The sequence below is a fragment of the Trachurus trachurus genome (assembly GCF_905171665.1).
Source record: "Trachurus trachurus genome assembly, chromosome: 17".
NCBI lineage: Eukaryota > Metazoa > Chordata > Actinopteri > Carangiformes > Carangidae > Trachurus > Trachurus trachurus.
The window spans coordinates 4710851-4999208 of NC_139900.1; the positions used below are offsets into that span (position 1 = coordinate 4710851).

Consider the following 288358-nt stretch of genomic DNA (forward strand, 5'->3'; position numbering starts at 1 on the left):
CGGACGACAGCCGCTGCACGTAACGGCATAAACAAGCCTCTAGGTAAACAAGTGGTCCGTCAGCACGAGGCAAAACAATACATAGAGACCCAACCTGGTTGGGGACGGGCCTTTTTGAGAGACAGATTACACTATTATTTTTGGACGAATAATATTAGATTTAAAAGAAATATGGGAGGAGAACCCCCTAATTTGAATAAAAGGTAGTGTGTCCATTCTTTTTAGAGTCTATGTTGGAGACTCACTATAGTGGTCGGGAGAGTTGTCGCTTCAGCCTCAGAGGTTGATGCTCGGTTTTCACTGGTATTGTCTGTCACAATCACAAACCTGCAGCTCTCAGTCATGAACGTACTTGCCTTAGAGAAGATTATGATGTTAAATGATTATTGTAATATTATTTTTAAGCTGTTTCATCTTATCTTCTCACCTCCATGTGTTTATCTTGAATGTAGTAGCAGTAGCTACAGTTAGCTTCCTCTGCTTCTTCTCAAAGGTCTGGACGGTTCATCATTTGTGGATGTTGTAAGTTTGTGAGCTAAAATTCAGCAACATGGATCATGAAGCAGAAGCAGAGCAGCTGATGTCTGATCTCTGTCGCTGAAGATCTTCAGTGTCTTGACTTCTGCTTTAGTCGACTCTGATGTGACGGAGCTGTGGACGCTGCTCCACCACATATGAGTTGTAGTTTCTGTTCTCCTGCACACAAAGCTGAATTTATGCACAGAGTTTAGTTCAGGGTCAACTTTGTTTTACAACTCGTGTGAATGAAGTGTTGTCCAGCTCAGATTGGAGGGGGTTGTGTTGTTTATGCAGTCACACACACACATACACACAGAGCTGAGTGTTGTTCAGCAGAGCTCCATTTTCTGCAGCTTGCAGGTCTGAGGGGTAAAGGGCTGAGCGAAGCGATTGGTCTGTAAGTGGGAGACAAATTGAAACTTGTTGAGGTGAAGGAGCCAAAAATGAACTTTTCTCTCTCTCTCCCCCTCGCTCTCCTTCACTTCGTCTAAAAATATTGTGATGGGCTGAAGCCACCAGAGCAGAAAAACAGCCTCAACTCCAGTGTTATTAAATTTTCATCTGGCTATCTGGGTATGTGAACACGTTTAGCCGACTACATCAACACAGCTACAAACCTGAGGGAGCCTTTTTAGTCTGTAGCCTATAGTTGAGATGTTTAAAGGTAACAGATTCATGATTTACTTTCATCTTTTACTTGATATTTAAATTTAAAACATTAACAAAATAACTACAATAATAAACAGAATGCAAAGATTTAGCAGTTTTGATGTTACGTCTATGTTACATCTACGTCATGCTAACCAGCTAGCTCCTGTCTTGTAATAGCTACCACATTAGCCAAAGTCTTTGCGTTCATCACCTTGGATACTGTAGCTAATGACTACATGTAGCAGTCATGGTTACAACAATATCGAAAACCTCTCTCCTGTGTCACATTCATCTCTTCATACGACGTTAGCGCACTTTTCCCTCCTGATTTAATCACTGCGATCACAACACCTAGCAACAAGGCCTAATGATGTCATAATGAGCTGCAGCACAGATGACTCTCTTATTGCAAATGTTAACAGCATAAACTTGCACAATGCACCTTTAATTTACCTGGACGATATCTGACCAAACAAAGCAGCTCCCTGTGTTTCTACTTTCACTGGTGAAGCTGAAGCAGAGTGAGTCACCGTCTCTAAACCCGACCGGATCAGCCAGTCGATGAAACTCATCAACAGTCTGTCAACTCAACATCTCTCTCTCTAATTCAGCTCAGAGACATTGTGTTAGGTTCGCCACCGACAGGGCATAAAAGTACCACATAAATGAGTTTATTGCATCAAGGCTTTTTGACACATTTATTTAAACAAAATAATACAATTTTTGTCACAAAATTATAAAATGCTCTGGTTAAAATGATGACATTTGTGTTGTTAGGGTCGGTTATGACCCAGTTATATCGATAAAGGCAATAATTAGACTTAAAACAAAAATCATAAGTGCAAAACCAACCTTTTCATGGATAAAGAAGCCTAACAACGTAACCAAGAGATGAGAAACAAATGGGATGATAAATCATTGTCTTTAGTATGTTTTACAGCTGATTTAAGACTCGGGTCAAAACACAAGAGATGGAAGCAGAAAGCTGACACAAGACGAAGGTTAAATGTCCAGTCATGTCTCTGTTTGGTGTTTCAGCATCAGTTTTAACTCTCTACAGTTTTTCTGAGCTGTGAAGGGAATCAGCCAATGAGTGACGGGCGTTCAGAGAGGCTGCTAGTTGTTAGCTGGTCTGTGTGTTGATGCTGGGTTGCATCAGACTGAACCAAAGTGAGTCTCCACCTTCCAGCCTGTCGGCGGCTGGAGGTGGAAAAAAAAAACACACACACTTCAGTTCAGTGGAGTGGAAACAAACACGAAGCTTTTAGAGGAACCACATGGATTCATGTTTGTTGGATTTAAAAAAAAGGATTAACAATTAAATTAACTTTGTTTGTAGCCTATTCACACACATAAACACACTCAGTGAATGTGACTCAGAGACGTTGAGACGCTGCATCTTCTTCTTCTTCTTGGAGAGCAGCAATTTGCCAAGTATGCGGTTGCCATGACGACGCGGCGGGCCAATGAAAGCCGCTGACTCCCCCTGTGAGGCGAAGCAGCATCAGCAGCAGAAAGAGGAGGGGGGGTTGGAGGGGGCTAAGGCAGGTGGCCACGGTCAAGAGAAGAGGGGGGAGGAGGAGTGAGATGAAAATTATAACAATCACAGAGCTGCACTGGCTCTGTTTCCCACAGAGACGTGACGTGACGGATGCACAGACCCCCCCCCCCCCCATCCCCTCCCCTCCCCCCGACCCCCCACTGAGCAGGATGGAGAGGTGGATATAAAAAGACGGAGGAGGAGGAGGCTCAGCTGACGGAGGAGATGGAGTGTCATAGCGTTCATGTTCGATTCCCGCTGCAGAAAGAGGAGCTGCTGCAGAACAAACCTGTTGAACTCCTCTACTGCACTGCAAAAACTCAAATATCTTACCAAGAATATTTCAGTTCATTTGTCTTATTTCTAGTCAAAACAGATCTCATTATACTTAAAATAAGACTCATCATATTAAAAGTAGCTTGTTTTTAGATATTTTCACTTGTTTCAACGTATTTTCACTTGGAATAAGTAGAAAAATCTGATAGTGGAGCAAGTTTTTCTTTCTTATTACAAGCACAAAAAAACATGCTTTCACTGGCAGATTTTTCTACTTATTTCAAGTGAAAATACGTTTGAAACAAGTGAAAATGATCTAAAAACAAGTTCATTTTTAGGTGATGAGTCTTATTTTAAGTGGAAAGAGTTTAGTTTTGACTAGAAATGAGACATTTTGACAAGAAATAAGTCAAATATTCTTGGAAAGATTTGGAGTTTTTGCAGTGTGTCGACTATCTGTTATTAACACATGGAGGGTTACTCACTGTGATCATCTGACTGCTTCTAAACGTTTGTTGTTGCCTGGTTTCATATTGAAGGGGAGATAATTATGGTATGGAAGCCCTGAAAGGTCAATGTTGGTTTGTTTTTTCAAAGCCAGAATTGTTTTGTTTTGTCTTCTATATGTATAAACATAAAAGTCACGTTGCTCAAGATGTCTGATAAAGACTCTCATCATTTATAGGCTATATAAATCATAAATCATTTATGTTACAACTGTAGTCTGTCCTCGTCTCAACCTGCTGCCTGATGTAAAATGCATGCTGGGAAACTTCACACACCAGACACCTCCCAAAGTGTCCTGGATGAAACACACAGAGCTGCAGCGTGGGGGCACACTGGACCAGAGGAGGAAGTGGCAGGTTGTTAGTTTGTTAATGTTGCATCATCATCATCATCATCATCATCATCATCATAGGCGCTGATTCCATGGGTGCTGGTCCGGTGCACGAGCCGATTCAGAACCGGTATGCTTCTTATTTGATTGGATGTGGGACCTCTTATGTCATTCAATATCTGTAAATAAACTAATATAAAGTAATATCACATTTTGCTCTATCAGGTGTATTATCATCATAGATCGCCTGTTTTAGAGGCTTTTTAATCTGAGAAAAAAAGAAACGAGGGTGAAAGAAGCGATTAACAGACATCAATCATCCGGTTATTCAATGACGCAGCCAATGTGTTTGGGGTGCAAAAGCGTAAAGTATAGGAATAAGGAGGCCGATGGTTTGTGAGCGGTTTTCAAAGGTACATAAACACATGTTTTTTCATAATATCTCCTCCATGAAAGTGAAACATGATTGATGCCGCTTCCTGTGCAGGTCACCACCTCCAACACTTCCTGCAGGTCGTGAAGAAAATAACACTGACAACCAGTGACAAGACTCGTCACATAAAAAGCAGCTTGTTTTTGTTCTTGTTTAATGTCTTTCAAGCATATTTTCACTTATAATATGATAATCTGATCGTGGAGCAAGTTTTTCTTTCTTATTATAAGCACAAAAAAAAACTTCCCTTTCACTGGCAGATTTTTCTACTTATTTCAAGTGAAAATTAGTTTGAAACAAGTGAAAATTTAAGGTGATGATTCTTATTGTAAGTGAAAAGAGATTAGTTTTGCCTAGAAATTAGACATTTTGACAAGAAATAAGACAAATATTCTTGGAAAGATGTTGAGTTTTTGCAGTGTAATTAGATTCTAATCAATTCAAACCTTTATTTAGGCCTCGGAAGTCATTGAGGTTTCCCTCATTTGCAATGATGTCGAGGTACGACAACATAAAAATACAAATCAAACAAAGAATGAATCAAAGTTAAAACATTTGGAGACGATAGCTACTCAGTGCAGTGGTTTGAGAGCAATGTCTTAAAATGTGTTCAGGAGGAATGAGAGAGTCATACGTTTTAAAGATGGTTCCATGTGGTGCAGAGAAACTAAAAGCAAATTTTCCTAGCTCATAAAAGCAGTATATACAGTAGGTGATGTGCTGCAGTGGTGATGGAGGTTGATGCTGCTTGGTGGTTGTGTGTAAACTCTGCCTCCACCTATAAGGTTAAGCAGTATGGAGATGATAAATGAAGGAGTAAATCCAGTGTGTAGGAGACAGTATCTCTCCTCTGGATGAGACGTCAGCTCTGATGTGATGAAGATGGAGGAGTAAAACTTGACTCCTCAGGTTTTGATGAATGCATCTTGCTCAGCGTCGCTCTGCAGATCGCTCAGCGCCGAGCGGGAGAGCGGGCCGACCCGTTAAAGAGGTGAAGACGAGCCCGACGCCTCCTCCTCTCTCCTCCTCCCTCGAGGAGGAACGTCTGAGTGATACTGGCGATGATGAATGAGATTTAATTCCAACCGCAGAAATAATATTATTCCCATCATTTACCATCAGCCCGAGGAGTGTAGGCAAACTCATTTAGGGTGCACATAATTATTCTGTACACAGATGCAGTGTGGTGCAGTATAGAGACAATATATATGCAGGTAAATCCCATGATGTGGACAAATGACTGCACTGTCGTATAGCGCATATATATCAGTGCTGTGTTAGCGTTTTGTTTCATGGACTTGTCTGCTGCCGGGCCACCGTGACTAATTCCTGCACATTTGTTGTACTTGGCGAACGAAGTGACTTGAATTATTCAGCGGAGAAAAGTCTGAATATGGAGCAGAGCGTCGTGGCCGATCCCTCAGAGCTCAGAGGAGTTGAAACATCGAGGGTTCAGGAGTTCTGCTTGACCTGAAACTGTTCCCAAACCTCTGGTGGTTAGTGGAACTTAAAGCATCAATTATTCATAATGACCAGAGGATGTTGGTCAAATAAAAAAGTTCATTTAACATCAGTAATCTGGATTAATTAAAGGTCCAGTGTGTAATAACTGACAAGGTTTATTGGCAAAATCTGAATCTACTCCCCATGAATATATTAGTATAAGTGTATAATCGCTATAAAATAAGATCTGTTTGGTTTTCATAGCCTTATAATTATTCTTTCATATCTACATATAGCAAGGGTCTTGCTTTAGAGAGTGTCGCCATGTTTGGCCCAAACAGAAATAACAGTCAATACCATAGTAATGTCATGTTTTTCACACTACACATTGCACATGCTTTTCATGCTTTGATTTTTTTTGGGAAAGGCCAGAATTTCTCTCCACCGGCACCAACTCCTTGCAATTGACCGTTATTATTTCTACGCAATCAATCGTTATATATTGGCTATATTTCTCGACTATGAAACTGACCGTTATTTCTAGGCTATTTCAGGACATTACAACGCAATTAATTGTTATTTCTTGGCTATATCTTGATATTATCACATAATTAGCGGCCTGTAAATTAAAGGGTTACCAAACTGGCTAACAATAGCTGGCTAAGGTATCCTAACTTATTGCTATAGTTAGAAACTGGCTAACATTAGATGGTTAAAATTTCTTAATGAAGGCTAAACATGCTGATAGCTACTGTAACTTCAGGCAAAGATAAAAAAGAAAAACTTGCTAACATTAGCTTCCATCTGTAGAAACTTGACTGTTTTCTTTCCTTCAGAGTTTGTTTTATGGTGTCTGTGCAACACATTGGTAGACGGTTGGTAAATGAGATGTTTAACGTCAAGATTGAAGAAGGTATGTCCTCTTTAGGGGTGTTTGAAACTGAAGCACCAGATTGGAAATACATTGCAATAATCACCTTTACAGGTAAGTAAGGTATAATAATTTTTCTCCACCAAGTCCTTTGCAATTGACCGATATTTCTGGGCTCTTTCTACGCAAGTATTTCTTGGCTATTTTTATCCACATTACTATGAAATTGACCGTTATTTCTAGACATTATGACCCAGTTAATTGTTATTTCTTGACATTATCATGTAGCCTAATTAGCACGCCTGTAAATTAAAGAGTTATCAAGCTTGCTAACAATAGGCTAAGGCAATCTAACTTATTGTTATAGCTAGAAACTGGCTAACATTAGATGGCTAAAATTTCTCGTAGGCTATCAATGAAAGCTAAACATGCTAACATTAGTGATAGCTAGGCTATAGCCTACTGTAACTTCAGGCAAAGATAAAAAAAAAAGAAAAAGAAAAACTTGCTAACAATTTCTTCCATCTGTAGAAACTTGACAGTTTTCTTTCCTTCAGAGTCGGTTTTAAAAATACTTGAGTTACTGCTACTGCTTCAGTTTATATCTAAATTAGTCTGTGGTTGGTTGTTGGTTGGTATATGTAATGTTTAACTAACTTGAAGAAATGGTACCGTCCACTTTAGGTGGTGTTTGAAACTGAAGCACCAGATTGTAAATACATTGCAATAATCACCTTTACAGGTAAGTGAGATATAAAACACATAGGTCAGGTCCTGGATTTGTGTCTGTGTGGTTGTTTTATGGCTGAATGGTGACGTGTGGCCTCCCCATTGGCTAAACTGGATAAATAAAATGTGGCTGAAAGCTCGTCCACGCTGTGATGGGGTCTTTCTAAAACTTTAGAAAGTCTGTCTCTTGACATCAGCTCTGTCAATATGAGTCTGCCACTCAGAATATTTTGGTCTCAGAGGCTAATGGCATATTTTCAGCCTCGCGGTGGGGAACTGCAGCCACTGAATAGCAGCCAGTCGATAAACACCGAGGAGTGAGACGGTGGGTTGTCGGATACCTGTGTGGTGAAGCCATTAGAAAACCAGTGAATGTGATTTTTGCCTTTAAGTTACACTGTTGAATTGTACATGACACCACACACACACACACACACACACTCTCCTGTTCCCTGAACCTGCCTGGTGTGAGCGCTGATGCTCTTTCAGACCTGTCAGTCTTTGTAATCGTCTGACAAAGTTGCGATATCTAAATTTGGAAAACAACACGAGGACAACGAGTTCATTGGTTCTGGAAAAAACGACGACAGCTTAAAGGGAGTCTTCATCACTGCTTTGAAATCTTCCTCCTCCTCCTCCTCCTCCTCCTCCTCCTCCTCTTCTCTCTCCGACTGGAGGAACGAAGGGAAATGTGAGTTGACCCTGCGGGCTCACAGCTGCTGCCACTGTCATTACACGCTGATATGTGTTTGACTGTAGCGGAGCTGTGACGTCAGGTGACCAACAACATTCATCTGACCTCGGTGTCACAGTAGCTACGCCTCAGAAACACACGGTGGGTAGCCTACCGCAGATAAAATGTTGGTTTATTTACTAATTAAATTCAAATTAACAAACTTCAAACAAAAAATAAAAGACAGACTGAGAACAAAAGGAAAAGTAACTTCAAACCAGGAAAACTATGACACAATAGAGGGACAGAGACAGAGACAAATAATTCATTCAATATTGCAAATAAAACTAACTGCCAAACCATGAAGCAAACTTAGATCTGCAAATTAAATCAAATTAATTAAATCTCAACAAAAAGGCTGTAGTCTGTCATCTCCAAGTTGGTTTAATCCACTTCCTGTCCCGCCACAATAAGAGCCCCGCCACAATAAGAAGACAAAAGAAAATGCTATTGCTAATGCCAATGCTAATTAAAATGCCTGCACACTGTGAGTCAGATACTGAACCCTGGAAGTGTCTGAGTGGTTGTTCAGACCAGACCAGATCTGTATTAGTATACAGTTTATTTCTTAAAGGGATAGTTCAACATTTTGGCAAATTGGCCCATTGCCATAATTGCTATAGTCATAGCAGTAGGTTTGTTGCCTTCAGGGACAGTTTTTCATCAAGCAGTCTCTGTATTTCCCTCTAAAACAACTCTGTCTGGTAACGTTGTGTTATTATCTCATAGCGTGGTGAATGTGCAGGTCACAACTTGTCCACCAGAGCGTTTTGGAGTTGTTGGATTGTGTATTTGAGGAGTTTGATGAGGGAAACCAAGAAATCCCATGAGCCTCCGTAGCGTAGCTCTGAGCAGCTCACGGCTCTGCTCCGCCGTTCTAAGAATAGCTTGCACCGACAATTAAAGGTAACGAACCTACTGCTATGACTATAGGGATTATGGCAATTTGCCAAAATGTTGAACTATCCCTTTAAGTTACCAAAACTCAACATCCTCCTAATGTCTCACATTAACAACATCTTGAAAAGACGGACGTTATGGTCGTTAGCAAAACCCAAAACCACTGTCCGGTCGCTAAGGCTGGAGTTAAACGTCAGAATAAAACTTCTCACAATTACACAAAACCAATGAGAGATTTACAGAGACAAAGAAACTCAACAGTCCAACCTCTTTACGATGTTTCACTGACTTCAGTATCTGCAGGGAGACACAGGTCAATGTTTATTCCCCAGTAAGTTCCTGTATGTTCAGTTGGAAGTAAAAAAAGAAAGAAAGAAAAAACAAGTTCAGTCCAGATTATAAAGGAAAACCTTCTCCAATCTTGATGTTTGTGTGAGTTTGTCGGTTCAGTTCCTGGTTTTGATGAATCTGTTCAGTGCAGCAACAACGTTATTGAATCATACATGTTCCTCCTGTGTGGAGATGAAGCCTCCAAGCTGAAAGGAAGACGTTCGCTCTCCATCAGGACTTTGACCGTAGTTTAACCACAGATTCATTCATTACCGGAGCAGCTGCGTCGCCTACGAGTTTATTTTTGACAACGTGTGTTTGGTGTAAAACATGGACGGCTCCTACATTCAGAACGTTTTCATGTTAAAATCATCATTTTACAGTGTGTAAGTCTCTGCTGCTGCACATTATAATCCAGGTCTATATGATGATGATGATGGAGTGGAGCTGTGATCAGTGTTGTGTGTTTGATTTCCCTCCAGCTGCTGCTCGTCCAGGCTGAAGCTGCTGCTGCTGTGGTTATGTAAGGGTTAAACAAGACAGTACAAGATGTACTTACAGTATGTGTGTGTGTTTGTGTGTGTGCGCGTGTGTGTGTGTGTCCTCAGCCCTGTGATTATGTGTTTGTGTGTTCATGTACATATGCCATCCTATGTTCCCTCTCTCTCACACGCTCCATCTCTCCGCTCCCCCACACTGAGGGAGAGTGGAGGCTGCTGGTTGTGATGGGGTGTGTGTCTCTGTGTGTGTGTGTGTGTGTGTGTGTGTGTGTGTGTGTGTGTGTGTGTGTGTGTGTGTGTGTGTGTGTCTCTGCAGTGGCTGCACTTGTGCCTGTTGCTAGGCGAGAGTCGGCACCGTGGCCGCCTACACAGCCAATGGGGGGGGAAGCAGGAAGCAGCAGCGGCCAATGAGGCGAGGCGGTGCGGCCGACGATGCTCCGGTTCCTCATGGATACGACGCTGCTGCCGCTGATTTCTCAATGGGCTCGTTGAGTCGGACATCAAAGCAGGTGTCTGGAGTTATTCTCAGCCTCCTGCTCTTTGTCTCAGCGGCGGTGACACCGGAGGGTTCGTTGGTCGTTAATGGCGACGCCTTGCTCTGTAGTCGCCGCCATCGTCCTCCTGCTGTCACGTGTCACAAACCTCCAGACCAGCAGCAAACATAACGATTTACCCTTTAACCTCACAGACGTTTTATATTCTAACGTCTCTTTAAAACCTTTTGAATGTGTTGGTTCGTATTTAATGTAATAAATTAACATTAATTGTGTTCATTTAACAATTAATGTTCAATATATTTAAGTGAAAATCGTTACAATCGTTAAACTAAAGAGACTTCATCTGTCAAGCAGCAACAACTTCTCATTAAGGCCTCGTTGATGAGATGTAACTGGTGTTAGATAATAATCAGTCAAACATTAAGAGATAATATTAATTCACGTTTTATTACTTTTGCTTTTTAATTTGAATATTTTTATAGGTGATTTGTTTTGTTTTTTTCATATTGAAAGTCCCATACTCAGCTTTACACGTCCTGTATTTTACATTCCTCTTGTGATGTTTACAACAACCTGTAAAATATTCAAACTTTAAAACAAACTCTATTGATAAAACTACTCATCAAGTCATTTTGAACTACTTAGATCATTTTATAACATTTTGTAATTAAGAATTTTTAATCTTTTATTCTCTTTTCTAATTTCACTCACTATTTCTGATTCAGTTATATAGATTTATCTATATTTGACAAATACGTAACACATCATCTCATTATGACCATGAAGCTGATCCTGATTCTCAGTTTTGTTAAGGAAAAGTGAGAAAATTAACAACATTAAATCACATTAAAACCACAGGTAGTTTGATTGATTGATTGATTGATTGATCACTTAAATGATTTATCACTTACATTAAAGGCAAAAAGCCCCAAAAAATATACTTTAAAAAATGAATTTCCAATGTTTGATTTTTTTTTGGCTCTTATTGTTTCAGACTTTTTTGGGAGGTGTGTAGAAAGGAATTCTGGGAAATGTAGGAAACAACAGAAATGGACACATAACACTGGTGCACAATAAAGAAACCCATTGACCCATATGGTGGTGGGGCTCCTTAAAGTGAACAGGTTCGATGCCCCGGGTGAGTGAGTGAGTGTTTTAATTAAAGCAGGTTTCATGAGTATTTGTGTTGTGTTGTGTTGTGTTGTTGTGAACACGTGCTTTAATTATCTCCAGCAGCTGTCTCGTCTCTCGTCTCTCTCCTTGTTCTCTCCATCACCGTTAGTTTCCTCTCCAGTGAATCCTCCAGTCGTCCTCCTCGTTCCTTTCGGCTGCAAACGAGCGCTCGAGCTAAAAAACCCGCTTTAAATATTCAGCACGTTATGTAAGATTACGCAAGAACGAGGGGGACCGGGGAAACATGAGCGAGATCATGGGAAGCTCTGAATATTTTAACAACGCCCTCACGCTCCACCGGCTCCAAGAACGGGTGGGAAATCATTGCAAATGTACATTTCCTCAACAACACGCATTCTTCTTGTGTTGGGATGGAGTCGACTTTACAGTACAGCAGGTTTGTATGTGAATCTTTAAAGGAGACATATTCTGTCCCTTTTCCACAAATTAAAGTAGTTCCCAGGTGTCTTAAAGACATGCTTCGGTCAAAATCCCCCAAGGATCAAACTTCACAGCTTTTTTCATCCTCTCTAAACAGGAGAAACGGCTGGTTTCAGTGCCTGTCCCTTTAAATGCAAATTAACCACTGCTTGCTCCACCCCTTTCTACTGGTACCAGGTAGAGGTGGTGTTATGCAAATTCGAAAACTATTTACATCATTGGAAGACAACTGAGGGAACAGCTCATAAATCCACATTTCAACCTCGGGAGCCTGAAAATGACAGATTTTTCATATTTTTGGGGCCAGAAGGCAAGACAATACATGTGATGTCCCCTTTAACCCTCCTGTTGTCCTTCTGGGTCAAATTGACCCAATCTGTTTCCTTCCTCCATCCTTCCTTTCTCCCTTCCTTCTTTCCACAATCCTTTTTTCCTTCCTTCCCTTCGTCCTTACTTCTTCTTCCTTCCTCTTTTGATCCAATTGACCTGATCTGTTCCCTATATACCTCCATCTTTCTTTCCTTCCCTTTTCCCTTCCTTCTTACCTCCCTCCTTCCTTCCTTTTTCTTCCTTCCTTGAACGAATCTGTTCCCTGCTTCCAACTTTCTTTCCTTCCCATTTCCCTTCCTTCTTTCCACAATCCTTTTTCCCTCCCTTCCTTCCCTTCATCCTTACTTCTTCCTTCCTTTTTGACTCAATTGACCCAATCTGTTCCCTCCCTCCTTCTATCTTTCCTTCCTTTTCCCTTCCTTCTTTCCTCCCATCTTTCCCTTTGTCCTTCCTTCCTTTCTTCCTTGACCCAGGAGGACAACAGCTTTAAACAGATGAATCACAGGTCCTACACCCATCATTACTTGTATTGATCGAATGAACATGGATGCTGCTCAGCTGACTGATGTGTTTGTTCTTTTTGTTTTGTTTTCCATCTTTGTTTCTGTCTCTGAAGTGACGTCCATGACGGTGGACGGACGACCAGGTGGACGGAGCGGAGGAGCTCAGCTGGGTGATCGTTTTATTGTTGTGATGTGTTCAACTCCACCAACAGAAAGTTCAGTTACACTGTGGATAATATACCATGTCGTAATCTGATGCAATACACCTGGCACTTTAAACTGATGTGCACTTTAGGGCACCGTGCAATACAACTTGGTACCCATGCACTCCTGCACATTAGCACTTGTCACTTTGGCCCAGCACTTTTGCACCTTGCACTTTATCTCTCAGAAACTCTTTAGGTCCCCCTACCCATGGAAGTGTTGTAAAAATGTCAACGTTTTATCTCGTTATAGTTGTTTTGTTATGTCCTTGTTGTCTACATTGTTATGTCTTTTATAATACTATGTTTTTCTGTCACTGTACTGTTTTTATGTTTTGGGACTCCGGATGGAAATTAGCATTGCTGCTATAATCCGGCACATTTACATGTTTTTATATGTTCATTGATGTGCACTGTCCCACCCAAATAAACAAATAAAAGTAAAAGTAAAAAAACACAAAAAACCTCAGAGTGACCCCTCATCTTCAACGAAACATCTTGGTCGATTCATAAATATTGATGCTTGATATCTGATTCCTTTGATGATAATAAAATGACACAGTCAGTAAATGACAGATTTAAGTCTCCAGCTGTTAAATCTGAGACTTTATATATTTTAGTGCCGTCATTATCTTTAACGTCGTCGCCGTCACTCACTCTGTTATAAACCGACTCATTAATGTTCTTTTATTGAAGACGAACGACTCTTTTTTAAACATAGGAGTTCATTTTCATAACGACATACGTTCGTTTAAGTCCTGAAGGGAAACGAGATGATCCGAGCCGCTGACACTCAGATGTCCTACTGTCCTTAAACGTCACTTCTGTCCTCGTGTGAGTGTGTATTTAATTAACACAGTTACGACTACATGAAGTTTCTTTATACAAAAATACATGTTGGTGTATAGAATAAGAACCATCTGTGTGAATAATTTCTGTCTTGAGTCATGGTCCAAGAAGACTGTTCTGCAAACACAGACTGGATCGAGGGAGGTTGCCGTGGCGACTCAGAGCAGAGAGAAGAGAACGAGTGATGACATTTTTTGGATTAATCAACAGATAAAAGGACAAAGGGGACGAAAAGGAAATAAAAGCTGGTTCTAGATCAGCAGGAACATCTGGAAACATCTTCAGAGCTTTTTTAAGCTTCACGTTAAAGGGATAGTTTAACATTTTGGCAAATTGGCCCATTGCCATAATCGCTATAGTCATAGCAGTAGGTTCGTTACCTTTAATTGTCGGTGCAAGCTGTTTTTAGAACGGCGGAGCAGAGCCGTGAGCTGCTCAGAGCTACGCTACGGAGGCTCATGGGATTTCTTGGTTTCTCATCAAACTCCTCAAATACACAATCCAACAACTCCACAACGCTCTGGTGGACAAGTTGTGACCTGCACATTCACCACGCTATGAGATAATAACACAACGTTACCAGACAGAGTTGTTTTAGAGGTAAATACAGAGACTGCTTGCTGAAAAACTGTCCCTGAAGGCAACGCGCATCAGCGGTTTTGCATTGGGCCAATTTGCCAAAATGTTGAACTATCCCTTTAAAAACAAAATATGAACCTGGAGCTGTTTAGATTCAGTCAGGCTGTTTTTTTTAGGACCTTGAACACGACGGCTGCTTCAATGTTCAAATAAAAACACTGTAAATACCAGTTCTCATTTCTACAGATCCTCTCCCCATCTCCTTCCGTCTCCCTGGAGATGAAACATGTCTGATCACCATCACACCAAACATCCCAGCAGATCGTCCCTGACAGTCGTCGAGCACAGATGCAGCAGATTCTGCACAGTTGGCCTGAAGCCCCCCCCCACCCCCCCTCCTCCTCCTCTACTCTACACGACAGGAGGATCTGACTGATCTCCCCCTCTCCTCCCGTCTCTGATCTTCCCCCACAATGCTCGGCTTTGAAGGTGGAGAGCGAAGATGATGATGGAGGACGAGGATGAGGATGAGGATGAAGAGGACCTGAGCGCTAAATGACACTGAGGCTCCTCACACGAACACGAGCTTCAAAGAGAGACGTCCACAACTTGTTAAACAGCTGTGCAGAAACACAAACGTGTTCATAAGGAAACAAAATCATGACCTTTGACCTTTAAAGGTAGAGTCTGGAGGTTTTTGCTCAAAAATAAACGTTACTAATAACTACGTAATAACTTTGATTATTGATAATGTTCTCTGTGCAGCTCTGCAGGAAACTGAATAAGACCAAACGGGTGAAAATCCTCTGACGGGATGTCATCTCTCCTCTGATCAGACTTCTCTGTCACTGTTCTCTTGTTTTGCATGTGTCAATAAAACTTTATATAAAACACAATCTTTCACACCTACAGGTCATTAACCAGTAGGAGGAAGTTAGAGGAACCCACAGGTTTCAGTGTTAACCAATGCTACCACTGCACCACAACATGGTGAGTTATGTTAAATGTGAAAACACATGTTGTCTCTTTAAACCAGTCAGGAGTTTCTGCAGAAATGTGACCTGGAGACTCTGAACCTGCTAGATATAAAGAGACGGATGGTCGAGTGGTGGATCGATTCCTGACAGCGCTGACCTTCGATCCTTCAGTCTCTCTTCACTGTCCTGTCAGTTAAAGGCAAAAATGACTTACCAAAAAAAAAAAAAGATAGATCTGGATTCATTAAAACATTTTATCCTGAACATGTTTGGATGTTGGTGTGAAAAATAAAACACTTGACACTTGGTGCAGATGTACACTGCAAAAACTCAAAATCTTTCCAAGAATATTTGTCTCCTTTCTTATCAAAATGTCTCAATTTTAGTCAAAAACGAATCTCTTTCCACTTAAAATAAGACTCATCACCTAAAAATGAACTTGTTTTTAGGCAGTTTTCACTTGTTTCAAACTACTTTTCAATTGAAATAAGTAGAACAATCTGCCAGTCAAAGCAAGGTTTTTGTGCTTGTAATAAGAAAGAAAAACTTGATCCACAAGTTAAAATATGTTTGAAAGAAGTAAAAAGTGTCTAAAAACAAGCTACTTTTAATGTGATGAGTCTTATTTTAAGTGGAAAGAGATTTTGACTTCATTTTGACTAGAAATAAGACAAATATTCTTGTTAAGATTTTGAGTTTTTGTAGTAAGAAATGCATTTAAAAGCACAAAATAAGAACAAAAATAAGGTAAAATCAATAAAAACTTCTTTTTTTTTTTTTTTACATGTTTGATTAACCCCTCAGTGTTTATCAGGATTTTAAACAAACTGTTCATGTGTGATCAGTGGAGAGACAAAAGTTTCATATTTCCTCATTGTTCAGCTGACGTGTGAAACAGCCTGGAATTAGCACCACAGGGAGTGTCTGTGTGTGTGTGTGTGTGTGTGTGTGTGTGTGTGTGTGTGTGTGTGTGTGTGTGTGTGTGTGTGTGTGTGTGTGTGTGTGTGTGTGTGTGTGTGTGTGTGTGTGTGTGACTTGTGATTCGTTCCACGTACTAAAGGTCAGAGCTTCTGCTTCTGAGCGTTTTAATATTTGTAGGAGAGCGAGAGAGAGAGAGAGAGAGAGACCTACAGCTCTGTGAGTGTTGTTCAACTAAAAACAGAAACAGAAATAGAAACGTCAGGTCGAATCAAACTGCAGATGAAACGTCTTCATCACATCCTCACTTTGTTTTTTCCCGCTGGTAAAAGTGACACTTCATCGCTGAGCTTGTTTTAAAGTGCACTTAATGATGTAATGACGCTGTCGTCAGTGTCACTGATCACTGCTGATGTTGAAACATATTCACTGCACTTCACTGCAGGTTTAAAGGCTGCAGGATGAAGTCTAATGAACAGTTGTTTTCATTGGTTTTTGGAACAAACTGTCAACACAACACTGAGAGGAGGCTTCTGATTGGCTGACTGTGTTCTGAGTGATCCAATAAAAACAGAGCAGATTTCAGAATAAAACACTCAAATCCTGCAGGGGTGGGGCTTTGTTGTGACATCACAAAGTGACAGGAAGTCCTGACGGCTGGTTTTAAGGCTCAGTTTCTGAATACAGGCTGTGTGCATTTCTCTGTGGACTGAGGCTTTGATACTTTCACAGTATTAATATAGAACCTAGAGCTGCTTTATAATCACACTACACATGGACATCTACCTTTATACTGTATGGAGCTTTAACACAAACATCTACTTTTACACTATATGGAGCTTTAACACAAACATCTACCTTTATACTGTATGGAGCTTTAACACAAACATCTACTTTTACACTATATGGAGCTTTAACACAAACATCTACCTTTATACTGTATGGAGCTTTAACACAAACATCTACTTTTACACTATATGGAGCTTTAATACAAACATCTACCTTTATACCGTATGGAGCTTTAATACAAACATCTACCTTTATACTGTATGGAGCTTTAACACAAACATCTACCTTTATACTGTATGGAGCTTTAACACAAACATCTACCTTTATACTGTATGGAGCTTTAATACAAACATCTACCTTTATACTGTATGGAGCTTTAACACAAACATCTACCTTTATACTGTATGGAGCTTTAATACAAACATCTACCTTTATACTGTATGGAGCTTTAATACAAACATCTACCTTTATACTGTATGGAGCTTTAATACAAACATCTACCTTTAAACCGTATGGAGCTCCTGCACTATGAATCCCATCCAGTTCCTATTTTTACACCACGTCACTTCTTATCTCTCTTGTTGTGGCCTGAGTAAAAGCTCGAGTGAAGATATTACCGGGTGAGAAACGGCGTTTGAACAGGTGTAAATCACAGCGGTGAAATTAAGTCCTTGATTTACTGCCCCCCCCTCTCCCTCCCTCTCTCGGTGTGAGAGAGCTAGGGAGGGAGGTAGGGGGGGCAGAGGGGAAAAAAGGAAGAGATAAAGACATCAATCACCACCACGTGGGGCGACTTCACTCCTCTGTGTTTGTGTGTCCTCGTCGATATCCGTCTCTTTCATCTGATAACTGGAGGTGGAGTTACTGGATTATTTCTGGATGAACTCGTTCAACTCCAAGCTTAAATTTACAATGTTGCACATTATTCCATATACAAATGTGACCAATGCGTATATTAGGGCTGGGACGATATGCTTCTCTCCCGATTCGATTCTTCTATGATTTTTTGGATGGCGATTCGATTTAAATTGCGATTCTACGATATTGCCGATTCTCTCGATTTTTAGTCTTTAGCATTTTTAACATTTATCTGCACACAAACACTGTAGGAGCCTATAAATGAACATACTCCATTAAAAAGTGAACTTTTTTCAAAACCTGTACTCTCTGTATGTAAAAAAGGCTAACAAATGCACACTGCACAATATTTAAAAAAAATCCCCCCAAAAAATAATAATAAAAAAAAATTGATTTTTGATTAACAAAAATCGATTTAAAAATCGTCAAAAAAGATATTGCGATATTTATGTGAAGCGATTTTTTCTCCCACCCCTATAGCGTATGTCTTATTGCCAAAGATTGTGGGTGCGTAAGGAAAAAAAAAAAAAAAAGACTTGCACGACATCCTCAAGTTTCAGTCAATTTCTTACATTTTATTACTGTTGCACCATTTATACAAGTACATATAATTTTGAATGCATCAATTTTCCATATCATCTTTTTTGTTAGTTTGAATGAACGTGTGGTGTGGAAATAGCAGTGGTGAAGAAGACATGGGATGAAAAATATCTAACTGTAGTTGCCATGGATGCAGACTGAGAAATCATTTTTTATTTTTTTATTATTATTATTATTTTTTTATTTTTTCCACTTGACCAAAAAGACAGGACTACAGGTTCACCCAACCACGGACATGCAATTTACTGAGTCAAGAGAAAATATAACGAAAAACCAGGCGATGCACAACGCCCCCGAACCCCCTCGTCCTCGACCACGAACCACCGCCCACCCCCACCCCCCCACTACCTCGAGTGTTTGTTTCTGCTACGGTTTGACAAGTGCTGGGAGAGAGGGGGTGGAGGGGTGAGGGGGGGTAAGGGAGGGAGGGGGCGCTGTGCATCACATGGACCAAACTGAAAAGCTGGCAGATGGATGAGATGAGTCGATATATATGGACATAAAGCTCCATGTATGCAGATGTGGAAGGTATGGAAGTATATATATATACTGCAGCTGCTGGTATACCGCCTTCACTACCTACTGTCAAGACTCTTATTTTGAAAATTCATCAGATTGTCCATTCATCATCAGGAGATTGATGTTTCCCGTCCTTCAATCATCTCTCCTTAAGTACTCTTCCTCCTCCTCCTCCCACGGCTGCACACACTCACTCATGTCCTATATATTCCTGAAAAGGAAAAAGGAAAAGGCATGATGACGCGTGGGGAAATGACAAAAAAAAAAAAAATTCAGAGGCCCTCCCTTTCATGTGCAAGGCGTTTTTTCCATCCCATAATGAGAGCGTGGTATAGGTTGCCACAGAAACATGGACCACAGTAGATGGGGTGGGGGTGAGGGTGGTAGTAGTGGTGGTGGTGGGGGGGCAGGATCGGGGAGTAAAGACTGGATCAGACCCGGGTCAAACACCACCTGCTGGTCGCTTCCTCAAACTGCATCACATCGTCACCGGTTACCGATCTACAGGTTAACGAGCGTTTTATTAAAATAGTTTAGTTACATTTATCTTTAAAAAAAAAAAAAAAGTAGAAGAAGCTAATTTCATGGCCAGGAAGCTCGACTCCATAAACTGAAGAAGAGACTGTTCTCTTCTGGTTCATTTCGACCCTTGGTTACGTTTTGTTTCTAGGCGACACCTAGTGGTCGATCTAATTATAGCAGGAGCAAAGAGTTCTGGTTCAGGGTGGAAGATTAGTTGCTGGTTTTCCTTCCATGGGTATTTGATGCTTAAACTCATCTGGAAACAAGAAAATCTCCAAATCGTTTGAATATTTCCATTATTTCATCCTAAAATTTTGTAGATACATCATCATCAGATGCAGTAAACATCCCTGTTCTGGTTTTCTAAGCGAGCTCAGACTATCTTGACTGTGAAGCCCGTTTCACCCGGGTCAGTCGTGGATGTGTCTTTAGAAAACAAATCTTATTATCTGTGAGAATTGTTTGATTTGGACGTCAGGATCAGAGATTTCCGTCTTTCTAAGAACATTGTAGACGTCTTCTCTGCGAGGCTTTGCAGATTTTCTATAAGCGTATTACAAATGTTAAAAAACCACTTAGTTGACTTATTATATATCTAAGGGTTTCAGTACAAAATCTAGAACCTTATCTGAAAAATTCCTATGACTGTTTGTATTAATATGTCTAAGAAGAACGCGTTTCGCTCTGCAAAGCCGGCCTCCAGAATGTCCTAGAAAGCCCGAATGTCCTCGGTCCTCACGGTAAACATCCAAACCTCCACGACCCAACGATACCAAAGAGCCAAGGACGGGGGGATGGGGGAGCAGGGCCGGGGAGGGGAGGGGAGCAGGGCCGGGGAGGGGGGGGGAGGGAGGACGAAAAAAGGACACAACCACAACTCCACGGCACCAGAGAGCGAGAGGTACCAGGCCGAAGCCGAGGACACGACACTGAGGAGGAGGATGAGTTGGCGGCGTGGGGGCGTCATGGTTACACCCCTGGACCATATGAGGGAAGGGGAGGGAAGGGAGGGAGGGAGGGAGTGGAGGATGGGAGGATGGGAGGATGGGAGGATGGGAGTGGAATGGTGAAGCAATGGCCGACACAGACTCGTATCAAAGTTCAAATACTACAGCAGAAAAAAATAGAATAAAACATAACAATAATAATAGCAATAATCAATAATCATCTGCAAGCGGTGGGAAACTTCTCCAGGTGGTTTTGCTCCAGTCCTCCTCATTCACAACAACACATCATCATTATTATTATTACAATTATTATCGTTATTGTTATTATCATCATAATATGGGTGGGCTAGTTAATTTCATTTTCATTTTTTTTATCATCATCATCTTCATCGTCGTTGAGTTAGGTACTTTACTTTTTTTCATTTCCGAAAAGAAGCTGTCCATTAATCTTGAACTGCTACGGTTTGATCCTTGCTTGGTGCCTCTGTGGCGTTGGCCTCCTTGGCCGGGGGTTCGGCGGCGGCTGGTGTTGAACTAGGTGCAGGTGCAGCGGTAGCGGCGGCGGTTTCCTTCGCTGGTGCCGCCGCCGCCGCCGCCGGTGCTGCTGCTGCTGCTGCCTCCGTGGGCTTGGGGTCGGGGGAGGTGGCGGGGGCGGGGGCCGCCTCGGCTTTGGCTGCTGGTGCCGCGGGGGCCTCAGTCTTTTTGGCGTCGGCCTCATCTTTGCTCTCCGCCGCCGCCGCCGCCGCTTTGGCCTCGGGCTCCTTAGCAACGGGGGCCGCGGCCGCCGCCTCTTTAGCCGGGGCGGGGGCCGCTGGTTTCTCCTCGGCCTTGGCGGGCTCTGCCGCTTTGGGCTCGGCGTTGGCGGCGGGTTTCTCGGGCTCCTTGGCGGCGGGAGCTGCGTTCTTCTCCTCCTCTTTGGGCGCCGCGGCGGCGTCTCCCGCCGGCGCCTCCTTCGCCGCCGCCGTGTCGTTGGCTACCTCCTTGGCGTCGGTGGCGGCCGGGGCCTCGTCTTTGCTGTCCTTCGGCGCTTCGCTCTCCTCGGCAGAGGCCCCCTCTGCTTTGGCATCCTTGTCTTTGGCCTTCTCGTCGTTTACGTTGTACCCCTTCTTCTTTTTGCTGAGCTTGCCTCCCATTTTGGATCTCTGGCTTCTGAAACTGAAGGAAAAAAGAAATACTTTAGTAAGGCAAGGCAAGGCATCTTTATTTATATAGCGCATTTCATACCAAGGCAACTCAATGTGCTTTACATAAAGACAAAACATTAAAAAAAGAAGCACAAAACAGAATAAAAACAAACAAAACACAAAAGACAGAGTTAAAATAAAAGCAAGAGCCAAATAAAAGTAAAATAAAAGAGAATCAAAAGTACCACAGAAACAATTATGAATCAATTCATCAATGAAGAATACCCGTCCTACGAAAATAAACCCAACAGAAGTCAATGAGAGTGAGTGATGCTCACTCTCTCTCTCTCTGGTTAAAACTGATCAATGTTTTGCATCAGCAGCTTCTCAGTGTGTAAAATCTGACATGTTCACGTGAGTGTTAGTAAAAGAGCAGATTGCACAGAATATGCAGCAGCCATTCATTTATGGAGAAAAAAACATCTTGTGTTGTATTTTTGATGAGATCTCTCAGAGCGTGGCAGCGTGACCCTCCTCTGTCAGATCAGACCAAATGTTGAGGAGAAGGAAGGTTGAATAAAAACATTCCTGGACCTCAGAGACTCTGAGCGCGGCTCGTCTCTCACCTCGAGGATCAAGTGCCTCTAATTAAAAAGAGAGGGGAGAAAGAAAAAAATAGAAAAATGTGCCTCAACTGCTGAAATGCCAAGAGCGAAAGGAAATTAAAATATGTGTTAGTGAGACAACACTCCTATCAAATAGCCTTTTAAGTTCCTCAGAGGTCTGCTGCAGTCAGCTAATTGAATTCACACCTCACAGACATGGAACTAATAGATTTTAATAGTTTTTACTTGTAGCGAATGAGACACGGAAGGATGTTCATTCTGCTCCAGTCAGTTAATGCTTTATAATCACACTACACATAGACATCTGCCTTTATACCTTATGGAGCTTTAACACAAACATATACCTTTATTTTGAAGGAGCTTTAACACCAACATATGCCTTTATTTTGAAGGAGCTTTAACACCAACATATACCTTTATTTTGAAGGAGTTTTAACACAAACATCTACCTTTATTTTGAAGGAGCTTTAACACCAACATCTACCTTTATACTGTATGGAGCTTTGACACCAACATATACCTTTATTTTGAAGGAGCTTTAACACCAACATCTACCTTTAGATTATAAAACACTGGGAAAGAGTAAAATGTTGGACCTTTAAAACAGGCTAGTTCGTATCCGATTGTGATATTTCGATATTTTTGAAAACAAGCATTTTTTTCTTGGATGAGTCCAAATAAAGGCAAAACTATCAGCATGAATCAACACTGCTCTAATGGGAAAGTATCATCCTATAGTTTTTTGTGAAACTGCCCTTTATGAATGAACTAACTAACTGCACATGAGGTAAAAACAAACAAACAATCAAACCAAAATGGCTGCAGATGGAGCATCACGTAGAGCGAAGTATCATCAGCGTATTATTGTGTTTCTTTCTATCGGATTTTGTTGTTCAAGACTGTAGCTGATCAGCCACTGAGCAGGTAGATAGCACTGTGTGTAGTCAGGCTATACACACACACACACACACACGCACACACACACACACACACACTTGCAGATTCTTGGCACTGTCCTTCAACCAAAGCTCTTTTTTTCTCAGAGATCACCATCTGTCTACTCGATGGGGGAGAGGATTTCAACAGCACAACAAATCAGGCAAAGAAACTCCAGAACGGTACAATGTGTTGTTTGAAATGTGTGTTGATGCTTCAAACTGCCAAAGAAAAATATTTGGAGGTTTGTTGAGCTCATGAGAAAAAAAAAGGCAAAGAAAAATGTGCTGTGTGTATTTTTAAATTCTCTAATTTCAGAGTGAAAAATAATAACAAAACCTGAAGCTTGAGACATGTTTTCCAGCTGTCACAGCAGTTTAGAAAGAAAACACTTCCACTCTTTATTAACTGTCAATTAAAAAGCAACAACTCAGACTCTGCTGCCACAACACCAGCTTCTTAAATGACTTTATACTAGAAAATGTGTTGATTTCACTTATTTAACTATGTGCAGCCGTTCAAGGAGAACTCACTAAGATATCAAACCATTCATAAGGAAACACTGCAGCAAAATCTAATTGACAATTTACATCTCTTAATGTAAAGAAACACAAAATGTATTCATAATATTTATGGTGCTACAGTAGAAAATTGGATTTTAAAATAGTCTTAAACAGCATTATATTGATGCATGTGCTCTGAAATGTGATGGACGAGATTCTGCTTCATTTTTAAATCACCTGTAACAGTTAAACCTGTTCTCCCACCGACTCTGCAGGCTGCTCACAGATCAGACCTGTGAATGGGACGGAGAACGGCGGTGAATCCACTCAAAATGCTAATAATGGCCTCCTCGTCACCGCTGACTGAATTACTCCACTATTCATGCAAAACTCTTCCCCGCGCTGCAGCGTCCAGGCGGCCGGCCGGGAACTGCCGGGGTCGCCGCCGTGCGTCCGTCCCTGCCGCTGCTTTATACCACACCACAATAGAGGTCTCTCTCTCTCTCTTTTTCTGTGCTACCATCACATCATTTGACTCCCGGCCTGCGCTGCCAGTACAATGACTCACAATCATCTGGGCACAGGACAATGGCTGCTTTTCAGCCGAAGGCACGCTTTCTTGCTGCTGGGCGTGTGGTTGTAGTGTTTGAAGAGCTGGGGGCAGGGCCCAGACAACCTGGGGAAAACGCTCCGGGTCGGGCACAAAAGACTTTATTTAACCTGCAAACTGCAGCAGGGAAACACAAAGGGAAGTCCACAATGAACTTCCAGTATTTCCTTATTTATCGGAGTAATGGTAAATTTAAAAAAAAAGAAAAAGGGCTTTAAAGGGATAGTTCACCCAAAATTCAAATTCCACTCATTATCTACTCACCCTCTTGTCGACTAAGAGCTGTGAGAAATTTCAGAGTCATCCATGGCTTCTCTGAGTTACGGGGGGGTCCGCACAGCAGTATTTGTCCATATAATGGTTGTCAATGGATACCAACTTTCTTCGTCCAAAAAGACACACCAAAAAACATCCAAATACCTCCATGCTGCTCGTCTGTAATGTCCCTCTTGTATTGAAGCCCCGACATGAGAAATTGTTCCGAAAAAAATTAAATATGTCTATATTTTAAGCTTGTTTTTAGCGGAAGCTCCCAGTGTCTCGGTTCACTGCTCTTCCTGACTGGCGGAACAATTTCTCATGTCGGGGCTTCAATACAAGACGGACATTACATACGAGCACTATGGAGGTATTTGGATGTTTTTTGGTGTGTCTTTTTGGACGAAGAAAGTTGGTATCCATTGACAACCATTATATGGACAAATACTGCTGCGCGGACCCCCCCGTAACTCAGAGAAGGAACGGAGGACTTCGGAAATTCTCACAGCCCATAGTCGACATGAGGGTGAGTAGATAATGAGTGAAATTTGAATTTTGGGTGAACTATCCCTTTAAAATGAGCCTCATGATAAATTCTTGGATGCCACAGGTTTAAAGACAGAAAGACGGAGAGACGCTCTTCTCTTTTTTTTCTCTTCTCACTTCATTTTTCAATTAATGAGGCTTTTAATGGATTTCTTGACTTTTCAAATAAGGATTTGGAATCAAGTGTCTCAATCCATTTAGACACAGTTTCATTGTTGCTGCGGCTGTAAAAAGTTAATCTGCTCCCAGTGAAAATCCCTGATCTCAATCACTGTGAAATCACGTCTTGTTCCCTGACCACAGCTCATCTACGCTCCCAAATCTCTTCAACTTCTTTTGAGGAGATCTGGAGACGCTCGGCTGTATGGAAAGTTGCTGTCTGAAAGGAAACTTATGGCGAATTTCACTGATAATTATTCTTTTCTTATTTTTTTCCAACAAGCTCTAGCACACTGGGTTCAACCCAAGCAAATATTCTGCGCCTTTTCGACAAATTAAAGTAGTTCCCAGGTGTCTTAAAGACATGTCTGTGACATGCTTCGGTCAAAATCCCCCAAGGATCAAACATCACAGCTCTCTTCATCCTCTCAAAACAGCCCTGTTCAGAACGGCTGGTTTCAGTGCCTGCCCCTTTAAATGCAAATGAGCCACTGCTCACCAGGCCCCGCCCCCTTCTACTGGTACCAGGTAGGGGTGGTAGTATGCAAATTTGAACACTAATGACATCATTGTCATCATTGTGAGAGGACAGCTCATAAAACCACATGGATTTCAACCTAGGGAGCCTGAAAATAACAGATTTGTTTTGTCAATTCTCGCATTTTGGGAGCTGGAAGGCAAGACAAACACCCATATGTTATAGAGCCTTCATAAAGTGATATTTCAGTAATATGTCCCCTTTAAGACAGATGTTTGGACCAAATAAGCATTGAAAGGTTTGATAACTAGGACTTCTGGACGAGGTACACTCAACGAGATGATCATGGTCCAGTTACAAGTCAGAGAATCAACCCTTTTGGCTGTTGTTGTTGTTGTTAGCATCGTTAGCTAATAGCAGATAGCAGCTGATAGCAACAGGCTACATCATCACAGGTCTTGCAGGTAGAAGCTGCACAATACAGTCAGTAGGACTCAATGACACAACAACAAGACTAAGCAGCTACACAAGTGACAAGTGTTCAGATTTTCAACACTACACGCAGCAGCCATCTTGGATTGTGAGCTCAGGGTTAGGCCTACTGAATCCTGACCACAACGCTGATTGTAAATGGGCTCTATGCACAGCTCCAAGGAAGTAGTGCTACTTCCTGAACTTAAATGCTGCTCCTTTGTTTCCTGTCTTACATTATTGGACAAACTGATTAATCCAGGTGTGTCTGACCATTGTGACTATAGCCTACTCAAACACACCTGGATTAAGCAGTTTGTCCAATAATGTAAGACAGGAAACAAAGGAAGTTAGCCAAAACCACCGGATCGCTTAGACCTACTTCTGCTTTAAATTCAGGAAGTAGCACTACTTCCTTGTGTAATGGTAAATCTTAATATTCCTTTGTTTTAATCACTTGAGATGTTCCTACACCCTACTTTCCCAGACTTCCTTCTGCAATTGTAAATTCAAGTTCCTTTACACTTAACCATCTGTGATGCCCAACTTCCCACTTCCTAATTCACACTCAAACCCCTTTGTATTCTAAATTGTATCTCTTAACTCCATACCTCGGGAGACCGGTGATGATACCTTCAAAGGTGAAGGTGTGAAAACACAACCAGGGAAGTGGCCGGCCAAAGGACACAAACACACCCCAGAAGTGGACCTTCCCTCAGCTATAAATGTTTAGGTTTTCCCATTGTCTTTGTCTTTTCTTTACCATCACCCACTTGGGTCGAACTGACCTTTCCTTGCAAGGAAATAAAATCATGTCCGCCGGCGAAGTCTCTATTTCATTATTCACCAACAGCAAACGGCTAAGAATTTCCACGACACTTGGAGCTGTGCTTAGAGCCCATTGTTCCCTTCGACCCCTGAAATCAGCTGCACCTGTCGCTAAGTGGTGGTGATGCACAGGAGTCGTTCTTCCACGCGGCTGAAGACGCCACTGAGACCCCTTCAAGGACCGGCGCTCTCTCTCTGTTCTTACATCTTAAACATCTTTCTCGGGTCCATTTATTTTCCCTGAGAGTGCACCAACGCACCATTAACACCACCTGCACTTTTCCTCCATCCTCTTTCCTCCGTGTTCAGCAGCAGCTTCCTCCCCGAGCGAGGCCCGCAGCCTGCTGAGCCCACAAAACACATGATTGATCACTGAGCACAGAGTATTTATACAACGTTATTAATCGACCATCAGATCCACGTCCGAGGAGGCAAAGTGTTTTAAGACGAGCACAACTCCCCGAAGGAGCAGATGGCTCTCTTTGCTTTTTGTTTTTTTCCTTCTTCTTCTCAAACTCTCACTCTCCTCGGCGAGTCATCTGTCACCTCCCCCCTCCCTTTCCCATCCTCCCATCACACCTCCCACTTTGCTCCTCTCTTTTCTAATCCCTCCATCATCATCGCTCCTACTGCTCCCTCCACTGTTTTCATGAATATGTTCGATTCCCCGTGTGGAAGTAGTAGATAGCCTAGTGTGTGTTTTGTGTGTCTATTATCCAAAGCTGTAGCCATGGAAGCGCTCATTTCAACCCAAATCAGGATCACATCCAAAACCTAAACCGAGCCACGACCTTTTGTGATTGTTGCCATAGCAACCACCACTATCGCCAGTTTTCCATGACGACGACGACTAGGCTATAAGGTCAGGAGATTCTCCTGTTCTCCTCAGTGATTTTGTTTTTTCTCTTGAGTCACACTCACTTTTTCCAGCTCTGGTTTTATTTGCTTTGAGAAAAGTTTTAATTTCCACTCAGGTGTTGGATCCGACTGTGGAAGGACTTTAAAGGGATAGTTCAACATTTTGGCAAATTGGCCCATTGCCATAACCCCTATAGTCATAGCAGTAGGTTCGTTACCTTTATTTGTAAGGTTTTATTTTATTTTTAGAACGGCGGAGCAGAGCCGTGAGCTGCTCAGAGCTACGCTACGGAGGCTAATGGGATTTCTTGGTTTCCCTCATCAAACTCATCAAATACACAATCCAACAACTCCACAACGCTCTGGTGGACAAGTTGTGACCTGCACATTCACCACGCTATGAGATAATAACACAACGTTACCACACAGAGTTGTTTTAGAGGGAAATACAGAGACTTCTTGATGAAAAACTGTCCCTGAAGGCAACGTACATCAGCGGTTTTGCATGAATTTCCCTCTAAAACAACTCTGTGTGGTAACGTTGTGTTATTATCTCATAGCGTGGTGAATGTGCAGGTCACAACTTGTCCACCAGAGCGTTGTGGAGTTGTTGGATTGTGTATTTGATGAGGGAAACCAAGAAATCCCATAATGAGCCTCCGTAGCGTAGCTCTGAGCAGCTCACGGCTCTGCTCCACCGTTCCAAAAATAGCTTGCACCGACAATTAAAGGTAACAAACCTACTGCTATGACTATAGGGATTATGGCAATGGGCCAATTTGCCAAAATGTTCAACTATCCCTTTAACAGTTCCTGGATGTATGTTCTTGTCTTTTTTTTCTTTTTTTTTTCACTATAAGGTCCAAGACGAAAATTTCCCATCAGGACAATAAAGTCCACCTCTTTCTCCTCTCTGCACCATGTTTTGTGGGTCACTCTGTAATCCCCGTGTCCTGTCCCTCTGCTCGGACAGATGGAGGTCTCCAGGAGGTCCGTGGGGTCTCAGTAAATCCCCCGGCCTCTGAGCGGCGGCGAGCCCGGCCTGGCTGCTGCTGCTGCTGCATGTTGCTGTGTTTCTTCCTGCCATCCAAGATGACACGGTAAAGGTTAAAGCTGTCACCGTCCCACTCCCCCGTCAGCTCCCACACAGTCACCGCCGTCTACACCACCGGAAGAAAATCTACCTGACAGCAGCGAGCAGCAGGAGGAGGAGGAGGAGGAGGAAGAAGAGGAGGAAGAGGAAGAAGAGGGGGAGGGGGAGGAGCTCGGACCAAAGCAGCAGCACTGAGGAAGATTTCTATATTCTATATCGGGGTCTCCAACCTTTTTTCCTCCACTTACAAAATGAAAATGACTGAGAGCTTTACATTCATAAAACAAAACTATGCTCTTCATGAAAATAGTCTGTTTTCGTCCTCTAACATCCCGATAGCTGAATTTTTCACTGTCAGGTCTTGTCCCCCCTCTATTAAATATGAAAGGAGACTGAAAATCACAGGACATGCCTGTTCTGATGATACAAGTTAGAGGTGCTGAAATGTGTGTTTCTCTTCTATAAAACATATTCTACATCTGGGGGAGAAGTTATGTGGGAAATAGTAGTGGAGAAACAGCTGGATAGGGAACCAGGTAGCGTGTCGCTGCAGGAGAAGCAGGTCCGTGCTGATTGGTCGATTCTTATCACATGACATGCGGTGCACTGACTGCCTCCCAAAAAGTTTAGATTTTTCCTTTTTCCTGCTTCGGCGTTGCTTTGGTTGTGACTAGCGCACATGATGCACGTCTACAAGCTACCAACACTGCAAAAACTCAAAATCTTTGTCTTATTTCTTGTCAAAATGTCTAATTTCTTGTCAAAACTAAACTCTTTCCAGTTAAAATAAGACTCATCACCTATAAATTAACTTGTTTTTAGATTATTTTCACTTGTTTCAAACTAATTTTCAATTGAAATAAGTAGAATAATCTGCCAGTGAAAGCAAGTTTTTTGTGCTTGTATAACTTGCTCCACTGTCAGATTTTTCTACTTATTTCAAGTGAAAATATGCTTGAAAGAAGTAAAATGTGTCTAAAAACAAGCTGCTTTTTATGTGATGAGTCTTATTCTAAGTAGAATTAAATTTGTTTCGACTAGAAATAAGACAAATATTCTTGGTAAAATTGCAGGTTTTCAAATTCATCTGATTAATTAATCCCTTGGCGAGCTACTGGGAAAGGGGCTGAGCGACGTGTCAGAGACCCCTGATCTATAGCTACTATATTCTACTTTCATTTCTGCTTTTGCATGAACTACATGAAAACACAAATCTTTCCTGTGACTCCTGTTCTCTGTTTCTCTCTCCATTTTCTATGTTTTGACCATCAAATGAAATGATCATATTCTATCTGCAGCTGCATCTCCACAGCTGATTAAACACTACAGCCAACACAGCTCTCACTTTTATAGCTTCACTTCTCATTTCCATGATTTTTAGGAACCAGAATAAACAAGATGAGGATATAACCTTGGTCATTTGTTTGTTTGTTCCCTCCTCTGATATTGTGGCCGTGTGTGTGGTTGTGTGGTTGTGCTGACTGAGACGGTCTCTCACTCTGACTAACAACAACAACTACAACAGTTTCACCTCCTGTGTCACACTGACCTCCATTCAAACAGCTCAGAGCAGCAGTGAGCCGATCTCCAGCAGCAGCAGCAGCAGCTCACATCTTCACACCTACAGCTGCCTGAGCACCGAGGAGCGAGATGGAAACAGCTTTGATTCTGTATCCACATGTTCACTGTTCAATAATAATGGTTTTATTGGGAGATAAATGAAGTATTTTGACATCAAAATCAACGTTTGATGGTTCATCCTGCACTCGTGGGCAGTTCAAATTAAAATCAGTCTCCAAACGTTTAAAGGGATACAGTAGTTCACCCAAAATTCAAATTTCACTCATTATCTACTCACCCTCATGTCGACTAAGGGCTGGGAGAAGTTTCAGAGTCCTCCGTTCCTTCTCTGAGTTACAGCGGGGCTCCGTGCAGCAGTATTTGTCCATATAATGGTTGTGAATGGATACCAACTTTCTTCATCCAAAAAGACACACCAAAAAACATCCAGATACCTCCATACTGCTCATATGTAATGTCCGTCTTGTATTGAAGCCCCAAAATGCGAAATTGTTCTGAAAAAAATTAAATAAGTCTATGTTTTAAGGTTGTTTGTAGCGAAAGTTCCCAGCACTGCTCTCCCTGGTCCGTCCAAATCTCGCGCGATTTGCGGAGCCGTGAACTGGGTGTCAATGCAAATCGTGCGAGATTCCGGCAGAGCAACACTGGGAGGGGGGGACATTACAGACGAGCAGTATGGAGGTATTTGGATGTTTTTTTTGGTGTGTCTTTTTGGATGAAGAAAAGTGAGCTCCGTTCGCAACCGTCATATGGACATGCAGTGCTGCACGGAGCCCCGCTGTAACTCAGAGAAGCCACGGAGGACTCTGAAACTTCAAAAATTTCAATTTTGGGTAAACTATCCCTTTAAATTACTCCTCAAAACTAGAAAATCTTCCAGTCACCATGGCAAAGTGGTAGATGATTATAGTTTGAGAGTCTGGGCCATTGGCTGCTGTAGATGTCAATCAATATCTTCTATATGACTAACAACAGTATGAATCTGACTTGTATGTATCTGCTCCTATAGACCGACCCCACTGAGGCTTTTATCTGTGTTATAATCACACGCTGCGGAAATCTGTAAACCTGTGACAACCTATTTCCCCCCATGTCTAATCTCTTTAATTAACAACCACCAGCTAATGTTATTATCCTGCACATCCCGTCACAGCGAAAACTCATTTTCGAGCTTATTAGTCCTTAAATGAAATCACGGCCACTTCTGTCTAATTAATTAAGTAGCCTAACAGGGAGAAGTAATAAGACACAGAAGTGACCGGGTTCTCCATCAGGGCAAGTGAACGCACCACATGACCAGGCCCCAACACACAATGATAATGGACGTCTAAATGAACATGAGACCGGACCAGACCTAAATGCAGGCCGTCTGCTCTACGGCTGGTTGCTAAGTTACAGAAAACACTACAAAGGAGGAAAAGCAACCAATCAGGGAAGGATTTGATGCAATCAGGAAGTGAATGTGTGCGACACAAACATAGCACAAAGACGATTTAGCTGTGGTTAGCTTAGCTTAGCATCAACACTGGAAACAATGGGGAACTGCTAGCCTAGCAGTGTCGACTGTTTATGTTCACTTCAAATAATAAAAAAGGGACAGAAAAGAAATAACAGTTAAAAGAATAATAGTCTTTTATGTTCAAAAATGAGTGGAAAGATATAATAAATTATTCTTAATCTCTCTTGCTTTCCATAGATAGATAGATAGATAGATAGATAGATAGATAGGAAGATGAGCCAAGGAATAATATGAACTAAATCCCGAATAAATAAATAAATAAAGTTCCATCTGCTCAACATTTCTTTGCATCCCAGCTCAGGTCATCGTCACCGTGACAACAAGACACCAGAAACCAAAAAACAATCTGTCAGACTTGTCACACTGAAGCTGTCGCTTTGTAAAAAAAACAAAAAAACTGTTGTTGAACTGCTGAATAAATGAATGTAATAATAACATAGAAGAGCAGTGACGTGTGAAGGAACAGGCTGAAGTGGTTCAGGTGAAGTATCTAGTGTGTGTGTGTCGGTGTGTGTGTGTGTGTGTCTGTGTGTGTGTGTGTGTGTGTGTGTGTGTGTGTGTGTATTTGCTCCCAACATGAGTGTGTGACGCTGTAATTCATAACACAGGCCTGAGCAGCACTTCCTCTCAGCCGGCTGATTTACGACGACTCTGTTTCACCAAACTGCAGCGGGCGAGTGCAGAGAAACTGGAGCAGAAAATCTGGCTCACACACACACACGCGCACACACACACACACACATACACACACACACACACACACACACACACACACACACACACACACACACACACACACACACACGCTCTCTGCACTGAGTTGGAAGAACCCGGGTGGATGGAGCAGAGGATGCTGGGAGCTCTGAGTAGCTGAAGTGACAGATTCAGACTCGGAGTCGACGGCCGACGTTTCTGCAGACGACACTCTCACTTTCTCACCGCTCTGATTTTTTCTTTTTTTTCCCCCACAATGCTTTGCTATTTGAAAAAAAAACGCAGCACTCTCCAAAACTTTGGCCCAGTGTTACGACATCAGAGCCGGAGACGATGCAAAAGTATTTTCTCCTCCACTGTTTGTTCTGAGTCCTGCAGGTAGGACGGCTACAACAGTCTGTGTTGCAGCTTCTTTCATCTGTGCACTGAGACTTAGCCTACATTTCCCATGAGGCCTTTCTGCAGAGTGCAATAACCTCCACTCCTTCTACAGGGTTTAAAGGAGAAGTGCCGTTTTTTTTACAACCTGCATAAAATACAGTGGTTTACTCACCCATATAACCTTGGTATCATTACGAGTCCTTCCCACGATATTTAGATCCATTCCAGAGCCGTGTATATCCATATAGTGGGAGTGATGGGGGCACCGAAATGCAGCCTCTACATAACACATTATCTGCTGTGAAACTTGTTCATTTCACCAGTATTTTGTTATGATTCGCTAGTGCTGTTCCACAAAAACACCACTAGTTGCCATCTACTCGCAGACGTGCAGCGGTTTGTTGTTCTCTGGCCAGATGTTCCTCTCTCTGCCTCCGCATCCTCCGTTCAAATAGCTCCTCATCCGTAGCTACTCTGGCTGTAAACGGTATAAGGACGTCCATCATGTTCAAAGTCGTCGTCGTCCACAATCTCAAAATCTGACAAATATTCAGCCATGTTGCACAAAAAATATAAAAAATTGCTTTAAATACGGAACAATACTGTTTATCCAGGGGTATAATAGTTATAAAAATGATATACACAAAGGGGCAGAGTGAATGAGCCGTCACTCAGAGATGACATCATCCAGGTCAGAGGTCAGTATGTCAATCTACAGACCCTGGACTGGTTGATAACAGCTAACCCCAGACTCAGAGGGGAATAGCACTAGCCTATCAGAACTAAATATTGGTGAAATGGACGAGTTTCACGGCAGATAATGTGTTATTTAGAGGCTGCATGTCGGTGCCCCCATCACTCCCATTATATGGATATACACGGCTCTCGAATGGATCTAAATATCATCTGAAGGAGCCTAATGACACCAAAGTTATATGAGTGAGTAAAAGATTGTATTTCATGCCAGAGATAAGGTCCAGGTTGTAAAAAAACGGCACTTCTCCTTTCAGGTCTAAAAGAAGAATGTGAGTTGACATCAAGCTGATTGTGAAGAAGCTAAAAAAAAAAGAAAAAAAGAGACGTCGCGGTCGGTTTTTAATGAAGCAAACGTCTATTTTTGAAAAGTAAATGTGGCCAGTTGCTATGGAGATTCCACTGAAGCAGGAAGTGATCTAAACAAAGTCATCACTTTGTTCTGGAGAGAGCTGTCTAATTACACAGAGAACACACAGACTGCCCACTGCTTATTTTGGCCTCGGGCTGCACACACACACACAAAAACACACACACACACACACACACACCGATGTGCAGTGAAACAAGCACTAAACACATTGGCAGGCATGAATAAACACACACATTCATTTGGTGTTTAGAGGATCAATCCTCAAATTGCCGGAGCTTGAGCAAAGCGGCGGGGATGGAAGCGGTTATTGATCGGCCACAGAGAGCCGCTGTGTGTTCAGCTGCTGCTTACGAGTCCGCGGACGCGCTCAGCGGAGATGAAAGCCAGCGAGGCGCTCTGAGACGCCTCTTCTCTCTCTTCCCCCCACACTCAGACTCAGACTCAGTTTGTCGTTACTGAATGCAAAATGGCTGCAGCGCTTTGTTGTGCTATAGCGGAGGCGACCGACAAACAAGACAAAACAAGACGAGAGGGAAGTGAAAAGGGGATTACGTCCACCTCTGTGGACTCGGTGGCATTTTCAGTCCCGCAAAATCCAAATGACCTCCGTGTCTGCAAAGCCGGCAGAAGTTTTTTTTTTGTCTTGAATGGAAAAGTAACTCGCAGCACAAACTGTGGACACACAGAGTTCATCTGTGACCTTGGAGGCAGAAGACTGAGCAGCAAAGGAAAGAACAGTTTGGGAACAAATGGAGAGAAACCAAACACAGCTCTCTGCTCTGTGATACCGTTTGTCACCGCGTCCTGATTTATTGTGTAAGCGAGCGAAGCCTCTGGCCTTGTTTCGCTTGTAAAACGCTGAAAAGATTGTTGTTGCTGTCTGACACATCCAGGTCAAACTCTGAGCCTCCCATAACTGACGGCACAGGTGCTATCACAGCAAAACACTCTCTCACACACACACACACACACACACACACACACACACACACACACACACACACACACACACACACACACACACACACACACACACACACACACACACACACACACACACACACACACACACACACACACACACACACACACACACACACACACACACACACACACACACTCCCATCGGTTGCAACGAGGATCAGTCGACAGCAGCTGATGAAAACTCACTGTGTAACAAACACCATCAGCAAAGAACAAGACGCCACATTTAATTATACATTTTCTCCTAATGATTGATGTCGGTGTCCATGGGTGGATGTTTAAAAGGACATTTGAGGATATACACATTTTACAAGAGCTTGTTTGGAGCTGCAGTTCCTCTCCTGACCACTAGAGTGAGTCTCCAACAGTGAGTCAGTTTACAGCAGGAATAAACATCCAAGCCCATCAAATTTTGCAAAATTGGGGGGTATGGCCTCTTTGATTGACAGGAGTTTCAGCCTATGTCTGTCAGAAACTGGCATGCACTCAAGTTTTAGCACCTCCTCTTTGACCATATTTGGATTAGCTGGGAGTTAGGAGGCGGAGTCAGACACTGCCAAGATGGCGATGGTACAGGAACTCACCCTGTGGGCGGAGTCACAGAGGAGACGGCCATCTTTATGGAACAGAGGTCTGCGGGTCTAGTCCAAGGGGGCAGTTGTGGGTCTGAGAAGTGAAGCTCACTTCCGCGTTCAAAAAACTGCAATCCCCTCGGCTTCCTCTGGGGGCTGGTGTCAGAAAGCAGCATTCCCCATAGACCCCCATGTTAAAATCGCCGACTTTACATCCTCAATAAACATGATCAAAGCCTGGTGTCAGAACGTTTTTTGGTCTCAACCGATAGTTTCTACCCCCGCCATATTTGAGTCACAAAAACGACTCCCCAAAACCAATGGGTGACGTCACGGATGCTACGTCCATTCTTTTTACAGTCTATGGTATAGTCACAGTCACGAGGTACCAGTGAGGAGAAGTGACAGCGTGTGGCGGTTAGTGGTACTGAAGTTAAACTCAGTCACCCATAAAAAACGTGCAAACCCACTTGCCAAGTGGTCATTGACCTCTTGGCGAAACGGTTAGCATTGTCGCCCACAGTGCGGGAGACCTGGGTTTGAAACCCACTCAGGGCAGGCCAGAACAACATTTGTCACATTTATTTATAGTCGGCACAGTGACTGGAAAAATAAAATATCTCTTAAGATTAAAAGTAATCAAATATCATTTTACAAAAAAACTAAATTTCATCATCATTTAAAACCATGATTATGGAAGAAACAAAGATCTTTAAAGCTGTACAGAAAAGAAAATTGAATTTGAGCCCACTGTGGGTCTTCACATTAGTGTAATAACTCATCTATCAGACGATGTAGCCCAAACTTTATGCAAAATTCTATTTTTGATTAAATCCGGGATGAAAGTGTGTTGTTTTTTTCCACATTGGATAATGCAGGCGCACGGATTATAAATCAGCCTGCGCACGATTCACCAGCCACTGATATTGGATCCGTCATCCGTCAATCAAACGTCTGAGACACGCACACACACACCGAGCTCGGTCTCGCACAAATTATTGAATATCCCGCTCGCTCGATAACGACCAATCAAATTTGTTTTCCTTACTCGGGTAAACTCGTGCTGCAACTCGTGGAAACTCTTAGAAGGAGGCACGACAAACAGGACAAACGGACATTTCTGAACACCTTTAAATGATAAATACTAAATACTGTAGTTGTTGGTTCACACACTGATGACAAACAGTGAGCCTTTAATGCCTGATGTGACCCACTCCTCACACAGTTTCAGCCGCTGCTGTGGTTAATGTGACCGATCCGACTTGTCAGATGTGTTCGCTGCCTCAGCTCTGATTCCTCAGACAGATAAAAGACTCTGGGAAGCAGCGGCGGCGGCTCGCCCACTGATGCCCCGAGGCCTGTTTGGTGTTTACATGGACCTGAACCTGGAAAACAGCAGCCAGAGCCAGACAGACAGACAGATAGACAGAGTTCTGGATTAACACTAATGTGTCTCTGCAGTGTGATGAATGAATTCTCTGTCGCTGGGTGAAGCTGGAGACTCGTCGGCTGCTCAGGTGAGGAGCCTCAGGAGGATCAGTCCTCCTGGTGATGGTTTTCACTGAGCTCCATAGGATCCACAGGGACCCAGCTTCACTCCGTATCCCAGTGAGCTGCGGTGTGACGGGGGCATGAGGCGACTCGCCCAGCCCGTCCTCTGGGGGACATGACGCAACGTTAATGAAGTTTAATGGCTGAAATGTTTTTGTGTCAATGACCTGAGTCGAATTATTGATCTCCAGGGGTGGAGATTACACCTTTAAATATTTAACACTGAACAGATACGTTAATAAAAAATGAATGCTCCAGGCGCATCAACTACATACTTCATAAATATTCATGCAAAGATCCATTCGTACTGATTCATTTATTAATCCCTGGAGTTTGATACGTAGTAACCAATAAGAACCATGGTGAAGGAATTTGTTCTTTTAGGAAATTACTTGAAGTCTTAAACACAAAGTTCAGTGTTAAACTTGCTTGAAATTGTTGCAAATGCTCAGATTGTGGAAAAACTGGTCAGCTAACTGAGTGATCCTGCAAGTGTTGAATAGCGGAGGTGGGCGGGGCTTTGTTGTGACATCACAAAGTGACAGGAAGTCCTGACGGCTGGTTTTAAGGCTCAGTTTCTGAATACAGGCTGTGTTCATTTCTCTGTGGACTGAGGCTTTGATACTTTCACAGTATTAATATAGAACCTAGAGCTGCTTTATAATCACACTACACATGGACATCTACCTTTATACTGTATGGAGCTTTAACACAAACATCTACCTTTATACTGTATGGAGCTTTAACACAAACATCTACCTTTATACTGTATGGAGCTTTAACACAAACATCTACCTTTATACTGTATGGAGCTTTAACACAAACATCTACCTTTATACTGTATGGAGCTTTAATACAAACATCTACCTTTATACTGTATGGAGCTTTAATACAAACATCTACCTTTATACTGTATGGAGCTTTAATACTATACTATCTAAACATCTTGAAAACCATGAATCTGCAACACTTTAGGGTGATTCATCTGACAAATATTCTTTAGAATAAGTGGAGACCATTTGGTGCCTGAAAAACAATAAACTAAAACTTTAAATAACTAAAGAGCTTTACAGGTGACTTGTGTTTTCACCACAGCTTCAAACCTTCATGCTCATGTTTATAACACTTGAGGAATCCACAGTGTTTGAGGAGCCATTGTTACTTGATGCTCATTGATTTGCCTTCTGTGCCTCTTTCAAACATCACACCACGTTAACTGAGGCTGTAATGATTTCCCCGTCGAGAGGCCGTCGGAGGTGACGGCCGGGCGTCTTCAATATTTCTCCTCAAAAATATGCAGGGTGACGCATCGACTTGTGAGTTCTTTGTTAAATTGCAAGGAACGCTGCAAAAAAATCGACTCGGCCGTTGAACTTGAAAAACACTCAGCGCATTCCTGAAGGACGTGGCAGCGACAGATCCATATTCATTCACACTGTTATCGCTTGAGGTCTGTGATTGAAGTCAGAAGGAGTTCAACGTTGGTCCCGCCTCCTCCTCACACCGGGTCCACCTGCTGCTGAATGCAGAGTAGAAGTAGTTCCTCGTGACATATATCGAGGTTTGTCCTGCTTTTCTTCTCACTGTGAACAGATTCTCACTGGTTTCCCACTTCTCTTCACAGCTGCCCTGCAGAGTCAGCATGAAAAAACTACAAATGCATAAATCTACTGTCCTTCAGCTTAGTGGAGCTTTGCAAAAACTCAGAATCTTTCCAAGAATATTTGTCTTATTTCTTGTCAAAACTAATCTCTTTCCACTTAAAATAAGACTCATCACCTAAAAATTGACTTGTTTTTAGATCATTTTCACTTGTTTCAAACTATTTTTCAATTGAAATAAGTAGAAAAATCTGCCAGTGAAAGCAACTTTTTTGTGCTTGTGATAAAGAAACACTTGCTGGACTATCAGATTTTTCTACTTATTTCAAGTGAATATATAGAGCTCAGTCAGACGACCAGAAGTTACCTTTTTGTTCTTAACCCTCCTGTTGACCTCCTGGGTCAAGGAAGGAAGGACAAAGGGAAAGATGGAAGGAAAGATAGAAGGAGGGAGGGAACAGATTGGGTCAAAAAGGAAGGAAGAAGTAAGGACGAAGGGAAGGAAGGAAGGAAGGAAGGAAAGGAAAGGAAGATGGAGGGAGGGAACAGATTCGTTCAAGGAAGGAAGAAGGGAAAGAAGGGAGGGAACTGATCAGGTCAATTGGATCAAAAGAGGAAGAAAGTAAGGACAAAGGGAACGAAGGAAGGAATAAAGGAAGGGAATAAGGATTGTGGAAAGAAGGAAGGGGGAAAGGAAGGAAGGAAAGAAAGATGGAGGGAGGGAGCAGATTCATTCAAGGAAGAAAGAAGAAGGAAGGAAGGAAGAAGGGAGGGAAAAAGGAAGGAAAGAAAGATGGAGGGAGGGAGGGAGGGAGGGAGGGAGGGAGGGAGGGAGGGAGGGCACAGTTCAGGTCAATTGGATCAAAAGAGGAAGGAAGGAAGGAAAGATAGAAGGAGGGAGGGAACAGATTGGGTCAAAAAGGAAAGGAGGGAAATGGAAGGAAAGAAAGATGGAGGGAACAGATTGGTTCAAGGAAGGAAGAAAAAGGAAGGAAGAAGGGAAAGAAGGGAGGGAACAGATCAGGTCAATTGGATCAAAAGAGGAAGGAAGTAAGGACGAAGGGGAGAAAGGAAGGAAGGAAGGAAAGGAATAAGGATTGTGGAAAGAAGGAAGGATGGAGGAAGGGAACAGATTGGGTTAATTTGACCCATAAGGACAACAAGAGCCGGAAAAAAATTAGGGAAAACACTCGCTTGAAACTGGATCATAACTCCTGTTTCTCCACCCGGAGCCATTACACATTGTGTTTCTTGTATAAAATACCAATGAATGCCGTGTCCCAGAGTCCACCGTGTGGTTCTCAGTTACATGCACATGTGATTTAACAGCCCAGATGTGCATCAGTGGACTCTTGCAGGACCAGAGCCCTACAGAGACCTCTGGACCTCCAACACAGATTTAAAAGAGAAGAAACCGTCTCACTGACTCCCAAACCTTCTAGGACCGGTAAACCAGAACCAGCAGACCGAGGGGAGCTGTTGAAGTTTATAACAAACACAACAATAAAAGGTTGAATCTGAGTTCTAACTGCGATGGCGGTCCGGGTTTCCGAGTGCACGGGGACGAATTAAAGAGACATAAATACGTATAAAACGAGTCCAGATTTAGTGCGGACTCGCTTCAGCATCTGCTCCTGGCTCACTGCCATCCTGAGCCACCGAGAACATGACGAGGCGTTTAGTAACAGTCTGGCAGACGCCTCTCAACCAGGCATTTCCCCCCCAAAATCTGGCTTTCTGGGTCACATCGACTTCACACTCTATAAGTCCCCTCAGACACATAAAGAAGCCGCCCGGCAGACAACAGTGGGAGTATAAGCCAAGCTCTAATGCAATCCATTTCCACAAACATCTGTTCAAAGCAGCAGGACAGAAGAGAAAAAGTGGAGCAGAGGAAGTCGATCCGAGCATCAAACACATGCACTCTACGGAAAACTTCCTAAAAGCTCCACCTGAGCCACCTGTTACTGACCCGGAGATACGAAACAGGAGAACAAACATGAGCTTCAGGGGTAAATATGTGACTTATGAAGAGAAGCAGAAGTTTGAACAGGTCAGAGTTGACAGAAGGAACGAGGCCTTTAGCTCTACAGGAGACCACAGATACAGACTGAATAGTTTAAAGAGGAACTATGCTGCATTTTCAGCTAAATAAATAACATTATCCACCGCTGCATGGATTGATTTCTCACCGGCTTCGTTGGAAACAAATGCACACGGATATCCGATATGTACTGACACAACAGAGAAGAACTGATTGTTGAAGCTGTTTCTTGTTCCTTGTTGCATCTGATCTGATGCTTCAACAAAACTGGAATGATGAGCAAGTTTGTCTTGTGAACTGAACTCTGCTGTGACCTGTTTGTCAGTCTCTGGTGACTTACTGTGTATGTGTAGATTGATATAGTTAACATTTTATGTAAAGATATAAACTATGAACTTTTAATGTTAAAGCAGATATCAGCTTCACGGCCGTTTCGGCTAATGCTGCGTTCAAGGCAGGCTTTTGAAACCGTAAGTTACAGCTTCAAGTCACAACTACGACTTGGTAGCGTTCCAGGTAACCCGTAGCTCGTGTTTTTACCATCCTGTTGTCTGTGAAAGTTCCCTATAACGGCCACTCGTAACTTCCGACCCGTGAACTCGTACCAGATCGAACTGGTATGACTTCACAGGAAGGAAAAACACAAAGTACGAGTTTCTTTGAACGCACCATGAGTTAGCAGCCCCCGCCCTTGTCAGGCATCAATTGGTCCTCGTGCTACGTCACCACATTCACGCGCATCCCTTGGCTGCACACACAGCCCTTCATGCCGTTCTCTCTCCTCATTGGATAACACTTGTATCCCACAAGGAAAATTTTCTCCTCGGGTTACAGCAGAGCAGAGTGACGGAGAGACTCGTGTTTAGGCTGAAATACTTCATGTAAGTGATTGCTGACGGAAAATAGGACTATTTAGGACTTATATTAACAAAAACATTCCACTGATATCTGCTTTAATAAATGGTCAAAAAGAAAAATTTTGTGGGCGATTCTGGTGCATTTATGTCATTTGCTCGTCGCTGAGGTTGTACCATCATTACTACATTATAGTAACCGTTTGAATGGGTACTTTGCTGTAGGCTACTGTAGTTTAAAATGTACATTTTTTTGGTACATTTGGCACACAGTTGTACTGTATATGTGGAGATTGATGTAGTTAACATTTTATGTAAAGATATAGTCACTTTTAATGTTAATAAATGGTCAAACATAAATTATTGTGGGTGATTCTGGTGCATTTTTGTTGTTTTCAATGGGCACATTGCTGTACTGTAGTTTAAAAAGGTACATTTTTGGTACATTTGGTGCACAATTGTACTTTAAATGGACCAATGTGATATGGTACAGAAGTGGACCAGCATTAAAAGTATACAGACATGTCTCTCAAAAAGGTACACCCCCCCCCCAGCAACAAGCATTTGTACCTTTTTAGGTACAAATTGGTGCTTGTATTTCTTAGTGTGTGCTTTTCAATCGAACCACATTAACTCATTCACACTCGATTTGGGTTCAGTTCAGAGGAGCTGGGAATCGAACAGCGGACTGTCGTTGACCTGCTCTACCTCTTCAAACAGCAAAGACAGATTTTTACAATCGAGTGCCAAAGACTTTTTACACTGGAAGGAAAGGAGGAAGTGGTGTGTTCATTTCTCTCTAGAAAAAGGAGGAGGTACTGTAAAGGTTTTTGGTCACAATAATTCATTTCCATTGTATCCTAAGTTTCACCTGTTTTATTTTTGCATGAATGAACGTGCTGCTGACACAGACCAGTTGCAAACATTTATTTTGTTTTCAGAGGAGAAGACTTCCTGTTCAACTTGATGTGTCTCTGTCCGTCTGTAGGAAACGTCCTCTGACTGGTTTGTGTTTAGTCTGTAGCTCAGACGTGTGTCCACCGTTCTGGTTCTGTTCTGGATGAGCGACCGCCGGCTGTCGTTAGTGAACATTAAGCGTCTCCTCGTTAACGACGGACGAGGCCGAAGCTGCTAATTAAACTGATGAGAAACACATTAAAGCTTTAAAACTTTATTACACACGGCTGCACGATTTCCACGCATCTCAGTGGGCTCAGTCTACAACCTGGGTTTAATTCAAGATTACATGCATGTTAGATTACAGATTTATCTGTAACTGTTTCTGCTCACACTACATGGATAACTATATGCACATTTAACCAGTGCTCATTAATATATTCATGAGCAGCAGCAGCAGCAGCAGCCTGAGAGCTCAGTGCAGCCGACACACAGCAGCTGCAGCTCACACTCTCTATGTCTGATATCTACAGGAAACATGGAGGGACATCCCAGAATATGTGACAATCCTTACCATTAGGAAGATGCTAACTGCGCTAACGGCTCGGACCGGTCTGGTCTCAGGCACGATTTTGTCGTGGCTAACAAATTTCCAGCATCAGGCCCAATTATGAACATCGGGAATGACGAACAAATGTGGAAAAACAACGATGTGGCGTCCAGGACGCTCTACGACGCCCTGGCAGAGAGTCTAACATGTTAGAAATTTTGGAATTTCTTTTGCTGATCTGAATCTCCTACGACGTGAACCTTGACGTTGACCAATGGGACGACAGAGCTCTGACGCATTGTTTACACACAGTCAAGCTACGTTAGCTCGTTTCATGTAGCTACGCAATGGAAGTGAATGGTTTTGAGACATGAATGTATGCCACTATTATCATTTAATCTGACATAGTGACCATTAACTCATTGAGTGCCATTGACGTATATATACGTCAATCAAAATCCAACGCTTGAGTGCCATTGACGTATATATACGTCAAATGCACTTTTCTGCGGCTGGTAAATGGGGACGCTGTTGCGCACACTGTGAGTAATTTTGGGGCTTCTGGGATGTGTAGAACGAAGAAGACTGTAGATCAGAGCAAGAAGTGAAGAGGAAGGAGAAGACGAGTGCGATCGGTACAGAGATAAAAAAAAGTTGGGAAAAGTTTCTATTTCTAGAGGAAAACGACGGGCAGAGCCTGGAACAAGTGTAACGTGGAGCTGGAGGAAAGCTTAGCCACGGATGCTATTAGCATAGCTCCAGCATGAAGTGATCGGAGGAGGCAGGAAAGGTAAACTCATCTAGATGATCAGCACCAAAATGCCGAAGCGAAAGCGGATCGCGGAGTCAGTTTCACCAGCTGCTGTAAACCGACGTCGTGACGACGAACCGAGAGATCAGCGCGGTGCGTCGCTGCCGCGGCCGCGTCCAGCAGAGAGGCTGAAGACGCCATGACGTCTCCCTCCCTCCTTCAGAGACGAGGGGAAGCAGCAGGAGGAGAAGTAGGAGAGGGGAGGGGCAGAGAGGGGGTGAGGGGAGGGGGAGAGGAGGGGGGAGGAGAGGGTGAGGGGGCAGCAACTGCAGGAGGAGTAGGAGAGCAGGCATCACTCTGCATAGTAGGACTCCTACTTGTTGTATTTTAGTTTTTTTTTTTTTTTGTACAATGAAAAAACATGTGAAATGAAATTTTCAGATGTCTTACATGTTTCTGAAGCCAAAATTAAAACGGATAAATCACTGTTTGTCTTGAGAGACTCTCTTTCACAAAAATGCATTTTTCTCAGCTTTCTAGAAAAAAAGTGGTCTTTTTGGTGCAACCAGGCTCTATTCAACTTAAGATAAATTAAGAATGGAACAAGGTACAAACAAATGGTTTTTCCCTAGTTAAATAGATAGTCTCCTCTTTCCTTTGAGCTATTTTGTGTTTTCAGAGTCATAATACAAAATATTCTCTTGGTCTTAAAATATTACTCAAAATGCCCCGAAACGCTGGCACATGGCACTGACCATTTTATAAAAGGGCTGGCACTCAATGAGTTAAGAAAGACAAAAAAAAGAAACATGTATTCTGGTCCCGGCCTTATGTGAGGCTGAGGAACTCTCATATTAAATTAACCTGATCCACCCTCAGCACTGATTTCTCTTTATCCATCTATACGTAAAATATCCCTTTTCCTTTGACTGAATGTCTCTTGTCTCTTGTTATTTGACCATTTGCTGCTCAGAGACGATGAGTGATGTAGGCTACAGTACAATGTGGAAACAACCTCCACACAAACTGAAACATGCACAGTTTTCCTGGGAAAACCTCAAACTCTGATTTGTTGCTGCTCGTTGTGGAGAAATGAAACCACGTCCTGCTGCTGCTGCAGCGACGAACCGATTACAACCAATCAGACGCTTTGATTTTCAGCTACAACAGACTCAGTCTCCCCCTGTACAACACACACACACACACACACGGCCTCACAGCTTCAGCCACAGCCAACTTTACAACCACTCCCTCTCTGTTGATACACTCTGATTTAATTCAATGCAATAATGTGCTGCTGTTTGGCCGGCGGCCACTTCCTGGTTGGCCCGACTGAAAAGCTGCTCGTCAACCTGCCAGAGGAATATCGACCGGAAAAAAACATCAACAACTGTGTCTGCAAAGAAAAATGAAAATCAAAAGGTTTCCAACATTTCTCTTTGTCAGTTTGTCAGTCCAGATGATGATGATGATGATGAGGCTCTGGGGCTCCGTGGTTTTCAGGAGAACCGATGGTGAAACAATCTGTGGGATTGAGGCTCGTTTTAATCTCAGTTTTCAAAACAGAGAAGTCGCCACAGAGTGAAAAAAAAAAAACTGTCATCAGTGGGTCTAATTTTACCCACTTCCTGTATCGTAGTGACTGATCTCCGATGACTTCCTCTAACACTCATTAAAACCTTAACCTCGTGCTAAAAACACAAAAGGCATCAAAGTCTCAGTTCATCAAAGTCTCATTTCACTTCTGCTAATGTGTCTGTAAGTGCTGCCGTCAGAGGAGCTCGTTCCAGGAAGAAGATAGAAAGATTTTTTTTTTTTTGGATGATGGTTTGCTGCTCAACAACTCTTCACATTTAAAGCTGCTTCAGTGATGTGATTTGTCTGTACTTGTTATTGTGCACTGCAAAAACTCAAAATCTTTCCAAAAGTATTTGTCTTATTTCTTGTCAAAATGTCTCATTTCTAATCAAAACTAATCTCTTTCCAGTTAAAATAAGACTCATCACCTAAAAAGTAACTTGTTTTTAGATAATTTCCACTTGTTTCAAACTATTTTTCAATTGAAATAAGTAGAAAAATCTGCCAGTGAAAGCAACTTTTTTGTGCTTGTAATAAGAAAGAAAAACTTGCTCCACTATCAGATTTTTCTACTTATTTCAAGTGAAAATATGCTTGAAAGAAGTAAAAAGTGTCTAAAAACAAGCTGCTTTTTATGTGATGTTTCTTATTTTAAGTATAATGAGATTTACTTTGACTAGAAATGACATTTTGACTAGAAATAAGACAAATATTCTTGGTAAGATTTTGAGTTTTTGCAGTGAGAAAAATGTTTTTCAAGAATAAGGAATAAAAAAAAACACTAAAGAACAAACCCTGACTGTAAAAAAGGTACTTTTGAGAGTGGAGACAGGTTTTGGTGAATTTCTTTTATCTTCAGTGAATTATTTGAGGGTTAAGATTTGACTTTGGGTTTTAAAAAAAAGGCTTCAAGTTGAGCCTCCTGTCACCTTGAAGAGATGAATCTAAACCATCTATAACTCTGGCTTATAAAAGAATTGATCCAACTATATTTTCTGTTTCCTCGTGTTGGGAACCACTGGGTGTTTTCAAAATAAAAGCCCTCAAAAGTATAGAAGTGCAAACATGTGCATGTTTTTAAAGTGAGGAGGTGATCACCATGGAAACAGTGCGAGACGTCCTCAGTGTGACAGTTTGTGTTTCTGCAGGAGACACACACACACACACACACGTACTTTGGCTCATGTGGGCGCAGATAAACACACACACTGTTTATTAATGAGGACAGTGTGTCTGAGAAATATGTGACCTCTGACCCGCCTTCATCTCCGTACACAAACACACACACACACACACACACACAGAAACACACACCATCCGTCAGCTTCAAGGTTGCCATAAAGAAAACAAGAAGAGGCCCCGCGTCGCTAAATGTAAACTCTACTGAACGTCCACATTTAAAGAGACAGCGCGTCAGCAGGGAACCAGGTCCACACACACACACACACACACACACACACACACACACACACACACACACACACACACACACACACACACACACACACACACACTGTTGGTTCAGATGGATCCAGCTGTGAGTGTGAAGTGTCCAGAGGCTGGATCAACACGTTGAGACACAAACTTTATCTGAAGATGTTAAAGACACTGATTTCTCCAATGATGAGATCAGATGATTATGAGTCTGCCTGGTCTGACATCTGACAAACATCCTGCTAACAAACCAAAACAACCACAGCAGCACACAGATGTTTGACAGATTTAAAAGTGTTCAGAAAAGAAAACTGAATTTGAGCCCACTCTGGGTCTTAACATTAGTGTAATAACTCATCTATCAGACGATGGAGCCCAAACTTTGTGCAAAATTCTATTTTCGAGTAAATCCAGGATGAAAGTGGGGTATTTTTTTTTCGCATTGGATAATGCAGGTGCACAAATTATTCGTCACGTTGTTCACGATTCATCAGCCACTGATATTGGATCCGTCATCCATCAATCAAACGTCTGAGACAAATGAGGAGACTCGTCCACCAGCACCGACACAAACTCTCCTCCGTCCCGACTCCTCTCTCCTCCTCCAGATCCCTGCGCTCCATCACTTAGCCTCGCTAGCTAAGTTAGCAAGCTATAACGTAGCAAGCCTACTAGCTAACAGTTAGCTACGTTAGCTAAACACATTCACACACACACACCGAGCTCGTTCTCGCCCCAAACATTGAATGTCCCGCCCGCTCGATAACAACCAATCAAATTCATTTTCCTTACTCAGGTAAACTTGTGCGGCAACTCGTGGAAACTCGTGGAAGGAGGCGCGACAAACAGGACAAACGGCCATTTCTGAACACCTTTAACCACTGAGAGGAAACAGGTGGATTCAGTTGGATCTTCCACTGCTGTGATTGGTGAGGATATGAGCTGCTGTAAAATAACTGGTGGAGCTCTCACAGACGGTGCAATAACCTGTAGGTTCAGACTTTTCCCACTTGTTCATGAGGAAACATGTTAGAGAGAATCTGGTGTTGACTGAACATCGAGCAACCACAAGTCAAGGACTGTCCCTGTGAGAGACACAACGTTCTGCCTCTCTCTCTGTCCTTCATCAGGGTCAACACCGTACTGACTGACTGACTGGGTGTTTGTTTCTGACAGCAGTCGGTACCAGACGGGCGGAGTTAGCCGCGCGGTTCAGCCGGTGTCAGGTGAGCTGTCAATCCCAGAGGTCGCTGCCCGGCCGGTCACATGGTCTCCTGTCACCTCAACTCTCAAACTACACAACAAACTGCACAACTGTCACCTGAACAGGAAACTGTTTCACCAACCTGCACCATATTAAACCGACATTAAAGGGATAGTTCAACATTTTGGCAAATTGGCCCATTGCCATAATTCCTATAGTCATAGCAGTAGGTTCATTACCTTTAATTGTCGGTGCAAGCTGTTTTTAGAACGGCGGAGCAGAGACGTGAGCTGCACGGTGCAAGGTACTTTCACGTTTCCCTCATCAAACTCATCAAATACACAATCCAACAACTCCAAAATGCTCTGGTGGACAAGTTGTGACCTGCACATTCACCACGCTATGAGATAATAACACACGTTACCACACAGAGTTGTTCTAGAGGGAAATTCATGCAAAACCGCTAATGCGTGTTGCCTTCAGGGACAGTTTTTCATCAAGCAGTCTCTGCATTTACCTCTAAAACAACTCTGTGTGGTAACGTTGTGTTATTATCTCATAGCGTGGTGAATGTGCAGGTCACAACTTGTCCACCAGAGCGTTGTGGAGTTGTTGGATTGTGTATTTGATGAGTTTGATGAGGGAAACGTGGAAATCCCGTGCCCCTCCTATGCGTTAGCTGAGCAGCTGGCGGCTCTGCTCCGCCGTTCTAAAAACAGCTTGCACCGACAGATTCATCATTCACCGATTGCTCAAATCTTCATCAAACAGAATCTATCTCCTCTGCCTCCATCTGTCCGACTGTTGAACCAGCTCTGGGTCTCTGTCCCGTTGCTTGTCCACTGCCTCCTCGTAAAAGTCCAGAAGAACCCTCTCCGGTCTGTTTACAGAGGTTTCATCATTCAGCTTCCCTCAGAGGAACTTTTATCTCCTCATCTCTTTGTCTCTGAAGCTCTGAGGTTTTAAGGTCCTGCTCCTCCATGTCACCTAGTAAATGTCGCGGCGTGGCCTCAACACATCTTCACCACTTTCTCCATCTCAGGCTTTTAGCCGATGAATCCTTCAAGTGGAGCAGCAGAGCGAGAACCAGTTCTGTCTGTTTGCAGCATTGACAGAAACCACTGACAGAGGTCAAGGTGACAGCGCCGCCGCCGCAGCTATAAAAACTGTGAAAGACGTTTCAAAGAAGAAAAACACGTCAGGATGAGAGGATCTAAAAGTCTGAACCTAAAGTTCTTCGCTTCCATATTAAACGCTTTGATACTTTTCACTCTTTTTTTTTTTTTGGAAAGAAAAACTTCTTTCCCACACATTATTTTCATCATCACAGAAGCCCAGTCAGTGGATGAGCCTCAGACAAACTGACAGACGTTCACTCACTTGAAATTCATGTCAGTAGTTTTCCAAAGATAATCCAGGTCTGAGATCTGTCTCCGACCTGTGGCGTTTGATGTCAAAACCTTCACTCAACTTCAACAAGTCTGATATAGAAAGTTACACTTAAGGGAAATGAACAATATTTCTCCTAAACTTAAGAGCTGATGTAAGAGAAAGTTTTGTAACTTTAAAGGGATAGTTCAACATTTTGGCAAATTGGCCCATTGCCATAATCCCTATAGTCATAGCAGTAGGTTCGTTACCTTTAATTGTCGGTGCAAGCTGTTTTTAGAACGGCGGAGCAGAGCCGTGAGCTGCTCAGAGCTACGCTACGGAGGCTCATGGGATTTCTTGGTTTCCCTCATCAAACTCATCAAATACACAATCCAACAACTCCACAACGCTCTGGTGGACAAGTTGTGAGCTGCACATTCACCACGCTATGAGATAATAACACAACGTTACCAGACAGAGTTGTTTTAGAGGGAAATTCATGTAAAACCGCTGATGCGCGTTGCCTTCAGGGACAGTTTTTCATCAAGCAGTCTCTGCATTTCCCTCTAAAACAACTCTGTCTGGTAACGTTGTGTTATTATCTCATAGCGTGGTGAACGTGCAGGTCACAACTTGTCCACCAGAGCGTTGTGGAGTTGTTGGATTGTGTATTTGATGAGTTTGATGAGGGAAACCAAGAAATCCCATTAGCCTCCATAGCGTAGCTCTGAGCAGCTCACGGCTCTGCTCCGCCGTTCTAAAAATAGCTTGCACCGACAATTAAAGGTAATGAACCTACTCATAAAACTATAGGGATTATAAATGTTGAATTATCCCTTTAAGGACCTTTTACGACCAAACACAACCTGCTAGAATAGAGTAAGGTTTGGAAATTAACTACAAGGGGAAAATATACCAGAGTTTGTTGCCTCAGCAAGAAAAAATTTCAGAAACAAACTGCTCCCCACAACCTTTATGAATATTTGAAAAACTTAATTTCTACAGGATGTGACTTTGAAAGCCACTTTTAAGGCTTTAAAATCCTCCTGAACTGTGACTTTGACAATTTTAGAAATCTTTGAAATAATCTCATCAAACATACAAACACTCGTGTCCATCAACCAGGACTGTCGCCATCCAAGGCTTCACTTGTTTCACACAGGAGCTCACGCTGCGGTTACCATCAGAAATGTGACCTTTTAACCCCGAACGCCGCCGCAATCTGACTGATGGGTTTAACAACAGAGCAGAGAAAAGGTCACGGACGAGCGGCGTAAAATGTCAAATTAAATTGGAAATAATGAAGATAAAGTGTGATTCTGTGTTGTGTTTGTGGACTTTGGCTGCTGTCGGCCTCGGCCTCCCCTCATACAACAAACTGGAACCTTTTAAACAAATGAGGAAGAAGGAGAAAGGAGAAGAGGCCGCTTTGCTTTCATGCCTCATCGTTTGGTTTATATAGTTGATCCTGGACACGAACCAACAGATTTCCATAACTCCTGCGTTTCTTTCCTGTCTGGGTTGTCATGAACTTGATGAACCGTGATATGACAGCAGCTCTGGGCCTGAAGTCTAAAGAGCCTCACGTCCTCTGAAGATGGCGCTGAACCAGCTCCAGTGGCTCTATCGGGACTTAAAAGTTTTAAAGGGATAGTTCACACAGAATTAAAATTTCACTCATTATCTACTCACCCTCATGTCGACTAAGAGCTGTGAGAATTTTCAGAGTCCTCCATTCCTTCTCTGAGTTACGGGGGGGTCCGCACAGCAGTATGGTGGTTGTCAATGGATACCAACTTTCTTCGTCCAAAAAAGACACACCAAAAAACATCCAAATACCTCCATACTGCTCGTCTGTAATGTTTTTTTATTTTTTTATTTAGCCTTTATTTAACCAGGTAAAAAGACCCGTTGAGATCGAGATCTCATTTTCAAGGGTGACCTGGCCAAGATTCGTCAACATTATAAAAATACAAAATACATTACAATATTACATTATAATAAATAGGGCCATAATACAGTAGAGGTTAAAACAAAAGTGCAAGGAGCAAGGGGGTCATGGTGACAAGGTTGGTCAGCAAAGGCACCGCTCAAATGATTTTTTGTTGTCGGACCTTTAAGAAGTGACGAAAAATATTAAAAGATACAAAAGATACAAATTCAGACAATGTCCCTCTTGTATTGAAGCCCCAACATGAGAAATTGTTCCGAAAAAAATTAAATAAGTCTATGTTTTAAACTTGTTTGTAGCGGAAGCTCCCAGTGTCTCAGTTCACTGCTCTTCCTGTGTCAGTGCAAATGACCGGTGGAACAATTTCTCATGTCGGGGCTTCAATACAAGAGAGACATTACACACGAGCACTATGGAGGTATTTGGATGTTTTTTGGTGTGTCTTTTTGGACGAAGAAAGTTGGTATCCATTGACAACCATTATATGGCTGCACGGAGCCCCCCCCCCGTAACTCAGAGAAGGCACGGAGGACTCTGAAACTTCTCACAGCTCTTAGTCAACATGAGGGAGTGAAATTAGAATTTTGGGTGAACTATCCCTTTAAGACCAGAAAATGAAGTAAATAAATTAATGTCTATCCGATACATGAACATAAGGGTCTGTTCTAGAAATAGTCCAAGTTTAATAGCTTCCAAACTCGGTGGAAGCAGGAGAGCAGCCTGTGAAAATAGCACTTAAGTATTTTATTTACCTCTTTATGAAAATTAATGTGTGCGTTTCCCAAATCATAGTTCCAAAAATAGCAACAGTCCTCAGAGGACTCACATCCTCTGAGAAATCAAGGCTCTGTGGGAATAGAAAGTGGAGCGTGTCCACATGAAACAGAACATTTGTTCCTGAAAACAGTGTCATTATCTGTAATTACTTCAGATGAGAGGAAACAAATCCCTCAATTGCATCATAGATCTGCTTTATTGCAGCAGTTTGAACTATGAATCATGAAATCAGTAACTCGGATTGTGTTGGATGTTTTGGAAATGATACACACAATTTTGTTACAATGGAGGTTTTTTGTACTGTACTGGATTTCGATTGTTTGTAGTAAAAAGGAACAGATCAATAGCAAAGCAGCAGCCTTGCCACCATGGTAACCATTAGCTTAAAGGGATAGTTCAACATTTTGGCAAATTGACCCATTGCCATAATCCCTATAGTCATAGCAGTAGGTTCGTTACCTTTAATTGTCGGTGCAAGCTGTTTTTAGAACGGCGGAGCAGAGCTGTGAGCTGTTCAGAGCTACGCTACGGAGGCTCATGGGATTTCTTGGTTTCCCTCATCAAACTCATCAAATACACAATCCAACAACTCCACAAAGCTCTGGTGGACAAGTTGTGACCTGCACATTCACGCAAAAATTCATGCAAAACTGTTGATGAGCGTTGCCTTCAGGGACAGTTTTTCATCAAGCAGTCTCTGCATTTCCGTAGCGTAGCTCTGAAGAATGAAACACCCAAGTAAAATACTGGCAACCCCCTGCAAATACCCTACGACACACCTAGAAACCAATAAGTTCTCCTTCACGTCACAACATCGGTCACATTTTTGGCAGCCAATGAGCAATGCCATGCAAATTCCTATAGCAACACCCTAGTAACCACTTATTTCTGCTTTAGTTGATGCATGGTGCGTTTCCATCCACTATCATTGAGTAAATATTACAAGTTGGTCCAGATAAACAGCTGCTGGAGCTGATTTTCCAGTCGGGGGCCATTAAGCCTCAGAACACAACGAGATCATTTAATTAAAAGACGTTACTGAAGCTAATTTATCTTCACCCACACTTCTAGGCTCCACCCACACCCAACTGGAACTGGACAGATGATTGGACAACCAAGAAACACAGCAACCAGAGGCGCACAGCTGGAGATTTCAATCCTCCAGAGTGTAAAACCATTTAAATGTAACTGTAGCAGCATCGCTTACGGATCACCGCATGGAGCTGATGAGGTAATTTCTGTGCTTTTTAATAAGGTCCCACTGACAGGAGCTGAGAGGGGAGGCTCAGACGTGCGCTGCCCCACATCCGCAACACCGCTGTGGCATGAAAATGTCACGGCTAAATGTTGGTCGTTTGAGTAATTACCTCCAAAGGGCAGGTGGGGATAGAAGTCTACACACTGTAGGTAGCAGCTTCTGCCTGCAGACACATTTAGCACAGACGCTTTAGCACGTATGGATCTTTATCATGTTTGCACATTTGTAGTATTTTGTTCTATACTACTGCTGCACTTTTGACTCTCATGATTAGACCCAGGCAATAACAAGAACACTGCAAAAACTCAAAATCTTTCCAAGAATATTTGTCTTATTTCTTGTCAAAATGTCTCATTTCTAGTCAAAACTAAACTCTTTCCACTTAAAATAAGACTCATCACCTAAAAATTAACTTGTTTTAAGATAATTTTCACTTGTTTCAAACAAATTTTCACTTGAAATAAGTAGAAAAATCTGCCAGTGAAAGCAAGTTTTTTGTGCTTGTAATAAGGAAGAAAAACTCGCTCCACTATCAGATTTTTCTACTTATTTCAAGTGAAAATCTGCTTGAAAGAAGTAAAAAGTGTCTAAAAACAAGCTGCTTTTTATGTGATGAGTCTTATTTTAGGTACAATGAGATTTGTTTTGACTAGAAATGACATTATTGACTAGAAATAAGACAAATATTCTTGGTAAGATTTTGAGTTTTTGCAGTGAAGGAAGAAATGCCCGAACGCTGCAGGCTCATCGTCTCTGTGCACAACGGTTTGAAGACGATCCCACCGACAGTTGTGGGTTTGATTCCCTGTGTGGACTGAATTAGGATGCAACTGAAGCTCAAAAACCCGTTAGTGGACGCCCCCACTCCCCCACTCCACTGCCCTAAAGCCCCAGGGTCCCTGTGTGCCACTTGGCTAGTGGTCATCCAACTGTAAATTTGACCCCCATTAATATTTTTAAAGGGATAGTTCAACATTTTGGCAAATTGGCCCATTGCCATAATCCCTATAGTCATAGCAGTAGGTTAGTTACTTTTAATTGTCGGTGCAAGCTGTTTTTAGAACGGCGGAGCAGAGCCGTGAGCTGCTCAGAGCTACGCTACGGAGGCTCATGGGATTTCTTGGTTCAAACTCATCAAATACACAATCCAACAACTCCACAACGCTCTGGTGGACAAGTTGTGACCTGCACATTCACCACGCTATGAGATAATAACAGAACGTTACCAGACAGAGTTGTTGTAGAGGGAAATACAGAGACTGATGATGAAAAACTGTCCCTGAAAGGCAACACGCATCAGTGGTTTTGCATGAATTTCCCTCTAAAACAACTCTGTCTGGTAACGTTGTGTTATTATCTCATAGCGTGGTGAATGTGCAGGTCACAACTTGTCCACCAGAGCGTTGTGGAGTTGTTGGATTGTGTATTTGATGAGTTTGATGAGGGAAACCAAGAAATCCCATAATGAGCCTCCGTAGCGTAGCTCTGAGCAGCTCACGGCTCTGCTCCGCCGTTCTAAAAATAGCTTGCACCGACAATTAAAGGTAACGAACCTACTGCTATGACTATAGGGATTATGGCAATGGGCCAATTTGCCAAAATGTTGAACTATCCCTTTAACTACATTACACTTCAGCTCTGCACCCTGACTCATCTGTTCTGTTTGTTCTTACAGTGAAGGGTTCATAGTCCTCAATGAAATATCACTTTGGTATTCGTACCAAAACACATTCTTGCACAGTGACGTTCATGAGGTGGTTTTTACCCAGTTAGTCACAATATGTTTTTGATCTCACAGATGTCAGATCAACTACATTTAACCTGAATTAAGCCTCAGTTATGAATAAATCACAACCAACACTTCAAATTCCCCCGGTAATTATCACGTGCTCTGCGTTGGTATGGAGATCCCACGGTGCAACGAGGTGCAGAGTGGGAGTCATTATCACAGCGCTAGTATCAGACTGCAGAGAGATCTGGTTGTTGATTATAGGTCAGAGTCGACCACAGGAAGAGGAAGTTGTAAATGGCTTTTTGGTTTGGTGTTTGACACTGGCCAGAGTCTTCCTCACACACACACACACACACACACACACACACACACACAGAGTCAGAGACGATGCAGACAAATAGATGTGACAGCCTTACAGAGAGATGACGTTTGTTTTGGTTGGATGCTCGGCCTGTCAGGGTGACAAAGAGTCTGATGATGAGATTCACCGAGTCCGGAGATGAGAGGAACTGGAACTCCAATTTATGGGGAAACCAGATGGATATAAAAAAAACAGAGGAGTTTAATAGCAGATAAAACAATCTAGTGATCAACACTTTTAAATCAGGCTCTGCAGCTCTCAGCCCGGTGCTGGTGACTGAATGGAAACTGTTTTAACTTCTTCAACCTCTTTTCTGTTGACATTGGAAATGTGACGCTGCCTGATGGAGTGGCTGGTACTCAGGGACTAAAAACTCCGGCTTAGTTTATATCTAAACAATCCGACCGGAGGATTAAGGGTTGGTTTGTTTCCAGGTTTAAAGGGATAGTTCAAAATTTTGGCAAATTGGCCCATTGCCATAATCGCTATAGTCATAGCAGTAGGTTTGTTACCTTTAATTGTCGGTGTAAGCTATTTTTAGAACGGAGGAGCGGAGTGGCGAGCTGCTCAGGGCTATGCTATGGAGGCTAAGGGAATTTCTTGGTTTTCCTCATCAAACTCATCAAATACACAATCCAACAACTCCAAAAGGCTGTCGTGGACAAGTTGTGAGCTGCACATTCACCACGCTATGAGATAATAACAGAACGTTACCAGACAGAGTTGTTGTAGAGGTAAATTCATGCAAAACCGCTGATGCGCGTTGCGTTCAGGGACAGTTTTTCAGCAAGCAGACTCTGTATTTACCCTGTATTTACCTCGAAAACGGCTCCGTTTCGTGATGTTCCATTATTATCTCATAGCGTGGTGATTGTGCAGGTCACAACTTGTCTACGAAAGCGTTTTGGAGTTTTGGGATTTTGTATTAGATGAGTTACCTCCATAGCGTAGCTCTGAGCAGCCTGCCGCTCCACTCCTCCGTTCTAAAAATAGCTTACACCAACAAATAAAGGGGTAACAAACCTACTGCTATGACTATAGGGATTATGGCAATGGGTCAATTTGCCAAAATGTTGAACTATCCCTTTAAAGCAGGACTAATCAATGTGGGTTCAATTCGATTCATCGATTCAGTCGATTTGTGCCGTGCAGGTGGTTTATAGTGGAGATACTGAAGCCTTTTCTGCTGCTGCTGCTGCTGCTGGAGATGAGGCTGATGAGAGCAGAGGGACTGAACTATATATACACAGTAAAAGTTGTGAGTCTATAATAAAAATAATGAGCTGAGATGCACTAAAAAACTTTGCAGCGCTGAGGGGAACTGCAGAGTCAGGTGATGATTCTCTGTGGGTTTGTTACTAAATGCGACACGTTCCTCATTACACGGTGATGGGAAAGCTCTTCCTACGCTTTTATTTTGAAGGGTTGGTCTATGAGAAGATCTAAAAACCATCTCAGTGTAGTTTTCCATCTTCCTCTCTCCGCTTCTCTCTGGAGCTCTAGTAACAACAGGTCTGTGTCAGCCAATCAGAAGAGAGCAGGAGGCTCTGAGCCTCTCTTCTGATTGGCTGGCTGTTTTCCAATAAAAATCTAATGGATAAACAGAGCAGATTTCAGAATAAAACACTCAGAGAAACCAAATCCTGAACAATTGTTGGATGGTGGGTCCAGGTGGTGAGGGGGCGGAGCTTTGTTGTGACATCACAAAGTGACAGGAAGTCCTGACGGCTGGTTTTAAGGCTCAGTTTCTGAATACAGGCTGTGTGCATTTCTCTGTGGACTGAGGCTTTGATACTTTCACAGTATTAATATAGAACCTAGAGCTGCTTTATAATCACACTACACATGGACATCTACCTTTATACTGTATGGAGCTTTAACACAAACATCTACCTTTATACTGTATGGAGCTTTAACACAAACATCTACCTTTATACTGTATGGAGCTTTAACACAAACATCTACCTTTATACTGTATGGAGCTTTAATACAAACATCTACCTTTATACTGTATGGAGCTTTAACACAAACATCTACCTTTATACTGTATGGAGCTTTAATACAAACATCTACCTTTATACTGTATGGAGCTTTAACACAAACATCTACCTTTATACTGTATGGAGCTTTAATACAAACATCTACTTTTATACTGTATGGAGCTTTAATATAAAGATATTTCTTGGTGCAGCTTTACCACCATGTCAAGAATGAAGGATTCCTCACTGACCTCAACATGAACCATATCATCCATCAAATCAGCGACTCAACACCCACACTCTAATTCAATAACATATCACTGACTATTGAACCAAATACGTAGACGGCGGCGATAATTGAAGGCCTGAGCTGCTCGCTGCCTTCTCCTTTGAGTGCAGCCGCGGATGCTGCCAACCCTGCCAATGTTTTCAGTCTGGCAGCCTTCCCCTCCGCGCACTAAATCGTGCGATGCTCTGCAGTCCACTCAGTCTGTCAGAGACGCTCTGAATCCCCTCAATTAGCAGAGCTACAAAGCGTAGCCAAAACACCCCGGTGTTTTCATACCAGCGAATCTGCCAAAGCAATTTATTTATAATACCAATTTATTAATTTCGTCTCTTGGTTTCAAAAGGGGGAAGCAAACACAAACTGAAGTGCTAAACTCGAGAGCTATTAACCAACGCTGCTACAGCGGGGATGGAAAATTGAGTCATAATTTTACGGTTACCAGGATCCACTTTGTATGAGGCGCACATGGGCGGTGGATGGATTTAATTTATCATAATTTATACGACAAGTTTCACAATTAGTCGTTTTGGACTAAGACAACCCAAACAGTCATTCTCTCCATCCCGTCTATAATGGGTCGGGTATGAAAACAGAAAATGGCACAGAATAATGAAGAGCAGTCGGTGCATGGTGATGCAAATTAGTGGCTAGTGTGGATGTGGAATATCAATGACTGTGTATTCTTGTCCATAAAATATTCATGTGAGCAGCTGAGTGAAGGACTACACTTGAAAAAGCAGTGAGAAATGCATCTAATTGTATAATGACCAACACAGTGGGACTGTGCCTTTAGACCAACAAGACACACAGAGCAACAGAGCTGCAGGTGTCAGTTAATCATTGCACTCTGGTATGAGCGACAGTTGTTACCTATGGAAACCACTACATGTACAGTTCAGTGGAGCTGATCCGGTTAAAGGGATAGTTCACCCAAAATTCAAATTTCACTCATTATCACCCTCATGTCGACTAAAAGCTGGGAGAAATTTCAGAGTCCTCCGTGGCTTCTCTGAGTTACGGGGGGGGGTCCGCGCAGCAGTATTTGTCCATATAATGGTTGTGAATGGATACCACTTTTCTTCGTCCAAAAAGACACACCAAAAAACATCCAAATACCTCCATACTGCTCGTCTGTAATGTCCCTCTTGTATTGAAGCCCCGACATGAGAAATTGTTCTGAAAAAAATTAAATAAGTCGATATTTCAAGCTTGTTTGTAGCGGAAGCTTCTCAAAGCTCCTCTTCCCGGTTCGTCAAATTTGGACGAGCTGGGAAGAGGAGCTTTGAGAAGCCCTTAGTCCACATGAGTTGGAGGAGATAATGAGTGAAATTAGAATTTTGGGTGAACTATCCCTTTAAGTGAACCAGGAACCAGGATGCGACCCATTAAGTGTGGTATCAGCTCTGTCCTATAGTTCAGTGACCACGTCCTTCATGGGATGGACTGTAGTCTGAAGTGAAGACTCATTTCATAGCCTCCTTGGATCCTACATGGCCCAATCCATCCCAGGATGCATTGCTTGCCAGAAATGCAAAGTGAAGGTTGGTATGGCAAGAGGAACCGTTGCATTGCGACAAATTGATCGGTCCAAAATCCTCTTTTATTCCAGTTCAGTCCCTGTGGTCGACAACATTCAACACATTGTCGACTCGTGTGTCATGTGTCATTGCTAATCTACATAAAGAAAACTCTGACCTCTGGCTGCACCCACATCTGGATGTGAATATACATGTACGATGATTTGCACTTTCTTTGTTTTCTGTATTTCTACATAGAAACCACAGACCCGGTGTGATGACTGCAGCTTTGGTCCGACTCCCATGAGTGTGTGTGTGTGTGTGTGTGTGATGTCAGTGGGCTGACCAGTCGTCTTAGTCATTACAGTACAATCCGTCCTGTCTGTCGACCGCAGCACATTGTCTGCTGGCTTCCTGCTTTACAGAAAACAGTCTGCACCTACAGAATGACCAGTATTGTGAGTTGTTTTACAGAAACACAGTGTGTGTGTGTGTGTGTGTGTGTGTGTGTGTGTGTGTGTGTGTGTGTGTGTGTGTGTGTGTGTGTGTGTGTGTGTGTGTGTGTCATGCATCGACCGTTGTGTGTTGTCTTTGTCTAAAGTTGGATGTTTGCAGGCTTTCAGCAAACATAATGCATCCTCTGGCAGACGTACTGGAAGTTCTCCGAGCAGCTGATTGTTTTCACTCGGCCTTCTGTACACATGTCTCCAATGAAGTAGACTGGACCAGTATCTGTGTGTGTGTGTGTGTGTGTGTGTGTCTGTGCTGCTGGCTCATTCAACCACTCACTCATTTTCTGATTTTGTGTTTGGAGGTTGCTGGGCGACGGTATCGGCTAGTAATTAACTTTAATACTCATAAATGGAGGTGGACACTGGTTGTATGTGCTGTTCTGTGGTTTCACTTGGACAGTGTTATGGTTTATCGTGCCCTACTTTTTTACTTGATTATAAAATATGTCTATGTCTCAGTCATTAGCTGGTTAGCTCAACTGTTTTTTCTCCATCAATGATTCTTAGTCATTGCACCACTGTCACTTCTGACAGCAACAGCAAGGCCGGTCCCATTACCTGGTCTGTCGCTGGCTGACTGAGTGACAAGGTTTCTCAAGTTTGAAGTTAAAGCAGTGTTGGCCACCAAACATTGGCCATTGTTGCTTGTACGAGACAAGAGGTTAGGAGGAGCACTGGTCCTTCAGGGAAACCCGGATGCTACAGTGACTCGGTATCGGAAAAAGGGTTAGCCGGATAGTTAGCATGCTAATTTCAGGAGAAAAACAATTTGTGAGAGAAATAGAAGGAAAACAAAAGGAAAGGAAGTACCGTAGTTTCTGGACTATAAGCCGCTACTCTCGCAGCTCTCGTCTCTGCACACTGCACACACTGTAACACGTAATCTCTTGTTTATGACGGTTAAGTCTACACAAACACACACGCCGTAACATCGTATATGTTATGTAACGTTATCCACCGCTCCATTTATTGATTTTTCTCCGGCTTTGTTGTAAACAAATGCACATGGAGGAGAGGAGCGTAACCAAAACAGAGGAAAAGCGAGTGGACATGCACAGTTCCCTACTGTCTTTCTATGTAAATCATGTTACAACATGAAAACCTGCGGCTTATATTCAAGTGTGGCCTATATATGTATTTTCTTTTAAAATTTAGCTGGTGCGGCTTATACTCAGGTGTGCTCAATAGTCCGGAAAGTACGATAGATAGATAGATAGATAGATAGATAGATAGATAGATAGATAGATAGATAGATAGATAGATAGATAGATAGATAGATAGATAGATAGATAGATAGATAGATAGATAGATAGATAGAACGATAGATAGAACGATAGATAGAACGATAGATAGAACGATAGATAGATAGAACGATAGATAGAACGATAGAACGATAGAACGATAGAACGATAGAACGATAGATAGATAGATAGATAGATAGATAGATAGATAGATAGAACGATAGATAGATAGAACGATAGAACGAACGATAGATAGAACGAACGATAGATAGATAGATAGAACGATAGATAGAATGATAGATAGATAGATAGAACGATAGATAGAAGGATAGAACGATAGATAGAACGATAGATAGATAGATAGAACGATAGATATAACGATAGATAGATAGATATAACGATAGAATGATAGATAGATATAACGATAGATATAACGATAGATAGATATAACGATAGATAGATAGATAGATATAACGATAGATAGATATAACGATAGATAGATAGATAGATAGATAGATAGATAGATAGAACGATAGAACGATAGATAGATAGATAGATAGATAGATAGATAGATAGAACGATAGATAGATAGATAGATAGATAGAACGATAGAACGATAGAACGATAGATAGATAGATAGATAGATAGATAGATAGATAGATAGATAGATAGATAGATAGATAGATAGAACGATAGAACGATAGATAGATAGATAGATAGATAGAACGATAGATAGATAGATAGATAGATAGATAGAACGATAGAACGATAGAACGATAGATAGATAGATAGATAGATAGATAGATAGATAGATAGATAGATAGATAGATAGATAGATAGATAGATAGATAGATAGATAGATAGATAGATAGATAGATGTGCTTCAGCAGCCATTTTGCCTGCCTGCTCCTCCGTCCATGGAAGACTGAGGCTGAGAGCTGAGACAAAGTGAACACATCAAAACCCACAAAGCAAAATGGACCCTGAGCTGCGTCTGGGAGACGGAGCAGTGGATGTAATAGTCTGCTCTGTCGTTTCACTGAGACTCTCCCCAAACTGTTGTGACAGGCCGGCTCTATCTTCCACTCTATCAATAATCCTTCCTCCTCACACACACCGTCACCGTCGCCACGGCCACCGCCACCGCCCGGCCTCAGATACACGCTGGTAAGACAGGAGACTTCAAGTGCTCGCTTTTTGTACTTTCAAAGATTCCCTGATATCATCTCTCTATCGTTCCTCGCAGGCGTACCTGACTGGAGAGGGAATCATCCTCCAGATTGATTGATTATTGTTACTTGTTCACCCCCTAACCTGGCAACCCATGTAAATAACACAATGTGACAGTACAACAGGGATTACGATTATCACGATTATTATACATTAATTAATTTCAAACACTATTAATGTGTAAAATCAAATATAGTCAAAATATAATTACATTACTAATTATTTACACAAAGTATCTATTAAAATATGACCAATTATTAAAGTGTTTGAAATATATAAGTCATTAATTGTCATCTATACCAAATGTTTAAGTTAATTTTAATCTTTTTTTTTATTATTACAAATGACACTGACTCTAGCATTTAAATTCCTACCAATTCAATGCTACGTTAGGTAGGTAAATTGACCAGTAGCTGTGCATTTACCTTTACTTTGGTGCACATCCGCCAATACGGTTATTTAAATCTTTACGATCAATTCATTGTGGTGTTTAATACCGCGATTAATTGTGAAAACAAGTAATCCCTACTCCAGATTGATTGATTATTATTACTTGTTCACCCCCTAACCTGGCAACCCATGCAAATAACACATCAATGTGACAGTACAACAGGGATTACACACCGGTCCTCACGCTCTCCCACCGCTGCAGTTAACACAGAGGAGTGTGTCATGAGGAGGACTGAAGCCTTTTGTGTTCTCAGCTGTGTTTGCATGTTATCAACAATACACAGCAGCTTAGCATTATTTGAATACCTTCCCCTTTCTGCCCCCGCTTTTAAACACACACATGGAGAACAACGGAATACCTGAAAATCCAGAGCAGGTGCTCAGCGGCAGCGACGGGAGCTCACAAAGAGCCAATCAATGGCCTGGTGTTTGTTTTACAGGTGCACAGGACATTGGCACCATGACTTTGTACATGGAATCTCTCTTAACTCTTTGACTGCCAGCCATTCTCACAGCAGCTTCCTCCAGCTTGCCAGGCATTTTCCAGCTTTTTGACTGATTTCCGTAGACCCACCATATATTATGTACTGTTACTACATACACATTCAACCCATCAAAGGAAAGATGAGGGTCTCTACTTTCCAGCAAAAAAACCTGTTTGTTTCTATCTTGTTCCATTCTTGTGAAATTGGCGGTTGAATATAGGTTACTTAAGCCCAAAATGCCATTCTGGCACCAAAATCTTGAGAAAAAGAGGTTTTTGTGTCGGCTGTCATTTTCAGGTGGACCAGTACAATTGGCTCCTTTATATTTTGCTTTAGTGATGCCTCAACATCTGTACAGTTGTTCTCTTGTAAACAACAACTAAATCAACACTGACAAATGACTTTTGATGACAAAAAACAAAACATTTAGCTACTGACACACACTACTGCAGCCTTTTTTCTTTCTTTTCTTTGAGTTACAACTTTTTCTTTCCTTTTTTTAGTGTATGTGCGTACGTGACGTGTGTGTGTGTGTGTGTGTGCGTGCGTGCGTGTGTGTCTGTCTGTGTGTGTGTGTGCGCGTGTGCGCGGATCAGTTCGACAGGTTTTTGTAGCCGAAAACACGGCGCATTAGATCAGATCCAGCTTCCTCTGGTCAGCAGGCAGCGGTCTCACTCACTCTCTCTGTCTCACACACACATCTACACACAGCCTACAGCTCTGACTGACGTCACGTGCCCCCTGAACTCAGCCACAGACAGTACGCTGACGCTCACAACAGACAGACACCATCTTTAGCTCTCCTCGTCACGTTCGCCGGCGCCGTCCGCTCCGCTCCTCATCCACACTAGATCGCGGGATTTTCAAGCTGCTATCCGAGTGATTTCTCGCAAAATCTGGCGACTTTCCAAACGCCCTTGACGACTAACGACGAGCGATCAACGGGGTTGTTGTTACTAACGTTTGTGCTTTGTATCACGGAGCTGCACGGAGCTTCAATGAGCTGCCGAGCCGCCATGAGCCCCGCCGCCGCCCCCGAAGCTCTCACCTGCGGCCAGAGTCACGGAGCGGCGCCGCTGCAGTCAGACACCCGCTCCGCTCCGTGAGGGGGGAGAAACACGCTATATTTTTTATATCTCTCAATCCAAATGTGTTTTTCTGCACTTTATTTTGATGATACAAGTCTGATCTTCACAGAGGAGTAGGGCAAGACATTCAACATGGCGTTGCCATTAAAAAAACGCTAAGACGAGTTATCTCGTCTTTGGCAGACTACGCTTGGATTCGCTAAGACGAGATAACTCGTCTTTGGCAGTGAAAGAGTTAATAAAATCAATAATAATAATAAACCTTAAAAATTCAAATGCAGTGATTTCTATTTGACTTTTTCCCCCAGTCACAGACAGAAAACTGATGGGGATCTTCTATCAGGGAGCATGTAACTGCAGAAAACACATTTCTACCATGTATCTATCCGACACCGTTAGATAGCGACTATATTTCCCTCTCTATCATTTGTCTTTTTCTGTTCTGCATTTCAGTTCTTGGATTTCACGCATCCATTTTTGTTATATGACACATATCAGAGGAACCGCAACTTTCAACTACAGTCCCTGTGTGTCCGTATGTAACCAAATACAGGGCTGCACTATTTCTAGTGGTTGACAGTTGAACTTAAAAAAAAGGTTTTGATAAAGAAGATGCATGTGGTTTTCTGTGTAAATCATGTTACAACATGAAAACCTGCAGCTTATATTCAAGTGCGGCCTATAGGCTATATTTCTTTTGAAATTTAGCTGGTGCGGCTTATACTCAGGGGCGCTCTATCCACCACTTTCCGGAGAATGACGCTGGGTGTCGCCATGACACTCGATTCCACTGCTGTCACTGTTACTATATTGTTGATAGACATTGGCCGTGATGACTTTATTTAGCCTATAATCATCACGTAATTTTAATGAGAACAATACAGACGAGGTTTTAGCTTTGTCACATTTTCAAGTCACCGTTGTGACAACTCTGATGTTTATGAAGTCTATAAAACGAATTATTGAACAAACATTTTAGATTAGCTGGGCTAACCGTTAGCTGTTAGCCGTTAGCCATTAGCAGTGTCTTAAATAACTCAATAAACGGCCCATGAAAAAAAAAATTTTTCCAGCGGATATCCTAGTTACAACATGACTGAGCTAACTGGAGAAGTTTCATGTCGTGTCTGACAACAGGAGGGTTTTAACAGCTGACGTCCTGATGTTGGTTTGCTGCTGCTGTTAGCTGTCAGCAGCAGCAAAGCTAACACCTACGATAACCATGACTAATTACAAAAACGTGCACACAGTTAGTAAAAATAGTAATGTTTGTTCAATAATTTGTTTTATAGACTTAACAAACATCAGATTAGTCAAAACGGTTTTGGCAGCCCGGAGCCCCCACATTTGGTACCTACACCGGTGGCCAACGCTACCAGTTAGCCGCTCGCTAGAATGCTCCTACGGAGTGAAACGGAAGTTGAAAACCGACTTCCGTTGTGGTGTGACGCAATGGATCATGGGAAAATAAAGTGGTGGATAGTCCGGAAAGTGCGGTATACCTTCATACAGTACTTAATCATGACGGTAAAGAGAGAGTAGCCTCTTCTACAGATACAGACATGTCTGTAACCTTGAACTGACCACAGCTTTAGCAGCAATGAGAGACCCGGGAGCCAGACACAGAGGTAGATTAGTGTCTGAGATGGGGAAAGATACAGGAGCTGGGGATCTGTCTAATTACTGCTTATCTATTGTTTCCTGAAGGACTGTGCAACTCCAGTGAGACTACTACAAATATTATAGACGTAGATCTAATCTGCACACATCACATCACGCAGGGGTGGAGGCTTCAGTCGGCTGCCAAAAAACAACCACCAGGGGAGTAGAGGGTTTGTTTCAGAGCTGAACATTTCTGTGTCTTTTCTCTCTCAGCTCAGCTTCGAAGGCCTCTTCTATCTCTTGTATCAATCAATAGCACTGCAGCTTTAAGCCCACCGCTACAGCCAGCTCTGCCATCCCAGAATCCCACACCGGCCTCCTTTCCATCTGTCTGCAAAAAGATCCCAGAGGCCCCTCGAGCTTCCACCCAGACACGACGGTCCGACATCAATCAATATCTCTGCAGCCGCCGCGCTGCCGATTCTCAGAACGGATCAGAGCCAAGTGACATTTCGGAGAAGGTTCTGGGAATGGAGCAACACGTTCCTAATGGGAAATGGGAGTTTTTAAAAGACTGATCAGTTGTTTTGCATGTTTTACCCCATTAACTGCAAATTGAGACCATGTTTTACACGACGGACCATCACGAGTTTTGTTGTTTTTTTTAGTTTATTGCTTTTCAGGCACCGAATGGTCTCCATTTATTCTAAAGAAAAAAAAAGAACAAGAGGCCGAGATTGGAAAAACATCACGTGTATTGATCAAAGAAACTAAAGGATGAGGATTTGAAATCTTGAGTTTATGACTGATTGTGATCAAAGTCTTAAATCTGTGAGTGAAAAATCAAAGCAGCTGATGAATCACATTAAAATGCTGTAGATCCATGGTTTTTAAATTGTTTAGATGTTTGTGTTAAAGCTCCATACAGTATAAAGGTAGATGTTTGTATTAAAGCTCCATACAGTATAAAGGTAGATGTTTGTATTAAAGCTCCATACAGTATAAAGGTAGATGTTTGTGTTAAAGCTCCATACAGTATAAAGGTAGATGTTTGTGTTAAAGCTCCATACAGTATAAAGGTAGATGTCCATGTGTAGTGTGATTATAAAGCAGCTCTAGGTTCTATATTAATACTGTGAAAGTATCAAAGCCTCAGTCCACAGAGAAATGCACACAGCCTGTATTCAGAAACTGAGCCTTAAAACCAGCCGTCAGGACTTCCTGTCACTTTGTGATGTCACAACTAAGCCCCGCCCCCTCACCACCTGGACCTACCATCCAACAACTTTGCAGGATTTGTGTTTTATTCTGAGATCTTGCTATAAACCTCTCTGTGGTTTGTTATGTGCTAAAATGAATCAACTTAACAATCCATTGATGACATGATGAGCTACAACCTGACCCGTCATCGATATTTACACGCTCCGCAGTCAAAATTTGGTTTATTTGGTTTTTTTTACAGGACTTTAAAATGTGGCTGAGTCAGACCTGAGGACACAAACTGTCTGTTATAAAACCCCCTCCCACCCCCCCCTGCCTGAGCCCACAGACGGAGGTAATAACTCCCGACTGCTTTCTGGGGACTTTTCTGTGATGTTTATGATCCGCTTTACCAGACAGATCCGAGCGCACAGGAAAAACATGAAGCACCTTCCCTGGAATCATCTCTTAATATCTTCCTATAAATCAGAACGCGTGAACGCAGAGAGAAAGAGACTCCTTCAGACGTTTTTTTTTTACAGGAGGCAGCCAGTTCACAAGGAAAGATAAAAAATAAAAAACACAAGCGATGCTGCTGCTGCTGCCCACGCACAACAGACACACACACTGCATTTTGCACTTCCCTCTTTCTGCAGATCACTCCTTTAGTTCCTACTACAAAGTCTGACGCACCTGAAGCTGTGACATGTTTACAGCAAAGACGCCTCAGCATCTTCACTACCAGCTTGGACGTTTGTCAATCTGTTCCTTTCCTCCATCCTTCCTTCTTTCCTTCTTTCCTTCCTTCCTTCCTTCTTTCCACAATCCTTTTTCCCTCCCTTCCTTCCTTCCTTCATTACCTTCGCCCATCGTTCTACTTCCTTCCTTGACCTAATCTGTTCCTTCCCTCCATTCTTTTCTTCATTTTTCCTTCCTTCCTTCGTTCCCTACTTCTTCTTCCTTCCTCTTTTGATCCAATTGACCCAATCTGTTCCCTCCCTCCATCTTTCTTTCCCTCCTTTTCCCTTCCTTCCTCCTTTCCTTCTTTCCCTTCGTCCTTTCTTACTTCCTTCCTTTCCCCTTCGTCCTTCCTGCCTGCCTCCCTTACTTCCTTCCTTTTCCCCCATTGTCCTTCCTTCCTTCTTTTCCCCTTCGTCCTTCTTGCCTGCCTCCCTCCCTCCATCTTTCTTTCCCTCCTTTTCCCTTCCTTCCTTCCTTCTTTCTCTTCATCCTTCCTGCCTGCCTCCCTTACTTCCTTCCTAGTTTTCCCCTTCACCCTTCCTTCCTTCCTTTTCCCCCCCATTGTCCTTCCTTCCTTCCTTCCTTCCTTCCTTCCTTCCTTCCTTCCTTCCTTCCTTCCTTCCTTCCTTCCTTCCTTCGTCCTTCCTTCCCTAACCAAGGAGAACAACAGGCCCAGCCCATCCCAACATGAGGATATGATCCTCTCAGTGTGGTGTGGAGGAACTTGACCGGGTCCTGACCTGGACTCCCTCCCACACCTCTGGGATGAGCCGGCGCTCCGACCTCCCGACCTCCTCACTGAAGCTGCTGCTGTGGCTGGACGGGAGCGACTCCCTGCAGCGGCTGCAACATCTGCTGCAGACACCGACCTCAACTCATCTGTGTCCTCTGTCTCTAAAAAAAAACAACCTGCCAGTAGTGTGTTCAGGCTTTTGCACATCTCTACTCTGTCGGGTCATCACGAGCCGATGTGAGCACTGACTAAGCCATGATGTTATTGTCGTCCAAATGTGTATTTATTATGTATGTATGTATTTATGTACATTTATTATGTGTGTAGAATGTGTTCTACCCCATGTGGTAATGTATTTTATTCCATTGTTGCTCTTTTTAAAGGGATAGTTCAACATTTTGGCAAATTGGCCCATTGCCATAGTCGCTATAGTCATAGCAGTAGGTTTGTTACCTTTAATTGTCGGTGCAAGCTATTTTTAGAATGGCGGAGCAGAGCCGTGAGCTGCTCAGAGCTACGCTACGGAGGCTCATTATGGGATTTCTTGGTTTCCCTCATCAAACTCATCAAATACACAATCCAACAACTCCACAACGCTCTGGTGGACAAGTTGTGACCTGCACATTCACCACGCTATGAGATAATAACACAACGTTACCAGACAGAGTTGTCTTAGAGGGAAATTTGTGCAAAACTGCTGGTGTGTGTTGCCTTCAGGGACAGTTTTTCATCAAGCAGTCTCTGCATTGACCTCTAAAACAGCTCTGCTCCGCCGTTCTAAAAATAGCTTGCACCGACAATTAAAGGTAACAAACCTATATGACTATAACCCTTTTCAAATAAACTAAACTGAAAACTGTAACTGAAAAATCAAAAAATCTTTCTTTCTTTTTTTTTAAACTTCCTTTTCACCCAATAAATCAGAGTTGAAACAAATATTTTGCCACCAGGCTCCAGCATCTCTTCAACAACCTTTTACATCTGATGAATGAGTTCCATCATGTGGCTGTTATTTCCAGCTTTTGTCTGTTTCCTGTCAGAGAGAGAAAAATAAAAAGGACTGAGCCACTCCTGCACAGAGGCAGCTGTAATAAAAAAAAAAGAAAAAAGAAAGGACTTCAGGCTGAGATCTAATGACACAGATGCATCTATTTCTCCCAAACCCTCTCAGAGCTGCAGCCGGCCAGACGCCACTGGAGCGAGAGTGGATGTGGCGGGCGTCCGCTGTCCCCAGCCACAACAGCCCGAGTGTGAGGGAGAGGGAGAGGGAGAGGGAGAGGGAGAGGGAGAGGGAGAGGGAGAGGGAGAGGGAGAGGGAGAGGGAGAGGGCAGGCCTGCAGTCAGCGACGGCCAGACAGACGAGGAAACGGGACAAAGTCGTCTATAAACTCCAGCTAACCCTAAAAAGAGCCACAGGGGGGGGAGCAGCAGCAGCGTGTGCAGGACTGGACCGGACTCGCTGAGGACACGAGGCCACGCTCAGACTCAACGGCCTAAATATCAACTGTGACGGAGCTGAACAAGCAAAAAAGCTGAACAAGCTCCGTCCTGCCGTGTTAACGCTACACCTGCCGACCAATAACCAACCACAACAGGCTAAAAGTAGATTATAAATTGAATAAATTTGACCAGATCAATTACTTTATTCATTTTAATCACAATAAGACAAAAGAGGAGCAAAATATATTCTAAAAAAAATCTGATTTATATTGGACTTTCTTCCATCTGTGCCTCTGGGGCCGTATTCACAAAGCCTTTTATCTTACCGCTAGGAGTGCTCCTAACTCGCGCTAAAAGTTTTTACGTAGGAGTTTTTTCTTAAAAGCTATTCACAAAGCCGCTGAGACCTACTCTTACTAAGGATAAATCACTAAGAGCAAACTAAGAGTGACGCCCTGGTGACGCCCCGTTGCTATGGATTACGTCAATTCTCGTGCACGAATTAGAGGCGCTCAACACGGTAATTGGTTGGGCGCCGGCATTATGGTGATCATAATAATGATGAGAAAAGAAAATGCATTACCTAAATTTGTAACCTACACTTTGGGCATCAATGGGCAAAGGGGCAGGTGCTCCAGCTCCCCCCTCTGCAGCAATTCGCAGTCCTCCATTGTCTCCAAAACATTTGCCTGGCTGCAGCCATTTCCGATTCTTTGTGAATAGGTCTTACTGAGTTAGGAGTCTTCACGAGGACTTTTAAGCTCTCCCAGACTTAGGAGCTACTTTTAGGCCTAAAATACTTTGTGAATTACTCTTATTTTAAAAAACTAGGAGTCCTAAATTTAAAGGGATAGTTCACCCAAAATTCAAATTTCACTCATTATCTACTCACCCTCATGTCAACTAAGAGCTGTGAGAATTTTCAGAGTCCTCCGTTCCTTCTCTGAGTTACGGGGGGGTCTGCGCAGCAGTATTTGTCCATATAATGGTTGTGAATGGACACCAGAGCTCTTCGTCCAAAAAGACACACCAAAAAACATCCAAATACCTCCATACTGCTCGTCTGTAATGTCCCTCTTGTATTGAAGCCCCGACATGAGAAATTGTTCCGCCGGTCAGTACAAATCACGTGAGATTTGCACTTACACAGGCAGAGCAGTGAACTGAGACACTGGGAGCTTCCGCTACAAACAAGCTTAAAATATAGACTTATTTAATTTTTTTCGGAACAATTTCTCATGTCGGGGCTTAAATACAAGAGGGACATTACAGACGAGCAGTATGGAGGTATTTGGATGTTTTTTGGTGTGTCTTTTTGGACGAAGAGCTCTGGTGTCCATTCACAACCATTATATGGACAAATACTGCTGCGCAGACCCCCCCGTAACTCAGAGAAGGAACGGAGGACTCTGAAAATTCTCACAGCTCTTAGTTGACATGAGGGTGAGTAGATAATGAGTGAAATTTGAATTTTGGGTGAACTATCCCTTTAAGACTGACACACCCACTTTTTTTTAGGAGTTACTCCTAAATTCGGCCCTTAGGAGCTACTTTTAACCCTAAGATTCTTTGTGAATACGGCCCCTGAGCTGTCAGGTTATTGTCAAATATTAAATAATACAACATTTCCAACATTTACAGTGTTGTTACTGTGCATGTGAAAAACACACACACACACACACACATCCACCTCATACTGTCTAATGTGTCTCTCACACACACACATGCACACCAACATCTGAGTGTTTCAGACAGGCCCTTGATCACGTCTCACACTCGCTGCAAAGAAAAAGGAAGAAAGAAAGAAAAAGACAAAAATCCAGTGAGAGTTATTCTTGTAATTTTCTTCTTGTCGTCACTTTGTGTCTGGTTGATGGGAGCTGACAGAACTGGGACTGTAGCACAAGCGCGAGGAGGCCGAGCACCTACGAGCCTAAACTCTGTTGTACCATCTCATTATTCTCAGGCTGCGTCTCTGGACTCTTTAATATTCACGTAGAAAAGCAGCAGCAGCAGCAGCAGCACTGGCACCGAGTTGGAGGCAGCTCTAGAAGTTTTCCAGAGGAGGATGGAAGCTGCTGGATACATGGGATGTTGCCAAGTGTTCACATCAATGTTCATCTTTAAGCGTTGCAGCGACAAAGGTCCATTAAATGAGCTGTTTACTTTCTACCTTTACTTCTCCAGCAGTTGCTTTTAAAAGGCATCTAATACAGTTTGTTTGTTCAAGAAAAGCAGAAGCACTATTTGTAATAATCGGTTTTGCCACATAGCAGGCCTGCATGATATCAGCAAAATGTGTGAGAATGATATGACTTGCAACAAATAAGCAAATATTCATGTGTGCATATGAACCATACAGTTCCTGACTCCATACGCTGCACTGTAGTGCATATGCCAGGCCTGTAGTGGAGCTAGCAGTAAGGCTGGGCCAAAAAATTCTTATTTTTGGCAAAAAAAAAAAATTTTTTGGGACGACCAATCTTTATTGTACGATCATGTATTCTGTGCCATTACACTCGACAAAGTCAAACCGGCCTGTTGTGTTTGTTTGTTCACAGATATCTATGTGAACAAACGAACACAATAAAGACTAACTAACTAACTAAATAACTAACTGACAAACTGATGTGATGTGTGTATTGTTTTTTGTAAATATGACTTATGATGTATTGTCAAGTGTTTGGTTCAACCTGCTCTTGTTTAAGGACAGAAAATCACAATAATTGAAATATAAAATCGCAATACTTGGTAAAATCGAATCGCAATACTTGTTTAATCAGAATCACAATTTAAATCGAATCGGGACCCAAAAATCGTTAGAGAATCGAATCGGCACAAAAGCATATCAGCCCAGCCCTAGCTAGCAGTGGCGTTAGCGGTGTAGCTCAGGTTACAGGTATGAGGTACTGTATGTGAGTGTGAAGATATGGCGCCCGGAAATAAAACTTACTCAGTAACCTTTGCAATGTGTTTATGTTGATATTGCGATAACGATGAAAATAATCTATCGGCCCTACTACATAGCTAACGTTAGCATTAGCGACTGAGAGGTTAGGATACATCAGCTCAGTCGCTGCGTTAGAAAGTGGTCCACTCATTATTCCGACATCCCAATAGTCCGAAAATTGCCCATTGTTCCCAAATCTCAATGTTTCGACATCCCGTTTTTCCGACTGACGTCCCATTGTCACATATGTGCGATTATACTCGGCGTCATAGAGAAGAGAGACGGAAACACCGTGACCTCCTGTTATTAACTCTGGTGCAAGTTGTGCATAAGTGACGCACTGGGGTCTGGGTTGGTTGGGGAGCTCTCCATGGTGCTGACCATTATGGGATGGGGGTTAAAGTTAGGTTAGAGAAAATAACGTGCACAGGCACTGGTTTTCTCTTGTATCATATTGATGGTTTGGTGAAGGGTTTTAAACACTGAGATTTAAGAACAACAGGACGTTGGAAGAATGGGTTTAATATGGTTGGAATGGGATGTCGAAACATTGAGATCTCGGAATAATGGGTCATTTTCAGACTATTGGGATGTTGGAATTATGACATGGCTATTAGAAAATGACAAGGACAGGGCTAGCTGGTTAGCATGCTAACTTCAGTTGAAGAAGATAACCAATAGAAATAGAAGCAAACGAAACCAGAGTTTCTACATGTGGAGACAGGTCTGCCAGCATCAAGACACCAGTTGGACAATATCTGGACCACATGTTTGTGTTTTCTCTGGTCCGGTTTGAGTCCAGTTCCACGGCTCAAGGTCTGGTCCAAACAGCACAACCTTTAGATTCTAACACAACTTACTTTAATAATGGTAGAAGTGTAGTAGTAGAAGTAATGTTTCAGGACTCGGGACGAATGGTCTCTACACAGCACAGATTAAAACCACTGTTCATGTTCAACACTGAATCTCGTTGCAGTTCAGTGGGTTTTGGGCTGCACCGACTCCCAGGTCTCTAGATGCTGGTGCACGCATAAAACGGCTCATTAGCCAACACTGAACACACAGCAGATTAGAACCGGGGCTGATGGGAAAGTCATTAGTTTGCAGGTGTTGGTGCCACATATCTGCAGATTTCATCCTCTGGAGACGAGAGATGACCGTTTCTAACAAACTATTCAACAGTTCACGTAGCTGAAGCGAAAACTCTGACTTGCAGATGGCGCTAAAGGAAAAGCCATAAGAAGTTGGATCAATATCCTTCAGATATGATTCATATGCATTGGATCATTGATTCAATTATGCTCAAACTGTATTTGTTCCAATCAAATTATCAGCTGACTGCTCATCAGTATAAAACAGCAGATCCCAGGCCTGTAGCTCAGCTGCTCTGCTCTGTTGTGCTGAAACAAAATGGCTGCAGCCGAACCTCCGTGATCGAGCAGCAGATACGAGTGTGAACTTTCACTGAGGTTCACACCGACTGATCTATAATTCACACTGCACATTTGAATCAGGACATTCCAGCAGTTAATAATTGACTGCATACAATATCACAACTGGAGTCGACACTTGTGAAATCATTAAACAGGAACAGGGCGTAGATACAACTTGGAGTTTTTTTTTTTGTTCTGCTGCAGCAAACGAGAAACAATCTAATTCAAAGCCGGTTATTATTTAACGTAACCACCTGTGATATCTCTGTGATGTAACGGCTCCTGTACTATACCGCAAGCGCAGGTGTTGATGAGGCTGAAAAAGCCTCGACAATCTGATCCTCGCTCAGAGCAATAACAGAGGTGCCACTTTTCTATCCGGGGGCTGAAATGGACTTGTTTGGCCATTAAAATCTCATAACTATCAAAGCGTTATCTCTGCTCTGCTCTCAGGATGAAGTCTGTCTCCCCCGCAGATAAGAGGACAGGTCCGACTGCCTCACCGACCCCCTCAACCCCCTCTCTCTCCTCTCCTTTATCAGCCCTCGTCAAATGATTTCAAATCCACAAGGACGACTGGGGAGAGTGAGTGAGTGAGATTTGGGATTGGGCTGCAGAGCGGAGCCGAGATTGGCGAGTTCATTCCCGCCGCCCCACCGCCACCGCCACCGTCACCGCGGGAACATATCAGATAACGTTGTCGCTTTGGGTTTGAGCTCTAATTTCCTGGAAGACGAGGCTCGATGTGACAGATGGCGCTCATGGTGAAAGAGCTGCCGAGGACGAGGACGTGTTGCACCGCCGCCAGAAACCTCTGAGAGGAGGAGGAGGAGGAGGAGGAGGAGGAGGAGGAGGAGGAGGAAGGGTCTTCATCTTCATCTACTTGTTCCCTACTGTCTGAGACACATCACACCATCGCATCAGTTTATATGTGTAACAAAATAATTTAAGGTATAAGGCTCAATCCAGCTTTCTGTTGATGCTTGAACACATCATTAAAGCTGCATATTTTGTCCACTAGGGGGCAGACAGCAGAGTCATATAGGCTAACAGTCCAATATTCACTCTGAACTGGCCTGAGAAAAATATTTAGCCTTTTATTTGCTACATGCTAGAAATGCTTTCACCAGCTTTGAGCTAAAAGAGGCTGAAACGTTGAACTTGTGCAGAGTGGGTGAAACTTTAACGGTATTTAGATTTGGTATTATTTGGACATGGATGGAGTGCTAAAGCTCCATATGGTATAAAGGTAGATGTTTGTGTTAAAGCTCCATTAAAATAAAGGTAGATGTTTGTATTAAAGCTCCATACGTATAAAGGTAGATGTTTGTATTAAAGCTCCATACGTATAAAGGTAGATGTTTGTATTAAAGCTCCATACGTATAAAGGTAGGCTAGATGTTTGAATTAAAGCTCCTTCAAAATTAAAGGTAGATGTTTGCATTAAAGCTCCTTCAAAATAAAGGTAGATGTTTGTGTTAAAGCTCCTTCAAAATAAAGGTAGATGTTTGTGTTAAAGCTCCTTCAAAATAAAGGTAGATGTTTGTAATATAATAATATCCATAATATAAGGGATCTTAATTTATATGCAGAAAGTCATGGAAATAATTGTAACATTCAAGGATATTGAGGATAAAAATGACAGTAATTGGGCTTTAAAAATCCTGCCAAGCATCATTTTCCACTGCAGTCATTTCTCTGTCCAGGTTGCTAAAAACACACACATGGAGGACATAACCTTAGTGTCCTTGGTGAGACACACCGAACACTCACAACTTCTATAAAAAACAGTGAGTCTGCAGATGACCATGTAGCCGCAACAACACCAAAATAAACTTCTCCTTTTTTCTTTTTTTAAGTTTAGAGACATTTAATACGCGGTGTCACTTCCTCTGACAGGAAATCGAATACATCCAACTTCCTCATTCCCGTCAGACAGGCCAGTGATGGACACAGAGTGCTTATCAAACAGAAGCAGTGCAACCACATACAGAGACTCATCATGTTTAAAAATACCAATAATACAAATTTAAAAAAAAAAGCTACAAGTGTGAAACAGCCAGTGATTCTGTGTGCAGTTTATGAGGGGATTAAACACTCAGTCAACACTCAGCTGTGTTGTTCTACCTTGGCTCTGCTGTGAGCTGCTCTGTCAAACAACATTAAAACTATTGGCTGCTAACAGCGGCTGCCCTCCAGCAAATCCACTTCCCCCGTTTCACACCCAGACAGGAGCAGCTGTTGGACCGAGGTCTGGAGCTCTTGTGTATACGTAATAGTGCGTTCCAGTTGTTGCCTACTGGAAATTTCATCTGGAACGCACCCTGAAGTGGGACAAACCCACAACGTGACCACAACGTTATAAAAACGTCATCCAGAATGGCTGCGCCGTACATCAACAGTAGGGAAAGCTCTTGTAATTATTAGCATGTCTGATTTGTTTTTGTGAAATTAAATTAGTGGTACATGTAGTAGGCTACTGTCTAGTCTGGCCTGACGGAAGTGCGCTGCTGCGATTAGCCTCTGATTGGCCGGAACGAGCCAACCGGCGGAAGTCCCGCCTCCGTGCTGCAGCTTTCGCAGTCCGCCCCGTAAAGGGAAACATCTACAAACAACAACAGGAACCGAACCATGGATCTATTATGACCTGATCCAGCAAAATGAGTCGCAGTGACCCAAATTTCAAAATTGAGATTTTGGTATCAATAGAAAGAAGAGAAAATAAGCTTTAAAATGATACCCTAGTCAAAGTCATACATTGGATAGTTTTTAACTCATTGAGTGCCGCGCTCCTTTCCAAAGTTTTAGTCAAGTGTACCGGCAATTTAGACCATTTTTGACTTTTTATGTAGAGCCACAGTGTATTCTATATTATTGCCACCAACACATACTGTGGCTCAATTGAAAGGTTTACCTTAATGCTTCAAGTGGCCACAAACCGTTTGTTTCTACGTGCCTCTGTTCCTGAGAAAAGTCAAGCTAAACATGGCTGGGTTTCACCAAAATCCCTCCTTTTTTTCTAGAAAAGGAGATAGAGCGTCTTTTATGAAAGGTGCTCTGTTTGTGTCTGTCGCTCTTCTGACACTCGCATTTCTGGATCAAAGGGCTCGTATAAGATAAATATATACAACAGTTGTTGTTCTATTCACAAAACCACCATCGGGGGCGGGGGGGGCGCCACTAAACAACAATAACACAGACGCACCGTGCCGTGTCACAGCTTCTCCCCGCGGAGCGTGAGGGTCTGTCGGCCACCGCGGCTCGGGAAGACCGGTCCCACCGGTGGTCGCGGTCCTTCTGTGGTACGGGTCGGTGATGCCGGTCTGCTTTGGCCCAGAGACCATCAGATTTTACCGCGGGAGGACTTTGGGGAGGACACGGTGTTGCTCCAGCTGAAGACCGGGCGGACTGTCGGCTGAGAGCTTCCTGGTTCAGCTCCGAGCAGCTCGAGCAGCTGGAGCAGCAGCGCGGGTGAGAGCGGAGCAGCTGCGCTGCAGCAGCTGCTGCATCTGCATGCAGAACTCGTTTGCAGAAGCCGAGTTATGATAAAAACTTCCAGATCATGAGCTGTCATGTGACTTTGATCGTCATCTATTTCAGTTCTCCTCGTCGTAGAGTCCCCAAATTTACATATAATGTGTATTAAAGTGTCTATTTTCATAATTTAAAAAAAAAGCAAAAAACGTAAAATTACGTTTTCGGCACTCAACGCATGGGAACGAAAAACGAGAAATTACGTGGTTGGCACTCAATGAGTTAAGATATGGCGATTTTAATTATGGTCTTCCACTCACTGCTTTCGATTGAAAACCTGAGAAAATTGCGTTCAAACAATTTAGAACGTCTCTGGTTTAAAGCCTTCGTGAATCTGGCGTCTGTTCCGTACCATGTGATTACACGTAGCTTGTAGAGGCACCGTTCAATGACCCTCGGAAGGCAGAATGCAACTATTCAGATGCTGTTTACAGCTCGTCTCTATCATAAACGGTTCAGAAGATATTTCATGTTTTGTAAAACATCTGCAAGCGTTAGCATGCTACTACGCTCGGTTTAGCATCGCTGCTACCGCTCAGCTTAGCATCTGGTCCTGTACTACGTGATTACACGTGGCTACCCTTGTTGTCATAAATGCACCATTCAAGGACCCTCGGAAAGCGGAGAATCTCAGGATTCAGATGCAGTTTACAGCTCGTCTCTATCAGGTTCAGAAGTTATTTAGCCTAATGTTGTGCTCCTCTCTAGAGGGTTAAAAGTTGTAAGTCAACTTTAATCGTCATTTACGTGCCTTTCCTCAATTATCTGGACTATGAAACTTTGGGAGATTGTTTTTGAATGTCATTTCTTTGAAATTAGCAAAAAAAATTTTTTTTTGATTTTTTATTGATTTTCCACGTTATCAGCTGATTATCTAAAAATAGAACGTTGCGACTTCCGACTCATTTCGCCAGGGCGGGTCACATATATGACTATTATACATGTCATGAACGAACAGAAGAGGAAATATCCCGCAGCGGTTGCCGACCGTCGTTACACCGCGGACCCAAATCCAGTTTCCAACCGGCAATATTTTGCAAGCGCACCGTTGCTACGGCGCCGACCGCAACGATTGTGACTGGTTGAAAGAATTCCAAACGGCCGGAGCGTTTTTTTCTCCGATCGCAGAATCATAGGCGGACCAGCCGGACCCTTCTTCTCTGGAGGAGGGTCCAAATTTTTCCTCTTTTTGCCCAGTTCTCACTCTTCTAAACATGGTGGCAGCTTCACCATCAGTGTGTGTAGCGGTGAGCCAACATGGTGCAGAGTAGATTATAATATGGATGGACAGTGTAATTGACTTGGCGCCGATGTAGGCTCTGATGATGATGATGGTGGTGATGATGTCGTCCACAGGTGGATGATGGAGCGTCACGTGGACGTCGGCGACAGAGGAGCTGTCAGCGGCTGAGTGGGATGAGTCACCGTCTCCTCCTGGAGGATGAATGAACTCAGCGGCTGGATCTACGGCAGCCAATCAGCAGCCAGACGGACGGGCGACACAATACACTATGGTCCCACCGTTACCATGCCGATCAGAGGGAGGTACAAAGGCAAAATGGAGTAGCTCCCCTATTATTAACAACATTATTATCTGGTTTTATTTGATATTGAGTCCTAGAAACTGTATTTTATTGATGAGATGAGATGAATTAATTCATTTTTTTTCAAATTTTTCTCAATGCAGAAGCAGAAATCACTCGTCACACACACATCACACACTCGTTTCTCTAACACCCCGACACTGGAGGTGAGTGTTACGTTGTTTTGATGAGTTTCAGGACTGGATGAGATTCAGATCTGATCAATATTACAGATATTGACGAGTGCAGAAGCAGCAGTGGTGACTCAACCTGCAGCTAAACCGCTCCACACCTTCCACAACACACACACACACACACACACACACACACACACACACACACACACACACACACACACACACACACACACACACACACACACACACACACACACACACACACACACACACACACACACACACACACACACACACACACACACACACACGCTGCAGCCTCCCATTGTCCTGCAGCGTCTCCTCTCTGCTGTCAGAAAACGAGGAGTTGGACGCTTTAATGAAGACGGACACGACGCAGACAGAACGTGATCCCGTTGCCCACGGCGACGCGTCCTGGACAAAGGGTGCGTTTGTTTTTGACGCCACAGAGAAAACACAGTATTTGTGTGTTTGACAGAAGTATGTGGACGTCTCGGCTGTGACTATGATGTCTGCACGTCCACATGATGGTTGTGTGTGTGTGTGTGTGTGTGTGTGTGTGTGTGTGTCAGAGTTTGTCTAAGACACACACACACACACACACACACTCTGAGAGGCCGACGGCGGCGGTGGAGTGGGATGAGTCACCGTCGGAGCCGTTCGTCTCTCTCTCCTCCTGGAGGATGAATGAACTTGGCGGCTGGATTTATGGGAGCCAATCAGCAGCCAGATGGACGGACGGGGACACATTACTATGGTGAGGTCCCACCGTTACCATGGCGATCTTATAACACACGCCTCGGAGGGAGACACAAACACAAAATGAAGCACCTGTCTGAGCGTTTAGGGGATGTTTTATTGATATATCGTTTGTCACAGTGAAGACATGTGACTCTGTGTGAGCCAATCAGAACGACCCCTCTGGGCTCCCATACTTAAAGGGATAGTTCAACATTTTGGCAAATTGGCCCATTGCCATAATCCCTATAGTCATAGCAGTAGGTTCGTTACCTTTAATTGTCGGTGTAAGCTATTTTTAGAACGGAGGAGCGGAGCGTCAGGCTGCTCAGAGCTACGCTATGGAGGCTAATGGAATTTCTTGGTTTTCCTCATCAAACTCATCAAATACACAACCCAACAACTCCAAAAGGCTGTGGTGGACAAGTTGTGACCTGCACAATCACCACGCTATGAGATAATAACACAACGTTACGAGACGGAGCCGTTTTAGAGGTAAATTCATGCAAAACCGCTGATGCGTGTTGCGTTCAGGGACAGTTTTTCAGCAAGCAGACTCTGTATTTACCCTGTATTTACCTCGAAAACGGCTCCGTTTCGTAACGTTCCATTATTATCTCATAGCGTGGTGATTGTGCAGGTCACAACTTGTCCACCACAGCCTTTTGGAGTTGTTGGGTTGTGTATTTGATGAGTTTGATGAGGAAAACCAAGAAATTCCATTAGCCTCCATAGCGTAGCCCTGAGCAGCCTGACGCTCCGCTCCTCCGTTCTAAAAATAGCTTACACCGACAATTAAAGGTAACGAACCTACTGCTATGACTATAGCGATTATGGCAATGGGCCAATTTGCCAAAATGTTGAACTATCCCTTTAACACTGAGTACATTTAAACTGTATGAAGGTAACTGAGCGTCACACTGTGATATTATATCCACCTTTTTCCGAACGCACGGAAATGCATGGATTTTTTTTTTTCAATGAAAATCTGTAAAACGCAATGGATATAAAATATAAAATGGATACACTGCAAAAACTCAAAATCTTTCCAAGAATATTTGTCTTATTTCTTGTCAAAATGTCTCATTTCTAGTCAAAACTCATCCCTTTCCACTTAAAATAAGACTCATCACCTATAAATGAACTTGTTTTTAGATCATTTTCATTTGTTTTAAACGTATTTTCACTTGAATTAAGTAGAAAAATCTGCCAGTGAAAGCAAGTTTTTTGTGCTTGTAATAAGAAAGAAAAACTTGCTCCACTGGCAGATTTTTCTACTTATTTCAAGTGAAAATCTGCTTGAAAGAAGTAAAAAGTGTCTAAAAACAAGCTGCTTTTTAATGTGTTGAGTCTTATCTTAAGTAGAATGAGATTTTTTTTGACTAGAAATAAGACAAATATGCAGTGTATCAGACAAATTGACATCCGTGTTAAAAGCCAGCATTAATAGATTCATGCATTTACTGCAACTATGACAACGACTGAAAACCATGGAAACGTAAACATACAATTCAACCAGAAATGCAAAACCACCAGCTTCTGGTTTTGACCATAGATGATGATGATGTTTGGAAAAACTTGTGGATAAAATCAGATGTGGAACAGATTAAGAAGAATTCAGACTCTTCAGGAAGTGACATCATTATTCAGAAATAATCTGATCTGATAAAGGTGAAAGTACTGAGGTAAAACCAGAATCTAACGTACACTGACAGTATACGGCATAGAAATGACTGTATTACATCATGTTCTATAGTTTTTAGGGATGTTTTTATTGGATATTGAAAGTGGAGACTGATCTTCATCATTAACCGTTGATGTGCAGCGGATTTCAAACTGTAACTCAACAGGATGAGGCCACATGATGATGCATCTTTATTATTATCACTATTTTACAAGATAACTGTTGGATCTTAAATCTGCAGCACACACACACACACACACACACACACACACAGTGGATGTCTCTGCATAAATACTGTATATGATTATTAAAGCAGCGTAAATATTGATAACTAACATAACACACATGTGATTAGACTCATAGATGAGTATTGATCAGCAGCTCAGGTGAGTGTGAGCACCACAGGTGGAGGAGACGAGGACTGCAACTAATCACCAATGATTATCACCAATATTCAATAATCAAAGCTGTCGTCAATAAAGAATCAGTGGTAAAAGAAAGAAAAAAGAAGAGATCAGCTGCAAACGGTCTGATTGTAGTTCTGCTTCATTAAAGATTTGGGGAAAAATAATAACGATGAATGAAAATGATTATTATTGATGGATGGATTCATTATTTATCAATTATCACTGATTGATCGACTCACTGACAATCAATAATCAATCACTGCAGCTCAACAGAGAAGCGTCACTATGATGTACAGTTAGAAAACAGCATCACCATCACCGAGGCTCCATTCACACACAAGCCGCCTCCACACACACACACACACACACACACACACAGTCTGTACCGCCACACAAAAGCGGGAAACACACACACACACACGATCGCGCAGCTTTTTCTTTCTTTTTTTTTTAAATTTCTATAACCATTTTTTCTCGATATAAACAAATGAACCGAGCATTTAACCCCCTCCTCCTCCTCTCTCCATCCTATTGAGAGGCAAGGTGGCATCTCTCCCATCCACACCCTACAGCCAGTGCGCATGCGCGCCGCGGCAAACAAAGGACCAGGCAATTAACCGACGGAGGCTGATAAAGTTTGACTCGCTGCAGAAACAACGGGGGTTCAGATGCACCCCAACCCCCCAACACACACACACACACACACACACCCGACCACATCTTCCTCCTCCTCCATCCTCATCATCCTCCTCGGTGCAATAAAACGGAAATATGAGATCAATAATTCATCTGAATCATGACATAAGCTGGTTAGAGACGCTCAGTGTGCGTGTGTAGGTCTATGTGTGTGTGTGTGTGTGTGTGTGTGTGTGTGTGTGTGTGTGTGTGTGTGTGTGTGTGTGTGTGTGTCAGTTGCATGCAGCCAAATGGAGTCACACACACCTCCACACACACACACACACACACACACAGAGACAAAGAGGTGGGGCTCTGCTCTGCTTCTGGACCTTCAACTGTTTACAGGCTGGAGAAGCAACAACAACAAAAGAAGGAGAGAAAGAGAGAAACGCTCCCTCCTGGCGTTGCCATAGCAGCCGGTGGGAAAATATAGGTTGATCATACACAAATTGTCGGTAATCAATCAATCAATGAATAAATCAATCACATAAAGAGGAGACGCTCCTGTCCGCAATAAAAGTGAAAAACCAAAAAACAGGAGAATGTGTGAGCGCGGGTTGAGGCGCGTGTTCCCCCAGACTGGTACACACCCCTTTTTAAAGCTCGTGCACATCTCTTTTTTTTTTCTCTCCCCCCGCCTGAGAAAAAAAAAGGAGGATAGAACAAGAAGAAGAAGGAGAATAATGTCTAAATCCTCCAGTTCAACCATTTTATTTCCTCTCCAGACCTTCAGCATCTCTGTCTGTCTGGTTGGTTGATGCCCGAATGGAGAGATGGAGAAAAGACAAAAGGATGAGAGTAAAAAAAAAATAAAAAAAAACATGTCTATGTGATAACCTGAAGCCTCCGGAGCGCCTTTCTTTCTTTCTTTCTTTCTTTCTTTCTCTGTGTTAGTCGGTGTCTTACCGTGGAGCGGTGACTTCCTCAGGTCTCGAGACGCGGTTGCTGTAGCTACTGTGTGTCTTTTTGCGGCTTGTCCTCGCGCCTAGCGGCTTGTTGCCTGCTGCACGGTAACTCGGCTCGGCTCGGCTCGGCTCGGCGATCCTCTCTCCTCCGTCTGCTCTGCGCGCACACAGTCAGCATGCAGCCATCCACACACACGGGCGTGCACGCGCGTGCGTTGCGCCCGCATGCATGCAGCAGCAGCAGCAGCAGCTATGCATGCATGTGTGTGTGTGATTCCCTCTCTGTGGAAAAACACAACAAAATAATAAAAAAGATATGTGAATCTTTCAATTTTTGTGTGTGTTATGATGCGTTTGAGGTCGATGTGACACTTTATGGTGATTAATCATCCCATAATACTCCTACAGTGGTTATATATGAGGTGCTGTATAGTGTTTTATGGCGTTTTAACAGCCAGTTCTCATCCAACCATTTATTCAACATTTACTATCAAATGAAAATTCCTGCATTCAAACATTTTCTTGCTGCTCGACCTGTTTTTTTTTTTTCTTTTCTTTTCTTCTTTTTCTCTCTGACTCAAATGTTTCCTGTGGATTTTTTCCTTATTAGCAAATGTTGACTCCTGTTTGTGCCGGCTCTGGATGGGAATGGACATTTATTTTCTCCTCCATTCTGTGTCCTACTATCTTTGTCTGTGTGGTTCATTGCCTCAGTGCGCCCCCTGCCGTTCACTGCTCACTCATACACCTCCAGTTCCCTCTCTTACTTTGAAGGGCTCGTGGTAAAGCTGGATTCACTTGTTGATCAATACACTTGATCATATGAGCAGCTGAATGTTCGTCCTACAAGACGTTATTGATATGTAAGAGAAGCTGGACCGTGTGACATCATCAGATCATAATAATCACCATGATGCATCCTAATGAACCATTTACGAAGGAGAAGGCCTATTAGGGCCAGCCCAAAAAAAAAAGCCAGCCCCAAAAAAAAAAAATCCTGGACAAGGGATAAAAGCAAGCAAAAAAAATCCGACACAAGAAAAAAATTCAGGAAAAAAAAAAAAATCCGGCACAAGAAAAAAAAAAAGTCAGGCAAGAAAAAAGAAAAGAAAAATCCAACAAAAGAAAAAAAAAATCCAGTACAAGGAAAAAAAGTCAAAGCAAAACAAAACAAAAATCCAGGACAAGAAAAAAAAAAGTCAGGCAAAAAAAAGAAAAATCCAACATAAGAAAAAAAGAAAGAAATCCGGTACAAGGAAAAAAAGTCAAGCAAAAAAAAAAAAAAGCCAGGTAAAAAAAAAAAAGAGTCAGGCACAAGAAGAAAAAAAAAGTCAGGCAAAAAACCCGACACAAGAAAAAAAAAAAATCCGGCACAGGATTTTTTTTTTTATATAAATTGAGAAAATGTAATATAAACATAGTCTGTGGCCATAGCTGCCTCTACAGATGTCTTGATTAAGCTGTACTTCAGAATCGGCCTCAGTAATAAGGATATTCTGCAGCTTTTAGCTCATAAACACGGTGTGGTCATAAGTATGAGGACGTTGAAGAGACTGTGTCGGAAACTTGGTTTGTTCAGGAGGAGAAACCACACAAACTAGGAGGAGGTGGCCGCATTCCTACAAAATGAAATAGCTGCAACTGGACAGATGCAGGGACCCCCTAGAAAATGAGATGGCACATCTCAAGGGGCTATCCTGTAAAATAAAGTCAATTATATTGATGGATTCAACCCAGAGAGGGTATAAGCCTATGTTGTATCACAAGATACAATAAGGCAATTGATCAAGTTGATACTCCTTCATACATTTGAGCAGCTGGAACCAGAACATATTTAATTTTTCACCTTATAAAAATACTTTAAACTCTTACTTACTTAAATAATACATAATCTGATCAATTATTTTAGTGCTAATGGGAGTTTGCTCTGTGTCAACATCAGTTCAATACTGTATTTGATGCTGCTGGTTCACATGAAACCACTGGATGCAGGAACACGTTCCAGTGTTTTCATGTTTTAGAGAAAACTATATCGATGATGGTTGGTATAAAGGTGGTGGATGATTCTTCTGTACAATGAAATAATAAAGTCAACATTACTAACTTCAACACAATAATACTAAATAAGGTTATTTCACTCAAACTGACTTCATGCAGCCTCAACTTTGGTGTTTTGCTTTGACCTCAGGTCTGTGATGTACGAGTAAAAGTCAATATTCAAACAATATAATGTGATTTAAATCAGTAAACAAAGGAAACACTCACATTGCCTTTGTCCAGGTAAAATGTTTGGAGGGAAACTGAGGGTCAAAGGTCAAAGGGCGGGGTTATATAACCTCAGTGGGCGTGGCCAGGTGAGTCTAACAACTGACAATACATTTATAAAACTCATCTGAATACAGCCGTGACTGACAGATCACTGACTGAACTTAGTGGGAATTTTATATTTCTTTCCCCCACAGTCCCTGAAGGCAACTGGAGGTTGTGGTTTTGCATTTAAATGTATTTTACAGTGTCAGTCAGGGTTTCACCAGGCTTCACAGTGGGTTCACCACATCACTGCAGTACTGCTGTTTGGACACTAGAGGGCAGCGTTCACAAACAGCTGAGGAAACATCTCCTCATGTTACACTGGATTTAAATCAAAGCTCCTTCTGCTTCAGTATCTTTGTGTTATTCTGGTTTTATCCAATAAAACGTTTCCACAGCAGCGTTTCAGATGGAGAGTCAGCACCGTCCTTATGCAACCTAACCAGTATTAAATAAATAACTCAGACGTGAAGATGTGAGTTTATTCTACATTATAAATCACAATTATTCAGTTTCTGATAAAAGTTTCTCAACTTTTTTTGTTCATTCCTCTGTTTCAGTGGAGGATCAGCAGGAAGGAGCTCCACATAAGCGTTGTCACTCCTGTTTCCCTATGACAATAATAATAGAAATAATGACAATAATGACAAACTATATTTGTATAACACCTATATACTCATATTAAAGGTCCAGTGTGTAAAATGGGAGGAAAACTGTGACACCCAGCGTTCAGATTCTAGTTTGCAGTTTCGCTCACCCCTCCCGTCAGCAAAGGGACGGTGGCCTCCGAAGACCAAACAACTTGTTTACCAGGACTGAGAGGACTGGGAGTATTTCAGGAGCGATGAGGTGAAGATCTAAACCATTTTACCATATGTCTGCTGTTTCCTCCTCCTTCTTATTCTTCATTGGTTTATTTAAGAACGCGAAACTCTTGAAACCTGCTCTCTGATTGGCTGGATTTTCCATTCAGGCTGCTGTAGGCTACAAACATGGCGGCGCAAGATGGTGACGCTCTCTAAAGCAAGACTCTTGTTATATGTAGATATAAAAGAATAATTATAAGGCTACGAAAACCAAACACATTTTATTTTATAGCGATTATACACTTATACTAATATATTCATAGGTAGTATTCAGATTTTGCCAGTAAACCTTGATAATTATTACAGTACACGCTGGACCTTTAAAGGAACCGTTCACCCAAAATTCAAATTGCACTCATTATCTACTCACCCTCATGTGGACTAAGGGCTGGGAGAAGTTTCAGAGTCCTCCGTGGCTTCTCTGAGTTACAGGGGGTCTCGGCGTAGCAGTGCATGTCCATATAACGGTTGCAAATGGATACCAACTGTCTTCGTAACAAAAAGACACACCAAAAAACATCCAAATACCAGTACCAGTACTCCTCTTCCTGGTCCGTCCAAATTGGACGAACCAGGAAGAGGAGTACCGCTACAAACAAGCTTGAAATATAGACTTATTTAATTTTTTTTGTGACAATTTCGCATTTCAGGGCTTCAATACAAGACAGACATTACATACGAGCAGCATGGAGGTATTTGGATGTTTTTTGGTGTGTCTTTTTGTTACGAAGACAGTTGGTATCCATTTTCAACCGTTATATGGACATGCACTGCTACGCCGAGACCCCCTGTAACTCAGAGAAGCCACGGAGGACTCTGAAACTTTTCCCAGCCCCATAGTCCACATGAGGGTGAGTAGATAATGAGTTATAATGAAATTTGAATTTTGGGTGAGCTATCCCTTTAAGTAAGCCACTGAATTATTTCATCTCTGTCCTCGTCCTCCTCAGAGTCTCAAGTCTCAGACTCAGTGGGTTTGTTATCAACATCTCAGCGGTGGAGCAGCTAATCTCAGTCCCCTCCTCCTCTCCCTCTGCAGGAAGTTATGTGGGGATTATGGGGGGGTCAGTTTGTTCTGGAGGCTTCAGTGACCTCCTGTGATCCTGAGTCCTGTCCGGTCTCAGATGAACCCGCGGTCACTGAGCTGCTCGTCAGCTGCAGCCGCCACTGTTTGCTAACAACCGGTGCTAAACCTCACACCACTAAGCACGTTGGTCAGTTTAGAGAAAATAATCCTGGTGATGTCATCAGGTCATCTAGAGACACCTCTGGAAGTTCAGTCATGTCAAGTCCTCATCTCCTGAGCAACAGTCAGAGATGTGTTGTCTTTAAGTTGTATGAAGCTCAATAACAACTTGATGGAACTCCTTCACATTTATTTATTTGTCAAAAGTCAAAGATCTTCAGATTTAGTTCAAATGTTCAACTGGACTCAAAGACCAACAATTAGTCACAATGCAAACTAGAATCTGAACACTAGATGTCATGGTTTTTACCCCCTGTTTTACACACTGGACCTTTAAAGGGATAGTTCAACATTTTTGGCAAAAACTCCAAAACGCTCTGGTGGACAAGTTGTGACCTGCACATTCACCACGCTATGAGATAATAACACAACGTTACCAGAGAGAGTTGTTTTAGAGGTAAATACAGAGACTGCTTGATGAAAAACTGTCCCTGAAGGCAACGCACATCAGCAGTTTTACATGAATTTCCCTCTAAAACAACTCTGTCTGGTAACGTTGTGTTATTATCTCATAGCGTGGTGAATGTGCAGCTCACAACTTGTCCACCAGAGCGTTGTGGAGTTGTTGGATTGTGTGTTTGATGAGTTTGATGAGGGAAACCAAGAAATCCCATAATGAGCCTCCGTAGCGTAGCTCTGAGCAGCTCACGGCTCTGCTCCACCGTTCTAAAAACAGCTTGCACCGACAATTAAAGGTAACAAACCTACTGCTATAGCGACTATAGCGATTATGGCAATGGGCCAATTTGCCAAAATGTTGAACTATCCCTTTGATGTTACATTTTTGTCCTTTGTTTTGGTTGAATCTGTTCATTTATACGTACTTTATGTCCTCTTATGGCGACTAAAAGTTCTACCAATATTCCTGAATTTTAATCCTAATCAGAACTTTGCTGCAGGAACTTGATGCTCCGTCTGTTCCTAACCACGGAGAACACCCCACCTCTCCGTTCCAGTGCTGCTGCTGTTCCTCTGTTCCTCTGTTCCTCTGCGCGAGGGGTTAATAGTAAAGACCGGTCTCATCTGGCCCTGCCCAGACTCTGTGTGAGAGTTTGCTGCGTCATCATTTGTCGGTAAGTGGTTAAGATTAGCATTTAGCCGTCTGTAATCACAGGGAGTTGAAGACAAGCCCGACCACAAGTAATTATCAGACTTTCTCTCTTTTTCTTTTTCTTTCTGCCTCCCTCCTTCACAAATCCTTCAGAGGTTTTCAAGACTCTCGGAGGAGCTTGTGGACGGCCTGAGGGCCTGAGGGGAGGGTCGGTCCAGGTTTTCACAATGAGGTTTCAAGCGAGGATTATAAGGAGTACAGAGGTCAGAGCAGAGATCTTGTGGAGGTTCAGGGTCGTGATGTCACCATTATTGATATAATCTAAGGTCTGTCAAACAAACTAATCCATCATTACAAAGATATATGACTATTGCGAGGTTTTGCATTGAGATAATATTGGAACTCGATCTCAAATTCTGAACCAGTGAAATCATCAAAAATACCTAAATGTCATCATCTGGTCCGAGTGTTTACATGTTGGATCTGTGGTATCAGCATGGTGCCGGTCAGAAAAAGAAAATTCCCGGCCGTGTTATCGCACATCTTTAGGAGAAGTCCCCAAACAACCACAGGAAATGTTTGTCTTCCTCATCCTGTTTTGGGGTCATTTGGGTTTTTGGAGACGCCGGCGAAGAAGAATCAAATAAAATGGACACAGCTGACTCCTGTTGTCCTCAAGTCAGATCAGATTAGATCAGATCAGATTAGATCGGTTGAGCGATGATTGGATGAGTTATGGCTCTCAGTCTGTACTGGGATTTCTGCATTTCAGCTGTTGTTTATGAATATTGTGAGCTGATGTTCAATCTCTGACATGATGTACCTTAAAGGGTTAGTTTACCCAAAATTCAAATTTCACTCATTATCTCCTCCCCCTCATGTGGACTAAGGGCTGGGAGACGTTTCAGAGTCCTCCGTGGCTTCTCTGAGTTACAGGGGGTCTCGGCGTAGCAGTGCATGTCCATATAACGGTTGCAAATGGATACCAACTGTCTTCGTAACAAAAAGACACACCAAAAAACATCCAAATACCTCCATGCTGCTCGTATGTAATGTCCGTCTTGTATTGAAGCCCCGAAATGTGAAATTGTCCCGAAAAAAATTAAATGAGTCTATATTTCAACCTTGTTTTGTAGGGAAGCTTCTCGAAGCTCCTCTTCCCGGTTCGTCAAATTTGACGAACCGGGAAGAGGAGCTTCCGTTACAAACAAGCTTGAAAAATAAGACTTTTTAAAAAAATTTCGGGACAATTTCACATTTCGGGGCTTCAATACAAGACGGACATTACATACGAGCAGCATGGAGATATTTGGATGTTTTTTTGGTGTGTCTTTTTGTTACGAAGACAGTTGGTATCCATTTGCAACCGTTATATGGACATGCACTGCTACGCCGAGACCCCCTGTAACTCAGAGAAGCCACGGAGGACTCTGAAACTTCTCCCAGCCCTTAGTCCACATGAGGGTGAGTAGATAATGAGTGACATTTCAATTTTGGGTGAACTATCCCTTTAAGTATCAAAAATATAAAAACTACACAGGTCTCAGTGGAGGCCTAAAAACAGAAGGATGGGCCAAGACGAGACTGAACTGTCCCTCACCTGACCTCTACATAACTTAACTTAGTGTCTAATCATTTTCCCACCATTCCTAAAACTAAACAAAAGCAGTCCGTCCCTCACTTGACCTTAACTGACCTGTGAACAAACACCAAACAACCTCTAACCTGACCTTACTAAACCTCTAACTACCTTATTACTACAGCCTCAGGTAACTTTCCTAAAGCTTCCTAAACGGTTCTTCTTAGTGATGTTAGTTTCAGCCTCACCTCATGGTCTTCATCACATCAGCTGAAAAAAATGTCTTTAGAGAAATGATGGTCAAGATAAAACTAACCCATCAGGACCTTTTCTCATTTAATCTACTGTAATTGTCTTTTCTTGTCCTTTGCATGAGCACAGAATAACATCTGGTAGATTATAATGAAACGGTTTATTATGATTCTCAGGATCAGAAACTAATGTAAAAGACAAAATATCAAAAACAAACCAAGAACATCAGTTGATCTGCAAAGGTTTTCATCAGTGCTAGAAGTCAAACAACATTTACGACTCAGTATTTTAGCTCTTCAGCTGCCAATCATCTGTGGACTTTGGTGTCCAGTGTTAATGACCATTGGTTTCCATTCAGTTCAAATAGCTTGATTTATCTAAATCCATCACAGCAACAGTGTTTTTGCTACTGCTAAACAGCTACCCTTAGCATAGCATTAATAGCTTTTAAGAAGAAACATATGGAGTTGGGCATCAAACTTCTTTCCTTCAGAGCTGCGCTGAGCTCCAGATTGCGTTTTGCTTGTACTGAAGTTAGCATGCTAACCAGCTTGCATCAGGCTGTCGACCTCTTGGTAACTTCCCATGTTAGCCTACAGTGTTGTTGTGGTAAAAATGTAACTTGTAAAAACGTAGAAAATGAACATTAAAAAAAAATGTATATATATATACAATTTAACTTCTAAAAGCAAGAGTTGTGTTTGTGAAGTCAATCCGAGGAGCTAGGCCAATCAGGAGATTCGGGATAACTCCCGGTGGGTGGCTCACCTGTTGGGCCGGTGTTCTGGTCGGAAACAAAACAATTAACCTTGACAATCTTGATCTGCGATATAAAACTACACGTGACGTTTTACGTACTGGTACAGCTGTAACACCACAGCTCCGCTTCAGGATGGACATAAACCGAATAGACATTAACACCTGAGGGAAATAGCCTACACCCCTCCGAAATCGCTAAAGTGGTTCGGTCCATAAAAGACCAAACAGTGAGCTGAAACAGACCAAAACAGAGAGGAGCTGGAAGACGATTCGGCCAAATTCAATAAAAAACAGACATGTTTTCAGTTTTCCCAAACCACAAGGGTCGACCTGAGGTAAAGACAATGATGAAGCAAAACAGTAAAACTAAAAGTAGCCTGCTACCTCCTGTGTGTCCACTAACATCTGAACATCTCTTCATTAAATACTATTGTATCTCAACAAGCTTCCCAATCCCCAGCAGACCCAGAGGACCCAGACATGAGCCATGAGGACAGAGAGGACAGGTGGAGAAGACAACGGATATGTATGATTCAATAAACCATACACAGAAAACATAGAAATAAAAAATAGAAAAGAAAAATAACAACTAGTTTACACTGTAGATTTGAATGAAAGCAGGTCTATATGATCAATGTTGATGTCATTAAATCAGTTTTCATTTGTACAGCACATTTCACACATGTGCTGCATATTAAACAAAACTGAAATGATTACATAAGTTAAAGTTGAACATTGCTGAAAGTCGGCTTCACTCTGTCACTGCTGTGAAGCGTGAGTTTTCGTGAGCGTGCTGAAACATGCAGAGGTTACCTAACAGCTCAGTGTTTCTCTCCAGCTCCACACCTCGCTGTCAGCTCACACACATCCCTGACAGGAGGGGTCAGGACTAAAAGTGGAGCTGCTGCATGTGTTCATATTTATGTAAAGGTGCAGTCCAGCTCATACCTCACACACCAGATCCACTCTGACCCTGACTGAGGAATCCTCCGGGGCTTAAAGACCACGGCCGAGGCTGATGAGTCTTACTTAACCTCCGTCAGCGGGCCGGGGGTCAGAGGTCAGAGGTCAGCGAGGTGACATAGTCCAGACAGGTGACCTGTGGACGGTCTTAGGGCGGAGGAGAGAAACAACACTTTGTATCGTGAACATCCATCATCAACAGACGTTTCAGATGATTTACAGGTCGTAACTCATCATCACACTCATCTGGGCCGTCAGTCAGATCATATAAGCAGCTGCTTCAAAGTCTGTCATTGTCATTGATCCAGATCTTTTTCTGACTGCACATCACTGAAGATGCATGCTCTTTTTTGATCGATTGCCATTGCACTATTTTATATTTTAAATTTACTATACCAAACTTTCATTTTCAATATTCTTCTTTTTCTTCTTTTATTTTTCTTGTGTCCTATTCATGTTATGCAAATGACCAAAGGTACATAAGAATTTCACTGTAATTACTTGTAATTATATATGACAATAAAGTAAACTTAACTTAACTGAACTCAACTCAGTCTCAGTGTTGGCCATTGTGGCCTTCTTACGGTTGTATATTGTCCCAATGTAGTTATATTAAAGGGATAGTTCAACATTTTTGGCAAATTGGCCCATTGCCATAATCGCTATAGTCATCATAGCAGTAGGTTCGTTACCTTTAACAACTCAAAAACGCTGTTGTGGACAAGTTGTGAGCTGCACATTCACCACGCTATGAGATAATAACGGAACGTTATGAGACGGAGTTGTTTTAGAGGGAAATACATGCAAAACCGCTGATGCGCGTTGCGTTCAGGGACAGTTTTTCAGCAAGCAGACTCTGTATTTACCCTGTATTTACCATGTTCCATTATTATCTCATAGCATGGTGAATGTGCAGGTCACAATTTGTCCACGAAAGCCTTTGGAGTTTTGGGATTTTGTATTTGAAGAGTTTGATGAGGGAAACCAAGAAATCCCATGAGCCTCCGTAGCGTAGCTCTGAGCAGCTCACGGCTCTGCTCCACCGTTCTAAAAATAGCTTGCACCGACAATTAAAGGTAATGAACCTACTGCTATGACTATAGGGATTATGGCAAGGCAAGGCAAGGCAAGGCAAGGCAATTTTATTTGTATAGCCCGTTTTTACAAACAGTTTGTCTCAAAGGGCTTTACATCCCATCATAACAACATCCTCTGTCCTTAGACCCTCACATCGACTGAGGAAAAACTCCATGGAAAACCCTTTTAACAGGGAAAAACAGGAGAAACCTCAGGGTGAGCAACAGAGGAGGGATCCCTCACCCAGGACGGACAGACGTGCAATAGATGTTGTTACAGACAAGAAAACAGTTTACAGTTTGTCACAGAATGTGCGGAATATGGAAATGTTAGCAGGGGTTGATGAAGGCAGTCTCTGGTGAGGGGAGGGGGGGGGGCAGGGAGAGCTGGTCAGCTCGATGGGAGGACTGGGTGGTAGACTGGACCATGGGAAGGGAGGGGAGGCCGGTCTAACAGCAGGGGAAGGGGTGGGAGGGGGGCGATGCAGGCGGCGGCTGGTGCAGAGAGATGGAGCTCCGGTGGATCTGCGGAAACACAGAGAGAGTGCGAGACACCAAGGCCAAACTACAAAGTACAACAGAAAATGACAGTTCAAAAATATACTGAGGAGAGGAGAGGAGAGGAGAGGAGAGGAGAGGAGAGGAGAGGAGGAGAGGAGAGGAGAGGAGAGGAGAGGAGAGGAGAGGAGAGGAGAGGAGGAGAGGGGAGGAGAGGAGAGGAGAGGAGAGGAGAGGAGAGGAGAGGAGAGGAGAGGAGAGGAGAGGAGAGGAGGGGAGAGGAGGAGAGAGGAGGAGAGAGGAGGAGAGGAGAGGGCTCTGTGTATCCAGATGTGTCCCCAGCAGTCTAAGCCTATAGCAGCGTAGCTATAAAATGGTTCAGAGCTACCTGAACCAGCCCTAACTAAAAGCCCTGTCATAAAGGAAGGTCTTAAGTCTAGACTTAAATAGCTAAACTGGCAATGGGCCAGTTTGCCAAAATGTTGAACTATCCCTTTAACTGTGGTTTGTCCTTTGTTCGTTCTATTGTTGTTGACTTTTCTTTTCTTTTTTTGTCTGTTTGTGTTTGTTTTTTCTTTATTGTTGAGGACATGTTTGTTTGATGAGTTCATGTTTGTCTGTATGTTTGGACCCCCTCGAAAACCAGATGATACATGATCTCAAGGGGTTTATCCAAAATAAAGACATATACATGGCTACATAGACTGGTTCCTAATTGTAGTTTATTTATCAGACAGTAAACGACATAGTCTGTCTGGTTTACATCTCAATCTCATCAGAGACCTCCAACTTCCAAGAGGTGGGACCAACGGATGTAGATCAAAATGCAACTGGACGGATCTCCAACCAATCAGAGTGATGATGGACAACATGTCGACAGATATGGTTGCAGTTCTGGCGTTTAAGGAGTTCTACTGGTTCTGCAGAGAAAGTTGGAGCGGCTTCTACAAATCCAACGACAGCTGCTCTTCAGTTGCCGCCATGTTGCATCATGTCAACCAAAGCTGCTAGACGTCACTTCTCTGTTGTCATGGTGTTAGTGATGGCTTCTCCAGTTCTTGGGGAGTTGGAAGTTGCTTCAACAGCTTCTGTAGGTTCCTCAAAGCAAAGGCCCTGCCCTTGTCCTCTATGGATCAGAGTCGGCTCAGTGTTCAACAATATAGCTTCACTTTTCCCAGGATGTGAAAATATCTGTCAGTTCAGCCACACAGAGAACTGGCTGCTCAGCTTTCTATCATCCATCCATCCATCTCCACCTCCTCATGACCGACTCAGACTCAGGCTCGAGCTGCTGAGAGTCAAAGGGTTTTTATTAAAAATAGACAGAAGAACATGTGGTTTTGGTGTTGCACAAGTTCAAACCAGGCCCAGAGCGCCTGAGTATAAAGGCTTCACTGTGAACCCATGGAGATCATCTGCTGCTCCGCACAGACCGCACAAACCTCACAAACCTCCTGTGTCTCAGAGTCTTCAGTCCACCGCTGGTTCTGGTCCTGGTCCTGGTGTGTGATGTGGATCAGGAGGTGTCATGTTAGCTGCTCTCCTGTCAGTCAGCAGCAGGGGGCGCTAAATCCCAAATAAAAACAATCACATGTATGTGGCAGCCGTGCAGGACCGGCCGGGGTCAGAGGTCATTCTGTAAGTTAAGAGTAAGTTAAAGTAAATCTGATAAATAAAACAAAGTGACACACAGCTGTGAATGTTAAAGTCTGGTTCTGTTAAAAGTAGACTTCCTCCTGCCCACTGTCACCAGATGCATCATGGGAACTGTTGGTTTTCTCCCCATGCTGTTATAAAATGTTGTTCTATGTTTTATCTAACTTCATTTATTTCTCATGCACTTTTTATTCCTAAAAACATGGAGAAACTTGATTTTGAGTTTCAGGTGACAGTATTAAGAAATATCCAAAATCCCCTCTGTAAAAACTTCTGACTCGAATATGTCAACAAAATAAAACAAGAATTTTAAAAGTGTTTTTATCCATTGTTCAGATTTCTGCATGCAAATTAGCGCATATTTCTTTAGTCATTGCCTCATTTACATATTTAAACATACAATTTGACAAAACTTGTAATGCAAAAAATATTTGTCTCAATGTAAGTGGTAAACTTGGGAAGTTTCATGGAGAAATTTGTTAGTTTAAACTTTTACCTTATTCAACTGTAGTGTCTCAGCTTACACTGCAAAAACTCTAAATCTTACCAAGAATATTTGTCTTATTTCTAGTCAAAAATGTAATTTCTAGTCAAAACAAATCTCATTATACTTAAAATAAGACTCATCACATTCAAAAGTAGCTTGTTTTTAGACACTTTTTACTTCTTTTAAGCAGATTTTCACTTGAAATAAGTAGAAAAATCTGATAGTGGAGCAAGTTTTTCTTTCTTATTACAAGCACAAAAAACTTGCTTTCACTGGCAGATTTTTCTACTTATTTTAAGTGAAAATTAGTTTCAAACAAATTAAAATGATCTAAAAACAAGTTCATTTTTAGGTAATGAGTCTTATTTTAAGTGAAAAGAGTTGAGTTTTGACAAGAAATCAGACAAATATTCCTGGAAAGATTTTGAGTTTTTGCAGTGTAAATCTTGAATTCTCTTTTTCTTTCTCGTCTTCACTGCAAAAACTCAAAATCTTACCAAGAATATTTGTCTTATTTCAAGTCAAAAATGTCAATTCTAGTCAAAACAAATCTCATTATACTAAAAATAAGACTCATCACATTAAAAAGTAGCTTGTTTTTAGACACTTTTTACTTCTTTCAAGCAGATTTTCACTTGAAATAAGTAGAAAAATCTGACAGTGGAGCAAGTTTTTCTTTCTTATTAGGCTACAAGCACAAAAAAAAACTTGCTTTCACTGGCAGATTTTTCTACTTATTTCAAGTGAAAATTAGTTTGAAACAAGTGAAAATGATCTAAAAACAAGTTATTTTTTAGGTGATGAGTCTTATTTTAAGTGAAAAGAGTTTTTGCAGTGTAAATCTTTAATTCTCTCTTTCTTTTTCTTTTCTCTTCCATCAGCTCAGCTCCTCCTCACCTGCGGACTGTCTGTCAGCAGGAGGAGTCCGAGAGACGGCGGCGGGAGGAGGAGGAGGAGGTGCTGGAGCTGCAGCGGAGGTGGAGCTTCAGGATTATTGTCCTGAGTGACTGACTGACTGAGACAGAGAGAGACAGAGAGACAGAGTCTCCAAAGTTTCGCCGGCCTGTGACTTCTCTCCGGTGTGTAGTTGTGTAGTTGTTGTTGTGTTGTTGCAGCGACCACAAATACACACTCTAACACACACACACACGGTGCCGCTCAGAGAGAGAGAGAGCAGAGAGGAGGTGGAGGAGCTGCAGCACCAGGACCAGGACCAGGACCAGACCACCGAGCCTCCTCCGGTTTGAAGCCGGGTCTCGGCGTCTGAATCCCGGCGAGACAAAGCGTCGCTCCGCCGCTGGAGCCGCTGGAGCCGCTGGAACCGAGCCTGCACACCAGACTCAGGGAGAAAGGAGGAGGAGGAGTAAGAGGAAGACCATGGAGTGAAAACTGCTGAAGTAGCTGCTGCGTGTCTGTTTTTTTGTTTTTTTTCTCTTTCTAACTTGTGGAACTTGGATTGAAAAAGTCTCAACACATGAGTGGGATCGAGCGGCCGCGCGGTTTGCACACAGTCGATCCCCGGGGATTAAAGTAACCAGGAGGAGGAGGAGGATGGATAACTTCTTCACTGAGGTAAGAAGAGGCAGAAAGAGTTGTCCTGAAGCTGCTGCTGCACCAACACACACACCAACACACACACACACACACACAGTCCTGAGCTGACCCACTCAGCACCAACTCCTGTTAAAGTTATTATAGGAGCCTAGAATAAAAAACACAGCAGGACTGAAACAGGACGGTGCTTCAATGGGAGTGAAGGTGTCGTTAAGTTTCCTAATTGGTGACACACACACACACACACACACACACACACACACACACACACACACACACACACACACACACTGAGCCCTAGGTGTAGTGGAGTCTCAGACTGGGGGGGGGTTGGACCAGCTCCCAGTGGATCTGTGGTATTTCCTCTTTTCTCGTTTCCTCCAAGAAGAAGGAGAAAAAGGAGGAGGAGGAGGTAGAGAGCTATTAATAGCAGTCTGAACCTGCAGCCCAGTGTGTGTGTGTCTCTGTGTGTGTGTGTGTGTGTGTGTGGTTGTGACTGTCCAGCCTCCTGTTGGATGGATGTTCTGGTTCTGGTTCTCGTCTTGGTCCCGGTCTCCTTGTGTGTTTTGAAAGCTGCTTTAGGCTACTTGGTTATAATAATAATAATATAATAATCATCATCATCATCATCATCATCATGATAATGACAGAGGCTGCGTTCATGTGCAACAATCATCTCATTAAGATTGTGGTGGGAAACATTCAGAACGCTGAGCTGCAGTTTTCCACCAACTTTATATTTATCTTCAGATGATCAGTCGTTATGAGACAGGAAAATATCCTCTCATCTGTTTCTGTTGTGATTGTTGCTTTTATATTTTTATTTTTTATACTTTTTTTTTTACATACATACATATTATATTTTACCCTGCTAGCACAAAGCACTTATCACTTTATCCATACGCATACTCATATTGTTGTTGCTGTAGCTACAACTGAGTGTCGGCACTGATGCCTTAGCTACTGTTATTGTCTGTCTTGTTTCTACGTGTGGTTGCACTTTAAGATTCAGCTTTTCATCTCGTTGTGCCGTTGTGCCTTAAATAAATTCAGATTCTAATTCTGATTCTAAAAACGTCTTTTAAAGAGAGAAGAGACAGTTGAAACACCTCAGTCCTCATTCGACAGGTGTGTGTGTGTGTGTGTGTGTGTGTGTGTGTGTCAGGTGGAGGAAGAGGGTGATGATGACGTGCGGTTGTTGTAAATCTGTCTGTGACTCATCAACACTCGTTGCGGTCGATGTACGACACCATTGTTGCCACGCCTCTCTATCTATCTACCTGTGTGTGTGTGTGTGATGACGTCAGCCAGGTAACGGCTGCAGCACTGAGTCATTACAGTGAGTGTGTGAGAGTTCTGCTTCCTGCTCCTCAGGCTTCCTGCTCTCTCATTGGTGCTTTTTAAACCACTCCAGCGAAGGAGAAGGAGAAGGAGAGGTCAAAGGTCGACGGAGCTCAGAGGAAAACAAACTCTTCCTCTCTCTCTGTCTCTCTGCAGCAGAAGTTGTTTCAGTCTCATGACGACGAGATGAGAGTTCGGTACATCTGGCAGAGAGGGGGGGGGGGTTGGAGGAGGGGTTGGTGGGTATTAGTGAGTGCCAGCAGCAGCAGCAGCAGCAGCCGTGCACAATAGTCTCAGATATCGTCCTCCTGGCTGCTTTTCTATCTGCTGGCTAATCGCAGCTGAAACAAAGAGCCCAGTCTTTAAGGGAAAAGGCCAGTGGATGAGGAAGTGGAGCAGCAGCTTCCAGAGGCCGGAGCGACGCTGAGCAGGAGGAATGTTGGAGGGGAGAGGGGGGGTGAGGGGGGTGGGGAAACCGGAGCGTTTCATATTTACAGTGAGGAGTGGACACGCTGACAAAGATGCTCTGTTGATGATGAAAAGGCCACCGGACCTTCAGCCGCCCCTTTTATTGTGAAAAACCAGTCATTTCACTGTTAAAACTCACAAAGCATCATGGGAACTTCTTCAATTTAGATCTTATTTAAGATTTTGAAGCCCAAAATGTTTTTTTTTTTATTATTAAAGGGATAATTCAACATTTTGGCAAATTGGCTCATTGCCATAATCTCTATAGTCATAGCAGTAGGTTCGTTAACTTTATTTGTCGGTGTTAGCTCTGAGCAGCTCACGGCTCTGCTCCGCCGTTCTAAAAATAGCTTACACCAACAATTAAAGGTAACGAACCTAGTACTGCTATGACTATAGGGATTATGGCAATGGGCCAATTTGCCAAAATGTTGAACTATCCCTTTAAATTTTAAGGCAAAGGCAAGGCAATTTTATTTGTATAGCCCATTTTTACAAACAGTTTGTCTCAAAGGGCTTCACGTGGCATCACAACAACATCCTCTGTCCTTAGACCCTCACATCCACTGAGGAAAAACTCCATGGAAAACCCTTTTAACAGGGAAAAATCTGAGAAACCTCAGGGTGAGCAACAGAGGAGGGATCCCTCACTCAGGACGGGCAGACTTATGTTTATTCTTTTAAAAAAAGTCATGAAAACCAATTTTATAGCATAATTTAATCCCAAATTCCTGTAACTTTTCACTTTTTAAAAAAGTTTTTCCTTAAGTTTCAAGTAAAAGATCAACGTTTGAAACTTACATTTTGAATTTCAGTCCCTTTATTATTTAAAAACATGCATTAAGAACTGCATTATTGGTGTTTAAAGAATAATTGATTTGGTTTTAATCTGACGTTTTCATCAGTTTGACTCCAGTACAGATGTTCCTCATCCAGATGTTTTGGTGATCTTGTGGTTTTCTTCGTGCTCAGGTTCAAGAGTTTGTAGCTTCAGTGGAAGTTTCAGCAGCAGTTCCCAGGGATTCATGAGCAATAATTGACCTAATGAGTGTTGAGCGACTGTGGAAGCAGCAGATTGAGTTTCAGGCGTCACAACAACAGTTTAACAGAGGAAGGTGTTATTTTCAGCAGCAGAGGAGGAGAAACCCTCCGTGGTGGTGGTGCTACGTGCTACCTGAGTGTTACCGTGGAGACGGGACACTGTGGATGTGTCGGTGGTGACAGTCACACAGGAGTTTTTTCTCCTCTAATTACTGAGCAGCAGCCAAAACAGTGGAGCAGCCGGGGAGAGTCCAGCTGCTATAAATAGAGTCCGAGTCTGAGAGCTCAGAGCAGCGTCTCAGCTCCATGTCCTTCTCTTCAGCTGAATGAGTCACTTTCTGTTTCAGTCTGAAGCTGCAGAGACTCTGGATGTGAACGGCTGCAACATGTAGCGGCCGACCAATCAGCTGACAGACACCAGACGTTTGTTTTATGGCTTTTTCTCATGTTATTTATTTAAAATGATCCTACAGAATCAAAATACAGCTGCAACAATTAATAAAGTAATCAAACAATAATCAATTAACAAATTAATCGTCAACTATTTTGATCATCTAATAATCAGTTTGAGTCGTTTTTGAAGAAAAAAAGTCAAAATTCTCTCATTTCAGCTTCTTAAAGGGGCAACGAGGATTTTTTTTTTTGTTCTAAAAGAGTCTCATATTAATGTGGATGAATCTACGTTACCACTTGTAAATGGGTCCATTTTCAATAAATATATCGTTTTGTCTTTATTTTATTTTTATTTTGATATTATTAGTGGTCGGCTCGCCCAGCATTTCCTACTTTCGGTTTCACGGACGCTGTTTATGGTCGGAACTACGACGGTATCTGATCGTTTTCGAACCTCCGACTTTCATTCTTGATCAATGAAAACATTCTTAAATACATTCTTAAGTAAATGTTTTCGCTTTTGTCCATCTTGCGTTGGTCCAAGAATTTCACCGTGCGCGCGGAGGCTCATGGGAAATGTAGTGTGAAAACACTTTGCTTTCCAAAACTCCTCGTTGTCCCTTTAAATGTGAATATTTCTGGTTTCTTTGTTCCTTTATGACAATAAACTGAGTCTCTCTTTGGTTTGTGGACAAAACAAGACATTTGAGGACGTCGTCTTGTGGTTTGAGAAACACTAACTAACATTTTTCAACATTTTTAACATTTTATTGACCAAACAACTAATCGATTAATAGTTTAAATAATCAACAGATTAATCGATAATGATGAAAATAATCATTAGTTGCAGCCCTACATCAAAACCTCCAGTCTGTAGTTCTGTTTATAAGCACATTGATGTGATATGGTATCATGCTGGTTTGTCCCAGGTTTCAGTCGACACCCTGAAGGCAGCAGCAGCAGCAGCAGCAGCAGGAGAGAGTGATCCTGGTCGACGGGCTCCTCTGATTGGCCGGTTTCTAGTTTGTTCTAACCAGTGGATCAGTTAATGCTTTGAGGCAGCAGTGTGTTCTGAAGGTGGAGTGTGTGTATGGTGTGTGTGTGTGTAGGTGTGTGTGTAGTGTGTGTGTGTGTGTGTGTATGGTGTGTGTGTTGACACAGCCTTCAGACGGTTACAGGGTTTGTTTTTATTTGAACTGCTGCTGGTGGGCGTGGCTCAAGCCCAGCTCCACCTGTCAGCCAATCAGACGGCAGTGCTGCCTCAGGTGTGTGTGTGTGTGTGTGGAGGTTTATGGACACACACAACACACACACATGTAGCTTCTGTTGAGCTGATGAGCTCACTGCAAAAACTCAAACTCTTACCAAGAATATTTGTCTTATCTCTAGTCAAAACAAATCTCATTCTACTTAAAATAAGACTCAACACATTAAAAGTAGCTTGTTTTTAGACACTTTTTACTTCTTTCAAGCAGATTTTCACTTGAAATCATCTGATAGTGGAGCAAGTTTTTCTTTCTTATTACAAGCGCAAAAAAAAAACTTGCTTTCACTGGCAGATTTTTCTACTTATTTCATGTGAAAATTAGTTTGAAACAAGTGAAAATGATCTAAAAACAAGTACATTTTTAGGTGATGAGTCTTATTTTAAGTGGAAAGAGATTAGTTTTGACCAGAAATGAGACATTTTGACAAGAAAGAAGACAAATATTCTTGGAAAGATTTTGAGTTTTTACAGTGCTTTTATGTTTCTGAACAAACGATGCAGAGTTTGATTCTTCTCCTTCGGTGCGTCCTCTCTGTGTTGCTTGGTTACCTTGTCAGTGTGTTAGTGGATCTGCATGTTGCTGCTGAACTGATAGGATCAGTTTTATCTCTTGTTCCGTCCACGGTGACGGTGGAGTGGAGTGACCGAAGCAGGAAGTGCTCGGTCGCCGTCGCTCCCATGGAAACACAAACGTGGACATTTGCATAGAATTGGGATCAAATCTCTGTGATCGGCATGAACACTGTGGGGCACTCAGATTTACAGGATGAAGCCTCTCATCACAGCTTTAAAGGGATAGTTTGGCAAATTGGCCCATTGCCATAATCCCTATAGTCATAGCAGTAGGTTCGTTACCTTTATTTTTAGATCGGCGGAGCAGAGCCGTGAGCTGCTCAGAGCTACGCTACGGAGGCTCATGGGATTTCTTGGTTCAAACTCATCAAATACACAATCCAACAGCTCCAAGTTGTTTAAATTAGTTGTTTTCGAGGATTTTAGTGAACAGAAAGCAAGCCATGTCTGTCTGTTCTGATGATACAAGTGGGAGCTGGGAAAGTAGAAATAGATTAAAAAAGGCAAAGATTAGGAGAAACTGTTGGTCTTTGTTCACTTCCCAGATGTTGTAGTGGAGAGCAGGAGGAGCTGAGCATCGTCTCGGTGGCTCGGAGGGCTCTGCAGGTTTTCAGAGGAGGGAGCCGTGTGATTTAATCTGTCCAACATGAGCCCGGATCCCTCGCTGGCTCGCTCTCGTTAACCTGAACGCTGCTGCAGAGCCTCAGAGTCTCTGCTCCTCCCATGAGCCTCTGCTGCCTGCGTTTCTCATTAGAGCCATAAAAAGTAAAAAGGGGCCAATCATGGACGTTAATAGACTCCCCACAACAAACAGAGTCCATGCTCCCTCCCTCCCTCCCTCCTCTTGTTCTGCAGCTGAAACCCGACACCTGTGGAGCCGCTCGAAGGAATTTAAACAGCCAGCGAATTTGTCTTTTTGTTTCCCTGCCGACCGATCCTTCTGGTCGTCCTCTCTGGACAACTGTGTCGGACGTCCCAGCTGGATTCCTGCTCAGTCTGCAGCTTCTTGGTATGAGGTCACCTTGACCAAGCGACCAATCAATGGGAGGCGGAGGAATCTCAAGAGGCAAAACAACCGTCATGATGTGTCTCATCACCAGATCCAGGGATGAGGACGAAAGAACTTCTAAACACCAGCTCCACTTCCTTTTCCTGCAGCTTTCAACCAAATGCCATGACTTTCCTCAGAGGCCGCGTCTCTGGACCAAACACAAACTGAATGAATGACACACAAAGATCATTGTTTGTTTGTTTGTTTATTTATTTTCACATACCAAAGTTAAAAAAGATATAACATATAAAATCCAAAACAATGTGAAGGGGAATGCCAAAAAACCCTCCAGGGGCTTGTAGGGTGGCATTCTCCGACTACAGTTCTCAGCTAATGAGCATAGCTACATTTGTGAGGTACAAAAGTCGTTCATACATAATAAATACGAACATGGTTTAACATGATTTAACATTGTACAATGCAATACAAAAAGCTTGATAAGCATATGATAAGAAATATAAAATCTGGCTGATTTTGACCCAATTTTTGTCCTTGGTCGGAAGGAGGGAAATCTATATTTTATGGCTCTTAATATTATCCTATGAGATGATCCTATGTTGTGACGTGTGTTAAGAGTCAAAAAAACCCAGACAATCTGCTCGGAAAACGGTCGGGACTGACAATCGTAAATAAGACTTGAAGACTTCAACTTCAACTTCCACAACTTTATTTGTCTCTAACGGGGCGATTCATTTGCAGAAGTGGGGAGCATAAAACAACATACCAACACAACACAGGTCCGCGCAGCAGTATTTGTCCATATAATGGTTGTCAATGGATACCAACTTTATTCGTCCAAAAAGACACACCAAAAAACATCCAAATACCTCCATGCTGCTCGTCTGTAATGTCCGTCTTGTATTGAAGCCCCGACATGAGAAATTGTTCTGAAAAAAATTAAATAAGTCTATATTTTAAGCTTGTTTGTTGCGGAAGCTCCCCGTGTCTCGGTTCACTGCTCTTCCTGATTTGCACTGACCGGCGGAACAATTTCTCATGTCGGAGCTTCAATGCAAGAGGGACCTTACATACGAGCAGCATGGAGGTATTTGGATGTTTTTTGGTGTGTCTTTTTGGACGAAGAAAGTTGGTATCCATTGACAATGGACAAATTCTGCTGCGCGGACCCCCCCCCCCCCCCCCCCCCCCCCCCCCCCCCCCCCCCCCCCCCCCCCCCCCCCCCGTAAATCAGAGAAGGAACGGAGGACTTTGAAAATTCTCACAGCTCTAAGTCGACATGAGGGTGAGTAGATAATGAGTTGAAATTTGAATTTTGGGTGAACTATCCCTTTAATGAAATTTCCCTCAGTTAGAAGTAAAAGCGGCGTCTTACAGCGTCTGGCCTGCCTTGGTTTTTCACTTCCTGCTCCAGACTCTCATATTGTATGTGTATATGTAGCCGGTGTCTCATTTCTCACGTCATTTTAATGTGGTGTGAAAACAGAGCTGCTGCTGAAGCACCGAGACAGTCTGGACCGCAGCCAGGGCCGCCTGCACTCACTCCGTCTAAAACTGGTTTGGCTGCTGTCACACCGGCTGCATGCGGGGCAGAGGGGCAACTGTGACTGTGGGAAATCAAACAAGGTCTTGGGTGGGGAGGGGGACGGGGGGCAGGGGGGCAGGGCTGCAGCTCCAGACAGGAAACCTCTTTATTTTTATTTCCTGCTTCGCCTGCAGTCGTGAGCTCGTTCCAAACGTTTCTCGTCATAATTTGCTGGTTTTTAATGAGCGGCGGAGCGGAGCTGGACTCTTCACATCCGTCCATGCGTTTTGCATCAAGTGCCCTTGAGCAGCTCATTGCATTCATACGCTCTGTATTTGAACTCCCTACGTTTCTGACTTCAAATTCACTGTGATAATTAATAGTTTAATGTCCTTTTTTAAGAATAAAGAAGAGTTCAAGAGTAGTGAAGTGAAGTACACTGCAAAACTCATTTGTCTTATTTCTTGTCAAAATGTCTCATTTCTAGTCAAAACGAATCTCTTTCCACTTAAAATAAGACTCATCACCTATAAATTTACTTGTTTTTAGATCATTTTCACTTGTTTCAAACAAATTTTCACTTGAAATAAGTAGAAAAATCTGCCAATGAAAGCAAGTTTTTTGTGCTCGTCATAAGAAAGAAAAACTTGCTCCACTGTCAGATTTTTCAACCTATTTCAAGTAAAAAATATGCTTGAAAGAAGTAAAAAGTGTCTAAAAACAAACTACTTTTTACATGTGACGAGTCTTATTTTAAGTACAATGAGATTTGTTTTGACTAAAAATGACATTTTGACTAGAAATAAGACAAATATTCTTGGTAAGATTTTGAGTTTTTGCAGTGATAGAAGGCCTCAGCCAATCAGGTCGGAGGTTTTCACCACTCAGTGCTTCTGTTTTGGACTTCCTGCTCGTCTAGTTTCCAGATTCAGAGAAATATATCTGTTGCAGACTTGTAGACGTTTTCATTTTCAAGATGAGCTGCCTCAGTGATGATGTCAGCATCCATATCAGATCTCTGCTCATCCCACCACGCCTGAAAACACCGCTCACATGACCGCTCGCCGTCAACAAGCTGATGTAAACAGGAAGTACTCTGCAGTTGGTTATCCATCCGACGCTCTTTGTCTCTGTCGGTCCAGTTGAAAACACCAACACACAATACACTCTCCAACTACCAACTCGTAAACGAAGCACGGATGATGCATTGTGGGGTTAAACTCTACTGGTTTGGATGAAGCTGCAGGCTCCAACATGGCCGACCGACCCCGCGTCTTCCTTCCTGTGCGACCGGATCGTTGTCGTTCACATAGCGATGGATTAGCTCCTTTTAGAGATAAGGTGTCGGTGTCTTCAGATCGTCCTCCAGCTCTGTCCACATCTGCGTCTGCTCTCAGTTGTAGGTTAATCCATGATTTAGAAGATTCCTCAACAGCAGCCGAGCCCAACACACACACACACACACACACACTCTGAGGGTCAGGATTAAAAGTGTCTTTGGTTTTCTTTTTGAATTTCATAAAAGGTTTATTGGTACACTCTTAGAAATAAAAGTGTTAGTAGAACCATATATGGTTCTTCGGCTTGTCCTCATAGGAGAACCCTTTTTGTCTCCTGGTAGAACCTTTTATAAAGGTTCGCTGGATCAAAATGGTTCTTACTGGAACCCTTAGTGTTACCAAGAACCCTTGAAAAAGGGTTTTTCAGAAGCAAATGGTTCCAGGTAGGCAAGGCAGGCAATTTTATTTGTATAGCCCATTTTTTACAAACAGTTTGTCTGAAAGGGCTTCACATAGCATCACATGGCCCTTCTAGAAGAGTGTATTGCTTTAACCTGTTTCAGATGCAGTTTTATTTTCTTACTCACACTCAATTTTGGCCGTTTGTCTAAAATGAAAAGTAGGCCTACACCAGCCATAGATTTAAGAACTGCATTTTTCTTCCTCATTTATAGGAATAAAACAATAATTGGCCAGTTGAAGAGCTGACAGTTGTATAAATAGGAAAAACAGACTCAGTTTGATAAAGCAGCACCTGTGTGTTTGATGAAACATCAGGTTTTATGAAGTTGTGGAGCCTGAAGGAGAAACACAGCGTGACTAAAACAGTGGAGAGCTCAGAAAAAGAAAAGCATGTGACGTTGTGTGTGTGTGTAGAAAATGGATCATAGAGAGTCTGATGATCAAAGCTCAAAGGGAGTTGTTGTTGTTGAAGAAGCGTCAGTCCACTCTGGAAATATGATAAACCCTGTGATGGTTCAGTTGAAACCTCTCAGATGTTCAGACCTGCAGCTTCAGCAGGAACTGTAGATCATCTGTCTTCACTTTCTCTTCCTCCGTCAATAAATCTGAGTCTTCTTCACCGTTTCATCACCTTCCTCTCTCCTCCTTTTCTGGCCTTTTCTACAAAGTCTGGTCTTCCTGTCCGTCCGTCGGCTCCAAACATTCCTCCAGGTCCGCGGCCACTTCCCATCCCTTCACACGTGGACTCGGTCAGGACTCTGTAATCTCATCTCCTCGTTAACAGCTGGCTATGAACGGCATGTTTGGACAAAATGTGACACTGTCCTCCTGGAAAAACACACAGGTCTGTGTCTGTGCTGCAGCTTATTATGACCCATAGGTGAGTTTTGTCACTAGGCGACACCTAGTGGTCGTAGAGATCATGACAGGAGCGAAGTAAAAAGCATAGTGACGTCGTTTTAATAGTAGGGATAGTTCAACATTTTGGCAAATTGTCCCATAATCCCTATAGTCATAGCAGTAGGTTCGTTACCTTTAATTGTCGGTGCAAGCTATTTTTAGAACGGTGGAGCAGAGCCGTGAGCTGCTCAGAGCTACGCTACGGAGGCTCATGGGATTTCTTGGTTTCCCTCATCAAACTCATCAAATACACAATCCAACAACTCCACAACGCTCTGGTGGACAAGTTGTGACCTGCACATTCACCACGCTATGAGATAATAACACAACGTTACCAGACAGAGTTGTTTTAGAGGGAAATACAGAGACTGCTTGATGAAAAACTGTCCCTGAAGGCAACGCGCATCAGCGGTTTTGCATGAATTTCCCTCTAAAACAACTCTGTCTGGTAACGTTGTGTTATTATCTCATAGCGTGGTGAATGTGCAGGTCACAACTTGTCCACCAGAGCGTTGTGGAGTTGTTGGATTGTGTATTTGATGAGTTTGATGAGGGAAACCAAGAAATCCCATGCCTCCGCCTCTGTCCCTGAAGGCAACGTGCATCAGCTGTTTTGCATGAATTTACCTCTGAGCAGCTCACGGCTCTGCTCCGCCGTTCTAAAAATAGCTTGCACCGACAATTAAAGGTAACGAACCTACTGCTATGACTATAGGGATTATGGCAATGGACGGACGGACGGACGGATGTAGCAGTTTACATGTTTATATTACCCATGACAACTGTTGTTATTATCAAATTGTTGAGGAAATGCTCCATTGAACTCAAATCACAATGTTTTTCCTGAACCCAACTATGCCACAAGTGCTGTTTTGGTAGTTTCATAACCGTGACAACCAAGGTCCAGGCCAGGACCTCTGACGGTGTTGGGATGTTACTTCAGGAGACGATGCTAAGGGTCGTATCAGAGGGTTGAAAACAATCAACTGTTTGGATGATCGGGTTGGAAAATTCAGTTTCTGTAAGTTGAGAAAGTCAGTCAGTCTTTGTTGTAGTTTTTGACTTGAGCCGGAGTCGGTCTTTGAATGTTCAGGTGTTGACAAAGGTACGCAGTTTGTCTGGCTGTAGACGCAGCTCGTCTCCCAGCCTCTCAGCGACCTCCCTGTCGTTGTGTAATAAAGCAGAAACACCATTAAGATGATGACAAAAGCCGTCAGTCCTGCTGCTGTAGGCGACGTGTCTGCAGAGTCGACCTGACCTCTCATGCAGCAGCGTGCACCGAGTCCATAGGTCATTTCTTGGTGATATGGTTTTTAATCTGAGACGTTCTCCTGACACTAATCCCTCAGCGTCCTGCTGCGTCGGCGTTCCCCACCGCTGGAGGAACGCTCAATTAAAACCAGGACTTGGAAGTTCCTGGGTCCGAGTCCGACCCTGGTTGATTTATCTCCACTGATGAGGACGGATCGGTGTTGGGACTCTGGTTGGACAGTTGTTGAGTTGTAATTTATTGGGCGCAAGACAGGAGGATACCTGAGGGCAGTTAAAGCTTGTCCCAGAAGAAGCATTGGACACACACCTGTCCCACAAAACTGAACACACCTGGCTGTAAAACTGCTGTAAAACTGAATGTAGACACCTGCAGGGAAAAAGGAAGGAAGCCGTCTGTCTTTTCCCCACAGAGCAGCAGAAGACGGTTCCTTTAAGGTCCAACATGTGTCTGAAGACGATGAAATGGTTCATTACATCCTCACTTCACTTCCTGTTCAGCTCTGGATGGTTGGTCTGCACATGTCTCTGCATCCTGAACCAGACTGACTCCAGACCTGTGTTTTAAGATCTGAATAACTTAAAGGGATAGTTCAACATTTTGGCAAATTGGCCCATTGCCATAATCCCTATAGTCATAGCAGTAGGTTCGTTACCTTTAATTGTCGGTGCAAGCTATTTTTAGAACGGCGGAGCAGAGCCGTGAGCTGCTCAGAGCTACGCTACGGAGGCTCATTATGGGATTTCTTGGTGTCCCTCATCAAACTCATCAAATACACAATCCAACAACTCCACAACGCTCTGGTGGACAAGTTGTGACCTGCACATTCACCACGCTATGAGATAATAACACAACGTTACCACACAGAGTTGTTTTGGAGGTAAATTCATGCAAAACCGCTGATGTGCGTTGCCTTCAGGGACAGTTTTTCAGCAAGCAGACTCTGTATTTACCTCTAAAACAACTCTGTCTGGTAATGTTCTGTTATTATCTCATAGCGTGGTGAATGTGCAGGTCACAACTTGTCCACGAAAGCGTTTTGGAGTTGTTGGATTGTGTATTTGATGAGTTTGATGAGGGAAACCAAGAAATCCCATGAGCCTCCTCTGTAGCGTAGCTCTGAGCAGCTCGCGGCTCTGCTCCGCCGTTCTAAAAATAGCTTGCACCAACAAATAAAGTTAACGAACCTACTGCTATGACTATAGGGATTATGGCAATGGGCCAATTTGCCAAAATGTTGAACTATCCCTTTAAGACGTTCTGGGTGTTTCAGTCCTTCCCCCAACCACCTCCACTTTTGAACTTGGGGACGTCTTTGTCCAGTAAGTCCTTTACATGTCTGGAACCAACAGTCATATAGGACTTATTTATCTGCCACTACTTTTGAGATCTTCTGGATCTTCTGGATCTTCTGGATCTGCTCTGTGAGGTTTGTTAATGTCACAGCTCTGTTTCTGATCAGATCTGCAAGAGGAAAGTAGGAGGAGAGAGGTTATCTGATCCTGGATCTGTGTTGACAGCAGCTTCCTGGAAACCCCCCCGTCCACACAAACACACACACAACATAAGGCAAGACACAACCCGGGAAAAAAACCAAAACATGCATTTGCACTAATTGGCTCTTTCTCATGCGATCCAGTTACCTTGTTGGGAGAGTGCAGGTCTATCAGACTGTCTGTGCTCCGGCTGTTAGAGGGAGATAGAAAGTCGGGTCATTAAAGGGATAGTTCAACATTTTGGAAAAATGGCCAACAACTCCAAAACGCTCTGGTGGACAAGTAACGTTTTGTTATTATCTCATAGCGTGGTGAATGTGCAGGTCACAACTTGTCCACCAGAGCGTTGTGGAGTTGTTGGATTGTGTATTTGATGAGTTTGATGAGGGAAACCAAGAAATCCCATGAGCCTCCGTAGCGTAGCTCTGAGCAGCTCACGGCTCTGCTCCGCCGTTCTAAAAATAGCTTGCACCGACAATTAAAGGTAACAAACCTACTGCTATAACTATAGGGATTATGGCAATGGGCCAATTTGCCCAAAATGTTGAACTATCCCTTTAAGGATCTGGATCGATCAGTCCATCGCTGCTCTTCAAGACTTCAAGGTCTCTGAGAGTTATTATTATTACAGTGTCTCTGCATGTTTATATTCTGTTGTGTCTTTGGTTAAAGTGAAGCAACAGTCTGAGTTCCAACTGAGGAATTTCACTTTCAGTAATAGTTTGGTATTTTTCCATCTGATGTTTAACCACCACTCAGTCCTTCACATACCTTTATGAGTGACTAATGAGGACAAACGTCATCGTTCAAGTGCCACAGAGTTTATGTTATTTCGAAAAACTGGATTGTTTCCCCCCCGGTGAGTAAGACGTTAGCGCCGTCGTGTCCTTTATCAGAAAGTGAGCAGTGGGATCAACCAACAGCTCTGCTTCAGTGGCTCTGAACAAAAAGCTCCAGTGAATGAGCAGCAGCTCTTTGTAAAGAGAGAAAGATGTTCATCTGCCTGTCACGCCCACCACCGAACGCCTCCTTCTCCCAATGAAGTCCAATATAGACTACAGATGAACAGGGAGGGTTGGGTATAAGTCGTATACAGGGGTGGAAAGTAACGAGTTACATTTACTCAAGTTACTGTAATTAAGTAGCTTTTTTGTGTACTTGTACTTTTTTGAGTAATTTTTAAAATCAGTACTTTTACTTTTACTTGAGTACATATTGTTGGAAGAAATTTACTTAGTTACATTTTAAATAGCTTAAGTTACAAAGTAAAAAATATATAACTCTGTGTGGGTTGTCAAAAGTAGCTACGCTGCTGCCGCCTCTCTCTCTCTCTCTCTCCCTTCACAGACGCACACAGCAGCAGCAGGTACACACCTCTTTCCCCCTCACCGCTACTAGTGCATAACAGGGCTCGTCGCTATGTTGTCATCTTAATATTAGCCATTAGCCGCAGCTAGCGGTTAAAAGCTGACGTTAATGATTAAAGACAACGTTATCAGGCATGTCCATCTATTCGGCTACGTTTATGGTGACCGTGCCAGACACACCGGGGCTGAAGGCCGGACCGGCGGTCCGTTGAGTTAAATGTAGGAGCCCAGTCAGATCCATGGCCATGCTCAAAGGAACAGACAAGCAGCCCACTGCTTCAGAGCAGTTACAGTAAAGAGGCAAGAGAGAGAACCTACAGTAAACCCCCCCCCCCGCCCCCCCTCCCCCTTGAGAGCAGACAGGAAAGACAGTAAAAAAAAAAACAGGTGTGTGTGAGTGAAAGAGGGAGAGAGAGATTTTTCTTTTCTTTTTTTTATCCGTATTGAAAATGGTATTGAGTATCGAATATTTTCCTTAATATCGATATTGAGTTGAAAATGTTAGTATCATGATCATGACGGTGACGACCTTAGTGCCAGTAACTGTAACTGTCCATCTGATTGGCTCTGGACAACTGCAGTGTCAGAAGGTCAGAATCAAGTTGGTGCCACAGGAGCTAAAAGATGGTGGAGACCAGTGTATCGATGGAGAAGGGGCAAATTTGGAACACAGAGACATGCACGGAGAATGTTAGGCCAATCTCTGGCCATTATAGCCCCCCCCCCCCCCCCCCCAAAAAAAAAGTAACTAAGTAACTTGTACTCTGAGTAAATTTTAAATGAACTACTTTTTACTTTTACTTGAGTAGATTTTTACACCAGTACTTTTACTTTTACTTGAGTAAAATTTCATCAAGGTAACTGTACTTTTACTTGAGTAGATTTTTTTGGTACTCTTTCCACCCCTGGTCGTATAAAGTGAGGACTCGTGATTGGTAAATTGGTAAAATGTATTTGTGAAATGACCCAGATATAAAAAAGACAACAACTTCCAACTCTGAACCAAATCTGTCCCATCCAGACAGTTTCAGACTGAAGAACTTGAGTATGTAATCTCTGGAGCTGAGCAGAGAAAAAGCATTGGCACGCTGCAGGTGGCTGTAAATCAGACGTTATCTGGCCGTGTTGTCGCTGTGTTTTGTGTTTTGGCGTGCGGAGGATCACTGGCTGCTGAATCAACACTTTGTTTTTGTTGGGCTGCTGCTGGATTTAAACTCTGGACGCCTTCAGCACTGAATCGGTTTCAAACGATTCCTGAACCGAAAATCCACTTTATCTTTGTTCCATTAAACATAAAACCATCTTCCCAACGCCGAGCCACATGTTGAATACTGCAAAACCAGATTTCACAAAGGTCAAAGATCAATCACATCATGTATTTTAAGATTAATTCAACACTGCCTTTTTATTAGAAAGTTAACTCATAAGTAAGCTCTAGTGAATCCTCACTCCAGCAAAGTGTCGTTGAACTCACCTCGAGCTGCAGTAGCTGCAGAGTTACATCCCATAGGACAACTTCCTCATTACGCTGTGTGAAATATGGTGATTTAAACGCCCTTTTAGCTCCACTATGATAAAACAGAGCCTGCTATTTTGTTTACACATGCACTGCAGAGTAAATCTTATTGAATTCCTCCCCTCGCCTCGCCACTTAACCCGGTTCTTCTCTGGCCAAGCCAGCAGAGTTATTAGATTGTCTTGTGCACTCAGTGACTTGACACTTTTCCAAAAAAGCCATAAAGTCGTTAGTCGGGGCTGAAAGCTCTGATGGGGTTGAAGCGTGGCCCGGGATCGAGCCTTCCTCGCTCTGAAGTCAGCAAACAGCGCGAGACGGAGTAAACAGGGTTATCTCTGCAGCTTAGTGGGTCAAGCTGCTTCAAAGGAGAGAACTTCCACCTGAAGATCAAGGCCCGGTCCACAGACTCAGATCAGTCCGAGATAAGAGGTCATTTCAGAAATTAAAGGCAGAACGTGAAAATGTAGGTCAGTGAATGTGAACATATAGCGACATGGGGGGGTCATGCACCAGGCCCGAGACTCAAACTGCACGTTTTCCTACATCTTGAGGCTCGGTGGTGGATTATCCTGCAGCTATGGTGTAAATAGTTTCCATGGATTAACGTTTCCAATATGGCCGCCCCCACACTACATCTTTATATGGATCTTTAAAGGGATAGTAGCATTTTTTTTTAAGTGGGGTTGTATGATCTACAAATAGCCCCTAAGTACTTTAATTGCAGTAGAAGACTCTCTGCACTCCTCCCGTTAGCAACGCCAGCCCATAATAGCCCTGCCCAGAGATTTACAACATACATTGTTGTGAATGGACCCAAAGAAACAGCCTATTTTCGCGGCCTAAAAGAGGTTTTTATTTGGACCTAACCAACTCACGTATCCCTCCGTCCAGGGTTAGTGCCGTAAAACCTCTTTTAGGCCACGAAAATAGGCCGTTTCTTTGGGTCCATTCACAACACTGTATGTTGTAGGCCTAAATCTCTGGGCAGGGCTATTATGGGCTGGCGTTGCTAACGGGAGGAGTGTAGAGAGTCTTCTACTGCAATTAAAGTACTTAGGGGCTATTTGTAGATCATACAACCCCACTTTTAAAAAATGCTACTATCCCTTTAACGTCCCTCAGCAGCAGCAGCGGCGGCGACGAAGGCTACAGGAAGTTATTGCTGCTACATAATAAAAACTTTTTACAGTGGTTGGCCGGTGACGACGAGGCGACGTTGTGTTTATATTAACAGAAGCTTCACTGCACATTTCACCACAGAAGAGTGAAAACAATGATTTCAGCGTCTGCAGCGTTGTTGTGTGTCGGCGTTTCCTGTGGCTGCTTCACGTTAAACGCCATGTTGAAGGCTTTTAATGTGAAGCAGCAGCAGAGGGAACGGTTTGGTTTGAATTAGCTCTAACGTGACACAGGTTGGACTCGGCTGTTAGAGCAGTGAACAGCAAACAGTTGGAGTGATGTCAGTGCTGATGCATGCTGCTAGCTTCCTGTCAGTCGTTGTGCGTGTTGGCAGTTTGAACCTCCAGCAGGAACATGGAGACATGACTGAATCTTTGCCGTTGCTACGAGCCAAAGTTAGCATTAGCATCTGTTTACTATGGCTCTTCAGTCACAAGAGGTTTAACCAAGCTTATTATAGTTTTACATTTTTCATTCATTCGTTTGCTTTTTTATTTCAGTTTAGTTTTAGTTCAACAAGTGTTCAAGTAGTTTTAGTTTAGTTTTTATTTTTGAGGAATTGACTAGTCATAGTCTTAGTTTTAGTCTCAGAACTTCCAAATTTGTGGGATTTTTCCCTTTTATTTGCATCCCATAATGTTCCCATCAGTCCTCATCACTTTCCATTCACTCTTATCTAGCCTACCTGTGGGCCGTACTCCAAGTCGTCCCATATTGAGCTGTGGTGTTTTCTTCCTGCAACTTTAGCATCTCTAAGAAAACTACATTAAGTTAATGTTATCTGCCTTTCAGTTTAGTTTCAGTTAGTTTTGCATTGTTCATTGTAGTTTTTATTTAGTTCTCGTTTTTGGAAACATTACATTTTTATTTACGTTCACTAAATTATTATTTCACTGCTAGTTTTAGTTTTAGTTAACAATAATAACCCTGGTTTAAACTTGACCGGACGCTACAGTGACTCGGTATCGGAAAATGAGGAGATGGGCTAACCAGCGCTAGGCTAGCTTGTTAGCATGCTAACTTTCAAGGAAATTAAAGGCACAACGAGGAGTTTTGGAAAAGCAAAGCGTTTTCACACTACATTTATGAGCCTCCGCGAAACCGAAAGTAAAGAAACGCTGGTCGGCTCGCCCAGCATTTCCACCACCACTAATAATAACAAAATAGTGAAGTGGTAAAGTGGTAACGTAGATTCATCCACATTAATATGAGACTTGTTTATTGTCAGGGAATTTTTCGTTCTGCCGATGGAGAAACTCCTCGTTGTCCCTTTAAGAGTTCCTCTCCAACGTTGGAGCTAATTCTTGCTGAACTTTCAACATTTCTTATTGAGGTTAGAAAAGTCTGGTGTGTTTTAAACGCAGCGGGGCTTCTCTTCCACCACCACGTCACACCACTTGGATAGTTTCAGGTCACAGTGAGCTACTGCCTCAATTTGTTTGAGCCACACACAGAGTTTTCTTGGGGTGAAACCGGCTCTTTTGTTGTACAACAAGGCGTCTGTTGTTCGTCCCAGAAGAAAAGCCAGAGAAGGAGGAAGACAGTATTTATATTCTGCCCGTTCCCTCCGCTACGAGCGAGTCGACTGCACAGCCAGCGCCAGGCGACCACAGCTGGGCAACACATGGCAGCTCCGGCCTCAGCTGCCAGCCGCTAACACAAACACACACACACACACACACACACACACACTCATGCACACACTAGCACACACCACATCCTGCGAGTACACACCTCCTCACAGCACTTAATACATGTAATTCTATTCGCACGCCCTTTTTTTTTTTTTTACCACCCTCGCTTTCACATAAACAATGTGCTACATGTGCACTCACATTCTCTCATGCACTCACACACACACACATGCAGCAGGAGAAAGTAGGTCAGGTGGGCTTTAAGTGAGGGGAGTTTGGTCATTTCCCTCTTTAGTGGTGGAATCTGGTCTGAGCTCGGTTCAGCATCAGGTCAGCATTGATCCTAAACTGCAGGAAGTTTATTTTCCTCCTTTTTTCGAGGCAGAATTCCCCCGTTGTGTTTTTTTGTTTTTTTTGTTTTGGCTCGTTTGCTCGTTGCGGCGACTAACGAGTCACAGACCGGACATTTGTTCTAATTTAAAAAGTAGTTTGAGTTGCGTTTTAAAAGTTCACATTTAACATCTTCAAACCCAAACTGATCTTTTTCTCTCTGTTTTTAACTTTTCTTGCTCTTTAATAATAATAATAAAAAAAAAAGTCAGGACCCTGCAGTCCATCGTGCAGACAGACCAGCATTGATCTTCCTTTCAGTTAATAGCTCTTGGACGGGGAAATAACGTGGCTTTATTTAATCACGAGCCGGGTTTCCTGTGGTCTGGCTTCATGAAATCTGGAAAGTATAATGTGTGCGGTTACAAGCAGAAGGAGACAACACATAAATACTGGTGATATGCAGTGTCTGTGATGGGATAAACACTGGAATGGCGGCGCTGGGAGTCGCTCCCTCGTTGGTGAGGCGGTGAGTGGGAGGGGCTTAGTGCAGGTAATGTGATTGGACAGTCATAATGAAGTCAGGGATTCACTCATTTACTGCTTCTGTAGTTTGAAAATATCCATTAAAGGAGTAGTTCACTCAAAATTGAAATTTCACTCATTATCTACTCACCCTCATGTCGACTAAGGGCTGGGAGAAGTCCTCCGTGGCTTCTCTGAGTCTCGCCGTAGCAGTGCATGTCAATATAACGGTTGCAAATGGATACCAACTGTCTTCGTAACAAAAAGACACACCAGAAAACATCCAAATACCTCTCGTATGTAATGTCCGTCTTGTATTGAAGCCCCGAAATGCGAAATTGTTCCGAAAAAAATTAAATAAGTCTATTTTTCAAGCTTGTTTTGTAGCAGAAGCTCCTCTTCCCGGTTCGTCAAATTTGGACGAACCGGGGTCTGTCCTTCCCAGGAGCTTCGAGAAGCTTCCACTACAAAACAAGCTTGAAAAATAGACTTATTTTAATTTTTTCGTGACAATTTCGCATTTCGGGGCTTCAATACAAGACGGACATTACATACGAGCAGCATGGAGGTATTTGGATGTTTTTTGGTGTGTCTTTTTGTTATGAAGACAGTTGGTATCCATTTGCAACCGTTATATGGACATGCACTGCTACGCCGAGACCCCCTGTAACTCAGAGAAGCCACGGAGGACTCTGAAACTTCTCCCAGCCCTTAGTCCACATGAGGGTGAGATGAGTGAAATTTCAATTTTGGGTGAACTATCCCTTTAAGGTGTCATAGAAACATACAAACATGGCTGCTCTCCTCTCGGAATCTAAACTACCCAGTCCCCGTTCTGGTTCTTTTAAAGCCACAGAGCCCCCCCACTCCCACTCCCACCCCACCCAGAAAAGAAAAAAACTGCCTGACTAAAATGTCAGACAAAACACCACTGGCCTTTTTTGTGGATGTTGCATGTTTGACTCAGTGAGGAGAAAACAAGGAAGCTGCTCTGCAAGCATAACTGAGATTACAGCCTGGGCCTGTGGGATTCACTGTCGCTTTGTTCTGTAAAACCAGAAACGGCTTAAAAAGCGCCTCCTCATTCCCAGAAAAACACATGAATTAGAGAATTTTATTTTTACTAGTCTGAGTCGACTGCGTTGCTGCTCTTCACGGCCGCTCTGCTGCTGCTGCTGCTTCACCTGTCAACCTGTCCTATAGGACGAATCGCCTTGTTGTTTACAACTACTTCCAGGTAGAAAACCAGCATGAGAACAACAGTGATGGACGAGAGTTTCACAATATCTCATTTTTCATGTCACTATATCGCCGTTTAGACTAATCTGATGTTTGTAAAGATTATGAAACCAATGACTGGACAAACATTAGCCTACTGTTTATGTATACATTTTTGTAATTAGTCATGGTTATCATAGATTAGCTGGGCTAACAGTTAGCTACCTGTTTAACTTTAATAACTCAGTGACTCAATAAACAGTCCATGAATATTTTTTTTCCAGTGGATATCTTAGTTACAACATGTCTGAGCTAACTGGAGTAGTTTCATGTTGTGTCCGACAATGGGAGGGTTTTAACAGCTGACGTCCTGGTGTTAGCTTAGCTACCGTTAGCTTAGCTACCGCCGTTAGCTGTCCCTGTCAGCTGAGCCACTGATGCTTTCTAGACACTGTGATTCCCCCAAACTGAATAAATACCACACATAGCAACACAAAACACACACACAGAAATAGTGATGTTTCTTCAATCATTTCAGATTTGTCTAAACGGTGATAGTGGCGCGAAAAACATGATATAGCCTAGCTAAACTCTCGTTCGTTACTACTGTTCTCATTCAAATTACGTGCTGGTTTTCTACCCAGAAGTAGTTGTAAACAACGAGGCGATTTGGTCTATATAGAAACTCACTCTACATCCATCACACCAGCAGCCACACCGGTTGCCCTCTCCAAGCTCGGACACGTCTGTGCCCTGGGAGAACCAAAATGGCCGCCGCCTACATTCATATTCCCAGTGAAAAGCAGGAAGGCGTTTTGACAAAGACATGGGTCCGGGCAGGAAAACGCCAGTCAGAACGTTCTACACTTCAAAGCTGTTTGTTTTCAAAGGGCTTCTTCTCATCTCTTTTGAACTCCATCCTTCTTGCATGCACAGGATAAGAAGTGTTTATCTTCTAGTTGGGGGGTTAAAAATGTCTCAGAACTGGAGGTATTTTTTTTCTGTCTTGTCTTTCTTCTTTTTCACCCCCGTGTTGTTTCATGTGGCCGTCCTGAGCCAAAAGCATCTTCTGGCTCGTCTGTAGCCGGGCCAGCGACCAGGTGCTGGCAGCCGCGTGTCAGCGTCGAGCCAATCCAAAGAAAACCAAGAGAGCTTCAGTAAAGGTGCAAAAGGTCTCGGCGTGCAGGTGGCTGCTCCTCTTGTGTCCTCTCGGTCTGTAATATATGCAGGTTCCCTCTTTGAAGCTCCACAAGTGTCGATCCATCCCAGAAGATGTGGTTTTACATCTCCTCTCAAAGGAAACATCTGTTTTCTCAAGTCATAGCTCATATCTTCATGCTTTTATTCTCTTAATTCCCTCACCTGAAGCTCATCTGGAGGTGACAAAGCTGCTTGTTGCATTAAAAACAAGAATAATGTTGTTTTTGCTGCTTTTTTTAAATACATTTTCCTCAACAATAATTGTCCCACTCGTCGACAAAATGGAGCAATTTCATCAGAAATGCGTCAGACACTAAATGTGTCGTAATGAATTGATCCTTGTTTCTGGAGTCTTTTGTTCTGCAGTTTATTTACAGCGCTGAGTAAACAGCTGAGTCATGAACTGTGACAGTAATGCGAGCGAGTTACCAGCAGAGACATAATGAGATGCTGCTGAATAGTTAATGAGACACACTGTGACTCAAACAGACCCATCTGCAGCAAAACAAATGTTCGCCGTCATCGGGAACTCATCAACAGCTTCTCATGGACAAAGGTGGCCGATGATGGAAACCTATAGGAGGAGGAGGAGGAGGAGGAGGAGGATGAGGTCTGAACACCAGTCTTCATGTCACTAAGGCTCTAAAACCAAACAACTGTCATTTCTAATCAGTTAATGAGTCAGGAAAAGAATTTGTGATAATTGGGTGTTGGACCAATCAGAGCTTCTGCTGCTTCTCCTTAATGTGATCAATAAATAGAATCTATATATATTAAAGCACATTTATTTTGAAAGGCAAACACTTGAATAGACACGATGCATAATTTAATTTACTTATTGGTACATTTATTGATTGTTTTGTTCTTGTAAAGTACATTTTCATAATGTTTTATAGCCTATTTTGCAATACAAAAGGAACTTATTGAAGTAGAGGTACAGTATAATACAAATCAATGATGGAAAATGAAGAAAAATATATTTAAAAATATATTTTACTGTATCACCTCTGCAGTCTGGACCATTTACCACTATAAGTCACGTGTTACAGATGAAAAGCTATAATCAATATTGTTAATATAAAAAGATGTGTACTAGTAAAACAAAACAAAACTGCAGTGACATCGTGTTAAAATAGCATTTAAAAGGTCTTTCAGATGATTCACTGTAGAATGAATTAGTGTCAGTGTTTGACTTAATGAGACAGTTATAATCTCACACAGGTCGTAACACGTTGTAATGAGACTCTATTAGTCAGTAATAGTTGTATTACTATTAGTCAATGGCACGTCAAACCTTCCACTGTGTGATAGTTTCCATAGATTGAAAAATTGGACATAAAATGACGTTGCATGTTGATGTTTGTGTCGCTAAGTGTTGACAGGCCGATCACAGTCACACAGAGATAACAACATAAACAACAGATCCTCCCTCTGGTATTTCCAGGTTTTATTAATCCTGAGGTTAAAGTCCGGCTCAACAGGTGAAACCTCCGCACCCTGCTGACTCAGCCAGCTTTCATGTTCAGACTGGAGCTGCGTTCATGGACCGCTCAGCAATCAGAGTTTCTGAGAACAGATACTCATTGTTGAGTAAGAGGCGTTCACAGATCACAAGTCTGCATTAGATTATTTTATAAAAAATTGTGAAACCCCCGTCTGGGAGCTTGTTGCCGTTTTGTAAGCCTTTGCAACTGAACAGTTACGTGATAGGCTGCAGACAATGTTGTGTAGCTGATGGTCGTAGTTGCACACAGGGAGGGTGGGGGTGGGTGGAGGGACACTCTGGAGATTCCAGATGTTAAGTCACTGTGAAATTTTCCTTGTGCTTCTTGGTCGGAGCTCAGCTCAGGGTGAACGTGTCGGGGTGGAGACACATGGTCTGACTGTCGGTGCTGGACACAAGTGAGATGAGATAACTCATTTAGTCAAAGAGTTGAGAAAACTTAGAAAAATCTGACTCTGACACAAGATATTTCTGCAAATGTCCAGTGAAAACTAACTAGGAAGTAGCTAAATGTTTGGTTTTATAGTGATTAAAGCAGAAGTGAGTGATCCGGTCGTTTTCGCTAATGCTGCGTTCCAGGCAGGCTTTTGAAATCATAAATTACAGCTTCAAGTCACAACTTACGACTTTGTAGCGTTCCAGGCAACCCACTCGTGTTTTTCCGACCTGTTTTACCGGTGAAAGTCACTATAACGGCCACTCGTAACTTCCGACCCGTGAAATCGTACCAGTACGTCTTTTTGTACAGTCTATGTACCAGATCGAACTGGTACGACTTCACAGGTCGGAAAAAAACGAGTTTCCTTGAACGCACCATAACAGTCCTCGTCCCTACGTCACCACATTCACGGCGTTCCTTGGCTGCACACACAGCACTGCATGCCGTTCTCTCTCCTCATTGGATAAAAACTGTAGGATACGATAAAAGTTTTCTCCTCGACTCAGAGCAGAGCAGAGTGACTGAGAGACCCGTGTTTCAGACCAAACACTCTATGTAAGTGATTGCTGTCGGAAGATATAACTATTTAAGACTTATATTAACACAAATATATCACTCACTTCTGCTTTAACATTTATATACTGTACATGATTTACATTTGCTTCATAAAGCGGGTGGTGCAGCGCCCAATGTGAGGTGGTTATATGTCAACCCTGTGATGGACAGGTGACCCCGCCCTTACCATAGCCTATGTCAGCTGGGATTGGCTCCACCCACCTGTAACCATAAATGGAAAAAGCAATAAGGCTATTGGTTGGATTTGCTTCATAAATCATGATGCATGGTTCCTCTACATTTGGACAGTTACTGAAATATTAATAGGCTACATTTTTGCTAATGTTAGCATTAGCAGCTGTTAGCTTACCAGTGGAGAAGAACCATTGCGAGTTTAGCTTCAAACGTAGGCTAATCCCTGTATACCCCCTTTGGCCCCTTTCCACCAAACTGGTTCCAGTGCTGGTTTGGAGCCGGTTCTTTGCTTTTCCACCAGCTAAGCATCGGTTCTTGGGTCTTAAAAATGGTTCCAAACTGGTTTCAAGCAAGCACCAAGCTCCGAGCTGGTCCAGAGCTAAGGACCAATGACGCACCAATAATGCGAGGGGCTGAGGACGGGGACGCCAATTTTTTTTAAAAACAACAACGAGTGTGTTAGTTGCATCGACTAAAAAGAGAGAAACGGATCCTAAAAACAAGAACAAGCAGCAATATTTGAGTTTTTTGCCACTGGATTGCAATGTAGGCTTGTAAAGACAAGAGCAGCACTTGGCATGGGTACGGTGAGGTCCTCCATCTTTGTTTGTTGTGCTTTTCTGACTCGGCTCCTTGCTTGTGGAAAAGCAAACTGGTCCTTTGGAGGCACTGGGCTGGAACCAGTTAGGCTCTGGCTTTATAGCATTAGCACCAAACTAGCACCAGATAGATTCTTAAAGGGGAAAGAGTCGTCTGTAGAGGTGGAAATCAGCCCTTTACCTTTACTAACATTTCTGTCACTTCCTTTTTTCTACTGATGTGAGCATGCTAACCAGTTAGCCTCGACCCATATCGCCGCTTCCTGATATGGAGTCTCCTGGCTGGAGTAGCAGCTGAAACTCTTGCTAGGACTTGTAATCGCGCAGCTAATGATGCTAACATTACAGCACAAACACATATAGCTCCTATAGGCTACATTGAGCAGGTTTAATTAAACACTTTGGGAACATGATCTGTAGGCTATTTGAACCAGCTGCACTTCATTGCTTTCAGTAGTTTATTTCAGTCATAGTGTCAGAGCAGTAAAGCCTGTAATGCAGGGCTGTAATGCAGTAAATATATTTAACGTGCAGACAACTTAGCATCCGGTCCGTTAGCCTGTGTGTTTATAGCTACGTATGGTCATGGCTGTGGCACCGAGCTGCTCTCCGTCTCCTTTCCAAGACCTTTTCCTTGTTCTCCGGCTGCTTCTCTTTTCCCCCCTGGCGGTTTGATTGTCGTCCAACCAAAAAGAGGCTCTGAGTCTCCTTCTCTCTCCTTCTCTCTCTCTCTCCGAGTCAGCTGCAATCTCACATGGATCCACCCTACAGCTGCTCTCCAGATCCACAACAACATGCCTTTTAATTATCCATAAAGCAGCTGAGGAGGACACTGAGAGCCTCATCTCCCAAAACGTGATGTCTCTGAAGTTTTGAGACTTCAGCAGCGTGGGAAAGCGTTGTTCCTCCATTTGTTAAAGGCTTAAAGGCCGGGTTTCACATTAATATGCTCTCTCCTATCTCCAGCCACTGTCTCTTTTCTTTTCTTTTCTCTCCTCACCTGGTGTCTGCTGCTTCTCTTTCTGTTGCTCGGTGCTTCCTGATCACCTGATAACTGACGGATCGGCCGTCCGATGAGCAGCTGCTTCCTCTGGAGCCTCCACTCAACACCTGTGAAACTCCCACCTCCCCCCACCCGCCCACTCTCTGACGTGACCTCTGACCTCTCTCCACAATTTGCTTTGTTAATAATTCAAAACTACCAGGTGTTTTGTGTCACTGAGCTTGTACTCGGTTAATTTTTTAAGAGCAAGAGAGACTCGTGTTTAACTGAGAGCTGATGGTGTGTGCTGCTGTGTTTCTGTCAGTTTTTATTCCCCTTTATTTCCCCAAATAGTTTTTTTTATGGCTCTGACTTCTGAGTTCAGTATTTCATGTGGCCAACAGTCCACATTGATTGGTAACATGAAGATACTAAAAACAGCAACACAAAGAGCACAAAATCCAGTAGAAGCCATGAACAAATTCAAGATGAAAGAAGATGTTAAAGGGGACATATTATGGAAATATAATTTTTTGAGGACAGTTTAACATTTGGGTGTTTGTTTTGCCTTTCGGCCCAAAAATGTGAGAATTGACAAAAAAATCTGTAATTTTCAGGATCCTGAGGTTGAAATCCATGTGGTTTTACGAGCTGTTCCCTGGGTTGTCTTCCGTAATTAGTTTTCAAATTTGCATAATACATATGCAAGCAGTGGTTCATTTGCATTTAAAGGGACAGGCACTGAAACCAGCCGTTTGACTTTGGCATGTTACAGACATGTCTTTAAGACACCTGGGAACTATTTTAATTTGTGGAAAAGGGGCAGAATACGTCTCCTTTAAAGGAGCTGTTTGTAGCCTTAGCAATTAGCCACTGCCACATATCCGATATAAGGACTTTAAGATTCAAATAATAATGTCAATCTACAGATTTTGGAACACTAGTAAGGAAATGAATTAAATGAGCTGTTTATGTTTTAGCATTGCTACTATTGCTAAAGGTTTTAAGCTATTGTTGCATTTACAAGCGGTTGTATAAAATGGTACTGCACGCTACCGCAGTGACTCGGTATCGGAAAATGTAGGTTACTCTCAAACAACAAATGTAAAAATGATCGTAAATGTTTTTCTCGTCCTTGGCAACGAGCTGCTGCCGTTGCGTCTTGTCCTGTCCTGTCCCAGCCTGAACTCCCCGTCCGTCCACACACACACACACACACACACGCACACACCACCACCACCACCTCGACCACACGCCTGCTTTCTAAACGTTGACCATCTCTAAGTTGAGTCTGGGCTCTAAATATATTCCGACCACAGAGCCTGTGAGCTAATGTCGAAGTCGTCATCAGTAAAATAAGGCACAGGAGCACAAAGTGAGCAGAGAGGAGGGGAGGGGAGGGGAGGGGAGGGGAGTAAAGTTGATCCTGTGGTCGGAGCCAAGGCTCAAAGTTTCTGGATGAGTTTTACAAAACAGAGTTCCTTTTGTTCCTTTTGTTCATTTCTCTCTTTTTTATTTTTTTTATTTTTTAAGGTTTCTGACTTAGTGGAGGAAACACCTCAGGGATTCAGCTGCTGTCCATGACTGATACTGAACATTTTGAATGAAGTGCAGTTATTTCTGTAACACCAAGATGAAACAGTGGGCTCTCCACCAGCTCCCCCTTTGTCTCCAGTAGGTTTTTAGAGCAGCTGAATTCATGATGGAGATCTAAAAATGTCTACAGTGGAATCTTTCTGTTACTGTTCTGTTAAAACATCTGTCTCTGGGTTTTTTGGTCCGACCGTTAGCGCTGAAACCGTTTGGAGGGAATCAGCGGCGGAGGCAGTAACTGAAGCTGTTAGCTAAACGTTTTCAGTGTTTTATTTTTTCCATTTCATGTTTCCTGCGGTAGAGCGTATACCTCGCCGTGGGAACCAGATGCAGCCGAGCATACCGGCTCTGATGGACTCCAGTTGTGGATACCATACACCACCATACTTAGATCTGGTCCCTCGGCCAAGTACAGTCTATAAACGGATCATTCATAGCGAACAGTTGCTGAACTACATTTGGTCCAAGCAGCGATGATTTAAACAAATATGAACCTCAGGTCTCAGATTTAAACCTCTACATGTAAGTCAGAGGTTTGGACGATGGACGAGCAAGTGTTTTTGAGATGAGTCCTAATTTTAAACATTAGATCATTGTTGTTATTTTAAAGTCAAACAGTTAAAAGCTTGTTTGAAAGTTTTGGATTATAATAGCAAGGCATTGTAATGGTGTCCACTGTGTTTTTCAATGACCGGTCATCTCTGTGAGCCGATCCACACTGCAAAAACTCAAGAACTTTCCAAGAATATCTGTCTTATTTCTTGTCAAAATGTCTCATTTCTGGTCAAAACTAATCTCTTTCCACTTTAAAATAAGACTCATCACCTAAAAATGAACTTGTTTTTAGATCATTTTCAGTTGTTTCAAACAAATTTTCACTTGAAATAAGTAGAAAAATCTGCCGGTGAAAGCAAGTTTTTTGTGCTTGTAATAAGAAAGAAAAACTTGCTCCACTATCAGATTATTTCAAGTGGAAATGTGCTTGAAAGAAGTAAAACGTGTCTAAAAACAAGCTACTTTTTAATGTGATGAGTCTTATTTTAAGTATAACGAGATTTGTTTTGACTAGAAATGACATTTTGACTAGAAATAAGACAAATATTCTTGGTAAGATTTTGAGTTTTTGCAGTGCAGGTCTAGACTGTCTGCAAAGACAGTGTTGACAGTTTGTATAGAGTCCAGTGGCTTTAGTAGCTTTCAGTCCTCTTCCTGTCTTTATCAGTGCAGCAGCAGATACCTTCCATACACCAGCTTCAAAAATGAAAGTGAAAGCCCACAGCCCGCTGTCCCCTAGTGCACATGCACCATACAAATAAAAACTGTCCAAAGGCATTGCTCTATAGCTTCAAAAACTAAAATTCTCTGGTTTTATCACTGTCTCGACTCCAGAGCTTCAGCGTGTCACATTTAAACGAAACCTTCTCCCTGAATCAAATCATGAGAAGTTGTTTAGGCTTTTGTCACACGTAGGATTGTGTGCAGAAGGAAGCATCTGACTGTGAAGCAGGACTTTTAAAAAGGTCAGGGTCTGAGTCTGAACACATCCGCCCGACTGTGTTTGTGTGTAAACAAACAGGAACATTCGTGCAACAGCTCCATAAACACCCTGTAAACTGAGCCTCATCCAGACAGAGACCAAAACCCTGAGTCGGTCTGTTCAGCAGCTCCTCGCTGCCTCTGATTGGCTGCTGTGGACTGGTCCATGTTGTGTGTTTTATGGGCCGCTGCTCTGCATGTTCATGTGACAGCAATTAGTCACCGATCATCCACAATAGAGCGTGTGTGTGTGTTGTTGTATTTCTGGAGATAACCACAGTCCTTCATTCTCATCATCATCATCAGTCGGCCCAGAAACAGGCTGCACAACCAGCCAACCACTGACCTCCTTTCTGCTCCAACACAATGAGTCAGTGTTCATCCTCCTCTCACAGTTTGATAGGTGTAATGTTTCTGAGGCCTCAATCAAAGTAAAATGCATCTTTAAACTATAACATTTGGTGGGAAGTTTTGCTCCACAATGGATTCACATCATGTTTTAATAAAGAGAGAGAAGGAGAGAGAAAAAAAATAAATCACCTTTCACTGGAAACTGAAAAGAAGCCTGAATATTCAGAGGGAGACGTCTCTGGGCCGGATGTGGCAGCAGAACTCCAGCCGCACACATGGTTTCATTTAACCCCGAACAAGCCGACAGCCGTGTTTCACATCGGGTTCTGCATCAGAAAAGGCTGGAATTCAGCTTCTCTGGGTCTCACTTACAAGTGGACTGGGTGTGATTAAGGCCGTGATTGGGCCGCGTCGTTCTGCTGCCACATCAAGCGGAGGAAACTCCTATACTGCCGCTGTGTGTGAAATCTGTCTCCTCTCGCTGCCCGTTGAACGCTTCATTTCACCTCCTCCACGTCGCCGTGGAGCGTTTTCTCCAAGATAACACAGTGTTTGTTTGTTTGTTTGAAAGTCTCTGATGGTTTTTTGGTTTTTATCATCAGCTCAGATGAGAAGAACTGCAAATCTTTACCAGATCATTTAAACATGGGGCGTTAATGATGATTACACTGCAAAAACTCAAACTCTTTCCAAGAATATTTGTCTTATTTTTTGTCAAAATGTCTAATTTCTAGTCAAAACTAATCCCTTTCCACTTAAAATAAGACTCATCACCTAAAAATTTACTTGTTTTGAGATAATTTTCACTTTTACAATAAGTAGAAAAATCTGCCAGTGAAAGCAAGTTTTTTTTATGCTTGTAATAAGAAAGAAAAACTTGATCCGCACTATCAGATTGTTCTACTTATTATAAGTGAAAATATGCTTGAAAGAAGTAAAAAGTGTCTAAAAACAAGCTACTTTTTAATGTGACGAGTCTTATTTTGAGTATAATTTGAGTTGTTTTGACTAGAAATAAGACAAATGTTCTTGGTAAGATTTAGAGTTTTTGCAGTGTAAACACTGAAGCATAGACAGTAGAAGGCTTCTGTTCTCACATGACTAAAAATAGTTCATTTAAAAAAAAATAGGTCAAGACCAAATCTTTGTTCACTGACGCTTCGGCCTCTGATGGATTTACACTTTAAAGGTGATAACTGAATGATAATTAGTTGTTAACACACTGATAGCTTTGACAATGTGATTATTAACTGATGTTTTGAATATAATTGTTAAATGAATCCTGATTTGACCAATAAAAAAAAGCTTTGTAGCATTGTCACATAATGCATGATACTTTTCCCAAAAAAAAAAATCTGGATATTTTGGCAGTTTTCCTAAAGCCAAATATAAAAACTCTGATGGTGTAAATCCTTACAAGTTTGTCAGTAGCCTACTGAAGTTTTTATGTTAAAGTGCAGTTTGACTCTACAGAACATACGGATCTTTTCTAAACACACACACACATAATTTAATCCCCCATGACTATTTGGTACGTGCTGTTTCTGCACACAGTCTGTCTGCAGCGCTGCCAGGGATTTCTAACAAACCCCTGTAACCCACCACCACCTCCACTCATTCAGATTAGAGTTTGGAAAAAGCTTGACATACAGTACAAACATGACATGTCATGTATCATGAGCTCCGTTCGCTGTGTGGAGCAGAGTAATACGAGGCAGTGCTGTGCAGAGAGCGGCGCGGCGGTTTAGAGGTACATAACGTCTAATTAAGGGGTATTAAAGTCTGGAAATTCAATAAGGAGGCTGAAGTGAAGGCAGCAGTTACTATGACGGATGATGTGTGTTCGCTGTAGTCTTGGACGTCATGAGAGGTTCCTAGATTCTACTTCCAAGAAAGTAGACACCAATCAATATTTTACCTAAAGTGACTGACACTGAGCCGTTCTCCCTCCCTGCAGCAAAACTAGAACTGAAAAGAAATCCGGCTACATCCGGCTCAAAGATACTCTCCTTAACTCTGTTTGACAATCTACATGTAAGTGTTTGGTTTCTAAAGATAAGAATGAAAGAGAGACTGTTGGAGAAACATTAAAGCAAGTTCCACTTCAAAGGAAACCATCAGCATAATGAGAACAGACTGGATATGGAAACAAAAGTGATATTCTTAGCCATGCTACAAATAGTAGCTAGCGTTAGCAGCACTGCTATGAATGATGAAACATCTAGAGTCAGATGTTTGAGATGCAGGTGATCAAACAAGAACCAGGTGTTGTATAAACCCTATGATCCTCTACTGTCAGTAGCCTATGCTTACAGGCTACAAGTGAATGTTTCCAATATGGCAAATTATACATAATGAGGATTATGCTTTAGTCCTAACACATCAAAGTTGAAGTATTTTTGCATCGTCGTGCTAATGTCCTATGTTATATGGTGTGTTCCATTTACGTTGGAAATCAGAGCTCAGAATGACGTCAGGTCCGAGTTGAGCTCTTTCCAGTTGAAAATTATTTAATGTTAATTAATATTAACAGAACTAAATAGCTACAATGAACCATACTTGTTAATTTTTAGGTTTCAAAGTTATGTTTTTAAATCAATCAATCAACTTTATATAGCACATTAAAAAAAAACACAGAGGTAGCCATTAGCCAAAGTGCTGTAGCTACATTGAAACATAAATTAATTTCAAAGTTAAGTTAAAAGCATTAAAACACAAGCATTAAAAAAAGGCGCACTGTTAGCCGTTAGCCAATGCTACCTAGTTAGCAAAATTATTTTGATATCAACAATCTAGGTGGTTTTATACAAACGGGAACATTTTTTGCTACTGTTCTCATGAGTATAGCACAAAGGGAATGGCGTGCTCAACTCTTGTGTAAAGATGAACTGGGTGCCGGCTCAAGAATCGAAACAAGAAAAAACTGAAATGGCAGCACTCACAAAATAATCTTGAAACATTTATTAAATGCACAGCAGTGCCTGACGGACGTGTTTCAGCCCTTGGCTTTCTTCAGCGTGAGTTTTTTCTCATGAGTATATCAGCCCTCTTGAATTCTTGCGTCAGTAGCCTATTGTTGGTATTCGTGCGACTTCAGGAGGAAACTCCAACTTCCAAGTGTTTGGAAAAGCACCATTAGCCTGTGGGTGATGTGAATAAAGAGTTGTGCTAATATTTCTGCTAGCAAATGTGACGTAGCCTGGTCTGATTTTGAGAATTCAACACAAATGTCTTGTTAGATTTGTTTTTTAAAGGTAGAAATACTGTTGCAGGTGTGTCAGTGTGAGTGTGTGTGTGTGTGTGGTGTTGTTGGACGCAGCCTCCGGACATGAAGCTACAGATTTATTATAGCGTTGGCGGACTTGACGTAGCCTAAATCACTTAGCTGTTAGCTTGGACAGCTCCACAGATGATGTGTAGAGAAATCCGATGCTTAGCTGTAAATCAACACCTACGCCTGAGTGTGTGCAGCACAGACACACACACACACACACACACACACACACACACACACTGAGCCCATGTGTCAGGATAAACACAGCTGTAGTGTTGTCCATGTGCTGCCCACTCACAATCCTGCACTATCATTAGCAAATGTGCACTGCACTTGTGCACATTCTTGTTAGTGTCTTGCTCTTATGTGTGTGTGTGTGTGGTCTGAAACGGTGTGAGTTGAGTGTGTTTGTGTATTTGAGTGTGTGAGCAGCAGTCATGCTTGTTTTGCTTTGTGAGTTTATTTCATGTGTTTTGAATGTCTGTCTGTCTGTTTGTGTAGTGTTGTGTTGTGTGTCTGTCAACACAATGTTGAGTGTGAGACCTGGTGAAATGTGTGCGTCTGTTTTCTATAGATAAATGAGTTTGCGCTGATGTCTGTGTGTGCATGTGTGTGTGTGTCTGTGTGGTGTGTTTGTGCACTTGAGTTTAATGATTGTTCTTGTGTGTTTGTTTTGGTGTGTGTGAGGCTTTCCCAGACCTTTCCGAGCTTATCAGTTCCCACAATCCTCTGCGTCCAGTCATTCAAATTCTAAATAACCTTTTGCCGCTCGGCTCGTGCTGATTGGTCTTCCACGTCGGGTCCCGTGTGTGCGAGCCGATTGGTCGATTTGCACTCCCACACTGCAAAAACTCAAAATCTTTCCAAGAATATTTGTCTTATTTCTTTTCAAAATGTCTCATTTCTGGTCAAAACTAATCTCTTTCCACTTAAAATAAGACTCATCACCTAAAAATCAACTTATTTTTAGATCATTTTCACTTGTTTCAAACACATTTTCACTTGAAATAAGTAGAAAAATCTACCAGTGAAAGCAAGTTTTTTGTGCTTGTAATAAGGAAGAAAAACTTCCCCCACTATCAGATTATTTAAGTGAAAATATGCTTGAAAGAAGGAAAAGGTGTCTAAAAACAAGCTGCTTTTTAATGTGACGAGTCTTATTTTAAGTAGAATGAGATTTTTTTTTTACTAAAAATGACATTTTGACTTAAAATAAGAGAAATGTTCTTGGTAAGATATTTGATTTTTTTGCAGTGCAGACTTCTCCCGGCTGCGTTTCCGCCGCCGCTGTGTGCATCGTTCCTATTGTGTTGTCACTCACCGTCATCACACACTAAAAACAGTTGGGTTAAAAAATAACCCAATTTTAACCCAAATGTTGGGTTGAATAAGGACCAACCCAACATTTGGGTTATTTTAACCCAACAGGTTGAGTTATTTTTTTTAACCCAACTTTTGGGTTGAATTATTTAACCCAAGAGTTGGGTTATGTTAACTACAACATTGGGTTATTTTTAACCCAACTATTGGGTCGTGTATGAAGTGCTTGCTCAACCCAATAGTTGGGTTAAAAATAACCCAATGTTGTAGTTAACATAACCCAACTCTTGGGTTAAATAATTCAACCCAAAAGTTGGGTTAAAAAAAATAACCCAACATTAACCCAAATGTTGGGTTGGTCCTTATTCAACCCAACATTTGGGTTAATGTTGGGTTATTTTTTTTAACCCAAATGTTGGGTTGTTAAATACTACAGAGAGTGCTCCAAACTTTTCTACCAAGTGACACCACTGTCACAGAAATAAATGGCAGTGGCGTCACCTAGATTGAAAAGTGGTTAAGTGGTCCTTCAAGTACAATTACTTATCATTAGTACCTCTTTAAAAGAGAAAGGAAACTTCCTCGATTGATTATCTTATGTTTTAATATAAACCTATTAAAAGTAAACGCTTGTAAAAAAAAAAATAAATAAATAAATAATATACACTTAGTGTTTCTCAGTGAAAAAACAGGTAAAACAGTATGATATAGCACAGCACAGAATTTTATTGCAAAGTTCAACTTTACAGTAACTTACCAACCGCCGTGGTTGCCAGAATTTCACCATAACAAATATGGTACAACACATGAGGAATTACAGTTTGTCAGTATAGATTTAACAGGCAGCAACTGCTTATCCTTAAATGATATCACAAACTAAGACCATTGTGAACCAGAGTAGAACATCATTGATAAACTGAAATAAACTCTTTTTGCATTTACACATTATGTGAAAAACAGGACTGCTCCAATACCTTGTCCAGTACACAGTGTTGAGATCTTGAAAAAACAGCATGTGTCCATATATGAAGGATAATCCATGGTGAAAGAAAATTAACATCATAATAAAATTAGCCACTTGCCCTTGGTTGATCAAGAGTAATGAGTCAATAGCGCAGTCTTGGCTGTAGGGTGCTCAACACGGTGTTCTGGGAAACTGGAACTTCAAGGATTCGCAGTCACCAACTCTGCATGAGACTCCTGTTGTTCATCAGGTGTTTGGACTGGCATGATCCTCTCTGCATTCAGAAAACAGAAACATAGCAAAAGTTAGATTGATGCAGTACCTGATGCCCACACAGAGATAAACTCAGCAATCTGTTGCTCCAATGAGCTAGCTAAGCCAACCTAAATACAGATGCATCTCCTCAAACAATCAGACAGTCACCACATTTGGTTCAACACTGCTGTATAAACTTATTAAAAATGATTTTTTTGGCATTTGGCAACTAAACCACTGCTTACCTGTGATTAACCCTGACAAGACTGGTGTCAGAGTCATTGGTCCAGACTTGACTGAAGACAGGTGGGACAGTAGCATGGTGCGATGTTCAGGAAACTGTAACTTTGAGCAGGTGGTGTCATTGTTTCTGCTGGAAGATTCCCAGGGTCTCAATCAGGTGTTTACTGTGGACTGGCATGATCCTCTGTATAAGCAGACAAAGAACAATGAGGAAGATTTTTATCAGTCATAACTCAATTTTATCTATTTAATGATTCAATTTACAAATGTACTCACTGCTTAGTGTTGATAATGCTGAAGACAAATCAGTTTGCTGGCCATGCCACATTCCTGCAAAGTTGGCTGCCTTGCATTCTCCAGCTGCACCATGCTGTGGAGAAGGTGAAATTATTTTGTAGTGTTAAAAAGGTGTACAAGGGATGGTACAAAATTGTATGTTCAAATAGACAGTGGTTGAAAACAAAATTGCCATAACTCATGCTCTACTTCATGGATATCGGACCAAGGACATTTTTAGCCTGGTGTATTTTCCCACTTCTCCATAAACAGAGTAACAAATACCTTTTACAGTAATGTGTGATGTTGGCCTCCGTTGGATCTTCTGGAGGCCGCTCCTCCAAGAGAGCAAGGCTCCTCTTCAGACTGTCTCTCTCCATGTGCTAGCTTCCACATACTTTACTCTGATTAGAAAACACAAAACAGTATAACATTAGGCTACAGTACACATAGTTTACTCTCTGGTCTGGTCTCTCATGCTACAGTAGTTAGTAATACAGAGGTAGTAACATCCAGACATACACACAAAAAACTGCCTGTTTGCCAAACAAAAGCTGAACATAAAACAGGTTTTCTTTTAGCACAACATGCTAACCTGAGTGCAACAACAACACCACGGCAGGTGAGCCCCCGTGGGGTCAGTGGCTTATTCTGTGAGTGAACATCAGTTGTGAACCCTGTTCGCATTTAGTATCAAACACAGGCTATTTTAGAAGAAGGATATCTCCACATCTAACGTTAATTGACTCCAAACTTATCCATGACTGCTGCTATGATAAACTACTAGCGTTGTTAACTCTTTTCTCTTTTTTTGCATTAACATGCGGCAGCAGCATGTAGCTCATCCTCACACATCCACTGTTAGCGTTAGCCTAGCTCATGCGCTAATGGCCAAAGTAACACAAATATACTCATTTTAAAATACTTACAGTTTATCTGTAGCTTTGCCACGGACAGTTGGTATCGATCCAGCCTGAGAAAGTCCAGTCCAGCGGTGCATGGACCCTTGTAGCTGAAGCAGTCAGACTTTGCCGACTGAAGCTGGGGCAAATAAAATTAACCCATGTCTCTTTGGCTGGGGGCAATATGATGGAGCGTGATGGTTTGTCTCCAACAGAGCAGCTTTCCGGTTGTGATAGCGCTCCGGCGTCACATAAAAAAAGAGTAAATAACGGATCTCCACAGGTAGCTGTGGTGGTGGGTGGAGACAGCATTTTTCAAATGAACCGGCCGGTTACGTCACAGAATAACCCAACCCTTAACCCAAAAAATGGGTTACTCACTGAAAAGTAACCCAATTACTTGAACAACCCAGGAATTGGGTTAAATTCATAGCCCTATAACCCAGAAAATGGGTTACACCCTGGAAAAATAACCCAACAATTTAACCCAACACCAATAACCCAGAAATTGGGTTACAGAAATAACCCAACACTTTTTAGTGTGCACAGGGGAGCACGCTGAATACTTTCACTTTTTTTTTTCCTCTCTCTGTTTCTTTCTTTCTTTCTTTCTTTTTCCCCCTCAAGACTCAAATTCTTCTGCTGTCTAACAATCGGCTGTGAGATTTGTCCTGCAGCAGCTGAGAAATGTGAACAGCTAAGTCTCTCTCTCGCCTGCAGCCATAAATTTCCTCTGAGCGGTGAAAAAAAAAGAGAGGGGAAATGTTTCAGACTGCGTTCAAAAAAAAGAAACACACAGGCTTCAATCACCAGTCAGGCACCGGTGCAGTGAGACGTTCACACACTTTAACCTGGGTCGTAAAACGCAGTTCCCCTTCCACGTTAACCATTTACCCGTCAGATTAATTCATCATGTCCTTATCTCCTGAAGGCAAAACAAAACTAAACAAGACAAAGGCCGTGTGCTGACCGTTAGTGTGTGACTCTAACAATGGAGGAACAACACCACCCTCCTCCTCCTCCCCCTCCTCCACCTCCTCCTCCAGGTGATAAAGGCGTCTGTGTTTGTCGTCTGGGCAAAGTATCACAGAGCCAGTGAAACGACCTCAGCAGCACGTTTGAATTTTTGAAATCACATGACGAGTCTTGAAGAGGACACCTGCACCCAGACAGTCAGGATTAAAAACAAACCTGTGCACCGGCCGTTAAACCTCAGAGACACATGAACTGTGTTTGATGTCCCGTCCACCAATGAAAGCTGCTTCACTCTTTCTTAATCTGTGTTTATAATTCAGCTGCAGGTGAAAGGAGGCGAATGAGAACAAGCTGGATGTGTTGCAGCATCAAAATCAGTTTATTTACATTAAAGGGGACATATTATGTAAATATCACTTTTTGAAGGTTCTTACATTTAGCCGTTTGTCTTGTCTTCCAGACCCCAAAATGTGAGAATTGACAAAAAAACGATTGTAATTTTATCCATGTGGTTTTACCAGCTGTTCCCTCAGTTGTCTTCCAATGATGTAGCTAGTTTTCGAATATGCATAATACCACCTCTACCTGGTACCTGTAAAAGGGGCGAGGCAAGCAGTGGCTCATTTGCATTTAAAGGGACAGGCACTGAAACCAGCCGTTCTGTTTTGAGCAGATGAAATGAGTTTAGATGTTTAATCCTTGGGGGATTTTGACCGAAGCTTGTCACAGATATGTCTTTAAGACACCTGGGAACTATTTTAATCTGTGGAACAGGGACATGATATGTCTCCTTTAAAGTGCGTTTGTGATATTTGACAGTAAATCGGATTCTGAATCAGAAAAACAAAACAAAAAAGTTTGAATCCCAAACTTCCAGGAATTGTTTGTGCACTTCCAGTAAAAGAAAAAACCAGCAGCAGTTCATCCAGTCACACGGTGCCGTGTACAGTGTCAACAGTGTGTGTACAGTGTACACACGGAACAACCTGTGGCCTCGTTCAAATGAGAGGAATTCTGTTCTGTGTAAATAAGATGTCGTTGTCAAACCTGATGCCTTCACTGTCTTCCACACGGCCAGAGACAGAGTTGTTTTAGAGGTAAATTCATGCAAAACCACTGATGTGCGTTGCCTTCAGGGACAGTTTTTCAGCAAGCAGTCTCTGCATTTCCCTCTAAAACAACTCTGTCTGGTAACGTTGTGTTATTATCTCATAGCGTGGTGAATGTGCAGGTCACAACTTGTCCACCAGAGCGTTGTGGAGTTGTTGGATTGTGTATTTGATGAGTTTGATGAGGGAAACCAAGGAATCCCATAATGAGCCTCCGTAGCGTAGCTCTGAGCAGCTCACGGCTCTGCTCCGCCGTTCTAAAAATAGCTTGCACCGACAATTAAAGGTAACGAACCTACTGCTATAACTATAGGGATTATGGCAATGGGCCAATTTGCCAAAAATGTTGAACTATCCCTTTAAGGAACAGAATCAGGTTTGGGAAAATATATGGACTTTTGTTGTCATAGTTACAGTATTCTCCTCTTACTTTCTATCTTTCCTTTGCTCCTGTCTGAGCAACCACAGCTGCCAGATGTGTTAAAGTTCAGTTACAACAATTTAGACCATAGGTTAAGTTAACTCTGTTGTATTCAAAGGGGAGTTGACATAGAAACAGAAGGACGACGTAGTGAAGAATTCCCTCTGACGGAGCTGCAGCTGCTGCTGATGATGAGCTGCACAACTGCTGCTGCACAACATGGAGGTCAGATTCCTTCACAGCAAACAACCAGACACTGCTCCAGCTCAGAGATGATGATGATGATGGTGATGGTGATGTCAGAGCAACATCTGTATGACAGGAGCTTCCAGCTGTTCACCTGGACCTGCTGGATGTTACAGTTGTGTGTAGTCACAGTTTAAGAGAGAAAGGGAGGTGGGGCGGGGGGGTTGGTGGTCCTCATCCTCACTGTGTTTCCCATTGAGGCGGTGACAGAGGCAGCGGCTGTGCTCCGACACAACGCTCCGTTTGTCCCGGCGGAGGAAGTGGAATCTCTGCAACCAGACAGCTGCTCATTCCCGACCCCGGCGGCGTCCCAACGCTCGCTGCTGCTGCTGCTGCTGCTCCCACAGACCCCGGTTCCTCCACCCGGCACCCGGCGCCCCGCGGAGAGACAGAGAGAGAGAGAGCAGCAGCCACACATGTCGAGGTGACGGAGGGGAAATACACGCAGCAGACGGGTCACTGGGGGGGGGGGGGGGGGGGGGTTGGTGTTGTGGTTCAGAGTCAGGATGGAGATAAAGGCCAGAGACATTTCCAGGTCTGGAAAAGTATGGAAAATGGAAACTATTGTATGGAAATATATCTGGGTTTGGTCTCATCTTAAGTTATTTGGGTTAAGTATTTTGTATGCGCTATTGTACCTAGCTACAATCTCCAGGAAATGAGTTGGTGTTTTAATGAAAACAAATGATAAATTGCATGCTTTTTTTCATATTATGCACATCTATTTACTCAAATATCACAAATAATTTGAATGTTTTTACCGGGAAGTCTGGAAAAAGTATGGAATTTGGACATTTCAAATGTGTACAGTAGGAACCCTGTATTAGATTTCTTTGGTACTTATTACTCTAACTTGAATACATTTCCAAGAAAAATATTTGTACTTTTACTCAAGTTAATTTCTAGGAAGGCTGAAAAGTACTCGTTACTTTCAGGTCTGCTCTTTTTTTTTTTTTTCTAAAATCCTATTGGACACAAGCTGTGTTTGTCAAAGAAGGAAACCCTAACCCCTAAACGCAGCACATCAGTGCAGCTGCTTTCAAAGAGTTCATTCTCAGAAACAAGAGTTAAAAGCTCCTTAAATTCATTTATTACTCAAGTTCTGGGGTCGGGTACTCTGTCCTTCTCTGGGAATAAACGTGTTATAAAGGAGAAAGTTCTCCCGTGTTACCAACAGTCTGACCTTCCTGTGTGTCGTCCTCTGGTCTAGCTGGAGTGGGGGGGTCGGGGGTCTGAACTGGTGCAACAGCTGGGCCTTGATCCACGGCTCCCAGTCCAGACTGTTTAACGTCGGCCCTGCTCATGTGTTGACATTAGCCCGGCTCTGGGGGCCCCGGGGGCCTTTCATGTCGCTGCTGCTGCACTATAGAAAAAAATCCTGTTTTTCAAATTTTTCCAGCTTCAGTCAGAAGCCGGGGGTCTCTGGGATGAAGCTCAGAGATGTTAGAGCAGGAATGTCAAAGTCATTCCAGTTCAGCCACATACAGCACAATCTGATGCCAAGTGGGTCAGACCAGTAAAATAACAGCTTAATAACCTATAAATAATGAGAACCCTTTTCCCTTGGATGTTTACATTTAAAGGGACAACGAGGAGTTTTGGAAAAGCGAAGCGTTTTCACACTACATTTATGAGCCTCCGCACCATGAAATTCTTTGACCGGCGCAAGACAGACTCATGTTTTCATTCATCAAGAATTAAAGTCAGAGGTTCAAAGACGATCACATATCGTCGTAGTTCCCACCATAAACGGCGATTCGGCGGCGTTATTCTCATGACTCGCCACAAAACCGAAAGTAAGGAAACGCTGGTCGACTCGCCCAGCATTTCCACCACCACTAATAATAACAAAATAACAATAGAGACAAAACGAGATATTTATCGAAAATGGGCCCATTAACAAGTGGTAACGTAGATTCATCCACATTAATATGAGACTTTTTTATTGTCACGGAATTTTTCGTTCTGCCGCTGGAGAAACTCCTCGTTGTCCCTTTAATTCACTGTCCTTTTGCAAAACATCATGAACAATCTGAAATTTCCCAAGAACAATCTGTACAACTTCAACAATATTATACCTCTGTCTGTCCTCTAGCTATATGTTCACACTTTGCAAGCATCAGATGTTCTGCAGGACATCTGGATCATGTGTTGGACTGATGAACTTGTTACTAACTCAGGAAGTGGGAGCAGAATCTTCAGATGAGCTGACTGAACCTGGACCATCACGTCCTCCTAACGCTGCATGGAGAGTTTCTCCGTCTTCTTCTTCTCCTGGTTCAGTGTGTTGGACTGAGTGCGACACCACGATGCGTTCAAGGCGCCCCCATGGTCTGGGAAATGTGCCTCTATTAGGAGTTGTGGTTTTCATCCATTAGCGGAGACGTGAACCTGGGGAAGAACAAACCAGAGCTTTGATGTTGAGGGTTGAGGCGATCGCGGCTGATGAATGAGGGAGGAGAGGAGGGGAGAGGGAGGAGGGGCTTTCTGGCTCAGATTCCCGGTGTAGAAATGGGCCAGTAGCTCTGTGGGTCAGAGAGTGTGTGTGTGTGTGTGTGTGAAGTGCAAAGGGAGGGGCGTGTCGGGGCGGGGAGAGGGAGTGGATGAAGGCGGGGAGGAGGGAGCCACAATAAGACAGTGTGCCACCGTCTGATGCTCCTTTCTCTCCGCTCAGCAGAGGGGGGGCGAGCGGCACACGCTACCCACAAAGACCATGTGGATGTGTGTGAGTGTGTTTCTGTTTGTATGCATGTGTGTGCAGCCTTGAAAGTGTGCCTCTGTTTGGGGGGGAGGGGAGGGGGGTTCCCCATCTCTTTCTTTTCTTTCTGGCTGCAGCTCAGATTCCTCAGCAGCACTCGCCTCCGTCACCGTGGAGCATCTTCCTCTGTTTGTTTCTCCTTAAAGTAACTTAAATGTAACTTATTTGGCTTTTTATGAGCAAAAATCAAACATGTCTTTCATAAATACGTATTTCACTGAAGTCGAATCACACCCGCATACAAATGAAAGCTTTCTGGTACCTTAGAAAGAGTTGTTACAAGTCGTACGGAGGCACTGGTGTTGCATTCAGGTGCAGTCAGGCAGACAGCCGTCGGCAAACCAACCGGATGTCATTTTACTCCACCAGAGAAAGACGGTAAAACAATACCACATCACCATGACAACATGTTGTCACGCCTGTATTGTTTTGCCTCGTGCTGGTGGACCACTTGTTTATCCTGTTACATGCAGCGTCTGTTGTCTGTCTGATGTCCGCCCGATTTCAGGTGAATGCAACAAACATCAAGAATACGTTCTGATTATGCAACCGCACCGCTAGATGGGGGGAATTCCTACATATTATACCTTTAATGCAGCATCAAAGAGCCAGACGTCAACATCAGAGTGTGTGTGTGTGTGTGTGTGTGTGTGTGTGTGTGTGTGTGTGTGTGTGTGTGTGTGTTTGTGTACACTTGGTTTAACAACAGGAGGAAATCAAACATTTTCCGTTATAGGGACTATTTTGAGAGGCGGATGTGTCGCACCAGAACAAACGTGTGTGTTTGTGTGGCAGAATCATAACAAAACTACAGTGTGGATCACTGATGAGTTTTTAATAGTCTGTGGAAACAGTGGAGCTCCATTAGTAGAACTGAGAGACAGAGTCAGACTTCACTTGGAGACATCGAGTGTTTCTGCACTGATGCTTAGAAACATCTGGACTCTGGAGTGTGATCAGGTCTGTTATTAACTGATTTAATCACAGCAGAGAAGTGGTTTAACTCCTGTTGTCCTCCTGGGTCAAGGAAGGAAGGTAGGCAGAAAGGACGAAGGGAAGGAAGGGAGGAAAGAAGGAAGGGGAAAAGGAAGGAAGGAAGGAAGGTAAAGGGGATTGTGGAAGAAGGAAGGCAAAAAAGGAAGGAAAGATGAAGGGAGGGAACAGATTCACTTAAGGAAGGAAGAAGGGAAATAAGAAGGGAAAAATTAAGGAAAGATGGAGGGAGGGAACAGATCAGGTCAATTGGGTCAAAAGAGGAAGGAAGAAGAAGTAAGGACGAAGGGAAGGAAGGAAGGAATGAAAGAAGGAAGGAAGGAAGGGAGGAAGGACAAAGGGAAAGATGGGAGGAAAGAAGGAAGGGGAAAAGGAAGGAAAGAAAGATGGAGGGAGGGAACAGATCAGGTCAGTTGGATCAAAGGAAGGAAGAAGAAGTAAGGATGAAAGGAAGGAAGGAAGGAAAGAAGGTAGGGAACAGATTGTGAAAAGATGGAGGGATGGAGGAAGGAGGAAGGGAACAGACAGGAGGGTTAAAAAAAAGACATTCAGGTTTTGTTGTAGTTTGTTTAACTTCATCTACCAGACACAAAACACTGGATGAAGTGCCTGTAAACCTCAGAGATGTAGGACACTATGAAACATCCAGTTAGCGTTGGCAGTAAAGAAACAGACCCGTGGATGTTTCAGTTAAAACATGACGTGTCCTGTCCTGAGATCTTTGCTGCACGTCGTCCTGTTTCCTCCAACTCTGACTTGCAAAACTCAGAAAAACCTGAAAAGAAAAGTTGAACAACTGTTGCACATCACCTCTGAGTTCTCACAACCTTTTGAATCCTGGTGGTTTTTTCCCCCCCAGAGACGACGGCCGGGGGTTTAGATCAACACTCTGCTACTCTGTGATTCACTGCTGACTCTAACTCTGTGTGTGTGTGTTTTACTCCACTATATTCATGCAATAGTTTTTTTGTTTTCTTTTTTTACCCCAGCCAGGTGCCCCCCCCCCCCCCTCCTGGGCCAGACAGCCCGGTCAGAGTGAGGGCTTCTGGGTCAAAGGTTGTGCATGTGCAAGAGAGAGAGACAGAGAGTTTGTGGGGGGGGGGGTGAGAGGGGTGAGGGGCGTCCGGTCGATGCGTCTCATAAAAAGTGCAGCGTTTGTTTTTCCCATTAGCATTAGCCGGTCACGCTAATGAGCAGCAGCACATGTGGCTACGCGATTAAGAGGGAATCCACTTCAAGGCCCCTCGGATGGAGGAGAGGAGGGGTGAGGAGGAGGGGGTCTCTGTAGAGTCTGGTGCTGCTGGTATCACGGGGGGGAAAAAGAAAAAAAAAAACACTTTTCTAAATGTTCAGCCTTTATTATTCTTCTGTGGTCACATCCAGAGCCAAAAACAGCGAAGAGGCTCTGAGAGAAGAATCCAAACGAACAGTTAAGACTCGGGACTGAATTCTCCAAATTCTCTGCAAACACGACGGAGCAGAGAAACTGCTGATTATATATCCAGGTGTTGGTGGGAGGGAGAAACTGTAGCAACCATTAGCTGTAAAGACCGAGTTTAACAGTGTTTTGAGTTTAAAAAGAAAAAAAAAGAAGAAAAGAAAAGGAAAAGCATGAATAAACACAGGTTAGAGGCTGCAGGTAGAAACCAGTGAAACTCCACACCACAGACACCTGACACCGCAGGAAGGTCGGTGCCTTGGTAACACCACGGCAACACCATATGGAGATTAATATGTCTCCTCATCAGAGCTTGTGCCATTAGCAAAAGAGCTAAATATAGCATCACATGACCTGAAAAGCAAGATTACATAGTAATGACATAAATAAATGAAGAAGGCCCTGATTGCAGCTCAACTCTCTGAAAACGTTTCTCCACTAATTCTGTCAAAAAAAAAGTGAAGCTGAAGAGAGGAGGAGGCTCTGAGGCTCTCTTCTGATTAAAAAAACAGAGCAGATTTCAGAATAAAACACTCAGAGAAAGCAAATCCTGCAAAGTTGTTGGATGGTGGGTCCAGGTGGTGAGGGGGCGGGGCTTTGTTGTGACATCACAAAGTGACAGGAAGTCCTGACGGCTGGTTTTAAGGCTCAGTTTCTGAATACAGGCTGTGTGCATTTCTCTGTGGACTGAGGCTTTGATACTTTCACAGTGTTAATATAGAACCTAGAGCTGCTTTATAATCACACTACACATGGACATCTACCTTTATACTGTATGGAGCTTTAACACAAACATCTACCTTTATACTGTATGGAGCTTTAACACAAACATCTACCTTTATACTGTGGAGCTTTAACACAAACATCTACCTTTATACTGTATGGAGCTTTAACACAAACATCTACCTTTATACTGTATGGAGCTTTAACACAAACATCTACCTTTATACTGTATGGAGCTTTAATACAAACATCTACCTTTATACTGTATGGAGCTTTAACACAAACATCTACCTTTATACCGTTGTCGTGAACTCTGTGGAGCTGCAGGTTGAGTTGCGACTTCCTGACGTTTATTTTCTGTTCGGTTTGATTCAGTTTGATTGGGTGATTATGTGAACTGTCCACTGTGCAGCTGTGTTTTTTTTTTTTTTTTTTTACGGTGCGGTCCAGTAAATCATGCTCCTGTGTAAAAGGAAAGAAAACACTGACATCACAACATGAGTATGAGACGGCACATGAAGGTTTTTCTGGGTCACATACGTTTTAATTTCCATACGTCATCATCAGTGTGTATTTAACCGCTTCAGTCCTTTTTAACTAAACCTCTCCTCTCTCCATCCCTCTGTCTCCAGGGCGACCGGGTGTGGCTACGGGAGGATGAGCAGTATCTTCCCAGCACCGTGTCCTCCTGCTCTGGAGGAGTTGTCGTCTTTGCCACGGACTACGGCCAGGTGAGCAGCTGCAAAACAAACATGCAAAAAGTCTGAAATATTAAACATCGATGCATCAAAGAGAGTTTAAAAAACACATAGGCCGATCCCCTCCCTCCCTCGACTTTCTCCAAAAATCCCTCCTCTGCTCTGACGCTGACAGATTATGTTCTTTCTTTTTTCCCCTGTAAACCTCCAAGAGAGCAAAGGCTTACAGAGGTCTCCTCATAATTTAGGATCAGCTCACGATGGGGCCAATCCCATAATCCCCATATGGTTCTCTATTATCTCTTTGATCCACGTGTTGTCAAAACAGCAGAAACAGAGGAGGTGAAGGACGCCGAGGTCACGGGGGGGTGAAGAGGGGGGAGAGAGGTACTGTCTGATCATTAAGAATGAACATGAATCAGCGTGTCAGCTATGTTTCCTGTGTGAGGCGTTAAACTCACAGTGTTTTTTTCTTTTGATTCTTTTGCTTTGACTCCAAACATTAAAGTGCAAAGTGAGAAGGAAAGTGACAGATTTATGATGAATGTGTCTTCACCCACCGACAGTTTATGGCTCCTTTAACGCCCTGTAAAGAGAAGTCAGAGTTGGTTTAGAGGCGTTGGACATCACAGCTCTTTGTCTCACACCTGAGGACACTGACACCCCGTCCACAAGTTTTTTCTCTAGATGTATACAGTCTAGTAGTAGCTAACAACCTACGCATAGACGTAACTCACAGGCGGCCATATTGCGTTGGTCGACTTCTCTGACTCTGGCTGCAGTAGATGGTGAGCCGGGCGTCGTGTGTCCGTATTTAGCTCTTACTTTAACTGCACTGCAAAAACTCAAAATCTCAAGTCTCATTCTACTTAAAATAAGACTCAACACATTAAAAGCAGTTTGTTTTTAGACACTTTTTACTTCTTTCAAGCAGATTTTCACTTAAAATAATCTGATAGTTGGGCAAGTTTTTCTTTCTTACTACAAGCACAAAAAAACTTGCTTTCACTGGCAGATTCTTCTACTTATTTCAAGTGAAAATTTGTTTGAAACAAGTGAAAATGATCTAAAAACAAGTAAATTGTTAGGTGATGAGTCTTATTTTAAGTGGAAAGAGATTAGTGTTGACTAGAAATGAGACATTTTTTGACAAGAAATAAGACAAATATTCTTGGAAAGATTTTGAGTTTTGTAGGCTTTTTGCATAATTTTACCGTATTCTTAATTTTAAGTATTCAGTATCATAACGGCATTTCTGAGGTTCATAACAAACCAAACCGTTTGAAAATCAGTCAAAAACTGAGCAAGTTCTGGTTATTGTAGTAAAACATGCACCGTAGACATAATGCATAATGGACAGAGCCAAGATGGCCGCCACGTGGCGAATCTCGTCCGTTAAATTATCACCGATCGTCATATTTGCTCTGTTTCTGGTGTTTCCTCCACACAGGCCTGGTGGATGTACGACAGCGTTTGGAGTCGTGAGTTATTTTCTGGAAACTATGCCGTGTTTACAGGAAACTTTTTCAAAAACGAAAAGAAAAAGTTTTGTTTTGGGTGAAACTCAGTTTCCTTTTGTTGAGTTTATGAATGAAAATCAAACTTGCTCATGTTTGGACACAAGTGAAGAGTTCACTGTTTAGAGAAAATCTGTGAAGCTCCAGAACCAGAAGATCAGTGATTGGTCAACATAACACAGCATCACGTCCTGAAGGGAAAGGAGAAGTTACAGCTTTTTCAAAATAAAAGTCTCTTAACCTGAAGCAGCAGCAGCAGGAACCGTCTGTCTCACTTCAGTCTTTAGTTCAGTTCAGTCCGACTCACTCGACCGGTGTGTGTGTGTGTGTGTGTGTGTGTGTGTGTGTGTGTGTGTGTGTGTGTGTGTGTGTGTGTGTGTGTGTGTGTGTGTGTGTGTGTGTGTGTGTGTGTGTGTGTGTGTGTGTGTGTGTGTGTGTGTGTGTGTGTGTGTGTGTGACTTCCTGTGGGCAGCGGAGGGTCACTTCGAGGACGCTGTGTAAATGTGAGCGCTGAAGGATTGAGGTTCATGTTGAGCCGGAGTTTTGTCCTGGAGGTTTTAGAGGAAGATTAAGACGTTCTTATCTCCAGGCTGCTACACACGGACTGACTGACTCACTCACTCACTCACTCACACTGAATGACTGAATGAATGAGGAGCTAATGACACAACACAGGGTGGAGGGGTAGTGATGTTGTTGTTGTTTGTAGCTCATGTGATGATGGTGTCTTTTTTCTTTCTGTTTCTTTCTTCAATTTCTTTTAGGAGCTTTAATACAAACATCTATATTTCTTTCTTCGATTTCTTTTAGTCTCTTCTCTTCTCTTCTCTTCTCTTCTCTTCTCTTCTCTTCTCTTCTCTTCTCTCCTCTTCTCTTCTCTTCTCTTCTCTTCTCTTCTCTTCTCTTCTCTTCTCTTCTCTTCTCTTCTCTTTGTCTTTCTCTAATCACTGAATAATTTACCGGTACATCCTCTCCTTTTGGTTTCTTTTTTTCTCCTCTTTATTTCATTTTCTTTTTGTCTCACAGCCTTTGTCTCGTCCTCTTGTTTCTTCACTTTTTGACCGTCTCTTTTCTCCTTTCTCCTCTCCTCTTCTATTTTCTCCTCCCTTCTTTCATCTCCTCTCTCCTTCTTCCTCTCCTCCTCCTTCTTCCTCATCTCCTATTTCCTCCTTCCTCTCCTCCTTCCTCCTCCTCTCCTCTCTCCTTCTTCCTCCTCCTCTCTTCTCCCCTCTCCTCTCCTCTTTCCTCCTTCTTCCTCCTCCTCTCCTCTCCTCTTCTCTCCTCTCCTCTCCTGTTCTTCTTCCTCCTACTCCTTTCCTCTCCTCTCATCTCGCCTTTCCTTCTTCTTCCTCCTCCTCCTCTCCCCTTTCCTCCTTCCTCTCCTCTTCTCTCCTCTTTCCTCCTCCTCTTCTCCTCTCCTCTCCTCCTTCTTCCTCTCCTCTCCTCCTCTTTCCTCCTTCCTCCTCTTCTCCTCTTTCTTCCTCCTCCTCTCCTCTCCTCTCCTCTCCTCTCCTCTCCTCTCCTCTCCTCTCCTCTCCTCCTCTCTCCTCTCCTCTCCTCTCCTCTCCTCCTCTCTCCTCTCCTCTCCTCTCCTCTCCTCTCCTCTCCTCTCCTCTCCTCTCCTCTCCTCTCCTCTCCTCCCTCTTCCTCTCCTCTCCTCCTCTCTCCTCTCCTCTCCTCTCCTCTCCTCTCCTCTCCTCTCCTCCTCTCTCCTCTCCTCTCCTCTCCTCTCCTCCTCTCTCCTCTCCTCTCCTCTCCTCTCCTCTCCTCTCCTCCCTCTTCCTCTCCTCTCCTCTCCTCCTCTCTCCTCTCCTCTCCTCTCCTCTCCTCTCCTCTCCTCCCTCTTCCTCTCCTCTCCTCTCCTCTCCTCTCCTCTTGCTCCACAATGAGCTGATTGTCAGTGTGTCAGAAGTCACAGGTTCGATTCCTAAAGTAGGTCATATGTACCGTACACTGCGCCCCTGAGCAACACACTGAGCTCCAGCTGTTCACCGAGACCCAACTCTTTGTTTTCATCTCAGTCTTTGTTTAATTAGTGTGTGTGTGTGTGTGTGTGTGTGTGTGTGTGTATTGTCATCCAGAGATTCACATTCATAGGTGTGTGTGTGTGTGTGTATTTGTATAAATGGGTGTGTATGTGTACACGTCTGCCTGCTGCCAGGAGTGTGTGTGTATGTGTGTGTGTGTGTGTGTGTGTGTAACTGGAGATGGACGTCACCTGTTCGGCTACAGAGCAGATGTTTCTCTTTATGTCCCGACCAATCAGTGACGCTCTCTACCACAGGCCACACCCACTTCAGTGTGTGTGTGTGTATTATGGTGACCTTTGACCTTTCCTTTATCCTCAATGGGCTACAGTTCTGATACTGGTCTGGTCGTTCCATCATGATAACCAATCAGACAACATCCTGTCAAAATAAAAGCCTATCGCCGTTTTTACTTTAGGATCTCTGAACTGACATGTAATAGTTAGTTATTCTGTGTCTTTATTCTCTGAGGGTCTCGGGGTTCATCTCGTCTCGCTCAGGTTTCAGTGTCTCTGACGGTGGAGACAGATTTGTCCGCCTGAGGACTGACTGCAGGACAATACAGGCAGGAGATGAATGGTGCTGATTCACATAGCAGCTGCTGCTTTAGATGATGATGATGATGATGATGATGATGAAGAAGATGATGGAGGGGGAGATAAAGTGATGCTTGACACGAGGTCGGGGTTATCTGTTCAACGAGGGTGGAGAGGAGGCTCAGTTTCCCTCTTATAGAGAATGAAAAGTTTCTATTAAAGCTCCATACGGTATACCTAAAGGTAGATGTTTGTATTAAAGCGCCGTACAGTATAAAGGTAGATGTTTGTATTAAAGCTCCATACAGTATAAAGGTAGATGTTTGTGTTAAAGCTCCTTCAAAATAAAGGTAGATGTTTGTGTTAAAGCTCCATACAGTATAAAGGTAGATGTTTGTGTTAAAGCTCCATACAGTATAAAGGTAGATGTTTGTATTAAAGCTCCATACGGTATAAAGGTAGATGTTTGTGTTAAAGCTCCATACAGTATAAAGGTAGATGTTTGTGTTAAAGCTCCATACAGTATAAAGGTAGATGTTTGTGTTAAAGCTCCTTCAAAATAAAGGTAGATGTTTGTGTTAAAGCTCCATACAGTATAAAGGTAGATGTTTGTATTAAAGCTCCATACAGTATAAAGGTAGATGTTTGTATTAAAGCTCCATACAGTATAAAGGTAGATGTTTGTATTAAAGCTCCATACAGTATAAAGGTAGATGTTTGTGTTAAAGCTCCATACAGTATAAAGGTAGATGTTTGTGTTAAAGCTCCATACAGTATAAAGGTAGATGTTTGTATTAAAGCTCCATACAGTATAAAGGTAGATGTTTGTGTTAAAGCTCCATACGGTATAAAGGTAGATGTTTGTCTTAAAGCTCCATACAGTATAAAGGTAGATGACGTCCATGTGTGGTGCCTTAAAACCAGCCGTTAGGACTTCCTGTGACTTTGCGATGTCACAACTATGTAGCCAACAAGCCCCGCCCACCTGCAGCAAACATGGAGCTTTGAAAGCTACAACTAAATGTCACAGAAAGTAGAAAGTAACTGAAACTAATTTAAAAACAAATTGAGATAAGAACATTTTGATGTAAATTTTGGATTTTCGTACATAAAATTTAACAAAAAAATTGGAAAAATACAGTTGGATCGTTAAAGACCTTCACTTGCTGATATAATGACGAATTCATGGCCATGATTAACTGTTAAAAAATATTAGCGATTAATGTCTAAAATGTCAAACCTCCACCCACAGAAGTCAAACTCTTCCTCAGTTGCTCATTTTAACTTCCCAGGATCAGAATCATCTAATTGCCCTGTCCCTCATTGTGAATTCACTTTTTCCTGATCCCTGTAAGTAAGAACAACAAACTTTATCCCGACTGATCCAGAAACAGCCTGTCGATGAATGGCGGTGGCGGCGAGGGGGGGTACAGCGGTAATTTCCCACCTCCCCCCTGCAGTCGTGTCGACTAATGGCTTTGTTTCCCAGAGATTTACTCCTGTTAGCATCTGTCGCTACAGGCTTAGCGCCCGGGGCCCCACGGCTTTGTCTTTGGAGCTGTGGACGACCCCTCCTCATCTCTACAAAGGAACCAATCAGAAGCCTAATTAGGTCACAGTCCGAGGACGACCTGTCCCGTCCGCGAGCAGAGGGAGTTTGTGACGGTACAGGATATATGGAGGTTTAAGACAATACTGAGCCTCCAGATTTGTGGCAGCAGTTTTGTGTCCGTTGTGCTGCTTCAATAAACAACCTCCTATTGGACAAAGCCAAGTTCAGACCAGAGCTCTAGTCTTGTATCTAATGTGTTGTTGGGCTGTTTAAAGCCCCAGTATGTAACTTATTTGGCTTTTTATTAGCAAAAATCAAATATTCTTTCATAAATATGTATTTCACTGAAGTGGAATCACACCCGCATACAGATGAAAGCTTTCTGGTACCTTAGAATGAGTTGTTACAAGTCGCTACAAATACATAAGTGGGCGACGCACCGAACCGATGCGCTTGTTTATCCTGTTACATGCAGCCTCTGTTGTCTGTCTGACGTCTGCCCGATTTCACCTGAATGCAACATCAAGAATACGTTCAGATATGCAACCGCACCGCTAGATGAGGGGAATTCCTACATTATACCTTTAAAGGAAAATAAAGGAACTAATTAAACATGTACTGTAGTCAAACTAATGACTCTTACCTTTTCTTACCTTTGAGTTAGAGCTGTGCTTGCTGCTTCCCAAGCTTTGTGTTTCTTTATGCTAACGTGTCTGCTAGCTGTAGCCTCACATGAGCGTGCATGTGTCTCAGTTCAGGGTTTCATCTTTTAAAGGCTGCATGAGAAAACCGGTCGTATCGCAGCAGAGCGACGAGGCCGTTAGATTTCCAGGCCTCCTTCAAGAAAAACGCCCTTTTGCGTCCAGGTCATGAAAGATCCAGGTGGAATAATATGGTAGTAGTGACCCTTTCAAAAGGTGAAATACTGATTCATTTTGGTTCTTTGTCTTTTGCCTTTGTCGTCTTCAGAGGAATCGCTCTGTTAAGTACTGATTTGGGACTCAAATCTTTAATCTACAGACATTATCATAATGTCAGGCCTTTCAAAAATCAAACTATATGGTGAACATCTTTACACATATTCCTCACTGATTATTTAGTATCGGCATATTTGCTAAGGATAACAAGATTAAGTATTCGTCAGGGAAATTATTGGATTAGATCAGTGGTTTCCAAACTTTTGCATGCAAAGGCCCTTGAATGGTGTCACCTCCTTTGTTCTGTAATTAGTCAGCTCCTCCTCCTCCCGTCCATGTCCGTTTCTCCAGCACTAACTCGCTACATGCAAATCTTTTTTTAAATTTTTTTTTATTTGAAGAACGGGGTTGAAGCAGGTCCGTGTGCATCAGGAAGACGTTGACAGGTGAGGTCACGCTGCCAGGTGAAGCTGTGTTTACAGTAACTAACCGTACTGTCCCGTACTGTAGCAGGACTTCAGACTGTTGACAGTGAGCTGTGTTGACACTGCTCCGGTCCAACTGGTCCATTCTCTCCCTCAACTGCCTCTAAAACAAACACTGGAGCTGTTAAACCTCCTCCTCTTCTGCTCAGTTCAGCTCACGTTTACTCTCCTGCTTGGTTTTCAGCAGTAACAAACCCACCAGAACACGTGAACGCAGCTTCTGGAAGACGTTTTCTGTGACGTCCAGTTTCCCCTGAGGCAGGAATGTGAGAAACGAGGCCCAGCGGGATACCGCGGGTCGAGGGACGGGGGGTTGAGTGTGTGTGTTAATGTGTGCATGTAGTTGGGGGGTCAGATGTGATTGACTCGTCGGACAGAGCCTGGCTTTCTTCAGGAGAAGTCGCCCCAAGCTGCTCGGTCACAGACCAACCACAGAGTTCAGAGTGTGGTGGTCGAAGTCAAAGTTTTATTCCACAACAGTTAATGAAGGAGCCAGATCAATGGGTCAGAACACATCGTCACTAGAAACAGACAGAGACCATGTAGAAATAGGAAGAGAAACATGTCTGTCATTCCATTCATTGGTTCCAGGTCAATAGAAACACGTTTATGGTTATTAAAGAAATATTTCACCCAAAAATGAAATTAAGTCATTATTGACTCACCCTCATGCGGATGAATCCTGGAAACAACGTAATTTAGGACATTTTTACAGCCTAAACAGTCTCTCACGTTCTCGTGATGCACACGGACGTGACTGGACTTGCCTAAATGATGTTGTCTTGAGTAAACTCTGGACTATCTCCCTTCAGGACACTTGGATTGCTGTGGACGAGCAGTGTGGAGGAATATTAAATGGTTTTTGTGTAGTTTTATGGACGTTTTTTTGTCAGGCCCTATTACTCTCATATAAAGTTTTGGTTGGACTACGAACCGGCCTCCCGGGGTCTCCAGATGCACTTTGAGGAATGAAAAACTACTCTGGAGTATTCATCAGCATCAGCAGTCACTAATGACTGAATTTCATTTTTTGGCGAACTATTCCTTTAATTCAACTGTGGTATCGGATCAGTGTCAGCTATCAGCCGATACGCTGAGGCCAGATACAAGAAGGTGTGAAGCAGTGAGATGTTTTTTTTTCTTCGCCGTCACTCCGGGAGGGAGGAGGTTGATCCGTCCTGCAGAGCGTTGAGAATTTGAAATCTGCTCTGAATGAACCCTCTCCTGCTCAGCGTCCTGGGGTCTGAGAGGTCGTAGAAGCAGGAAGACGCAGGTCAGATGGTTAAACAGGCTCCTGGTGACCTCTCTGAAAGGTCACATAGGTTTTTAAAGGGATAGTTCAACATTTTGGCAAATTGGCCCATTGCCATGATCGCTATAGTCATAGCAGTAGGTTTGTTACCTTTAATTGTCGGTGCAAGCTATTTTTAGAACGGCGGAGCAGAGCCGTGAGCTGGTTAGAGCTACGCTACGGAGGCTCATGGGATTTCTTGGTTTCCCTCATCAAACTCATCAAATACACAATCCAACAACTCCACAACGCTCTGGTGGACAAGTTGTGAGCTGCACATTCACCACACTATGAGATAATAACACAACGTTACCACACAGAGTTGTTTTAGAGGGAAATACATGCAAAACCACTGATGCGCGTTGCCTTCAGGGACAGTTTTTCATCAAGCAGTCTTTGCATTTCCCTCTAAAACAACTCTGTCTGGTAACGTTGTGTTATTATCTCATAGTGTGGTGAATGTGCAGGTCACAACTTGTCCACCAGAGCGTTTTGGAGTTTTGGGATTTTGTATTTGATGAGTTTGATTAAGGAAACCAAGAAATCCCATGAGCCTCCGTAGCGTAGCTCTGAGCAGCTCACGGCTCTGCTCCGCCGTTCTAAAAATAGCTTGCACCGACAATTAAATGTAACGAACCTACTGCTATGACTATAGGGATTATGGCAATGGGCCAATTTGCCAAAATGTTGAACTATCCCTTTAAATACAGTATGAATGAATACAGTAAGTTGTTGAATGTGGAGATTAGTAAAGTTGAAGATGTGTCTGAAATCAGCAAACTTCATTGATAAGAGATTGATAACATCCTCGTGCTCTGAGTATCTGGTGTTTTATGTTTCATTGATAATTTCATTGCGACTTGTGTGAAATGTTTAGACGAACAGTTTGAGCTCCTCATCTCTGACCTTCATCAACTCGATATGACGCCTGTGTCGCTCTCCGTCACATCCAGATGTTTCCAGCTGAGAGGGAGAGCTGAATGTCCACCTTTATCACTGCAAAACGCAAAATCTTTCAGAGAATATTTGTCTTATTTCTTGTTAAAATGTCTCATTTCTAGTCAAAACTAATCTCTTTCCACTTAAAATAAGACTCATCACCTATTAATAACTTGTTTTTAGATCATTTTCACTTGTTTCAAACAAATTTTCACTTGAAATAAGTAGAAAATCTGCCAGTGAAAGCAAGTTTTTTGTGCTTGTAATAAGAAAGAAAAACTTGCTCCACTGTCAGATTTTTCTACTTATTTCAAGTAAAAATAAGCTTGAAAGAAGTAAAAAGTGTCTAAAAACAAGCTACTTTTAATGTGATGAGTCTTATTTTAAGTAGAATGAGATTTGTTTTGACTAGATATGAAATTTTGACTAGAAATAAGACAAATATTCTTGGTAAGATTTTGAGTTTTTGCTGTTAGAGGAGCTGGAACATCTGGACCAGGACCTGCAGCAGAAAACATTTAGCAACATTTAGCTCATATGTGTGTTTTAATTTCTCCTCGGTGACGTAGCAGAGCGTTGAGATAAACTCGACCCTGGACTCTTTATCACCTCGAGTCAAAACTGTGAAGACCTTCAGACACCGGTTCATCTCATCAGTGTGTGAGTGACGGTGATACCAGGTCCTCAGGAATCTGTGAATCCTCAGTCTGTTGTTTCCAGACCTCAGGTTTTATTTTACTGAAGCTCGTTTGAGAGGGAAATAAACCATCAGCTCTTTTATCTGATGGCTGCACTGAGAGAGGAGCAGACACAGACTGATCACAGAAGATAGGCTACCGATTCTTTACTTCTGTCCTTCTTCTCTTCTTCTTCTTCTTCTTCTTCTTCTTCTTCTTCTTCTTCTTCTTCTTCTTTAAATCATCTGAAAACTAAAGAGCTGATGGAGCTCAGGTTTTCCTTAGGATCTCCGACTTCCTCCAACAGAACAAACACATAACCTGAGGTGACCTGTCCAGGTGAAGCCCACGGTCCAGCCTCCTGTGGAAGATCATGAAATCAGTCCAGTGATGTAATCATCACCATGGACACCACACACTTATTTTTTATCAATGTTTTGATCCGTTAAAACCAAGGGGGCAGTTGTGGGTCTGAGAAGTGAAGCTCACTTCCGCGTTCAAAAAACTGCAATCCCCTCTTCTTCCTCTGGGGGCTGGTGTCAGAAAGCAGCATTCTCCATAGACCCCCATGTTAAAATCGCCGACTTTACATCCTCAATAAACATGTTAAAAGCCTGGTGTCAGAACGTTTTTTTGTCTCAATCGATAGTTTCTACCCCCGCACACACTCTGAGGGGGGTGGATTTTTTTTTAACTCTACTGTTTTACTGTTATTAGGTTAAAACTCTGGCCAATTAGGGCGTGGAAACGTTGAGTGACAGCTCCGTGGACAGCTGCTTCGGGGCCAGTGGGCGGGTTCTCGACCGGTAAATCCAACATGGCGCTGTTCAGGCCGCCATATTGGAGTCACATAAACGACTCCCCAAAACCTGTCTATGGTTAAAACTCGATCACCCTTCCTGGTTCGTCTGCTCTGTCAGATCCTGCATCAGGGCCTTCATCCACACATCATCGTCATCATCACCATCCTCCTCCTCCTCCTCTTGTAACCTGAGACACAATCTGTCAGTGAGGATGTTCACCTCACACACACACACACACACTGAGAGGAGGGGGGTGTTAACATGTTAGCAGCATTTTAGCACAGTGCAGATTCTTTCTCCAGCTGTTTTCTATATTCTGCATCATCGTCATCATCATCATCATGAGCTGGTTATCATGTTTGCTGTGTGATCTATGTGAGGAGATGTTTCTTCTCACTGTAGCTCATCTTCTTCTCATAAGAGGGAAATGAATCCTGGGAGTTTCTGAACAGGAGTTTGACAGGATCTCTGTAGCGTCTGATTTTGAAAATGAACATTTACAACCTGTGGCAGCCGTACGTCCAATATCTGGCCCTCAAACCTCCAAAGAGAAGCTAAATGATTGAATCCTGTGGGTTAATGACGTGTCCGTGTTTCTCCCGTGTCCTGCTGCAGGTCTACACCTACAAGCAGAATGCCCTCACCAGGCAGAAGGTGCAGCCCATGCACCACAGCAGCAGCAGAGGGGTGGAGGACATGGCCGCGCTGGAGGACCTCCACGACGGAGCCATCATGCACAACCTCTTCCTGCGCTACCAGCAGAGACACATCTATGTAAGTGACTGACTCGTCCTAAATGAAGCTTCAATGTGGACAGACACCGTCGTCCTGCAGAGACAGAGAGAGAGACGATGAAACGGATAATAAACCAGACACTGTAAAGACACAATGGAGAAAAAGTGGAAAAAGTGTTTTATCTGAAGTATATTTAACAGATTTAAACTACAGAATAAGAGCAAAAGAAGAAACGAAACATGCAATAACAAGAGGAAAAGATGGAATATTAAAGTAAATGACAAATAAAACAATAATTTATGAAATAATTAGGTAAAAAATGTACATCCACAAGAAGAAGAAGATCCTCTCTGAGCCTCTCTTCTGATTGGCTGACTCTTTTCTGAGTGATCCAATAAAAATAGAGCAGATTTCAGAACAAAACACTCAGAGAAACCAAATCCTGCAAAATTGTTGGATTGGGGGGCGGGGCTTTGTTGTGACATCACAAAGTCACAGGAAGTCTTGACGCTGGTTTTAAGGCTCAGTTTCTGATTTCTTAATTTAAATCATTGTGAAATTAACTTGGTTGGAAGAAAGAAAGAAAAAGAAAGAAAAAGAAAAAAACTAAATTCAGTGTTTTAGAGAAAATCTGGAGTGAGAAGAAAGTATTAACTTTCTCTTCATTGATCTCAAGGGTGTAAATAACAGACAACCAGACGAATGCAGGCAGGTCAGCCTGGTCTGACATGAGCGTTATTTTGCCTCTTGATCTGGTTTTGCATAAAAAATCCTTGACGTCAACATCGGCACCATGGTTTCCCTTCGTACTGATGGAAAACCTCAGATCAGAGTCTGTGACGTCAGAGCCCGAAACAAACTCTCCTCCTCTATCTGCGGTTTATCAGCGATCACGTTCACCACCCGGGCCTGTCGGGGTTGGCTGCCTTCTCTTTTAAAGAGCAGGAATCTCCCACGAAGAGCTGGAGTTGCTCAATCGTTACATAACGGCAGAGATAATGTGTCCAGACGCAGACAGGTAGGAGGAAGAGTTTTAATGTGGACGTTCAGAGTTCCTGTCTGTCGGAGAGAGGGTGGTATGCAGTGATTACAGCGCTGCTCCCCCTGAGGCTCCTGTCAGAACAGGTTTGGCTCTCTGCCTCGGATTTATCACAAACAGCTGCTGTGAAACAAATGTGTGAAATTGACTGAAAGGTGTGTTTAAGTGCGCTCAGTTAAATCCCAGTGATGCAGCTGGTTATTAACCAGTGGGTCTACACAGTAGGAACCGGTCTGACGGCCCGGAGATTTTTTTCTTTTTGTCTCCACTGAAATCAAATTACTTGTCTGTACAAACTCTGCAATGTGTTTGAATTCCTAATACTGAATGTATTTAGGAAAAAACGACTTCAACAGTGCTGAATCAGCAGGAGTAGACTCAGTAATGGAAAACATTCAGTAATCTTCATTTCCTCATGTTTTTTATTTACAACTAAATAACTGACACAGTTGAAAAGTTGCAGCTAGGAGCTGAAACAAGAAAGTGAAAAGAAGCAAATATGTAATATAAATATCTGAAAAGCTTTGTTTTATTTGATTTTTGCTCATAAAAAGTCAACAAAAAGGAAACGTGAAAGTGCAAGTTCATCTCCAACTTCCTCATTGGAGAAAACCTGGATGAGGTCTTTGGCTCCGCCCACAACCTGCCTTCACCTGGTTCACAGGTGAAACAGCAGAGAGGGTCAAGACGGTCAGGAGACCAGCAGTTAGCACAGTTAGCATCAGTTATGTGTTTAGGCTGTTTGTTAGCTTGTAACTGCCAGTAGCTGACATAATTTTGTGCTAATGCTAACGACCAGTTGACTGTTAAAGGGACAATGTGTAACTTCTCCTGTTATCTATTCACGAAAATCGATTATTTGGTTCAAAAGTCTGTTTTTCATTAATCAGTAATCACCCCCATCAACAAACTGAAGTGTTCCGGTAAGAACGGTCGCTAACAAACCAGATGTCATTTTAGTCACAGAAGTCGAGAGAAAGCCGGTAAAATGTGGGTCGGGTAAACAATACAACATCGCCATGACAACATATTGTCACGTGTATTGTTTTGCCTCGTGCTGACGGACCACTTGTTTACATAGAGGCTTGTTTATGTTACGTGCAGCGGCTGACGTCCATCTGCCGTCTGCCCGATTTCAGGTGAATGCAGCAGGAAAAATACGATTGAGTTGCTTGAGATATACAACCGCACCGCTAGATGGGAGTAATTCCTACACAATGTACCTTTAATTTTCACTAATAAAACATCACATTTCCCTCACACATTTTAGCAAGATCAACACATCTTAACCTGACATTAGCCTGATTCACATGTGTTCAGAGCTGCAGTTTCAGACCTCGGGTCGTTGGTTCCTTCTGAAATCAGCCTTAAGCTTCTTACCCTCTTCTGCTTTTGTCCATCTCTGAAAAAGAAAAAGATTGTTTTCTATCCACATAAAAAAATAGAAGTATAAAAGTATGTCTCTATTTTGAGCTCTTGTTGCGGTCGAGCCACGAGCTTCGCCAATAGTCATTTTAGATGCTGCTATTCTTTACCACAGGGGGAATCACATTTCTCAGCCTGAGCTGAAAAACCGAGGACAGAAGCTCCTGTCTGATCTCACTGAAGGGAAAAGTGTCGCTTTTCTTCCCAAAACAGATAAATTCCTCCAAAATTACCCTGAATAACAGAGTGTTTGTGCAGCTGGTTTATTTCTAAAGCACAAAGATGAAAATGACAACAAATATATATAAAAAAAACAAAAAAAAAACAGATAAATTTAGCTCTTGTAAAGTGAATTTATTTGAATCAGTGCAAACAGATCAAAGATGTGTTTCTTTGCATAAACTTTTCAGCGTGTTTTTTGTCAGTTTTTAAAGTTTTGCCGAAGCGCAGCTCGTTTCTGCGGGCGATGAAAAGCACAGGTGGTCAAAACCCAGACCAGCAGAGAGGGTCTACGAAGCTCCCTGGCTGGCAGCCAATAAGAGCGTTGGGTTGTGCCAAGGGAGAGGGAGGATGATTAGAGTTTGGGTTTGTTTGGTTTGACGCTCGTTTTAGAGGCTGGTATTCCTCAGTGGGAGCTTTGGCGGGAGCTAATGGGTCCTGGCTCGGTTCTGCTAGCGACCGCCTTGTCCAAGCTGTGAGACGGAGCAGTTAAGAGCATGTTAGCTTTGGAGGGAATCTGAAAAAAAACAAATACATGTTTTATACTGAAGTTTAACATGATATACAGTCTAATCGTTATTGTAGCATCGCGTGGCAACGTCTCTGCACCACTGGCTTCTGCCTCAGGACATTTCATCATCACACTGAGATGTGTCTGAAGGTTTCTGGACGACCTCGACATTAGAGCACGAACAGATTCACTTGATGTTCCTGAGGGAATGACAAAGACATTAATCACAAAAGATGCACAATAGGTTTGTCTTCCAAATGCCTTACAAGACATTCGGTTGGAAAAAAGAAGACAACATCTTGCACATTGTTGTTTATATTATATTAACCGACATTACTATTTAACAGGAAACCAGACATATTTGGCCTTTTTGATTTAAGTTTACACTGAGAATCATTTGAAAATCAAAATAGTTGAGGAGCTCTTGCATTTTGCTACATAGCTACGTTAGCATTGACAGCTGTTTGCTCATCAGTTTAGATGAAACGGCGTGAGTTTCACTTTAGCAACCCATTTTATCTTCATTTATATAATTTCAATCACTTATTTGCTCCTAGTGAAGTTAGCATGCTAACCAGCTAGCTCACTTCCTGGTTGGGAGTTGCTGTCGCGTCTCGTCCGCACTGGAGATGGAGGCTAGCACCTCTGAAACGTTGTAAACTCAACACTGTTAGCTGTTGATTCTAATGTTTCTACTGTCAAAACATACAAATAGGACATTTTAAGCTATCAGGGGGTTAGCATGAGGTTGGCGAGCCTTCCTGTTCTCACACAGCTAAGCTAACAACGCACATGTGATTAATTCCACCCTGTTCTGCTTTTACATAGCGAGCTAATTAGCAAACAAAGCGGCTCTGTTGCTGCTGACCTGGGTAAAGGAGACGACGACGCTCTGCTGTTTGGTGGAGAAAAACAAAGGGAAATGTAGGACAAATGGCTCCTGACCATATTACCGCGCACAAACCCTGACCCAGCACTTTCTCCAGCAAAACAAGCCGCGGCGACAAAGGCGGCCTTGTGTTTTCTGCACGCATTAGCCACGGTAACCTTTGACAAATGCCATCTCGTTACTTTAATCACAACTGAATGCTCCCGTATGGTCGAAATTATCCAATCAATTCATCACAGCCGCCCCAGTCTCCACCCTGACTCACGGCACTTTTTTCTTCAACTTCTTCTTCTCCTTTCTGGGCCAGAAGCTGCACAGAGGGAAAATTAGAGCCGAGGTTTTTGGTGGAATGGGTCGTGGCTGTAAACACACTGATGAAGCCAAACAGCCAACAACAACAACAATGAGCTGCTAAGAGACTCTAGGGATCAAATGTTAAACAGCTTAAAGTTGTATTTTAAATGAAAAACATAAAACTCACTGCTCTGAACGCACCGGTGCTCACAGCAGGTGAGTTAATCTGCCGGGGTCGTTTTAAAGGTCATTTAATCCTTACACCAAGACAGAAAAATAAGTTTAGATGTAAGCTACTCAAGTGGAACAAGTGGAAACAGAAAATTTGCAGTACAAACAACAACTTGAAAAACAATGAAGCAGAATTCAAACTGAAGTTTAAAGGTCCCATATTGCACTAAAAGTAGATGTCTAACTTTGTGATGTCACAATGAGGCAGTCACCAAGCCCCGCCCCTCATCCAAGACTTCCAGGATTTGTTTTATTCTGAAATCTGCTCCATTTTTTTATTGGATCAGTCAGAAAAGAGTTCAGAGCTTCTCTTCTGATTGATTAATGATGATGCTTTTTAGTTTTTAAAACTATAACATTTTTCCTTGGATCAACACTTCAAAATAAAATATGCAAGAAGTTAAAATATCAATCAATCAATCAATCAAACTTTATTTATAGAGCACTTTTCCTACATAACACAAAGTGCTTTGCACGCATAAAAAATAAAATAGAAACATAGAAAAAAAAATGGACTTTTAAGTTGTTACTCACAACACTGAGTTTGCTTCCATATGAGATATTGCATCAGGTCAGGTTATGATGAGATTTTAAAAGGCATAAAGCGTTTAACATCTTTGTTTACATACATGTGGAGCAGGAGAACATGTGTGTGCTTATTTCGGCTCATGCAGACATTCTCTACAACTCTCGTAATTGCTGCTGATATTTTTATTTTTATTTTTACTACAGGTAGCCTATATTAACACTGCTGCTGCTGCTACCATAGTGTAAAACCCTGTTATATGTTCAGTTTATAGAAGAACAGTTTAAACTACAGACACCATAAAGTCAGTGATTTGTGCAATCACTGCACATGAAGCCTCTAAAGTCTGGATTTCTTCACTTTGCTGTATATATTTATGTAGATATGCATGTTTTTTTTTTGTCCTGCTGCTCATGGACACTGTGGCGTCGACATTCCTACCAGAGATCTGTCCCTGACTTTTGACACGAGTGTTTACTTAAATGTCACGTCTTGTGTGTGTGAGGAGAGTCAGTGCCCTGTGAGGCGTGAGTTAATCCAGAGAGTGAAACATCCAGAGTGACAGTTCTGTCAGGACATTTTGTTTTTGGATGAATAAACATCAGCTCTTACGGCCACAGAGCTGCAGAGGAGGCGGAGCCATGTGGAGAGGGAAGATGTATAGGACAGGGTTTAGATGAAACTGTAAATAACTAGAATAAAAGTCTGCAGGTGAGAACTTTCTCCTGTTGCTGCATGGGAAAGTTCCCGTGGTGAGAACAGGGCAGAGGAAGGTGACGTGTGCATGGATGCATGAAGTCAGATGCATTAGAGCGAGGGGGCCCCGTGTCACAACCTGTCGGAGGCCCCTGAGTTTCTCAAAGCCCCCCCCTGCTGACTTCAATAGGGAGAATTAATGAGTCGACCGTGTCGCTGAGGAGACACTTTTAATCTTGTCTCTTTATTTCATTTCACTTGATCTTTGCAGGATGATGAAGCGAAGCTGCAGCCGTGGTGCGTTCATGACTGAGTAGTGAATGTGGGCGGAGCTATTTTGAGATTTTAGAGTTATTTTTCTTCCTTAACATGTATTCTTTCAGAAAAGTCGAAAGAAATGGTAGAAAATCCACATAAAGGTTTTTATTTAACTTCATTTTCTCCTAAATTCACCAAAAGTTAACATGCTACTATGACTCACTGTGCTGTGTCATGTCAGGTATCATTGTAAAGCTCTCTCCCCTGAACAATTATGTAGGCTTCAAAAAGTGTAATTTCCTCCGTATCCACAACAAATCGTAAAAGTATGATTTACATTAACAATCTATGTAATTTCACAATACAAATCTTTAAAGGCCGTTTTCTCAAAATGAGTTATTCCTCAGACTCTGAGCTTCAGCAGCACTTACAGACACCAAACCTTCCAGTTTCATTCCTATCTATATTCTGAAGGTTTTTACTGAGGGGATTGTTGATATATCATTCACAGCCTCATTTATACAACGTTTTATTCCTAAAAACATGGCGAAATTTGATTTTTTTTTTTTTTAGGGCTAGTGACAGTATTTTCTCATTTACAGAGTGATAAAAAGAGATATCCAGAATCCCCTCTGTATGTCAACAAAATAAAACAAGAATTTTGAAAGTGGCTTTATCCATTGTTCAGATTTCTGTTCTGGAAATGTATGCAAAAATAGTACATATTTCATTACATATTGCCTTATTTACATATTTAAACATAAAATTTGACAAAAGTTGTAATACAAAAAATATTTGTCTTAATGTGAGTGATAAACATGGGAAGTTTCATGGTGAAATCTGTTAGTTAAAGTTTTTACCCTATTCACCTGTAGTGTCCCCCTTAAAACAAACAGAAGTTACAATTGAATTTCATGTTTTTTATTCACACTGTGACACTCAGCGGTTTCTTTTAATTAGTTTTCATACTGAACATTTTTGAGGACGTGAAGAACTTCAGAGCTCCTGCAGAGTTCTGGTTGTTTTCCTGGGAAAATATTTGAGTTTTTAGTCAAACGGAGAAACTAGCTTAGCCTAGCCTAGCCTAGCCTAGCCTCAGCGCTAACTGGGCTGTAGCGTTGGCATTACATCGCTGGACTGGGAATTTAGCCCAGAGGCAACCGTAGCCTACCGCTGCAGTCTCTAGCTCCTGTGATTGTAACCAGCTGTGCAGTCGACTGGTGGCCTCACTCGTCTCCTCTGCAGATTCCAGTTCAGACGTGCACAACACACACACACACACACGCACGCACACACACACACACACACACACACACACACACACACACACACACACACACACTATCTGTGTGTCTTTCTCAGGAATCTCTGACTCGTTCGCTCTGCACCCCACCACTGTTCTCTTTCATAAACACACACTCATTTTTTCTATCACACGCTGTTCTTCTTTAATCTGCCCCCCCATCAATATTTTTTCCCCCTGAACTCCCCCACATCTACACACACACACACACACACACACACACACACACACACACACACACACACACACACACACACACACACACACACACACACACACACACACACACACACATCTACATTCCAGTGTCAACACCTCCACTCCTCTCTCTTTTGTCCAAGCAGGGGGTCGGTCAATTCAAGAGCCAGGGACTCTATGTGTGTGTGTGTGTGTGTGTGTCTCATAATTTATACGAGAACGTATGGAATAGAATAACGTCATCTAATGGCAGGAAATTCCTTCTCAGAGTATCCTGTCTGTGTTTACATTCGTACAGCTCTGTGGTCAGCGGTTAATTGCATCGACCGTTTTCATCATTTGCTCTAATACCAAACGACAGATGATATATATTTTTTTTAAACGTGACTTTAATGGTCGACTAAATGTTTTAGACTTGCATACATGGCAGAATTTGTTCTGTATGGGTGCATCTGTGAAGAACGATGCAGCTGATAGTGTGAGGCCGGTGTGAGAGATGTGGGTCGGATGGTTGTAACTAGAGTGAACACAAAGAGGAGGACGTCATCCAGCAGAGCAGGTTCATCACCACGGCACCAACGCCACGGCAACTGCTTTGAATAACTGGTTTAAATAACATCTCGTATTGGAAAGTCAATCAAATGACGACAAAGAGACAAAGGATAACAACAAAGAGACAAAGGATAACAACAGAGAGACATAAAGGACACAAGACGCTCCAAAGAGACACAAAATGACATTAAAAAGACAAATAATGACCACACAGAGACACAAATGAATAGAAAGAGACTGAAAAGACCTCAAAATGACACAAAATGACCTTAAAGAGACAAAAACAAGCCTGAAAGGGACAAAGAATCACTACAAAGAGACATGAATGACTATGAAGAGACACTAGATGATATTAAAAAGACAAATAATGACCACACAGAGACACAAATGAATAGAAAGAGACAGAAAAGACACAAAATTACCTTAAAGAGACATAAAATGATCTAAAGGAGACACAAAATGACTTTAAAGAGACTTAAAATGACTGTACAGAGACAGAGTCACTACAAAGAGACATAAACGACACAAGACGCTCCAAAGAGACACAAAATTACATTAAAAAGACAAAAACAACCCTGAAAGAAACAAAGAATCACTAAGAGACACTATGAAGAGACACTAGATGCTCTTAGAGACACCAAATGATATTAAAAAGACAAATAATGGCCACACAGAGACACAAATTAGTAGAAAGAGACTGAAAAGACCTCGAAAAGACACAAAAGAGACTTAAGAGACTTAAAATGATCTGAAGGAGACACAAAATTACCTTAGAGACACAGAAAATGACCTTAAAGAGACTTAAAATGACCAACAGAGACAACGAATCACTACAAAGAGACATAAATACATATGAAGTGGCATAAGATGCTCTCAAAAAGACATGAATCAACCGCAATGAAGCATAAGGGACGAGAAAAAGACACAACAGACCTCAAAAACACTGTGAACGTGGTCACGGGGGGTGGACGTGACTCGAGCGTGCACAATGGAGCATCGGTGTGATCCATGTGTTCTCAATCTGCTGCTGTTTGACAGTTTGACCCTTTGACTGCGGCCGGAGGACTGATGCATGGTGTAGAGGTGAGGGTGGACTTGTTGGAGCATTTGGATGATGATGAATAACCTCAGCACACGCACACACACACATACTACACGCACTAAACCACAGGTGGCTGGAGAGATGAAACAGCAGACGAGGAAGAGATTTAAAACAAGAAAAAAAAAGAAAAAAGTCACATAGTTTCCCACAGATAACACAAGAACCCCAGAGAATTAAAACATCTGAACCTTTTCTTCTGTCAAATATGAGATAAATGAATATTAACAGAGTTATGGAGCGAACTAGGGGGGTCTGACCCCCCAGATGAAGACCTGAACCCCCCCCACAAGAAAAGACCATGATTCATCTGCTGTTTCCAAACAACATTTAGAGCTCGTTTCTGTCAAATATGATTAGGTAGATGTTTGTATTAAAGCTCCATACAGTATAAAGGTATGTGTTAAAGCTCCATACAGTATAAAGGTAGATGTTTGTGTTAAAGCTCCATACAGTATAAAGGTAGATGTTTGTGTTAAAGCTCCATACAGTATAAAGGTAGATGTCCATGTGTAGTGTGATTATAAAGCAGCTCTAGGTTCTATATTAATACTGTGAAAGTATCAAAGCCTCAGTCCACAGAGAAATGCACACAGCCTGTATTCAGAAACTGAGCCTTAAAACCAGCTGTCAGGACTTCCTGTCACTTTGTGATGTCACAACTAAGCCCCGCCCCCTCACCATCTGGACCCACCATCCAACACTTTTTGCAGGATTTGGTTTCTCTGAGTGTTTTATTCTGAAATCTTCTCTGTTTTTTTTATTGGATCACTTTGTAAAACAGTCAGCCAATCAGAAGAGAGACTCAGAGCCTCCTCCTCTCTTCTGATTGGCTGACATCGACCTGTTGTTCCTAGAGCTCCAGAGAGAAGCTAAAAGAGAGAGGAAGATGGAAAACTACAGTGAGGTGGTTTCTGGTTTATAAAACCACAGATTAATCTTCTGTGGATCAACAAAATAAAACACAGGAAAAAAACTCCGACATGGAGCTTTAACCGACGCTGCAGTTTGGTCGTTTCGAAGCTGCTGCTCACAAACAACCGTTTTGTTGTGCAAAGACTAAACATGACGCAGCACGGATTAGCGTAGACGCTGAGTTAAAGCCGCTTGGTGCCTCACACTGGATCTCAGACAGTAAACGTCTAAATCTCTGTCCGGTTCTGGTCAGACTCAGACAGACTTGGCTCCGACCAGAATCCGTCTCGGTTCATTTTAACGAGTCGCCATCGCTGACAGACGCTACCAGCAGCTGTTCCTCTTCCTGCTGCTGCTTTGGCCTGAATGCAGAGGAAGTTCAACAAGATTACGCCAAGCCAAACCTATCACCTCCCAATGTGAATGATCAACCTGGCCCATTGCCATAGCAGTAGGTTCGTTACCTTTAATTGTCGGTGCAAGCTATTTTTAGAACGGCGGAGCAGAGCCGTGAGCTGTTCAGAGCTACGCTAGGGAGGATCATGGGATTTCTTGGTTTCCCTCATCAAACTCATCAAATACACAATCCAACAACTCCACAACACTCTGGTGGACAAGTTGTGACCTGCACATTCACCACGCTATGAGATAATAACACAACGTTACCAGACAGAGTTGTTTTAGAGGCAAATTCATGCAAAACAGCTGATGCACGTTGCCTTCAGGGACAGTTTTTCATCAACAGTCTCTGTATTTCCCTCTACAACAACTCTGTGTGGTAACGTTGTGTTATTATCTCATAGCGTGGTGAATGTGCAGGTCACAACTTGTCCACCAGAGCGTTGTGGAGTTGTTGGATTGTGTATTTGATGAGTTTGATGAGGGAAACCAAGAAATCCCATGAGCCTCCGTAGCGTAGCTCTGAGCAGCTCACGGCTCTGCTCCGCCGTTCTAAAAATAGCTTGCACCGACAATTAAAGGTAACGAACCTACTGCTATGACTATAGGGATTATGGCAATGGGCCGATTTGCCAAAATGTTGAACTATCCCCTTAACGGACAGATTGATGCACTGATGTTGTGAAACGCTGCTTTTTGACCCTAATTCAGTCGGGTTTGAAAAACGAGGGATGATGTCTTCACTGTCTGTGTGAAATATCACCATTGTTCACTTTGTCCCACAGTCCAGATCTGGTTTTGGAGTTAAAGTCCTCATCAGTCTCCTCCTCATACATAAACAACCACACACACACACACACACACACACACACACACACACACACACACACTCTTACAGACCACACACATTACATTCCTTTGGCTACACATTGGAAATGCAAAGAAACACATTCGTCTTTTTTATTAAAAGCAGGGAGTGTGTGTGTGTGTGTGAGTCCTGATCACAGTCAGATGTGGAGGAATCCTCCTCTTCTTCCTCCTCCAGCCAACGAAGACGTCTCACTGATGTCATTTCCTGCAGGCGATGATGATGCGATGTGTTCGGACGCTGGTGTCACTTCCTGTGAGTGAAGTCTCAGTTGGACTCGGTTGGTTCTGTTGAGGAAGCTCCTCCGCGTTCGAGGAATGTGACAAACGCATCGTGGCATGTGTTGGGCTTTTTTTTTCTCCATTTCTTGGTTTTGCTAATTAAATGTTGGCAGATGTTGGCGAACCATCTGTCGTCAGTTAAACGCTGCAGTCAGAGGAGTCCGGCTCAGCTGATGAGGGTTTTATCTATTCTGATTCTCAGCCATCGTTACTTAGGAGTCGACCTGGGGCCAGATTCACAAAACCTTCTTAAGTAAAAGAAATCTTCTTAAATGTCATTTTTTTCTTCTTCTTTCAGTCTTAAGAAGAAAAAAGAGAAGTCATATTCTCCAAAAAAGTTCTTAAGTATTTTCTCAACTTAATTCTTAAGAAAAAACTTAAGAATAAATGGTATTCTTGAAATCAAAGATCTCAAATTTGTTTTTTTACTTTTATCTTAACTTTAAGACAACCTTGACCTGTCTTAAAATTCCTACGGTGAATAGGTATAAGCCTCTAATATCACCTTTTTCAACACATTTTAGACAAGTTTAGATTAGTATAGGTCGTAATTAATTACACAAAGACCATGTTAAATTACTGTAAGTATTTTTTTTTTAACGTACATTAATTCCATCCACCATAACCTCCTGCCTTGAAAAATTTCTGCATCTCTTTTTGTCCTTCTCCATGGTTAGAGAGTGACTGACGGTTAAGATGCAAACTATATATTCTTACTGGCTGTTCTTAAGAAAATATTGCACTTAAGAACTTTCTTATGAACTTCTTAATTTTAGATCTTAAGACATTTCTTAAGATCTTTCCTAAGAACATATTGGTGAATCCAGCTCCAAGAGTTCAGTCCAAACTGTGTTTCCTTAAGCATCAAACCTTTACACTCTGAAACTCTGATCTGGAGTCAGCTTCCAAACACAACAGGCTTTTATTGCTGATGATGGCAGAAGACGGATGTTGATCTTAATAACACACACACACACACACACACACACACACACACACACACACACACACACACACACACACACACACACACACACACACACTGAGCTCAGGAAACCGACCAGTATGTTCATCCCGGAGCAGAGCAGATTTACTGTCTGTTGTGTTTTGGTTAACCTGATTAAACTCCGTGTTGTTTGAGGCTCTGCAGCCTGAGAGGAGTTCAGCACCTGAACCAGACTTAGTATTAAACACCGGTCGGGGCTTTTCTCAACCAGCGAGCGGGTCACACGTTGATTAAATAACCCGACCACACACACCATCACATCTGTTTTCACCTCCGCTGCTATTAAATACACGTTAGATATGACTATCAACGAAGACACGGCCTCACAGAGCTTGTTCCAAACATGAGAATTTAGCAGCTTGACCTTCTTCTCTTTAAAGGAGACATATCATGTCCCTTTTCCCACAAATTAAAGTAGTCCCCAGGTGTCTTAAAGACATGACTGTGACATGCTTGGGTCAAAATATCCCAAGGATCAAACATCACAGCTCTTTTCATCCTCTCAAAACAGCCCTGTTCAGAACGGCTGGTTTCAGTGCCTGTCCCTTTAAATGCAAATGAACCACTGCTTGCCCCGCCCCTTCTACTGGTACCAGGTAGATGTGGTATTATGCAAATTTGGAAATTAATGACATCATTGTCAGACAACTGAGGGAACAGCTGGTAAAACCACATGGATTTCAACCTCAGGAACCTGAAAATTACAGATTTTTCCCCCTTTTTTGGGGCAGAAGACAAAACAAACACCCAGATATATGTTAAAGAGCCTTCAAAAGGTGATATACGTATGTCCCCTTTAAAATCTGTTGTCTTCCGACTGTACTTCCATCTTCACTCTTCTCTTCTCTGTTCGTTGTTCTGCTGCTCGGCGCTTTTGTGCTGTTGTTGTGAAGGCATTGGGCAGGTGACATTAATCACATAACATGCATTTATATAACCTACGTAAGCGTTACATCTAATAATAATCAAGTGTATTCAGACATTAATTATAAAGGAACTTATTTTCAGTCATCTTCAATGGCCCATCCCACCAATAAAGTGAACATCTGGTAGATGAATCCACCCTTTATCCACCTGCTAATTCAGATTTCTGGAAGAGAAAGTGATGATGCTTTAACATGAAAACCAGTGCAGACTTGGTGTGAACAGGAATCAGAGCATCTGAACTGTTTATAAAACAGGATTTAACATTGTTGAGCCCAATTTCAATCCAGATGTGGTGTTCTTCCTCCAGACCAGGATGTGAAGAGTCCTACCTGGGACCTTTATAATAAAACAAGCCGTTACAACCTCCTCCACCAGCATCATCACGTTCCCTGCTCTGTAACACGACTCCATCCTCCGGTCAGGAAACAAAAAAACTGCTCTTTAATATATTTTCATTTATTTTCTTAGTCGAAGCGAAACCTCCCTCAGTTTATTGCGTGTGGAGAAAGTTTCTTGTCCCTGGGAAACTTGTCAGAGCTGCCATTGCATCATTTGAAGAACAAATGGGCATCGTGGGGGAAATCATCCTGCACGGTCTCTTCCTCCTCCTCCTCCTCCTCCTCCTCCTCCGCTGGACTTTCACAGATGTGGGGTCTCGATATTAAACATAAACAGCGGATCAGAGTCGCTGCCGACGCCAAGACAAACAAACGTGCAGGAATTTGTCTTGGTGACACGGTAACTCGGTGACGGCCGCGTGTTCCCTCCTCTCTGCTACATTTCCTGCCGTCACTCAGCCAGGTTGGCCGGCCGGCGCTTCGCTTCTGATCCTCCAGCTTTTTTTCTCTCTTCGTTTTCTTTCTTTCTCCATCTGGTCTTCATTTCCCTCCTAGTGCATTTATCTGGCCGTCTTAGAGAGATCTGATTTTTTGGCCGGCTCTTCCTGCCTTTGCCTTTGCCTGCCTCTGCTCTAACGTTTCACCGTCCACAGCCACTGACGCCTCTCTGTAAACATGTGAGTGGCTGCAGCTCCAAGCGCCCGAGCTGTCGTCACACTGGAGATTCACACAGATCATCTTTTTTTTTTTTTTTTTTTTTTTTTTATTGGTTTATTTGGGTGGGACAATGCACATTAAAGGGATAGTAGCATTTTTTTAAAGTGGGGTTGTATGATCTACAAATAGCCCCTAAGTACTTTAATTGCAGTAGAAGACTCTCTGCACTCCTCCCGTTAGCAACGCCAGCCCATAATAGCCCTGCCCAGAGATTTACAACATACAGTGTTGTGAATGGACCCAAAGAAACGGCCTATTTTCACGGCCTAAAAGAGGTTTTACCTGAAAAAAAATACACAGTTCCATTGTTCACTATAATATAATTTTTTCCAGCCCTTCAAAGTGCAGGAAAAACACAGTTTTTATTTGGACCTAACCAACTCACGTATCCCTCCGCCCAGGGTTAGCGCCCGACGATCAGCAGTTGGTTAGCTCCAAATAAAAACTGTGTTTTTCCTGCACTTTGAGGGGCTGGAAAAAACTATATTATAGCGAACAATGGAACTGTGTATTTTTTTTCACGTAAAACCTCTTTAAGCCACGAAAATAGGCCGTTTCTTTGGGTCCATTCACAACAATGTATGTTGTAAATCTCTGGGCAGGGCTATTATGGGCTGGCGTTGCTAACGGGAGGAGTGCAGAGAGTCTTCTACTGCAATTAAAGTACTTAGGGGCTATTTGTAGATCATACAACCCCACTTTAATGATACTATCCCTTTAAGAGAGTTGTCTGGTGTTCGTATCTCTGCTCAACGTACAGTAGGCTACGATGAAAAAGTGACACTGAGTCCACTTCACACCCGCTCCCTGTGGAGGGTTTTGTAGTTTCTCCGTCCGTTGATGCTTCTAGTGTTGAGTTTTCACTGTCGGATCAGATCCAGATCCAGATCCTCCTCCTCGTCCCATCAGGCTGGATGGAGTGTGTGTGGAAGCTGGCTGCTCCTGGCGAAGCTTCACAGTGTCTGAGAAGAAGTGCAGTGTTGCAGAAACAGAAGCAGCAGCGAGTGTTGTCATCTTCTGGCACGGCGGCCGGACCGGGACGGAGAGCAGCAGAGTAGAGACGGACACAGGAGAAGAGGATTATGCTGCTGCAGCAGTTTGAGAAGCTGCAGACGGGAGTCAGGAGAAACACACTCATGTTTGGCAAAACAGGGAAATCATGGAGAGAGGAAGGAAGAGTAGGAACCAAGATTCTGCTACAAAGATGCATCAGATATTTGTTATGATGAAGGTGTCATTATTGCGATGCCTGTTTAGTTAACTTTGATTTATCAGGCTGCTAGAATAACACTTCAGAATGGAAGTTCAACTCCTGCTCTCTTTTGGCTCTGCTTTTCGTCTCCACCATCTGCCAAATTAGCTCGTAACAAATTGATCTTGTTTGAGATTCATTCATTAAAAAAAAACTTGGGACCTATTGACATATTGATGAACATTTTACTTGTTAATATGCATGAGATTGTAGCTGAAGCTAATTTCTGTCTCCAGTCCCACTGGCAGGTCGGTTTTAATAGCAGAAGGCAACAATATGATGAATGAAAAAACAAACATAAAGGCAATACAGTTATTGGATCCAGGCCAGACGTGGTCCATGCTGTTGAGTTAGTGAAATGTTAAAGCGCTCAGTGCTTGATATTATTGCATACTAAACAATTTAATTTGGTCTTAAATTGCTTTGTGAATTACACACCTCCCTATTGCACATAGTGTTTGTTTTTGCAAGTTGCTCGCTTGCAGTGTATTAGTGTATTAAAGTGCTGGTTAAATCAATCAACTTTATTTATATAGCACATTTAAAAACCACAGGGGAAGCCAAAGTGCTTTACATTGAGATATAAAAAAGGCATAAAGACACAAACACAAAGTTACTTCAAAAGACAAACAAGAAAAAGCAACAAAAAAAAGAAGAAGCAAAAAACAGAATGAAGGAACAAACAAGCTCACTGCAAGTGCAAATTGCACAATGCCCACTGTTTTTAATAGTAAATGCATAAAAAATTAGGTTATGAAGAATGAGTGCAAACGTGGTTGTCATGTTTTCTTACAAATATGAATATCTGTGACTGAGTTGCATCATTTATACCACTGAGTGATGAAGGAAGTTGGTGCACTGTTAAAATTAACGCTTTGATTTCACACAAATTAAAGATAAAAACGATGTTTCCCCACAGTAAAGAGTAAAGCGTTTACTGGACAGAGAGAGAGTGAGGCTGTAACCGTGGAGACGGAGGGGAATCAGAACCAGGCCGACCGCCTCGACACAGGTTCAAATAAACACGGCTCGTCTGAATCTCAGGTTTCTTACGTCAGCTCTGAGGAATGGCGGCGAAACGCAGAGAATCTGACACCACGCGGGGAGGACGAGGGGCCGCCGGTAATCACATCAGCCCACATGGAGGGGGTAGGGGGGGGGGGGCGGTTTCTGATGGGAGTCACAGCCACTTAGCTCAGCCAAGGTGCTGCCGTGGAAACTGTTGCCAGGTCGGAGCTACATGGAGATCTAATGGAGTCCAAATGGTTGTAATTTAATGTAATGGGGGGGGCAGTTTGTGTTTCACTCACTCAGACACTCGTGGTCTGGTGTGAACCGAGCAAACGTGACTCTGCTCTCCTGATGTTTTTCTTAGGAAGTAGCTTCAGGTGTTACTGATTTAACACGCTCTTTTTTGGGGGGGGTCTTTGTACTTATTTCAAATTTTCATGCACATTTTTAGCTACAAATGTTAAAATACAAACAGTTTGAGTTTAAACAAACAGAGGATTCAGTTTTAAAAGCTTCTGAATCCACAGAGGTCCAATATTTGACATTATAAGAAGATTTGATTGCAGTGTTAGTTCTCCATCTCCTCTCTGGAGTTCTAGTAACAACAGGTCGGTGTCAGCCAATCAGAAGAGAGGAAACTCTGAGCCTTTTTTTCTGATTGGCTGACTGTTTTCTGAGTTGATTAGATTTTTTTAAAAAATGCACATTTCAGAATAAAACACTCAGAGAAACCAAATCCTGCAAAGTTGTTGGATGGTGTTGTCCAGGTGGTGAGGGGGCGGGGCTTAGTTGTGACATCACAAAGTGACAGGAAGTCCTGACGGCTGGTTTTAAGGCTCAGTTTCTGAATACAGGCTGTGTGCATTTCTCTGTGGACTGAGGCTTTGATACTTTCACAGTATTAATATAGAACCTAGAGCTGCTTTATAATCACACTACACATGGACATCTACCTTTATACTGTATGGAGCTTTAACACAAACATCTACCTTTATACCGTATGGAGCTTTAACACAAACATCTACCTTTATACTGTATGGAGCTTTAACACAAACATCTACCTTTATACTGTATGGAGCTTTAACACAAACATCTACCTTTATACTGTATGGAGCTTTAACACAAACATCTACCTTTATACTGTATGGAGCTCTAATACAAACATCTATGGAGCTTTAAAGAACCTACTGTAGAGCTGCAACGCAGAGAAAGTCTTTAGGTTTAAATATTTAAATAAACCTTTATGGATCTTTAAGGACCTTTAAGGTGTTTTCCAGCAGCAGAGCGGTGATGTACGGTTTCTCTTCCATCTGTCACCGGGTGTAAAAGGTTTTCAGTCGACTTTCTCCCCCACACACTGTAAACAAGGAGTCAAGTAAAAATCCTAAACTTTACATGACACTCCATCAGCAGCAGGAGGAGGAGGAGGAGGAGGAGGAGCCTCGCTGTGTTTACACACAGCTTTATGACCCACTGTACATTACTATAACACACACACACACACACCCTCTACTCGTAGCTGATTTGCACAGGCAGCTCGTCCTTGTCATGTAAATACTCTTCACCTCAACTGCCATTCAAATGTTATTTGCATGCAACCGGCTGAATGTGGGTCAGTCAGTCACTGGGCTGCCTGACCGGTGTGTGTGTGTGTGTGTGTGTGTGTGTGTGTGTGTGTGTGTGTGTGTGTGTGTGTGTGTGTGTGTGTGTGTGAAGGGGGGTGAGATTAGTGTGTGCATAAGGGGTTTAATGGGCAGCGAGGGGCAGCAGGTGATAAGGTGATAAGGACGCCGCCACCGTCCCTGAACAAACGTCCTCATCAGCAACTTGTCGTCCGTCTGTAACTCCTGTGTGTGTGTGTCTGTGTCGTGTAAACAGGATGTTGATCCAGGACCTAAGATTTAAAGGTGTAGCACACCTAAATACTGACGTGTTTATTGGACTTGTGCAGACTGAAGCCTTGTGTCTAACATCACACTGCAGGTTCCTTCTGTTAACATTGCATTTGGAAAGTCCAGTTTTTCTTCCTGTGCACCTGCAAACTTACCACACTTATATCAATAGGACAGTTTAAATCCATAACTGCATCTTATTTCACCTCCAACTGCTCTTTGTTTTTAACTAGACTTCTCTGTTTTCAATTCCTCTTTGTCACTTTTACTTTTCGGTATTTCGTATTTCGGATATGCTTATGTATGCTTCAAACATTTTTTATTATGTCTTGTCCTCAAATGTTTTGTGTTTTGTCTCGGCGATATTGTAAATGAGGTTACTCCTCAATATATTTCCGAGTTTAAAAAAAAGGTTATAATAATATTAATAATAATCTACCAATGTACTTTACATACTGTAGTATCATACACATCAGGCTCAGCATTAAAGGGATAGTAGCATTTTTTTAAAGTGGGGTTGTATGATCTACAAATAGCCCCTAAGTACTTTAATTGGAAAAAATTATATTATAGCGAACAATGGAACTGTGTATTTTTTTTTTCAGGTAAAACCTCTTTTAGGCCACGAAAATAGTCTGTTTCTTTGGGTCCATTCACAACAATGTATGTTGTAAATCTCTGGGCAGGGCTATGGGCTGGCGTTGCTAACAGGAGGAGTGTAGAGAGTCTTCTACTGCAATTAAAGTACTTAGGGGCTATTTGTAGATCATACAACCCCATTTAAAAAAAAAAAATGCTACTATCCCTTTAAGCTGGTTTTGTGTTTTCTTTCATATATTCATAAATATAATGGGCTGAATCAGTTCAGGAGGTGAATCAATAGATTAATGGCAGAACAATATCTACATATCCACAGTGTAAAGTTGCAGCAGCAGTAGAATAATCATCAATGATCATTCCTCCAATCAAACTGTTGCACATTAAACACATCTGTCGTAGTGAACAGATGTTTTACATGTATTTATATCATTGATAAACTGAACATCTGTTCTCTGGAGAATATACACGATCAATAGGAGAATCAGAGTTCTTTTCTTCATCATGATGGGATTGAAAGTTTCTGAGCTGAACGTCTGAACATCAGTCGTGTGTGTGTGTGTGTGTGTGTGTGTGTGTGTGTGTGTGTGTGTGTGTGTGTGTGTTCCCTCTGAGCTCAGGTATATGCTCATTAACCTAATTATGGTTATTATGGCTGTAATTTGAGTCTCTCCACTTCAGAGCGCTGAACATGGTTTCACCTCGGGCAGAGCAAGAGCTGCTCAGCTTTTCTTTCCTTTCCTTTTTTCTTTTTTCCCTCCTCCTCCTCCTCCTCCTCCTCTTCTTTTTCTTCTTTTCTTCTTCCTTTTCCATCGTCCAAGATAAACAGTGTTTGGAAAACTTTCTCTGACTGAAGCTGCTGCTTTTAATTTCTCTGCTTGTTTGAGTTAGAGGAGAAAGTCGAACATGAGAAACTCGAGGAGGACGTTCACTAGCTGCAGAACAACAACAATAAACACAACTTAAATATAATATTTATATGGAGCGGAGGTGGAGGTGCTCTCGTTTTAATGCATCTCACCCTCCAACGTGTGATTTTTTTTAAACTTTGCCGTTGAAAAAGTTGCAGAATAATATTAGTAATAAAAAAAAAGGTTAACTAGTTTTGCAGTCGAGAGTCGAAACAAGCAACAAAAATCGAACAATCAAAATCAGAACAGGACATTAATGAAACAAGACACAAATGAGACTCGACAAAGTGCTGCAATTCATGAAATAAATATAAAAGCATGAAATAAAAACAAATAATTGAAATAATTAAAAATGCCAAGAGCAAATTTCCTACAGATATAGGTTAAAAATAAATAAAACAATGAGATAAAAAGATAAAAATGCAGTTGTTGTGTCTGAGCCGTTGTTAACTTTACTTTCTCTCTCTCTGAACTCTTTCAAACATTGTTTGTCTGGAACATAAACGAGTCGTGAGAGATGGAAAACTCCTCTCAGCCTGTTTACTGCTGCTCTTAAAAAACTCACTGGACTCGACACCGCTGCTGTTTGTCAGGCTTTGGTGAAAGAAGCAGCAAAAGTTGTTTTTTTCCCACAGAAAATGAACGAGAGAAGAAACATTTGGACTTTAAAATGTAGAGAAACGTCTCATGTTGTGATTAGTTTTATAGTTTCTGATCAGTTTCTCTGTCACGTTGTTTCTGCCGTGACCTTTACGACCTCTCTGGTTGTTTTCTCACTATGCTGCTGTGTCGTCTTTTTCCAGCTCGATTTATTCATTAGTCACCACCGCAGCCTCCACCAGGGCCCCGGCCAGGACTCCTCCTCCTCCTCCTCCTCCTCCTCCTCCTCCTCCTCCTCCTCCTCCTCCTCCTCTTCTTTCAGCATGTTGCTTTGTTTTTGCTCTGAAACTCTGCAACGTGAGGCCGCTCTGCAGCAGAACCTGTGGTTTGGGTCGGTGGTCGGTGTTTAATTGTGGTGGTGAACAGAAAAAACTAAAGGTCAGATGTGCTGAAGGTTGTGTTGCTGACGGGCTCATATTTACATATAGTACATACCTCACTTACATATTAGCATTACATATAGAAAATAAAGTTAAAACAAAACAGATAAATAAATGAAATAGTAATGATGCATGATGGATTTGGAGAAAAAAAGTATAATACATAAATACCATCAAATGAATAGGTTTCAAATTATATACAATACAGGGTCAGTCGTATAAAACACCAATATTACAATGTGACATCTAATTTCTCTTTATATCTTAAGGAAGAGGAGGGTTCCTGTTTGACTGAGGTTGCGTGTTGCATTCACTGTCCACCTCCGTGCTGGGAGACTAATGGGGGATTTATGACTTTTTATGTCATTGTCTGATGAATTAGATTAGATGCAGACTCTGAGAGACCTGGTTCTCCCTTATGTCTCGCTCTCCTTCTCATTGCTTATTGAATAGATGCAGGGAAAAATAAAAAAAACACTTTGTACCGTGTTGTTATATCATATCAATACATCTAATGCAACTTATCAAACTTTTATTGTGTAAACTGCAAAAGTGAATTGAAGTTTTCCTTCAGGCGTACGTCCTCTAACTGTGTCGGTGTGTTGCTTGATGAATCACATTTTGCAGGAATGAAATGCTGACAGTGAAAGTTTCCTTTAATTTGAAATTGCAAAAAAGGGTTTACATTTGTAATAATATATAAATCTATAATTTGAGAACAGTTTTTAGTACGGCTGGGACGATATGCTTTTCTCCCGATTCGATTCTTCTACGATTTTTTGGATGGCGATTCGATTTAAATTGCGATTCTACGATATTGCGGATTCTCTCGATTTGTAGTAGTAGTAGTAGTATTAGTTTATTTGTCTGCATTTTTAACATTTATCTGCACACAAATACTGTAGGAGCCTATAAATTAACATAGTCCATTATAAAGTGAACATAAACCCTTTTCAAAACCTGTACTCTCTGTATGTAAAAAATGCTAACAAATGCACATTGCACAATATTAAAAAAAAATAAATAAATAAAAATTAAATCATTAAAAAATCGATTTAAAAATCGTCAAAAAATATATCGCGATATTTATGTGAATCGATTTTTTCTCCCACCCCTAGTTTTTAAAAACACTGTGATATTCTCTCTCATCCTGTTGTATTTATGTAGCCTACTAATGAGTTGATGTTTGTCTCTCTTCTCCTCCTCAGACGTACATCGGCTCCATCCTGGCGGCGGTCAACCCCTACCAGCCTCTGGCCGGCCTGTACGAGCGTCCGGCCGTGGAGCTGTACAGCCGACACCACCTGGGGGAAATCTCTCCGCACATCTTCGCCCTGGCCAACGAGTGCTACCGCTCTCTGTGGAGGAGGCTGCAGAACCAGTGTGTGCTCATCAGGTGGGCTTTGTTCTGTTTCTTTCTTGTCTTTGTAGTTTAATCAAGCTCAGTGTGAGTTTCCTGACTTTTGCTGAGTCACTTAAAAACAGCCAGTGCCGAGTCAGGATATCCAACGTCTGTCTCGGGCTCTAATTGGCCGTTTTGAATAAACCGTTGTGTGTCTCGTTGGGTCGCTCTCTGCCCTCGGTCGGCCAACACTTTGATCCAGTTTCAACTCCCCCGGGGAGGTTGGCTGCACTTCTGACAAACACACACACACACACACAAACAGACACACACACACACACACACGCTCTGTTACTATCTCCATCCTCTGTCCCCTGCTTTCCCCTCTCTCACATCCTTCCTCTTTGATTTTCGCTGGACGACTTTCACATCCGCCGTCGCTCCATTGTTTCCTCCGACACACCGAGACGTTCACTTCCCCACGGAAAAAAGAAAAGTTATTTTTATATTTTATCAAAAAAAAAAAAAAAGAAAAAGAAAAGACTTTGGCCCCAGGTTTATCTGACGAGCTGCTGTGTTTGAGTCCGTGGGAACCGGTTGTGTTCGTGGTTCTTCGAGGTATCCGGTGATGTAAGAGAGGACGGTGAACGTGGGTCGTGGTGCGTTCAGGAGAAACGTTGGCGTGGGAGCTGCAGCTGCTGCGCTCGGCGACTCTGGTCTCGCTGATTCAAGCAGAAGTTTTTGCAGTTTAGTGAGAATGAGCTGGCGCTGGTTTTACAGCCCTGCTGGGTTGTTGGCATCGCGGGTAATGAGACACATGTGTTGCTTTTTAAACAACGAGGCGGTTTGAGGTTGTGGAGGAAGCAGAAAGTGAACGGTGGCTTTTTCTTTTTAATTGCTAATGATCTTTTAACATTTAACTACACACAACATATGAGGATTGTTGGTTTATGTCCCATCTCTGTTCCCGTAGCTCTGACTTACAGTAAAGTACTTAAAGGGATAGTTCGCCCAAAATTCAAATTTCACTCATTATCTACTCACCCTCATGTCGACTAAGGGCTGGGAGAAGTTTCAGAGTCCTCCGTTCCTTCTCTGAGTTACGGGGGGGTCCGCGCAGCAGTATTTGTCCATATAATGGTTGTGAATGGATACCAACTTTCTTCGTCCAAAAAGACACACCAAAAAACATCCAAATACCTCCATGCTGCTCGTCTGTAATGTCCCTCTTGTATTGAAGCCCCGACATGAGAATTTGTTCCGCCGGTCACAGGAAAAGCAGTGAACCGAGACACTGGGAGCTTCTGCTACAAACAAGTTTAAAATATAGACTTATTTAATTTTTTTCGGAACAATTTCTCATGTCGGGGCTTCAATACAAGAGGGGCATTACAGACGAGCAGTATGGAGGTATTTGGATGTTTTTTGGTGTGTCTTTTTGGACAAAGAAAGTTGGTATCCATTCACAACCATTATGGACAAATACTGCTGCGTGGACCCCCCCGTAAATTTGAATTTTGGGTGAACTATCCCTTTAAAGTTGCCCTGTTCTGGTCCTGTACTGGTCCTGAGCCTCTGTTGTGGCTCTCCTCCAGACACAGAGCCGCGTTTGTGTGTCAGGATGTTGTCAGTGGGAGGACCCACAACGAGGCGTCAACACAAACATCATGTTGTCGTAGGAGACGACTTTGTTCAGAGCTGCACAAAGCTGCACATTCTCCTCAGAGCTGCTGCAAACTCTCCTTTTAGTCTCAGAGATGATTGTTTTATTCATCAACCTCCTGTGTGTGTGTTTGTTTCTCACTCCGACACAGACTTCAGACTCAGAGACTGTGTGATTTGGAGAAAAAAAGAGAAAAACACTTGTTTTCTCTGTGTAGTTTGTCCTCCGACCGCAGCCTGCTGACCTCTCGGCTAAAACACAACCTGCTGCTTCACTGTCTGTTAAAATAGAGAAAATAACACACTGAGCTTCCCAAGACACACACACACACTGAGTCTGACTCCACCGTCCTCCTCTGACTGGGATCATTTGCATCTTCGGGATATTTTGAGGTCGAACGCTGCATCTTTTCACGTTGCAACAGGAAACAGGAAAAAGAAGCCGAGCAGGGCTTTAAACGGATTATTCTGGGTCTTTATTTGGAGAAAAAACACTTAAACCAGCAACAAGACTAAAACACAGTGATGCATGTGTGTAAGCTCTGCACTGTGACGGTCAGAGTTCAGGTGCAACAGACCCAACGCTTCCTGTCAGTGACAGTGTCAGGTTGAAACTTTTGCTTTTACTGTTTCTGAGTTTTACAGCGTCTGAGCTGCTAATCAGCTGCTAATTGTTGTTGCCCTGGAGCAAGGCACTAAAAGTCCAGCTGCAGCTGCTCTGCACAGCTCCTCTCCTACCTCAACCTGTAGTCCACATCGCTCTCTGATGGGGGTTTCACACCGACTCCGCTCCGTGCTGGGTCTGGTTCCCAAACCCAACTTTGAACCGAGCAGTGATTCAGTTCAGACCAAAAGAAAACCCAACAGGTTCAGAGCCTGAAACGTCGATTCTCAAGGGAACCAAAAAAATGTTGGTTCTAACAGTTTTGATCGTATAAGTTAGAGTCAAAGTCAATGTCTGACAAAAAACAAATAATAAAGTAAATAAGTATGTGATCAAAGACGAAGACGAGCTGGAAGGAGGAGGAGGAGGCAGCGATGCAGTGGTCTGATGAAGAAACTAAATGTTTGGTGGAGATTTGGACAAATACAGAATTTTAAGAAAAGCTAGAAAGTAGAATGAGAAAGAACAAGTTGTATGAATTTCCCTTTGGGGGTTAATAAGGTAAAGCTATCAGTAAGCGATCCGGTGGTTTTGGCTAACTTCTTGTCAGCCGATGGAGTTAGCAGTCCCCGCCCTCGTCCCTACGTCACCACATTCAGGCGCATCCCTTGGCTGCACACACAGAGAGGAATGCCCCTTTATGCCGTTCTCTCTCCTCATTGGATAAAGGTTGTAGGATACAAGGAAAGTTTTCTCCTCGGCTTACAGCAGAGCAGAGTGACTGACAGACCCGTGTTTCAGACCAAACACTCTATATAAGTGATTGCTGTCGGAAGATAGAACTATTTAAGACTTATATTAACACAAATATTCCACTTACTTCTGCTTTAAAGTCATTCTTATGTTTGAACTTGGGGAAGAAATGGTGGAGGTTTGGTTCACTCCAACACCAGACCAGATAGAAGGATTACAGAGAGCAGAAAAGCAAAACCCTAATATCTTATCATCATGATAATGTATCAGTTTATTATAATAATAAGTCACCACAGAAGAACTGAACCTTTGATGACTGTGGTTTGAAGTCAAAGACAAACTGATCTGATGACAGATGTTTGGTTTTCTCTCTTTCTTGCTGTAACTCGACACGTTGAACAAGAAACGACGTTGTCTCCAGAATCGACTTGTTGATGTGAGACAGTGAGGAGGTGAAGTGATGAACGTGACGAGTGTTTTCAGCCTCGGTGGTGAAAGTGAAGCTGAGTGTGTGTTTTTTGTTTTACAGCTGAACGTTGCTCAAACAAAGAGAAGTGTGTGAAACAGGAGCCGCTGTGACCGACGTCTCAGTCTCAGGCTCTAAAGTTAGATCGCTGTAACGCTGAGTCAAAGTCCTGCCCAGCTGCTGAGCACACACACACACACACACACACACACACACACACACACACACACACACACACACACACACACACACAGGCTTTATTTCACCCCGTTGGTCCCTTAAAAACACCAAAGCCATTTTAGAGCAGACCCTCGTAAAACATGTAACATGCCCCCTCCTCCCCTCCCCTTCACTTCACTTGTTCATGGTGTGTGTGTGTGTGTGTGTGTGTGTTTGTGTGTGTGTGTGAGGAAGACGAAGAAGAAGGAGAGCTATAAATTGCAAGCTGGCACTTCGAGGCGAGGCAGGAAGCTTTCTGGTCGGATTTAAGGATTGTGGGTAATCAGATCCAGGCAGACGGAGGCGAATGAAACGGGAGCTGGTGATGAAGAGGAGGAGGAGGAGGAGGAGGAGGAGGAGGAGGAGGAGGAGGAGGAGGAGGAGGAGGAGGAAGGAGTCGGCTCTAACGAATGGCATCTGCTCATTAATGCTCATGAACGCCACTTTGCGTTTTCACTGATGCAGATACCTGGCCGCGCTGAGCCACATGATTTTAATAGGAGCCCCCACCCAACACACACACACACACACACACACACACACACTTCGCCCCCCTTGTTGAGTTTTCTGCTGCTTCTGCTGAACCACCAACGAAGCAACGAAGCTTGTGGAGGCCCTCAGATTGTGTTGCCTTCAGGGACAGTTTTTCATCAACAGTCTCTGAATTTCCCTCTAAAACAACTCTGTGTGGTAACGTTGTGTTATTATCTCATAGCGTGGTGAATGTGCAGCTCACAACTTGTCCACCAGAGCGTTGTGGAGTTGTTGGGTTGTGTATTTGATGAGTTTGATGAGGGAAACCAAAGAAATCCCATTAGCCTCCGTAGCGTAGCTCTGAGCAGCTCACGGCTCTGCTCCGCCGTTCTAAAAATAGCTTGCACCGACAATTAAAGGTAACGAACCTACTGCTATGACTATAGGGATTATGGCAAAGGGCCAATTTGCCAAAATGTTGAACTATCCCTTTAATATCCGTTAACATCAGTTTACTCTCAGACACCTTTCTGTCTTTGTCTCCGTTTCAGAGTCTGTGACACAAAAGCTCCGGTGAGGTCCAGAGCTCCGACACGTTCAGTCGCTGAGCTGAAGACGGTGGTGGTGGTGGTGGTGGGGGGGGGGGGGGGGGGGGCGAGGAGGATTAGGACTGTGTGTGTGTGTGTGTGTGTGTGTGTGTGTTGGCCCTCTGCCAGGTCTCATTTAACAGGCTCTTTCAGCTTTAACAGAGTTCCACACTGAGTGAGAACAGTGGATCTGGATCAACTCCTCATCAGCAATAAATTAAACATCTCTGACTACGGCCAATTAGGAAATGAATGATCAATAATGAGAAAGAATAATCTCTCATTAAAGCTGCAGCATGAAACCCACTTCCTGTACCGAGCTGTTTGTGTTGATGATGTTTAAAAAGCTGCAAACATCTGTCCACATCTGCTGCTGCTGCTGATGCTGCTGCTGAGAGTTCACACTCAACATCTCCAAGTCTGATTCTCTGGACGTGTCCTCGAACACACCGCTCATAAAAAAACTAGTTTTTTTAAAATATTCCGCTGGCTCCTGCTTGGCTACTGTTTCTTTTCTTTTTTTCGTCGTCTTTTTTGCAGCAAACTATGACAGAGTATTAGGGCCACATTGACAAATAAAAAAATCACAAACTTTGAGAATAAAGTCGTAAATTTATGACTTTATTCTCGTAATGTCATGAGTTTTTTCTCGTATGAAATGTACGACTTTATTCTCGTAAATTTATGACTTTATTCTCGTAAATTTACGACTTTATGCTCGTAAATTTACGACTTTATTCTCGTAAATTTATGACTTTATTCTCGTAAATTTACGACTTTATTCTCGTAAATTTACGACTTTATTCTCTAAGTCTGTGTTTTTGTTTTTTTTCTCAATATGGCCCTAATACTCCGTCGTACAAACAAACTGAAACCAGTAAATGCATCGAACGTCTCATCACTAGAGGTCGTTTATTAAAACCTGCTGTGATGCGTTCAGGGTCAGGTCTGTCTTCACTACAGTGAAATATGTTCACATGTAATGAAACTGGTCTCATTGTTAATCTGAAGCTCCTTTCAGCTGCTGTTGGTGTGAGTGAGTGTGAGAGAGAGTTGATAATTAACGTGTTGAGCCTGAACATCACACGGTGTGACTGTGGGTTGCCAGGTTCACATGTGTGAGGGGGTTTTTCCCTCGACACATCACGCTGGTTTGTTTCTGTTGTTGATTCCTCAGTCGGCGGTGAGTTCAATGACCCTCAGACACATTTAGACATGCAAGTGCTTTGTTTTTCTGTTCAAAACAACATTAACAAAGTTAGAGGGATAAATTCCTTAAACTGGAACACGATGGAGACAGTAAATCTGATAAAGATGCAGCTTTTTCTGGATTTTACATCGTTATATTTTCAACATTTTCACATTTTTGGACAGATGTGGGACACAGTGACGAGCCTGTTTATTGTTCACTGACAGTTTAAAGACTAAATGACAGTTTCTGGTGCAGAAAACGCCAAAAACCTAAAAACTCTGAACGATGCAGAGGAATGTGGTGAAACTTAGAATCAGATGGTTCTTCTGCTCCTTAAAGGGATAGTTCAACATTTTTGACAAATTGGCCCATTGCCATAATCCCTATAGTCATAGCAGTAGGTTTGTTACCTTTAATTGTCGGTGCAAGCTATTTTTTAGAACGGCGGAGCAGAGCCGTCAGCTGCTCAGAGCTACGCTACGGAGGCTAATGGGGTTTCTTGGTTTCCCTCATCAAACTCATCAAATACACAATCCAACAACTCCACAACGCTCTGGTGGACAAGTTGTGACCTGCACATTCACCACGCTATGAGATAATAACACAACGTTACCAGACAAAGTTGTTTTGGAGGGAAATGCAGAGACTGCTTGATGAAAAACTGTCCCTGAAGGCAACGCGCATCAGTGGTTTTGCATGTATTTCCCTCTAAAACAACTCTGTGTGGTAACGTTGTGTTATTATCTCATAGCGTGGTGAATGTGCAGGTCACAACTTGTCCACCAGAGCGTTGTGGAGTTGCTGGATTGTGTATTTGATGAGTTTGATGAGGGAAACCAAGAAATCCCATAATGAGCCTCCGTAGCGTAGCTCTGAGCAGCTCACGGCTCTGCTCCGCCGTTCTAAAAACAGCTTGCACCGACAATTAAAGGGAACGAACCTACTGCTATGACTATAGGGATTATGACAATGGGCCAATTTGCCAAAATGTTGAACTATCCCTTTAATGATGAAGTTCTGTCATTTAGATATGTGTGTATATGTGTGTTTACCACCGTGTTGGTGCTGAGGTGTGATGTTTAAGACCTCCAGTTCATTTTCTGCTCCTCAGCGTCCGGTCGCCACCTAGTGGTCAGATTATTTCCCATGATGCTCTCATGACCCAGCAGCAGCAGCTGATCACGCCTGACCCAGTTTAACACACACACACACACACACACACACACACACACACACACACACACACACACACAAACACAAACAGCGCCAAAATAAAAATGGCAGAAAAAATATTTTCATTAAAAAGTTCGATAGAGAAGAACAGGAAATCAGACTCAACGACACTTCAGACTCTGTGAGTTTTCGTTCCTCTTCTAATTTGTTTTTTTCTAACTTCTAATTAGTTGTGTTTGTGTGTTTTTCTCTCAGTGGAGAAAGTGGAGCAGGAAAAACCGAAAGCACCAAACTGATCCTGAAGTTCCTGTCGGCCATGAGCCAGCATTCCCTGGAGCTGTCGTCCAGGGTCCGGACGTCGCACGTGGAGGAGGCGCTGCTGGAGAGCAGGTGACTCCTCCTCTTCATCCTCATCTTCATCTTCTTCATTATCTTGTGTGTGTGTGTGTGTGTCTGTGTGTCTTCCTGACCCAGCTGCCTCCTCTCCTCCTCTCCTCCTCTCTCTCTCAGTCCCATCATGGAGGCCTTCGGGAACGCTCAGACCGTCTACAACAACAACTCCAGTCGCTTCGGGAAGTTCGTCCAGCTGCACTTCAGCCAGAAGGGAAACATCCAGGGAGGCCGCATCGTCGACTGTATCCTAGCAACAACAGCAACACCTCAGCTCATCTGAGGCTCCGCCCTCTTTCTTTATTATTATTTATTATAACCTTTATTTTTATTATGAGTTCTGATGATAAAGTGAAAAGTTGAATCGTCTTGTTCAGTCGACTGTAGATTCTCTCTTCTCTCTGTTTTCTACCTTGACCAACACGTTTCTGACCACAGACCTCTTAGAGAAGGTGAGTCCTCCTCTTCTTTCTCCTCTTCCTCCTCCTCCTCCTCCTCCTTCTCCTCCTCCTCTTCTTCCTCTTTCTCTTCTTCCTCCTCTTCTTCCTCCTCCCCTCCCGTTCTTCCTACTCCTCCTCCCTTTCTTCTACCGCCTCCTTCTCCTCTTCCTCTCCCTCTTCTTCCACCTCCACCTCCTTTTCCTCCTCCTCCTCTTCTTCTTTTTCCTCTTTCTCCCCCCTCTTTATCATCCTCTTCTTCTTCCTACTCCTCCTCCCTTTCTTCCACTGCCTCCTCCTCCTCTTCTTCTTTTTCCTCCTCCTCCTGCTCCTCCTTTTCTTCCTCCTCCTCTTCTTCCTTCTCTTCCTCCTCTTCTTTCTCCGCCTCTTCCTCTTCCTACTCTCCCTCCTCTTCTTCCTCCTTCTCCTCCTCCTCTTCTTCCTTCTCCTCCTCCTCTTCCTCTTCTTCCTCCTCCTCCTCCTCCTCCTCCTCCTCCAGTCAAACCTGTAAAGGTCGTTGATTAAACTCTACAGCCTAAACAACATGAAGCATTGAGCTGTTGTTTTGAAGGAACCTGAATGAACTGAAACCTTCTCTCTTCTCTCTCTCCAGAACCGAGTCGTGCGTCAGAACCCGGGCGAGAGGAACTACCACATCTTCTACGCCCTGTTGGCCGGAACCAACACTCAGCAGAAAGGTGACGAGACCGACCGTTACGACTCAAAACACACTTAAAGGGATAGTTCACCCAAAATTCAAATGTCACTCATTATCTCCTCCCCCTCATGTGGACTAAGGGCTGGGAGAAGTTTCAGAGTCCTCCGTGGCTTCTCTGAGTTACAGGGGGTCTCGGCGTAGCAGTGCATGTCCATATAACGGTTGCAAATGGATACCAACTGTCTTCGTAACAAAAAGACACACCAAAAAACATCCAAATACCTCCATGCTGCTCGTATGTAATGTGCGTCTTGTATTGAAGCCCCGAAATGCGAAATTCGTCCGTCAAATTTGGACGAACCAGGGTCTGTCCTCTTCCCAGTTCGTCCAAATTTGACGAACCGGGAAGAGGAGCTTCGAGAAGCTTCCGCTACAAAACAAGCTTGAAAAATAGACATATTTAATTTTTTTTGGAACAATTTTGCATTTCGGGGCTTCAATACAAGAGGGACATTAGCACTATGGAGGTATTTGGATGTTTTTTGGTGTGTCTTTTTGTTACGAAGACAGTTGGTATCCATTGACAACCGTTATATGGACATGCACTGCTACGCCGAGACCCCCCTGTAACTCAGAGAAGCCACGGAGGACTCTGAAACTTCTCCCAGCCCTTAGTCCACATGAGGGCGAGTAGATAATGACTGGATCAAGCCCATCATGTGACCGTGTGTGTGTGTGTGTGTGTGTGTGTGTGCAGAGGCGTTTGCGTTGACGCAGCCAGACCACTACCACTACCTGAGACAGTCGAGCTGCGTCAGCGACAAGACCATCAACGACCAGGGAACCTTCCACGACGTTCTGGTAGAGGAAACACCACGCTCACTCACTCATCTCAGATGTTTCTAAAGTCACCACTTCACTAATCCTCCTCCTCCTCCTCCTCCTCCTCCTCCTCCTCCTCCTCCTCCTCCTCCTCCTCCTCCTCCTCCTCCTCCTCCTCCTCCTGTGTTTTACCCAGAATGCCATGCGAACGATGCAGTTCACGGAGGAGAACATCGGGGAGATCCTGCGCCTCCTGGCCGGCGTCCTGCACACGGGGAACATCGAGTTCATGACGGCCGGAGGAGCTCAGGTGTCCTCCAAGTCAGGTGGGACAGTTTCACCTTCACATCCTCCTCCTCCTCCATCATCTCTACTGCTCCTCCTCCTCCTCCTCCTTCTCCTCCTCCTCCTCCTCCTCCTCCATTTTTTATTTATTTAACCTTTATTTAACCAGGCGGAATCTTATTTACAATGATGGCCTGACAAGAGGCATAGGCTTCTTGAGGGGAAGGGGCAAGAGGGCTGTAAAGGAGAAAAGATTGGTTAAAGGACAATAACAAATAGGCAGCAAGAACAAGAACATAAAAAGAGTTAATGGCCAAGATTTTTACAGTTAGTTCCAGTAATTAGTAGCAACAACATGTCACAGAAAGTGGCCGAGGCCAGCAGCGGCAGGTATGGTGCATTCAACAAGCAGAACTGAGGAAAAGGGTTTAGTTAGATAGTGGGGAAGCAGCTGCAAGAATCTGTAAAAAGGTGTGAGATGGAGATGCATACTGACCTGACAAGGACCTCTAGTGGTCGTGTGAAGAACGACTGTCAGGAACAAACCTCTGTCTTTGGAGACAACTTGATTTTTCATTTTTTAAAAGCAGAAATTAATGTGATTATCAGTGTAAAAATAAAAAATTCTATGTTGGTTAAAAAAAAAAAGGGACTCCAGAGATGGATCCATCACCACCAACATCTAATTATAAGTGTAAAACAAAAAAATGTTTTTTTCAACATGTTAAATATGATGATTTGGTTTAAAAAAAAAAAAAAAAAAAACAGAGAGTGACTTCATCTTCATTTTATCTGTCCCAAATGAACAAATGTGTTTTGAAACTTTAATATTTTACCCTTCACTCCTCCCAATTAAAACCTGAATTAATGAATCATTATTTGTTATTTTACATTTCAACGTTTTAATCAGAACAAATCTTTCAAAATAAAACGTCCACAGTTTAGAGGAACAAACATCTGCATCGAGGTTCTTTAACATTCCCTGTTTGACCCCACGAGGAGTTCAGCTCATCACTAGAGCGATGAGAGGTCAAAGGTCAGGCTTAAGGAAGGTGCTAACAGCAGTTATTGATTATCAGAGAGGTGATCAGCCGTTCACTTCCTGCTGGAACTGGAGTCAGAAACAAGAAGAAGAAGAAGAAGATTTAAATTCTTTGTTCTCTTTAAAACGGAAGCGTATTGCATTCACTTGAATAAAATAAAAAAATCTTTTTTTTCTGAGTAATTTATTTTTGGTCTGTTTTTCGAGGTTATTTTTTCTGTTTTTCTGACTAATCTTTTTTCTCTGCCAGACTCCCATCTATGGTGACTCCTGCTCCGCACATTATGCCCCGTCTTCAACTTTCTATACCGTACCGGGTCAATTAAGGCATGTGATTAGTTACACACAGCCAGGGTATGATACTCCTGTTATGTTTTAGACTTTATCCTTCTATTGTAAACCTGTTGCTCAATGTAGCAGGGAAGGAGTAGACCGATATACAGACTGTATATAAACCAGGAATAGACGAAAAACATTAGAGATTAAGATTAGTCAGAAAAACAGGAATAAAAAGAACTCAGAAAAACAGAAAAAAATTACCTCGAAAAACAGACCAAAAACTAAATTACTCAGAAAAAACTGATTTTTTTGAGTGAATGCAATACGCTTCCATACTTTTAGACTAGTTTGTATTTTATATTCTTTTTTTCTTGTACTTTTTTAATTCTTTTTTCTTGCTTTTATGTTTAATGTTTGCAATCTTTACTATTCTGGGTTTTATTTAATTTTTTCTTAAATTTAATTTTTTCTTAAATTGTATGTTTTTATGCTGTTTTTTCTCCCCGTTTCCAGTTCTGACTGTTAAATGTTTTGTCTTTATGTGAAGCCCGTTGATATGAAATGCGCTATATAAATAAAGATGCCTTTCCTCTTTTAGTCGAGGTTGTGAGTGAAGGTTTGTGTGTCTGTGTGCAGCTCTGAGCCGCACGGCCGAGCTGCTGGGGCTGAACTCAGAGCAGCTGGCCGAGGTGCTGACCCACCGCTCCATGATCCTCCGGGGCGAGGAGATCTCCACGCCGCTGACGGTGGAGCAGGTCGGTCACCTCACCACATATACTACCACATACCACAGACACACAGTTGTTGTTGTTGTTGTTGTTGTTGAACACAGTTTGTGTGTGTGTGTGTGTCTGTGTGTGTGCAGGCGGTGGACTCCAGAGACTCCATGGCGATGGCACTTTACTCCCAGTGTTTCAACTGGATCATCCGCAAACTCAACGAGCGCATCCGCGGCAGAGAAGACTTCAAGTCCATCAGCATCCTGGACATCTTCGGCTTCGAGAACTTCGAGGTGTGTTTGAACGCACCATCGTATGTGAACACGTGATGTTTAGTTTAGTTTAGTTTAGTTTAATTTAATTTAGTTAAGTTAAGTTAAGTTAAGTTAAGTTAAGTTAAGTTAAGTTAAGTTAAGTTAAGTTAAGTTAAGTTTAGTGTAGTTTAGTTTATTGTAGTTTAGTGTAGTTTAGTTTAATTCAGTTAAGTTTGGTGTTGTTTAGTTTATTGTAGTTTAGTGTAGTGTAGTGTCGTTTAGTTTAGTTTAGTTTAATTTAGTTCAGTTTAGTGTAGTTTAGTTTAGTTTAGTGTAGTTTAGTTTAGTTTAGTTCAGTTTAGTGTAGTTTAGTTTAGTTTAGTGTAGTTTAGTTTAGTTTAGTTCAGTTTAGTGTAGTTTAGTTTAGTGTAGTGTAGTTTAGTTTAGTTTAGTTTAGTTCAGTTTAATTCAGTTTAGTTTATTGTAGTTTAGTTTAGTTCAGTTCAGTTTAGTGTAGTTTAGTTTATTGTAGTGTTGTTTAGTTTCGTTTCGTTTAGTTTTGTTTTGTTTCGTTTAGTTCAGTTTAATTCAGTTTAGTTTATTGTAGTTTAGTGTAGTTTATCTTAATTTAGTGTAGTTTAGTTTATTGTAGTTTAGTTTAGTTCAGTTTAATTTAGTTTAGTTTAGTGTAGTTTAGTTTAGTTTAGTTCAGTTTAATTTAGTGTAGTTTAGTTTAGTTTAGTTTAGTTCAGTTTAATTCAGTTTAGTTTATTGTAGTTTAGTGTAGTTTAGCTTAATTCAATTTAGTTTATTGTAGTTTAGTTTATTGTAGTTTAGTTTAGTTCAGTTTAGTGTAGTTTAGTTTAGTGTAGTTTAGTTTATTGTAGTTTAGTTTAGTTCAGTTTAATTCAGTTTAGTTTATTGTAGTTTAGCTTAATTCAGTTTAGTTTAGTGTAGTGTAGTTTAGTTTATTGTAGTTTATTGTAGTATAGTTCAGTTTAGTGTAGTTTAGTTTATTGTAGTTTAGTGTAGTTTAATTTAGTTTAGTTTAGTTCAGTTTAATTCAGTTTAATTTATTGTAATTTAGTGTAGTTTAGTTTAGTTTAATTCAGTTTAGTTTAGTTTAGTTTAGTTTAGTTTATTGTAGTTTAGTTTAGTTTAGTTTAGTTCAGTTTAGTTTATTCATTTGGTCAATTAAAAAAGAAGAGACTGACAAAATGCATAGATTGGTCAGTAATAAATGCAACCAAAAGGTGTAGGCTGAAGCAACAGTTTATTATGCCTATACCCTTTGTACATGAGATTTCTATTTACATAGTGAAAATAACACGTGAACCAAAACCTGACGGGGACAATAAAGTTTATCCAATGCTCTCACATCACTACGAGCTCCTGTTTCTGCTCCTCTCAGTATTTTAATCAGGTTTTTTCATTGTTAATCAGTAGGAAACTCTCCTCTGAACTGTTTTCCAGCTCATTAACTCCTCTCTTTGTGTGTCTGTGTGTGTGTGTGTGACGTTGTCGTCCTCAGGTCAACCGCTTCGAGCAGTTCAACATCAACTATGCAAACGAGAAGCTTCAGGAATATTTCAACAAGCACATTTTCTCCCTGGAGCAGCTCGAGTACAACAAGTAGGTGGAGGAGGTTTTTCATCACTGTCACACTCGTCATCGTCACTCAGCCACAGACACGCCACAGCGTCGCTCCGTCGTCACCCGAGGGCAGGGAGGAGGGAGGGAAACTGGGAAAATGACGATGAGATCTGAAAATCTGGTTCTGGTACTAATAGAAAAAAACAAAAAAAAAATTTACGGAGGCTCATGGGATTTCTAGGTTTCAAATCAAATACACAAATCAAATACACAATCCAACAACTCCACAACGCTCTGGTGGACAAGTTGTGACCTGCACATTCACCACGCTATGAGATAATAACCCCACGTTACCAGACAGAGTTGTTTTAGAGGGAAATACATGCAAAGCCGCTGATGTACGTTGCCTTCAGGGACAGTTTTTCATCAACAGTCTCTGTATTTCCCTCTACAACAACTCTGTCTGGTAACGTTGTGTTATTACCTCATAGTGTGGTGAATGTGCAGGTCACAACTTGTCCACCAGAGCGTTGTGGAGTTGTTGCATTGTGTATTTGATGAGTTTGATGAGGGAAACCAAGAAATCCCATTGGCCTCCGTAGCGTAGCTCTGAGCAGCTCACGGCTCTGCTCCGCCGTTCTAAAAATAGCTTGCAACGACAATTAAAGATAACGAACCTACTGCTATGACTATAGGGATTATGGCAATGGGCCAATTTGCCAAAATGTTCCACTATCCCTTTAAAAAAAAGACTAATATTCAATATCTGATATAGTCGAGGACATGAGCAGAAAATCAATTCACAGCCTCTGATAACGAACGATTTAGAGCAGATAAGAAGAATTTAGCCATTAGCTGTAAAATTAGCAAAACGTTAGCAATTTGGCAGCATGTCACTAGTCACAACATGTAGAGTGAGCACAGCTTTAATGTGGAGGCAGATTATTATGTTTTTTAATGATTGACAGTCAAATTAAACGATGAAAGAAAAGATGTGATGTCCTTCATGTTTCATAGATCTGATGTGAATCGACACTGAACATTAACACTTGACACAAAGACACAGAGTTGAAACTTGAACGATGTTCTCATGGAAACTCAGAGCTCAGACTTTGACCTGCCAAGTTCTGTGACTTCACATAATACAAACATCATCTCATATCCGCCGTCTTTGTTTTCCTTTCTTTTTTTTAATAATTACACTTTGACCAAATGGTTACCTGATGTTTGTTTGTCAAACACCGATGACGTCGTCGTTAGCTCGGAGGCTCCGAGTCTTTTTAATCATCTGATCTGTCGGTGAAGTGAATCCTCAGAAACCGTTTGTTGCTTCCTGCAGAGAGGGGCTGGTCTGGGTCGACATCAACTGGATGGACAACGGAGAGTGTTTGGACCTGATCGAGAAGGTGAGTGGACCAGGAAACGTCCAGAGGAGGAAGAGGAGGAGGAGGAAGAGTGATGCTGCACATAAAATTAATTAAAGGGATAGTAGCATTTTTTTTAAAGTGGGGTTGTATGATCTACAAATAGCCCCTAAGTACTTTAATTGCAGTAGAAGACTCTCTGCACTCCTCCCGTTAGCAACGCCAGCCCATAATAGCCCTGCCCAGAGATTTACAACATACAGTGTTGTGAACAGACCCAAAGAAACGGCCTATTTTCACGGCCTAAAAGAGGTTTTACCTGAAAAAAAAAAACACAGTTCCATTGTTCGCTATAATATAATTTTTTCCAGCCCTTCAAAGTGCAGGAAAAACACAGTTTTTATTTGGAGCTAACCAACTCACGTATCCCTCCGCCCAGGGTTAGCGCCCGCCGATCAGCAGTTGGTTAGGTCCGAATGGCTGGAAAAAATTATATTATAGCGAACAATGGAACTGTGTATTTTTTTTCAGGTAAAACCTCTTTTAGGCCGTGAAAATAGGCCGTTTCTTTGGGTCCATTCACAACAATGTATGTTGTAAATCTCTGGGCAGGGCTATTATGGGCTGGCGTTGCTAACGGGAGGAGTGCAGAGAGTCTGCTACTGCAATTAAAGTACTTAGGGGGTATTTGTAGATCATACAACCACACTTTAAAATAAATGCTACTATCCCTTTAAGATGTCACATAAGGAGATAAACACGAAAAAGCATTGATCACATGAATACTGGATAATGAGAGAGTCAAGACTAATTAGAGCAGAAACGATAACGTCCAACATGATGGTGATTGATCGTGATGATGATGATGGTCTCCTCCTGTCTCCATAGAAACTGGGTCTCCTGGCACTGATGAACGAGGAGAGTCACTTCCCCAAAGCCACAGACGGCACCTTACTGGAGAAACTCCACAGTCAGCACTCGGTACGTTCAGGTGTCGGCCAATCAGAAGAGAGGAGGAGGGTCTGAGTCTCTCTCTTCTGATTGGCCGACTGTTTTTAAAGTGATCCAATAAAAAAAAAAAAAGAAGCAGATTTCAGAATAAAACACTCAGAGAAAGCAAATCCTGTAAAGTTGTTGGATGGTGGGTCCAGGTGGTGAGGGGGCGGGGCTTTGTTGTGACATCACAAAGTGACAGGAAGTCCTGACGGCTGGTTTTAAGGCTCAGTTTCTGAATACAGGCTGTGTGCATTTCTCTGTGGACTGAGGCTTTGATACTTTCACAGTATTAATATAGAACCTAGAGCTGCTTTATAATCACACTACACATGGACATCTACCTTTATACTGTATGGAGCTTTAACACAAACATCTACCTTTATACTGTATGGAGCTTTAATACAAACATCTACCTTTATACTGTATGGAGCTTTAATACAAACATCTACCTTTATACTGTATGGAGCTTTAACACAAACATCTACCTTTATACTGTATGGAGCTTTGATACAAACATCTACCTTTATACTGTATGGAGCTTTGATACAAACATCTACCTTTATACTGTATGGAGCTTTAACACAAACATCTACCTTTATTTTGAAGGAGCTTTAACACAAACATCTACTTTTATTCTGAAGGAGCTTTAATACAAACATCTACTTTTATTCTGAAGGAGCTTTAATACAAACATCTACCTTTATTATATTAACCATCACCACTTGAATAACATAGTTTGTATTTTGCAGTTGTTTTAGCGTCTTCCGCTAACAGCCTGACTTGGTTTAAACGCTGACGTCACTGGAAGTAGAAAAGTTTAATAATGTGAATAAATATGGGCACTTGTAAATATTCTAATAAATATTTCTCTGTAGCACTTTAACGAAGCTTTACAGCCTCGTTAAAGGAGGATTACGATCAAATAAATCACTGTTACTGATTACAACAAACTAGAGACAACGTGGAGACGGTTAAAAGCCTCAGCTCTTTACTCATAAAGAACCATGTTAGTGTTTTTATTTTCTGTCAACAACATGTGGAGAAAATAACAATAACGTCATAACGAGTGAAACCATTTGTCTCTCTGCAGAAAAACTCATTCTATGTGAAACCACGTGTTGCTGTGCACTGCTTTGGAGTCAAGCACTATGCAGGAGAGGTGAGTCCTGCCCTGTCTCTACGTCTATATCCTACTATATATATATATGTGTGTGTGTGTGTGTGTGTGTGTGTATATAAAAATGTGTATAAAGGTCCAGATGCTGCTGCTCCTGTGTTTGTTGGCATGTGACGCCCCCTTGTGGCCGGTTGCAGGTGGTGTACGACGTGAGGGGGATGTTGGAGAAGAACAGAGACACTTTCAGAGACGACATCCTCAACCTGCTGAGGGAGAGCAGGTAGACTCATCAACCTCTGTGTATAGATTCATGTACGCTTCGGATTTAGACTCAAGTCAAGAGCATTAAAAATGATTTTTTTAGGAAACGACACAACTTCGTTTCCAGCTCAGGTTTCCTCCTTTTCCTCTCCATCGTCTTTCTGCACCTCGACTGGACCCTGCGCAGCTGAAATTAGAATTTTGAAAAGCCAGCGTCTCTTTTCACTATTTCTTACCGTGTCTTTTCAAAAAGACTTCCCCCTGGAGTCATTTTTAATATAAATGTATTTACATATACATAAGACTTTCCTCCTGTCGCCTGTGCAGCAGCTTTTTGACCTTTTAGTTAGGTTGTGTTGCTAGGCGACGTAGTGATTAAACAGGAGAAAAGGGGAAGTTAATTGTCTTTTATTAATTCATTATCTTTGTGTGTGCACAGCTCTTCTCAACATGTTTTTGTCAATAATTTATTATAAAAATATAAAATCTAAAGGTTTGTTTTCTATGTCAGATGTTAAAGAGATAGATAGACTTTATTGTTAAATTGGTCGCAATCCCAGGTGCAAAAGTATAAATACAGAAGCAATAGACAATAAATTAAAAACAATAAATTAAAAACTCTAAAAAAAATTATCCCACACACATACACACACCATACATATTGCACATTTACTTAGGGATTAAGGGCAGCAACGGCTCTTGGGTAATGTGCTGATAATTATTATTATTATGTTGATTTTCTTTTGTGGAAAAGCATCAGTGTTTGTTTTATCCTAAGATAATATAGTGAGAGTCTAAATCCAACTCTTTAAAATACATTGAAATGGACTGATATATGACATAAGATATATGAATAAGAAATGTGTTTGTTTCCTTCGGTTCTTCAGGTTGGACTTTGTCTACGACCTGTTTGAACACGTGTTGAGCCGAAACAAGCAGGACACGCTGAAGAGCACCAAGCACCGCCGGCCCACGGTCAGCTCCCAGTTTAAGGTGAGAGACCACAACACACACACAGACACACAACACACAGGGACAGACACACAACTCACAACAGGGACAGGACAGCTGACCTGGGTACAGCTCAGTACTGGTATTTCTACTGCTAACAGGAGCATCAGTAATAACAGCTGTTGTTGTCGCCGTAGCAATAAATTACTTGTACTAACAGGGGTACTTACTGGTACGAGTGGCAGCTGTAGTAAAACTTGCAGTAACTGCTGTGTAAGTCGTAGTAATCCTAGTATTTGTAGTGAAGACACGTGTAGGAAATTCACTTGCAGCAGTCGCAGAGAAGAACATAAGAGCACATAAAGGAGGAAGGAATAAAAATATATAAAGACTCCACTATGTATTAGGGGTGTCACAATTCTCCAAATCCTCGATTCGATTTGATTTTCGATTTTAGGGTCACGGTTCGATTCGATTCTCGATTTTTTTTCTTTTTCTTACAGCACAGACGCCTATGCTATTTTCAGACTAGTCTAGTCTACGATCATTGGTTTTATTCATCAAATTTTGTACAGTAAATCTTATTTCAAAAGATATAAGTGATGCAATTTCCATAATGTATCACATTAGGCACTATGGTCACATTTAAATAATTTAATTACAATATAAAGGTAACATGCCCCCAAAAATCATGATCCTGGGGCCAAAATTGCCCCCAAGGTTTTGAAACAAATATATTTATATCTGTACATTATCATAATTTTATTTTCATTAATTTACCGTCGTGTCTCATTATTCTCCTGATGTCGGCTTAATGTAATGGAAACGAGATTGTGCTGATACGGAGAGTCATGTGACAGACAGCGGGGCAGAGCTGCAGCTGCTGTGCTGCCATGGACTGATCAGGTCGTCGATCCTCTCTTTGACTTCGATGCTCGAGATCGTGACGTTATTTCGATCGATTTTGATAAAAAATCGAAATTGTGACACCCCTACTATGTACAAATATATATAAAACTAAAATATGTACTGTTGTGTACAAAACTTATTTATATGGAGAAAAAAAAAACTATATATAAATGTTGAGTTGAGTTGAGATTACTTTATTTATCTTTATTTATCTATCTTTATTCATGTTGTTGACTGTAGATATTACACAGTGTGGATGGGCATGAATACATGTAAATGTACTGAGCAAGATAAAATACACAAGGATGAAGGATGCAGAAGAAAAAACTTTATAAATAATAGAAGCAGCAGATGTTTGGACACATTAGTAGTTTTATTTTTAATATCCAGGGTCATAGAGTTGATTCATTTAGAGCAGAAAGAAGGAGGGTAACACAAAAATGAACAGTATTTAATTTATTATAAGAGTCTTCTGTAGGACTACTAAAGGTGTTTGTTTTTTTCTCCCAGAATTCCTTGCACTCGCTGATGGCCACGCTGAGCACCTCCAACCCGTACTTCATCCGCTGCATCAAACCAAACACACGCAAGGTGAGTGAGCGCACACACACACACACACACACACACACACACACACACACTCCCTACCAACCAACCAACCGGCTGCAGACAGGAATGACAAGTGTCTGCCCCCCCCTCCCGGCCCCTCCCCTCCTGTTTGCTGCCCTTTGACCCCAGGTTGCCTAGCAACAGGCTGGAGTAGTGGGGAATGTGGGGATCATGTAAACACACGTTGGATGAAGTGTCACGACTTTATAGAAATAAAACACCTCTGACATTAAACTGGGCCGAGGCTCCGCCCACTTTGTGATTCTCCATCCAACCAAAGTTATTATAGTTTTAAGTTTTAACATTTTCATTGGTTTTTTATTTATATTTAGTTTTTCACTTTGCTTTTTTAGTTTCAGTGAGTTCAACAAGTGATGAAGACATTTTAGTTTAGTTTTTATTTTTGAGGAATTGACTTGATAGTTGTAGTTTTCCAGGTTTTAGGAGAACGCCTCTGTCAGACCTCTGGAGATGAACCTTTTCCCTTTTAGTTGCATCCATCCCATAATGTTCCCATCAGTCCTCATCCAAGTCGTCCCATATTGAGCTGTGGCCTTTTCTTCCTGCAGCTTTAGACATCGACAAGAAAACTACAACTAAGCTGCTGTTATCTGACTACACTTTAGTTTCAGTTAGTTTCACTTTGTTCTTTGGAGTTTTGATTTAGTTCATTTTTATCTTTTTTTTCAGTTTACTAAATTATTATTATTATATTTCACTGCTGGTTTTAGTTTTAGTTTTAGTGACCTATATTAACCCTGTGACTGTGTCCAACGTGTCTGAGTGTGGGAGGTTGAAACCAAACTTTATTTAGAGGATGGAAACGCGGTCACAGGAAGTCGGTGGTATTGATCGCTGAGGTCGGTGATTATTGATACACTGGGTCATCAGGGATGTTTGTGATCAGAGGCTCATTAATGATCTGTCTGACGTGTTGATGATCGATCTGTGGAGGTTTTTCCTTTAATCACAGGCAGCGCTGGGATGAGACTCTGAGACTATTGATAGGTTTGTTTGTTCATTTGTGTTGTGTTTTTTTCTGTCTGATTTGACTCTAAACTCTTCAGTGTGGAGAAGTGGAAGCAGCTGGACAGTGACTCAGTCCAGATGTAGTGAAACATCTGGAGATTTGTTTAGTGCTGCTGTTGTGTTGTGTAACATCAGTCATTCATGCAGCTGTGACGTGACTGGGAGGTTTGTGACGCAGATGAAGCAGCTCAGAGCACAGAGGTTTCCTCTGTGTGTGTGTGTGTGTGTGTGTGTGACCATCAGATCAGTCAGAGCATCAGTTGTTATTCATCATATTCCTCCATCATATTACTACTATATTACTATACTATTATCTAATTTGTGAAAGGATTTCTTGAAAAAAGGGTTAGACAACATTAGTTCTCTTCTTTCTGCCCCGTTTCATTCAGGGTTAGGAGTTAGGAGTTGCATTATTATTATTTATTTGATTTATTTTTAAGTTTTTTCGAGGAATTAAATAAATAAAGTAAAGTAAACACACACTGTGTCTCCAGATGGAGCGCCTCCTCCTCCTCCTCCTCCTCCTCCTCCTCCTCCTCCTCCTCCTCCTCCTCCTCCTCCTCCTCCTCCTCTGTGTTAAACAAGGCCCAGTGATGAGTTTTGAATGGAGCTTATTAATGTAGTGAGGGAGGGAGGTGGAGGGGAGGTGGATGGGGGGTGAGGGGGGTATTAGGGCTGTTATTGTTGCCCCCCCCCCTCCCCAGGGGAAAACAGGGGTCAGGAAGACTTCAGCACGTGGCCTTTTAAAAACCCCCGAGAGGCTTCGTGTCCCTGTCATCTGGCTGCTTGGTGCTGAGCAGCTGGAGGAGGAGGAGGATGAAGATGATGATGATGAAGATGAGGATGATCAAAACTCCTCAGAGTCACTAGCAGCTGCTCTGGGATCAGTGATCAAGGGGCAAATATCAGCATTGAGGGCAAATATCAATATATTGACAGAATGTCTAATAGTGTGGACAGACTGTTGGCTCCACACAAAAACTCATTGATAACCGACTCCCGACTCGTCTGATTGGCTAAAAAACAACAAGGAGGTCAAATGGAGGAGAAACATTTTTTATTTTATTTTTTTTTAACTTAAATTTGTATTGAAATTTTCCATCTCCACATGTAAACAACAAGGTATACATATACTATAGTAGATCTATGAATCACATTCCACGTGTGGAGCGGCTGAAAAAATCAGATAAAACTGAAAGAGAGCAACAAAAAGAAAAGAAAGTACAACAGCCGTGGCTACATGTGCCGATTACTGAATTACAGATCCCAGAGAAAAGAATATGAATAAGACACATTTCAAGTATTCCCCACTGTGTCCCATCGAGGAGAAACATTTTAAATCAGGTGTGAACTGATCACTGAAGGTGCAGGTTAAAGAGGAACTCAGCTCCATGTGTCCCTTGTCTCCAGCTCCAGAGACCTAGTGCTGCTTAAACCAATGACTAGTAACTAGTTCCAGGGAGAATAGAGGCTCTCTGATAAATAAGACTACACAGATATCACCATGGTAACATGGTAGATGATAAATAACCTTATCCACCGCTCCATGGATTGATTTCTCACCGGCTTCGTTGTTGCACATGGAGGAGAGGAGGGTTAGAGACACAGAGGAGGAGACTACAGACCTGGAGAGTTCAGATTTAACACACATGGTAACACAAAGCTGTCATCCTCATCATCTACGCTCATCAAATGCAGTCGCCCATCACCACGGCAACCCCATGCCTCAGGAAACTGTGTGTGTGTGTGTGTCTGACAGACAGTAATAACAGATTATAGCGCCTCTATTGATTTGTGTTGTTGTTGTCTTCAGGTCTGAAGCTGCTCTGCATCACGTTGGCTTTTTCTTTTGTGTGGCAAACTGAATCTGTTTGTGTGTGTGTGTGTGTGATTAACTGTCAGTTCTCAGTGTGAACTATCATCAGTGACATGTTCAGATCAATCACTGTCTGCTGCTGTAACAGCCTCTGTTTACAACATTCATTTCCCTTTGAAGATGCTTGAAGATGACCAAGATGCTCTTTATACCAAAAATAAATGCCCATTATTCTCCATCTTCAAACTCCAGAGAAGCAAATGAGATTTAAGATATTTTACTTTGTCCTTCCTCTTGTGTTACAGAGTCACCGACCCATTTTTAGGTTTTAAATGCATTAGAGTACGACATAAATGACTGTAGTTTATAGCATCAAGCCTTTTTGACTTTGTCAGGAACCTTTATTTAAACAGAATAAAACAAAAACATTTTTTCACAAAATTCTAAAATGCTCTGTTTAAAGGGACAATGAGGAGTTTTTTTTTTGTTTATAAAAAAATCAATTATTAATGTGGATGAATCTACGTTACAACTTGTTAAAGCAGAAGTGAGTGATATATTTGTGTTAATATAAGTCTTAAATAGTTATATCTTCCGACAGCAATCACTTAGAGTGTTTGGACTGAAACACGGGTCTCTCAGTCCCTCTGCTCTGCTCTGAGCCGAAGAGAAAACATTTATCGTATCCTACAGTTTTTATCCAATGAGGAGAGAGAACGGCATGCAGGGCTGTGTGTGCAGCCAAGGAACGCCGTGAATGTGGTGACGTAGCGACAAGGACTGTTATGGTGCGTTCAAGGAAACTCGTATTTTTCCGACCGTGAAGTGGTACCAGTTCGATCTGGTACGAGTTCACGGGTCAGAAGTTACGAGTGGCCGTTATAGTGACTTTCACAGGTAAAACAGGTCGGAAAAACACGAGTGGGTTGCCTGAAACGCTACAAAGTCGTAAGTTGTGACTTGAAGCTGTAATTTACGATTTCAAAAGCCTACCTGGAACGCAGCATTAGCGAAAACGACCGGATCACTCACTTCTGCTTTAATGGGTCCATTTTCGATAAATATATCGTTTTGTCTTTATCGTTATTTTGATATTATTATTTAGTGGTCGACTCGCCCAGTATTTCGCCGCCGGATCGCTATTTGACATCGTTTATGGTCAGAGCTACGACGGTATCTGATCGTCTTCAAACCTCCGACTTTCATTCTTGATGAATAAAAACATTCTTGGCAAATGCTTTCACTTTCGTTCGTCTTGCGTCGGTCCAAAAATTTTACGGTGCGCGCTGAGGCTCATGGGAAATGTAGTGAAAACACTTTGCTTTCCAAAACTCCTCATTGTCCCTTTAAAATTATGACATTTGTCTTGTTATAACGATAAGAACAATAATTAGAGTGCTAAACCAACCTTTTCATGGATAATGAAGCCGAACAACGTGACCAAGAGATGAGAAACTAATGGGATGATGAATAATTGTTTTAAGACTCGGGTCAGAACCGACCTTATAAATCTACAAGAGGAAGGTTATTTTATTTTTTCACAGAGGAAAAAAACTCAAACTTCAACTTGAAAAAAAAAAAAGATCCTGACAAAAAAAAAAAGTCATTTCAGATCTTCATTTGCATCCCATCATAGTGAAATGTGTGTGTGTGTGTGTGTGAGTGCTCGTTCCATGCAGTCTGAGTTTGAATGTAAACAGCCTGGTCGCTCTGCCTCTCTCCACCTCACACACACACACACACACACACACACACACACACACATAGAGACCCTACAAGTGGCCTGCACAAATTAGCCTCAGCAGGAGACGCATCGTCATGGCAACAGCTAGCCCTCCCTCTCCCTCTCTGTCTCTCTCTCTCTCTAGTCTCTCCACACACAGAAAGGGGAGTGGAGTTTGGTGGTTTGAAAGCCTTTGTTTGACTCAATGTGTGTGTGTGTGTGACTGAGGCGCTCACACACACACACAGACACACACAGAGAGAGAGAGAGAGAGAGAGGCAGCAGCTTTGGGAAGTTTAGTGTCGTTCTCCCGTCGCTCGGAGGAATCCTGCAGGACTCGGAGCTGCTCGGAGCTGCCATGCACGGTGAGACCGGCTGCACCTTTACTCTGGGACGTGGTGCGTTCAAGTGCACCAGTTGTTGCACAGCGGAGGGGGATGGAGGGGGGGTTTAGGGGGGTCAAGTGTCCGGACGGAGGAGCGTTGTGAGTGCTGTGGAATGAGGAGAGATGCAGCGGTGTGATGGGAGAGAGACTAGAACTGATCGATTAGCATCAATATATTGACTGATTTGAAGCCGATGGAGCTGCTCTGTGAGAACTCCTTGTTGTTCTTGGAGATGCACGGTCACGTTTTGCAGAACTGGACCCGTCAGTGTCTTTTATCGCAGGGTAATAATCCCATAATGCACCGGTCCGACGGCTCCTGTTGGTCGTCTGGTTAATTGGACTGGAAGGTTTCAGTGGTGGAGCGATGGAGAGAGAGATGGAGAGAGAGAGACAGAGGGTTTGTAAATGTTTGATGATGATGATGATGATGATGATAATGACGGAGCTCAGACGACATAATGAGCAGAGAGATGAGTTAATGACATGATGATAATGAGGAGAAAGTTGTTTGACTGACGACTGATCTAATGAGACGGATCCATCAGCTCCAACGTACTGGTCAGTTAGGAGTTATTAATGTTGCTAATGTCTTCCATTTGTTTTGTGTCTTTATGTAAACTCAAGAGTTTTTGAGCTGTTGGTCAAACATATAATTGATCTGAAGGTGTCGATATTGATCAGTTCATTGGAAGAATATCAGGTTGTTGTGACATCGTAGTGAGGAACCTGAGGTTCTGCCTCAGGTTCCTCCAGAGTTCCTCTTGTTTTCTTGTCTCTATGTTTTTCATGTGTTTGCTGTGGAGCTTTGATCCGTCTTATGCTTTGTTGTCTTGGAGAGGCCGAAGACAGATTTCCACTACGGTGGAAGATAAAGTCTTTCTATTCTATTTTATTCCTCTTCGTTTAGAGAACTTTCACATTAAAACCAACCTTCTACACAGACAATAGACACTTGGTTGTCCTCGGTCTAATGAGATGGATCTATCAGCTCTTATTGGACGTGAGATCGTCACACTTGTTACGTCTCAAACCTCGGTCGTTATAAAACCTCGGTCGATTCGTTATAAAAGTTGTTTGTTGAGCAGAAATGAGAGTTAATTAAACCTCCAGCTGCTAAGATGTCTTCATCATATCTTGTATAAACTTTGAGTTTTTGAGATGTTGGTCAAACATATGAATGATCTGAAGGTGTCGATATTGATCAGATCTTCTGGTTCTTCCACAGGTTCCTTAAAACCAACCTTCTAGACAAACAATAGACACTTGGTTGTCCTCGGTCTAATGAGACGGATCTATCAGCTCTTATTATGTTTAATATAGTGATTAGTTATGAGTTATTTATGTTGCTGAAATGGATCTTTAATTGGACGTGTTGTCACACTGGTTACGTCTCAAACCTCGATCGATTCGTTTGTTGAGCAGAAATGAGATTTAATTAAACCTCCAGCTGCTCAAATGTCTTTGATTTCAATCACATCTTGTATAAAACTTTGAGTTTTTGAGATGTTGGTCAAACATATGAATGATCTGAAGGTGTCGATATTGATCAGTTCTTTGGAAGAATATTGGACAAATCAATCAGAATATCAGGGTTTGTTGTGTCTCAGAGACAAACTGCTGGAGACTGAAGTTGTGACATCGTGTTGTTTAGAATAAACATTAAGACTAACCTTCTACACATAATACACATTGATTGTCTGTGGTATCTTTCATTATCGATCTGCATGTGTTGACTGGTTTCACCTCGGCAGCGTGTCCCTGGGGTTTAAACCCACAGGAATCCTCCACAGACCCGGGTCGGCCTCAGGTCCAGCAGGTCGGGAGGATTTAAACTGGATTTGTGTCCATCTATGAGCAGGAACAGTGTAACTACAACCCCCCCGCCCTCTACCACCCCCCCCCCCCCCACTGAGCAGAGAGTGATAATCCCCTCACATTCAGACCTGGATGCTTCACAGGTCTTTGAGACGATCTCCGACCGTCAGAGCAGGAATGTTGATCTGGTCTCGGACTTTGAAGGAACATCTAACAGGAGAAAAGATCAAATGTTTCCTGTGTCCAGCTTCTCTGGGTTTAACATTTTCTCCATTAATACGATGGTAAACTGAGGATCTATAGGAGTAGGAGTAAACCTTTATTTAACCAGGCAAGAATTGCTAAGAATACATTCTTATTAGGGCAATGACCTGGTAGGTAGGTGAAATACCTCCTAAGGGGCAAGGGAGAGGGGGAGTATAACATTAAAATATAGACAATAAAAGCACATATGACAAAAGTGACACAAGAGAAAAGAAGAATAGAGACAGTAGGCCTAACATATAGCAATGACATACCACAAAGTGACAGTTAATCTGACGTACAGTGACATACAACAAGTTATGTAAGACAGTGATACTAGATGTAAAGACATGATACTAGACACGTTTTGGACTGTTGGTTCAGGCTGATACAAGGTGAGAAAGTCAGTGAATGTTAACTGCAAAACATTTAGATGATCAAAGAGTTGTGACACTTCAGGATGTTCAGATATATCCCATCATAAACACAGTCCTGCACTGTTTGCACAGTCACAGGAGAAAAGAAAGGACAAGCTCTTCTTCCAGAGAAATCTGGACTCTCTAAATGTTGCCCCAGGAGTTTTTCTCTTTTGTTTTTTTTTTCTTTCTGCTGAACAAAATCTCATTTAGTATTTTCTGGGTATTGAAGTCCAGTTTCTCTCCTGCTGCTGCTGCTCAGACCTGCTGAAGTCTATTGACTCTATGAAACTGTAAAGACATGGTTGGTTACTAGTCATAGATTTAAAGGGATAGTTCAACATTTTGGCAAATTGGCCCATTGCCATAATCCCTATAGTCATAGCAGTAGGTTCGTTACCTTTAATTGTCGGTGCAAGCTGTTTTTAGAACGGTGGAGCAGAACCGTGAGCCGCTCAGAGCTACGCTACGGAGGCTCGTAGGATTTCTTGGTTTCCCTCATCAAACTCATCAAATACACAATCCAACAACTCCACAACGCTCTGGTGGACAAGTTGTGACCTGCACATTCACCACGCTATGAGATAATAACACAACGTTACCAGACAGAGTTGTTTTAGAGGTAAATTCATGCAAAACCACTGATGTGCGTTGCCTTCAGGGACAGTTTTTCATCAAGCAGTCTCTGTATTTCCCTCTAAAACAACTCCGTCTGGTAACGTTGTGTTATTATCTCATAGCGTGGTGAATGTGCAGGTCACAACTTGTCCACCAGAGCGTTGTGGAGTTGTTGGATTGTGTATTTGATGAGTTTGATGAGGGAAACCAAGAAATCCCATGAGCCTCCGTAGTGTAGCTCTGAGCAGCTCACGGCTCTGCTCCGCCGTTCTAAAAATAGCTTGCACCGACAATTACAGGTAACAAACCTACTGCTATGACTATAGGGATTATGGTAATGAGCCAATTTGCCAAAATGTTGAACTATCCCTTTAACCAGCATTACCACCACAAGTCATTGCTTTAACCAGCACTAGGACTCTGGAGTAGAAATGTAATGTAGAATAGTTCAGGTGAAAGGTGAAAATCCTGCAGAGTTCCTCTTGAAATGATGATTTAGTTGCAGCTTATTGAGATATAGAAGAAGACATGAGTGGAGCATCTTGAAGCAGCTCATCCTGAGTTTGTTCATCTTTCCCTGTTTGTCTTTTTCAAACCCCCGTCGGTTCCCAACCCCCCCGCGGAGCTACGTAACACGCCCCCTTTTGTCCTGCTGAATGCCCTCCAGAGAGCTGAGGCTTTTAACACGGAGGTTGAGGCTGAGTTTTGAGTTTTGCCCCTCAGGTCTTTGTTGCAGAGGCCTGAGGCCGACTCCTCTGCCCCTGGATGCTGATTTACATCCCTGAGCTGTTGGACTCAAAGACACAAACTCCCAGAGAGCAGTTTATTCATGAACGTAATGGTTTCATGCACATCACCATGGATCTTATGGATCCTCCAAGTAGAACAACTGATACAATGAGCTATTGACTGCACTGCAAAAACTCAAAATCTTACCAAGAATATTTGTCTCATTTCAAGTCAAAAATGTCATTTCTAGTCAAAACAAATCTCATTCTACTTAAAATAAGACTCATCACATAAAAAGTAGCTTGTTTTTAGACACTTTTTACTTCTTTCAAGCAGATTTTCACTTGAAATAAGTAGAAAAATCTGATAGTGGAGCAAGTTTTTCTTCCTTATTACAAGCACAAAAAAACCTGCTTTCACTGGCAGATTTTTCTACTTATTTCAAGTGAAAATTTGTTTGAAACAAGTGAAAATGATCTCAAAACAAGATAATTTTTAGCTTATTAGTCTTAGTTTAAGTGAAAAGAGATTAGTTTTGACTAGAAATGAGACATTTTGACAAGAAATACGACAAATATTCTTGGAAAGATTTTGAGTTTTTGCAGTGTGCAAAAAAGTGACAAAAAGTTCTTATGTGTCTTATTGTTTGTTTTGATTCTATAGTTTGGTCGGTTTGAGTTTTTCATTCACTTTTTTTTTTGCAGTTTAGATTAATTCACAGTTAAAATGCAGAACGGAAGAGTCAGAATGAACCTTTTCAAAGACAGAAAAAAAACGCTGTGAAAGAAGTTTGTCTTTTTTTTGTCCGTCACATCAACAGGAGAAACAAAATGCCACAGCGTGAAACTTCTCCTGGTGGGAAACAAAATGTAGAAAAGGAGAATTTTGATTCAATAAGTTGAGTGAGTCAACTGTGTGAGGTTTCCAGACAAAATCAAAAGAGAGAGAAATCGTCCAAAAGGAGCGGAGGTTGCATGACGTCCCAGAAGAGAGAGAAAGAAAAAAAAAGAGGAAATGATGGAGATAGAAAACAGGGGTGGGCAAAGGGCAGCTTCCTGACACCACTCGGCTTTGTGGCGCTGCAGCTCCGTCCGTATGCAAATGAGCGTTATGCTAATGAGCGCTGCTCCGCGGCCGGTGGCTGTTAAAGGGGCCATTCAAACGATCTGGTGGTTGAACTGGGCTCCGTTCATCTCAGCAGCTCCAACGGGCCATCAACGGGCCATCGGGGCAGACGGGGCAGAATAAAGGGGGCATTACAGCGGGGTATGAAAGCGCCCTCTTATTCCCTGCCCCCCCCCCACCCCCGACGCCCACTGAGGTTACAGGGTGAGAGGGCTCTTCTGTCAGTAATAATGGTATCTCAATGCCAAGTGTGTTTTTCGGCGGGGTTTGATTTGTTGCTGTCGTGCAGCGCATCTCCTGAATGAGTGGTATGCAGTTTGACGTGAAGTGACGGACGTCATCCGAGGAATTTTTTTACACACATATTTCACATCTTTTGTTTCAGAGTTCTGGTGATGTGAGGACGAGAGACAAGTAGAAGCACCAGATACATGTGGTAGTAGAAGAGACTGATAATCAAGATGGTTGAGACCTAAACAAGTTTTAAAAGAAAGTACCGAATCCAGATTTTGGGGGTTCTACTGAATACCAAATCCCCTGTTTAAAGGGATAGTTCAACATTTTGGCAGATTGGCCCATTGCCATAACCCCTATAGTCATAGCAGTAGGTTCGTTACCTTTAATTGTCGGTGCAAGCTGTTTTTAGAACGGCGGAGCAGAGCCGTGAGCTGCTCAGAGCTACGCTACGGAGGCTCATGGGATTTCTTGGTTTCCCTCATCAAACTCATCAAATACACAACCCAACAACTCCAAAACGCTCTGGTGGACAAGTTGTGACCTGCACATTCACCACGCTATGAGATAATAACAGAACGTTACCACACAGAGTTGTTTTAGAGGGAAATTCATGCAAAACCACTGATGCACGTTGCCTTCAGGGACAGTTTTTCATCAACAGTCTCTGCATTTCCCTCTACAACAACTCTGTCTGGTAACGTTGTGTTATTATCTCATAGCGTGGTGAATGTGCAGGTCACAACTTGTCCACCAGAGCGTTTTGGAGTTGTTGGATTGTGTATTTGATGAGTTTGATGAGGGAAACCAAGAAATCCCATTAGACTCCGTAGCGTAGCTCTGAGCAGCTCGCCGCTCTGCTCCGCCGATCTAAAAATAGCTTGCACCGACAAATAAAGGTAACAAACCTACTGCTATGACTGTAGGGATTATGGCAATGGGCCAATTTGCCAAAATGTTGAACTATCCCTTTAAAGCTTTGGCCGAATCCTTGTCCCATCTTTGGCCTATACAATAAACATATTATAAATGCAGTGTGGGACTGCTTTGAAAGTTGATGCTCTATGGTAGAAACCAAACCCCATTGAAAAGCCCAAAATATGATCTAATCCGAAACCCAATCCTGGATGAGAAGTGAATATCGGTTTAAACTGTTCACCAACACACTCATCCACAATGACCACGATCACACCACCACCACAGAAACCTGCTGCTGCTATGAATGCAAACACATGACGCTCTGAGCTGTGAACCTTCTATCAAACAGCAATCAAGCAGAGTCCAGAATCAATCACCACAGCTGTGAAGGAAATTACACCTACATCAGATGATGATGGTGATGATGGGATTTCATTGTGCGCTGGCGTGTTAGATTGTCAATACTGTTGTAATAGTGTTGTGAGAGCAGCCGACTGCACGGGAACACTGATAGAAATGTCCTGTGGAGCTGAAACATCCTGTCGATGCAGACTGAGGATGTTTCAGAAACAAATGTAAACGTGATGATTTTTTATTTATTTAAGGTGAAACCAGATCAATATGTTTTATTGGCAGCAGATATTTACCTTGCAGTAGTTAACAGGTCTCTTCTGCTTGGTTGACTGTTTTCTGAGTGATCCAATAAAAAAACAGAGCAGATTTCAGAATAAAACACTCAGAGAAAGCAAAACATGCAAGTTGTTGGATGGTGTGTCCAGGTGGTGAGGGGGCGGGGCTTAGTTGTGACATCACAAAGTGACAGGAAGTCCTGACGGCTGGTTTTAAGGCTCAGTTTCTGAATACAGGCTGTGTGCATTTCTCTGTGGACTGAGGCTTTGATACTTTCACAGTATTAATATAGAACCTAGAGCTGCTTTATAATCACACTACACATGGACATCTACCTTTATACTGTATGGAGCTTTAACACAAACATCTACCTTTATACTGTATGGAGCTTTAACACAAACATCTACCTTTATACTATATGGAGCTTTAATACAAACATCTACCTTTATACTGTATGGAGCTTTAATACAAACATCTACCTTTATACTGTATGGAGCTTTAACACAAACATCTACCTTTATACTGTATGGAGCTTTAATACAAACATCTACCTTCAATATAAAACCAATATAAAACCAGTGAAAATGTTTTTCAGCCTGATCTTTTGTCTTAACCCCCCCCCCCCCTCCTCTGCTTCCAGATGCCTGACCAGTTCGACCAGACTGTGGTTCTGAACCAGCTCAGATACTCCGGCATGTTGGAAACGGTGAAGATTCGACGCACCGGCTTCCCCGTACGGAGACCGTTCCAGGACTTCTGCTCCAGGTTTGTCTCGACCATGATCCATCCCATAATAAACCAGGACACAAATCCTGCGAATTGTAATCTTCATCTGTCCTCACTTCCTTCTTCTTCTTCATCTTCTCCTTCCTCCTCAGGTACAAGGTGTTGATGCGGGGTGTGTTGGAGCCAGATGAGCCCAGGGGGCGCTGCATCCAGCTGCTGCAGAACTACGACAGCGCAGACTGGCAGCTGGGCAAGACCAAGGTGAGGCCCAGATGTTTGACTGTATTCTGTCCTCACTCTTGCGTATCTGTACAAGGCTAGACAGATAGCCAGTGTTGGGCAAGCTACTTGAAAATGTAGTGAGCTAAGCTACAAGTTACTCTACATGAAATGAAGCTTCACTACACTGAAGCTACCCACCAGAGAAATGTAGCAAGCTACGCTACAACAAAATGACAAAAGTAGCTTAGCTACATCAAAGCTTTTTTTTTTTTTTTTTTTTTTTTTTTTACTACATCAAACCAACTTCATTCCAAGTCATTGCTCTCTAGTGATCAAAAAAACTTTAAGACAAACAGATCGGCAAAAAATGTTCATTTCAATAGTTTAGGCTATTTAAAAAAAAAACTGCAAAAATAATATTTGAGTAACAGCTTCTCCTCTTGTCATTTGTCCTACCTCTTCCTGCCTAAATGCCCTTCTACACACACACACACACACACACACACACACACACACACACGTTTGATGTTTTCTGACTGAATTGTGAGCTTAGCTGGCGATTGTTGTGTTAGCTTCGGGAAAATACCTTAATGTGAATGTGTGTCCTCAACCCCCTATTTGACGTGATGGATGTTGAGCGCAACTTCATTTTTGGGTTGCAGAGGAAGCGTGCGAGCGTGTAGCTAATTGTTCTCTGAGGACTCGATTAGAAACCTAAAGTTGTCCAGCTACGATTCATGAACTTAACTCGGAGGAGTAGGCTACACCTCTCTCCTCCTCCTCTGTCACCTGCTGCGCTGTGCCGCTGCAGCAGATGGGCATCAGCAGGAGGATACGTACATGACGTCACTTGGAAGCGGTGCGTTTAAGGTCTACAAAATGCCTGGGGAAATGTAGCTTCTGTGGACGCTACCGCGCTACTGATCAATAAAATAGCTTAACTACTGAAAAGCTATTTGATGTAGAAAACAGCGACGCTACGACCACGCTACTGAGAAATGTAGTTAAGTTACTAACACTGCTACTTGTAACGATGCTACTGCCCAACACTGCAGATAGCGTACAAAAACTCAGCCAAACCGTCTTGAGTTGTATGGTTTTTTACTGATGCGGTTTCTGTAAAACTGAACAGTACAGAACATAATTTACTTACATGCAATACATAAAGATACATAAAATACTGACACTGTAAACATGTGCAGAATCACTTTTTACAAACAATACTTACGGACAAATCTACTCCAAGGCTGAACGTAAAGGAAAACTCTGCACACTGCACACTGCTAGCTGCTAGCTGCTAGCTTTTGACTGTAGCACATGGAGAGTTGAAAATGAAACTTAAAGCAGAAGTAAGTGATATATTTGTGTTAATATAAGTCTTAAATAGTTATATCTTCCGACAGCAATCACTTACATAGAGTGTTTGGACTGAAACACGGGTCTGTCAGTCACTCTGCTCTGCTCTGAGCCGAAGAGAAAACATTTATCGTATCCTACAGTTTTTATCCAATGAGGAGAGAGAACGGCATGCAGGGCTGTGTGTGCAGCCAAGGAACGCCGTGAATGTGGTGACGTAGGGACAAGGACTGTTAAGGTGCGTTCAAGGCAACTCGTAACTCGTATTTTTCCGACCTGTGAAGTGGTACCAGTTCGATCTGGTACGAGTTCACCGGTCGGAAGTTACGAGTGGCCGTTATAGTGACTTTCACCGGTAAAACAGGTCGGAAAAACACGAGTGGGTTGCCTGGAACGCTACAAAGTCGTAAGTTGTGACTTGAAGCTGTAATTTACGATTTCAAAAGCCTGCCTGGAACGCAGCATTAGCGAAAACGACCGGACCACTTACTTCTGCTTTAAGGAAAATGAAACTTAAAGAAGTGACCAATACCAAAAATCACCAGTAGGTGCAACAAGGTCAGGGGCTCAGCACAGACTGCGTCTCACCTTAGAGAAATCAACACTGAGGTGTTCAGTGGAGACCTGAACCAGGGCCTTGTTATACATATTTTAACCAACCAGTAGAGAGCCGATGCAGATGTGCGCGGAGCCGAGGTGTTGTATAATTGGATGCTTCGCTGCAGCAACGACAGACACGTTTCCTGTCAATCAGCCGTGAAGTGTTTCCTCTCCGCTTCAGGTCTCTGTGGTGTAATTGACTTTTTCCTGTCAAATCTTGAGCTCCTGAACGTCCCGCCGCCTCCTGCTCGCCACCGGTTGATCCTCGTTCTCCTCGTTGACATGGAATATGATTGGATGTGGACTTACCAGGCCAATGATCCATTTAGACCGCTGCTGCTCCCCTTTCTCCCTCCAGCCTTCATTTGGCTCCTCGTGTCCCACAAATCCTGCTCGATGAAACCATTTCAGAGCCCAGGTACCTGTGTGACCGCAGGCCCCAGTGTGTGTGTGTGTGTGTGTGTGTGTGTGTGTGTGTGAGAACATGAATAATTGAAGTCCAGAGCACCTGAAGCGTGGAATCTGACAGTTATTGGATCTCATCTCCATCCTCCTCTCTCACTTCCACCACAACGGATCAGGAAGAATATACCTATAGTGTGTGTGTGTGTGTGTGTGTGTGTGTGTGTGTGTGTGTGTGTGTGTGTGTGTGTGTGTGTGTGTGTGTTTGTGTGTGTTTTCTGTGGGGAAATGACAGATGGTCAACACAGATCCCCAATCACAGCGTGACCGTGTGACGCTGCGGGAGCTGACAGCAGTGGAGGACGTGTGTGTGTGTGTGTGTGTGTGTGTGGTTGGATGAATGGTCATTACTGTGCAGTGTATCTGTACCAACAGAAAGCAAATGGAGACAAGATCAACCTCATTGATCCCAGGCTGGGAAATGACTGTTGCAGCTGCAGGCACAACAATACAACACACAATACAGATAGAAACAAAAGAGAAAGAATAAAATATACTTTTAAAATATATATTACATTATGTAAATAATAGTATATACATATGATACATTATATGTTATATAAGTTATGTTGTAAGAGTGGGCGCAGCAGCACTGAGGTGGAATGAGCCTCAGGTTTCAATGGATTTGCATGTTAAAGAAAACTCCCTGAATGGAAAAACAGGTATTTGACCAAAAAAAGAAAAGAAAAAACCTTTAAATTTAAAATAGTAAAAGAAAAATCAAATTGTTGGACATGAAACGTCCAGTGGGTTAGGGGTTAGTTCGTTATTTTATGACACAAACTATAGGAAATAATAATAACAATATACAAAACATAGTAAATACAATAAACCCATCAATACTAAAAAGCAAAAAATATATATATGATAGTAAAGCACCACGTTGTCTTATGACCATATGAAACCTATATCCACCATATTTATTGATGATAAACTATAACCCACATAAAGACAGTAGGAAGTGTCTGAGTTATAAACAGAGTTCAGTATTTAACTTGAAGATGTTGAAGGTGAAGATTTATGATTTATTTATTTACCTTTTATTTAACCAGGAAGTTGATGTGTTTCCTGTCAGATGACACATATATACAGTACATATATATCTGTGTTGACTTAAAGCAGAAGTAAGCGATATATTTGTGTTAATATAAGTCTTAAATAGTTCTATCTTCTGACAGCAATCACTTACATAGAGTGTTTGGACCGAAACACGGGTCTCTCAGTCACTCTGCTCTGCTCTGAGCCGAGGAGAAAACTTTTCTTGTATCCTACAAGTTTTATCCAATGAGGAGAGAGAACGGCATGCAGGGCTGTGTGTGCAGCCAAGGGATGCACCTGAATGTGGTGACGTAGGGACGAGGACCAATAGATCCATGACGAGGGCGGGGGCTGCTAACTCCATCTGCTGACAAGACGTTATGGTGCGTTCAGGGCAACCCGTAACTCGTGTTTTTCCGACCTGTGAAGTGGTACCAGTTCGATCTGGTACGAGTTTACGGGTCAGAAGTTACGAGTGGCCGTTATAGTGACTTTCACAGGTAAAACAGGTCGGAAAAACACGAGTGGGTTGCCTGGAACGCTACAAAGTCGTAAGTCGTGACTTGAAGCTGTAATTTACGGTTTCAAAAGCCTGCCTGGAACGCAGCATTAGCCAAAACGACCGGATCGCTTACTTCTGCTTTAATGAGAAGACGTTAAAGAAAAACAACTCTGATGTTTGACCTTTTTACTCTTATAAACTCTGTCATGTGATTGGCTCTTTTATGTTTTATCTGTGTTTTGAGAGGACACAAGCTGATAAATGTTGGATAATTAAGTTCTTCACAACCTCCATTCACACAAGACAGGTCCTTTGATGGAAACTTTTTTATTATTCATTTGTTTGAGCTTCACTCACAGTTTTTTCTGAATTGTTCTTAAGAGCGTCCCATCACCCCCGATCTCGACAGTGTCCCCTGCACCTCTGAGCCATAAACCTGCTGCTGCTGCTGTAAAGCATTAAATCAATTCTATCTCCCTCACTGGGATTCACTGACTTTGTCCCGCTGCCTCCCGCGCTGAGATTTACACGGAGCGGCCCTCCGGCTCCTTTCAGGCAGCACATGTCCTCACTATTGTCTGGGACTTCTTTCTTTTTTTTTTTTTACAGCCTCAAACTTAATTTCCTGGAAGTGATGTGGTTCTGCTCGCGTCTCCCTCCACGGGCCTGACCCGTCCCAGCGGGCGGCGCTCCCAGAAGCAGGAATCAAAAGTGCACCGAGGCTTAACGGGACTTTTGTTGCGCTAATTAGCATAGTAATGATTAAAGGGGGATTAGTTGTTGGGATTGTTTGGCGTGCAAATGTGTGTGCTCGTACACAAGGCTGCACGTTTTGTGCGTTTGTGACTCGTGTGACGCTGGGCCTGTGTTGTGTGTGTGTGTGTGTGTGTGTGTGTGTGTGTGTGTGTGTGTGTGTGTGTGTGTGTGTGTGTGTGTGTGTGTGTGTGTGTGTGTGTGTGTGTGTGTGTGTGTGTGTGTGTTGCACAGTTGCAAACTTGGCTAGGCTTTATTTAAACTTCCTACACCAACAGGGAGTCAGAGTCAGACACCAACACAACATCATATAATGAGTGTGAACAGGGTAAAATATGCAGAAAATTTCCATTTGATTTTACAATTATTCAAAAAAATCAAGTGGAGACAGAATGACTCCTCTTCCTCCTGTCATTCAGATTAAATGATCCCATTAAAACACATTTTCTCATATCAATCTTTCACTGTGTTTCTTAGATTTTTAATACGACTAATAATGATAATATAAGACGCTGCTCCTGTTCTTTAAATGTTGTTAGAGAAGCAGTTGAATCCAGGAGACAGTAGGTGTGTTTCCATTAACCCCTAGAAATGCACAACAAACCTAAATATCACAATAAAAAACAGCTGATGAAACGCCTACATTTCGAAAAACCTCTAAAAAATACAGTTTTACTCTCTCGTGTGGTGGTTTTTCAGATGTATCGATATAAAAGTGTAGCGCAAAATTGTTATGGAAGCACTTTGAGAACATCACACAGCTGATTGAACGTATCCTCGGTCATCCTGAAAGTTTGTCTCCATAGTTGGTCTGTGAAATCCTCGTTCACAGTCGTCTCCCAGAAATCCCTTATTCATGGCCACTGCCACACATAATAAATAATATAATATATATATTATATTATTTGCTGCCTTCGTCTTCTGTTAAAAACACTAACAGCAGCAGCTGAGATCGCTGTCCCATCGCCATTGAATCACAAGATGCTTACGTCCATCTTCCTCAAGTGAAGTCTTGCTGGACGATATTTTAAAAGAATTATGGGATATCGCGAGACTAGACTTTACGAGAGTTACGGCTCATTCCAGGGTTCCTACGCAAGTATGGAAATGTATGGAATTTGATTTTATACATTTCCAGGTCTGAAAAAGTATGGGAAATGGAAATTATTGTATGGAATTATATTTATCTTAATGCTTTTCTGGGTTTGGCCTTATCTGAAGTTATCTGGGTTAATTATTTTTGTATGCGCTATTGTACCTATAGCTACAATCTCCTGGATATTATTTGGTTACATAATGGCATACACATTCAGAATAATGAAAACAAATGATTAATTGCATGATTTTTTTTATATAATGCACAACTATTTACTCAAATGGCACAAATTATTTGCATTTTTTTACGGAGAAGTCTGGAAATTCGCGTCTGGAAAAAGTATGGAATTTGGAAATTTCAAATGTGTAGGAACCCTGTCATTCATAAAAACACCTTTCAGTGTCAACACCTGCAAATAGCAATTGAACTTCTTTTAAATTTCAGAAATATCACTTTTATTTAGCGAAAACCTGTGATGGAAACGCAGCTAGTGGTGGCTTTTGTCTCTCTTTTTTTGTCTGTGTGTGTGTGTGTGTGTGTGTTTGTAGGTGCACGTGCCTGACTGTGCACTGCATGTTTCCCTGTTAATTAACCGACGTCCAAATCACCTCGACCGGTTTACATTTCCCCCTGAAAATCTCATTAGTGTTCACCGCTGAGGATTCAACACACACACACACACACACACACACACACACACACACACACGGTACATTATTCTGCTCCTGTCTCCATGCAGCACTGTGACATTTCCCCACTGTTCCCGTCGCCCGAGTCCACGTCCCATATCTAATTTTCCTCCCTCCCTAATCGGATTAACCCCCGCTGCGCCGCTCCGCCCCGGCTCTCTCTCCATCAATGGGCGACAGCCTGGCTGCTGCAGCAGCAGCTGCACTAAGTGGCTGTAAAACGCCTCTTTTCACAGAGACATGTCCCTGAAATCAGCCGCTCCGCCGTAATCTGTGGCGTTTTAGCGGAGCGGGACAAAAGGGAGAGGAGGGTCCCGGGTTTGATTCCCTGTCGGCTGCTTTGTTCCTCTGTCTGTTAAAGGCTGATGTGGGACAGGAGAAGACGGCGCTTTGAGGCTTTTATTCATCATGTGTGTCTAACATGTAACGACCGTGCTGCGTTCGGCTGCAGCTGGGAGTTTACTGCGTCCCGGCGTTTTGTTCTTCATGTGCTACTATAGATATAAAATACGTCAATGAGAAGTACAAAGAGAGTACAAATATCTGAAAGCAGGTGAAGCAGCTTTTACTTCCTCTGCTCTTCACCTGTGGGAGGAGCTTCCTGAACACTGAGACTCACAGTGAATCACACACGTTGCATTTCATCTTGTGCATTAGTCTGTTGTCAATGTGTTTTATCACCAAATCACTGCTTTGTCATGGTATCCTCAGTTTCCTGCCTCATCTTATACATTTAGATACATTTATTTCTATTTGCTATTGTTTTAAAATGTTGTTTTAATGTTGTCTTAATGCTCTAATTTAATATTTCATCATGGTTCTGTAACGCTCTGAATCAACAGACCTTCCTTACTGTACATTCCTGTGTGTGTTGATTGATTGATTGATTGTTTTTATTTCGTATGAATGACAGACATACATACATACGAAAAGGATACGTAAGAAGCCAAAGGCTTATGAGGAACCTACCCCCTTGCAACTGTTACATTTACAATCAATCATGGTGTAGAGACAATATCACTAAGGTACTTACTTACATATAATACAGAGACAAGTTTGAAGACATGATTCAGTAAGCAAACATTGTTAAATAAGAAAATCAGACGATGAGTATGGGTTGCTCTTGCAAAATTCATACATAATTCATACCTCACACTTTATGAGAAATGAGGAATAGCTTTCTTCTAACTTATTAAAGCAATTTCATAAACAAGGAAGAACAATGATTCACTTAATTTCACCGATTTCTATAATAACTGTGAATACAGTAAATTTACATTAACACATTTGATTCAATCATCATGTACAAAACACACAAAGCCTTAAAGCTACGGGCCAACATCAAAACCTGTTCCCTTCACTGACAGCAGCTTTTCTAAATGTGGCGTCTCACAGCTCCCTCTAGTGGTCGCCTCGGGTTATTAAAGTTTTACACATTATATGAACATAGGAAATAATGACTTTCTGTCCTGCAGCCTGTGTTTGAGACAATTTTATAACTTCACTCGACTCAACTCACAGTCTGAATTGTCAATAAATCGATCAGTCGATCTGTTAATTGAGGTCTTTTATTGACCCAGACTCTGGTTTCAGCTCCACAATGTGAAGAATTTCTCTCTTTTGCTTTGTCACTGTGAGTTGAATCAGATTTCAACTTTGACAAACAGAGCGTCAAATTTTTTTTATTTCTTCTAGAAATTTAAAACGACTCAAGATGGAAGAGTTTGTTTTATGTTGATGTTGTTTGACCCCTTTACCCTCCACTCAGGACTGTTTATTATGATTTATATTTCTTAGTGTTTTGTCTGATCTTATTGTTTTCTTATTGCTTTTATATGATTTTAATTTATTGTAATTAAACTTTAACTCTTTTATTTTACTGTTTTTTTTATCTGTTGTGCAGCACTTTGGTAACTTTATTGTTTTTAAAATGTGCTATACAAATAAAGTGGATTGGATTGAATGATGTAAACACTGACTGGTCCTCTCCTCCTCTCTCAGGTCTTTCTCCGAGAGTCTCTGGAGCATCGACTGGAGAAGCAGAGGGAGGTGGAGGTGCTGAAAGCCGCCATGACCATCCAGGCTCACGTCATGGGCTACATGGCCAGGTACGACTCAAACACACACGCTCCGACATCACGAAACCTGCTCATGCATATACGCTTCAGTCTGACCAACACTCTTGTCCACTGGTGGATGCAGGAAGCAGTACAGGAAGCTGCTGCAGTGCATCGTGGTCATCCAGAAGAACTACCGGGCTTTCTACTGGAGGAGGAAGTTCCTGCTCCTCCGCTGGGCAGCGCTCACCTTCCAGAAACGTGTGCGGGGCCAGCTGGCCCGCCGGGCCTACGGCCAGCTGCTGGAGGAGAGGAGGAGGAGGGAGAGGCAGAGGGAGAGGGAGAGGGAGCAGGAGGAGGAGGAGCAGCGCCGGAGGATGGAGGAGGAGACAGAGAGGTGAGCTGATGGAGGAAGCTGTGAATCATAATAGTCAGAATTAGTTTGTAATATGAATAATGATAATTACAACGATTAATGAGGCAAAGACGCCACCGACAGAAACAACGTCCACTCATAGTTGATGTATGTTTTCAGAATCAGAATCAGATTTACTGGCCAAGTATGTTGTGTACATACAAGGAATCTGACGCCGGTTTGCACATAAAGGACGTATAACAACAACAACTGATCAATAACCTTTTGGCAAATTGGCCCATTGCCATAATCCCTATAGTCATAGCAGTAGGTTCATCACCTTTAATTGTCGGTGCAAGCTATTTTTAGATCAGCGGGGCAGAGACGCAAGCTGCTCAGCTAACGCAATGGAGGCGCACGCACGGTACTTTTCCATTTCCCTCATCAAACTCATCAAATACACAATCCAACAACTCCACAACGCTCTGGTGGACAAGTTGTGACCTGCACATTCACCACGCTATGAGATAATCACGTATAATTATGTAACATTACGACACATGAAGCAAATACTCTGAACTACTTTTGCTCGTAATGTTACGTGATTATCTCATAGCGTGGTGAATGTGCAGGTCACAACTTGTCCACCAGAGCATTGTGGAGTTGTTGGATTGTGTATTTGATGAGTTTGATGAGGGAAAGGTGAAAGTACAGCTCGCTGTGCAGAGCTCACGGCTCTGCTCCGCCGTTCTAGAAATAGCTTGCACCGACAATTAAAGGTAATGAACCTACTGCTATGACTATAGGGATTATGGCAATAGGCGAATTTGCCAAAATGTTGAACTATCCCTAATAAGAATAATACAAAGACACTTTTAAATAAGATGAGATAAATAAGGTAAAGTGGTCAGATTGTACTGTGTAGACAATGAGGTAGTTTTCTGATTCTGTTAAACCATCTAAGCCAGGATGTAGTCCTCCAACCCTAAACCCTTGGAAAGAGAAATGTACGTAGTGAGTGGAGTGAACACACAGATTATAATCAGTGCAGTTATATCATCATACTCCTCTTCATAAAAGCTTGATGTGTTTGTTTTTTTCCTGTTCTGGCTGATAATGTATATTTTCTGTCTGTTCCGCTCTAAATGGCTGTAATGGGATTTTAATGCTGTGACGAGACAGGAAATGTAATTTCTCATGTGTTGGTAAATCCCGTCTCTTACCGTCTGTCTGTCTGTTTGTCCGTCTGTGTCTGTGCAGAGAGAGAAGGAGGCTGGAGGCCGAGAGACTTGCCAGAGAGGTGAGATGATGGATCCAGTCTCTGGTGGATTATTTGGACATATAGATAAAGTTTGGTTCTACCTCAGGGTTTCCGCGGGTCATTAAAAAGCATTAAAAGTCATTAAATATATTTTGCTAAAATTAAGGCCTTACATGGCATTAAAAGGAATTAAATTTGATTCTCAAAGGCATTAAAACATTTATAAAAAATTGATTGATTCATACAGTGAGATTTTGATATCATTATCAAGAAATGGAGAATTTTCTAAATTAATATTTTTAGGTGGTGGCAGGCTACTGTTGGCTTTTTTTATTTTTAATCGCTATCGGCAAAAATCGGAATCGGCAGGTCAGGCTTTTTAAAAATCGGTGATAGGCCAGAAAATTGCAGTCGGTGCTCCCCTATTGGTGTGATAAACACGCAGAACCAAGTAATTGGGTGTGTGTATGTGTATATAGGTAAGTGTATGTACGCACATGTATAGTATTTGCAGTCACGGGCATTAAAAATGTTTGAAATGGCATTAAAAAGTAGGGCTGGGACGATACGCTTTTCTCCCGATTCGATTTTGCTACGATTTTTTGGATGGCGATTCGATTTAAATTGCGATTCTATGATATTGCTGATTCTCTCGATTTTTAGTCTGCATTTTTTACATTTATCTACACACAAATACTGTAGGCGCCTATAAATTAACATACTTCAACTCCAGTGAACTTAAACCCTTTTCAAAACCTGTACTCTCTGTATGTAAAAAAGCTAACTAATGCACATTGCACAATATTTAAAAAGATTTTTAAAAAAATCAATTAAAAAAGAATCAAAAAAGATATTGCGATATTTATGTGAATCGATTTTTTTCTCCCACCCCTATTAAAAAGCATTAAATTAGATATTCTGGTACCTGCAGAAACCCTGTACCTGTGTTTGGCAATGAATCCAAAAACAGTGTCCATTAGACAGTTAATAGTTTTTGTCTTCCTCCTGTCCTGTCCTCAGGCGGAGGAGAGCCGGCGGCGGCTGGAGGAGCTGCAGTCTGCCGAGGACTTCACCTCTCCGGTTCTGGCCGAGTCTCAGTCGGCCGTAGCGGTCGCAGCAGCTCCGGCAGAAACACCGGAGGAACCGGAGTTGGAGTCAGAGTCGGCGGAGTCGGAGTCGGCGGAGGCTCTGGAGGAGGCGATGCGTCCTCACGAGGCGTCTCAGGTGGAGGAGATCCTGCGACTGGAGCGGGAGATCCAGGCGCTGCAGAGGCAGAAGGAGCGGCAGGAGCTCTCGCTGACCGAGGCCTCGCTCAACCGGCTGCAGCTGCTCCGGGACGCGGAGCTGCGGCGGCTGGAGGACGAGGCCTGCAAGGCCGCGCAGCAGTTCCTCGACTCGCTCAACTTCGACGAGATCGACGAGTGCGTGAGGAACATTGAGAGCTCGCTGGGGGTCTCCGAGGGCGAGGAGGAGAAGGACAAGGACAAGGACGGCCGGCGGAGGAGGGGCAACGACGAAGAGGAGGTGGACGAAGGGTTCGGGGCCGACGACGAGGCCTTCAAGGTATAGTAGGGATGTTACGCTCCAAGCAGACGGTTCGACACAGTATCAACCTTTCAAAACAGAATTTAGGGCTAAATACTGCTGCGCGGAAATTTGAATGTAGGTGGACTATCCCTTTAACAACCAGAGAGAGTGCATATAGATTAGTACAAAAGACAGCCACAGTCACTCACATTGAATCACAAAGAAGGGAAACAAACTGAAGCCAACAAATGATGATCTTGTTATTAAATCCAAATCAAAACCCCTTCCCTGACTCTCGCCAGCATTTTGTACAATTGTCATAACAGCCCCTAGTAGTAGCACAAGCATTTCCCAATTTTCTTCCACATGTATTTAGTAAATATATTTTTTTTGTGTTTAGTAAATCAAATTTTTGGATTTCTATCAATGTTCAGCCTACATACAGCATATTATGAAGACACAATCACATTATTACCTAAGTGTAACAGGAAAAACAGGGTAACACTTTACTTGAATGGGTATTCATAAGATTGACATAACACTGTCATAACATGACATAACAGCTGTCATAAACATCAATGAATACTTACGACAGCTGTCGTTAAGTGTCATTCGGTAAGTTATGTCACTTTTGATGCAAAGTTGACATTGTTTGAGATGTCCTTGTTATGAGAACTTGACATATTTTTTTAAAGTTTGGCAATGAGGTCTGCTATGACAGGTTATGTCGTCTTTATGTCAAGTTCTCATAACAAAAACATCTCAAACAATGTCAACTTTGCATCAAAAGTGACATACCTTACCGAATGACACTTAACGACAGCTGTCATAAGTATTCATTGATGTTTATGACAGCTGTTATGTCATGGTTATGACAGCTTTATGTCAATCTTATGAATACCTATTCAAGTAAAGTGTTACCAAACAAAAACAGTCCAAAAACTTGAGATGCACATAGAACAGTTCATGACACCTTGCCCTTTATTGTTTCGTGCAAATGCTATGTTAAAGGTTGACCAGCAGATGTCGCCATGTTTAATTGTATCAAATGCTTTGAAACACATTGCTTCATCTTGATTGAGTGGTTCAGATTAAAGCTTCTGTTTCTCCATCTCTCCTCCCAGGACTCTCCCAACCCCAGCGAGCACGGCCACTCTGACGGCCAGCGCACCAGCGGGATCCGAACCAGCGACGACTCGTCGGAAGAAGACCCGTACGCCAACGACGGCGTGACCCCGCCCCCGGCGACCGCCCTGCTCCACCAGCCGCTGCCGTTGCCCCCGGCGCCCCCACCGCCGCTCTGCCACAGCGCCTCGTCCAGCGGCGACTCCTCGGCCTACCGCCGTCCTCCTCAGGCCGCGTCCGAGGCTCCGTCCGACGACCTGGTGGAGCTCATCCCCCCGGACGAGGACTCGGACTACGACCAGGACGACTACGACGAGGGCGCCATCGTGTCCAGCGGCAGCGTGGCCTTCTCCAACCCCCGCAGCGGCCAGTGGTCGCCCGACTACCGCGGCTCCGTGGGCACCTACAACAGCTCGGGGGCGTACCGCTTCAGCTCCGAGGGGGCGCAGTCCTCGGTGAGTATCAGCAAAGATCAAGGTCTCCTCACAGTAATCCGTTTGTTGCTCTGGACAACAACGAGCTGAGCTGCTCCATTAGTCCTGCAGAACTCATCTGTCTTCAGACACTGTGACAGGACACGACGGGAATAAATCTTTTATCAGATTTGGTCAGTATGGGATGTACAGAAGTAGTTTAAAGGGATAGTTCACCCAAAATTGAAATTATCTACTCTTCCTCATGTGGACTAAGGGCTGGGAGAAGTTTCAGAGTCCTCCGTGGCTTCTCTGAGTTACAGGGGGTCTCGGCGTAGCAGTGCAGTGTCCATATAACAGTTGCAAATGGATACCAACTGTCTTCGTAACAAAAAGACACACCAAAAAACATCCAAATACCTCCATGCTGCTCGTATGTAATGTCCGTCTTGTATTGAAGCCCCGACATGAGAAAATGTTCCGAAAAAAATTAAATTAGTCTATATTTCAAGCTTGTTTTGTAGCGGAAGCTTCTTGAAGCTCCTCTTCCCAGTTCGTCAAATTTGGACAAACTGGGAAGAGGACGGACCCTGGTTCGTCCAGATTTGATGAACCGGGACTCTGAAACTTCTCCCAACTCTTAGTCCACATGAGGATGAGTAGTTAATGAGTGAAATTTCAATTTTGGGTGAACTATCCCTTTAAAGCTTCAGTTGGTAACAATTATTCAGTCATATTTGCTGGAACTGTCACTATATTCTGATAGTCGGACATTAAATGGGTCATTTAGGACAAAAACCAACTCCTCTGGTTCCACCTACAGCCTGTAATCATATTTGCCAAAATCCACCGACGATTCTCCACCAGTCAGGTAGAGGGAGCAGGAGGAGCAGCCAATCGCAGCTCCTCGACCTGACGGAGTATTGTCTTGAAATTTCCGACCAAGTCGCGGAGTTTACTTTCACTTTCGTCAAGTTACCAACTGGAGCTTTAATGCTTCTCCAAAACTCTGCAGCAGTCAGAAAAACAAGCTACTTAATCCTATAAATTCATCCAGTGTACTCACTTCTTTATAAAACACCACAGTAAATGGTTCTTTATGTTTTCAGCCCCTGACAAAGGTTGTTTTTATTCCAGTTCGAGGACAGCGAGGACGACTTTGACAGGTTCGACACCGACGACGAGCTGTCGTATCGGCGGGACTCGGTCTACAGCTGCGTCACCCTCCCATACTTCCACAGCTTCCTCTTCATCAAAGGTAACTCCTTCATCACAGCTTCTGTAAGAAGATCTGTGATCGGTCTCAGTCACAGATGCCCCAGGAAAAGTTGAAAAGTTGAGGACGTTTTCACCTCTTGTTCAAGACAATTATAAAAATCTGTGAAGACAGTCATCTATATAGTAGTCAATAAATGATCTTCAACCATAAAGTTTTTCCTTAAAGGGATAGTTCAACATTTTGGCAAATTGGCCCATTGCCAATTCATGCAAAACCGCTGATGGTCGTTGCCTTCAGGGACAGTTTTTCATCAAGCAGTCTCTGTATTTCCCTCTAAAACAACTCAACTTGTCCACCAGAGCGTTTTGGAGTTGTTGGATTGTGTATTTGATGAGTTTGATGAGGGAAACCAAGAAATCCCATTAGCCTCCGTAGCGTAGCTCTGAGCAGCTCACGGCTCTGCTCCGCCGTTCTAAAAAATAGCTTGCACCGACAATTAAAGGTAACAAACCTACTGCTATGACTACAGGGATTATGGCAATGGGCCAATTTGCCAAAATGTTGAACTATTCCTTTAAGTACAGCACAGTATCAAAGAACTACCATAAGCTCTTCTCCACCGTTTCCTTCCCAGCAAGTCTAAGAGATCTTATGCTAACACAGCGATAGCATTAAGAATGTTGTAAATGTGCAGATATTATACAATTCTTAGAATAAATGAAGAATATTACAAAATGGCAGCCTTTTGTGCTAATAGTCGGTTTCTGGCCTCCCGCATCAAACAGCTTTTGAAGATCTCACCTTCTCTCTCTGCAGGAGGTCTGATGAACACGTGGAAGCGGCGCTGGTGCGTCCTGAAGGACGAGACCTTCCTGTGGTTCCGGGCCAAGCAGGAGGCTCTGAAGCAGGGCTGGCTGCACAAGAAGGGCGGCGGCTCGTCCACGCTGTCCCGCCGCAACTGGAAACGCCGCTGGTTCGTGCTGCGGCAGAGCAAGCTCATGTACTTCGAGAACGACGGCGAGGAGAAGATGAAGGGGGTGCTGGACATGCACACCGCCAAGTAAGGACCAATCAGATGCAAGCGACCGCCTTTGGAGCGGCCGGGGCAATACATGTTTGAGCCGAGAGCTAAAGGTGGTAGCATTTAAGCTAACGGGGCAGTGAGGAGCTGTCAACATTCGGTGACAGTTGCTATGGCAGCTGTCACACTAAGAGACTTTTCACAGGAGGCAATTGATGATTTTTGGAGACAGAAGGATTAAATATCATCTCCAAGTCACCAAACTTCACTTAGCTTTACTGCTATGGCTGTCGATTGCCGCGAAACGCCAATAGCGACGGGCTTATTTCTGTTAGCCTGTCTATGGAGTTTTACATTATACGTTAGCAGTAAGCTAGCGGACTTTATGCTTAGTTGTGATACTGGCTAACATCTAAACATCTCTGACAATATGTTGCCTCACATACATTGTTGACTTAACTTAGAACAGATGTAGACATCCTTGTTAATTTTATCCACGTTTAGTTGGTGTTGTGGTCTACCTCATAACTTTATCCAGAGCAAACACTTCTCTCGGTTGAGATGTGGCTTGGGAAAAGGTTAAAAAAAATCCACCCCGTCGCCCAGCCTCTCAGGATACCTAGTGTCAGAGTTGCATGTACCCCATGCACACCGTTTGACCATTTTAAACTTAAAATGTCAAGAAAAAACATATAAAAACCAATGAAAACTGACTAACTGCAATGCATTTCAATGGACGTGGAGGCAGAGAATGTCCGAGTGTATGGGCTAGCTATGCGCACTGTGATTTGCTCATCGCATTTGGGGGCGTGGCTTAGCCATAGGTCAATTGCAATTGGACGCAAAGTTAGAGAGAGACAGCCTCGAGTACAGGATGAGTCATAAAAGGCCTTCATAAACCATTTACAGAAACAGAAAATACATGGAATTGGATGGAAAAGTACTTAAATAATTTATTTGGGACATGAATATGAGAAATATATCACAAGTTAAATTGCACTCCTTGAGGCCGTTAAAGTACCAATACAGCAACATGTTCATGTTCTCAATAATAATCCAGTTGCAGTTCCTATTAACGGCCACTAGATGGCGGCAAAGATCTAAAGTCAGACCTTTTCCTTTTCCAGGAAAGTTGGTGTTTTATCTTTTGTGTTTATAATCTGTATCATTTAGTCATGAGTTGTTGTTTTTTTGTGTTGTGCAGAGAAATCATCGATAACACGGGGAAGGAGAATGGTATCGACATCGTGATGCCGGAGAGGACTTACCACCTGATCGCTGAGTCGGCCGAGGACGCCAGGTGAGTCAGCTGTTCACCTGCTGGTCACATCATCAGTAGCTTTTTAATGAGACTGGAACATCAGTGACGTGTGCAGAGCCGCCATGATGGTGTCAGTGAACACACCGCTCGATGACCTTAATGACATTGTGTTATAACTATTGGTAAATTAAATGAGACTTTGTTGATGCTGCTCCTGCAGACACATACACACACACACACACACACACACACACTCACACAAATTGTCAGTCCCAGACAGTATAATGAGGAGGAGGTATTGTCACTAGGGGGGTTGCTGTGCCGGTTGCCCCTAGCAACACATTGATTTCCACTCAGAGGGACACCGTGTGTGTGTGTGTGTGTGTGTGTGTGTGTGTGTGTGTGTGTGTGTGTGTGTGTGTGTTGGCAGCAGGTTTACAGCTCCACAGAACTTCCCTCATCCCAAATGTTTAAGTCCTTCTGTTCCCTTCCTCCATCCTCCCCTCTTTCTTTCCTTCTTTCCACAATCCTTTTTTCCTTCCTTCTTTCCTTCGCCCTTACTTCTTCCTTCCTCTTTTGATCCAATTGACCTGATCCGTTCCCTCCCTCCATCTTTCTTTCCTCTCCTTCTTTCCCTTCCTCCTTCCTTCTTCTTCCTTCATTGAACAAATCTGTTCCTTCCCTCCATCTTTCTTTCCTTCCTTTTTCCCTTCCTTCTTTCCACAATCCTTTCTCCTCCCTTCCTTCCTTTTTGACCCAATTGGCCCAACCTGTTCCCTCCCTCCTTCTATCTTTCCTTTCTTTTTCCCTTCCTTCTTTCCACAATCCTTTTTCCCTCCTATCCCTTTCCTTCTTTTTTGACCCAATTGGCCCAACCTGTTCCCTCCCTCCTTCTATCTTTCCTTCCTTTTCCTCTTCCTTCTTTCCTCCCATCTTTCCCTTTGTCCTTCCTTCCTTCCTTCCTTCCTTCCTTCCTTCCTTCCTTCCTTCCTTCCTTCCTTCCTTCCTTCCTTCCTTCCTTCCTTCCCTTCGTCCTTCCTTCCTTGACCCAGGAGAACAACAGGAGGGTTAAAGGCCTAAAATATCAAATATACAGGATAATTTTTACCAATTTTACCAATTTACCATGATGATGATGATGCTGATGGTGGTGTCTCCGTGGTTACAGCCAGTGGTTCAGTGTGCTGAGTCAGGTCCACGGCTCCACGGAGCAGGAGATCAGAGAGATGCACGACGAGCAGGCCAACCCCCAGAACGCCGTGGTGAGTTCACTGTCTGTGTCTGTGTGTGGGAGATAACGATTGTTGTTTTCCACAACGCTGAAGAACGATGTCCCTGAACGCATCGTCTCCTTGTCTCTTCAGGGAACGTTGGACGTGGGGATGATCGACTCCGTGTGTGCGTCAGATAATCCAGAGAGGTGAGTGGAGACTGGGATTTAATAAAATAGAAATAAAAAGTTTTTGTTTTCAGCTTCAGCCACTACAGGGTGCATTTGTTTTAAAGGGATAGTAGCATTTTTTTAAAGTGGGGTTGTATGATCTACAAATAGCCCCTAAGTACTTTAATTGCAGTAGCAGACTCTCTGCACTCCTCCCGTTAGCAACGCCAGCCCATAATAGCCCTGCCCAGAGATTTACAACATACAGTGTTGTGAATGGACCCAAAGAAACGGCCTATTTTCGTGGCCTAAAAGAGGTTTTACCTCAAAGAAAATACACAGTTCCATTGTTCACTATAATATATTTTTTTCCAGCCCCTCAAACTGTGTTTTTCCTGCACTTTGAGGGGCTGGAAAAAATTATATTATAGCGAACCAATGGAACTGTGTATTTTTTTTTCAGGTAAAACCTCTTTTAGGCCACGAAAATAGGCCGTTTCTTTGGGTCTGTTCACAACACTGTATGTTGTAAATCTCTGGGCAGGGCTATTATGGGCTGGCGTTGCTAACGGGAGGAGTGCAGAGAGTCTTCTACTGCAATTAAAGTACTTAGGGGCTATTTGTAGATCATACAACCCCACTTAAAAAAAAATGATACTATCCCTATCCTCAAAACTCAAGTAACATCTCAGAGTAACATCCTGCTTTATTTCAGCCTCTAGTATAAAAATCAAAGTCGTGTTTATTCCCTCTGCTGACTGATGCGTCTTCTCGTCTCCACTAACCCTCCCTGAACCTCCGCAGGCCGAACTCCTTCGTCATGATCACGGCGAACCGCGTGCTGCACTGCAACGCCGACACGCCCGAGGAGATGCACCACTGGATCACTCTGCTGCAGCGCTCCAAGGGAGACACGCGCGTCGACGGGCAGGAGTTCATCATCCGAGGTGACGACACGACACCACACCACACGACACGCAATCACTTAACATCCTGCAGCCCGCGGGCCGGAGTCTCTCCCAGAATGCATTTAGGCAGATAACGGGAAACATCAGAGGAGGCTGCAGATTCATTCTGAGCTTTTTGTTTTAACTTTTTAGCCCTTGGGGGTCGCTTCATTTTGTGCACCCCCTTTGTCCCGAGGGCACAAAAAAAAAAAAAAAAACCTTTTCAAGATTGCAATATAAATGTTATGTTTAAATGTATTATGTATAAAAAAAATTCAATTTTTTTTCATTATAAACTTCCGTCTTCACCATACATAACAGAAATTCATGAATTTTTTTTTTTGACCCCTTAAATACCAGTTTTAATGATTAAGGTCCCTCTTTTTTTTGAGAGAGAGAAAAACGCAAAAAGTAGATTTTTTCCCATCCCATATATGCAAATTAGATTTTTTTTTTGGGGGGGGGGGGTATTATCTTAGCCTGGGAGGTTTCAAAAGTTATAGAGAGATATTGCTTCTGAGTGGTAAAAAAAAAAAAAAAAAGAAGAAATAGTGGAAAACAATAAAACATGAAATTTTGAACGGACTTCAACACCTGGGAATGAAAAAAACGAAGTAATAAACTACTGAAGTAACTACTAAAAATCTAATTGCAATGGTAGTGTATTCAAAAAATGCATTTTGAATGGGAGTCAATGGTGCAAAATACGCCGAAGGGACACAGAAGTTTGTATTTAGGTTAAAAGGTTAAAGGAAAAAAAAACTTACAGTGAACTTAAACTTAAAATTCAACCCAAAATACAAAACCTGACCAAATTGTTAATTGTTTGCATCAACACAGCCAGAGTTATACACAGATAAAAATCAAAAAGCACCAAAAATGTCTTAGAAAAATCCAAGTAAGTGCAAATAAACGGGAGCCCTCAGCTCTCTAACAGCACCGTGTTGGTTTATGACTGCACAGCTCAGGTAATAGCAAAGGAACAGGAATAATGAGGTGTGTTTCCTGTGTTTCCTGCAGGCTGGCTGCACAAAGAGATGAAGAACAGCACCAAGGCCTCTCTGAAGCTGAAGAAGCGCTGGTTCCTGCTCACACACAACTCCCTGGACTACTACAAGAGCTCGGAGCGCAACGCCCTGAAGCTGGGAACGCTGGTGCTCAACAGCCTCTGCTCCGTGGTGCAGCCGGACGAGAAGATCTTCAAAGAGACGGGTGAGAGGAGGAGGAGGAGGAGGAGGAGGAGGAGGAGGAGGAGGAGGAGGAGGAGGAGGAGGAGGAGGAGGAGGAGGAGGAGGAGGAGGAGGAGCAGTGGGTTCTGTTGGGTTCAGCCCTGTTTGTCCTCTGTGTCTGATCGCCTCTCTGTCTCTGTGATTCCTCTCAGGCTACTGGAACGTGATCGTGTACGGCCGTAAACACTCGTACCGTCTGTACTGCAAGCTGCTGAACGAGGCCACGCGCTGGGCCAACTCCATCCAGAACGTCATCGACACCAAGGCGCCCATCGACACGCCCACACAGCAGCTCATCCAGGACATCAAGGTGGGAAACCAGTTCTCTGTAGATGATATGGCTTTTTTTTATTACAAAGGACAGGCTCTCTGTCTTCACCCGGTGTCCCAGCTCTTGTCTCTGCTGCACCGCGACACAAACGCGCTCCGTAACCCGTAATCTTTTGTTTATGACGGTTAAGACTACACAGATATACACATGGTAACATGGTAGATGATAAATAACGTTATCCACCGCTCCATTTATTGATTTTTCGCCGGCTTCATTGAAAACAAATGCACATGGAGGAGAGGAGCGTAACCAAAACAGCGGAAAAGCAAGCAGACTTGCACTTGCATAGTTCCCCTTTAAAGAGGAATTATGCAAGTCTGGTCACTTTTCTGCTGTTTTGCTAACCTTAGTCCTGGCCATGTGCAATCCATGGAGCGGTGGTTATTTATCATCTACCATGTTACCATGTGTATTAGGGGTGGGAGAAAGAATCGATTCACATAAATATCTTTTTTGACGATTTTTAAATCGATTTTATTTTTATTTATTTATTTTCTTTAAATATTGTGCAATTTGCATTTGTTAGCCTTTTTTACATACAGACGGTACAGGTTTTGAAAAGGGTTTAAGTTCACTTTATAATGGAGTATGTTAATTTATAGGCTCCTACAGTGTTTGTGTACAGATAAATGTTAAAAATGCTAAAGACTAAAAATCGAGAGAATCGGCAATATCGTAGAATCGCAATTTAAATCGAATCGCCATCCAAAAAATCATAGAAGAATCGAATCGGAAGAAAAGCATATCGTCCCAGCCCTAATGTGTATATCTGTGTAGTCTTATCTGTCATAAACAAGAGATGACGGGCTTTTCAGCCAGGAGACGCTACAGTAGGTGGAAGGCAGAGAGTTACAAGTCATTTATTAAACCATCACAATTACTCCGAAGCTGGTCAGTTAAGGTAAAAATGTATCAGAGTTAAACTACAAATCCTGCAGAGTTCCTCTTTCAAGGCAGCGTCAGTCTGAAACCACTGAGGCTTCTCTCCCACGCTGACGTCAGACTGCTCTTCTCTTCTCTCTGCAGGAGAACTGTCTCAACTCGGAGGTGGTGGAGCAGATCTACAAGAGGAACCCCATCCTCCGCTACAGCCACCACCCGCTGCACTCGCCGCTGCTGCCGCTGCCCTACGGAGACATCCACGCCAGCGGTGAGCCGCCGCCCACTGAGTCACAGCAGCAGGAAAACTCTGATTCTGACTGTTTGAGCTTCATTCCTTTATGTGTTACATGGATATTAATGTCAAAGTTTAGATTTTAGATTCAGTTTTCTTGTTGTTTTTAACAGTATCACCAGAGATCCACCTCTGTTTGAGCCTGGACCTTCATGTTTTTTCAACATTTCTCTGATTTGTGTCACATTAAATATCTTCTAACTTCTAGAACAGTGGTTCTCAATGTGGGGTCCGGGGACCCCCAAGGGTCTTTGAGAGGGTTCAAGGGGGTCCCCAACTTTTTCTCTGAATTTTACCCTTTTTTGTCTCTTTTTGGAGACATTTTACTACTTGCTACTTTACTTTTACTTTACTACTTTTTTTTTTTCTTGACATTTTTAAACTTTTTTTTTTTTTGAGAAATTGTATCACTTTTTTTATAGAATTTTTTTTTTTTTTTTTTTTTTTTCATCATTTTTTCTAGACTTTTTGAAACTTTGTTGATAAATTACACCAGCTTTTTATAATTTAAATATTTAAAAACTCTTTTAGAGAGAAATCTTACCATTTTTTTCTTTTTCTTTTTCTTTTTTTACTTTCTTTTTGAGAAATGTTACCACTTTTTTCCAGAAATTTCACAAAAACATATATTTTTTAAATAAACGCCAATGGCCCTAATTTAAATGTACATTTACTAAGAAAGTAACATTATTCAGTCTCGGAACAAATATTTGTGTATTTCTGGTGTTTGTTTCAAAACTTTGTCCAATGGGGTCCATGGTCTAATTTGTGTCAGTTTATGGGTCCTTGATATAAAAAGGTTTGAGAACCACTGTTCTAGAAGATACAAATACCATATTTTTTAAAACATTTCACAAGTTACGTATCGTTTGCCAGTAGCGAGGTAAAACAGACCGTCTCTAACCTCGTCTCCTCGTCCCGGTGCAGCTCAGAGACACCGGAGCTACACGACGCTGCAGGACGAAGCCCTGAAGGTGTTCGGCTCGCTGCAGCACCTGGAGGGCGTGGCCGACCCGGTGCCCATCATCCAGGGCATCCTGCAGACGGGCCAGGAGCTCAGGCCGCTGCGGGACGAGCTCTACTGTCAGCTGGTCAAGCAGACGGCCCGGCCGCCGCAGCCGGGGAGCCCCGGGAACCTGTGTAGCTGGAAGATCCTGGCCTCCATGTCCTGCACCTTCGTCCCCACCAGGAGCGTCCTCAGATACCTCAAGTTCCACCTCAAGAGGTACAAACTCTTTCTCCACAGAACCACCCCAGGGGCGTAACACCAAATTCTCGTAATGTCAGTGGGCCCCTATCCATGCCAGTGCACGAAGCGCAGAGTTGTTTTTGAGGTAAATTTATACAAAGCGCATTTCCGTCGAGGGCAGTTTTTCGGCAAGCAATCTCTTTTCGGCACTATACCGGCTTTGCATTTATCTCGAAAACAACTCGTAACTTTCCGTTATTATGTCATATCATATCTCCGCCAATCTAAAAATAGCTTGCACAGACAATTAAAAGGTAACAAATCTACTCCTAAAACTATAGGGATTATGGCATTGGGCCAATTTGCCAAAATGTTGAACTATCCCTTTAACAGTTGTTTCCCCTAATTCTGCCTTCTTTCTTTTTATGATACCCCGATTTATGTTTTTTGGGCGGCATGATGAAAGCTAGCCTCATTCAATCTGGGCTCACTGACGTTACACTTGTCGCTGGCCGCTGTCTATGGGCGGACTAAACCATTTTACACCTCCAAGAGGGGGCCCGCAGAATGTCCAATATGTTGGGAGGACTTCGACACGGAGTTCATTCTCTTGTGATGTTATCAATATATTTGAAATAAATTATGACACCAATTAATTGGGGGGCCCAATTCATTCGAAATAAAAACATTTAAAAGATAGTAATTTCAGGATTTGGGTAGTCAGGTCCCCTTTTCCCTCCACTACCACGCCCATGACCCACCCACACATGTTTCATTTCATTGCATCTTGGGCTCTGACTCCGTCTCAACGCGCCCTCTCCTCTCCTCTCCTCTCCTCTCCTCAGGACTCGCGAGCTGTTCCCCGGCTCGGAGATGGACCGTTACGCCGCCTTCGCCCTGGACTCCCTGAGGAAGACTCGAGCCCGGGAGAACGTCCCGTCGCAGGAGGAGATCCGCTCCATCGTGGCGCGACAGGACATGAGCACCACGGTCCACTGCCACGGAGGAGGCTCCTGCAAGATCACCATTAACTCTCACACCACGGCCGGAGAGGTGGGGGCACGCCGGGGCTGATGGGACATGGGAGGGGGAGGAAGGGGGGATGGGTTACCAGCAGTGTTGATTTTGACAACAAATCCTAATTTAGTTTTAGACTTAGTCTTTTGACTAAAATACTATTTAGTTTTAGTCATATTTTAGTCATCTGGGGGTTTTAGTTAGTTAGTTTTAGTCGACGATATATCTTTAGTCAGCTAAAATTTCGGTGGTCTTAGTCAACGAAATGTTTCTCCAGAATACCCAGTCACTGGAATTATCCATGGTATTAAGGTTTGAGTCTACAATACAGGCACGGAAACAGTTGTAATATGGTACATGCATTTTGTTTTATTTAACTTTCATGTTCATACTGAGTTTCAATCAAATTGCTGATCGGACCTCTTCTCCATTCGTCGCTCCCTAACATTTTCTTCTCATTTTTATTCGTTGACTAAATTGTTAATTATATTCGTCTTCGTCTTCGTCATCATAGCTGACTTTTTATTTAGTTTTCGTCCGTGAAAAAGGTTCGTTGATGAATATTTTTTGTCATAGTCTTCGTCAACGAAATAAACACTGGTTTCCAGCAACTATAACTCATGGTTTAATTTGTGTGTGTGTGTGTCAGGTGGTGGAGAAGCTGATCCGAGGTCTGGCCATGGAGGACAGCAGGAACATGTTTGCTCTGTTTGAACACAACGACAGCACAGAGAAAGCCATCGAGAGCCGTATGGTGGTCGCCGACGTGCTCGCCAAGTTCGAAAAGTGAGTGTCGCTCCGTGTGTGTGACTGAATGTGTGTTTGTATAGGGTTGCAAAGGGGCAGAACATTTCCAGTAAATTTCTGGTACATTTCCAGAAACTTTCCATGGGAAGTTGAGCTGGGGAATTTTGGAAATATTCCAAATTGGAAACTTTCCATGGGAATTATGGGAATTTATAGGAATTATTTGGGAATTTATGGGAATTAACTGGAAATTGGGGGTTAATTTAAACAAACTGTATCATATCCAAACATAAATGTAAATTTTGTTTTGTCATAAGCAGACATCCATGCAAAATAATACAATTAAAAAACATGACGTTTCAACAGATTTATTTGTGAGTAGAACTTTATCAAGTTTTAATTCTTGTATGAACAATCAATTCTTTTACTGAACAACAAAAACATGAATGTTGAGTAAAATATTACTAATTACTTATTAAGGGCCAACATTCAATATTGTAAATTTCGGATTTATTGCCATTTATTCCCATATATTCCTGTTAATTCCCATGGAAAGTTTCCAACTTTGAAAATTCTTGCCTTTGATATTTTGCAACCCTAGTGTTTGTGTTTGTGTATGTATATGTGTGTGTTTATTGTGTGTGGTAACATGTGTTGCTCCGGCCTGCAGGCTCTCAGCCAGCCCAGACGAACACAACACCGGCTGGAAGTTTTACTTCAAGCTCTACTGCTTCCTGGACACGGACAACGTTCCCAAAGACAGCGTGGAGTTCGCCTTCATGTTCGAACAGGTGAGAAAACCTCGTGAAGCACCTGGTCGGCGTAATGCAGAGCAGAAAACACCAGCACTTCATGCTCGTGTTGCGTTGTTTAGTTACTAGTTACTTTAGTAAGTTGTAGTAACTGACATGTTAAAAATAATTAACTTTTTATAAAATGCTCAAATAGGTCAACTTCCTTGGACTTCCCTCCCTAACCGCCGTTTATCTGGACCTAACCACCTCCCTCAGTGTTCCTGCTCCATGACGTGCTGTATCACTCCGCCACTGATCTAAACAGCTGATAGGCGGAGTGATACAGCGCATCATGGAGCCTTCCCGTGTGCAGGAACACTGAGGGAGTTGGTTAGGTCCAGATAAACGGCATTTTTCCGACCAGTTGATGAACTGAAAATAATATAACATCCTATTTAAATGGGCGTATTATTTTCTGATGGTACTTCCTGAGTCAACGAAATGGTGTAATGGCGCATTTTATTGTAATGGGGGAAACAGTAACTTTTGTGATAACACATTACTGAAAAAAGTAGTGCCATTAGTAACGCCGTTATTACCATCACTGATTGTTCGTGATGCAAATAAAGAAAAAACAATATAAAAATCTGATTGTTCCTTATTTACGACACGTTAAAGGGATAGTTCAACATTTTAGCAAATTGGCCCATTGCCATAATCCCTATAGTCTTAGCAGTAGGTTCATTACCTTTAATTGTCGGTGCAAGCTATTTTTAGAACGGCGGAGCAGAGCCGCGAGCTGCTCAGAGCTACGCTACGCTCCAACAACTTGTTGGATTGTGTATTTGATGAGTTTGATGAGGGAAACCAAGAAATCCCATAATGAGCCTCCTAGCGTAGCTCTGAGCAGCTCACGGCTCTGCTCCGCCGTTCTAAAAATATCTTGCACCGACAATTAAAGGTAACGAACCTACTGCTATGACTATAGGGATTATGGCAATGTATGTATCATGTAGTCATTGTCTCATGTTTTGTGTGTCTTCCGTCCACAGGCCCACGAGGCGGTGATCCGGGGTCAGTATCCGGCCCCTGAGGAGACGCTCCAGTTCCTGGCCGCCCTGAGGCTCCAGTACCTGCAGGGCGACCACAGCTCCCAGACCAGCAACCCCCCCGAGATGTCCCAGGTGTTCCCCATGGCGCGGTTACGGGCCCGGGTGCAGAACTCGGCCAAGACGTTCGCCCCGGGCTCCTCTGGCTCCTCCGGCTCGGGCTCGGGCTCCGGCTCGGTGGCGGAGCGCTCGGGGACGGCGGAGAGGAAGCGCTCGAGCTTCCTGGAGGGAACGCTGAGGCGGAGCTTCAGGAGCGGATCGCTGAGCCGGCAGAAGCTGGAGGAGGAGAACAGCCTGGAGGCGTGGATGAGGGAGGAGGCGGCGGCGGTGAAGACCAGCGTCATGGACAAGTGGAAGAAGCTGCAGGGGATGAACCAGGAGCAGGCCATGGTCAAGTACATGGCGCTGGCGAAGGAGTGGCAGGGATACGGATCCACGCTGTTCAACGTCGAGGTGAGGAGGCAGAGCGGCATTCACCTTACCTTAAAGGGATAGTTGAACATTTTGGCAAATTGGTCCATTTGTCATAATCCCTATAGTCATAGCAGTAGGTTTGTTACCTTTAATTGTCAGTGCAAGTTTTTTTTTAGAACGGCGGAGCAGAGCCGTGAGCTGCTCAGAGCTACGCTTCGGAGGCTCATGGGATTTCTTGGTTTCCCTCATCAAACTCATCAAATACACAATCCAACAACTCCACAACGCTCTGGTGGACAAGTTGTGACCTGCACATTCACCACGCTATGAGATAATAACACAACGTTACCAGACAGAGTTGTTTTAGAGGGAAATACAGAGACTGCTTGATGAAAAACTGCCCCTGAAGGCAACGCACATCAGCGGTTTTGCATGAATTTCCCTCTAAAACAACTCTGTCTGGTAACGTTGTGTTATTATCTCATAGCGTGGTGAATGTGCAGGTCACAACTTGTCCACCAGAGCGTTGTGGAGTTGTTGGATTGTGTATCTGATGAGTTTGATGAGGGAAACCAAGAAATCCCATGAGCCTCCGTAGCGTAGCTCTGAGCTCACGGCTCTGCTCCGCCGTTCTAAAAATGGCTTGCACCGACAATTAAAGGTAATGAACCTACTGCTATGACTATAGGGATTATAGCAATGGGCCAATTTGCCAGAATGTTGAACTATCCCTTTAACCTTTTAGAGGTTATTTAATTTAATTCACAAACAGTGTTTTTGTATCCTAATGAAACAAACTGTGTCTTTGTCGCCTCAGTGTCGGGACGGGTCGTTCCCCTGCGAGCTGTGGCTGGGCGTGAGCCGCGAGGCCATATCTGTGTACAAGCGAGGGGAGCCGTGGCCCCTGGAGGTTTTCCCCTACGAGCAGATCCTCTCCTTCGGGGCGCCGCTGCCCAACTCCTACAAGATCGCCGTGGAGGGCCGAGAGCTGGTGTTCGAAACCCAAATGGTTCGTAACGCTCCTTTAAAACTGTCAAAAAACAAAAAGGGATAGTGGCATTTTTTTTAAAGTGGGGTTGTATGATCTACAAATAGCCCCTATACTTTAATTGCAGTAGAAGACTCTCTGCACTCCTCCCGTTAGCAACGCCAGCCCATAGCCCTGCCCAGATATTTACAACATACAGTGTTGTGAATGGACCCAAAGAAACGGCCTATTTTCGTGGCCTAAAAGAGGTTTTACCTGAAAAAAAAATACACACTTCCATTGTTCGCTATAATCTAATTTTTTCCAGCCCTTCAAAGTGCAGGAAAAACACAGTTTTTATTTGGACCTAACCAACTGCTGATCGGCGGGCGCTAACCCTGGGCGGAGGGATACGTGAGTTGGTTAGGTCCAAATAAAAGCTGCGTTTTTCCTGCACTTCGAAGGGCTATGTAAATAAATAATATAAAAAAAAATAATAATAATAATATTATAGTGAACAATGGAACTGTGTGTTTTTTTTCAGGTAAAACCTCTTTTAGGCCGCGTAAATAGGCCGTTTCTTTGGGTCTGTTCACAACAATGTATGTTGTAAATCTCTGGGCAGGGCTATTATGGGCTGGCGTTGCTAACGGGAGGAGTGCAGAGAGTCTTCTACTGCAATTAAAGTACTTAGGGGCTATTTGTAGATCATACAACCCCACTTTAAAAAAAATGCTACTATCCCTTTAACCAACAAAACCTCAGCGTTGATATTTGTGTCAGTGACCAAACCAATCACCATCTGCTCCTCTTCCTCCCCGCTGCAGGTCATGGACATCGCCAAGCTGATGAAGGCCTACATCAGCATGATCGTCAAGAAGCGCTACAGCAACTGTCAGTCGGTCAGCAGCCACGGCAGCCAGTGCAGCGCCTGGTGAAGCCCCGCCCCCTTTTAACTTAGTGACCTTACGGCCGAGGAGTCGTCGTCGGGCGGCCGCTGTCCGAGCAGGGACGCCCATCCTCAGCGCTGTGGACAGAGCAGCAGCTCCGACATCGGACTCTGTGAATGCTGGAGACAAAAACCAACCGCGACGCTCTTAATGTTAAAACTCAGATGATTCTTTTTATTTGTAGGACTTTTGTTTTGTTTTGTTTTGTTTTTTTTTTGTATCAAAACACAACACAGCCACAGCCAACAGTTAGTGCTCACTTCAAACTGGAGCGAGTCGACACGGTGGAAACAGTGAGGGATCTGCTGCCATGACACAAAAGAAACAACCCAAAAACACAAATTACTAATCAATCATCAAACGTCAACATGCAAAACTTCAATCAAAATCATAGGCAAACTTAGCTGACAGAGGAGACCTGCAACCTGCAGCACCTGGTCGCTGCCAGCAGGGGAAAACTGTTAGATGGATAGTTCCTTTAAAGTGGTTGTTTGTGGCCTCGACGTCCTTTGGATGATTTGTTCCCCCCAAAGAAGTTTATATCTTCATATAATTTAAAATGTGCAGCCATATTGCCTTATTTGCCCACATGACATTCCTGGTAAAACTTCAAATGAAGGTTTAGTGAAGTGAAAGTGACTAAACAGTCAAAACTGTCCCTTAAACACAACACTGTGTTGAATGAAATCCAGAGGCTTGTTGCACAAAACACCTCAAGTTTTCTACTTAAGACTGACACTTGAATGTCTCCTGAGCTCTTTATCGGTTTCCTTAGTTAAGAAATAAAAAAAAAAGAAGATATTTTTTCTGTTTCCATTGAGACAGATAATTGACTTCAGTTAGCACTTGTCATATCTGTTAAAGTGATATCTATTATCACTACACAGCCCCTCCATCCTGAACTTCACCATGGTGAACTTCTACATCTTCTCAGGTGACTTTAATAGTAATGATGAATCTTATTTGTAGAGCACTTTTCATAGAGGAGATGAAGCTGAAAGTGTTTTTATCATTTTTAAAAATATATACCGTACGTAGATGAGATGAAAAGTACGAGAGACACCAAGTTTAATCAACAGAGTGTCTCTTGTAGCTCTTGGCTCCACAGGTTGGAGCATGCTTTAAAAAAAAGCTGCAAGGATTATCAAATGAGTGTACCTGTACCTGCAGTGTAGGTCGACACCGTAAAATTATCAACAAACTAAATCTAGAGAACCTTAAAAAGACGCCAAATGATGCAAGGGCACAGATTAATTCCAACCAATAGGTAATGAAATCTATAAAAATCCCCTGAGAAAGCACATTTTTCCTCCTGACACCAAAATACAGAAATGCACCAACTGTTTCTCAGACCAAAGAAAATCAGCATCGTTTCCTCCTGACACGTGGTTGTGTTGTGTTGTGTTTTGGATAAGTTCATTTCTCCCCGACGCTAACGCGCTGCAGCGCTACAGGGACTGTTGTTGCAGGATTAGTCGTGTTTGTCACTGAGGTTTTTTTGTTCATGTGTGTGTGTATATAAGAGAGAGAGTGTGTGTTTTTAGAGAGGTGTGTCCGAATGTGAGAAGATTAAATGAAAAGAAAAAAAAAAGCAGAGGCGATGGAGAAAAGACACTAAGTGAGGACTTCCCGCCTTCTCCCTCTCTGCTGTGATGAACTCTGGGACTGGACCGTTCTCCACGATGATCTGTTCACTGTGTAAATAATGTGCAGCTGCGCTCGTCTCAAACATTTCAAGTTGTGCGATTGGTCGTCTCGAGTCGTTCGCCGACTAACACGAAGGTCACACAAGTGCCTGTTCAAACTGCGGCAGGAAGGACGACGTCCAATCAGATCTCGTCGCATCAACGCCACTCCTCTTCTTCTTCCTGTGTAGCCACAATCTGAAGGGTGCTCCCTCCATCCCTTTAACTTTAACTACCGACGCTCTTTGTTCACTGCAGCTTCCGACCTTTAAGGCTCAGTTTTCTGAATACAGGCTGTGTGCATTTCTCTGTGGACTGAGGCTTTGATACTTTCACAGTATTAAAGGGATAGTTCACCCAAAATTCAAATTTCTCATTATCTACTCACCCTCATGTGGACTAAGGGCTGGGAGAAGTTTCAGAGTCCTCCGTGGCTTCTCTGAGTTACAGGGGGTCTCGGCGTAGCAGTGCATGTCCATATAACGGTTGCAAATGGATACCAACTGTCTTCGTAACAAAAAGACACACCAAAAAACATCCAAATACCTCCATGCTGCTCGTCTTGTATTGAAGCCCCGAAATGTGAAATTGTTCGGAAAAAAATTAAATAAGTCTATATTTCAAGCTTGTTTGAAGCGGAAGCTCGGAAGTTTGTCCAATTTGGACAGACCAGGAAGAGGAGCTTCCGTTACAAACAAGCTTGAAATATAGACTTATTTAATTTTTTTCGGAACAATTTCACATTTCGGGGCTTCAATACAAGACGGACATTACATATGAGCAGCATGGAGGTATTTGGATGTTTTTTGGTGTGTCTTTTTGTTACGAAGACAGTTGGTATCCATTTGCAACCGTTATATGGACATGCACTGCTACGCCGAGACCCCCTGTAACTTAGAGAAGCCACGGAGGACTCTGAAACTTCTCCCAGCCCTTAGTCCACATGAGGGTGAGTAGATGAGTGCAATTTGAATTTTGGGTGAACTATCCCTTTAATATAGTAGAACCTAGAGCTGCTTTATAATCACACTACACATGGACATCTATCTACCTTTTAGACTGTGGGACCTTTAAAATCACAGTGCTGTAGAGTTTTAAAAAAAGTTTTAAAAGTTGGTTGCATCAGTTTCTGATTGAGGAACTGAGAGCAGACGACCACATTCACCAGATTGATGGGATTTATTGTACAGCTTTGAAATTTTATGCTGTTTTTCCCCTCCTCAGTGTTGAGCGTGTTATCTCTCTGCAGCAGCAGCGTAGCACTTAGAACGACCATTGAATATGACGCGCAGACGTTTTTTTAACCGAGGTCAGTCACACAGCATCACATAGAGCAACCGGAGCTGCCGTCATCCAGATTCCTCTCTGTGTGGGTTAAAGGGTGGATTCTGGTGCAGTAACTAACTAACTCAGGTCTTGGTTTGAACGGTTGGTCCAGTCGGGCCGTTTGCAGTGTGACATCCCCCACTACTTTTCATTCATTCAGTGTAACATTTCACTGGAGCTCCGCGGGCGGCAGATCCATCCAAAGACGCGTGTGCAGGTTTCCTCTACAGTGCCTTGTTGTATATTATTGTACACTTAACTTTGTGTGGTTTCCATTTTTTGATATAATGTGCAATGTTATATAAATATATATATATAAATATTATATATTATATAATCATGTGGCTGTACATTTTATACTGTAAGTCTCTGCCTTCTGTTGTTTTTCCTGAATGATGGTGATTTTTCTTAAGACAGAAATCTTGTATTTTTCTCTACGCAACCATCCAGCTGTCAGTGGATCTTCCACACAATACTGGTATCTGTTGGTTTTTTTTAATCTGTATTAGTTGTGTTATGTATTGAAAAGGATGATTCTAACAATAAACGGTGACACATTTGGTTTGCAGACACATTCACTGACATTTCTTTATTTAATGCTGGTTTTAAATAATTTTTACATGTTTTAACCAGTTACACTTTCTGGTAACTGACACTAAACTGACCTCAGTTTGTGAACACACATCGACTGAACTGTTCACATCATTTCCAAAAAAAAACTCCATTTATAGTGAGAGTGATTGATTAATTTACAACGTTATTTAATATTATGGTGCTATTGATGATGTCACAGCTCCAGTTGGACAATCAACGACATAACTGGAGGAGCTTGATGGTGGAACAAGGTGGGCTCAAACATCAAAGGCATCAAGGACTTGTGAATTATCCAGACCAAAATTGCATCAGTCTCTGAAAATGGTTTACCCCCCTGAGGTGGTAAACCACTCGGACCAATGCAGACCAAAAAAAAAAAAAAAAAAAACAGACCAAAAGGTCCAAAAGAGCACAGGGAAAAGAGGGAAAGAGCAGGGTGAAGAATACTTACAAGAGGTCAAACACAAGGATACATGGAGTGGGAGAAAGCAAGAGAGCTGGGAACCGAGGAAAACCGAACTGGGGGGAAACAGGAAGAGGAAACAGGTGTTACACTAAGTTACAATAAACATGTCATGCTACTACATGTTTACCGGGTTTCTAAGAAACAAAGCTCTTTGGCGTGATGGGTCCTATTTACAAACTCTGTTTGCAAGGTAGTGATGTCACTGATGATGTCATAATTACACAGGAGAGTTGATGTGTCCTTGATGTCATCAAGGCTCCTGATGCCTTTGATGTTTGACTCTTCAGGTGGACGGTGTGATCTCAACACAATGTGGTCGACCTTTAACTAAAGCTGCGTTCACACCGGACCTTTTGTTTTTAGAACAAGCGACGAGTTTACATGTTGAATGCAAACGAGCGATGGAGCGTTTTATCGCCCAGGCGAAAAAACGCTGGGGCTCGGAGCGACAGCGACGGAGCGTTTTTTCGCTCAAGTCGCTCCTGTCGCTCGAGATGAGAAATCCCAACTCTCCGGCCGTCAGTCGCTCGTCGCTCAGTGCTGATTGGCTGCCGTAATCCCGGTGGTGCCGGTGTAAACAGAGGCACATGGCAGTGGGCATGACATCATCGAAGCGAAAATGCGTGTCTGTGGCTCTGTGCCAAATTGACGAGCGTCTGCACCTGAGCGACGGAGCGTTTTTTTCGGAGCGATACGAGCGACAGCGACAGAAATAAAAGGTCCGGTGTGAACACACCTTTAGGGGTTAAGGTTAATGTACAACGGGCTCAACTTCGGTTAAATTTCTTCATTCATAATGCGTTAGGGGTTAATCCATTAGTGATAATACGTAATACAACGGGCTCAACTTAGGTTAAATTTCTTCATTCATAATGTGTTGGAGGGTTAAGGGGGCTAAGGTTGATCTGTCTGTTCCTGGTGGAGGACCAGAGGACGTTTGGTCTCAGCAGGTAGACCACATGAGCTGTGATGTCATCAGTGACATCACAAAATAAAGGATCAAATGCTGCGTTCCAGGTAGGCTTTTGAACCTGTAAGTTACGACTTCAAGTCACGACTTAAGACGTTGTAGCGTTCCAGGCAACCTGTAACTCGTGTTTTTCCGACCTGTTACCCGTGAAGGTTGCACTATAACGGCAGTCAAACTCGTAACTTCCCACCTGTGAACTCGTACCAGATCGAACTGGTACGAGTTCACAGGTCGGAAAAACACAAGTTACGGGTTGCCTGGAACGCTACAAAGTCGTAAGTCGTGACTTGAAGTTGTAATTTATGGGTTCAAAAGCCTGCCTGGAACGCACCAAAAGTCACAACTGACTGAAAAAAAACAGGCCAAATAGTCCAAAGGACCACAGGCAAAGGTATCGAACAGGGCAAAGCAAGTAGGAAACAGGGCAAAGCAAGGAGGAAGGGAGAAAGGGAGAAGACGAGAGAGCTGGGAACCGAAAAAATTTAGTCCCGTCTCAAGGAGTTGAGACGGGTGTTACACTAAATTACAATAAACATGTCATGCTACTACATGTTTACCGGGTTTCTAAGAAACAAAGCTCTTTGGCGTGATGGGTCCTATTTACAAACTCTGTTTGCAAGGTAGTGATGTCACTAATGATGTCATAATTACACAGGAGAGTTGATGTGTCCTTGATGTCATCAAGGCTCCTGATGCTTTTGATGTTTGACTCTTCAGGTAGACGGTGTGATCTCAACACATGTGGTCGACCTTTAACTTAGCGACGTGTTGCTGAGGACGTGAGGAGGTGCAGACCTCAAACCCAACAACACAACAGACACGGATCACATCTTCCACCTTTGGAACCAAACATCAAAGGCACATCAACTGTCTCAGTAATTATGACATCATCAGTGACATCACAACCCTGCAAATAGAGTTTGTAAATAGGACCCATCACATCAAGAAACTTTGTTTCTTAAAAACCCAGTAAACATGTTTATTGTAGCTTAGTGTAACACCCGGTTAATCCTCGTTCATAGTGCGTTAGGGGTTAAGGTTAATGTACAACGGGGTCGACTTCGGCCAAATTTCTTCGTTCATACGCGTTAGGGGTTAAGGTTAATGTACAACGGGCTCAACTTCGGTTAAATTTCTTCATTCATAATGCGTTAGGGGTTAATCCATTAGTGATAATACGTAATACAACGGGCTCAACTTCGGTTAAATTTCTTCATTCATAATGTGCTGGAGGGTTAAGGGGGCTAAGGTTAATCTGTCTGTTCCTGGTGGAGGACCAGAGGACGTTTGGTCTCAGCAGGGAGACCACATGAGCTGTGATGTCATCAGTGACATCACAAAATAAAGGATCAAATGCTGCGTTCCAGGCAGGCTTTTGAACCTGTAAGTTACGACTTCAAGTCACGACTTAAGACGTTGTAGCGTTCCAGGCAACCCGTAACTCGTGTTTTTCCGACCTGTTACCCGTGAAGGTGCACTATAACGGCAGTCAAACTCGTAACTTCCCACCTGTGATCTCGTACCAGATCGAACTGGTACGAGTTCACAGGTCGGAAAAACACAAGTTACGGGTTGCCTGGAACGCTACAAAGTCGTAAGGCGTGACTTGAAGTTGTAACTTACGGGTTCAAAAGCCTGCATGGAACGCACCAAAAGTCACAACTGACTGGAAAAAAAACAGGCCAAATAGTCCAAAGGACCACAGGCAAAGGTATCGAACAGGGCAAAGCAAGAACAGGGTGCTATTGATGATGTCACAGCTCCATTTGGACAATCAACGACATAAGTGGAGGAGCTTGATGGTGGAACAAGGTGGGCTCAAACATCAAAGGCATCAAGACCTTGTGAATTATCCAGACCAAAATTGCATCAGTCTCTGAAAATGGTTTACCCCCCCTGAGGTGGTAAACCACTCGGACCAATGCAGACCAAAAAAAAAAAAAAAAAAACAGACCAAAAGGTCCAAAAGAGCACAGGGAAAAGTAGGAAACAGGGCAAAGCAAGGAAGAAGGGATAAAGGGAGAAGACGAGAGAGCTGGGAACCGAAGAAAATTTAGTCCCGTCTCAAGAAGTTGAGACGGGTGTTACACTAAGTTACAATAAACATGTCATGCTACTACATGTTTACCGGGTTTCTAAGAAACAAAGCTCTTTGATGTGATGGGTCCTATTTACAAACTCTGTTTGCAAGGTAGTGATGTCACTAATGATGTCATAATTACACAGGAGAGTTGATGTGTCCTTGATGTCATCAAGGCTCCTGATGTCTTTGATGTTTGACTCTTCAGGTAGACGGTGTGATCTCAACACATGTGGTCGACCTTTAACTTAGCGGCGTGTTGCTGAGGACGTGAGGAGGTGCAGACCTCAAACCCCACAACAGACACAGATCACATCTTCCACCACTGGAACCAAACATCAAAGGCACATCAACTGTCTCAGTAATTATGACATCATCAGTGACATCACAACCCTGCAAACAGAGTCTGTAAATAGGACCCATCACATCAAGAAACTTTGTTTCTTAAAAACCCAGTAAACATGTTTATTGTAGCTTAGTGTAACACCCGGTTAATCCTCGTTCATAATCCGTTAGGGGTTAAGGTTAATGTACAACGGGGTCGACTTCGGTTAAATTTCTTAGTTTATAACGCGTTAGGGGTTAAGGTTAATGTACAGCGGGCTCGACTTCGGCCAAATTTCCACGTTCATAATGCGTTAGGGGTTAAGGTTAATCTATTAAACTGCGTTCACACCGGACCTTTTGTTTTTCGAACAAGCGACGAGTTTGTCAAGTCAATGCAAAGAGCGATTGAGCGTTTAATCGCCCAGGCGAAAAAACGCTGGGGCTCGGAGCGACAGCGACGGAGCGTTTTTTCGCTCTGTTGCTCGAGATGAGAAATCCCAACTCTCCGGCCGTCAGTTGCTCAGCGCTGCCAAATTTTAATTTAAAGGGATAGTTCAACATTTTGGCAAAGTGGCCTATTGCCATAATCACTATGGTCTTAGCAGTAGGTTCATTACCTTAAACTGTTAGTGCAAGCTGTTTTTAAATCGGCGGGGCAGAGAAACAAACTGCACAGTATTTCCACGATTCCTTCATCAAACTCATCAAATACACAATCCATTAACTCCAAGATACTCCCGTGGACAAGTTGTGACCTGCACATTCACCACGCCATGAAATAATAATGTAAAGTTAACAGACGGAGTTGTTTTCAAGGCAAATACGTAACCGGAACTACATTCCTGACACGGCTGCTGGGCGGAGTGATTTCAAAAGCAAGTAGTTCTGAGTATTTGCTTCATGTGTCGTAATGTTACATAATTATACGTTATTTCATAGTGTAGTGAATGTGCAGGTCACAACTTGTCCATCAGAGTGTTTTGGAGTTGTTGGATTGTGTGTTTAGTTTGATATGGGAAACGTGGAAATACTGTGCAGCATGGAGACCACATGAGCTGTGATGTCATCAGTGACATCACAAAATGACAGAAAGTCATAACTGACTGAAAAAAAAAACAAGGTGGGCTCAAACATCAAAGGCATCAGGACCTTGTGAATTATCCAGACCAAAATTGCATCAGTCTCTGAAAATGGTTTACCCCCCCTGAGGTGGTAAACCACTCGGACCAATGCAGACTAAAAAAAAAAAAAAAAAAAACAGACCCAAAGGTCCAAAAGAGCACAGGGAAAAGAGGGAAAGAGCAGGGTGAAGAATACTTACAAGAGGTCAAACACAAGGATACATGGAGTGGGAGAAAGCAAGAGAGCTGGGAACCGAGGAAAACCGAACTGGGGGGAAACAGGAAGAGGAAACAGGTGTTACACTAAGTTACAATAAACATGTCGTGCTACTACATGTTTACCGGGTTTCTAAGAAACAAAGCTCTTTGATGTGATGGGTCCTATTTACATACTCTGTTTGCAAGGTTGTGATGTCACTGATGATGTCATCAAGACTCGATTCCTTTGATGTTTGACTCGTCAGGTGGACGAAGGTCGGAACCTTTGGAACCAAACATCAAAGGCATCAGGACCTTCGATGACATCAAAGGCACATTAACTCTCCCACTGATTATGACATCATCAGTGACATCACAACCTTGCATATAGAGTTTGTAAATAGGACCCATCACATCAAAGACCTTAGTTTCTGACAATGCCACGCAGACGCAGACGTTCCTCTCGCCCAGTCCGCAGACGCAGGAGACCTCGCAGGTCTCCAGCTCGCAGACGCAGGAGGGTGGTCCGCCGCAGACGCTAGGCAGCTCAGCTAACCCAGTAAACATGTAGTACCATCATATGTTTACTGTAACTGTAACACTCATTCAAAAAAAGAAAAAGAAAAAACCAACCCTAAAACCTGACGGAGGACCACATGATGTGCAGCTGAGAAGAAGTCCAGTTGGCTTCAACTGGACTTCCTCTCGGCTGTTAAGCTACCCATCATGTGGGTCGTTAGGGCACTCAAGAGCCACAGAAGAACCAGCTATGACTCATTGATGAGTTGTTGTCTGAGGACTTCCCGCCTTCTTCCGTTTGCCGACTAATACGAATGTCACACAAGTGTCTGTTCAAACTGCGGCACGACGATGTCCAATCAGATCTCGTCGCATCAACGCCACTCCTCTTCTTCTACTTCCACCTCCATCCATTTAACTACTGATGCTCTTTGTTCACTGCAGCATCCAACCTGCCTAAATCATTCAAGCTCAGAGGTTGGTGGAGGACCAGAGGACGTTTCAATACAAGAGGGACATTACAGACGAGCTGTGTGGAGGTATTTGGATGTTTTTTGGTGTGTCTTTGCAACAGGCTCAACTTGATTTAAATTTTCCATATTGATAATAAACAACAAAATCACTTTAGGCCAGTGGTAAATGAAAATTTAAAATGTATTGACGATAGTTTCCTTGGGTGATCAGCACACCATGTCCTTCACACTGTCCCATGTACGTAATTCCACACCTTCAACATTTGTCCCTCCCTTTGTGTTAGTTTTTTTTTTTTTTTTTGGGGGGGTGTTTTTGCCTTTATTTGATAGCACACAGTATAGATAGACAGGAAAGGGGGAAGCAGAGAGAGTGGGAATGATATGCAGGAAGGGTCTGCCCGACGCGGGCCTCGAACCGTGGACGCCTGCATTGAGGACTGTAGCCTCTACATGGGCCGCCTTAACCACTGCGCCACGCACCCCCCCCCCCCCCCCCCCCCCCCCCTGTTGTCTTTGTGTTTTTATTGGAACTCACGTGTTCCACACTCACAGCTGTGTTTAAAAGAACTGGTAGCACTTCTTGTAAATAGATGAAGGGAGGTATGTTTAGTTGACAACACAAACATGGGAAATCAGGAGAACTGGATACTCAAGCTCTGCTAGATCAAACGTAATTTCTCGTTTTTTGCTTTTTTTTTTAATTATGAAACTAGACACTTTAACACACCTTATGTGTAAATTTGGGGACTCTACGACGAGCGGAACTGAATGACGATCAAAGTCTCATGACAGCTCATGATCTGGAAGTTTTTATCATAACTCAGCTTTTTCAAACGGAGTTCTGCATGTGGATGCAGCAGCTGCTCCGCTGCTGCTCTGCTCTCACCCGCGCTGCTCCAGCAGCTGGGAGCAGAAACAGGAAGCTCTCAGCCGACAGTCCTGCCCGGTCTTCATCTGGAGCAACACCGTGTCCTCCCCAAAGTCTGATGGTCTCTGGGCCAAAGCAGACCGGCATCACCGACCCATACCACAGAAGGACCGCGACCACCGGCGGGACCGGTCTTCCCGAGCCGCGGTGGCCGACTGACCCTCACGTTCCGCGGCTAGAGGCTGTGACACGGCACGGTGCATCTGTGTTATTGTTGTTTAGTGGCGCCCCCCCCGCCCCCGCTGGTGGTTTTGTGAATAGAACAACAATTGTTGTATATATTTATCTTATACGAGCCCTTTGATCCAGAAATGCGAGTGTGAGGAGAGCGACAGACACAAACAGAGCACCTTTCATAAAAGACGCTCTATCTCCTTTTCTAGAAAAAAAGGAGGGATTTTGGTGAAACCCAGCCATGTTTAGCTTGACTTTTCTCAGGAACAGAGGCACGTAGAAACAAACGGTTTGTGGCCATTTGAAGCATAAAGTTTCACCTTTCAAATGAGCTACAGTATGTGTTGGTGGCAATAATATAGAATACACTATGGCTCTACATAAAAAGTCAAAAATGGTCTAAATTGCCGCTACACTTGACTAAAACTTTGGAAAGGAGTGCGGCACTCAATGAGTTAAAGTTGGTTCTAATGAGTGGCCTGTTGACTGAAGACAGGTACTAAATAAACCAATAGTTGGTTGTGGTGGAAATTTCCACAACAACAGTAAGTGTCATCACCTTTGTATTGGAACTGGATTACTTGAAATGCTTTCTATATTTGTATAAAATACCAGCTACTATTAACACATTTTGCTACAGGAACCACAAGGTTTTTTCTGTTCCCCTTCTTTTTTGTCCTTTGTTCATTTCATAAACATTGTAATAGGTGTGTGTTTGGACCCAAATGCTGTGCAGCAGAAGTACATGTGTACATCAGAAGTTCATGAGGTTTAGTCGAAGTCAGCAGGGCAATTGAAAGACAGGTGGTGGCAGACTGCAGGTGAGACGCTGGCAACAGAAAACAGGTAGGTACTGGCAGAGTTTGGGTAACAGTTTTGTCAAAGTTTGTGAAGAGTCTGTAAATGGTAGCTGAGTGCTCAGGGGTGAGAATACATACGTAGATGGCAAGTTGGGTTCAGCGTTGGGGATGGGAAGTGCACAGCTCAACCAGGGGAATCTTGAAAATAACAGTAGCCTACCGGATTTTTAAGAGATGTGGAGATCTGGAACTCACCAAGGGTGGTGGATCTGACGGAGACGTTTTTGATTTTGCGCCAGTGGGGTGTGGCCATTGTCCATGTTGTTTATAGAAAGACAGAGCTCATCTTTACCCACTTCAACATCGCATCTGCTCTGCACCGAACAGAACAAAAATGAGTGGCTTCATCACCAGATTGAGTAAGTTACACAGCTGTATTAATGACATGAACTTTATACATGGTTTTGAAGGTGAGAGCAATTCCATTTAAACACATGAATAGAATAGAATAGAATAGAATAGAATAGAAAAGAAAAACGTTATTGTCACTTTAATTTATGTATCTTTTATTCTCAGTGTCTGTTCTCTACAACTGTGCTCTCACTGTCTGGAACTGCATTGTCAAATCTGGTAAGTCAACATACAATGTGATATTTATCTTTTTTTATTTATTTATTTAGCACAAACAATATCATATAAAAAAAACAACATGAACAATCAACATTACTGGGATGTGCAAAGGGGAGGTATGAAACCCAGGAGGGCTTATATGAAAACCTCACCCAATTATTCAAAGATCAAATTTGTTACGGTTTAAAAACAATAACATAGGAGAATGATTGAACAATAATGAAAAATAAGTAGAAAAGTAAGAGATTAAACAGTAAAATATAAAGAAAAAATTCAAAATTCAAAATACGTACATAAATGAATAATAATACAAAACAAAAATAATGAATAAGCTCATAAGGAAAGAGTAAGGAGAAAGAGAGAGAGAGACAAAAGAAAAACATGACAATAATTGTCTTATGTTTGATGGTACATGGTTTGACTGATGAGGTACTTTTTGAGAGCCTTTTTAAATGATGTTAAATTAATAAATTTTTTTCAGATAGTCAGGTAGCTGATTCCAGAGACGTGGACCTTGATAACGAATTGAAAATTGACCAAGAGCAGTTCTAAAGAAGGCAGTGTGGAGGTTGGAAGAGTTTTGTGTCTGGTAGCTATGGACTTGGTTGTTGGACATAAATATATGAGAGAAACTACGAGGTAAAATATTAATTCTATGCTGAAACACAAATAAACAGATCTGATACACATTGATATCATAAACATTCAAGAAATTAAGTTTTTGAAACAGTGGACCTGAACTTGCAAGTGGCTCAGAGTATGTAACCATTCTAACAAATCGTTTCTGTAAAGTAACAAGGTGTTTGAGGTTTGTTTTGTAAGTGCTTGCCCATACAAGATTGCAAAAGTGAGAAAAGGATATATTAAAGTATAATAAAGTGATATAAGGATTTTTCTGGGTAAAACATGTCTTATCCTGCTGATGACACCAATGTTCTTGGCAACTTTGTTACAGATGAATGATATATGTTTTTTCCAATTTAATTTTTCATCAATATAAATATGATGAATGATTGAATATATAGACATCTTTATCATAAGGAATCTTTTTTTCATAGAATACTATTGCTAATAATTAGATTTTCTCTGTGTCACAACACCAGCCAAATATGGATTAACTCTCCAGAAGCATGATCCATTTTACATCTGTATGTTTTAGAAATGTACATTTTGTTTATATTTGCAGCCACTGCAGAGCACCGTCAATACACAGTCTTGTTGTGAGCAAAGGCAAACTTTCCTACTCCTATTATGCGGTGTCTCTCTTGTGTACACTGAAGCTAACAAAGCATAACACCACTCCTTTGTGTAATTTTAGACAGGATGGTAAAACAGGATGTGATATGCGACACAGCAGCTCCTGTGAGTCAGACTATCGGCATTTTATTCCTACCTTGAACATGCTGTAGGTAGTAAAACACAGTGCTAAATATGCAGATTTTTAAGTTTTGGTTTCACAAATACACAAAACTGCATAACAATGCAAATTCATCTGCAAATTAATATGAGCAGTATTAGAATACATTCTTCTGGGATGCCATCCATGGATGTAAAGAACTTCCAATTCGAGATGTAGAACTATCCAAGTACTGCATCATTCATTGACACCCACTTATCCTGATAAGGTTTTGTCAGTGGTGTCAAATGCTGAGTTTAAACAGCTTTTTTACAGCAAATATACAAAGAGAGGATGAAGAGAGGGTGAAAAATGTATGGAATTTATGTTGGTCCTTCTTTTTCCAGTCTTCAGGTCAGAAGCTATCACGACCTTCAACAACAATGAAGTGCTGAGGATTGTACTGTTGGGGAAGACTGGAGTAGGAAAGAGTGCTGCAGGAAACACCATATTAGGACAAACGCATTTTGAATCAGAGTGTTCCCCTAGATCTAAGACTGCACAGTGTAAAAAGGTCACTGGTGTAGCTTGTGGTCAAAGGGTGGCTGTCATTGACACCCCAGGTCTGTTTGACACCCAGCATGCTGAGGAGGAAACTCTCAAAGCTATTGCTCAGTGCATTTCTTACGCTTGTCCTGGTCCTCATGTCTTCCTGATCACAATCAGCCTGAGCAACAGATGCACAGAGGAAGAAAAGCAGACGGTGGAGAAGATCCAAACACTCTTTGGTCAGGATGCAGACAACTACAGCATGGTTCTCTTCACCTATGGTGACAAGCTCAAAGAGAAAACTGTGGAGCAGTACTTGATGGAAAGTAAAGACCTGCAGGAACTTGTGGCCAAATGTAAGGGGCAGTACCATGTCTTCAATAATGAGGTGAAAAATCAGTCACAGGTGACCAAGCTGCTCGAGAAGATTCAAAAAATCAGTGTGAAGAATGGAGGAAGCTACTACACCACGGAGATGTTCCAAAAGACAGAGAAAGCAATTGAAGAGAAGAAGCAACAAATCCTGAGAGAGAGACAAGAGCAACTGCTGAGGGAGAAGGATGAGGAAACGAAGAAAATAGAGGAAATGTATGAAGAAAAAATAAATAAAATGAAGGATGTCCTAAAGAAGAGTGAGTTACAAGCTGCACGTGATAGAGAAGTGATAGAAAAACTGGAAGAACTGGAGAGGCATCATATTGAGAGAGCCAGACAAGAAGCAGAGAGGAGCAGTTCTATCATGGTTACTATATACGTTATTGCCAGAAGCTTTATTTCTGCTTTAGAACACGCAGCCGAGGCAGGTTTGAGAGCTGCTGTGGATGTGTTAAGGCACCGGTATAAGATTATGACTTAGCTCCAGTGCTGGGCAATAAACTATTCCAGCACTGGTCATACTTATGGGGGCTGTAACAAAAATATAAAGGTTGCAATCACTAAAATTCAAAAAGAAAGGGATAATCACTGTGCAGAATAGGAAATACAAACAAATCCCTTCATATATTTTTCTTTTTGTCAGTTTTCAGCTTTGGTCTCAATTTATATTTTAGCTGTTCATTCATAGCTTTTACTCAAATGTTTGATCATTGGTTGTAGATAACAATATAATGTATGGTTGTCAATTATTGTTTGTTGTCTCTGTTGTATTGTATTGTTCAAATATTTACTAATTGTGTGAGCATCTGCCATTGTAGTGCTTCCGTGTGATTAAAAATGTTACTGATTTCAATCAGTTTCTAATGATAATCATGTACGTAATTTTGTTTTATTCTGTTGTTCTATTGTTATTCCATTTTATTATTTCTCATGTTGTATATACAGTACATGGAACCCAAGGATGGTTGTAACATTTTAGACATGTCTGCCGGTGTCTCAAGGCTCTTTTAGTGCATTCAAAATTGAATAAAAATATGTGTCTGCTATTAAATGCTGTGCTCTTTCAGCAACATATAAAAAATACTAATTGGTGTTGTAAAGAGGCGCAAGACTGTGTTATAGCACCAACACCTGGTGGACAAACACACCATGACAGAGAGAGGAAGACCTAGGTCAGCTAAGCCATGGGCTGAAAATGTTGTATTTATGTAAAGGAATGTGATGACCACTCATTGGCTGATTAACAACCAATTATATCTTTATACTGTGGGGTGGGTTATATTATTTTTACTTTATTTTTGAATTTATTTTATTGAACTTTTGTGTGTATTACATCTATTGTTTTCTGTTTGGGAAGAATTGTACCCTGGCATCAATAAAGTGATTCTGATTCTGAATTCAAGAGAGCTTTCATTTCATTTAATTTTCATTTTCATTTTTGATTTATTCCATTCATGGTTTACATACTTCACATGGTGGCACATATTTACACAATGTACACATAGTCCCCATAAAGGAAAAGGGGCAGGATGAAGAAAAACTTATAGTACCTGCCCCTCTCTATAGTTATAATTGCATTGACTTAGTATCAACTCCAATATTATATATTATTTCAAAAAATTAAAGATGATGAAACATATAATAATAAGTTAACAAGAAAACAAACAAGCAAAAATAGCAGTGGACACAGCTCGTCTATCTATGTTTTCTTTTTTCCCTTCTTTTTCTCTTTCTCCTTTTTTGTAGGCGCTTATTTTTTCTTTTTTAAACATTTTCTTAAACTGAGATAAACTTGCGCAACTTTCAATTCCTTGCTTTGTGAATGCCATAGTTTTACACCTGCAACAGAAATACAAATTTGTTTTAAGCTTAGCTTTGCAAATGTATGTTTAAAATCAAGCTTCAGTCTGTTATACTCTTCCTCCACCTTGAACAAGTTCTGTAAATGTTCTGGTAATGATCTGTTCTTTGCTTTATACATTGTTTTTAAGGTCTGAATATCTATTAGATTGGCCACTTTCAATAAACCTGCAGAAAAAAAAGAGGGCTCTCTGTTGCCTGAACAACTCTTACTCTTAATCTATAAGCGATAATACTTAATATACAACAGCCTCAACTTAAATGTCTTCGTTCATAATGCGTTAGGGGGTTAAGGGGGCTAAGGTTAGGGTTAGTCCAGTGCTAAATTAAAATTTAAAGGGATTGTTCAACATTTTGGCAAATTCGCCTATTGCCATAATCGTTATGGTCTTAGCAGTAGGTTCATTACCTGTCTACTTAATTGTCTACTCCTAAAACTGTAGGGATTACACATGGATGTATTACAAAACCATGGGATTATAGCAAAAGGCGAATTTGTCAAAATGTCGAAACATCCCTTCAACAGAGATAGCCAATTTCAATAACGTTGATTCAGTAAAATTTGTAACATCACTACTGTGTAACCCCTCAAATAAAATGAAATGGAATAAATCAAGAATATGGTGGGCCTACACACACTCACACAAACAAACACTTGTTCAAAAGAACAAATAGTCAACACTGCACTTTCTCTGGTCGTCATCAACACACACACCAAGTGTGAGGTGGATCAGGTGAAGCTCACTGGACCAGAGGACGTTTGGTCTCAGTAGGGAGACCACATGAGCTGTGATGTCATCAGTGACATCACAAAATGAAGGATCAAAGTCATAACTGACTGAAAAAAACAGCCCAAAGAGTCCAAAAGACCAGAGGCAAAAGTACCAAACAGGGCAAGGCAAGAGCAGGGTGAAAAATACGAACAAGAGGTCAAACACAGAGATACATAGAGTGGGAGAAAGCAAGAGAGCTGGGAACTGAGGAAGATTGAACTAAACAGGAAGTGGACTAAACAGGGATGATGTTTGACTCGTCAGGTGGAAGAAGTTTGAAACCTTTGGAACCAAACATCAAAGGCATCAGGACCCTTGATGACATCAAAGGCACATCAACACTCCCAATGATTATGACATCATCAGTGACATCACAACCTTGCAATCAGAGTTTGTAAATAGGGCCCATCACATCAAGGACCTTAGTTTCTGACAATGCCACGCAGACGCAGACGTTCCTCTCGCCCAGTCCGCAGACGCAGGAGACCCCGCAGGTCTCCAGCGCGCAGACGCAGGAGGGTGGTCCGCCGCAGACGCTAGGCAGCTCAGCTAACCCAGTAAACATGTAGTACCATCATATGTTTACTGTAACAAACACTTGTCAAAAAACAAACAAACAAAAAAACAAAACAAAAAACATACCTGAGTGGTTGCGGTCATGTTGGGGCCCTTCTTCGCAGTCTATCTGGGGCCACCTTGGGGGTGGTCCTGGGAGCTGGTAACCTACCCATCATGTGGGTTGTTTGGGTCATGTTGGGGCCCTTCACAGTCAAATGCCAAAACACAGAAGAACACGCTCAGACAACAACTCATCTATGAGTCATACCATGGCATAGGGGCTGGTTCTTCTGTGTTATGGACCATTGTCTGGGTTGTTTCTGCAGGTGGTCGATGTGATCATGGTCTATTCAGCTGATCTTCAGAGGCTGGAGGAGGAACTAACACGTGTGGTCGAACTTCAACTTAGTGGCGTGTTGCTGAGGACGTGAGGAGGTGAAGACCTGTCTTTATCAGCGCCACCGATTGCACAGTCTGAGGGTGGACTGGCCCCCATTCATACCTCGTTCCATGTGATGACCCACACAATGGTTACAACGGCTTTCTGGGTCACCCCCAGGGTGTCAGCCCCACCTGGGAGAGCTGAAACGTCCTGAGGAACTGAGGAGAAACCCAGTTGGTTTCAACTTCAGCACTTAATGACTTTGATCTTTAGGGTTAGTGATGACATCACATTTATGACTTTGATCCTTCCTTTGTGATGGCATTGATGACATCACAGCTCATGTGGTCCCCCAGTTGAGACCACACGACCGGTCCAGAAGGTGCAGTTTTGACTTTTCTTTTTTTTTGACAAGTTGTTGTTACAGTAAACATACGATGCTACTACATGTTTACTGGGTTAGCTGAGCTGCCTAGCGTCTGCGGCGGACCACCCTCCTGCGTCTGCGAGCTGGGGACCTGCGAGGTCTCCTGCGTCTGCGGACTGGGCGAGAGGCTCTTCTGCGTCTGCGTGGCATTGTCAGAAACTAAGGTCCTTGATGAAATGGGTCCTATTTACAAACTCTGTTTGCAGGGGGTTGTGATGTCACTGATGATGTCATAATTACACGGGAAAGTTGATGCGCCTTTGATGTCATCAACAATCCTGATGCCTTTGATGTTTGGGGTTTGAGGCCTGCACCTCCTCACGTCCTCAGCAACACGCTGCTAAGTTAAAGGTCGACCACACAAGTTAGTTCCTCCTCCTAACCACCTCTGAAGATCAGCTGAACAGATTGAGATCATATCGTCCACCTGGGGATTAATAATTAATAAGTAAGTGTATCATATTCTATTGTGTTGAAGAGTTAAACATCAAAGGCATCAGGACCTTCGATGACATCAAGGGCACATCAGCCCTCCTATGTGATTATGACATCATCAGTGACATCACAACCTTGCAAACAGAGTTTGTAAATAGGACCCATTTCATCAAGGACCTTAGTTTCTGACAATGCCACGCAGACGCAGAAGAGCCTCTCGCCCAGTCCGCAGACGCAGGAGACCTCGCAGGTCCCCAGCTCGCAGACGCAGGAGGGTGGTCCGCCGCAGACGCTAGGCAGCTCAGCTAACCCAGTAAACATGTAGTAGCATCGTATGTTTACTGTAACAATAACTTGTCAAAAAAAAAAAGTCAACACTGCACCTTCTTGACCGGTGGACTTTCATTTTTTGACTTCAAAAAATGAAAGTCCACCAATAAGAGCGCGTCACCATTGTTTGTGGGGTTCGAGGTCTGCACCTCCTCACGTCTTGAGCAACACGCCGCTAAGTTAAAGGTCGACCACATGTGCCAATTATGTGACATCAAAGGCATCAGGACCCTTGATGACATCAAAGGCACATCAACTTTCCCAATAATTATGACATCATCAGTGACATCACAACCTTGCAAACAGAGTTTGTAAATAGGACCCATCACATCAAGGACCTTAGTTTCTGACAATGCCACGCAGACGCAGAAGAGCCTCTCGCCCAGTCCGCAGACGCAGGAGACCTCGCAGGTCCCCAGCTCGCAGACGCAGGAGGGTGGTCCGCCGCAGACGCTAGGCAGCTCAGCTAACCCAGTAAACATGTAGTACCATCATATGTTTACTGTAACAAACACCCATTCAAAAAAAAAAAAAAAAACATACCTGATGAAGGACCAGATGTGCAGTCCATTAGGGTCACGTTGGGGCTGTCACTACCCGATTTGCATCTCTACCCGATTTGTGACAATACTGGTCTGTGCATGCGCAGACCGGCCGCCATCTTGGACAGCTGCCTACGGCAACTCCACTTGGACAAACTTCATTTGGGCACTGCCCGATTTGCGTACAAGCGGAAGTCTGCTTAAAGGAGTATTATCGCAAATCCAAATCCTTAATTCGGCCACTAGATGGAGCCAGGCGGAGCTTATCAGATATAAACAAGTGGCCAGCTGTCAGAGAGAGAGAGCAGCCGGGCCGGCTTGGATCATAACAAAGACAAATGCTGCATTTGCCCCACGGACACTATACTTTTGGCGATTTTTTTTGTAAATTTAGTTATGGCTCCCCCCGACCCATCTTTTGCATATTTCATCTTATTTTATGCTATTACTGCTGTATTTGCGATAATGCTCCTTTAAAGTTCTGCAAATTTAAAATACGGTACTGTGAAAATGATTTTTTTTAAAACGCGGACGTCCGTCATAAGACAGCCGCGGCAGACTCGTTTATTCAGTGAGTGTTGTGGTAGTCGTGATTGTTTGTGGTTGTCATCATGGTGATGAGGCCGGCGAGAAAAGACGAGAGTAAACACTAAAAGTTCGCCTCTGTTCCTGTTTTCTGAGCATCAAGATCCATACCACTACAACGAACCCTCAATTTAAATTACTAATAAAGTTTTTTTTTTTTTTAATAAAAAGATAAACCGTCTCTGGGCACGCACATAGGGCAGTGATCCTAAGTCAATTCAACTAAGTTTGTCCAAGTGGAGTTGCTGTACGTAGCTGTCACAAATCGGGTAGCGATGCAAATCGGGTAGTGACAGAGGCCCTTCTCAGCTGAATGGTAAAACAGAGAGAAGAATAAGCCCAGCAACAACTCATCAATGAGTCATAGCTGGTTCTTCTGTGTTGTGAAGAGAAGAGAAAACCAGCACCCTCCAATCAGCTCCTTTTAACTTGAAAAAGACTTCGGTCGAAACGTCTGTCCTGCCTGCCTGTCCTACAATAAAAAGTTAAAAGGAGCTGATTGGAGGGTGCTGGTTTTCTCTTCTCTTCTTGTTTGCCTTGGCCGTGCACCTCCACATGAGAGTTTTTTTCTCCTTTTTTGAGATTCAGGGTGAGTGCTCACTACCTCCGTTCTGTCTTCTGTGTTGTGAGCCAATGTCTGAGCAGCTTCCTCTGTGGCTCTTGAGTGCCCTAACGACCCACATGATGGGTAGGTTAACACCTGAGAAGAAGTCCAGTTGAAGCCAACTGGACTTCTTCTCAACTGCACGTCATGTGGTCCTCCATCACATAGACATGTATATATGTCTATGTGTAACGGATGTGCACTCACTCCACCTATAAAAGACGTGCTAACCAACCTGCCAAGTGGTTGTCAACCTCTTGGCGAAGAGGTTAGCATCGTCGCCTCCGGTGCGGGAGGTCGTGGGATCGAACCCCACCTAGGGCAGGCCGTGAGAAACACAACGCAGAGGGCCAGATATGACATCGGCTACATATGCTCCGTCAGGTGTGTTTTTTTTTGTGTGTTTTTTTTTTGACAAGTGTTTGTTACAGTAAACATATGATGGTACTACATGTTTACTGGGTTAGCTGAGCTGCCTAGCGTCTGCGGCGGACCACCCTCCTGCGTCTGCGCGCTGGGGACCTGCGAGGTCTCCTGCGTCTGCGGACTGGGCGAGAGGAACGTCTGCGTCTGCGTGGCATTGTCAGAAACTAAGGTCCTTGATGTGATGGGTCCTATTTACAAACTCTGATTGCAAGGTTGTGATGTCACTGATGATGTCATGATCACATGGGAGAGTTGATGTGCCTTTGATGTCATCAAGGGTCCTGATGCCTTTGATGTTTGGTCCCAAAGGTTCCTGTTGATGCAAAGCGGCTACAGCCACCACCCAAAACTCCAGCGCTCCACCCTCAGAGAGGCGCCACCTCTAGCTCCCCCACAGGAAACAGACAGTGTAGCTGCCTGGCACCGTGAAGCCAAATCCAAATCCAACATAAGGTTTCAATAAATAGAACAATAATTTAGCAGCAAACAAATTCAGCACATCCAAAAGGCATTTACCTGCTCCATCAGTGTCATTAGTGCGGCCTGTAGAAGTCGAAGGCTGAATCTCCTTCCCAGTCCCCACGAACTTGAATTTACTCCTTCTCAATCTTGTTAACTTGACGTCTGTTTTCATTGATACAGAACCAGGCAAAATGGAGAGATTGCATGTGGAGTTGAGACATTGGTGCATGCTGACCCTTGGTGGATGCATGCTCATGCAACTCCCACTTGAAGTGGCCACACCCCTAAATTATGCAGCAGTTTAACTTCCTGATAAATATTTGAACGAGTGAGTTAAGTTTTTTTTTTAAATCACCCTGGAACAGTTGTCATGACATTTTCTGTAGAGACCAAAATTGTTTTTGTATTTTTATTTCTGCTGTGAAGATTTGGGACTGACTCACTGCCAGAGACTCCCTCTAGTGGCCATTTGAAGAACTGTCGTTTTTGGCGTTTCTATGTTGGCTTCATGTTTCAGCCTTGGATGTCGTCCAGAGGCGTGTGACCGATGAAACGTTTGTTTTGGTGCGAGAGATGTCGGTGTTCTAGTGCACAAACTAGAGGCAGCGACAATCATCTACAGGATCTTTAAAGTCAAACTGCCATCAGGCAAATAACCCACACTGCTCTCTGCGTATATAAATATTCTTTATACATTACATCCATGTTACATTCAAAAGAAATAGAAATACAGCCAACAGCAAAAGTCACATTCAAGTTATTTCTGTGCTGCACATTGCAATGTCGTCACCCAGCCTCCTAAGGCACAAAAAAAATCAAATGACCCTAAGTCGAGAAACAGAACCCCCAAAACCCGTCCACAACCCAAACACCACAGGGCCCCTGGAAGCTCAACAGAATGGCATACACACAGATCAAAACCACAATTTTCAATACAGTTGTATTTATACCGGCACAAACCATCTGAGGATCCGTCCTTTTGATGGCAGCCAGCAAACTCTCTGGACAGATGTCGCTATGCCAACACATACACACACTAAGATAACAAAGTTAAAGTGACATTCAAAAATGTCCATAATATTTGCTGCTTTTATCTTTGTGTGGGAAAACCTCCAAAGCTTTCTGACATCAGTGTTTTTTTGTTTAGTTTGTGCTCATTTGAAATCTGTCTAAACTGCTGATTCATGCATCCTCTTCCTCGGTCGCTTCCTGGGAGATACGAGCTCTGTGAAAGTAAAACAGCATGAAGTATGAAGGTTAATGATTTATTCATTGTGTATATGTGTGTGTGTGTGTGTTTTGTGCCATAGCTCTAGGAACCCTTTGTACAGAACAAAGCAGATTTATCCCCACAAAAACACAATGATAACAGTGACACAGCGCGCTCTCTCTGCCTCATTCTCGATGTGGTTCAGCAGTTTTGGAAAAAGCTCCGGTTTGAAACTCTAAGATACAGTAGAGCATAAATGAAAAACAGCAACTTCCATGGTTCTGTTCCTCAAGCAAGAAAACCATCATTCAGAATCTCATCTGTAGTTTCACTGATAACTAAAACTCTCGTGAGCTGTGGTTTACATCGACCAATCAGTTTCCACTGTGTCATTTTCAATGGGCACAGAAACTCTGGTATAGCAGCTACTCATGTCTTTTAGAAACCAAAGAAATATGGCACTTCTATTAGTCCACCAACCACTAACTTGCCTGAAAAAGCTCTAACAGGTCGTCATGAGATCAGAAATTAGAAGAAGTTCCAGTTGTTTCATTAATTCTCCCTCCGTGTTTCTCGAGGTAAACTCCAACAACAAGGAGATGTTGTCATGGTCCAATAGAAAATCAAATGATATGCTGACGATGATGTGTAGTGTGATTATAAAGCAGCTCTAGGTTCTATATTAAGTATCACAGAGAAATGCACACAGCCTCAAATCAAAAACCGATCCTTAAAACCAGCCGTCAGGACTTCCTGTCACTTTGGGATGTCACAACAAAGCCCCGCCCCCTCACCACCTGGACCCACCATCCAAAGACTTGCAGGATTTGGTTTCTCTGAGTGTTTCATTCTGAAATCTGCTCTGTCTTTATTGGACAACTTTAGAAAACAGACAGCCAATCAGAAGGGAGTCCCAAAGGCTCCTCCTCTGTTCTGATTGGCTGGCACCGACCTGTTGTTACTACAGCTCCAGATAGAAGCTGAGAGAGGAGATGGAGACTACACTGAGATGGTTTTGTTTTTTGTTCGTTTTTTGGGTTTTTATGACCTCACCTCTTCTAACACAGACACGTTTAAGCTTCAGTTTTCACCACTGAGTCTCTACACACCTTTAACACCTTGATTAGATGTATAAAAGTTGTTTTTTTTGCACCACAGGCATCTAGGAATGGAAGGTTTCACTGCCTTTTACTAAGTGTTTGCTAATGTGTGACTGATGAGCAAACTACACAGAGAAAGTTACAGGTTGTTGATTTCAAGAAGAGTTTCCATGAAGTCCCTGATCTGTTTGAACCCACAGAAACCAAGGTAAAGGTAAAGCTTCATTCATTATCAGTCTATTTGTAGAAATTGGAAATTGTGCAGTTACATATCAGTACCGTTCAATTAAATTATAGGAAAGTTATGGCACTGGAAAAGAAATCGTTACCAATATATCCAAAGATATTTTCAAGGTACTTTGTGTCAGCACACGTCAACCTTAATGCTGCATTCATGTCATGTGGTAACTTCTGCAATCGCCAGTCAACATCCCAGTCAGGATTATGACTAGGAAACTCTGAATCTCCACAAATTCAACCTGAATGTAACTCAAAAATAACTGCAGATGCCATAAATCAGCTAAAGTCCATCAATTACTGTCAAATAAACCATCGTGAAATGGGATTATCACATCACCAGTGCCTGTAAATCTGGTTATCTTCCACTTCTATCACTTCCCTCAGTCCCACATGACATGAGTGCTGCACCTTGGTGTGGGAAACAGGGGAGCACCAACACCACATGTGAGCTGATTTTTTAACCGTTGCACTGCAAAAACTCAAAATCTTACTTATCTTACTTATCTCTTGTCTTATTTGTAGTCAAACAAATCTCATTATACTTAAAATAAGACTCATCACATTAAAAAGCAGCTTGTTTTTAGACACTTTTTATGTCTTTTAAGCATATTTTCACTTAAAATAATCTGATAGTGGAGCAAATTTTTCTTTCTTATTACAAGCACAAAAAAAATTCCTTTCGCTGGCAGATTTTTCTACATATTTAAAGTGAAAATTATCGAAAAACAAGTTAATTTTTAGGTGATGAGTCTTATTTTAAGTGGAAAGAGATTAGTTTGGACTAGAAATGAAATAAGACAAATATTGTTGGAAAGATTTTGAGTTTTTGAGGACCGGCCTCAGAGCAGATAAACAACTGTATTTTTTTCTTCTTTTTTTTTTAGGAAAATCGTAGTAGGAAGAGAAAAATCTGCAAAGAAACACAAAGAGATTGTGTGAAATCCCAGCGAAGCTCAGGTTGTTGTGCCACCGAGTACAACCCATCAGATGTTTTATTCCTGCATAAATACCACCCCCACCCGCAGCCCTGCCCCCGCTCAGGGTTTAGACCGATGTCACACGAATGACGACCTCTCCCGAGTCACTGTCCTGGCTGAGGTTGTTCCGGGCCAGCAGGCCGGGGCAGAACGGGGCCAGACACAGGCAGCTCCACGGCCGCGGGCCCAGCTGCGTGGACTGCAGGGGGGCGCTGGGGCCGAAGGTGACCAGGGGCAACCAAAGCGTCCTGGGGGCCAACGAGGAGTGGCCGGTGCTCGTCTCCTCCATGTCCTTGGCCTTGTCGTAGCTCTGAACGTCCCAGTGGAGGTTGACGGCCCGCCAGCGCATGAAGACTTTGTACACCGCCGCCCCCTCGTGGACAATCAAGCCTGTTACAACCAGAACAGACAGACATGAATAATGAGAGTGAGAGCGTGAGTCAGCTGCCCCAAGCATGTGTCCTTACACTGCAAAAACACAAATATCTTACCAAGAATATTTGTCTTATTTCTAGTCAAAATGTCATTTCTAGTCAAAACAAATCTCATTCTACTTAAAATAAGACTCATCACATAAAAAGGTAGCTTGTTTTTTGGCAATTTTTACTTATTTCAAGCATATTTTCACTTGAAATAAGTAGAAAAATCTGATAGTGGAGCAAGTTTTTCTTTCTTATTACAAGCACAAAAAACTTGCTTTCACTGGCAGATTTTTCTACTCATTTCAAGTGAAAATACGTTTGAAACAAATATAAATGATCTAAAAACAAGTTCATTTTGAGGTGATGAGTCTTATTTTATGTGAAAAGAGTTTAGTTTTGACTAGAAATGAGACATTTTGACAAGAAATAAGACAAATATTCTTGGAAAGATTTTGAGTTTTTGCAGTGTAGGGGGCGTTTACAGCAGATCCACATCAGGCAAGTTGTCTTTTCAAAATAAGAGTAGTGACAGATATAATGACGTTAGCTGAGAGTATCAGAGAGGCAGAGCAGAAGTTTTATAACCAGATGGATCAAAAAGTAAGAGAGATTTTCTGTCATTTATAACGATCACTTTAACACAGTGGTTCCCAACCTTTTTTAACTCGTGACCCCATTTTGACATTACAAATTTCTGGCCGACCTGTCAATCAAGATGCGCCAGCTCAGATATTTTTCTATGCTGCATTTTATTTGAACTCAATTTATATTCGAGAAAGTGAAAGTATAGAATACAGTTTTTTAAGAATGTGTGTGGTGTTTTTAATCATAATTTTAGAAAGAATAATAATAATAATCATCATCAGACATTTCAAGCAACCCCATTTGAACTACAGGCGACCCCACAGGGCTTCCTGACCCCAATTTTCCACGATGGTGGACAATAAAGTTTTATTGTATTGTATTGTATTGTATTGTCCCGGTTATAAAATTACAATCTCAACAGCAGTGACTGTTGATTGATAACACGCCATCCTTGTTTCACTCACTGTTGGAATAACTAACCTGAAACTAAAGAAAAATGACCAAAATCTAAACATTTTGATTCCAAATGTTCAAATTTATAGAAATTTTAAAACACAGTTTATAAAGAACAATATTTCAGTAAGTGTCAGTGTCAACGACAGTGATTCTCAGCACAGAAAAGTTTCTGCAGAGATGGTAAAGGAAGGTAAACAGGAGCTGCTGGTAGCAAATTCATTAGAGGTTTACTGTCACCGTTTTGCTAAAAAAGTGACAAAAAGCTAAATAAAAACAGGGTTCAGGTTGTGCAGCAGCTCGCGGGAGAAACTGCTCATTAAACCACCCTTCATGTATAATTGTCCTCAGGGGGACAGGAGAACGGTGTGTGGTGTTTTTAATCCGTCCTCACCTACACACACCAGGTCCATGAAGCCGTACATGCCGTAGCAGATCTGGAAGAGGATGTCGCGGCGCTGCCACACGGCCTGCGGGCTCAGAGCCGACCACAGCAGCCACGAGATGCTGGCCACCAGGAAGAGGGAGCCCAGGAACACGGCGATGATCTGCACCTTCTCCACCAGGGTGATGGTGATGGACTGCCACTGCAGGAGACCAGACAGGACAAGAAGTGAGCTGAAGAACAGACATAGGACCATTATTTACTGTATGTCTTTCTTTCCTGAGCTAATTGCTTATTCAGGGTTCCCACTCTTTTCTTGAAATCATTTTCCAGGACTTTTCCAGGACATTTTCAGCTGCTACAGTCTGACAGACTTGGGGCCCTAATTTCTTGGCGCAACTCACGGGGGCGCAGCGAAGCGAGCCCTGACGCAGCTGGCGCAGTGGCATTTTCCTCCAGTGCAACAAGGTGCGCAGCGGATTCGGTAAATTGGTGGACTGCTGTGCGCTGAGATGGGAGTGGTCGCGCAGCAGGGGGAGGTGTCGACAGATTCGCCGTGGCGCAGTGACAATTTGTTGCCGATAGACCGCGCGGAGAGTGCGCCGAAAGCTCGCCAGCTCCAACCTGGTCTAATGTCAGCGCAAGGCGAAGCGCAGCCAGCGCAGTGGCAATTTGACTGCCCAGCGCGCAGTGCAGACACGTCACCAAGACCTCACAGGCAGATTTCCACACTTCCAGGCACATTTAAATGCAATTAACAATAATAATAATAATAATAATAATCACAATAACCCCTATTTATTGTATCTGAATCAGCACATACACCTATATCTATATAGATTGTCCCGTCACACTGATGACCATCAAAGGCTGTCGGCATGCGTAATGGAAACTCAGCCTGACTGAATTAACACAGATGAAACCAGGGAGGGACTGGGACAAAAAAGCAGCCGTGGATGTCCCAAGAGCAGGTGTTGACACTACACACTGTGCCGTTGCAGATGATCAGCTATTTATTTATTTATTTATTTACTTATTGATTTATTAGGGGCCAGCGCCGCATCGTCACGCGACCATAACAAATACAACTGAAAACAAATAAACTATCATCTCTCACAGCAAACCACAATCAGCCTCGGCACCATAGTGAGCAGATATTAACATCTCCATCTCAGGTAAATTCTAAAGAAAAAAGAAAAAGAGAGACGCTCCGCGATGCCTCGTTACGCACAGCTGTTTGTTATGTTGTGATCTGTGCACACTTGTTTAAATATAGGTTACTAAATATGAGTGTCTTTATTAATGGAAAAGGGCTGTGTGTGTTTTTTTTTTTGTTTTTTTTTACTGGGCAACAGCAATCTGTCAGAGCAAACATCATAACCTCCTCCCTCCCAGACTACTTTTGCACCATCAGCCCGTGAGGTCTGTTCGCGCGACCTGACACTGCCAGCTTGGACCGGACCAGAACATCAGTTTCCTCCCGTCTCACTTGCTCTGACAGATTGAGAGCTGTTGCCCAGTAAAAAAAAACAAAAAACAAAACACACACACCCCTTTTCCATTAATAAAGACACTCATATTTAGTAACCTATATTTAAACACGTGTGCACAAACAGCTGTGCGTAATGGATGCATCGCGGAGCGTCTCTCTTTTTCTTTTTTCTTTAGAATTTACCTGAGAGGGGAGATGTTAATATCTGCTCACTATGAGCACTATGCCAGGCTGATTGTGGTTTGCTGTGAGAAATGATAGTTTATTTGTTTTCAGTTTTATTTGTTATGGTCGCGTGACGATGCGGCTCAATAAATCAATAAGTAAATACATAAATATAGCAGATAATCGTGTAGTGTCAACACAGCAGTAATCCATCCTCATCTTTCATCTGTGCAGCCTTTGATCTGTCATCAGTGTGACGGGACAATCGATATACTGTAGATGTGCTGAATGTGTATGCTGTAATCTGTATGTGCTGATTCAAATCTTCTCTTCCACGGTGAAATCAAACGTCCGCCTTGCGCGCGCGGCGGATTTAAAGGTGAGGAGAGGAGCTCATTTGATTGGTGAAGATCTGACTCGGCTGTGTCAAACCCACTCCACGCCTTCTCTCCACCCTCTATTTCATTTGCGCCGGTGGGAGGGAAGTAGGCGGGATGCGCTCCGCTGCGTCTCGAAGCAAAATCGCAATCTGCTCCTGGCCACTCCCCGTTGGCGAAGCGAAGGCGAGGCGCAGGGCAGATGCGCCTCGCCTGCACCTAGTCTACCAAAGTAGAGCCCTTGATATTAAAGGGATAGTTCACCCAAAGTTTAAATTTAAATTTCGGCGTAGCAGTGCTTGTCCATATAACGTTGCAAATGGATACCAACTGTCTTCGTAACAAAAAGACACACCAAAAACCATCCAAATACCTCCACGCTGCTCGTATGTAATGTCTTGTATTGAAGCCCTGAAATGCGAAATTGTCCCGAAAAAAATTAAATAAGTCTATTTTTCAAGCTTGTTTTGTAGCGGAAGCTTCTCGAAGCTCCTCTTCCTGGTTCGTCAAATTTGGACGAACGGGGAAGAGGACAGGCCCTGGTTCGTCCAAGTTTGACGAACCGGGAAGAGGAGCTTCCGCTACAACAAGCTTGAAAAATTTCGCATTTCGGGGCTTCAATAAAAGACGGACATTAGATACGAGCAGCATGGAGGTATTTGGATGTTTTTTGGTGTGTCTCTTTGTTACGAAGACAGTTGGTATCCATTTGCAACCGTTATATGGACATGCACTGCTACGCCGAGACCCCCTGTAACTCAGAGAAGCCACGGAGGACTCTGAAACTTCTCCCAGCCCTTAGTCCACATGAGGGTGAGTAGATAATGAGTGAAATTTCAATTTTGGGTGAACTATCCCTTTAAGACCATCGCCCTGTCCCATTCATGCTTTGGAGAAGTTGTAGTTCGACAGTTGTACTTTATTTTGTACATTGAACCTATTTGTTTCTATATTTATTCTCTTCTCCCCCCCCCCAGAAGTTTGATTTAACGGTGTGCAGTCTATGGCTCTAACTTATCTATGAAATAATATCTTACATGCTTAGAAATTACGACAAATTTATCAAAACATGTTGTTTTTGTTTTTAAATTGCACCTAAAACAGCTCTCTTTTCTCGCTGCAGGCACATCTTTGGAAAAGAAATCCTTAGCAGGGTCTGAAAAAGTCAAATCGAGCTCTGGTAGCTGATGTCACCATGTGATAAAACAAATGTCCAGGACATTTGACCCTTTTCTCAATTTCCATGTGTTTTCCATGACTGGATAATTGTATTCAATCATTTCTATATGTATGTCAGTGTTTGTTCTCTGTATTTTGTCGCTATACCATCTTGTTCTGTTCCCATCCTGAGTATCAGCTGAGGTGAGGAGATGAAGCCTGATGTGGGCGGGGCTCAGGGTGATTGACACACAGACTGTAGAGTTCATCTCAGCTCTTTCAGCTCTTTGTTTTGTGTTTTACCGCCCACAGGCTACAGTTTTATTCACAAACCTGGTCGACAAACCCAGTGCATTTATCTTCAGTCTTTGCTGTTCATCTCCTCTGCTTAAATTAGCCATGTTACTGGGCCTATAGGCACACACTGACCACAGCTGGAAAAAAACCTCATCAGCCAGAATAGGACAGAGAAGCTGCTGCAGCTCGACATAATCTCCAAAAAAAAGAGATAAAGGTGGCAAAGAAGATGAAGAAGTAGGAAGAGGCTGTAAGAGAAGAGGGAGGAGGAAACACGTGTTTGTCGAGATTAAATCAATAAGAAGAGAAAACAGGAAATGGAAGAGGAAGGCAGAAGAAGGGAGAGTAGAGAATCGGCTTGATGAAATAACTTGGAAACAGGAAACGACGGTGATAAAGAAGGAGAAGATGATGATGATGATGATGATGATGATGATGCTGGTTTTCAGACTGTGTGGACCGAAGGCAGAGCCTCAGCTGTGTGTTTGCTCAGTCTGCCAATGACTCAAGTCCCATCTGGAGCAAACAGATCTGAAAAAGGGGCCCAAATGTTCTGCTGCCACAGAGACGACGACGACGATCCAAGGACGGAGATATTTATAACGAGCCTCGGTCTGTTTCGGCTTCGCAGGAACCCGACGAATCCAAACCGGGACGGTCCAACGCCTCGTTATCTGTCTCTGTGAACACTGTGGAGAAGACTCGGTGCTGCTCCGACACAAAGATGGAAGAGGGTTGAGAAAATCAGAGCACAGGAGGAAGACGTTCAAAAATCTATAGTCAGTAATGAGGCTGATGGAGTCTGACTCTTCCCACAATGCATCCTGTCTGTGTCTTTCACTGGTTTAGTGTCATCGCTTGAAACTTTTCCACAATAAAATGTCTAAAAACAACCAGAGCGCTGTTCCTCCATCAGCACAAACTGTTGCTGATGCTGCGTTTCATTGGTCGCCTGTCGATGATTACCTGTAAAATGAGCATGAGTCTGACAAAAGGAGTCGCATTTTTAAAGGGATAGTTCAACATTTTGGCAAATTGGCCCATTGCCATAATCCCTATAGTCACAGCAGTAGGTTCGTTACCTTTAATTGTCGGTGCAAGCTATTTTTAGAACGGAGGAGCAGAGCCGTGAGCTGCTCAGAGCTACGCTACGGAGGCTCATGGGATTTCTTGGTTTCCCTCATCAAACTCATCAAATACACAATCCAACAACTCCACAACGCTCTGGTGGACAAGTTGTGACCTGCACATTCACCACGCTATGAGATAATAACACAACGTTACCACACAGAGTTGTTTTAGAGGGAAATACAGAGACTGCTTGATGAAAAACCGTCCCTGAAGGCAACGCGCATCAGCGGTTTTGCATGAATTTCCCTCTGAAACAACTCTGTCTGGTAACGTTGTGTTATTATCTCATAGCGTGGTGAATGTGCAGCTCACAACTTGTCCACCAGAGCGTTGTGGAGTTGTTGGATTGTGTATTTGATGAGTTTGATGAGGGAAACCAATAAGTCCCATTAGCCTCCGTAACGTAGCTCTGAGCAGCTCACGGCTCTGCTCCACCGTTCTAAAAATAGCTTGCACCGACAATTAAAGGTAACGAACCTACTGCTATGACTATAGGGATTATGGCAATGGGCCAATTTGCCAAAATGTTGAACTATCCCTTTAAGGATTCAACTTTTTGCACTTTACTCATTTTCAGGTGTTTTTTGATTTTACTTGCGAGGCACTGGATGATTCAGCTGCAGGTGAAAAAACCCTCCTGAAAGTTAAACGACCTAAACAAAGGTTCAGCAGCTGCTTCAGATCCAAATCACTCTGTTTCCTGTTTTAAGTGAGATTATGTTAGTGTGTGAGCAGGTTTGGTTTTCTCCTTCCTCCTCAAGTTCATCTGTTATTCTGGCAACACCTCCGCTTGTGTTAAAACTTGAATCACATTTACAAAGGTCAGTGTGTGTGTGCATCAGGGGCAGATTTGTCCACTTATTCCTACATTGTAAAGCCATAAGTCATTCATTAAAAAGAAAAAAAAACAATGATCATCATTCACAGGGGCCGAGAAGAAGGTGATAAATGGAGATAATCATCACAGAGATATTCACATCGATACTGGGGGTTTTGAAGCTGATTTCCTGAAGTGATCCGTTCTGCAGGATCCGTCCTCTGACAGATGCAGGTGGGTTTATGTTGTTGTCAGTTTGCCCAGAAACTGCTTTTATCACCACTTCAGCTCCGTGCGGCTGAGCTGAGAAAAAGCTGTGAATATTTCTGAGCATCAGTTTTCAGCGGTGGAGTCGATGACAACTCTCTAGACTCATGTTTACTCCGTCTACAGGACAGAGACTCTGTTGGACATCTTCTAGAGTGAGCTACACTACATCTCTTTTCACAGCTGCACAAAGTGTTTCTAGAAAAAAAGCTGCAAACAGAGACTTCAAGATGTCACCAGATAATCTGATTAGTCATCATCAAACAGGCCTGAGGGACCTCAGAGTCTGTCAGTGGCCCCTCATCAAGATGACTCTGATGATCTTGAGGCGTCATCTTTGAAAAGACTGATGATCCATATGCACCAGTTACACCATCTGATAATCTGTAAACTGTCAAAGTCAGGACACAATCTGTTTGTGTTAAAGCTCCATACAGTATAAAGGTAGATGTTTGTGTTAAAGCTCCATACAGTATAAAGGTAGATGTTTGTGTTAAAGCTCCATACAGTATAAAGGTAGATGTTTGTGTTAAAGCTCCATACAGTATAAAGGTAGATGTTTGTATTAAAGCTCCATACAGTATAAAGGTAGATGTTTGTGTTAAAGCTCCATACAGTATAAAGGTAGATGTTTGTGTTAAAGCTCCATACAGTATAAAGGTAGATGTTTGTATTAAAGCTCCATACAGTATAAAGGTAGATGTTTGTATTAAAGCTCTATACAGTATAAAGGTAGATGTTTGTGTTAAAGCTCCATACAGTATAAAGGTAGATGTCCATGTGTAGTGTGATTATAAAGCAGCTCTAGGTTCTATATTAATACTGTGAAAGTATCAAAGCCTCAGTCCACAGAGAAATGCACACAGCCTGTATTCAGAAACTGAGCCTTAAAACCAGCCGTCAGGACTTCCTGTCACTTTGTGATGTCACAACAAAGCCCCGCCCCCTCACCACCACCTGGACAACACCATCCATAAACTTTGCAGGATTTGAGTGTCAAAAATGTGCTGTTGCAGCTCCAAAACTATGGAACGATCTCCCCCAAAACATTAGACTGGCCTTTTCTCTGCCGGTTTTTAAATCTCTTCTTAAAACCCACCTCTTCTCCTTGGCTTTTGTTCCCTAGTAAGACGTTGGCTTGATTTGATTAAATTTTTTAAATCTTATTTTATTGTTTTTTATTGCAAGGCTATTATTTTACCCATGTTGTATGCCTTTTAGATTATTTTATCTGTTTTTATATGTAATTTTATGTCTTATGCACTTTGGTCCTCTGTGGATGTTTTAAAGTGCTCAACAAATAAAGTTGGATAGGATTGGATTGGATTGAAAAAATAGTCAGTCAATCAGAAGAGAGCCTCCTCGCCTCCTCTTCTCTTCTGATTGGCTGACATCGACCAGTTGTTACACTCCAGAGAGAAGATGGAAAACTACGCTGAGATTAATTTTTTTTTTTTAGATCTTCTCATGGGTCAACTTTTCAAAATCAAACAAAGAAGAAGAGATTTCTGTTTCTTGTTTGTCTGTTTTACCTGCCACGGTCTCTTCATGTTGATGGCGATGACGTGGAAGCGATAGCAGCAGAGCTCACAGGTCCAGCAGCCGCGCTCGCTGATCCACTTCAGCAGACAGTGTTGGTGGGTGTAACGCACCGAGCCGTCGCACCGACACGGGTTCAACAGGTCGCCCTGGAGACCGGACAGAGGGTTAGGGTCAAGATGAAAGCTCATTAAAAGCCATTAAACTGTAGATCAACAATAAGAATAGAACTGAACCACCAGGAATGTTTCTGTCCTATTGTCAAACGTTATTATCTATTTTATGATCTGTGTTGTTTTAATGCTGGTTTCTGATTGTGTTTTTACTTTTATTGTTAAAGCAGAAGTAAGCGATCCGGTCGTTTTGGCTAACTTCCTGTCAGCCGATGGAGTTAGCAGTCCCCGCCCTCGTCCCTACATCACCACATTCACGCGCATCCCTTGGCTGCACACACAGAGAGGACCGCCCCTTTATGCCGTTCTCTCTCCTCATTGGATAAAGGTTGTAGGATACAAGGAAAGTTTTCTACAGCAGAGCAGAGCAGAGTGACTGACAGACCCGTGTTTCAGACCAAACACTCTATAAGTGATTCCCGTCAGAAGATATGACTATTTAAGACTTATATTAACACAAATATTCCGCTTACTTCTGCTTTAACTCCGAGCAGGTTTGTGTTCATTTAAACGCGGCAAAGGCTGCAGAGGAGATGGATGAATAAAAGAAAAAGGCAAAAAAGAAAAAGAAAAAAAGAGGGCTCTCACACCATCCCAACAAATAATAAGTACACTGGACTTTGCTCGCTGTCGATTGACCACTTTGTGACCTTGTGACATGTCAGGCTACAGGAAGAGACTGTTGTTCACTCATGATTGGCAAATATGGACACATGTGCAAACACACACGTAATCTATATGTACTGTCTAGAGCTAGACTGCAGCTCTATGTGCTACCTACTGCTGTAACATGTTATGTCAAAATGTCATAAGTAAAAGAAGTCAAAATGTCATAAGTAAAAGAATGCTATATCAAAATGTAAAAAAGAAAAAACAAACGAAAATATTATGATATGATCTGCACACTACCTACTGCTGTAACATGTTATGTCAAATGTCATAAGTAAAAGAATGTTATATCAAAATGTAAAAAAGCAAAAACAAAAGAAAAAGATTATGATATGATCTGATTATAAAAAAGATTTTATTCTGTGGGTAATGGGGGCGGGACTAGATAAGCTTTTGCTTCTCCCGCTTTCCCTTTCGGCCATGTGTATTGTATTACTTGAACTAAGATGAAGTGTGATGATGTCTGATGATTTAAATTGACATGCCCGAAATAAACAAATTGATTGATTGATTGATTGATTGATCCTCTGAACGGCCGTAGAGAAGATTTCCCTGCGCTGTCCTTCTGCAAATACCCAACTATTTAACCTGGACACCTGCAGAAAACAAAGCTACGACTGAAGGCAATTCCTACAGGGGACTTTATGCTATATGCTAGCTAGCTAGGATAACAGCTAGCTACCAGGGACTTGATATTCACATCTGGTCTCGTGTTTCTCTGACTCGGACCACTCCCTGTGGCGGATCAGATCAAATCAGACCTCGGGATCTTTTTTTTTAGGAATAAAGACCAAAACTATCTTCCTTTGGATCAATATCAGAAATGTCTCTGTGGTATTAATCATCCATCTGTTTTTCAAGGTCTGTGTCAAATTTCCCATCATCTCAAACCTCTGTGTTCAGGGCGCAGTTTGGCCTTTTTTCTTCTTTCTTCCAGCAGGTCGGTCGTACATCAAAGAAAATACATGACTTGTTGGCCACAGGGCTTTTGCCAGCACCGCTCAGATCAATGATCATTTCTCAAAGCTACAGTGCTCACGGATATTAACGGCCGGATGCAGCACGACATTAATCATTACAGCCATATATTTGCTTTTTCTTCCTGGAGGCATTCCTCGAGCAGCCATTACTGCAGCGTTGACCCGCCGGCTGGGCCATGAGTGGCATATTAATAGTATATTAAGGTCAGTGGTCAGCGAGCTCGTTTTTCATCATGTCATATTAACCTTGTGGGTTTAAAAGGACCTGGGAGGCTTTCGCTTGAACGAACTGACACAGGTCAGCTACGCACAAAGGCTGTGATTGATAAAAACCAACATCAAGGACTATTTTAGTACATTTCTGATTTCTCTAAGGCGACACTGACCGAAACGTCCCACAAATTAAAGAACCGCAAAAGGTCGGTGGATTCCTGAGTCTATACAGGACGGACGGCGAGGCCTCGGCTGAAGGACGGAGTGAAAACTGTGTCATCTGCATCTTTTTCTTTATAACAGGGTCAAGATACGGGAACCACAGGGAGTGAGACACAGTAATAAAAACACAATAATGATCTGTTATTAACTCTATCCGTCACTGGGTTGACGGAGATTTAATAGATCCGTGATGAAGTTGTTTTAGAGGGAAATTCATGCAAAACCGCTGATGCGCGTTGCCTTCGGACAGTTTTTCATCAAGCAGTCTCTGTATTTCCCTCTGAAACAACTCTGTCTTGTAACGTTCTGTTATTATCTCATAGCGTGGTGAATGTGCAGGTCACAACTTGTCCACCAGAGCGTTTTTGAGTTGTTGGATTGTGTATTTGATGAGTTTGATGAGAGTAAACCAAGAAATCCCACGAGCCTCCGTAACGTAGCTCTGAGCAGCTCACGGCTCTGCTCCGCCGCTCTAAAATCAGCTTGCACCGACAAATAAAGGTAACGAACCTACTGCTATGACTATAGGGATTATGGCAATGGGCCAATTTGCCAAAACGTTGAACTATCCCTTTAATAAACGCCTCGTTCTCACTCCATCAGATCAGACGTGAATATTCAAAGTGTCAGATTTCTGCTTGGCAGTTTTTCTGATCACTTGCTGAGCCCTGCAGCCTCGTATCGAAATCAAATATCAGTCTGGACCCGGAGGCAGAGCTATTAGATTAACTCTGCTAATCGGCTGTAGCCCACGTTCAGGAGACAGGATATTCACTTAGGCCTTTACCGCCCTGACTCCTTCTCTTTCCTTTGAGCTCTGCCGGGGGTGGGGGGGATGAATCGGCCGCACTGTCACGGACCAAACAGGCCTGCGTGCGTGCGGGGTGTCAGGTTTCAGACACGGTTGGACAGAGCGTCCACTTGTCCCTGGCTGCTGGTCCACACCGGGTGTCCACCCAGCAGCTCCAGGAAGACGTGCAGACAGCGAGACTGAGACTGACGCATCGCTTCTTCGGTTGGATGCTTAATGCACAGAGATTATGAGTCAGCCGTGACACTGTGGATGGAGTCTACTCTATGAAGAGCTGAGCTTGACTCTGGCCACACGTCGTGAACTCTGACAATACAATATGTAACAGACGGATCGGATGAATATGTTGTTGCTTTTTTAAATCCAAATTGGAATTGGTTGGAATTTATCTACATTTTTTTTTAAGTTGCTGTTAAAGGTCCAGTATTGTAGAAAGTGGGATGCTCTACCTGTCATCTTATTTAATTAAGTAGTCAGTGTTCAAGGTGGTTCATGCATATAAAAAAAAAAAAAAAAATGCACACAGCCTGCTCTCAGAAAACTGAGCCTTTAAAGCAGCTTTCAGGACTTCCTGTGACTTTGTGATGTCACAACAAAGCAGTCGTTTGCCTCTCTTCTGATTGGCTCACCCAGAGAAGCCTGAGAAAGCATATGTAAAACTGCACTGAAATTATTTCAAACATATCTTAAATGTTAAATATAGATTATTAAAATATAAAAATATAAAATTGAGTTGCGGGTGCATTACCCTAACATGCAATATCCCTTTTTTTTTAATTATAATTAGCAAGAATCTGCTTAATGTGAATATTTTTTTAACTCTGCTGTGTATTTGTTTTGTCTTTTTTAATATCTTTTCAAAGTAACTCTGCATTTAAGAGTCTCATTTTTGTTTTTGTACTTGTGCAATGACAGTAAAGGTTTTCTGATTGTGGAAAATGCTAAAATCTCACATTTTCAGAAAGACTTTAGAAATGTTCTTGATGCTCTTATGAAAAGCTCAAACCGAGGAGCTGATGACGCAGCTGGCAGCTCTTTAAACCGTAGCACCGCCTTTGATTTACTACTGAATTTGCAAACCACCGCTAAGCAGAGAAGTGAATTTACACTGAAAAGTGGTTGTGATGCTTTTACAGAGTATCAGCATCTGCTGCTCTGCTCTGATCTGATCGGTGGCATCTCATCATCATCAGCTGTAAAAAGCATAAAACCTGCAGTTTAAAGAGTTTTAAACCCCCACGGAGCGCTGCAGCAGCAGATAGTTCTGCTCCTCTGCACTTTAACATCATCATCGCTGGGTTTTACAGCTGTCGGGACGGAGACACTGATCCTGAATGTAAATGAAGAAGCTACTCAGAGAAATATTACATTTTCACAAAGATAGTGACTCATTGTTTCCCTCAGAAGTCATCCGGTGTGGTTCCCGGTGATAGCCTACTGCCGCCTCCCACTAATAGCTGCGTTTTCATGAATCACCGACACGTGACACCTGTTTACAACTGACTGGAAAAGACAGGAACAGGAAGGAGGAGGAGGCCGGTATTGAATTTGTGGTTTTGCTAAAACAGAAAAATATCTATGTCACCACACCGCCACACAGCTGAAATGTTTGCTCTTTCTCTAGAGTGCAAAAAAAGCAATTAGAGACTGAGTTTAACCTGCTTTATAATGAAACATGTTGGTTGTTGATCCTGATCCCAGTGGAGGGAAGTGAATATTTATCTTAAACCCCAAATCTTTCCAAGAATATTTGTCTTATTTCTTGTCAAAATGTCTAATTTCTACTCAATACTAACCTGTTTCCACTTAAAATAAGACTCATCAACTAAAAATGATCTTGTTTCTAGGTAATTTTCACTTGTTTCAAACAAATTTTCACATAAAATAAGTAGAAAAATCAGCCAGTGAAAGCAGGTTTTTTGTGCTTGTAATAAGAAAGAAAATCTTGCTCCACTATCAGATTTTTCTACTTATTTCAAGTGAAAATATGCTTGAAAGAAGTAAAAAGTGTCTAAAAATAAGCTACTTTTAATGTGATGAGTCTTATTTTAAGTATAACGAGATTGTTTCGACGAGAAATACGACAAATGTTCTTGGTAAGAGTTTGAGTTTAACGTCTTATCACCCTGACAGTTTATAGGACACAGTGCAAGTCGTGGGCCTGGTTAGCAGTCACACACTTTACTGATATTGCACAGTGTGTCAGCTCATTAGAAGATGGTGCACGAGTCAGGAGAACTTGGTGCGACCATAATGAATGAATGAATGCATGATTTTACAAAGTGTAGTGGTGTGACTTTATGTTTTGTGATGGTGAACTGTTCCTCTCAAGGACCCATGAAGGTTTTCCTGGGATCAGCTGCTGTGTCGCTGTCCGTGGTGCTGAAGCCACTGCACCAAGGTCAGGCCTTATGGAAATGTGACTTTATATTTCTCCCCTTCTTTTTACACTTTCATTGGGTTTTTTTCTGGTGTTTTGATTTTAATTTGTCAAACATTTGTTCTGGAGCTGACTCTGATTGGCTCTCCTCGCTAAACAAGCTATTGAAATCAAGACGTCCAATCAGGCCAGTTTCAGAGTAGTGACCAGTGAAGCATCCACTCAGCAGGTTTACCTCATTTTAATTGCTGCTGTCAGCCAATCACAGTGCAGTGTTCCCTCACTTCCATCCAATTTAAATGATGATACCCTAACATGCAATATCCCCTTTTATTTTATTATAGAATTAGCAAGAATCTGCTTAATGTGAATATCTTTTAACTCTGCTATTTGTTTATGTCTTTTTAATATCTTTTCAAAGTAACACTGCATTTAAGAGTCTCTACCTCAAGTTTTTGTACTTGTGCAATGACAGTGAAGGTTTTCTGATCAGCATGTGACCTGTGAAGCCTCCACTCAGCAGGTTTACCTCATTTTAATTAGGTGTTGCTGCTGTGCTGTCAGCCAATCACAGTGAGGACTGTTCCCTCACTTCCATTCAATTCAATTTAAATGCGACGATTCACAAAACAAAGAAAGAAAAAAAACAGATGTCAGAGCAGCTTCAACCTGCATGTCAGGGAACATGTTACCTGCTCTGCGCCCTGGAAGCAGATCCTGCAGCTGGGAGTGGGGATGCAGGTTTCGCTGCTGCAGTTTGAATGCATCGCCGGCTGCTGCGTCTTGCACGATGACGAGCCCCCGACCGCCCCGTCCTCACCGGAATAATCCCCCCCGTTGTCCTCCTCTTCCTCCTCCTCCTCTCCATTGAATGTCTCCGCGGTGCATGAGTCTCCTCCGTCCTCCTCCTCCTGCTCCTCCTGTCTCCGCTCCGTCTCGTCCTCATCGTCGGGATGCGGAGGAGCAGGAGCAGGAGGATGAGGATGTCCTTGGGAGCCGTGCGGTTCTTCGCCTCCTCCTTCCTCCTCCTGCTCCCAGGTGTGGCGGATGGTGGCAGTGCCTCCACAAGCTGGACCCGCCTCTCCCTCCTCTGTGCTCATAATAAAATGAAAAGTCGTAATAAAATTGCATAGATGCCCAGTGCAGCACAGTATATATCTATCTATCCACCACCAGCAGCAGCCAACACAGCAGCTACAACCACCGTGATGTGATGTGATGCCGCCTTCAGGCTCCCAGATCACGGTCGCTCGCTGTCGGGAGAAGAAAAAGCCGATGATCCGTTCCCGCGGATACCGAACTGAGCCGTGCTGCTGTAGTAGCCGGATCGGATCGGACCTACAGAGCAGCAGCAGGCCGGCAGAGCTGCGGATCAGCCGCCTCGGTGCTGCTGCGTGTCCATGCAGCCTCCATGCATCGCATCGCAGCGCAGCGGGGCTCGACCGTCCTGAAGCGCCGCGGATTCCCCTTCCTCTCCTCCTCTTCCCTTCTTCCCTTTCTCTCCCTCTCTTCCCTTCTTCCCTTCCTCCCCCTCCGCCTCCGCCTCTTTAGTCCCCACCGAGGAAGCCGTGAGCTGCACAGGGTAAAACCTTCTGAACGGGACAACCCCCCCTTCCCCTTCCCCTTCTTCCCCCCTGGCCGGGTATAGTCGCCCCTGCTGAAGGGCTCTTGAGCAAGAATCCTCCAAGTCAGCAGCAGCAAGTTCTCAATCTCAGATGAAGTCCTCCTCTCATGCAGGAAGCAGAAAAGACCATTTCCCCTGAGAGATGACCAATCAATCACATTATTATCCCATTAATATGATGGAGGAGATAACTTTCCAGACCCGTGCACAGCACAGCACAGCACAGCAGCACTGGTTCTGCACAGCACACAGCCGCCTGGAGGAGAGAGATGAGCTGCATCACATCCACATCCACATCCACAGCAGCATCAGCAGGAGGAGGAGGAGGAGGAGGAGGAGGAGGAGGCTGGTCAGTCCTCCTACAGGTCACAGGGTTTCCGTAGAGATCACCAGGTCCTGGGAGGAGTCTCAGTGTTTCCCTTTCTTAACCTCTTCAGGTGGTTTTGGTGGAGCGAGCCAGTCTTCAGTCTTCAGTCCTGCAGTGATGAAGGAGCCTGGAAAGTTTCTCTTGACGGGGTGTTGAAGTGTCCCTGAAGTGGTCACATCACATGGACGGTTCCTATAATGCCTCTAACAGGATTTCATGCAAGCTGGATTTTTATTCCCTCTCCTCACTTTACCACTAATAATGGAGGTTTACAGTTATATAACAGCAGCAGCTCACCGGTCAACAAGACCAGCGCTTAAAAAGAAAAACCCAAAAAACATTGCAACATTTGCATTTCTGAAATAAAAACTGAGTCCTCCAAGACACAAAAATGAGGATTAGCCAAATCACCAATCAAGACTGACAGTCACAGGTGGTAAAACCAGTTGGAGAACGGGGCTGCAACAATAGATTTACCATTAATAACTCACTGAAATCAAATCACTCATAAAAACATGGAACCAAAGGAGCAGCAGGTTAGAGGAGTCGTGATCTGGGTCTTTGCTGCTCAGAAGCTAAAACACCAAAGTAAACCCACCACAGACCGGCTTCAAACAAAGAGAAACCACTTCCTGAAGTGGCCAAAACCTTCATCTGGTCTGAGCTTGAGCGGCTTTTTCATGGGATAGTTCAACATTTTGGCAAATTGGCCCATTGCCATAATCCCTATAGTCATAGCAGTAGGTTCGTTACTTTTAATTGTTGGTGCAAGCTGTTCTTAGAACGGCGGAGCAGAGCCGCGAGCTGCTCAGAGCTACGCTACGGAGGCTCATGGGATTTCTTGGTTCAGAGTTGTTTTAGAGGGAAATTCAGAGACTGCTTGATGAAAAACTGCCCCTGAAGGCAACGTGCATCAGCGGTTTTGCATGAATTTCCCTCTAAAACAACTTGTCCACCAGAGCGTTGTGGAGTTGTTGGATTGTGTATTTGATGAGTTTGATGAGGGAAACCAAGAAATCCCATAATGAGCCTCCGTAGCGTAGTAGCTTTGAGCAGCTCACGGCTCTGCTCCGCCGTTCTAAAAACAGCTTGCACCGTCAATTAAAGGTAACGAACCTACTGCTATGACTATAGGGATTATGGCAATGGGCCAATTTGCCAAAAATGTTGAACTATCCCTTTAAGGAGGAGGTTGCAATCAAAGCGTATCAGAATTTTCGGACTATTCTGTCTTCCAGATATCCACTAGGCCGACCATTGAGTAAGAGGGGTGAGGAGTTTGTACCAGCGATGGGAAAGTTGCCAGTTAAAATCCCCAGACACCATGAATGAGTCATGATTTGCAGAGCATCACAAACGTTTGTTGAAGGGGAAATGAGGAGGAAATTCAAGCCTCGAATTGTGTCCTCTGATTAAAAGGATCTGAACTCCAACTGGACCAATGTTTTCCTCAGTTTGACACCTTTAGAGAAGTCCTTTAAAAAAAAAAAAAACACCTCAAAATGTCTCAGTATATTGTCACGACCTGCTTTGTTGTTGCCACATATTTCATTATCAACCTCCAAATGGAGCTGATAATGAAGTTCAAAGAGCTGGCTGAATCATTGTGTTGGAGGACACTGCTTTTCCAAGAAGAATCTTCTCTCTCTCTCTCTTTTTTTTTTTTTTCTTTTGGGCGATGTCTATCGCTTTCCGGGGAGTGGGCCAGTAATGGACTCTAATGCAGCAAAGGAAATTATCCACTCATGTCCAATCACTACCTACGAGGCACCGATCAATACCAGGTCCCCAGGGCTCGGAGGGAGACCGGGCTCGTGCTGAGAGCAGCGAGGGCCGGCCGGCTCAACTGCTTCTATACAACACTGGTCTGGTTTGGGAGGCGGTGTCGGACAGGTCATGTGACGTTAAATAAGAAACTTAGGGTTGCCAGGTTGGGAAAATTCCCTTTTGGTAAGAAACAGTATTCAGTACCTGTCACCCGTCAGTATTTTTGTTTGATAAACTTCATATTTCAGCGTGTTTCTTTGTCATTTATGATGAAAATCTTCTGAGTTTGAAACCTTTGGACTAATAAAACCAGCTACGTAATAGATTTCCTAGGGCAGCAGGAAATATAACAAGATTTCTTTCAAGCACAGCTGTTTAATGCAGCCCCCTGATGATTTAATGGGTTAAAAAGGTCATGTACCAGGCAGCCACTGAGGGATGTTACGACTTTTAACCCTCCTGCTGTCCTCCTGGGTCAAGGAAGGAAGGATGAAAGGAAGTTAGTTAGGAAGGAAGGAAGGACAAAGGGAAGGAAGGAAGGAAGGAAGGAAGGATAAAGGGAAAGAAAGAAGGAAGGAAGGCAGGAAGGACAAAGGGAATGATGGGAGGAAAGAAAGAAGGGAAAAGCTAGGAAAGATAGATGGAGGGAGGGAACAGATTGGGTCAAAAAAGAAGGAAGGAAGGAAGGAAGGACAAAGGGAAGGAAGGAAGGAAGGAAGGAAGGAAGGAAGGAAGGAAGGGCAAAGGGAAGGAAGGAAGGAAGGAAGGACAAAGGGAAAGAAGGAAGGAAGGAAGGAAGGAAAGAAGGGAGGAAGGAAGGACGAAGGGAAAGAAGGAAGGAAGGAAGGAAGGAAGGAAGGAAGGAAGGAAGGACAAAGGGAAAGAAGGAAGAAAGGAAGGACAAAGGGAACGATGGGAGGAAAGAAGGAAGGGAAAGGGAAGGAAAGAAAGATGGAGGGAGGGAACAGACCAGGTGAACTGGATCAAAAAGAGGAAGGAAGAAGAAGGACGAAGGGAAGTAGCAAGGGAAAAGGATTGTGGAAAGAAGGAAGGGAGAAAGGAAGGATGGAGGAAGTGAACAGATTGGGTCAACAGGAGGGTTTTAACCCAACAGTTTGTCTTATAATGAACGTGAACAGCTGTAATAAGTTACGTAGGAAGCATTAATTCAGCCCAGGCTTGGTCCTGATTGGCTGCAATGACTGACAGTTTCACCCCTCTCCCCTCTGGAAGCTTCACAGGAGCATTATGGGAGCTGCTGATTTCTGCCACTTCAGCCCTGTGAGAATTAAATTACAAAGTATCTTGTAGCTTTATAAATAATATAAATACAGGAGCTGTGGAGAATAAATAAATGAACGTGTTGTACGTATCAGACATGGTGCGTGTCTGTCGGCCTTGTGGAACCGATACACTGCAAAAACTCAACATCTTTCCAAGAATATTTGTCCTTTTTCTTGTCAAAATGTCTCATTTCTAGTCAAAACTCAACTCTTTCCACTTAAAATAAGATTAATCGCCTAAAAAATTACTTGTTTTTACATCATTTTCACTTGTTTCAAACAAATATTGACTTGAAATAAGTAGAAAAATCTGCCAGTGAAAGCAAGTTTTTTGTGCTTGTAATAAGGAAGAAAAACTAAAAAAAGTGTCTAAAAACAAGATACTTTTTAATGTGATGTTTCTTATTTTAAGTATAATGTGATTTGTTTTGACTAGAAATTACATTTTAACTAGAAATAAGACAAATATTCTTGGTAAGATATTTGAGTTTTTGCAGTGTAGCTACTGGTCGTCAGACTGTGGAGCTATTTAAAGGGATAGTTCACCCAAAATTCAAATTTCACTCAATATCTACTCACCCTCATGTCGACTAAGAGCTGTGAGAATTTTCAGCGTCCTCCATTCCTTCTCTGAGTTACGGGGGGGGGGGGGGGGGGGGGGGGGGGGGGTCCGCACAGCAGTATTTGTCCATATAATGATTATGAATGGATACCAACTTTCTTTGTCCAAAAAGACACACCAAAAAACATCCAAATACCTCCATAGTGCTCTTCTGTAATGTCCGTCTTGTATTGAAGCCCCGACATGAGAAATTGTTCTGAAAAAAATTTAATAAGTCTATATTTCAAGCTTGTTTGTAGCGGAAGCTTCTCTTCCCGGTTCGTCAAAATTTGACAAACCGGGAAGAGGAGCTTCGAGAAGCTTCCGCTACAAACAAGCTTGAAAAATAGACTCATTTAATTTCTTTCGGGACAATTTCGCATTTCGGGGCTTCAATACAAGACGGACATTACAGACGAGCAGCATGGAGATATTTGGATGTTTTTTGGTGTGTCTTTTTGTTACGAAGACAGTTGGTAACCATTTGCAACCGTTATATGGACATGCACTGCTACGCCGAGACCCCCTGTAACTCAGAGAAGCCACGGAGGACTCTGAAACTTCTCCCAGCCCTCAGTCGACATGAGGGGGAGGAGATAATGAGTGAAATTTGAATTTTGGGTGGACTATCCCTTTAAAAGAATCGCCTCCTCCCATGACTTCCACAGGGCTAATGCCTCTCAGCCACTCGGCCTGCTTCTCTCCCCACGTCGTCCTGATCAATTAGTCTCCTCCTCGCCGTCGGCCTGTCTGCAGAGCCCTCCTCCTCCTCCTCCTCCTCCTCCTCCTCCTCCTCCTCCTCCTCCTCCGTTTGTTCCTGTCAACTCTGTCAAATGGTGGCGTGCCGGCCGGCCGGCCGGGGGGGCAAGAGCGCCCTAAACCCCTGAAACCATCGCGCCGCCGCAAACACTACTCTCTCCCAGCCTGCGAACAGGAAGTGGAGAGTAGAGTCTGCACAAAGATAGAGAGAGAGAGAGAGTGGAGGACCACAAACAAATGGGAGTAGGAGTAGCTGAGCTCATTAAAGGGGAGGGCCGGTGTGTGTGGTGGGTCAGCAGCATCCTGCTCAAGCACCGATCAGCTTTCCATGACATCATCATCATCATCATCATCCGCACGAGGCCCCGCGGCCACCGAGCAAGACTGACGTGTCTGAAGAGAATAAGACCGACGATGAGGATCATCTCAGACCGGCAGCACCGGACCACACCAAAGGTTTAAATATGTTAAAGTGACATATTTAGTAGGGCTGGGACGATATGCTTTTCTCCCAATTCGATTCTTCTACGAATTTTTGGATGGCGATTCGATTTAAATTGCGATTCTACGATATTGCAGATTCTCTCGATTTGTAGTCTGCATTTTTAACATTTATCTGCACACAAATACTGTAGGAGCCTATAAATTAACATACTCCATTATAAAGTGAACTTAAACCCTTCTCAAAACCTGTACAAATTCACATTGCACAATATTTTAAAAAATTAAAAAAAACAAAAAAACTAATCCCCCCCCCCACATTTTTTTTTTCAAAAAAATAAATAAATAAATCGATAAAAAAAAAAAAAAAAAGATTTATAATCTTGCACTGGTCCAAGAATTTCAACGTGCGCGCAGAGGCTCATGGGAAATGTAGTGGGAAAACACTTCGCTTTCCAAAACACCTCGTTGTCCCTTTAGGTCCAGTGTGTAACAATTAACAAGGTTTATTGTTAAAATCTGAATATACTACCCAATATATTTGTTTAAGTGTTTAATCGCTATAAAATAAAGTTTGTTTGGTTTTCGTAGCCTTATAATTATTCTTTTTATAGACATATAACAAGGGTCTTGCTTAATAGAGCGTCGCCATCTTTGTACGGCAGCCCGAATGGAAAATCCAGCCAGTCAGAGAGCAGGTTTCAAGAGTTTCACATTTATAAATAAACTCAAATAGACTAAATATCTAAATAGAAACTATATCTGATTCCGGGGCTTTTAAAGTTTGGTTGTTTGGGATGTTCGTCACCAAACCAGAGTTGAAAACTGTTTAAGACACAGTTGTGAACTGAATTTGATGCTAACGTGACAGTTTTATAATGTGTCGTCCTTCAGAAGAGCAGCGATTAAAAACTACTCTGAAAATAGATTCAATTAAAAAATAAAAATAATGATGATGACACCAC

The 288358-nt window shown here is 42.6% G+C and overlaps 4 protein-coding genes across 5 annotated transcripts; 2 read left to right on the plus strand and 2 right to left on the minus strand.

Annotated features, from left to right (window-relative positions):
* Window positions 1-18440: 18440 nt before the first annotated feature.
* On the minus strand, window positions 18441-84458 carry basp1 (brain abundant, membrane attached signal protein 1). The gene is made up of 3 exons (XM_083992039.1): window positions 84328-84458; window positions 20882-21623; window positions 18441-19210 (listed from the first exon to the last, which is right to left on the minus strand). Exon 2 carries the CDS (start codon window positions 21599-21601, stop codon window positions 20912-20914), a length of 690 nt encoding a protein of 229 aa, XP_083848165.1. The 5' UTR covers window positions 21602-21623; window positions 84328-84458; the 3' UTR covers window positions 18441-19210; window positions 20882-20911.
* A 14044-nt stretch (window positions 84459-98502) lies between these two features.
* On the plus strand, window positions 98503-241316 carry myo10 (myosin X). Of its 2 annotated transcripts, XR_014596125.1 has the most exons (43): window positions 98503-98641; window positions 144901-144999; window positions 156326-156484; window positions 179048-179235; window positions 186567-186701; window positions 186822-186946; window positions 187140-187153; window positions 187752-187836; window positions 188554-188657; window positions 188815-188944; window positions 190861-190979; window positions 191090-191236; window positions 192729-192829; window positions 194130-194196; window positions 195043-195135; window positions 196241-196309; window positions 196465-196547; window positions 197416-197521; window positions 198899-198979; window positions 211322-211446; window positions 211560-211668; window positions 220127-220233; window positions 220328-220579; window positions 221798-221837; window positions 222819-223361; window positions 224450-224905; window positions 226001-226121; window positions 226899-227142; window positions 228308-228403; window positions 229533-229626; window positions 229729-229784; window positions 230550-230692; window positions 231713-231904; window positions 232074-232231; window positions 233279-233402; window positions 234354-234651; window positions 235461-235668; window positions 236282-236418; window positions 237050-237170; window positions 238166-238675; window positions 239454-239645; window positions 240431-241188; window positions 241246-241316. XR_014596125.1 is itself a non-coding variant. In XM_083991977.1 (42 exons), the coding sequence occupies exons 1-42, from the start codon at window positions 98621-98623 to the stop codon at window positions 240539-240541; spliced, it is 6363 nt and encodes a 2120-aa protein (XP_083848103.1). In that variant the 5' UTR covers window positions 98503-98620; the 3' UTR covers window positions 240542-241195. The 2 variants fall into 2 exon arrangements, 1 of the variants encoding a protein (XP_083848103.1); XM_083991977.1 differs by lacking the exon at window positions 241246-241316 and having other exon boundaries at window positions 240431-241195.
* Window positions 241317-252659: 11343 nt separating this feature from the next.
* LOC311000074 (GTPase IMAP family member 9-like) lies at window positions 252660-258726 on the plus strand (the record flags this gene model as incomplete). Its single annotated transcript, XM_083990708.1, has 5 exons — window positions 252660-252684; window positions 252791-252844; window positions 254588-255317; window positions 258207-258294; window positions 258622-258726. 5 exons carry the CDS (start codon window positions 252660-252662, stop codon window positions 258724-258726), a joined length of 1002 nt encoding a protein of 333 aa, XP_083846834.1.
* Window positions 258727-266082: 7356 nt separating this feature from the next.
* On the minus strand, window positions 266083-281651 carry marchf11 (membrane-associated ring finger (C3HC4) 11; the record flags this gene model as incomplete). Its single annotated transcript, XM_083990709.1, has 4 exons — window positions 266083-266405; window positions 267870-268062; window positions 275097-275252; window positions 281244-281651. The coding sequence occupies 4 exons, from the start codon at window positions 281649-281651 to the stop codon at window positions 266083-266085; spliced, it is 1080 nt and encodes a 359-aa protein (XP_083846835.1).
* Between the last annotated feature and the right edge of the window lie 6707 nt (window positions 281652-288358).

Coding starts and splice junctions, on each gene's coding strand:
- basp1 (XM_083992039.1), bottom strand. CDS start 21,601: ATGGGAGGCAAGCTCAGCAAAAAGAAGAAGGGGTACAACGTAAACGAC.
- myo10 (XM_083991977.1), top strand. CDS start 98,621: ATGGATAACTTCTTCACTGAG. Junction 198,980..211,321: donor TCAAACCAAACACACGCAAG/GTGAGTGAGCGC, acceptor CTCTGCTTCCAG/ATGCCTGACCAGTTCGACCA. Junction 228,404..229,532: donor GAGTCGGCCGAGGACGCCAG/GTGAGTCAGCTG, acceptor CCGTGGTTACAG/CCAGTGGTTCAGTGTGCTGA.